The sequence below is a fragment of the Pteronotus mesoamericanus genome, unplaced genomic scaffold, assembly GCF_021234165.1.
Source record: "Pteronotus mesoamericanus isolate MK-2021 breed Mesoamerican mustached bat unplaced genomic scaffold, CSHL_Meso_final contig_2, whole genome shotgun sequence".
Taxonomy (NCBI): Eukaryota; Metazoa; Chordata; class Mammalia; order Chiroptera; family Mormoopidae; genus Pteronotus; species Pteronotus mesoamericanus.
The window spans coordinates 15,799,795-16,041,218 of record NW_026555084.1 but is presented as its reverse complement, the minus strand read 5'-3'; the positions used below and the strand labels follow the sequence as shown (position 1 = coordinate 16,041,218).

The window sequence follows — 241,424 nt, the reverse complement described above, 5'->3', positions numbered from 1 at the left end:
TCTCCCTTACTTGCCTGCACACCTTTCTTATACAGGCACAGTAACGGAGATCAGAGATTATAAATGATACAAACCAAACAATGGAAGGTCTTCTGTCATAGATGACACCCTGAACCAATTGACTGAGACACACATTTTGTCAAATCTGAAATGAATAGTCCATTCTGGATAAAGTCATTGCTTCTCTTGAGATACAAGAAACTAGTGCCATTCTGCTCTGGGTAGCTCAGATGAATTAACCAGAACAAAGAGCTTTTCGGATAGACAGGCAGCATGTCCAAAGGCCCTGAGGCAGACACAGGCACTTGGTCAGGGGGCGAAGGTATGAAGGTCATCTAGAAGGCCACACAGCAAGGCCTGGGGCTGGAACACGCATGGCGTATTAAGGAAAAGCACACGTGATTGCAATCTAGGCAGGCAGGACATAGTATAGAGATGAAGTCAGAGAAAGCAGCAGGAGGTCAGGTTGTGTAGGACTTTAGCGTTTACTCTGAGTGAGGTGGGAGCCAGTGAAGGACACTAAATGGGGGAGTCACATGATTGTCTTGGGGTTTTAAAGGGTCACCCTGGCTGCTCCTTGGATAATAGGCTGCACCTGGGGTTCCAGGTGTGCAGCACGTGTAACATCCAGGAGAGAGAGGATGACCGCTTGGGCAAGAGCGACGTTAGTGGGAGTGGTGAGAGCGGCTTAGGTATTTGACATATTTTTCAATGAAGAGCATATTAATCAAGATTCCCCAGAGAAGCGGAACCAATAGAATATATTCTGTTTCCGTGGTGCAGGGGGGCCACTGCCAAGCCTGAAGAGAAGCCCCTGCTAGGCTTCAGGCAATGAGGAACATGCTAGAATATTCTGTTTCCTGGTCTGTGACTAGACAGTTTGATCTGTCATGGAAACCAGACATTTTTTAACTAATTCCGTATATCTTTCCAAGCACTATGCTGAGCCAATACTTCAGGGCAGACAAAGATGCCTCGGCCAGATTCAGCTGAAGAGCAGCCTGTTTGCCCCTTCAGGTATAAAACTGGATTGTTTTCCTTGGAAAAATTTACAATCTTCTTGGGATAATAAGGTATGTTCTTGGGTATTATAATTCAAGAGAAAAACTGAGAGACCGTGTTATGGGTGGAATTGTGCCCCCCGAAAATAACATATTGAAAACTTAATACCCAGTGCCTCTGAATGTGACTTTATTTGAAAACAGAATTGTTGTATATAATTATTTAAGTTAAAAATGAGTTCATACTGGAGTAGGGTAGGCCTCTAAACCAGTATGACTTGTGTCCTTATTTCTAAAAAAAAAACAACAAACCTCCACCCTGTGAAGAGATAAAGGCACACAAGAGAAGCCCATCCGACAATGAAGGGAGAGAGGTTAGAGCGGCTGGCTGCAAGCCGGAGACTGCCTGCGAACCCCCAGAGGCGAGGAAGAGGCAAGGCAGGCTGCTGCCTTCGCATCATAGGGGGCATGGCCGCACAGACGCACCTGCATTTTGCACCTGGAGCCTCCAGGATTATGACACAGTAAGTTTCTGTTGTGCTAAGCTGCCCGGTTTGTGGTGCTTTGTAAGGGCACCCCTAGAAAACAAATGTAGACCCTGTGAGAGATGAGAAAACAAGTCGCTATTCATCCTCCATCGGAGACATAAACTTGGGGAGCATCAGCATACAGAGACAATATTGGCAACATGAGGAGAAAGTTAGTGCACCCCCAAGGGCAAAGCAAAGAAATCTTCATGGAGGAGGTGGCATGTGACTGGGAGGGGGTCTTGAAGCACGGAATTTTGACAGGCAGGTGAGAAGGGCATCCCAGATCGAGGAAAAGCCGTTGGCAAAGATGCTATGATGGCACTGGAGACAAGTTTAGGGAAAAGTCATTCCATCTGCATGAGCTGTAGAACGATGTGGGATGGAGCCAGTGGCAGAAGCGGAACTCTTAGCTTCTGGTCCATCCATTATGTGTCCATTTTTCATCAAGCATTAATAATAAAATAATAATAATAATAATGCTTACTGAGTCTTCATTATATGATCATGTGAAAAGTCCACATTTAATCTGCACCCACTTACTTAAAGACAAGGAAACCCAGCCTGGTGACTGGCCCCAGCTCACTCAGCTGACATGGCGTAGTCAGGGCAGTGCGACTCCAGGGCCCTGGTCCCCACCACTGGTCAGTGCTGGCGCCCTGTCAGGAAGACCCATCCCGTGTCTGGGGCGGAGGGGCACAGCAGCCACCAGAAGGTGACCAGGCTACGGGCGGGCAAGGTGTTCCCCAGACTGCCTCCTGCAAGGGAGGGGACACGCGCCCTCGCCAAGGGTCAGCAGAGAAACTGGCCCAGCAGCTCCGGGGAGGGGGTGGGGCTGCTGACCTGCTGAACCAGGAAGAAATCACCAAGTGAGGCTCTGACCTCACCTGAAGAGCTGACTGCTCTTTCCGAAACACCCATTTCCCGTTCTTGGCTCCCACAGCAAACCCGGGGTCAAGAGCAGGCAACTACAGCCTCAGCCTGGAAGGTCAGCAGGGAATGTGTCCTTAACTGGTGATGTGTTTGTTCCCCTACGCCTTGCTCCTGTCCCAACCCATTTTAAAGATAAAGAAATGGAGGCTCCTGAACATGAAAACATTTGCTCGACACTTTCAGGCAATTTTGTGCCAAAGCCTGTATTAGAACTCAAACCTCAGGCCGCAGGTCGGCGTGCTTCCACAACACGTGCTAACACGAATCAGCTCGGGTTCTTCAAGCCGGCTCCCTGAGGAGAAGCGGGGGTGGGGTGTGTGCGTGCGCACGTGTGCGTGTGTGCGGGCACACCAAGTGCAGGGTGCACGCCCGGACTGACTCTCCCCACCACTCGCAGGGAGAGGAATTTCCCTCAGCCCAGCTGATCTTTCTGGGAAATTCAGGTTGTCAGGCATCCGACCCAGTGGACGGGACAGGCTGGAGGGGCCCTTCTACCCACCCGAGGGGTCCGCCTCAGCGGTTGGTCCTTCCTCGCAGCCGGGCAGGCAGCTTGGCAGAGAATAGTGGGAAAGGGGGGAACTTAAATGCCCGTCAATACGAGAAGGGTCGAGGCATGACGGTGTATTTAATCAGCCGTGACAAAGAATGAAGCAGGTCTAGACAGAGAGTCAAGGAAGGGTCTCTAAGACATATTATGAAGCAAAATCTAAAGAAGCTTGCATACAGTACAGACAGTATGGTCACATTTTTGTACAAAATTAAACCACACGTATGGCTTTGAATGTGTAGGGAAAAGATCACATCAGCTTGATGACGGCGACCCATTTCTTCACTCCACACGTCGAGTGCCTCTCTGGGCCTCCAGCGCTGGGCGGGGCAAGGGGATCAGCAGAGGGCAGAGCAGACAACACCCTGAGCTCCTGCAGGTGAGGGAGGGGCTTGGCGTGGGGAGGGGAAAGGGACGTGATGTCCTTTTATGTTCTGTACTTCTGTGTTAGAGCAAGTTCTCCAGCTAGAATGTTTCATGAATTACACAGAAGGACACACCCTTTCCCACCCTGGCACCGCCCAGTCCTTGGGTTCATCTTCCTTTTTCTCCAGGCAAAAGAATCAGCAAAACTAGCTGTTGGCCAGTCAGGTAACAGAAATCTTACCAGCACTCTGGTGTGCTTCTACCTCTCGGTCAGTTTGGCCATTGATTTGTGATTAGAAAGACAGAGTTCAAATCCTAGTTCTTCCATTTTCAAGTTGCATGCTGTTACACATATTTCCTCCTTTGTAAGTAACAATAATAACAATTGCATGAAGACAACAAAGAGTTCTACTTCACAAAATGGTTGTGAAGATTTTTAAATATTTAAAATATTATAAATGCTTTAAAAGGCTTTCAAAATGTTTATAATTGAATTTATTGGGGTGACATTGGTTAATAAAATTATATAGGTTTCAATTTAAAAGTTTTTATAGGTGTTTGTTTTCCTCTTATGCAAATCTTATCAGTGTGCATGCATGTGTGCACGTGTGCAGGTGTGCATTCGCTGCTCCACGACACTTCTAGAGGCATCTGGAGCTTGCAGGGCTCCAAGGGGGAAGGGGGATCCCAGGGCAAGCAGACTGTGTCTGCAACTGTGACAGAGACCAAACCTCAGCTCCAAGCAGAAAGCCTACAGGGAAGCGCATCCCAGTAAAACCAGACCCACGCGTCCTCAGCGATCATTAGAGAGGTTCCTTTAGGAGACCTCGGGCAAAGGCATCCAGCCTACACCACCCACACCGCGTGTCTGCCCTTACTCCTCAGCTGGTTGACCGTTTGGGAGACAGGAATTTCGCAAGCTGTTTACTTAAGGAAGAAGGATGAAATCTCATGCTTAACTGTTTTACTGGTATAGTATTTGGCTTTGTGATCAAATAAATCAGTTTAGAGCAAAAGGAAGTGTGTCTCTCTCTCTTCTTTTCTAGGTGTTTCCACTGATAACTTTCACAGGGCAACCTGGGGCAAGCCAGCCACTTCCCCTGCAGGGCCTTCGGCTCCTCCTTAGTAGTGCAGCTTTGAGTCCCACGCCATCTGGGTCTCGCGCCTGTGAAGAGTTTGTCCAAGTCCCTCTGGAGGTGGGTGCCCAGGTCTCCATCCAATGTCCAGTGCAGCTCAGTACTTCGTTCACAGCTCTGAAGCACTGTCCCCTCCTCTGTCCCACTTACTGTACTTCTCGTAATAGATCCCCAGCTTACATCAGCCTGCTGAGTCAGGAGACGGCTCACATTCCGGTCACTTGGAGAGATTTATTCAGACGCCTAGATGTCGCTTGGCCCCAGTGAACCAGAACCTCCGGAGGCAGACTCCTTGGAGGTTTGCTTTCAGACTCATTCCAGGCGACTCTAACATGCCTACAGATTGCTGCAAATAATGGCCCAGCGGCTTCCTGCACAGGGATGGCGGACAGGCCCAGGTGTAGATTTCAGGGGTCTGAATGCTCCGCACCCCTTTCTTAATCTTCAGATCCATACCGAAGGTAATTAAGAGCCTTAACCACGAGGGGGCAGCACATGCGGGGACAGTCCATCTCAGGGAAAAGAATTTGAGAGGTTCCCTTTCATTCTTCAAGGTTCAGCGTCCACAAATAATGAAATAACTACTTAGAATTATACAGGAGCTCCTGATGGATGAAATCCTTCATCTCACTATGTCCTCATACCATACCTGTGCCATAGGGGGCGGCCCTGCCATTTAGTAAGTGATGAAAAGGTGGTCTGAGAGCAGTCAGGTGACTTCCCTAAGGTCCTATTTGCTAGTAATTGGCAAGGGTGGATTTTCTTGAACATTCAAGCCTGCGTCAGCACATACAATAGCTTTCACCGCTGAAAACATCCAGGAGGACCGGAACCAGATGCATACACAGCACCCCAGCCCTCACTCAGCTCCTTCTTCAGGCAACAGTTGTCTAAGAATAGAAATCAGGATTATTTTAAACTACACATAACCACATACGTGCAGGGGTCAAGCAAACAAGCAAAACAAGATTACCAGACAGGCGTTTAAGAGGGTTCAACAATACATGGTCATCTGGGGAAAGCAGGAAAGAAAAGCCATTTAAATACCAGGGGCCAGGGCTTTTCAAACTGTAGTACAGATGTGGGTGACCTGGTGGGGGTGGGGGGCGCAAAACATGGCCCCCAAGTATATGCTTATCCCCAGAGCCTGTGAACATGTTACCTAAGGTGGCTAAGGGGACTTTGCTCATTCAATTAAGAAATTTAAGAAGGGAAGATTGGAGGATTAGCCAGATGTAACACAAGGGTCCTATAAACAGGAAGTAGGAGGGTCCAAGTCAGAAGATGTGATGGCTAAGCTAGCGGCAGAGGTCAGCATCAGAGGAGAGGTTTGAAGATGCCACTACAATGTTGGCTTTCGATGGAAGAGGGAGCCATGAGCCAAGGCATGTGGGAAGCCTCTAAAAGTCAGAGAAAGCGAGGAACAGATTCTGCCCTAGGATTGCCCAAAGGCACGCAGCCAAGCCAGTGCCTTGCCCTCGGCCCAGTAAGAACCACTTCAGACTTCTGACACCCAGAACTTTAAAATAATACATTGGTGTTGCTTTAAGCCAATAAGCTTGTCATTTGTTACAGCAGCCACAGGAAACAAGTACTTTTGGGAACCAGTTAGACGCAGATCCCATCCTGGGTCTAGGATTAGGAACGAGAGGCTCTCATGGGAGCTTGCCGGGGGTGCCTGGGGCTGGACCTGGAACCACACTTCGAGCATTGCAGCCATCAGCAACGCCCCCGTCAGCCATTCCTTCAACCTCTGGAGGCCTCCAGTGACCGTGTGTGGGCACAGGACCTCTGAATTCCCAACCTCTGACGGCACCCAAACATTTGTCCCATGAAAAATGGTGCAGATCTCTCATCAGTCTTACTTTCCACGTGCCCCCTTCTGAGAGGTCCGCCCTTTATTCCCTAATCCTGCCCCCTGTTTATTTACTTCACAGATTGCCATCGTAAGTGTTTGTTCACCGCCCTTCTCCTTATGTGCCTGCTGCCCCGCCCCTGCTGCCCAAGCAGCACAGTGCCTGCCACGGTCATGGGTGCTCCTAGGGGAGCTAATGAATGAACTGGAAAATTAAGGAATCCCTTGGTTCTTTTTCAAACAAATGTTTGCCAAAATCTCTCCCATCTTGTATTTATGCAATTGAATTTTTTTTTTTAAGCTACATAATCCAAAGGTTTACATTGATCCAAGGAGCTTTATCCTCTCAGACTGGGCTCTATATTCCAAGCAGATGGACTCAATCTGAATATTGATTGATCTTTCTCATCCACGTTCAAGAATTCTCCCCAAATTTGAAAAGCGTGCTGAAGCAGGTCAGTTCCCGAGAAGCAGACCCTGAGATCAGGATTTGCAAGCAGGAGGCTGACGGGACATGCTCACAGGATCCCTTCAGCGGGGGAGTGAGGGAAGCAGGAGCGGGCGGGGGAGGAGCGGGCTGCCGTGCGGACCCAGGGCAGTCCTCGGCTGGTTCCTGCAGGGAGTTCAGGAGTAGGCATGGCCCTCCGGAGCTGTCCTGGCCTAGGGGCCTCAGGGAACAGCCAGTCATGGAACTGCTTACCTCTCTGTAATGACCAGTCATTGAGGGCCGACTGGCCCGGAAGGGAGCGTGACTTGGGGATAGCGCTCTTCAGTCCCAGGCGAGTCCCAGAGGAGGATTTGGCTGAGAGCTGTCAACCTTGAAAGCTTCCAGCCACTGGGGCAAGGGGTGGGCCAGTCATGCTAGGCGGGAGTCCAGGCAGACTCCAAGCGTGCCATCGATTTCCTGTCATTGGGGGAAAAGAAACTATTAAATCGGGCTAAGGCCAGGATAGAGCTCTGGGTCACACCAATATGAACTAGGGCGGAATAGACTAAAGATGCAAGAGAGGAGAATGCTGATAGAGAGGAGTCCAGAGTGAGGAAAACGGAGATGGAATTGGGGGTGTACACAGAGTGCATGTCTCAGAAACAAGGTTCTTCTGAGATGGGCTTTCGAGCTTGATGCGTGAAAGCGTTGAGGGTATGGAGGAAGAGGATAGGCATTTGGGGCAGTTCACGGGCAACGGCTACAATATAAACAGGGAGAAGTGGGGAAAGGGGAACACAAGGGCAGCATAATGAGAAGCCAGTCAGAGAAGAATAAGAACACCCCAGGAGACAGTGAAAGCCCGGCGGGGCTGGCTGGTAGGAGTTTGCAAGGGCCCAGCCACGGGAGTTTGTGTCTTTCTTCAGGAGCCTGGATGGAGCAGGACAGCTGACAGTTCAGAGCTCACAAAGCAAGTGGGGCAGGGAGACCCCAGAATGAGAGAACCCAGGGGGCTGCTGAGAGAGGCACCAAAACGGAAGACCTCAGAGTCAAGCTAGATGCGGAGGCCAGCAGGTGGGGTGGGGCGGGGAAGGCTGCGAGGAGAGGGGCGGGTCCTGACTCGAGGTCAGAAGAAGAATGTGCAGCAGATCCGGGAGGATTCAGGGAGTGGACGAGCTGCAAGGTGGAGGGTGCGGGGGCAGTTTCAGGGCCGGGGTCCATAATGGTGGAGGGCGAAGGGGAGGGTAGAGAGGGAAGCACTGCCCCTCAGGAAAGCCAGGTATTCTGCTTAAAACTGTGCCATTATAGTAGGAATATATGCATAAAGTTCTAGCCATATACTGAATAAAAATGCAAGCTGTCAAAGCGCTTCACCCCTAACCAAAGTTCACCCCCTGTGAAGGCAACCACAGGCAATTTGACTGCATTCCAGACACACATATATGTGACCTCATTTCTGTAAGAAAAATGTTACATATATACATGTGTATGTATGTGCATATGTATTATATTACATGAATTATGTATACATATATGCAGAGGTGGGCAAAAGTAGGTTTCCAGTTGTGAGTATGTGAAACACAGTATATTCTTGTATTATTATTTATTAAGGATTGTATTATTTTCCATAAGAACAACAGTAACTACTTTTATTAAAAGGGTCATATTACATACATGAATTTGTATCTATGTAATTATACTGCTTCAAGCTCGGTGCCAGCATTGCCCCCAGTGTGAGAATGACAGCTCTGACTTGGCTGTTGAACTTGACCTGTGACTCCATCTTTAAGCAACACAAGGGGGGGCTCCCAGAGAGAGGAGAGCCCTGGTGAGGGTGGCTCAGGTCGCAGCCCAGCAGGGCGACGAGCAGGGTGAGGCGGTGCCGCAGGTGCAGCTGGCCTGCAGACGTCTCCTTCTTCCCCGTGACAAAGGCAGAACGAGTTTTGCCACGTGGTTTTCCAACGTCAAGAAACGTTTTCCTGTTTCTGGGTGAGAGTCGTTCATCTTCCTTCCTGGAATCTAAACAGAGTTCAAAACAAACTTCTAAACAAAGGAATCCTCCGCGCCTCAGCTCTCGATGCCATTCCCCGCAGAGGAATGAGCCAAGGCCCTAGCATTCTGACGACTTTTCCAGCTGATCCCACACCAGGCTTCCTCTTGCACATCCCCAGCGCCACCGATTGTTGTGGACATCCTCCTGGGTGTAGCATTTTATTTCTATTGGCCCCTTTCTTCATGTCCTCATAATTGTGCAGGGAAAAGAAGATTGTTTTCCCAATGGAAGTTATGTGGGGCTTTTAAACGTCCCAGGGTTCCGTGTCTCTCCTAAGAGCCTAATTCCTCTGCATTGAGCTGAACAAGGTGACAAGGATCCTAGACACAGAAAGGTGAGGGGCCCCACATTCAAGCCCGCGGCTGCCTCTCCCTCAGTGTCCAGCCAAGAGGCTGAGCAGCTGGTCCAAGGGCAGGGCTCATCAGCTCTCAAGAGGGAGTGCAACCCCTGCCTTGTCGGCTTTCCAGCTGGTTGTGAGGGGAAAATGGGAAATATCCCCTGGAAGGATTTTGTTAATTGCGAGGTGCCTGGAGGCACTGGGTGTATCCATTAAACTGAGTCCACACAAAAGGGGAAAACCTTTGGTCATACAAAGGAAAATTGATCTCAACCTGAAATCAACAGAAAGCACTTTTATCCGAGTCCTTACACGCCTTCAGAAGACGGCGGGAGCGTACAGAGTCAGTGCACAACCGCACACCTGCCGCTTCAGCCCGGATGTGGTAGGAGACCCTCGACCCTCGTTGCCCACGGCCGCATCCTGGCTGTCATCTCATTGGTTCATCATGCAGCCACACTCCCAAGGAAGAAGAGCTGCCACCGGCTCATCGGTGTGGAACCAGGCTGAGCAAATTCGGACTGGACATCCCCTCCCCGTAGCATCTTCTCTCATGAAACCAAACAAAGCCCTTCCCTTAACCGCATCCTCTCCTGCATGGAGACTGCATGGTCCCTGTCATCATGGGAAATGCAGAAGAGGTCACCACAGATGTAACAGTGAGAGGGGGACCACGGAATAAAGTTCCTGTATCGTTAGGAGGTTTCAGCAAAGCATGGAGGGACAGAGGGGCAGGTGACACAACATGGAGAAATCACGAAGCAAGGCTGGCTCCGGTCAGAAGGCAGCTTGCACAACTGTGACAACAAGTCCTTTGTGAGTCGTTAAGAAGAGAGTGGAATTGCTAAGGGATGGGAAGGGGGGTTGAAGGAATGTCAGGGGCTGGAAGAAAAGCATCATAAACAATAGAGATCTTTATGCCCACCCTGCTCGGGATAAGCCAAGCTTGGCTAAAACTAACTTTCCTACTGTACAATTGACATAGAATTTCTCTAACTATAAGTTCTTTTAGAAAGTACACAGTATCTAGAGAGTTCTGAAAGCCCCCATTCTGAACCATTTTTAAAAATAAATGTAGCATGGAGTTCAATAATTCACAAGGGTCACTTATTGAGTGTCTATTTTGAACCAGGCACTGACCTGGGTGCTTTGTGCACATTCTCTCATTTAACCCTCAATCAGCCCTGGGAGGCAGCACTGTCATTGGTCCCGTTTACAGATGGCGACACAGGCGCAGAAGGAGGAAGTCCTGGCCGCACAGAAGGGTGCGATGGGGCAGAGGGCAGGTTTACCGCGGGGGCGGGGCCAGGAGCCCCGTCACCTCGCCTTCTCTCCCGCATCTCAGGTGACCCCGTTTGAAAACCTCCGATAAGAAAACTAGAAGATAAACTGAACCACTCCAGGCCAAGGTAGGATAAAATGTGACAAACATAAATATTTTAATACATATTTAGATTTAAAGAAAGAACAGGTAACCCCTGGGGTCCAGAAACAAGTGCGGAAATCAAAGTTCTGCCGGTGAGTGGGAGCAGGTGCCACGGGACACTGCAGGTTCCAGCAGGAACACGGGTCCTCGGAGCTGGGGCTGGCCCTCTAGCGCCCGCTCCACGGCTAGGGATGACCGTGGGCCTCTGTGAGGCAGGGGCGCGGGAAATTTGCTTCCTGCATAAAACCTAAGGCCTGCAAGTGCTGCTTGTTCTATCAAAAAAGAATTAGGAAGCTTCCTTCCGCCTTCCAAGGACACTCGGAAGAGGCTGTGCATATGAGGCCTTGCGTGCAGCATTTGAACACCCAGGCCTGCTGCTGGAGAAGGTTCAGCACCTGAATTTCCTGCACGCGCCGCAGGAATCCCCCTCAGGGGAGGCAGTGACGTTGATTCTCTAGGAAGGCAACAGACACAATCACACTCCTCTATAAGGGCATTTGCACAGTGTGGGGCTCATGAGAAGACCCTTTAAAAAAAATGCTAAGAAGTAGTCAGAATAGTATATAGTTAAAGAGATACAAATCACACAACAGAATTAATTACTGAGAGAGAAAACTGGCAGATGCCACCAGCCGGTGAATTTGCCTGGAGAAAATGGGAAATGAAAGAACTGAAAATGAAGTAAAACTAGAACAAGCAAGATAAAGTGACTTAAGAGAATTTTAATTAAGAACCATAACGAAGGACGAGAGCATTATGGACAAATTTGATAAATAACCAGATAAAACTCCTAAAGATAAACAAAAAAGAAAACAAAGGCATTGTAGTTAAGGGCTTGCTGGACTGGTTAAACAAAAGACTCAACACAGCAGAGGGGAAAGAAAAACCAACTGAACCTGTACACAGAGCTGAAGAAATCACACAAAGTGTGGTGTAGGGAACGAGGCAGAAGCTATGAAGGAATTAGCCAAGATGGAAGACAGATGCCTCTACACAAACCAACGGAGCTTCCAGAAGGAGAAACCGGGAGTCAGTGTTCACACGGAGGTGACTGATTGAAGGCATTGATATTCAGATTTAAAAAGCAGGCCAAGTTAAGAAGAAGTGAAAGTAAAAATCATAGATTTTTTTAAAAGATGATTTGTATCTCTTTAAAGGCTTTGTCCAGGTTTTTCTCCTAATCCTTTCTGAGTTTAATTTCTATTTCATCTAAATGTTCGAGTTTATAGAATGAAAGAAATAGATAAAAATTAAGAACATAAATTTAAAAAATAAAAAACAGAACCTATAGAAAGAATGAAATAGTGCTGAATGGTAAACTTAATGAAATATCTCTGTGTATTAAGAGCTTGTCCTCAAGCTTCTGCTGTGGAATTAGTTACTGATGCTGGCCCCTGCTTCTTCCATGACAAAGGGCGCCTTTCCCGGGTGCAGATCAGGTCTGCTTCTGGGATGACTTCACTCTTGGTCAGTAAAGCCTTCCAAGGGACATATCCCAGACAGTGAGGGAACCGGCGGGAAGGAGATGGGGACTTCAGCCAAGGTTGGACCACCTGCGGAAACCTGTGGGCAAACATGGGCTTATGGTGACACCCAGTGGCCAACTGCCAGCACAGCACACGGGAATGCTCCCCGGGGCTTTCCACACGCTGGCTGCGGCTTGTGCCCAGATGCTTGTGGGGTTTTCCTGACTGCTGTGTCTCAGGGTGTCTGTAACCTAGAAAGTGCTTTGTGGGGAGGCATGGAGCCACTTCCCCCCTCCTCTCCTCCCCCACCCCCCGCCCCGTCTCCTGCTCACTTTCCCCTTCCCTACCCAGTGTGCGACCTCTCAGGCCCCACAGCTGACGGGGTGTAGGACAAGAGACGGTACTGTGGAAGTAAGGAAAAGGTCTCATGCCGCCAGGGCGATACAGGGGCTGCTGTTCCTCAGGGTGAGAGTGTGCCCGCTATGACCGAGCAGCTGAAATGGAATAAATTAACTTAGTTGATTTAGGTAATTGATAAGCTGCTCTCCCTGGAGAAGGCAGCGAGCCATTTCCCTCCACAGCAGCACAAGGCTGCACACAGCACGGGCCCCAGCGCCTCCGCAGACAAACCCTGCAGCCTGAGCCACTGTGCAGACAATTCCCCATCTCCTTCCCAAAGCTGCGGCGCCCGGGGTCTGGAGCGCTCACACTTCGGACTGCTTCTTTGCTCTTACCCAGGACTAGCTCTTTATTTTTTTTAAATCCATCAATTGTACATTTGTCTGAGTACCTTGCATTTAGTAGGTGATCAATAACTGTTCACCAGTCTTGTTTGGTTTTCTAATAAAGAAGGGTCTCCCTGGAGACAAAGAAGTCAAATTTCTCACACGGCATTTCAGAGGAATGGTTAACATTTGTTTTAGGTTTATTTATGGGTAATTTGAAATATTTCAAAAGCCATCCTCTTCAAGGATTTACTTCTTGCAATTTTAGAGCCAGATTAATTCCTTAATGTCAAGCGCTACAGGCTGGCTGAGCCGGGGGGTGGCTGTCTCTTTGCCTGTCTGCTCTGTGCTTCCCCAAACTTCTGCTTCTGTCTGTAACTAGCTACGGCCCAAATGGCCCTTCTCCTCAAGGCCAGATCATTTCATCAAGAATCAGCTAATGAAACCAGCATGTGATAAGTGACAGGGAAATGCAGTTCAGTGGAGGTCGAGAGAGAGGGGGGGGGGGGAGCGAGCGAGAGAGCGAGAGAAGGAGAGGCCTTTAGCCTCAGTGGTCAGAAGAGGTACCATGAAGGGAAACATAACTGAGCTGAATTGTGGAGGATGTAGAAGATCCTGGGCGAGGATTTGATGAGGGGAATAAAAAGTAGTGGGAAGGAAATGGATGAAGACTTGGCAGTCAAACATGCCATGCATGTCTGGCAGATAATACAAAGTCCGTATCTAACTGTGCCCCCTCCCAAATTATATGGAATGGAGCTTTGTGCGTCATGGTGATGGGGGAGGGGGGTCAAGCGAAAATGGCAGCCAGATTATGAAGCATTTTTATGTCAGCCTGAAGAGATTTAAATTAACCTGTAGGCAACAGGGAGTGATGGAAGGTTTGTAAGCAAGTTAATATCATAGTCAAAGTTAATGTCCTTACAAAGATGTGTTTGGTTGTGGTGTCTAGGCCACCTGCAGATGAGGTATGAGTTTGAGCATGAGTCATATTCTTCCATAAATTTGGACTATCTTGGTAAATGTGCCACATGCATAGAAAAAAAACTCTATAATGATAGGATATAGTGTTCTATAAATAGCAGCTATGCCAAGATGGTTGAGTGTTTTCAGGTCATCTTTATTTTTACTGACTTTTTGTGTTCTTTCAATTGCCTGTGATCCTTTTTTGTTCTTTTAATTGTTGAGAGAGGGTGTTAAAATCCCCAGCTGTGATTGCAGGATTTCTGTTTCTCCCTTTAATTCTCTCAAGTGCTTCTTTGTCTATTTTAAAGATCTATTATTCGGCACACATGTTAATGATTGTATGTCTTTTTATGTGCTACCACTGCCACCTCCACCCTTCTTGTGCCTAGTTTTCATATCTTTTTCAATCCATGTGCTTTTAACCTATCTTTAAAATATATATCTAATGAATAAGCATATAATTGGATCTCATTATTTTTAAAAATCAATTCTGACAACCTCTTCCTTTTAACTGAAGTGTCGTTTTACAGTCTTCTGGCCCCTAAGGTTTGTGATGAGAACTCAAAGATATTTAAAATTGATGTTTTTTAAAGAACTACTCATAACCCTTGGTGAAGAGGATGAGGAGACTTTTTTCAAGTAGAGACTACTGCTGTGGGGTGTTCAATAGGGGAGAGAGATCAGACTCAACTCCAAACACAGGACAAGTGGAGACCATGGCCAAGGTCGGGGGAGAGGGGCTGCTCAGGAAGATTACACAGAGGAGACTTCAGGGGTCGTAGGGTTCTTGCTAGACCTGCTTGAGGGGGTTCTGGCTGAAGGCAAGTAGGGGTGATCAGATGTTGAGGGTAGGGGATGAGGAGTATGAGATGATCAGATACGGACTGCAGAATTTTTGCTAAGCTGACTCATCAGTATTATTGCTACAACTGGACTGAGTGCTCTAAGGACAGAGCCCCCGGCCAGGGCCTAGTCGGAAGGAGGACACAGAGGAGCTTGATTCAAGGTTGGTCTTGAGGGTGACTGGACGGAGGGCCAGGTATGTTAAGGCTACACATATACACACAACACGGGCCACAAAGACCAACCTCTTTTCCATTTTGGATAATGAGCAGAGCAGGGGAACTCAGTAGGCACCGTGAGCTGACCTTTGCAAAGCCTTCCATGAGGTTTCCCAAAGGAGATGGAGAAAACATGGGCTGAATGCAAATAGGGTTGGACAGACTAATGACTGAACTTGACTGCGAATACGTTCGTCGATGCTTCCTTGGATGCTATTTTCTGAGCAGGTTCTTTTTTGGGAACAGTCTCAGTACTTATTCCAGTTCAGGCCAAAATGTATTAAAGTCTTGAATAAAGTTGCAAGTTCACTCCTTTACAGAATACTGAATGAGCACCTACTCTGTAGTGAGCATGAGGAGCACCACAAATGAAAAAAGAGCCTCTCTCCTCAATCCTTTGGGGAGTTAGGTGTCAGTCAAAGTGTCACACAAATGATTGTGCAGTAAGCATAGCTACCGGAGGCGCTAAGTACTGTAAGAGCACATAAAGGAGGAGTCTCATCCATGCAGGGAAATCAGGAAAGGCTTCCTACAGAAGTGGCTCCTAAGCTAATCTCTGAAAGATCAGTAAGAGTTACATCAACAGAGACAGGAGGGAAGAGAATTCCAGAGGAAGAGGCCAGGATGTCCCTCAGAGTCCCTGTGCTGGGGGGGCTATGCCTAGGGAGAGGGAATGAAGGCCAGTGAGCAGAGGGTGCGGAAAGTCATGCGGAGCTGCATTCACCTGCTAGAATGTAAGCTCCGTGAGGGCAGAGAATTTTTATTACTTTGCTTACAGCTGTGTCCCTAGTGCCTAGATCTATGCCTAGCACATAGGAGGTATTCAGAAATATTGAATGAACGAACGAATGAATGAATGAGCACTGATGTGTGAAGCTAAGAGAGTACATAGGGGGATATGAACAATAGAAATTTTGAAGGGTTTTAGGCAATGGAATGTTGCGAAGAGAGTTCTCTGTTTTGTAGAGATTAGCTTGGCTTCAGCGCAGTGAAAATGCCGGAGGGGGCAGGAATAGATATGGGGGAGCAGCTGAGATAAGCACCCCTTTTTTGGATGACGGCAACTCAAAATAAGCTCTGGTACTACAGAGAGAGCAAAGTGGAGAGTGTCGAGAGATGTTTAGGGGATGTGACAAGGGACTTCTGGACATAAATTGAGCAAAGTCATTGGTGAGGGAGCACACAGGGTACATAGGAAAATAGAATCTGAACTCACATAATCTCAAAAAGCTTGAAGGAAATGCCACAGTTAGTTAACAAGTGAAATAAATGTAAAAATCTTAACTCAAAATACACTCAAAAATATAATGGCACAAGGGAAAGTAGGGGAAATGGCTAAAATAGCACATGTAAGAAACACGTCAGAGTCTTAGGAACCTTCAAGCTCTAAGCATGAATGATCCATAAACGAGGCTGCCACATGCTGAAGCACCATCGGCCCCACAAGGAGAATTACTGTGTGAAACAAGAGGACAAACCCTGCTGTCCTCCGGCCCAGCTGATGGGACCATGCGTTCAGCTCTAGGTGACAGATATTAAAATAGACATTTATTGACTGGAACTCACTGAGAAAAGGGCAACCGATAACACAGTAAAGAAAGTCAGTACATGGAAGAATACCTGAGTTAACAGGGGATATTTAGCAAACACGTGGAAATAGAGGGAATAGTCACGTTTAACTGTTTCAAGTCTCTCAGGAGGGTGAGAGGCTGTACTTCTATGGTCTGTGGTAGCCTAATCGACGGTGGGTGTTACAGGAACAAAAATTTCCACTCAGTGACAGAAAGTGTTTTCTAAATTAATCTCTCCCAGAATAGAAGTCTCAGCTGGCCTGGAGCCTCCCTTGGGAAGAGTAAGCAGATGAAGGCCAAGTCAGGGCCAGGGCAGGAAGCGCAGGGCCTGTTTCCGGCTGCGCGGAGACGGGGCTGATCCTCAGAGCTCTGAGGAGGCCTGTGAGCGCTCGGAGGCGGACAGCAGCCTGGCCCGGTGCGTATCCGGGGAGGGCCTCTCCGGGGCTGAGGGCGGCCTGGGCGCGGGCCTCACCAGAGTGGTCCGGAGTGCCCACAGCACTCACCACCTCATATCCAGGTGCTGATACTTTGATTGGAATTGCATTGAATCTGCAGGTAACTTGGAGAGAGTTGGTATCTTGACAACATTGAGTCTTCCAATCTAGGAACACACTATGTCTTCCCATATATTTAGGTCTAGTTTGATTTCTCTTGTCAATGTTTTGTAAATGTGAACATACGATTCTTGCATTTATTTTGTTAGACTTATTTTTATGTTTTTTGTGCTGTTGTAATGTATTGTTTGTAGATTCTTTAGGATTTTCTACATATATATCCTGTCACCTGCAAATAAAGACAATTTTTATTTTTTTCCTGTTCCTTTCTTCAGTATAATTTTGAACAATAACAAGAATGGATATCCTTGTCTTGTTTCCGATCTTAGACATAAAGCAGTTTTTCGACATTAAGTATTTCATATTTGAACTTTTCTAGGTTGAAGAAGCTTCCTACTGTTTCTGGTTTCTTGAGTTATTAATAGATATTGAATTATGCTAAAACGTTTTTTCTACATATGTTGAGATAATCATGAGGGTTTTTTTCTTTTCTGTTGGTATGATAAATTACATCAATTGATTTTTAAATATTGCACTAACCTTGCATTCCCAAGATAAACCCACTTGTTCATTATGTGCTACGCTTTTTATTGTATTGCTGGATTTGATTTGCTAATACTTTGCTAAGGACTTTTGCATCCATGTCCATGAGAGATACTTGGGCTATAGAGATCTTTTCATATAATACCTTTGTCTGGTTTTGGAATCAGGTTAATACTGGCCTTAATAAGTGAATTAGAAAGTGTTCACCTGCTTCCATTATTTGGAAAATTTTCTATAGAATTGGTATTCTTTCTAATGGAAGTGTTTGGTAAAATTCACCACTGAACTTATATGAGCTAGGAGTTCTCTTCGTTGGAAAGTTGTTAGCTACACATTTAATTCATCAATGGATATAGCATTGCTTGGACTACCTGTGTCTTCTTAAGTGAGCTTTTGGAGTCTGGGTCTTTCAAGCAATTTATTTCATGTATGTTCTCAAATTTATTGGCATAAATTTCTCATAATATTCCCTTATTAACCTTTTAATTTCTGTAGAATCTGTAGTAAAGTTTTTTCTTTCATTTCTAATATAGGTAATTGACTTCTCCCTTTTCTTGATCAGTGTAGCTAGAAGTTTATAAATCAGTTTCATTAATTTTTCTCTATTGCTTTGTTTTTTACTTTATTGATTTCTGCTCTTATTTTATTTCCTTCTTTCTGCTAGTTTCGTGTTTAATCTGCTTTCCTTTTAATAATTTCTTAAAGAGGTAGCTAAGGTCATTGTAATGAGATTTTTCTTCTGAGTAATTAATGTTACACATTCTCCTCTAAGCATCTCTTTAGTTTCCTAAGAAATGTTTTTATATGTTGTGTTTTCATTCAAAAAACTTTAGAATTTCCTGTATGATTCCTTCATTGACGCACTGTTTTTTTAATTATCTAGTTATTTAGAATTTTTGCTATATTTTTGTCTTACGCATTTCCAATTTAAAGCTACTGTGGTCAGAGAACATGCTTTGTATCATGTTAGTCCTTATGATTTTGTAGATATTTGTTTTGTGGCCCAGAATATGATTTATTTTGGTGCATATTCCATGTGTATATCTTTTGAAAAAAGAATGTCTACTTTGCTATCGTTTAGTGGAGGGCTCTCTGCGTGTTAATTAAGTCAACATGGTGGATAGTGCCCTCCAGGTCTCCTGCCTCAGGCTGGTTGGTAGTGTCCTTCAGAGGCCTTCAGGGCTTCTACAAAAGTCATACCATCATAAATATGTATGCACCTAATAATAGAATTTGAGAATACACAAAGCAAAACCAATATAACTTTAAAAAGAAAAACACAAACCATAATTATATTTAGAGATATCAAGACTAATTGATAGAACAAGTAGATAAAGAAGAAAAGTTAGGAGAGAAAGGAATAGAAGAAGTACAATAAGAATTCCATCCATATTTCTTCATCAGTATCATATCATCATCATCAAATATTTATTGCTTTCCTGATACACTCTTGACCATCAGAGGCTGCAACTTCCTGAGTCTGCAAGGGCCCTGCAGGTGAGTAAACAAGCAGAGTTGGCTGGTGACACCCAGCTTTAGAGGGAGTCGGGGGACCAGCAGGAAGAGGGGCGCTCTGGTGCATGGGAGGGGACAAGCCCAGTCTAAGGAAGAAGGTCCTGCTCAGCTGTCAGAGAATGAGAAGCATGACGTCAAATATGACCAGACCTTCTGATTTGGCATCTTCAAGTGAAATGTCACCATTTTCTTTTTATGTTGGAAAAGTAATTTGAAATAATCAAGTAGTGTAGGCCACTGTGTTAGTGCAAACAAACCACCTGCAGGCCAAGGGCATGCCGAGGGCCTCTGCTTTGCCACTTCAGGCATAAATGCTCCTTTTTCCTCTTGGAAATCTCACAATTTAATTGAAGTAATAAGACATGCACTTGGGTTATACATTTCAAGGGAAAACGTGGTGGGATCTATTGAGAAATAAGAACAAAATGAGATTACTCCAACTTTTACTCATTGAACAAACGTGCATTGATCAGCTACCACATGCCAGGCATTATTCTAGGTAGTAGAGATTCATCAAGGAGAATAAACAGATGAAATCCTTGCCCTCAAGAATCTTATAGTCTAGTGAGGAGATAAGGATAATGAAAATCACAAATAAATAAATAATATAGTGAATTATAAGATGATAAGTAGTATTTAAAAAAAAAAAAAAAGACTGAGATTGCCAGGAAGGGTGGAAGAGCCACCATTTTTATTAAGGCAGAGAGCGATGTGGTCATGAAGTACATGAGAACTGAGAAAATGTGTAAGGGAGGGATCCACGGACATTGGGAAATGAGCATGCCAGGAAGAGGGGAGAGCCAGAGCAAAGGCCCTGAGGCAGCAGGGTGCCCAGCGTGTCAGAGGGAAGCTAGGGTGTCAAGTGTGCTTGAACTGAGTGGGCCAGGGCAAGGAAGCCATCAAGGTTGGGCAGGAAGAGAGTACCTGACAGAGTAACTGAGGAGTGTAAAAGAGACTATTAACAAAGCTGTGGACAGAGTTAGGTAAACCAGCAAGGTCAGGCTCTGCAGAGGCTGGAAGAGCTAGCTGTCTTTAGCACCCGTGAGCCAGCAGGGGCCAGCAGAGAGCAGGGCTGGCGAAACCTGGGGACAGCTGGCCGAAGGAGAGGGAGGGCTGCGGGCAGGAGACGGGGTCCTGGTAAAGGGGCACATTCTTGGCCACGACCAGGCTGAACAGAGAAGAAAACAGAGGACTGAACGCCCTGACCTCTCTCAGCTCCCAGCTCCACATCCCACACCGGTACCTGCCGTTGGCTAAACCAACTGCCAGCCAAAAGGCAGAGGAGGAACACACCTGAAGATTCTATAGCCAGTTTCCGGGAGAAAAGAGCTGGATGGAAAAGACTGGAGCGTGCCTCTGGAGGGACAAAACGGGAAATGTCGGACAGAGAGAGCAGAGGGAGATGAGGGCAGAGAGGCAGGCGGTTTTTAAAGCCTACTTGATCATTCTGAGAACACTGACTTTCACTCTAAGTGAAATATGGAGCCACTGTAAGATTTTTAGCGGAAGATTGATTTGATCTCTGTATTTTACAAAGAATCACTCTGGCTCACCTGCAGAAATGGACTGTGGGTGAGACAAGGGCAGAGACTATGATGGCAGCAATGGAAGTGGCAAGAGATGTTCTGATTCTGGATATATCCAACGAGATGCTACAGGGTTTCTCCATGGATGAACTGCAGGATGCTACAGAAAGAGGAGCACCAAGGATGGCTAATGTTTTGGTGTTAGTATATGGGAAAATGAAGTTGCCTTTAGCTGAGCTGAGAGAGCCTACAAGTAGAGCTAACTTTAAGTGGGTGGGTGATGGATACATTAAATCTGAGTCTATTAATGTGCAAATGGAGATATTGAGGAGATAGCTGGATATACTAGTTTGGATTTCATAAGATTAGGACTAATCATCAACAGAGAAGTACACTTGAAATGTGAAAAGGAAGAAATGCTTCCATATGGGGAAACATAGAAAGCTTCATGGAGGAGGTGGCATGTAATTTGCATGTTGAAAGATAGAATTTGACAGCAGAAATGTAAGAAGAGCATTCCAGATGGAGGAAAAGCCACTAGTACTGATGCTGGGGTAGGAAAGTGGAGGGGAGTTTGGGGAAGGTCAGTTGAGTTGGGAGGGGCTGAGGCCTTGCTATTAAGGAAAGTCAGAGGTAGAAATGAAATTAGAACATGGTTCCTCACTTTCAGTTCATGCATTTGTCATTTACTCACCAAATATTTAGTAACCTCCTACTTGGTCTAGGGGTTATGTTCTGTCCTGAATATGAATACTAAAAACACTTATTAATGAATATTAATAATAAAAACACGTATTGAGCTCTGGCTGGTGTGGCTCAATGGGCTGCAAACCAAAGGTCACAGGTTCAATTCCCAGTGAGGGCACATGTCTGGGTGGCGGGCCAGGCTCCGGCTGGGGGGCGTGTGAGAGGCAACAATTAATGTTTCTATTTCTCTTCCCCTCTCTCTAAAAAATAAATAAAGTATTAAAAAATAAAAATTGAAAAAAGATTAAAAAACACGTATTGAGCACTAATTATGCACTCGATGAAACAACTTCACCATCGACAAATGAAAAAGCAACTTACTGAATGGGAGAAAATATTTGCAAACCGTGTATCTGACAAGGGGTTAATATCCAAAAGATAAGGAATGCACATACTCAATAGCAAAAAAATAAACAAACAAACAAAAACACAATAACCCAATTAAAAAATGTGCAGAGGAACTAAATAGACATTTTTCCAAACAAGGCATACAAAGGGCCAACGTGTAGATGAAAGGGTGCTCAACATCAATAATCATTAGGAGAATAGGGGAATGCAAATCAAAACCACGATGAAATATCAGCATACAACACCTACTAGAATGGCTGTCAGCAAAAAGAGGAGATAAGTGTTGGCAAGGATGTGGAGGAAAGGGAACACTTGTGCACTTTTGATGGGAATGTACATTGGTCAGCCACTACAGGAAACTGTGTGGAGGTCCCTCAAAAAGTTAAAAATAGAACTGCCATACGATTCATCAAGTTCACTTCTGGGTATATATCTAAGTACATGAAATCAGTATTTCCCATGTTCATTGCAGCATTACTTACAATAGCCAAGACACGGGAAAAGCTTAAGTGTCCACTGACAGATGAATGGATAAAGAAGTTGTGGAATATATCGAAAAGAGAATATTATTCAGCCACCAAAAGGAGAACGAAAGCCTGCCATTTGTGACAACATGGATGGCCTTTGAGAGCATCATGCTAAGTGAAATAAGCCGGACAGAGAAAGACAAATACCATCTGACCTCCCTTAGCTGTGGGATCTAAAAAAACCAAATTCACAGAAACAGGACAGATTGGTGACAGCCAGATATCAGGGAAGGCAGTGGATGAAATGGGTGAGGGTGGTCAAAAAGTAGGAGCTTACAAGTAAGATAAAGTAGTCATGGGAATGTGGTGTACAGCGTGGTGACTACAGTTCACAACACTGCATTGTATATATGAAAATTGCTAAAAGAATAGATCTTAAAAGTTTTCATCACAAGAAAAAATAGATCAACTATGTAAGGTGATGGATGTTAACTAGACTTACTGTGGTAATCATTTGGCAATATATACATATACCAGATAATTATGCTATACACCTTAAGCTAATACAATGTCAATTATATCTCAATAAAACTGGGGGGAAAAAGTAATAGAAAAGATAGAAAGATATAAGAACAGTGAAACCATCCCCCCAAAACACCAAATATTTATAAACACCTCCTTTGCGCTTGACACTGCTCCAGACACGAGGGACAGAACAAAGAATGAAACAGACTGAGACTCCTACTCTCGTGGAACTTTCAGAATGAGGTTTGTTCTGCTTGGCAGGGACTCACCTGGCAGGTCCGTTTCCTTTCTCCAGACCCACCTGCCATCCTAGTCCAAGAGGCTCTAACTCTCGCCCTATTTTCTGCTCCACCCTCTACCTCAAGACTCCCAGATGCCAATTCTTTGGTTTTTTAATAACTAATGCTTTATTCCAAATTTTATATTTTCATAATGAATCTTCTTTTTACATCTCTGGAATAAATATTCTGTTAACAAAGTGAAAAATAAGAAAAAGAAAAAGAACTTCATTTAAGCTTTACAACACCCCATATAATCATATGAAAATTATCCCCAGTTTAAAGATAAGGAAACCCAGCCTGTTCACCCAGCTCACTCAGCTGACACGGCGGAGTCAGGGTTCGAGGCCGGGCAGTGCGACTCCAGGGCCCTGGTCCCCACCACTGGTCAGTGCTGGCGCCCTGTCAGGAAGACCCATCCCGTGTCTGGGGCGGAGGGGCACAGCAGCCACCAGAAGGTGACCAGGCTACGGGCGGGCAAGGTGTTCCCCAGACTGCCTCCTGCAAGGGAGGGGACACGCGCCCTCGCCAAGGGTCAGCAGAGAAACTGGCCCAGCAGCTCCGGGGAGGGGGTGGGGCTGCTGACCTGCTGAACCAGGAAGAGGTCACCAAGCTGAGGCTCTGACCTCACCTGAAGAGCTGACTGCTCTTTCCGAAACACCCATTTCCCGTTCTTGGCTCCCACAGCAAACCCGGGGTCAAGAGCAGGCAACTACAGCCTCAGCCTGGAAGGTCAGCAGGGAATGTGTCCTTAACTGGTGATGTGTTTGTTCCCCTACGCCTTGCTCCTGTCCCAACCCATTTCAAAGATAAAGAAACCGAGGCTGCTGAAGAGGAGAACATTTGCTCCACACTTTCAGGCAATTTTGTGCCAAAGCCTGTATTAGAACTCAAACCTCAGGCCGCAGGTCGGCGTGCTTCCACAACACGTGCTAACACGAATCAACTCGGGTTCTTCAAGCCGGCTCCCTGAGAGGCGGCTTGGGGTGTGTGCGTGCGCACGTGTGCGTGTGTGCGGGCACACCAAGTGCAGGGTGCACGCCCGGACTGACTCTCCCCACCACTCGCAGGGAGAGGAATTTCCCTCAGCCCAGCTGATCTTTCTGGGAAATTCGGGTTGTCAGGCATCCGACCCAGTGGACGGGACAGGCAGGAGGGGCCCTTCTACCCACCCGAGGGGTCCGCCTCAGCGGTTGGTCCTTCCTCGCAGCCGGGCAGGCAGCTCGGCGGAGAATAGTGAGAAAGGGGGGAACTTAAATGCCCGTCAATACGAGAAGGGCCGAGGCAGGACGGTGTATTTAATCAGCCGTGACAAAGAATGAAGCAGGTCTAGACAGAGAGTCAAGGAAGGGTCTCTAAGACATATTATGAAGCAAAATCTAAAGAAGCTTGCATACAGTACAGACAGTATGGTCACATTTTTGTACAAAACTAAACCACGTGTATGGCTTTGAATGTGTAGGGAAACCATCACTTCAGCTTGATGATGATGACCTAATTCTTCACTGCACACGTCGGGTGCCTTTTCTGGGTGGCTGGCCCTGGGCGGGGGGCGCGGGGAGGGCATCAGCAGAGGGCAGAGCAGACAGCACCCTGAACTCCTCCGCTAACTGGGTAAGGGGTGGGGGGAAGTAAGGGGACAGGAGCGCTCCCTCTTGTTTTAAAGGTCTCTGTATTGTCTGACATTTTAACAACAAAATCTGTTATAAATGTGTAATTACAAGTATGTAAATACATAAATAAAAAAAGGAGGAGTGAGAGAGGAAAAACTCATGGCAGATTTCAGTGTGTCCACGGACGCGTGGTAAGGTCTGGGATGCCTCCTCTGACTGTTACCTCACAATAAGCAACACCAGTTCTCAACCACAAGGTCCATGATGTCACGGAAGGGAGAGGAAGCAAATAAAGTAATACATGTTCTGCAACAGGCAGGGTCGGTAACTGAAGATTCCACGCCTCGTTCGGGTTCCCGAGGCCCCACAGAGCACTGCCTGTAGCCAGTGGCAGCCTCAGGAGGGGCTCTGCGGGCCCCTCTCAGGAAACCTGCACCGCCTCCTGTGAACGTGATCACCTAGGACGTGGTCTCCACGCTGTCCTCTCCCCGATCCTGCTTCTCCTTCTGGCCCGTGTCCTCTGCGGAGAGCCAGCCATTTAGAGAGCCCCTTCCGCGCTCCCCCCGCCCCGGAGGTACACTCTGCTGCCCACGCAGGCCAGTCAAGAGCAGGTTGCAGAGAGTCGCAGAGTCACAGAGGGGCAAACCCTTCCAACCTGACTCCCACTCTGTCCCCACTCTTGTTTTTTCTGGTCTGCACAGAAAAATGCAACTAGATGCATATTGACCAGAGGGTAGCAAAAATCTTGCTCCCAATTTGATGCCCTCTTACTCCTCGGTGCTGAATTGGATCATGAGATTGGGAGTCCGAGCCATCAGTTCAAATCCTGGTTTTGTCAGCTTTAAGCTATAGTCTCTTAGGCATATTTACTCCTCTGTAAAAACAAAACAAAAATATATATATATATTCATTATTATTCAATGAGGGGATAGAAAGTCCTACCTCACAGAATAGCTGTGCAGATTAAAAGGGTGTTTTAGGTGTTTGCAGTTTTTACTGGTGCAAAGCTGGCACACTCACGTGTGTGCATGAATGTCTTAGTCCTGGTTCTGCCCATGGCACGTGCTTTCCATGCGCCTGGAACGTGCAGGGCTGGAGGAAGTGGTGCCCAAGTGAACGCACTGTGCTTGGCGGACATGACAGATAAAATCTCAGTTCCAACCAAAAGGTCTTCAAGGAAATGCCTCCAGGTAAAACCAGACCTGCCTCGGAGAGAGGATCAGGAAGATTCCATTCAGTTGCCTCAGACCAAGAGCACCCTGACTGCATTCCTTGTCTATTGCTCGTCACCTGGCTGGCATCCTCTATAGGCTTGCATTTTGAAAGCTATTTACTTTGAAATAAAAAACGAAGTTATACCCTCAGTTATTTTCATCATTATGATCTTTGGCTTCACAGACTAATGGATCTCTTTTAATGATGAGGAAAATATAGGTGGCTCTGTCTTGTTCTTTTCCTGAATGTTGTTATTGATAAATTTCAGAGGGTGACCTTGAGTGAATGAAAATTGTCTCTTTCAGTCCCTTCCCCTGGTCCTTACGTGACACGGCTGAGTCCCCATAGTACGCTGATCGTGCTCCTTGGCACTTTGGCCAAGTCCACCTGGAAGAGGCGCTCCCAGATCTGCATCTCGGAGTCCCCGTATGTCCTGTCCAACACACGGCCTGGAGACACTGCCCCTTCCTCCTGTCACTCGCTATCCCACTATTGTAGCCCACATTTACACCAGCCAGTGACTCAGGAGGTGGTTCTGGAACCACACTTCGAGCAGCATGCCACAGATCAGCGGCTCGGAAACCCAGCTGCACCGCCACCTTGGACAGGTTTATCGAAATGCAGATCCCCACACCTTTCCCTACCCAGTAAATCATCAAAGCCTCTGGAAAGAGGGACCCTGTTTTACACACTTCCTAGGTGATTCTGATTAGGTGAAATTTTGGCAAATACTGCGCCAGAGATTCCTTTCACGGGGCTGAGGGACAGGGTACAGACTTCGAGGGTCCTCAATGCTGGGGTCTCCTTTCTTATTTTGATCCACACAGAAAAATTAATTTAAGTCTTAACCAGAAGGGGGCAGCACGGGCAGTGCATTTGAGCTACAGAGGAAATAATCTGTGGTAACCTTTTTGATTCTTCACTGGTACAATGATCACAAATAACAACGGATAATTGTACAGGAAGTCTCTGTTTATGAAGCTCCTCCAGAGTCATCAGCTCCTTAAGTCCTTGTTCCATGCCTGTGAAGCAGGAGGCCTTTGCGTGAGAGAAGTCAGGTGGCTTCTATAAGGCCTTATTTCTAACAGTTGGTAGAGTGGGTTTTCTCACATATTCATTGGGGGAAAAGGGGGGTGAGAGGGAAAGAATCATAGGCAATAGGTTCATCATTTAAAACTTATAAGAGAATATGTACCCAAAACACACACCCCCCACACAGCACAACCTTCACTCCCAAACCTCAGCTCCACCTTCATCAACTCTGCCTAATAATCAAGTCCAGATGCTTCTAACCCACACAAACCACATTCCTATAGCAATTAAGTAAGCGAGTGGAACAAACTTATCTACATTAGATATGCACAGTCAAACGAAGTAAGAGTGAGAGAGAGACATTTAAATGCATAGGCTAGTTCTAAATTCTTAAAGTATACCTTAATACCATAGACTACTACTTCTCGATCACTACAGTGAAAACAAGCCACCTGGTAATCTTATCAGCTTGCATGTTGTGATTCTGTAGGACTGAGGCAGGGCCTGAGTTTTGCAGTTTCTAGCGAGCTCCCAGGTGATGCAATGGCTGCTGGTGCATGGGCGACAGGTTAAGTAGCAGCAGCGACGACACCCTCTGGCACTCCTTTCTGTGGATGGAGGCCTCAATTAGCACGAGATGGGAGCAATGGAATTGCCACCCCCTTAGGTCCTTGCCTTTCACTGCGTCAGCATCTCTCCCCACTGAGAGTAACGCTAGTGTTTAAAGGCATGCATTGTTCATGCATGGCCCCTTAACTAGGCCCATCCATTAACCTCGAACTCAGCTGAGGACACTATGGGCATACTGTAGCTCCACTGTAGCTCCTGCTTCTAAGTCATTCCAATGATGCTTTTAACTGAGATTTTGAGGTGCTAACCTCTGATATTATGTGAGTCCCATGCATGCAACACTATAATGGCAAAGGAAATTTTTTATGAGTGTTTTGTTTTAGTTTACTCATCATTCAATTCCAGTGGTTTTCAATCAAGGGCAACTTTGCCTCCATGGGGACATTTGACCATATCTGGAGACATTTTTGGTTGTCACAACAACTACTACCTTCTAGTGGGTGGAGGCCTGAGATGCTGCTGAACATCCTACAATGCATAGGACAGCACCCACAACGTAGAATTATCCAGCCCAAAATTTCAGTGGTGCTACTGTCAAGAAATCCTGCTTTATTCCACTCACATGGATCCAAATCTTTGGCAACTTATTGAATAAGTATTTGAATAGATCAGAGGAAAGAAAAATATTGACAGCCACTCAAATCAGACATCTTTCCATTGGGCAGGGAAGGTTACCAGTGGGGTCTGAATGCCAGTTCTGCTACTGCCAAGCTGGATGGAACTGGACAGGTCATACAAAATCTCTCAACTTTCATTTCCTTGGGCATCAAATGACCATAAGCCCCATGAGGGCAGGGACTGTATTTATTTGGGGCAGCAAAGTATATACATCCTCCTGGCACATAGTAAATGCCTGTATGTTTATTGAAGGACCTTACTTCCTGCTAACAATCTTTTTTTTTATTCCAACATTGGTTGCTACTTTTAAAATCTTGATGAGAGACTTGAACATTAGGGACTACTATTAGCTGTACCTTGTCCTGGCAGAGCCAGGCTGCCAAGGTGTGTGCAGTGTCTTTTACTATGCATGTACAGTATTGTAGTGTGAGAACCGTAGACTCTAATGTTAGATCACTGGGCTCAAATGTTAGCTCCACCGCTACATGACCTTAGATATTTGATTTACTCTCTCTAAACCTCAGTTTCTTCATTTGAAAAACAAAGGTAATAACAATTTCTACCTCATTAGGGATCTTGGAAGAATTCAACTTGAATGAGATGATGGATGCAAAGTCCTTAGCAGAGTGCCTGGCACACAGCAGGCTCCCGGTAAAAAGAGGCTTTATTATGCTTTTGGCCTCCAGCCTCCAAATCAAGGGCACCTGCTCTGTTACCGCTGCAAAAAGGAGTTGAGACACCATTCTGAAATCAGAACCTGGCCCCAGAGACCAAGCTGACTAGGCTCCCTCCTGCCGGGTGGGAGGGAGCTCCCCGTTCTCGCTCCCCACTCCCTGATCCTGAACAAGGAGGGCTGGAACAAGTCTCCCATACTCTCCTACGCGCCCACTTAGCCGTATCCAGAATACAGGCCCGGTGACGAGATGTATGGCATTTTCATGCTGCTAAAGGGCCAAAAGACACCCATAAAGATGTCAGCGCTGAGAATTGTTTGGAGAGCAAAGAAACAAATGAGGAGAGAAAAGTGCAGCCTTTGATTCAGTAATGAATTTTGCATAAAGGTTCTGTATCACAGTGTGCCAGGGAACAAAGTGCCACACCCCCTGTATTCCATTTTTTATGAAAGAGAAGAAAATGGGGAGGGGGGAGACACTGATATTAGGAGCATACTAAAGAAAGTGTATTCAAGCATATACCTTGATTTGTGCACGTGGACCCAAGCCATTTATATTTTACGACATAGTGAAAGCTTGGAGCTGAAAAGCAGCATCTAATCCGATCCTCTCCTCTTTGAAATGAACAAACTGGAGCATCTGGGCACTAAGTAACAGGCCCCACACCTTCAACCTCGTGGTGCCCGACTTGGGAAGAGGAGCCATGGGGCTTGTTTCTTCGGCCAGTCCTGCCTGGCTCAGGGATTTGACCCCGGACTCTAAGGGAATGGCAGGAAACTTGGAGTCCTTTTCCAAGTGCACCCTTTTTACTGGCTAGTGACGTCCTCACATTCCTTCAAGTGATCTTCACTGAGCACTGACTACGGGCCAGACGCCAGTCTTGGTACTTGGGCAGACCAGATGTCCGCTAGTAATGTACTTACCTTCCAGTGGCCACACAGTCCATAAAAGTGTACAAACAAATTGCGCAACACAACGTCTGGAGGTGTTCCATGCTCTGGGGGAGATAAAACAGTACACTGAGACAGAGGGACGATGGGGGAAGGGCAACTTTGAAGGCCTCCCTCGCTCAGAGGCAACACTCGCTAGAGATAAGATCTGAACTTGTGAAGGAGCCAGTCACATGGAAGTCAGGAGAAAGAGGATTCAAGTCAGAAGGAACAGCAGCCACGAACACCCAAGGCAAGGGCAGGAGGCAGAGCGGACAGAAAGGAGGCCTGTGTGGCTGGAACGGAGTGAGCAAGGGGGAGGTGCCAGAAGAGGAGGTCGTCGCTGGGGGCAGGGCAGCACACCAGGACTACAGGCACCTGCCCAGGGCCCCCCGGGAAGGTGGCAGCAGGGCTAAGACTCAGACTGGGGCCCCAGGCTCACAGCTATGATGGGTCCGTGTCAGCTGTGCCGTGCAGGCCCTCCCAGCACGTAGAACCGCCAGGGCGGTGACAGGAGGGCCCGGCCCACACCAGACCTTGGCCGCACTGTGCTCCCCCTCCGGGCCTGGCATGGGACAGCCCTCCAAAGACCAAAGGAGCCCCTAGGAGCAGAGTGGCCGGATGGCATCCAAATGGAAAGCGGACTCCTCCCTTCCTTTGAGTCACCGTGATACATACGAGGGTCATGAATCAGCCTGGCCAGCACAGAGGAAGGGCTCAGCAGAGGCTAAGGCTAATTTCTAAAAATCATTATTATTACTCTTTAACCACACAAGAACTGATTAATATATTTTCCTTATTAGAAAGAGAAAGAAAGAAAGAAAAGAAAAGAAAGGAAGGAAGGAAGGAAGGAAGGAAGGAAGGAAGGAAGGAAGGAAGGAAAGAAAGAAAGAAAGAAAGAAAGAAAGAAAGAAAGAAAGAAAGAAAGAAAGAAAGAAAGAAAGAAAGAAAGAAAGAAAGAAAGAAAGAAAGAAAGAAAGAAAGAAAGAAAGAAAGAAAGAAGTAAAGGAAGGAAGGAAGGAAGGAAGGAAGGAAGGAAGGAAGGAAGGAAGGAAGGAAGGAAGGAAGGAAGGAAGGAAGAAAGAAAGAAAGAAAGAAAGAAGGAAGGAAGGAAGGAAGGAAGGAAGGAAGGAAGGAAGGAAGAAAGAAAGAAAGAAAGAAAGAAAGAAAGAAAGAAAGAAAGAAAGAAAGAAAGAAAGAAAGAAAGAAAGAAAGAAAGAAGGAAGGAAGGAAGGAAGGAAGGAAGGAAGGAAGGAAGGAGTGAAATAAAGCATGGTCCCAACGGTTATTGTTCCTGAGACTCCTCTCCGCCAACCTGCATCTCATCTCTTCAGTGCCCCACCTCTACCCAACCCAGAGCAATGCTGTTGTTATCAGTTAAGTGAACAGTGGTCCACATGGTTTCTGATGTGTGTATTGTGTACTCCTAAGAGAAGACAGTGTGATGTTTATGGGTTTGTTTTCCTAACGGAAGCAGGCTGCATGTAATGGCAACTTCTCCTTACCCCGATCAGACAATGGGTCTTGAGTAGCTTTCCAGGTTATTTGAGAAAGACCCACCTTCTTTTCCGATTGCTGCATCGTGTTCCTTGGTATGATAGGCTTCAGTTTACCTTGTTATAAATTGTGATTTCGAGTGTTTCCAATTTTCTTTGGATCACAAAATACCAGCACAATGACATCTCCTCTCTGTCCACTTTGTGAGTGCTCCCCCTCTACGACAGATGGAGTGCTTTACCCTTCAATGCAATTCCCAAAAGAAGGCAAAATCCGTCGTGGAAATTTCTAAGCCCTGGTTTGTCTAGACCCTGGAGACCTTTCCTGATCCTCCCTGCCTTCACCACCAACTCCGTGCAGGACGTAAGTCCACTCCCAAGGCCTCCGCGACTCCACAGGAGGAGGAGCTCGTTTGCAACAGACGCTCACAGTGATGACCACCCAGGCCTCTGTCATTCCAGGTCATGAACCTGTGGGGCTCTCTCACAAGTAGAGGTTCGATTCCCTTTCAGGGGTTATAAGGCACTTGCAGGAGGCTTGTGGATTGCAGCGTGTCACTCCAAGCCCTGGGACACACGGTCCCATGTTCCTGGGGGAAATGACTAGCACACACATACTGCTGACTTCTGTTTGTCCTTTTTCCATGGCCTTCCTGGATATCAGAGGACATGATGTCCCCTTCTGTAAATTCTGTGTAAATGCCTGAGTTTGGATCTCTAATTGATAATGAGATGAGGGAAAAATAATCACCACCTACTTGCAAAGACTTTAGTTGTACAGAGCACACAGTTTCTCGTTTCATTCCTGGAACAACCCCAGGATACAGATAGGAAAGGGGTAATTGTAATACAAATTATAATGATATTTGATAGATACTGTTATTCATTACAGCTGAATAGATTGAGACACAGAATTAATTGGCTGTCCAAGGTCCTATAGTGAGGAAGTGAGGTCAAACCTGGAACCCAGGTCTTCTGATTCCCAGTTCCTTTCTTCTTGCACAAAGCAATGCTGGGCTTCCCAGCTGTGTGGCTTAATAACTGAGAGAGACAGGAATGCTCAGCAGATTCTAAAGGATTTGGTGGAAGACCATATGCAGAGACAAAATTTAGATCTTAAAGAGCCAAGTGAATAAAGAGGGAAGAGGGCCAAGTTTGGGGGAAGAGGGCATGGCAGTTCATTTAACTGACCCCTAAGAAGAGATGAAGAAATCCATGATGTCTGACAGGCCTGTATGCCACCCATTAATTATCCTCTGGGATACTTTAGTTAGCTGGCCATCGGCGGCCTCTCCAGAGACGTGGCGATTAAGCTAAGACCTAGAGGATGAGGAGATTCCAGTCTTGCAAAGAGAACCTGGGCGTAGGGAGCAGCACGTGCGGGATTGCCAGGATGGGTAAACCCACAGGGAGGCAGGGAATCCCTGTGCGCAGGGAGCCGACGGGAGAAGAGCACGAGAGAAGCTGGCCCCTCATGACTGACCTGGGCAGGACAGGACTTGAGGCGACCTTGAGGAAGGGACTGTAAATGACTGGCTTTTCTCCGGGGAAGCACAGCCAATGAGGGCACTACCCGCAGAGCTGCAGGCAGGAGGGAATTACTGGTGCTTAATGAGGAAGGCCTCGCTATCCTCATCTGCAAAATGGAAGGACAGGATAGCTGGCTCACTGTGGCCCATTTTAGATACCAATCCGGAAACCCAGCCAAGAGCAGCTTGGCCAAGGGAAGGCTCTCAGACCTCCCAGATTCCCATCTGGAGCTGGCTCCGCCCCAGCTCCTTGCTTCTGCAGGGAGGCTGCCGGAAGGAGGCTGGGACCGTGGTTGGGTGTGAGTGCAAGGCCCCAGCAGAACCCTGCGGTGGCACCGTCTGCCCAGAGCTCCCATGCAGCCCCCAACACTCTGATCTTAAAGCCAGTTCCTTTGTTCCCCCAGAAGCTTCCCAAAGACCTCAGGAACCTCTTTGATTTTTTAAAAAACATTTCTCCACAGAACAATGTGAGGAATAAGAGGAAAAGCATGGCCCCAGCACAAAGCCATTAGGGTGAGAAAAACAGGCCTGTGTCCTGCTAACTGCGTCTAGGGTTTGGGGCTCTCCAGGGAGGACGCAGGCGCAGGCATGGACTTCGGGGCGCCCTGTGAAGCCCCATCTCCTGGTGGAAAGTGCGCCCTTTGCCGAGGACCTGGGTCTCAGCACAAACCAGGGGTGCCCCTGAGGGATCAAAGGACCCTGACTACCCTGTGGTCAGTCCTTCTGCCAAATTCCAACTGCAGGACACTCAGAACCAAGAACATTAAAGTAAAAGGAAACTGGAGAGTCATGCAGTCCAATCCTCCATTATAAATGTGGACACTCAGGCCCAGAGAGGCTCACCTTACAGGCCAGTCAGGTTGCTCCAAAGCACATAATAGCTGAAATGTATGAGCGCTTACTAGGTGCCTGATACTGTGTGAAGCTGCTATCGCTCATTGACTTTCACACTCATAGTAAGGTAGGTGCTGCTCTGATTCCTGCTTTACATGAGGAACCTATGGCCCAGAAAGGTTAAGTCACTTGCCTAAGGTCACACAGCTATGAAGATAGAGCCAGGTCTCCGATCCAGGTCATTTTCTCCCACAGCCCCTGGGCTATTTCACATCCTGCTGCACCAGGACTGTAAGCAGGACCTCTGGCCTCCCGGCCCAGGAGAACCACTTCCATCGCGGGCCGTCATCTGAACCGTGCCGAGCTCTTCCACAAAGAAACCATGAGACCCATCACCGGCACGGGTCTTGCCTGCCCTCCCTTCTGGGATTGTGATTCTCCCTTTTGCCACATAGAGAGAGTCCCACGCTCCCTCTATCCCTCCTCCCCGATCCTACACCAACTCAGACTGGCTCTTCCGTCTTCTTCAGCCTTGGCTCAAATGTCACCTGCTGAGTGAGACATCCCTCTTTTAGTGTCTGTTACTGCCCTCTTTTCGCTAACTTTACAGACTGCAATCACACATCTATGTGTTTATTTCTGCACTGTCCCCTCCCCCATGTTTCCGCCAGGCACCATACTTGGCACGGAATGAACATTCAATTAAAAGTCTTCCAATAAATGGATCAATGAAAGAATGAACCAAAAAACCTTAATTCTTCTTCAATTGGTGTCTGCCAAAATCTCTCACATCTTGTACTTGTCCAAGTGATTTTGTTAAACCTACATAACCCAAAAGTTTACCTTGATTCAAGGTAACCAGAAGTGTGTGCTTCCAGGTCTTTTTCTATGCATCACAGTTATCTGTATATATAGTACTCACGTACTTATACATGGGGATCCCCTTTATTAAAAAAAATGGTTTAAGTATTTCATATATTATGTCATATGTATTCTATAAGTTCTACATATTATATATTATAGGGATTATGTTATATAAATACATATGCCCACAAATATACATGATCCTGAACAACATACTATACATATTTTTCTAGAATTTTCTTTTCTTATTTAATCACATACCGTGAAAATCTCCCCCCCACCCCACCGCCACTACCACATGTAGATCTGTCTCATGTTAACAACTACATATCATTTTTCAAAAATAAAAGTACCCACTCTTGATAGGATATTCAGTTAGTCTAGGGATGGCCAGTAGCAACCCGGGGACACAAGCACCTCTTCCTACCATGCCCATGCTTCATAGGCCAGAGGGGCCCTGTGCGGAAGGTGAGGAGGAGAGTGCACTCACTATGGGCAGGAGCAGCACAGGAGCGGGGCGAACGCGGAGCAGGTGGTGCAGGAGACAGAGTATAAAATGCAGCTGGATGGGAACAAGAGAAAGGCAGGTAGAAAGAGAAGTTGGGGACCTAGGCCTGTGTTAGTAAATCAGAGCAATGGGGGAGCAGAATGTGGAGAGGAGAGCTAGAGACGACCCACTTAGGGACAGGAAGTTAGGAGAGATGGGGGAGGAGAGAAGCATCATGGATGGAGTCAGCCCGGCGGCAGTCTGGGCGAAGCTGACCCCCAACGGTTTCCTCTTTCCCCTTGAAGAAGGTGGAAGATCAGCCTCCCAATGGTTTTGCCATCTGGTTTTAACGTCCACAAGCCTTTGCCTGTTCCCAAGTTAGACTTGTTTATCTGCCTTCTGGAGTCTTGAAGTTCAAAACAAACTTCCAAACAAAGGGCCCCTCTGCCCTGTGCTTCTGAGCGCCATTCTCCTGCAAGGACAGAGCCAAGATTCTGCTTTCCTGATGACTTTCACAGCCGAGTCCACCAAGAATCCCACCCTCAGCTTCCTTCTGCGTCTTTCCCACTTGCCTCTGATTGTTGTGGACACCCTCATGGGTATAGCTTGTTGTGGACACCCTCATGGGTATAGCTTTTTAAGCTTCTTTTAACCCTTTTCTTTCTATCCTTATAATTATGCAAATGGTTTTCCCAACAGAAGCTATTAGGGGCTTTTAGAGTGGTCCAAGGCTCAATGGCCTCTCCAAAGAGCTGAATTCATCAGCAGCCAGCTGGATTTTATTATTTAAAAAGGACCTTAGACAAAAGGAACTAGTTAGTTAAGCTCCTTATAGTTGGAAATTCTGAGGCATATTTCCATGGCCGCCCCTCTGTGGAAAGACCCACAGGCCTACGCAATGCGGGAAGGGTGACGGGTCGGTGTCAGTGAGGGGCGATGTGGATAAAGACCATCAATCACTGTTCTTCACTGCTACACCCAATGATTCATGAGGAAGGCATCATTTACACCCATTTCACAGATGAAGAATCTGAGGCTCATAAAGTCTAAGTGTCTCATCCAAGGGCACACAGCTAGTAAGTGATATAGCTGGGACTGAAAAATCAGTGTCTGGCCTCGAAACCAAGCCATTACGGGGTTTACCTAGTATTCATGCTTTGCTTAGTTAATTACTGTCTACCTCCCCCCTCCCCCCCAAAATAAAACTTATGCTCCAGGAGGGCATGGTCCTTGTCTATCCCATTCACCACTATATCCCCAGCAGCTACCAAGGGCTTAGCACACAGTAGATCTTCAATAAATGACTGCTGAGTGAATGAATAAATAAACGAATACTAAGCTTTTATTTGAGTATGTCTTGTAATCGGAAAATTTCTGAACGTTGAAGCTTTGAGTGATAACTAAACATGTTCACTGAACAGTCTTGTTAATTTTACATATTTATGTATAACTTACCTAAACTTTCTCCCAGAAAAAAAAAATCTTTTGCCAACCATTAGAACTTAGCAAGTTACATTCAATGGGAGATTCAAACAAGGAATCCCAATCTGAAAATATAGGGGGTCTCTAAAGAAATCTTTGGGAGTGATTTAATATTTATTAATTACTTGCTATATTTTCAAAGCTATTATAGGCCTCTGCCCTCTTCAGCAGCAAATGGTGGCCTATGAATAGCCTGGGAATCTTGTTTAAAATGCAGAGCAAGTAATCAGAAGCCTAGGAATTGTCATCTTTGCAGGTATCTTGGGCGGCTGTTGCACAAACAAAACTTTGAGAACCACTGTGAGAAAGTTCCTTGTTATTCCTTCTCCATTGGAAACAAATCCTATAAAGCTATCAAAATGTATTTCAAGTCCACTGATGCTTCGATATCCCTGAAGATTCTTTAATCATGATCACATCTTGGGATTATGGCTGTATCAGTTTTTTTTCCACTTTGTGGAACTCAGAAAACTTATATTTACCTAAAAGGTATCCTTTTGAGGTTTAGATTAGCTACCTATCCCTACCTTCTCATCCCATACTCTGGTGCACATGGAGTCACTCTCTCATGGGACCTATCTAGAAATGAGAAGACCTGGTCCAGTTTTACCATGAGCTGCTGTGTCCCAGGGCAGGTATCTCAGCCTCTCTGACCTACTGTTTCCTTGTCTGTGAGTTGGAGGAGTGAATATTCACAGCTTTTTGATTCAATACATGCTCTAACCAGAGTCATTGTATAGACAGGGATCATGTGTCTTCTCAGTCTTGTTTTTCTGCACCCAAAAGTCATGCTTCTGTGATCATGCATTAGGGTAAGATGACAAGGTAAGTAGTCAGGGGAATGTAAAGAACCCCACCCCAATGAATTAATCACAACCCAAAAATCAGATCATAGGTTTCTATAATACACACCCAGGAGAACTAATTTCAAAAACAAAACACTTTTGGACAAGAGCTGGTTGGCCATACAAAAACTGGGTAGACCTGTGCGATTGAGTCATGAGGCCACACACCTGCTGTTTTCCTCAGATAGGGAAGTATTTCAAGGCGGGGTTTCCTAAACTTTCCACTCCCGCTCCAAGGGCTGCACAATAGTAGATCTAGAAAAGACCTGGAACATTCTGTCACCAAATATTCATTCATACCTACTGTGCACCAGGCACTGTTCTAGGTTTTGGGGTTTCCATAGTGAACCTGCTGACAAGACCCATACTTCCCCATTTTGAGTGGGGAAGATAAATAATATACAATTATAACAAATGAATCATTAGTAAGAGGCAGAAAGGGCAAGATAAGAACATAAGTTAGGAGGCTGGGAGAATCCCCGACGTCTCATCGCCTGTCCAGCTGCCCCCTCCTATACGTGAGGAAGACGGGCCAGAGACAGCAGTGACCTGATCAAGACCAAGCTGGTTAGAAGCAGAGTTGGAAATGAGAACGGTCTTCCTGCAAAGCCAATCCTTTCTTCACTGCCTCCCCCACTATTACTTTATTTTCCTGTCATCACCCAGTCCTTAAAACTTAAAACCACGGGAGGGAAACTAGAGCTCAAGCACCCCCTTCTTGGCCCCAAGACCAAGGGCCCCCTCCCTCTCCGGCATCAGACCTTGGGACCCAGGGAGAAGCCCGGGTTGGGAGGGGCCTGAACACGCGCCGGCGCGTCCAGCAGGTGGCAGCAGGGAGCAGCCGCGCCCCCCCGCACCCCCTCCCCCCCGACCCCGCGCGCGCTACCACCCAGCGAGCCCGCATCATGGATGTTGAGCTCTCTTATTTCGCTTTGCTCGCCTTGGTATTCGAGACCCCAGACGAGGACCAGGATTCATGAACGGGTCGCAGAGGCCCGGGCAGGGGCCTCTGGCTCCCGACGCTGGCCGAGAGGTGGGTCCCGGGGCGGGTCACGGCTCTCCGAAGCCGGGCGGGGACGCGCTGCCCAGAGGAGCCGGCGCCCTGCGCGCTGCCCCCGCCCTATCTCCCTGTGGTCCACACCCCCTTTGGGCTCCCGAGCCGCTGGGCTGGAGTAGTTGGGGGTGCGCGCGAGCAGGCGCTGCCAGCCCTGCTTCTGCCTCTGATTCACGTCCGAGGGCTGCAAGACCGGGGCGCCCGCGTTCTCCCCGCCTCCTCCTCCTTCTTGCTCTCACCTGCGCCTATTAGTCCATTCGCCTTCAAGGCCAGTGGCTACAGCCCAGACCGAGAGGGAGCCGCAGAGAGAGAGGGAGAGAGAGAGAGAGAGAGCACCTGAGGATACAGAGCTGGCACTGGACCGCCTTTTCACCCCCCAGGTGATGAGTGAGGTCGGAAGATCGGAAGATTTTAAAAGCAACCAGAGCCTCCGTATTGAATGAAAGACCCAGTGCAAAGGCATCACCATGAACACGAGCAGTAAGTGGGTCCTCCTCGCCTTTGCCATGGGAACAGGGTGGGGGCGGGAGGTGTAGGAGCCTGCGCCGGGGCTGCCTGGAAGGAAGAAGGAAGGAAACCTGGCTTCTGGGTGGACACATGGCCCCCAGACTCCTTCTTGGTCTTTCTGTGTTCACCGGCAGAGGACTAGGCATCTGGCTTTTCATGATAATTTTGCTAATGTTTTATCGGCAGCGCCACTTGCCTCTGTAGGGAAAGGCTGCCTGTCTCCTTCTAGCAATGCCTGGGAAGGCCTCAGAAGCAGTAGTGGGGCCATTGTCTGACTGTGGGGTCTCTGAGGAGACCTCTCTGCACACAGCTGGAAAGCCAAGGAGAGCTCAGCTGGTCCTGGATCTGGGAGGAACAGGGAGGCTGGCCCTCAGTGGGTGGGTCTGGAGACCGTAAAATATCCCTCTCCTGAGTGCCTGCAGCCCCGTGGGCCCGAGCTAATTTCTCCACATAGCTATAGGCTGTTTAGCCATCCCCAGAAGGAGAGAAAAAGAGACAAGCCCCTTGGCCAAGATCTCTAACATGCCAGAAGCAACAACTGCTTTGCAGAGCCAGGACCAGACATTTTGCTACTGGGCTGGGCCCCAGCTGTTGAGAAATGCAGTCAGAAATACACGGAGGCCCAGTCCATTGCTTGTCGGTGTAGTCCCTTTGACCGTGGGCACCTGCTGTGGCACCACCCTGAACAGGAAGTCCGGGTCCAGTCCCCGCGCCTGCTCCCTCATCAGCTGAGCTTGTCTGGGTCATTCAGCAGCAGGTGGGGTTATTGAAGCAGGGACCCTAGGAACATTCACTTCCTTGGGTCTGACCTTCCCATCAGTCTCCTTTCTGGATCCCAGATTGCTCCTCTGTAAAATGAGAGGGGTTGATTAGAGACCCTTCTAATCTACGAATCTACAAGTTTCTTCTTCTTAAAAAAAAAAAAAAAAAAAAAAGGCAAGCTAGAGCTGAGCGGCAAGACCAGAAAAATCAGAATCTTCTGAGGCTGCATCCAGAGCAAACCCTCTTTCCCCACCTTCCCTCCATTTCAAGGCTGTTGGCATGGAGGGAAGGACACAGAGCGAAAGCCACCGAAATGGAAATGGACTATATGTATTTACTATGTATTTGTATGACTCCTCTCTGCCGCCTTGTTCTGTGTAGTACATAGCTCTGCTAAGCAAGCTGGACTCCCTTTGCCTCTCTTAGCCAAAGAATTTGCCTCTCGATTTTGCCAGTCTGGCACAGCGCTTTGGCTTCACACCAGGCTCAGGCAAAGAGCGAAAATCTGTCGACTCGATCACTTAGTGGGCCACATGTTTGCATCTGGTGCTTTCAGACAAATAAAGATGGGAACAGCCTGTCACTTCTCACTATTTCTAGCAAAAACTGTATTTATCGGAGTCCTTTCTCACGAAATGACAGAGGAGAAAAATGGTTGATCTTTTTTTCAAGGACCTAAGAAATAAGGTAGCAAACCATGGCCCCTGGCCTTTTCTCTCTCCGGACTTGTAAGGAATGCTCATCCTGTTGGCAACACTTGAAAGAGTATTCTTGAAAGAACAAGGCAGAAATTTTTACCTTTTTTTTTTTTTTAAAAGAAATAACAACCAGTAGAGTTGAATACTGCAGAAGATAAGCACTGACAAAAATGTCATTCCAGCCTCATAGACTTTTCCTAAGTAGGGAGAATGTGTTTATTTTCCAGGAATGGTGGAAAATAAGTAGAATAGAATGGGGGTCCCTGCGGTTCCTATAAAAGGAAGTGCTGCTACCTGGGGCGATATTGAAGACACACGTGCTTGGGGTTCAGGGGCGGGTCTCTGTCATCACTGAGGCTCCTCGCAACCCTGAGTCCCTCCAGACGCACAGAGAGGAAATCAGACCTCACTGCTGTGAAGGAGTGACAGGTCATAAGGGCATGGGAACAGGGTGTTAACAGAACATCTCTGGGGTGACCTGATCTAAGCAAAACCGCTCTCCCCTGTGGGATGTGAACTTCTAAACTTAATCCTCATGCCTGAAACTGAACCTAAGAGAAACTCTTGCTTAGTCTTTTACTTTCCTTGACTAAGTCCTCACTCTCCACTGGCCACTGTGCTAAGCATTTCACCTGCACAGTCACGCCAAACTCTCACAACCAACCTGTGAGATCGGCATTAAAACTCCAATTGTAGAGGTGAAATAATCTAAAGGTTTACAATAACTTCTTCGAGTCATGGAATCCATCATTGGATTATGAAAGGTTCTTAGGTGCATTCCATTTTGACAGTGCAAACCATTCCTAATCCGTGGTTCGAATGTCACAACTGAAGTGGGGGCAAAGCATGAGCTTAATTATTGAGTTCCTAATCGCTTCCCCTGGAGAAGAAGAGTGAGGGGTGCAGTCTTGGGACAGCGAGTAAGAGTAGATAGAGCTCGGTCCCTGGACTCAGGTGGCCCTGGGTTCTAGCTCTCCTTTTGCCATTTATTAGCGCCGTAGTCTTCAGCACGGTCATCCCATCTGCAAAGTGGGAATGAGGGAAGCTCCTTCAGTATAGAATGAAGACACGTGTTAATGTGTTGTGTAAAATTCAGGATGTGGTACCTTGGGTCTAGTTGGCACCATGTCACTGATGGTGGTCAGACAGTCATCGTCACTGCAGCTATTGTTTTGGCTGTTGATTTTATGACACTAGCAAGCATTATGATATTATCACATTACTCAACCGCTTGAACATTATACCTTCATCATAAATTGAGAGGAATTCCAGAAGTGTGATTTTCAGGATTAAACTGGATTATGAGAAAATGCTTTGCAAACATGTGTATATTGTTTTTATTAATAAGAAATACATGTCTCAAGGTCAAAAGCAACAGAGCACTCAGTCAGCGCACACCTCAGTATGCATTTTTGTTTCACCAGAATCCTTTCCACTGAAATCTAGCTGAGCTTCCGGACACCACAAAGCAGGACTCTGAGAGAAAGGGGTAATTTTGGAGATGATGGAATGGGCTGGCGGTTCAGACTTGGCGGAACGCAACAGGTGGCATTTGGCCCTCGGAGCCAGTAAGGGAGGGGAAGGAGGGCCCCTTGTGGGGAGAACAAGACACCAAAGGCACGAGCAGGAGAGCAGAACACCCAGGGCTGAGGAACCGGGGCTAACGCTGAGATGACGCCCTCCCCTGGGCGAAGGGCTTCCGGGCAAAGGAAGGGGAAAGAGCAACCGTTCCTGCCTTGGCCTCTGTTGGGAGGGTCTACCATCCAGCCTTTCCTCCCCTGGCCTGCACCCGACAAACTAATTCCAAGGACCCAGCATTCGTCTCCTGACCTACTGAGGCAGCCCGCTAGCTGGTTCCCCTCACCCGCTCCAGGCCCTGCACTCTCCTCATCCACCCTCTGCATCACACTCTACTTAAAATGCGGATCCCGCTGCTTGCTCTTACGATGTGAGAGGAAACCCCTCAGTGAGACCTCCAGGGTCCTGAGTGGCCTAGGCTGGCCCGGCCCCACTCAGCCCCAGGTCATCCGAGCCACACCATTTTCCATGTGCCCGTGCCATTTGCCTCCTTCCAGTCCCTCTATGTACCTGCTCCTGTCAACTTGGCATGTGCTCTTCCTTCCCCCCGGAAAGCCTTCCCCCTGTAGCACTGACCCCTCTGCCCCCTCCCAACCCCTTCCCCCAGGCTGGCCGCCTCACCCTCCAGAGTGGCAAAAGCCCTCTCAGCCCAGCAGTCAGGCCCCTGATGTACGTTCTCCATGCACCTTGACCCCTTTCCCTCAGAGCCTCGCCTCTGTCATCACACACTCATCCATGTGACCACAGGCCACTTTCCTGAACCCACATAGCAAGAAAGGAGCTGCCCCCAGATCCCTTGCTCTCACACAAACCTTGGAATCATGAGGACACTGCCACCGGAAGTGCACCTTCTCAGGCAACAATACATTTTTGGTTACTTCCTGTGTCTCCCATTCTCATGTTAGTCCCAGGATTTCCCAGGCCTCTAGGTCCAAAGCCAGGGGAGACTGCTGACCCACAGTGCCAGAAGCCCTGAGTACCAGAGCCAATTCTGTGTCGCATAAAACGCTGTGTTCCTTACTTGAGCCAGAACTTCCAGAGCTCCCGAAAGCTATGGCTTTTCTTGGTACAAGACCCAGCGCTGGCTTATCCTTGAGATTGAAGCATCATGTGTGCCATGTACAATGATGCCTAGAGCCATCTTCCCTCATTTCATCAGCTTCCTTCTGCCCTCGGGCCCCTTCCTGGGTCTTTACCATGGACTGGCATGCTAACAAGTTTCATTAAAGAGAGTCTTGGGGGGTCATACAACTCCCACAATGATGTCATGGGATAAGCAACACCATACTGGAGCAGTAAATATCTGAGCTTTGGGGTATGGATTCCTGAGTTCAAATGCAAGACCTGTGGTGTACTCTGTCTGTGATCTTGGACAGATAGATCCCATCTCTGAGCCTGAATTTTATCATATGTAAAATGTGAGCTGTAATGCCAATGTACAGGGTCGTTGTGAGGATAAAGTGAAATAACCTGAGAAACTCACTAGCATCGGGTCTCAGGGAATGGAATTGAGCCCGAAGTTGAGCTGACCACTGAGTAGAGCTAAGTTCTGAAATGACGTTATCATAAGAGCCAAACCCTCTGGTTGGAAATTAGCCCGTTTTGCTGGGATTGTAGCCAGCACGAGGTTCTGTACATAGGAAAGCCATAGCTTTCAGGAAGACTATTAACCTGGCGTTGTATATGTCACGGGTTGAAAAGGGCAATACAGGAAGGCAGGATCCTAGGATAGCCACTACCTTCGTTCAGAAAAAGTCTGAGGGCCAGGATTTTGATGGTTGTAAGAACAGAAGTAAGGGAAAAGATCCTTTGGAAAATAAAGCCTGAGTGACCTAGCACCTGACTGAGTTACAGGGTAAAGGAGAAGGGAGTCTATTAGTAAGGGTCCTGGCAGGGAGCAGATGGGCAATCTGAAGGGAACTCAATAGAAGGAACCTTTGCAAGTGTGCGAGAGGGGTGGAGAAACCAACAGGGAGAAGCGAGGATGGCCCAGTACTAGGAGGCTAGTAACAGCAACCCGTCACCCTTCACACCACAGCTGTCCCCAGGCCTGACGGGGCAACAAAACAAAACAAAAGAAAACACCGGAGACCCAGCAAGCTTTAGTGCAAGGACTGCCTGATAGGAGCTGTGGCCCCTGGCCCCAGAAAGGCAACCAGCCATGGCAACCCCAAAGGAGGAGGCAGGGGAGTCGATACCCTGAGCTCTTGCTTGGATCCCTACAGTGCTCCCCACTGGCTCAGTCCAATCGAGAGGCAGAGAGCAAGGAAGGCAGTCGGTCAGTGGGCCCATCATGGCCTGCCTCCTAAGGGACCCTGCAGGGTAGGGAAGGGAGCAGAGTGGGTCTGGAGAGGCAGGGAGTTCAGGACTGAAGACATGCAGCACAAGGGGCATGACGACCTTCCTCTGCTAATGTCATGGCCGGGTGGGGACTCTAAGAATTCCTTGAGGAAAGGTGCTGCTACACACACAAACACAGGAGGATGCCCTCTAAAGAAATTCTAGATTTGCAAAACAGATAAAATAGAGATTGTTGTATACTTTATAAGGACAGATTTAAAAAACAAAACAAAACAGTGCTTCCCAAATGAAGCAGTTGTTGACAAATGATTATTCGAGACTAAGGGGGCGTTAGAAGAATAGTGTAAGGAACAATTGAAAGACCATATAACAGTATGATGAATATAACACATCTCTGCGAATCACAATGTGATTTCAAGAGTACTTGTATCACATAAAGGAAGTGATATCAATTCTGAACTCCAACTTTCCTATCTGGCAAAAGCTTTATCTTACTGAGATAATATCTGCTGTGGTGAATGGTCAACAGCTGGCTGATACCCAACATTAGCCAGATACCATTGTAAAAGAACAGAAAACAACCAGAAGTATGTGAGCACCTTTGCCAATTAAATTGTTCTCCTGTAGTTCTTAAGGGCACAGAGTGGAACTAAATAGCTGGAATCAAATTCCAGCTCTGCCCTTCACTTGCTGTGTGTCCTTGGGCAGGTCACTTACCTTCTCTGAGTGCACCTCAGCTCCTCATCTCCAATGATAATCACAGGGGGTATAATAATAGTGCCTCTGTCATAGAATTGTTATAAAGAATAAATAAGTTAATAGTTATGAATTGCTAAACAGTGCCTGGCATATAGCAAGTGTCTATATAAAGCAAATAAAAATAGTATATTTGTATTTGTACAAATATTATATAGTATACTTATAAAAATAGTATACAGAAATGAATATTTGCTAGAGCTGCCATAACAAAGTACCGCAAACTGGGTGGCTTAAGAAACAAAAATGTATTGTCTTACAGTTCTGAGAGCAAAACTCCAAAATCAAGGTTTCGGTAGGATTGGATCCTTCTCAGGGCCTTGAGGAGACATCTGGTCCAGGCCTCTCTCTCCCTGGTACACAGGAGACTCAGCGAACCCCAGGGTGTCAGATGCTCTGAACACCAGAGTCAGTTCTGTATCCTGCAAGTGCTGGGCTCCTCGCTTGAGCGGGGCCTCCCAGAGCCCCTGAGAGCTGTGGCTTTCCTAGGCACAGAACCCAGCGCTGACTCATCCTCCAGGCTGGGGACAGCACGCGTACCACACGCAGTAGTGCCAAGGACCATCTTCCCTCACTTCATCAGCTTCCCCCTGCCCTCAGGCCCCTTCCTTGGGCTTGTCCCTTTGTCCCTTCACACGGCCTTCCCTCTATGTGTGTGTCTATGTCCATATTTCCCCTTTGGATTAGGATACCAGTGGCACTGGATTAGGGCCCACCCTAATAACCTCGTTTTAACTTGCTCACCCCCGTGAAGGCCCTGTTTCCAAATGAGGCCACATTCTGGAGTGCCTGGGGTTAGGACTCCAACATACAAATTTGGGGGATCAGAAGTCAATCCATACCATAGTGTTCGTTAAGTAAATGACCCCCGCCCCCCGTGACAGGAGAAGACTTTGCTACGGATTGGTTTCCCCTGAATTGCAGCCATTCCCCAGGGCTAGTGTAGGGTAGTTGATTATTAAACCCGCATGTCACAGAGGTTATCTGCCTAGTTTTGATGTTTAAACCCTAATTTCACCACCTCTGAGAACCTGAAGGGAAAAGTTCACACGTAGGAGGCCCCCAGAAGGGAGGACCGCAGCGGCTCAGTAGCCCACACTCCCTACCAGACCCTCCGTTCAGGTCATTAGACACAACCGTCCCTTTTCAATGGTGTAATGGGATGTGCAGTCAAGATACTGGTTTTCAGTCTGCCTAGTCCCTGGGAATGCCCAACATGGGGAGTAAGAATTGAACTGCTCATTTGTTCGCTCAACATACATTGGCTGCTGCTGCCCCCAAACTCCACCCCAGACCTGACGCTGGACGCACAGCAGTCAGTATAACAGACACAGCTCTTGCCTTCCCGGATCAAACAGGGCCAGCTGGTGAGCAGCATGACGGGACAGATTTTTCTCTGCCCTACACCAGGTTTTCAATGAATTGGAGTCATTTGCCACCATTGGGATATTGGGAAATCAAAATTAGGATTTACAGCTTCTCTTAAAGAAACAACTGGAAGATCTTGAGTCCCTGGCCCTATTTTGATATGTGACAACAATCAGTAGGATTGCCAGTTGTCAGTGCGACACGTACTCATCTCTAGTGGGCCATGGTTGCCACCACTTCCTGTTAAGTTGCACGAGAACAGCTTAATATTTTGTTACCTTGCTAATGTAACTAATTGAATTTTTAAATCCTTGCCTAGTAGATGATCCATGTGATGTCAAACATGGAGAAGTGTATCTCCACAGAGATGTGGAATCTGCAGCATATCTGTTAATTTCTATGAAAGAAAGTCCTGCCTGGAGTTAGCAATTGGTTAACACTGCCATGTTATTAAAGTCCTCTTGAAGTGAGCACAGCCTCACTGCGTGTCCATATTTCCCCAGCTGAGCTATTCCCAGAAGGGAGATAGCATATCCTGTTGGATACAGTTGGGCAAACAATGTCCCACCCCATCACCTAGAGGCCAGTTTTGTTTCCAGGGGAACCTAGGGGGGGTGGATGTTAGGCAGAGACCAAAGGAAGGAAATTCTGGAAAACTGGTTCTAGCTCAGGGTGCCTTTTCCAGCCCACAGGAAGGTACTGTGGGAGGCTGACCTGTTCCAGAGATTATTCTGGTATATAAGATATGCCTGGTTTAGCTGAGAACATCTAGTCAACAGCATGAGCTCCAAAACAGTAAGGTCAGTTTTTATACCCACCTGGCTAAGGAGTGGTTACTGAAAGACCACATATTGACCTCTTAGGGCTACGCAAGACCTCTCCTCTGTCAACATGGCATTCTCCTGTTGAGAAAGAAAGGTGAGAAAGTAGATAATGCCAATGTCATTACTTCGGTGGAGGGCAGATTTCCTTCCTTCCTTCCTCTGAAAGAAATCAGGGTAGCAAATAATTCATAAAAGCCAAGCACAGTGCCTGGCACATAGTAGGTGCTCAAAAGATATTTATGAATTAATTTATTCATGAGAAGCTCACTCTCTTTTCCTTTACAATAAAGACCTCTCTACTAAGCTCTAGGTTCATTTTTGACCATTTGCTAAGTTGCCTACCTGGATATTCCAAGGCATTTCAACCTAAATTTGAATGAACTTAAATAAACCCACAATTTAATAAACTCATCCTCTTTAAAGAGAATAGAGGAGGAAAAAACTGCTTCAGTTTTCTGGTTCCATTTGATTTCTAGAACCTCCATCTACCCGGTCCCCGAAGTTAGTAATTAGAAAGTAATCCTGGACTACATTTCCTTTCCCTCACTCTCCCGTGTTCAGTCTGTGTCCACATCTGGTCATTCATACCTCCCAAACATCACCTGAACTCTTCCCCTCCTCAACTGCCATGACTTCCCAGTGTCTGTGAAAACAGGAGTGGCAGCCATTGGAGTAAAAGGTTGGGTGGGGGAGGGGGGTTGATCTCAAGTTCAGTAGGAAGGAACAGGGCCCTGTGGGCTGCTGTACAATGTGATTCCAGGCTGCATGGACAGGAAGAGGCTGTAGCACTGCTCCGCAGAGCCGTGATTAGGCTGCGTCTGAAGCATTGTGTTCAGAGTGGACAGTAATCAAGTGGAGCATGCCCAGGAAAGAGCAGCCGGAATGGTGGAAGGACTTGGACATGGCAGGGATAGGGCATTGAAGGAGCAGTAGGAGGAAGGTGCCAGCCCGAGTCAGCCCCTCACGTTTGTTTTGTGTTTGCCTGGGAGTATGGGAGATCCCATGACAATTTCACACGATGCTATTGGGCTGAGCCCTGCAACCCAGAAGTCTCCAGCCTCCTTTCTAAATGTATTGCCAGGCAGACAAGGGGTCCAGGCTGACTCCACTTTGCCGCCCTGTTGCTCCCAGGGCTGTGGTTACTGCTGTGTGCTCCTGCAACAGCCCCGCCCTCTCTCCTGGCAGGATTCCACACTCTACTGCCTGTATCATTTGCAAAGCTTCTTCCTCGCATCTGCTTCATTTTGTGCAAAGCACAGGTCGTTCTTCATGGGCTTTTATCTCTTGCCCTCACCAGCACCAGCAGGGCCAATGAAACGACTGCATCGCAATAGTCAAATGACACAGCTGATCTATTTTAAGCACCTGAAGCACCTCTACCGAGTGCCAGTCTTCCCCAGCAGGCTGCTCGCAGCACGCAGGAGCAGGGGCAGCCAGGGGCCTGTTCCCATGTTTTGAAATCTGGGGAAACAACCCAGGGATCCAGACCCTGCCAGTCCAAGGACAATCTAAGGCGACCATAAAAATAGATATTTTCACAGTCAGCATGTGTTGTTCTGGAAGGAGAATTGCCTGTGATGCCAGGATTATATGGTACAAGAACCTCAAGTGGCCATAAATCCCTCTTTCAAAGGCAGAGACAGAGACTGGGCCCATTACATGTAGGGAGAAGGGACGTGGGAGGGAGCATTTTAGGAACAAAGAGAAGCCCAACCCACATCCGGGATGCCTTAGCCTCAAATCCATTTTTTTTCCCTCCTCATCAGGAGACATTCTTTTCCAGCTATAGCCTGTCTGAGTGTAAATGTTTTAATTTAAGAATTAAAAAAAATACGTAAAACAATTCTTAATTGTTTAATTCAACAATCCTACCTAGGCATAGTCTGCATTCTGTATCTAAGGAAGGTCCCTATGTTATGTTGTTTTGCAACATCCTTCAGAGAACCTTCCACAGTCGGTAACTGTTTCATCCAATAGCTTGTTTTATTCATTTCTGTTTTCCCCTTTTGAGAATAAGACACATTATGGCTCTGTGACAGGCCTGTCTTTTTTGTTCATTGCTGAGTCCTCCAAACGCATTACAGCGCTTGGCACAGTGATAACTGCTAATAACAGTTTATGTTTGTTGAGTGTGTACTGTGTACCAGGCACACTGCTAAGCTCTTCACAGACATAAACTCACTTAACCCTCACAAAAGTCCTAGGAGGTAGACACTAATATTATCCTCATTTTATGAAGGAGGAAACTGAGGCTCAGAGAAGAGATCATTGGCCCCAAATCTCACATTTAATAGGTAATGAAGCCTTGAATGAATAGATGAATAGATGAATTTAATGAGGGATATTTATATCCCCACTTTGCATAAAAGGGAAATGATACTCAAAGGTGAAGTCACCTGGCCCCCGTCACACGAGCCTGGAAGTGGGGGCCGGGGACGGCAGCCACCGTGATCTGACTCTGAGGCCTCCTTTCACCCCTTCCTGCTTCCTCCCCTGCCTTTCCCCATTCTGCTGTGATGCAGGTCACAGGCGAGAGTGTGATTTGAGGTGGCTGTTGGGTGTCCCAGCACTGCTCTCCCATTTACTGGGCCATGACACAAATCCCTGCCCCGTGTATGCCGACGTGCCAGGCACTGTGAGGCGGGAGATGCACAGGACGGGGGCGTGACCTCAGACTGCTTCCTCCCAGCATCACCGAGGGACAGAGGGCACCCTCGTGGGTGCTGCAGGGGACGAGTGAAGAGGAAGGCAGGCCACATCCCATTGGGAAAGCTGGGGGTGCTGCACGGAGAAGACCTTGAGAAGTGAATAAACTCCTGGGAGGTGGAGTAGAAGGGAAGGAAGGGGCATTCCAGATGGGCTTATTCACTCACTCTCGCAGCGAGTGTTCCACAACCCCTTGTTGCACAACTTCTATATCTTGGGCTCTTGGCTCGGGTGAAGGGCGAAATAAACAGATACAGAATGTTTGGGGAAATGTCAGGAAGTCCAGCTTGCCTCCACTCTGTGGAGGATGAGTAGGTGGAGAGTGAGGAAATACGGCTGGGGAGTTGGTGAGGATCAGATCTTTGAGAGTTTTAAATGCCAGGCTAGAGAGTATTTGTTACAGTCTATGGCCAATGAGGAGCCGTGAGAGCTGAGCAGTGACCCGACCAGAGCTGTGCATTATTTAGGACCATCTCCCCGGCAACACACACCTGACGGATCCAAGAGCCCAGGGACAGGGAGAGGCAGGCTAAGTGCGGTGGTGCCGGGGTGAGTGGAAGAGGGGAAGGCGCGGCTTGCGGAGACGGTGAGAGTGATTCCCTCGCCCACTGGGCGTTAGTGTCCGCATTACCGGCTTATGCCCCCAGGTGGGCCTGTTATCTGATTCTGATTTCTGGGATGGTGCGAACTGATACTTTGAAAACTAGGTTACTGACCAAATCGAGCTGCCTATGTAGTGTGTTTGATAATCACTAGAGCTGTGGAGTCAGACGGCCTGGGTTCAAATTCCAGCTCTGCCACTTCCTAGCCATGCAGCCTCCAGAGACTCGCTTTACCCCCAGAGCTTCAGTTTCTTCTCAAGGCGGGACTATTAGGGGGCTACTGAGTGAGGGGTTGGACATAAAATGCTTAGCACAGTGCTTGGCACCTAGGAAACGATGCTTAATAGTGGTAAAGTAATGAAATACATTTGAGTTGGAAAAACCCCCTTTAAATATACAAATTAATCAACACATTGTACTGTTAAGATACAGTCACCTCTTGATCATTCCATTGGGAGAGGGGAGCAGAGGTATGGGGGAGCAGAAGACATTTTTAATTGAGTAGGAAGCATGTCATACTAGACCAGGGTTGACACGCTTTTTCAGTAAAGGGCCAGGCAGGAAATATTTTGAGCTTTGTAGGCCATACAATCTCCATAGCATGAAAGCAGCCCTAGACAACGTGGTCTCAAATGGAAGGATCTATTTACAAACATAAAGATGGAGAGTGATTTGGTCCATGAGCCCAACTTTGCTGAGCGCTATACTAATAATCTCTTAAGATCTCTTGCAACTTTGACTTTCCAGTCCAAAAGGATGACACAGGAATGCCTAATTCTTACTTAGCTCATCTTTGTAACTGCAAGGGGAGTTTGCCTCAAATATGGTAGAGAAGATGCATTGGAAATAGTGACAACGAAGGACTGTACGAGGTTGTCTCTGTTTCTGTGTTTGTTGCCTTCGTGCTCAGCACGTCCCATAACTCACACTCTGATGTTATATGACTCTTCTCAAGTGGTCACTAAGTGCCAGGCTACACAGGCTGCCCTGGGATCTGCTCAGTAGACGGCGCTCAGGCTGCAGAGGATGCTACTCAGGCCAGAGATGCTCCCTGCTGGGGAAGTACAGATACTCCGGACTAGAGCCTCAATGTCCACAGCGAAGCCTCCCCCTGCTCTGCTCCCCATTCACGTTTCCTACTCGAAGCCCGCCTTCCCTTGTCATGACACACAGGAGCCATATTGTCTGTCTAGCATGTTTTATCATCCCTCCTTCTGATTCTTTGCAAGAACATCCGCCCCCCAGTTCCATGTAGTACTAATGGGCCGTCAATTGTGGGGTTCTGCACCTCCCCAGGGGATGACATATGACCTAGACTAGCCAACCCAAGCTTCCTATCTACCTTAGCCACAAGGATTTGTTCATTAGTGGACATTAGACCCAAGAGAGGCCCACCAAGTGTTTCCCAGAACTGGATAGGGAGATACTGGGAAGGAGATAGATATTGGGAAGTATTCATTCGACTAAGGTTGCTGAGCTGAGAAGATGAGGGTTGGGGGATACTAGTGGCCATACTTATCCAATATGTGAGAAGAAGCTGTCTGAATAGAGAAAGTCATATCTCTGATGATACAGTAAAGCCCCTGCACCCAGCCAGACCTGCGGCCAGAGGCTACCTACCACACCCCACCTGCAGACCTCCCAGTTGCAAGAACCAAAAAAATTCCCTTTTTGCTTACACTGGTGTCAGTTGGATTCTAAGTAAGGCTATTCTTCCCATTGGCAATTACCTCCTCCCGTTACCCCCATTCATCACGATCCTAGCCATCTTTAAGTTAAAAGACTCTTCTACTTCAGCGTTCTCATATCCACTCCTGTAGTGATTTTATTCCCTCTTCTGAAGTCCCTGCCCTCATTTAAAACATTCTTATGGTTACAGGTCATTTGCTATACGTCAACATGGTTTATTCATGTGCATTTCCTAGCATAGGGTATAGTGTATTTGCTCTCCAACTGCAAGCCACAGACCACCGGAGAGCCAGAGAATTATTTCTGGAGCTTACAAGTCCACGTGTGCACCAAGATTCAGATGCATAATATTCTGTCAAATGCATGGGTTTGAGAAAGTTCAATATGGCAAAAGCTACCATAACTATTACTTCAATGTAACCCCAATATAGAGAGGTTAACGAATATCTATGACATTAAAAAGGAGTTCTCAAATGACATGGATGTATGCATATGTAAAATATTTTGAATTTTACCCTTAAGATTTGTGTACTTGACTCTATGCAAGTTATACCACAATAAAAAGTAAAAACTAAAATAAAAATAAAGGAGTCTTCATACTTGACAAGCCTGTCCATCACTAGTCAATGCACAAAAATTAAGATAGATCATCGACCTAAGTAAACTACAGCAAAAACTATACAGCTTCTAGAAAAAAATACGGAATATCTTATGACCTTGAGGGAGACAATGACTTCTTAGCACATGTAAAGCACCAAAAATGGGCAAAAAATTCTAATGGATACCTCACAAAAGAACACAAGCAAATGGTCAATAAGCACACAAAAAGTGCTCAATGTCGTTAGTCATCAAGGAAATGCAAATTAAAACCACATTTCTACACATACCAAAATGGCTAAAATTCTTCATACATTGTGGTGGGAGTGGAAAATGGTACTACAACTTTGGAAAACCACGAGTTCCTTCACAACTCAACATACACCTACCTACAATCCAGCAACTCTTCTCCTAGGTTATTTACCCATGAGAAATGAAAACATAGATCCTGCAAAAAGATTTGTGCAAGAATGTCCCTGGCAGCTTAACTCATAAAATCCCACAGCTGGAAATAACCCAGATGTTTATCTATAGACAAATGGATAAACAAATTGTGGTACATTTACACAGTGGAGCACTACGAACCAATGGTTGGTACATGCCACAGCATGAATGAGTCACAAAAGCGTGCTGAGTGAAAGCCAGACATAAAAAAGCACATACTGTATGGTTCCAGTGTATGAAGTTCAAGAACAGACAAAACTGACCTGTGGATAGACAGAGTTTACCTCTGGTTGCAGGGTGGAGGGATTGATTGCAAAGATGGCAGCAAATTATCTGGAGTGATGGAAATGTACCTTATCTTGATATGTTATTTACATGGGTTTATATATTTGTCAAAACTCATTGTAATTATAATCTATATATTTCATTATTCATAAATTAAACACACACATACGGGGCTGGGAGGGCCTTTGAGAGATTCCTAGGCTTAGAAACAGAAGAACTGACTCCCTTTAAATCTCAGCTCTCCTACTAGCTCTGTGACATTTGGTGGTATCCTCATCAATCAAGGGGCCCATTCTATCAGCTTTGCTTACCTCAAACGGCTATTTCAACTATAACAACACCTGGGAAAGTGCTTGGTAAATGTTTAAGCATTGTACATTTCAAGAGACTCCTCTCCCACCAGTTTTGTCCTGGTGTCTCCCCGGCCCTGAAACTCCAGCCGCACCGGCCTCCTTGAGGCTTTCTAGCCTCAGGGCACTTGCACATGCTCTTTGTCCACCTGCACTGTTCTTGCCCCTGGTCTTCCATAGCTGGCTTCCTTGCGTTCTTGCACTTTCAACTGAAATGTTTTACTTTCAGATTACCTGTCCCCAGCCCTTACTATGTTCCTTCATTCTACTTGTTACAGTTTGTAATTATCTATTTATTTGTTTATGTACTTACCACGTATCTTTCCCACAGAATTGTAAACTCCCAAAGGAGAGGAAACATGTTTGTTTTATTTGAAATAGGGAAACATGTACCTCTTCCCCCAGCTACTTCCTCCATAGCCAAACTTCTGCTTCCTCGCTGCCTTGCTGCCTTCCTTGAAATCCATATGCGTTTCAACAAATAATATGCATCCCCAGTCTTTAGCACCTAGAAATTAGCCAGAAAATATTGCCGAATAAATAACTGCACCAACAAACATGAGCTTTCGTGCATGGACTTTATCTGTTTGTGCTGACTTGGTACTTTCTGCTTGGAGCCAGGTCTTGCCTGGGGCTTCGCGGATGCCAGAAAAGTGACACCAGGATAATGTTAGTTTCACTGTAGTGTGTTCACTCAGGAAGAGCCTTTTATGTCAAGGGGCTGAGGGAAGCTTTAGGATATCTTGTCCTTAGGAAGGCGGGGACACCTTGTGTAGCTGCGCTTTATAGCCCCTCTGAGGGTTCTGCATCTTCCACTAGGTCAAGAAGACTCTGAAGCACAAACGGGTAGACTATCTAACATACAGGAGTTGTCCTCCATCCCTAGGGCCCTCTGCATCCATGCCCAGCACAGGCCCAAGAACAAGCAGAATGTTTGTCTGTGTCCACATCTGTCTTCTTATTCGGCATTTTGCAGACAGACCTCTGACCCACCTTGGGGAGCATTTTGGCCTAATCCCCTCACACTCTCTCCCTCTAATAATCACACCACCTTTTGGGGAGGAGGTTCTGGATCTGAATGCCGTTGCCCTCCCTGGGGCTGCTTCCCTGTGGGGAGTCAGCCCCAGGCCAAGCTCCGGAGCCCCGGGCTCCCGGGCATCACCCGCAGCTAATCTGCCTGCAGGACTCTCTGATACCTTCTGTTTTAAAGCTGGAATGTGTTGGCTGACCTGGATCATTTGGCCTTCCATGACGTCAGTGCTTTGGGGAAATGCTCTTGGCAGTAGCAAAGTCCACTAGAGGGGGTGAACTTAGGGAATGCTCTGGTGAGGATATAGGGGGCTTTGAAATAGGGGAGACGTGTACCCCTTCCCCCACCAACTTCCTCCATAGCCAAACTTCTGCTTTCTCTCTGCCTTGCTGTCTCCCTTGAAATCTGTATTCTTTTCAACAGATAATGTCAATAAGCCCTTTATGCGAGTGGGATTTGGGGCTCCTCTGTTTCCTGTCTGAAGATCTGTCCTGTGCCAATGACTTTGGGCCTCTGGCCCACGTTAATTATTGTACCAGGGTTCCTGGAGTCGAATGGGGACAGAATGCCTCTTTGGCTATGAGAGAGGTGTTCTGATAGGGTGTTTTTTTTTGTTTTGTTTTTTGTTTTTAGCATTAGTCTAGCTTAGAGAGGCTGAGAGAATGAAAACGCTTGTATGCTCCATTGATGTTTGCTCCTCCTTGTCTGAGCTCTTAACTAAGGCTTGAAAATCAAAAGTTAATGAGTCTCTTGGGATTTTGTAAACTTATGTTGGCAACAATCATTTTTTGCTGACATTAGTTCCAGGAAATAGAAACAATATTTTAGGATGTTGAAGGGTGGGAAGTCTAGTGGTGTATGTGTGTGTTGTGTGTTGTAAGTGTAGAAAAGAAAGTTCCCTGTCTTAGGTGTCAGAAGGGCTGTGCTGGAATCTCTTCTGTTCCCAAAGCCTCAGCTTCCTCATCTGTAAAACAGGAAGAATGTCACCTTGTCTGACTTACATGTGTTGTGATGATCAAATGAGGCAATGAATGAAAAAACCTTTGAGTTAGACTCTGTTTTGCTAGTTATTAAGTAGATGCTTTCTTCACTTGGTTAGTAAGAGAGAAGCCAGAATATATTTGAACTGGTTTTTTTAAATTACTTTTGGTGGCTATGTTTCTTCATTAAAATTTCATGACAAAAATTGAGCACAAGGCAAATCCAGCTTTATTTGGGTTATAGGTCAATGGGGCAAGGTAGAAAGAGTCAGTTCATCGTGAATCTAGTGTCCTTATGTACAGTTGTCCTCAAGTCAAGTATTTCATCCCATTGTTAGGTCATGTGTCCGACCATGTATTTCAGTATCTCATTCAGAAAGCGTTGTCTCCATAATTAAATGATGATAAAGAGACGTGCAGAACAGTGAGCATAGGACAGAGGCTGTTCTCCTCCCTTTGAGTCTGGAAGGACAGTGAGCAACCCAGACAAAAAGAAAGAACCCTTTCATCGTGCCCATCAGAGCAGGTGACTCATTTTGGCCGACAGGCGCAGAATGTCACCCTTCAGCTCCTTTTACAATTCCCGGGTGAACGGTGCCCGTCACCAGCATCGCCAGGTCTGGTTTGGGAAGAACATCCTGCATACAGTTTGGTGGGCCTCGCTTTTTACTGCTCCCCCCATTCTCTGCTCTGACAATTTTCAGCTGCCCCTTAGGCAGTTTCTACATGACTAACGTGACAAAGGCCATGGGGCACGGGCAGGCCAGGACTTCTTCCTGCCAACGCCATCTGCCTCAACATGCATTTTCCAGGAGGTGTAACACATGTGAACGTGGAGGGCCTGCTAGCATGTGCCTTTTGAAGCGGGAAGCTCCCAGTGCTGAGAAGGAGCAGGATGTGTTTGAGGGGAAATGAAGGAAGCCAATGTGGCTGCCATCCACTGCTGGAGGGGAGGCTGGCGAGGAGAGCCCATGCAGGGCCTCACAGACCATGGCAAGGAGGCTGGCTTTGTCCCAAGAGCGAAGGGAGACCACTGAATAGTGCTAAATGTCTCTGGAAGAGGTGGGAACAGGATTAAGCATCATCACATTTGCATCATCAGATCTGCATTTTGAAAGCATCACTCTGGTTCCCGTGTGGAGAATGAGTGGGGAAAGGAGGTCCAGTTAGGGCCGGTTGGGGTCCTCCAGGCATATGACAGCAGGGCCGAGGCTAGGGGTAGATGGCACAGGACGTCTTCTGCTCCACAGCTGTACCATCGTCTCGATTCCCTGGAAGCTCTTATACCGTGTGTCCCTTTTAAAATAATGATCTGGCATCTATATTGGTTTGCTAGGGCTACCATAACAAAATACCACTCATGGGGGGCTTAAACAGCGATTTATTTTATGATAGTTCTTGAGGCTGGAAGTCTGAGATCACGATGTCAGCAGGGCTGGTTTTTTCTGAGGCCTCTCTCCTTGGCTTGTGTAATAGATGGCCATCTCCTTCCTGTGTCTTCACGGGGCCTTCCCTCTGTGCATGTCGCATCTCCTCTTCTTATAAAGACAGCAGTCATATTGGATTGGAGCTCACCCTAACGTCCTTATTTTAATTTAGTCATCTCTTTAAAGGCCTTGTCTCCAAATACAGTGACATTCTGATTCCCAACATATGTTTTGTCTTGGAATCCCTAGAAAGGGCATTTGGATAACCTTCAGCGTGTCTACTATTTGTTATTGCCCCCCCTCCACACACACACACACACACACACACACACATACACCTAGTAACCGCATCACAGATAGGAAAAGCTGCACAACCACTTGATGGATTTCATTTGGGTTTTGGTCTTCACCGGAGTGTTGAACTTGACTGTGTTGTGATTTCAATTACAGCGTGGTTTAGCCACAGACATTTCCCATACTGGCTACTGGTTACTTCTTGGGAACAAGTCTGTTGCATTTGCCTTCCTTGTGGGCTTGAGAAATACCTGTTGTAGGAAGCAACTGTCAAGTTCATCCTGACCAAAACTTAATTCCTCATTTCATCTCATGCTGTGTCTAAATGTCTGTTTAATGCCCACGAGAATACTGCAGAGTGTATAGACATGAGTAACATCCCTCCTGAAGTAATTGACAACCTGCTAGGGCAATAAAGCAAGCACAAAAGTGACGATATTAAAGGGTACACTATGTTCTAAGTCAGCGGCGGCATTAGCATCACCTGAGAGTTCAGCCCTGACTCAAACCAACCGAATCAGAGACTCTGGGGGCGAGACCCAGCGATCTGTTTTGACGAGATATCCCAGGATTCTGATGCATGCTCAAGTTTGAGAACCCCTGCTTAGTCATTAGAAGTACATGTCCAGAGGTATTAAAGAAAGAGAGCTCATATTTGGAGGGAAATGAGGAGAAGGGGATCTGGAAGTATATCTAGGAGTATGTTTCATAGAAGATAAGCCTTGAGAACTGGGTTGGATTTTCATATTTATATGTAGATGATTATATTTACTATAATTGCCATCTGTGTGTTTATGTATTTTCTTTTGCAAAAGTAATTAACAGCCTGGACTCTAACTTGAAAGATCTGTCTGCTAGCTGTCCTTCTTGCATTTTAACTGGCTCAGTGTGAGTTGAGGCTTCCACCAACATATGCTCAGTTATAGAACTGGTAATTATGGTTGGAGGCATTTTGTTGGAGGATACTTTCCATTCAAAACATTACTTGAATTGGAGGTGGAGATTCTACCTCTGCATCCTGGGACAAATCAGGCCAAAGTATCTTGGAATCTCTCATGGTAGGTAGGTATCATCTAGTCTGATAACCCAGCCACACAGCCTCTGAGCTGGCCTTGAAAGCTGGGTGGCATCAGGACACTCAGCATAGACACAGACTTCTTTGCTAGCCCTGTGAGTGATTCTATAGCACAGAGGGGCAGACTGTCTCAAAGTCAATTCTGGCCACTGCCTATCTTTGTCAATAAAGTATTATTGGAACACAGTCATGCACATTCATTTCAATATTGTCTGTGGCTACATTTGTACTAACGAAAGTACAAAATTTTAATACCTACCTTAAGATTTTATATTTATAAGAACTCTTAAGTTGTGAGTGACCAAAACTCAGTTCAAACTACTCACGTCAAACAGGAACCTCTCGGCTCCTGGACCTTTGAAGCTGAGGGCAGGTCTGAACGGAGCAGCTGCTCTAGCGACCCAGCGGTCCAGCCTGCCCCCTGAGCACGCCGCTCTAGTCCTGCTCACTCAGTCTGATCGCCTCTTCTGCCTTCACTGCCCATTTCCATTTCATTCCACCCAGTCCAATCTGCTACGTTCAGACCCTTTTCTGGTACGGTGGGTCCTGCAGCCATAACATGAACACTAGGCTTGGCATCAGAAGTCCTGGCTTCTGGTCCTTACTAAGCTTTTAAATATAAAAACATGAGATAAGGAGTCAAGACACTGATAGGTATAGGGGATTGCTTTTATTTTAGACTCAAAGCATGTTTAAGAATCACAGCATGAAAGTTCATCTTATCCAGGTGGTCTGGGTGACAAAATGATCCATAAATGTGTTTTATTTGACTCACATAGTGTTCTTTTTTTTTTATTTGTTTAATATTTGAGCCATGCTATAAAATCTGGGAGATTTTACTTTAAAATCCAGATGCTTGGTTTCACTGAGCTCATGTCCCCCCATGACAGAAACCAGCTGAAACCAAGTCGGCCGTCCATGCCTGTTTGGTCACATCTCCCACTCCCTTCATCTTACCCCCGCCCACCCACTCATTTGCATGACCTACCTACCCCCTTCAGCACTGAGTTCGTGCTCCCTAATTTAACGCAGGTTTCCACCCAGTTCCCAAGGACCTGATTCCTACCTGCTGAGCGTGGCGATCATGCAGCCCCAGCCAGCTTCCCACACGTAGGAAGCGCACTGCCCAGAAAGGCAGCCCCTTTCATCTCGGGGTAGCCCTGATTGTCGGGGAAGTGTTCCCTGTATAATCCACCCTCCTTAGCATCCCGGACTGGGTAAGTGACCTGCCCTAAGTCTCGCACTGTGTTGGAGGATTAGGGATCAAAGTGTCAGTCAGTATGGCTCACCAAACTAAATGATTTTTTTTTACCCCACTAGATGGAAGGGTGGGGTGGTGCACTTAAAAAAAAAAAAAAGTCATCAAAATCAAGTTTATTTTTTACCAAAATATTTACATTTATAAATATTCTAAAGAATAGGAGTTGACAAACTTCTGCTAGGGACCTGGCCCACAACCCAGGCAGGTGCCCTGCCTGGGAATCAAACCAGTGACCCTTTGGTTCACAGACTGGTGCTCAATCCACTGAGCCACACCAGCCTAAGTTGACAAACTTCTGGAAAGGGCTACATACATAATGAATACCTTAGGCTTTGCAGAGCAACTACTCAACTCTGTAATTTTAGCAGAAAAGTAGCCATACGGTAATACATAAATGAAGGGGTATGGCTGTTTTCCAATAAAGCTTTATTTAAAAAGACAGTTAGTGGACCAGAATTGATTCTCGAGCCATAGTCTGCCCACACTTGCAGTAGAAGCATGCAGAGGGCCAGCAGGAGTGTGTGTCTATGCTGGATGCCCTGCTGCCACTCATCTTGCAAGGGCCAGCTCATATGTGGCATTTCCAAGTGGCTTGCCTGGATTCCTCTGTAGGAAGTTGTCTCTATGGTATTAGGATTCCTTTAGCACAAAGTTTTCAGAGTTGTTCCAGGGACCCCTGAGAATCCCTGAGACCCTTTGAGTGGTCCACAGGATCAACACTATTTTTGTAACAATCCTAAGAATTTTTTTGCTTCTTTCACTTTCATTCTCTCATGAGGGTAGAATCGGGTCTTCCAGAGGTGATACATGATGAAGTCATCACTCTGACAGCTAATGGAATGTCTGCACCTTGGGTTTTTTTTTTTAATTCTCAGATATGATTTCTAGTATGATAGATGCCACTCACTTAAACAATAGATGCAACTCACTTAAACAAAAGCTCTTTGAGGTTCACAATAAATTTTAAGTGCATAGAGGAGTCCTGAGACCAGACAGTTTCCGAACTACTGCTACTGTGCTTTTCTTATACTACAGAATGCTTATGTCGTAGTATGGATTTTTCAGATAGTCCCTGCAAGAGTGTAATTTCCTTATAGACAGGAGCTATGCTAACTAATGTGTTTTATGATTGCACAGGAACTTGTACAACATACTTTCATTTATTTTAAAAAGGTTTATCGTAAACCTGCTATGGGCCAGACATTATGCTGGGCATTAGGACAAAGGGAAGTGGGCTCAATAGATGCTATCCCTGCCTTCATCAAGCTTAGAGTCTAATGAAGGAAAGAGACATTCAGCAAATAGTCACAACTGATTATATCAGAACAAGCTGAAAAGTACAATCGAGGAACAGTACCCAGGACTGTGAGAACCAAAAACAATAGGGGAGTCAGTGAAGGGCCTTTGACCTGAGATCTGCGGGATGTAAAGGACCCGTTTAAAGCAGAAATTCTCAGCCTTGGTGCTACTGGCATCGTGGACCAGATCATTCTTTTCTGGGAGTGGGGAGGAGCTATTTTTGTGCATTTTAAGATGTTTAGTTGCATCCCTACTCTCTACCCACTAGCGCCAGTAACACACACACACACACACACACACACACACACACGTCAGTTGTGACAACCAAAATGTCTCCAGGCATTTGCCAAATGACCCCTGGTGGGTGGGGCCAGGGAGCATTGGGAAGTTGTCCCACTGATCTACAAAAGCTGTGTGGTAGGAAGGCCACTGTGGTAGTCCAGGTGAGAGGTGCTAGTGGCTGGGACAGGGCTGGTGGAAACAGAGAGACTAAATTTTAGAAAACAAAAACCATCTGCCAGGATTGAGTCAATGAAATGTGGGTTTAATTACCTTATTAGTACATTATTTCATTGCCAGTTGACTTTTTTAAACATTTGTGAAGATTGGCAAACACATCAGCAAAAATATACTTTAATACTCAGGATATTGGCATGTTTTCCAACAGCACTTTAACATGCATTAGTATAAGATATCAAGATTTCTAAAATTCTCATCTCAGTGCCAAAGATTATGTGAGTTGTGTGGATCACTAACCCAACGGTTCCCAGCCCTTAGTGAACAAAAGACCCTCCACAGGAGCTTGTTTACAATTACAAGTCCTATTCAGTAGGCCTGGGGTAGGGCCCAGGAATCTGCACGTTGACAATCCACACTTCCTCCCATGGAATTCTCCCCATGGGATTCTGAAATAGGCAGTTAGCTGATGACTTTGAGAAACACTCATGCAGCAAAAAGCACCCCCACGGAGGAATTTATTCCCATTTCACTTCCACCACCAGCTTCTGCTAACTGACTACTCCATCTCACCCACCTCTGCTTATATGACTTTGTCCATCTCCAAAGTGGTTCCAGGAAGCTTTCCCTAACTGCCTGGATGCACCCACAGTGTAGTACCCTTGCTCCCATAGAGTGCCTGCAGCAACAATTGACTAAGAGCGGCTTAAACAATCTAGACATGTCTAGTTTAGAGATCAGAAAATCCAAAGAGGGGCAGATCCAAGGCTGGTTAATTCAGAGGCTCAGCGTCGTCCTCAAGCACCCGATTCTTTCCAGGTCAGGGCGCTCCCCTGAGAGACCTGCAGTCAGGCTGCAGCTGCAGCGCCCCAGGTGAACGGCAGCCTCCAGGAGCCAAGAAGAGCAAAGAAAACCTTCCGTTCCCATCCTTGTGCCTCATCGGCCAAGAGTATATCACATGCCTTTGCCTAAGTCAACAGCTGTCAAAGAATTAGACTATTAGAGTCCGTTTCACCGATCAAGATGCTCTCCCCAAGTCCGGGAGAGGTCGCAACCTTTCCCGAAAGGTCTGGTTGCTCAGGGCAGGATGAACAAGAATGAGTTCTCCCCCAGGAAAGAGACATTAGCAGATGAAGAGATGAATGTCTGTTGGGATATTTAAGGATATTTAAGGGTGTCCCCTGCCTTTCTCCTCTTCCTCTCTTCTAGCACTTTTCCCACCATTTCCACTGCTGAAGTGTGAGTCACATGAAGGCAGGGACCTGTGCACCTCATCCATCACTGTGTCCTCACCTAGATGCTATGGGTCATGTTAGACACATAAGGTCCAGCATAAAATGGTCCAGGAATATTTGTTTAATTTAAATTGATAGAGTGTGATTTAGATAGAAAACTGTGATTAAGTAGGATATAAGTAGTTGGTTCCAAGTCAAACTAACTCATTTTTTTAGAAAGGGACTACACTATATTGGTTAGTATAATTGAGAAGTTCATAAGTGAAAGGGCTTCAGGCCCATCAGGATCCACAGACTAAAGTGTTGCACCTGGGGACCTGTTCATTCTTCCCGTCTCCAGCAGGCTCTCTCATCGTGGGGGCCGGTGCGGCACCAGGCACCCCAGACTACCTTCTTCTGGCGCAGCAACCCAGAAGGCTTCTCCAAGAGCTCCTGCAGAAAAAGCCCAGAGAGGACTAGGCCACGTGCATGCCAGTCACATTGGGGCTGGCATTCTCTGGCTGGCTAGGCATGGGCTACTTTCCAGTCCTGTGTTGAAACAAAGTCAGCCCACCCAAACCCCATGGAATGGGTTCCCCACGGGAGAGAGAGGTTCTTTTGCCAGAAGAAGCAGAAAGCAGATGCTGAAAAAGCAAAACAACAGATGTCTACTGCATTTATGGATGAAAAAAAGCTGTCTGCAGGGCCTTACACATGGGCCAAGCAAGAAAGTAAACATTGTCCCCTGCTTCCCCAGACTATACAAATTCAAGCTGAAACTGAACGAGGCTTTGTTTCCTAAAGATAAAAAGAGAAAAAAACGTTTGTCCTTTGATTTTTGGTGGGGAGGGCCTTTGTTTTTATAAAATCTTTTATTTCAAAAGAAGTACTCTTCATCTTTCTTCCTATTGTCTTTTAGTCTTTTTATTCTTTTTCTTGGTGACATCACGTCTTGACTTCTTGGTCTCACATACCGCATATCAACAACCTACTAAAAAATAATAAAATACCATCTCTCCATAGTGCATTCCTCAACTTTTTTCTTTCTTTTCCCCTTCCTAATCAGAAATAATTCATAAAAATCTTAGCACTCCATGTTTGGACTGCTTTGATCCCTTTACCAAAATCTACCTTAGACTGTTGCATTTAGGGACATAAATTCATCATTCATTCCATTGGAAAGTATGAAATTATTGCCTGTTAGTACCATGTACGAGGCTCCACATTAACTGTACAATAAAAAACAATCTCCCTACTCCATCCTGGAATATGTTTATCTTTACATCTCTCCAATATTTAGATTCATTTTGTTGTTGTTGTTGTTGTTGTTGTCATTACCATAGCCAGCTTTGGCATAGCACTTACAATATACCAGACAACGTGCTGAGCGTTTTATGTATGTAACTTCTGATCCTTCCAAAAATTCTGAAAGGTAAATACTGTTATTCCCATTTCACATTTGGGGAACCTAAAGCTCAGTGACATAGCACCTTGCCCAATCCCATCAAGCCTGTGAGAGGAACAGACTGGATTTGAATCCAGATCTAACAGGTTTCATATCCTGTTCTCTCACCAGCTCACAGAAACCACTCCATATATACCCTCATAGAGCAATTAAAATTTGCTTCTGTTTTTCCATGGAGGTTGATCCATCACCTTGCATACGGAATGCTGGATGCACACTTTGAGTTGTGAATCCTGGAGTGAGGCTAAATCTGCAGGAGCCCATTCTCTATCCTTATTCCCCTAGGGAACACTGGCAGACATCCCTGAGGCTACAGCCCTATGTTCCCAACTCATACATTCACAATTTCAAATACATCTCTTTGAGGCACTTGGTTTCTTCATTGGCAAAACTGTAGACCAGGGCTGTCTAATAGAGCTTTCTACATTGATGAAAATGTTCTATTCCTGTGCTACTCAATACAGCTGCCCCTAGCCACATGTGGCCATTGAGTACTTGAAATGTGGCTAGTATGACTGAGGAACTGAATTTTACATTTTATTTAATATTAATTGATTTTAATTTGAACAGTCACATATAACTAATGGCTACCACATTGGACAGTGCAAACGTAGAATAACTTTTATCATTCTTTTCACCTCTGGGTTACAAACAACATTTTTTAATAATATGGCATAAAGTATTGCAGCGGGATGGAATAGAAAAAATATCAGGACATATCATGTATACTTAGAAAAAGTTTTGTTTGTGAAACTTTTGTTTCACATATTTGTGTGCTGGGCCACCTGGCAAAATTAATTTCTTCCAGTGGATCATGGTCTAAAACCAAGTTTGAAAAACTCTGCCTGTCCCTGAATAATGTCACCAAGGCCTTGAGAGTGACATGCTTACATGGTACTCTCTTATGCAGCCTGGGGCTCTGCGAGACCCCATTTCAGGAGTATTTGGTTCTTCCAGGTCCTACAGGCATGTGGTGAGCATGTGACTTCTCTCAGATGGTAATTGGAAGTGACTTTACCGTCACCTATCTGTCTGGATGCAGAGATCCTGCACTGGTGGCCCTCAGGCAGAATCCAGCCCCCACAGATAGGCATCTTTGGGACCTTGACTTGTTTTTGCAGGACAATAGTCTGCCTTGGCCCAGCAGCTTCTTCTTTAAGTAGGCCAGTCTTGCCGGTTTGGTCCCTCTGGCTCAATTTTCCACTGACGTTACCTGCCTGACCCCTGAAAGTATTTTATGTTGCAACCATGTTTAAAATGCATAGACCACTGGATTTGAAAGGAAATTGAAAGATCACAGAATGCAACCCTTTTACTTTATAGATAGGAAAACAGTGACCCAAAAATGGGGAGTGTCCTGCCCGAGGCCTCACAAGAAGCTGATGGCAAAGTAAAGACAAGAAGGAACTGGTTCCCTCTAGGGGAATAAGGAAGAACCAGATATTAATAGAAATCTTAGTAGGACAGAAGGGGAAGGAAGGAGGGAAGGAAGGAAGGAAGGAAGGAAGGAAGGAAGGAAGGAAGGAAGGAAGGAAGGAAGGAAGGAAGGTAAGGGGAAGGGAGAAAGGGAGGGAGGGAGGGGAGGAGGAGAGGAAGAGGACAGCATGTAGCGGGATGATGGCAAGCTATCCTCGCAGCCCCGGGCCTGACTGTCAGGTCAGATTGCTGGGAGAGGAGCCCCTATTGTGCTATAGTCACACTGTAGGAGCTTCAAGGGAGTGAGTGACGACAGAGGCCATCAAGAAGAGCCCTGTAGAACTTTGAGCAGTGGGATAAGCACTTTATACACCAAAGAGGGGGCTTCCAGGAAACCTCTGCCCCCTGAGAACTGAGGATGCTTGGGATGGCTTTGAGGATTCTCTGACCTGCGTCAACTACACCTCACTTTGGGTTCCCTCAGGCAAACTGTCCCTGATATGAAAAGAAGGTATTTTCCTGCTGGTCCTGGTGTGGCCAGCATGATAGGGACCCTGAGCAAGTTCTTCCCCTCACCGAGCCTCAGGGCTATATCTGTACAAGTGGGAAGGTGGATGACGTGGAACAGAAGGTGCCTTGATCACTACTGTGGGGGAAGAAGGGGTTACGAGTAGGTGACATGCCAGGCCCTACCCACTGCAGTCACAGCTGCTCTTTGGGCTCTGAGCGGGATCACAACTCCAGTGCCTGCAAGCACCTGGCAGTGCAAGAGAGAAGCTGGCCAGGGGTGAGGCCAAAAGAAGAGGCAGGAGCCATGGTGATCTGGAAGGATTTAAAAACAAACACCAGGCCGCCCAAATACAGCATGACTGGGAGCTGCATCCAATGGAAACAGCCCGGTCTAGGGGATTTCCCTGAATGTCATCATGTGTTTGCATTCCATGCATGATTTGCAGTGGAATCAGTATAACCTAGAGGCCATTTCATCGTTTCAAGAAAGGGTTCTTGGCTTTTAAAAAAAAATGGTGGAAACCTCTAGACTAGATGTTTTCATCTGTGCCTTCTGCTCTGATACTGGAAACCTGTAAGACAAAGGGAGCCCGGGTGACAGCTGATGATCTTGGATTTCCCCACGATCCATCAGAGCTTGATGGCCTGCCAGAGGCTCAGGAAACAAACATTGTATAAGTATTAAAACCTCTGGCGCAGAGGCCAAGGGACTGAGTCACTTGTAGCACGAAGACAATTGCTGGCTTCCTGGAGGTCCTCTATTCCCAACATGGTTTCCAGGACCCCAGACGAAACTCAAATAGTGTTTTTCAGATAAGCTACAGAGATGTTGGAAAGGGTGCCACAGGCCCGTGCAAGGCAGCCCCGTTCTCACTGCCGGGGGGTGCTTGGGCCGCTCCCCTTCGTTCCCTCACAATTCACTGGGCAAGAGGAGGCCCTGCTGGGAAGCCCCTGAGGAGAGGAAGCAGAGGAGAGAAAACCATCCCCTCCCAGATGCACGGGTGCCTGTCTGAACCCTAGGTCTAACTTGGACATGGGGAGCAACTTCAGGCCAACGCATTAACCTCTGTGACTCAGATTCCCCGTCTTTAAAGTAGGGATCTTTAAACTCCTAGAGTTGTCAGAATGAACTGAGATGATAGATACGAAGCATTTAGCACAGGGCATGGCGCGCAGTCATTGCCCAATGCATGTTAGCTGATTTTAGCTACTTTTACAGCTCCTCAGTATCCCTGTCTGGGGGCTTTGTAAAGGTAGTGGGGGATGGAACATGGAACAGTGATTCGAGAACATCCTGGGGATTTTCTTCTTTTCCACCCAATCTTGCCTATTCCTCAGTCATTCTGACACAGTTCTGTATATCATGCTCTTAAAAGTCCATGACCAAGCGCAGCAAGATGATATTTTTGAAATATTCGCTGGCATTTCCTTTATCCACCCCTCTTGCTGCCTTCCCTCTATTCAGTGAGTGATGCCTCAGGGCCAGGATGGGCAGCAGAGCACAGAGACAAGAGGGGTCGCTTCCTGGATTTTTGGTTTCAAAAGTCTGAGCCCTCAGAACAGGATGGATTTATTACAAAGCTAAATATTCTAGAGAGGCATAAATTAGAGAAGGCAGAAAGGGCTCCTTGACCCCCAGTTAACAAAAATGATTCCCTGGCCCTGAGGTGGGGGAGGAGAGCCTGGGGGAAGAAACGAGAACACGAGTCTGTTTTGAGTCCTTAGAAAGAGGCCCTGTGCTGTGTGGGACACAAGCCCAGGGAGATGCGGGCGGGCGGGGCGGTGGGCGGGCTGGCTGAAACTCAGTTTCTGCATGTCTTGAAATAGGAACTAGTTGACTTATATGAAAGAAATGAGGTTTTTAAAAAAAATTCTAAAGTCTTTTATTGAATGCAATCAGACAGAGACCTTTTCTTTTTTTTTTTACAATCCTAAAATTAATACAGAAATAAATGAAAAATTAATTCCATGGCATTATATCTGGACAGTTTTCTGAATTTGCAAAATGCTCTTCTCCTTTTATCAAGGGAAAAGGAGAACATCCCCGTCAGAGAAAGCTTCTCAGCTCCCTTGCCTGCGACACCCGCCGTGGTAAAGGGCCATTTGGGTCTGCCCCAGATCCTTCCTGCTAGAGCTGCAGCGTGGCAGCTGGTTGTCAGGCAACAGCAGTCTGTCTGGCCAAGAGCGTGCCGCTCTGACACATGTCCTGACAACACACTTCTGGAGAAGGGAGCCTGAGCCATGTTGCCAGCTACATGCCATGACCGTGGAACAGGCTGATGAGCCTGGCAGAGAGAGGCTGTGGAGGAGTTTCTGTTGCGGCAAAGGTGTCACAATATTGTCTGTGACAGACTGTGTTACTGACCTGCTGACACAGGAAACTGTGGCCAGGCTGGGGCCATCTGTGCAAGGACCGGGGGATTCCCAGGGTGTTCCTACCGCTGCTTTGCTGCAGCTGCCAGCACCTGCAGAGCCCACCTCTCCCAGGGACCTGGCACAGACACCTGTCAGGCTGTACCTTCCGGGGCCAGGAAAGCTGCTCAAGGCGGGGCCTGGGGGCAGCAGTCACAGCTTCTTCACCATCTGCCGTAGAGGCCGAATTGCCACTCCCAGTTTCCTGGTCTGCGCTCTAGCACCCCCATCATTATTCTGTAGCTTTGTGAAATATACATACACACATATTTTTAATCAGCTGGATAATGGGTGGATGATTACCGTTGGCAGAAAAATTAGATGCCCCTGTTAGCCTCCCCCAAGCCTACTGCCTCCCCAGAGGCACTGTCGTGGGGTGGACAGTAGAGCTTAGTGGTGAGAACACAGATTCTAGAGCCAGACTGCCTGGGCTCAGATCCTACCTCTGCCATTTACTAACTGGGACCTTGCACAAATGACCTCAGCTCTCTGGACCTCAGTTTTCTCCGTAAAATAAGGATAGCAATAATATCCCCTCAGGAGTTATGAAAACTGAGTAAGATGACATATGTAAATGGCTTGGCACAGTTCCTGACAGTAACCAGTCTCTAAATACTATGTCTTATCCTTCCATACCTTTCCTTAAGCATTTACCCCTCCTATTTCTTCATGCATGGCTTCATTAAACTCTGCTTCTGCACCTTGGAACACTGACTCCCCAGCCCACCTACTCTAACACTAAACCTCGGCCTGACTCCAGATCTATGGTAATGTAGCCTTTTGTGTATTCTCTCCCCATCTTTCCGTGACACCAGACTCTGTACCAGCCCAGCCCCCGCTCCAGGTTTGCCCTGCCTTTCATTCTCTTATTCTAGAGCAGATACCCTCATGCACTGGTGCAAACAAGCATTTCTGTGTGAGCTCAGCTGAATCCCTTTCTCCCTTCTGGACCTCAACTTTCTCCTTTGTTAAGTGAAACCATTGGACTCATTTTATTCATCTTTTTATTTATTCATCAAATACTTATTGAGCACTTATTATATGCCTGCTACTGAGGGTGCAGCAGCAAAGAAGACAGACCTGGTTCCTGCCCTGCCATTAGTCTGGTCCCAGGTGTTCCCAGGATGAACACAGATGTGATGATGTACAATGGCACATGCATGACCCTTAGAGGCTACCAAAAGCAGCTCGCATGTCTCCCTATCAGAGGTTTCAGAAAACAGATTACTCACTTAGTGTAAGTAAGCACACACAACAAACACTCGGATGTGTCCCCCTGGAAACAGCAGATGTGCCCAAAATACACCGCCCCAGGATAACATAAATCATAGCCTCTCATTCCCACAACAGGAAACACCCCACTCCCACATTCCTCTGCAGGCTATGTCAGAAGCATGTCAGCCACCCACCTCTGCAGCCGACAGAAACCCATGAACAGAGAGCGCTCCAAGAGGGGCAGAAGGAAGAGGTGGCTTAAGGTGGCAGGTGGGCAGCCAAGGGGTTTTTCTTGACAGTCAACAAGGAGGGAAAAACCAGAAAACCTTTGCCGAGGTTGGACTGATCCAAAAATGGATTTGATAGTGTTCAAGCCAAGCTCAGTGGCAAGTGGTAGGGGTGATTTAGAAAGAATTCCTACACTGAATTGGAGGTAGGAATGCATAGCCTCAGAGATCCTTTAACTTAATTATTGCTAATATGTAAGGCCAAGTTACATGCCAAGCAGCATATTAAGCACTTTTATATGATTTAATTAATTTAATACTCACAAATAGCCTCTAGGCATGAGCAAACTGAGATGGGTACTACATACTTAATTTGCTCAGGGCCACATAACCAGCAAGGGGCAGGCGTGGAACACAAACCCAGCCCTCCTGAGTCCAGCGTCCGCACCGTTGCCTCGGTGCCTGCGCTTTCACCCCTTCCAGTGCGGGGTCCCACGTCTCTGTGCTCTTAACCACAGCAAACAGGATCAGTGTCGTGGGCCATCATTCAACTCCAAAGTCAAACGCAAGGTCCCCGTAGTTAAACTACTCATGTATACAGACCCCACCTTAACCTCTCTGGGAGGCAGCTTTCTGCCTGTGAGACGTCTGGATTCACACCGAGGCCCCTCCTCCGTGTTTATCAAATCCCTGTGAACACACCCAGGGTACTCTGGGCTCTAATGAAGTGGTGGGAAGCTTACGTGTGGCAGCTGCTGCACGTGCTTGTTTTCCTGGGCCCCAGGCTGCTGTGTGCTCATTGCTGGATTGGTTCGTTCTCTGCTTGATGTTTCACGGTTCAACCAGGAGCCCCACTGTTTTTATTACACTTCGAGCCAATTAGTCACAGTTTTTATACTGTCTCCAAGTCAGTTCCGTCACTCTTTTAATTATACCGCAGCATACCATAGGTGCTTCTACCTTTTAAAGACTAGTTTAAAGACAACTCTATTAGAATGTGGGAACATTTTTATCTCAAGGTCAAGTGACCCTCGGGGGAGGAAAAAATATTGTGCGGCCACCACATCAGTAAAGAGAACGTAACTTAAGTCATGTAGTTTCTGAGAGAGAAAGCATGCCATTATCCGCTTTTAAAAGTGACTAATACATCTGATAACATCCAACACAGTTAGTGTAAAAGTGAGACCAGTTAATGGAGGGAAGAGAGAGTGGAGGGAGAGAAAGAAGCACAGAAAAAGACTCACAGAGCCAGAGTCAATTTTTAATTGGAGGGCATTTTATAAACCATTGTGTCCAAGCTCCACAGTGACTACAGAGGAAAGTGAGGCCAGGACAAGTTAGATGATTTGCTGAAGATTATAAAATGAGGTGACAGCAGAGAGGGAGTTGGAACCCAGGTTACCCCCAGCTCTACCTACGAGACAGAGCCGCAGGAGATGAAGGGCAGAGCGAGGGAGGGAGAGCCAGGTGGAGGAACTGGATGCTGCGCTCGCCTCCTGCTCTGTTCAGCCCACCAGGAGACCCGTCAACCCACCCCTGCCAATACCTCGTTGTGCTCCAAAAATTGTAAATCATCTTGGTAGCCTTTGGGAAGAGCTTTGCTTGCAAATCAGTTATGCAGTTAAACTGTATTTGCTTTTAGATTGCTAAAGACTTGGTACATGTATAAAAGAGGGTCCAGTGTTTCAGACCTTTAATTTTTAATCTCATAGGCATTGGCCAGCTGATACCCTGTCTTAAAAAATTATACTGACAACCTTTGCCGACTGACATTCTTGCTTTTATTCTTGGAAAGATGAAGATTGTTCAGTCCTGCAGTGCCTAAAATTTTGTGATTTAAAAAAAAAAAATCAGTATTTATTTCACTCACTGCTCAGAATCTTTTGTTTCCAGATCAAATTCAGGGTGGGTGAATGTATGTGTAATTGGTTCCCACTGCAAATTATTTTTTTAAACTCTTCAGGGGGAAAAAAAATTATTTAAGTCTGAGGTGATATTCCTGAATTAATGTGTACATGTTACTTTTATATAAATAGAATTCAACCAGGTTTAATTTCTTCCCCCCGCCCCGCCCATGCCTGGTGTTCCACCTGTGAAACTGGAAGGCTTCAGTGTTCACTATGGCAGCCACTAGCCACATGGGGCTTCTTAAGTGTAAATTTACATTAATTAAAATTAAATAAAATTTAAAATTATGTACCTTAGCCACACTAGCCATAGTTCAAGTGCCCGATGGCTGCACGTGGCTAGTGATTATTACACTGGACAGCGAAGATGTAGAACATTTCCGTAACTCAGAAAGTCCTATTGGACAGCTCTGCTTAAGGACTGGTGCCTGGGGATGCCTCTCCTAGCTGCCCTTTATTGGCCAAATAACATCACACAGAAGCCAGGGATTCCCTGCACACATTTTAGAAATATACCACAGGATTCATGTGTCTAAACTGTTTAACTTCATGGATTACTTCACAAGTAAGAAGAGCTAATGTCCTTTGAGGCTATGGCTGATCTCAAATGTCACTCTCAAGGACAGGCAGTTTCTAACACGTGAGGCAGTTCAAATATTCGTGTGTAAGTCAATTTAGAATTTGAAAGACGTTTGCCTATAACATAGTGTTATAAATCACCTGACTTCCTGAAATGAATCACTTAATACCTTCTGAGATTAAAAAAAAAAAAATTAGTAGAAATAATAACCAGCAGAAAATCAACAATAAAATTTTAGTGTTTCAGGGTAGGGGGAGATTATTGATTGGTGGGGAAAAAGACATCCTCCATAAATATCTACACACACAGAATGAAGTTGCTGATTTAATTAGCCAAGAATACAAAATCTTACTGGAAATGAGGTAGCTTCCAGGCAGGAGCAGATGTGACATATCTCAGCATAGGTTCCCTTGATCCCCAGCATTCCTATTTGTACTGTCTGGTTAAGAAAAGGTCTTCACACATCTGAAAGCTCAAATCTTGCTACACTGCTGCCCTTTTATAATCACAGCTTACATTAGCAATCTGGAAGAACTCACGCCAACGATGCGTGCATTTCTGTTCATGAGACTTTACACAAACATCAGACTTTTGTGGATTTCCGGCCACAGTCAGCATCCCCAAAGCAGTACCCTCATGCTGAGGGGAGCAACAAAGTCAAGGTCAGGAACCCCATCAGTAAAGGGCCCCAGAAAGCCCCTTTTCCCAATCCATCCCCTCACTCTAATCTTTGCCTTTTTATCAGAGTCATTCAAAGGCTGAGTTTTGACTGAAGACCATTATCACAAATTCATTTCCCCAGAAAATCAAATCAGGAGAAAAATCTAATTGATCTTGGAAGTTGGCAATAAGACAGGTTGAGTTAGAAGAGGTAGATAAAAATTTGTGGAGTGATTCTGGAAGGATTTTTGGATACTTTCAGGAGCCTGATCATTGATGATGATTGTACTATTTGTTCTTATTTTATTTTCAGACTCACAGCTTCGTTTCCCTCAGCAATAGTAGATCCCTGCACCGCTCATATAAACAGGATCATATTTTTCTCACAAATTAGGCAGAGCGGGGAGAAGGAAATATTTTCCAAGGATGTTGCACAGGAATCAGAGAAAGAAGAAAAGGAGATAGGAGAATGTTTGTGGACATTCTGGAGAGCAGGGAAGAATCACTCTGAGCTGTGGGGAGGATAGGATGGTCACGATACCAGTGGTATCTGTGGAGCACTTTTTGAAATGGCTTATGTGTACTAATCCATTTAATAAGTTAATTCATGATTTAGTTAACTAGCTGACTCGTTTAACTTTTGTCTTAAATTTAAAACAGGAAAAACAGAGTTGACTAAGGGGCATGAATTCCATTAGAGAAAGATTGTGAGGATACTATTCTCCTACTTCAGATAGCAAAGTCGTCAGAAGCAACAGTCAGGGCTAAGGAAGTGGCTCTTGGCCCTACAGCACACCTATGATTCAGGATCCCTTTAAGTAGAAGATAATTATCTTCCCTTAGCTCTGCTTTCCTGTTCCTTGTCTTTAAAAAATGAGGATAGATTATGTCAGTTTCAGAGATCTTCTTTGAAAACCTGAAGAAAGCCATAGGAAAATGTACACAACATCAAATTTTTTATTTAATTAAAGAGAAGTATTAAATCCTAGATCTATCAGTCAGGATATGCTGCAGTAAAATATAAAATCTTAGAAATTTTTCCTTGCTCATGATAGATGTTCATCGTGAGTTAGACTCCATGAATCCACAATCAGGGATCTAAGCTGATGCATTCTGCACACCAACTGGATGTGCCGTGGGGAAGGCAATATGGCAGATCACATACTGGTGCATAGGGCTTTTAATTGGAAGAGAAACACAATTGCCGTTTACATTTCATTGCCAAGGAAGTCACAATGTGCAGTCCTTCATGTACCTAGAATAACAGATTCAAATTCCAGTGACCAGACATAACAACTGCCACACCAGGTTAAGAACCCCTGAGCCAGGCGATCTCTAAGTTCCTTTGCATTTCAAGGTTCCTGTGAGTCCAAAGTAACTTGTAATACAAGAGTTTTGCCAGTAAATCTGTGTCTAAATGACAGGAACCATGAAGGGATTAAGAAGTACAAATTGGTAGTTACAAAATAGCCATGGGGATGTAAAGTACAGCATAGAGAATATAGTCAATAATATTGTAAACTGTATTGCCAGGTGGGTACTAGAATTATCAGTTGGATCACTTCGTAAATTATATGAATGTCTAATCATTATGCTGCATACCTGGAACTAATATAAAATAATACTGAATGTAAAAAAAAAAAATCAGTGAAGCATCCAGATCTCATTCCTAATTTTTGTCCCTGTTTCCAACTTAGGACCAACTAGAGAGAGCCAAATGTGCCCCCCTAACCAGTCATACAGGACATTCCACTTCTATTTGGCCACCTAGAACTTCCCCAGGCCTACAGCCGCCAGTCAGGAAAACCTGGATCCTTCCCTTTTCCCACCAGAAAGCTTGCCCACTCCTCTGCCTGCCTTTCAGACCCTACCCAAATGCCAGCGATGGGGGCCAGCCCCCTTGCTATAGAGACCTCTAAGTAAACAGACTTGGCTTCTCTATAAATAAATAAAAAAACACCACTTCCCTTTCGATCAAGTGGTCATCTTTATAGCCAGGACAATAGTACGCCTTCTCCTAATGGAGTATGAGCAGAAGTTTTTGGACTGTTACTTCCACTTTGAGTGAGAATGGAGTCACTGAGCGGTGCCTCTGGGGCCTGCTTACGAGAGAGAAACTCAGTTCCTCACGGGCGCAGCTATACCAACAGCTCACACATGGCAAGGCTGGACCACACAGCTGCTAATGTCCCTCCCAACCCTGAGGTTTTGGAGTTCTAGACAGGGGCCTACTACGATTAAATACCAGATGACCAGATTTTAGAATGGCCGAGCAAAGTATTACCTCGGGGGAGGGAGATTTAGAAAAGTAGCCACGAGAAGGTCAAAGCAGGAGAACAACAGGCTCGATGGGCCAGTAGAGCTCTTACACGTAGTGGGATGCTGCCCACCGAGCCCCAGCCCCTAATGGCTTCAGCCTCTTCATAGCTCCACCGTCTCTTTTTTCTCAGGAATACACTTTTGACATTTTCTCAATGCTCTGGAAAGTGCTATTCAAAGGCAACTTTAAGATGCGTCCCCTAGTCAACCATCTTCCAACCAGAGTCCCTCCCTTTGTGCCTCTTTTATAGAAAGTCTGTGCTGCCATTGAACACATTTGTTGCATAGATGTGAACACTGAGGTGCAGAGAGGGGATGTAACTTGCTTAACAATAAGGCCCGTTGGATGTAGCATTAGCCACCCATTCCTTTGAGACCCATGAGTCAATTGCAAGACCTAAATTCCCTTTGAGAAGCTTGGGGCCTGGCTCTGATCCAGAGATCACCCAAGAAGTGGTACTTCTGGATTATTTACCTTAAAGTATTCTACTTCCTCTTTTTTTCTTCACATGTGAATTTGGCCTCTATCATTGCAAGGGAAGTTTATGCTCACTCATAAGTCTCTGCCCACCTAAGGAGATTTATGGACTCACATCTTAATGCCACCCTCCTTCTAATAATGCCTTAGACTGGCATATTCAGCCTGGTGATAGATTGAAGATACATTGCTAATTTTTTTGCACCCTTTCTGCTTTTTCTTCCAGTTAAGATTATAATAATGTCTTCTGGAAGACTTTTTAAAGAATGAGGGCCTTCTGGACGGTGATCTCTTTGTTTCTTTCCACAGTTCCTTTTCAGCAGAATCCTTACAATCCGCGGGGCGGCTCCAGCGTCATCCAGTGCTACCGATGTGGAGACACCTGCAAAGGGGAAGTGGTTCGTGTCCACAATAACCACTTCCACATCAGATGCTTCACCTGTCAAGGTAGGAGGGCCAATTTCCCAGCTCCCTTCTCAGATTCCTGGCCATGCTCCCACCCCAGGGACAGGCCTCAGAGGTGGGCATAACAAACAGAGGCAATTGAGATGTACATAAAGGCCTAAAGTGACTTTCCTTGAGCCTGTTACAATCATTCTCCCTTAAGCAGTGTGGTGGGAAGGGGGCGGGAAGTGTTGGGATGTGGAAGAAAGAGGGAGCCTGGTGATCCCAGGGTGGTAGTACTGACCCAGAAAGATAAACACAGTCCTGCAAGCTTACCTAACACCTCTTAAAAGAGTCCTGCCCAGTGCCTAAAAATCAATTTGAGAGCGAATGAAAGATCAAGCTGTCCTGCCTAAAATTCAACATGGCTTTGAGGTGAACACTTATTCTATGGCAGTATGACAATCCTCAAAGGTTAAGTTTAACAGGGGAGAAGGTACATCTTGACTTCAGTAAGGTTTGTAACTTGGGAGCAGATGGAGATCAGGTTACCTCTAATTGTTGCAGCTTACCCGTGGCTAATTTCTAGAATCCTAGACATGACTGAGCTAAGAATTCCTAAAGAAGAAGGCTAGTTAGCAGCAGGAAGTAAGAGGGACGCAGCTGAAAGAGCCCAGAGACCTCTGGCCCTTCCCCAGTGTCCCTGACAAATGACCCTCCACCTCCGTCTTTAACTCATTTCCAAGCTTCTTGTTCCACAGAGCAGCCATTCTGATGTTGGATTGTCCCATGGGTTTGGAAAATGTTTGACCCAAAATCTATAACTTCCACCTGCTGGTTCTAGTTTTGTCCTCAAGGAGTTTGATGAGCACTCTGTGTGTGTTTTTCCTTGTCACTGCGCTTCACATACTTGTAGCCAGGTGTTCCTCACCCATTATGTTGCAGGTCCTTAAATCGGGGTTCATCTGAAATGATTTCTTTTTGTATTGTCATCCTGGAATCTTCTTTGATCCATTCTGCTCAAAACAGACAATAGCGGTCAAGGCCTGCCAATACAGCAAGCACTCCACTAATGTGACTGATACTTCCTAAGGAGCCACTCCATACCATTAATGTATACTGAACTTAAGGTCAACTAAAATCCCCAGATCTTTTCATTTTAGTGACTGCTTCCAGCCTCAGCTTCATGTATCTGAGACTGACTTCCTCTACCATTGAGAAAAATCCTGGGTTTCTTTCCTCGGGATCTAACTAGGCTCAGCACTGAGCTTCCCTAATTTGTGGAAGCATATATGGGACATATTTTAACCAATGTGGTTTAAATTTTATATTGAGAATTTGCAAACCCCTTTAATGCATGTTGGCCTCCAAGAGTATGTTGGTGAGTGACCATTTTGACATCATCAGAAATTGAGGTAGGACAAAGGATAAAGATAATAGAATTGTTACAAGGAGGTTTGAGATAAGACTCTGCAATTTTAGCCTTAAGAGAGTATTTTTATTACCTTTTATTTATGCCAAATGCAATAATTTAAAACAGTCTTTTAGCTCATGACTCTGCTGGTGAACCAGGCTGCTCTCCCCTTTGGCGCTGGCTCCACTTGCCTGCGCCTGCCTCACCGTGGTGACACGATGGCTGTCATCGGCAGGCTGAGTGGCTCCAGGTGGCTTCTCACCCTCCAGCAGGCTGGCTTGGACTCCTTGGCACAGTGGTCTCAGAATTCAAGTGCGATAAGCAAGACCTTCTCAAGACCCAGCTTACGTCACACTTGTTCATGCCTCATTGGCCAAAATAAGTCACGTGGCCAACCCAGATTCATGATCACAGAGAAAGAAACCTTGCCTTTTCTGGGAGGGTCTGCAGCAGCAGACTGCAAGTGTGCAAATGCAGAGAAGGGAAGAATTTGGCCATTTTTATAGTCTATCACAGGGAGGTGGTAGAATATCATTTAATGAGGATTTTAAGGAGGGAAAAAGAAAGGCTTATTTTCAATGTCAACTTGCTTAGTTAGAGATGAAACAAATGAGAGGCTTTTGTTTCCAGGGATTAGTTACCCTAAATAACCTGCTCATTTAAAAAATCCAAAATCTCTATGAATGTCTCTTACAACTCTTTTAATATGCTCTACTGTGCTGAAATGAAAGGAAGGAATCTGAAGGGTGAAAATCAAAAGTAAAAGCAGAAATCCTGCGGTGACTGCCAATGCCAGATTTAATCCTGATGGTTTATGCTGAACCTTGAAGACCTTGAGCTTTTACCTTGATGGCTATATGGACGGAGAGCCTGGTCAAAGTGGGGCTCTCACAGGAGGCCTGAGGTTCCCCTTACAAAAGTCTCACTCTCAAAGTATACATGGATGGGAAGTAAACTGGCTCTGGGGAAGGACATGGCACTGAAACACACCTGTACCAACTCTGGTGCTGGGTAGAAGGGAGTAACCCTTGTATCAAAATGATCATCCATAATCCACTCTATATTGTTCATGGATACATTGCAAGTGGTAAAACTATAAAGAAAAGCATGGGAATGACAAACACACAGTTGGGGACAATGTGGGAAGGGGCTGCTTTAGGGAGAGGCAAACAGGCTTCCAAGGTGCTGGGAATGTTCTATTTTGTAAACTTGACAGTGGATACTTGGGAGTGTACTTTATTATTCTTCTTTAAACTGTACATACATATTTTATACATTTTCTGCATGCATAACATATTTCACAATTTAAATATTTAAAATAATGAGCTAGATCACCTTCAGGGGCCCTTCTAATGCTTTGATCTTGAAATTTCATAAAACTCAGTCTTGTTTGAAAAGTTGAAAATCAACAGAATGAGGTAACATCCCTGGCCTCTCAGATCTGGTTGTGTCCTCAGTCACCCTCTACCTCCCTCACTTTACAAATGAGGCAGCTGAGCTCCAGGGAGGTGAGGCAGCGTTTTCCAAGTCACACAGCACCTGAGTGGTAGGACAGGCACGGGGGCAGAGGTCCAGCGGCCCACAGGGCAGTGCATTTCCCACGGACGTATGCTGGGGCTGTGTGCAAGTCCCCCTTGTAGGCCTTGTGTTTACAGTGGGCATTCATTCTGGATTTTCTCAAAGCACTTTTAACTTTTCATATTCTGTCCCATTGTCAAACCATATCATCTGCTTTTCTTTTAAATTAGTGGACTTTATATTTTTGATTCACAGACTAACAACGACTTTCCTGGGTGTGTTGGTTCCACATCAGTTCCACATGGCAGACCCTCTCTGAGGTCTTTCCTATTATTTGACTGTAGGTCTCTGCTCAGCCTCAAAGACATCCATCATGGGGCCAGCTTGCCATGGTCCCCACTGTACAAGTGTTTCCAGGAGCCCCTGAGATTCTTATCAATCTTTTCATCCTTTCTACGAAAAACTTCCTCCTTCGGCTCCGTGGGGGAAAAGGAGGAACTGACTGTTCCAAGTTTCCTTGTGACCTCCAGGTTTCCACTGGGAGAGGTGGCTCTGGGGGTGGAGTTGGCAGGGGAAACAAAGGAGAGAAAAGAAGGGAAAAAACAGGCGCTGTTTCTAATGAGGTCGTAGGCCATGACCTAACTAATTCCACAGCCATGAAGTCAATTGATCTGCCACCTGCACACGGCAGAACAGCCTGTACCCTGGCCTTGCCTGCCTCCAGTGCCGGCATTGTTTGATGGGATGAATTTGCATGAAGCCCAATAGGAGAAGAGCCCTTCCCCACCTCCCACCTCCACCACCACTTCCACCCATTTGCCCTGCTTCTCTGTGGGGTGGGCGCCAGGGCCTCCAGCTCTACCTCACATTGAGTTTAAAATATTGAGGCACGTGGTGAGCCCTGAAGGAAGCTCTCCTTCTCCCTAGACTCACAGGATGGTAGTATCAAAAGAGTTCAGGTCGTTTGCCATGTAAATAAACAGAAACCCCAGATAAGAGAAGGACAAATTCATTGTCACTTAGAGAGTTAGTGGCAGTGACAAGACCAAAGCCCCGGGAGCCTGACTCGCAGGCCGCCATGTCTCCTGCTGTGCTGCATGGTCCCCCAGTGCTGTGACATCAGGGGCTGCCCTCCCCTTCAGTCACCCTGGCCCTTTAAGCCTGCCCCTGGCCTGCAAGGTGAACAAACACTTGTGAAATATTTCTGGCAACCACCTGGAAGTCCCTCCTGTTTTAACCTGGCTGCTTTTGCAGAACAACTTCCCTTATTCAAGATGGGGTGGTATTTACTGGCGTGATGTCACCCTTTCCAGGCCAGATCCTCATGCTTACGGGCTTGGAAACTCTGTCTCATTGGTTTCCCCAGCACACATCACACTTGGGAAAGCTGACTCGTGCTAACGAAGTCATCAGAAAACCAATGTAGAAAACCAGGGTGCCTGTTTATTAATGGAAACAGAGCTGTAACTCTCCATTGTACTAGTTCACATTGCTCTAACCAGCTGCTTCTCTCCCAAAGGCAATCTATGTAGAAAGCCAAAGCCGCTTGGCGAATGCACTCAGAAAAGGGAGCTGGTCACAGGTTTGAACTGGCTCTCCAGCAGCCTTCCTTCGATTGTTGACCAACCTGTTCCTGGCTGGCCCATCCTCGCTTTAGCTGGATCAATACACTCAGCAGTCCTGGTGGCTCTGAGGGCCATTAGATCTCTTGGAAGAAACTTTGCCTCTCTCTGTTCTGCTCCTGAGGTGTTGATTTCATAACTCCACTCTCAGAAGGAAATCTCATTTCCCATACTTCTGAGTCCTTTGGGGGAAGAGAGTCCCACATGAGTCGGTTGTTCATACATCTCTGATTATATGCACCTGTTCTTCTATTATCTGTCTCATACACTTTTATGTTGTCCACCAAGGATATCCCAAAAGACCTAATGAAGTACCTCATAAAATCATGTTGCCTCTCTATTCAAAAGCTATCAAGGTAATTGATCATTTTTGCAACTGAGTGATGAAGAATCATTATAATCTTCTCTCTACTATTGTATGTGTCAAAATTTTTTTAACGATTTTTTTTAAGTTTTTAAAACCTAGGGAGAAAACCATTCATGGCTTCTCACTGTCCCACAAAGCCTAAACTTCTTCAGCGAGGCCAGGGCCCTCCTTCAAGTGGCCTGTCAATGTTTTTGTATATTACTGCCCACCAGTCCCTAAAATCACCACTGCTCCTCCAGCCCTATCTCCACACAAGTATCACTTGTAACTTCCTGCCTCTCTGCTTTAGCTTATTCTGTTCCCTCAAAGTACAGCTCAAGCGCTGCCTCCTCCAAGAACCCTCCCACGGTCCCGCTCCCACGGACAGTGCTCCTCCCCACTCGCAGAGCTCACTGCCGGCACCAGCCCATGGCCTGTCACCCATGATTTATGTTCAACACAGTCTTCTCTCTACATACATTATCAGCGCTTCACAGTTTTGGGATTGTGTTTTATCATTCGTGTTTGGGGCCAGATGTGCCCTTTATTGCTATGATGATGCTATGATGAGTACTGATTGTAATCTTCAAATCATCCATCCCATTGCCATTTTAAATTGAGTCCAGTTTGGGATTCGGAATATGTGGTCCGCATACCGCTCTTCGCCTAGCACAGAGTCATGCATGTAAGAATGCCCAGGAAATGTTTCACGGAATGATTCTTTATCAAATTCATGATACCACCAGCCATGTAGCATTGTGTGAGCCACATGGCCTTAAATTTTCATCCACGTATTGAGAGGATTGTACAACATCAGTGGTCTCAGTAGCTGTGCCTCAGGATCAGCTGGGGAGTGTGTTAAAATGCAGATGCACAGGCCCCAGCCCCAGGGAGTCTGATTCAGGCCCAGGCACCTGCATTTTAAGAAGCCAACCAGGTGATCCCGATGCAAGTGGTCTTCAGGCCATACTTTAAGGAACAATGGCCCCAAAGACTCAGGAGTCTGATGTACCACCATTCTCTGGCCACTCATGATCATGTCAGACACTGGCCTTGTCTCCAACAAGAACCTCATGCTTGCAGACTGTCCCTGGACTGAGTCTGCTCTTGTTTCCCTCTTTGTTCCCTCCAGTGTGTGGCTGTGGCCTGGCCCAGTCGGGCTTCTTCTTTAAGAACCAGGAGTACATCTGCACCCAGGACTACCAGCAACTCTATGGCACCCGCTGCGACAGCTGCCGGGACTTCATCACGGGCGAGGTCATCTCCGCCCTGGGCCGCACCTACCACCCCAAGTGCTTCGTGTGCAGCTTGTGCAGGTGAGCGGCTAGCCAGCCCGAGGCCTGGATCTTCTGTCTGAGCCCCCAGGGAAGAGAAGAAATGGTCTTTCCCAGGCAGTTCTGGGGTGTCCAGGGCTTTATGCTGGAAATTTGGATTTCTAGAATCTCAGGGGCAGAAGGATCCAGCAGTCCAGCAGTTTTCAAACCTTTTAACAGCTGAACCCTTTCTGCCAAATGTTTCTGTCAAATGATCTAATGTAAAACACTAGTTTGTCCTGCAATGAAGGCTAGTGAGGACCTGAGCCCCCACACTCAGCCTCGCATTTCCCAGCAAAAGGCCTGAAGGAACTATTGAGCACCCTGGCCTCTCAGTACTCAGTTTGGAAACCATGCCTCTGGCCCGGGCTCCCACATCTCAGCCACATGTGCTTGGGAATATCTGTTCATAGCCTTCCTCCATGACCCGACCCTGGCAAGTGACCCCACCTCCCTAAGCCTCAGCTTTTTCATCAGTAAAATGGGCATCAAAACCATCCCAGCCTCATCGGGTTTTTGTGAAGATCAACGAGATGATGCATGCAAAGACCTTAGCTCAGTGACTGGTACATAATTGTGTCTGCTTTTATTATTCTTTTCATTGTCATAACGATCATCATGTAGCCTCTCAGGGTACCTAATAGGGGAAAGAAAACTCAACCCTTCCCGCCTTCCCACCCCCAGCATTCCAATCACTTGTTAACTCAGCCAATGTACATTAAGGGTCCACTGTATGCCAAGTACCACATTAAGGAGATAAAAAATAAACAAAACCTCAGCCCTGCCCACAAATATGTTAAAATGTAATGTACTGCTCTGGTTAAGTGATAAGTCATAAGCAAAACATGATTGGAATACATATATATATATATATATATATATATATATATGCATGCATTTTAAATGGGAAAGGAATTTATAGATTAATTATTCTCTCCATAAAATAACCACCTATTAGTTACCAGTTAGAGTTCCTGATTGAGTCCAACAGCACAGTGTATAAGAAGTGAAATTCATTCAACCACCTCTTAAAACCTGGGCCCCGGGTCCTGGATCCCCAGACCCACTGGAGGTTAGCACAGTAGGGTCCATACAGTATAAAATGTTGTCAAGCCCCATAGAGATGTAGTTCCTCCCCAAGGTCATGCCATGTCCTTTGATCCAAGTCAGTGCCTCGACTATGATGCAAACACTGCCCCTGGGTCTTGCCCCCCAGCACACCCTCCACTGTCCCACGCTGCTAACACAGGGGTAGTGGAGCTCCTGGCAGCTTATATCAGGGGCTGTGCTCAGAGTCTGTATCACAGGGGTTCCAAACTTCATGTGCAAGAGTAGCTGAATGATTGGCAGCATGGGGATTCTGAGTGCGGTTCATATTTAGTTAGGGAGGCAGGGCAGGCCATAGACGAGCTTGAGACCTCTGAGCTGTGGCACTCAAACAGCCCAGAGGTAGAAGAGGGGAGGAAGAGGTTACCTGTGGACTTCTAAACTTCGTGGGTGGTGAAAGGAAGAAATTTTGGTAAGTTTGGGAGTTGAAGGAGTTCTCTTAGACATACATGGATAGATCAGGTTGGGGTGGAAAAAGTCCTTCTAGGAAGAAGGAACGACTCTAGAAGGAATTACTAACCACTTCGTTCTACTGATGAGAAATGTAAGCTCAATTAAGTGCTATGATTCTGCCAGTGTTAAAACCATGTAAAAAGCCCAAGTGGTTGTCTAGTCCTGGTCCTGGCCCTAACTGCATGGTTAGTCCACTTGGCCCTATGAACAGCCTTGATTTGTCTGGTGCTGTGAGCACATTGTCATCAGGTCACTATTAGACACAGAATCCCTCCTGAGAAGAGGTATTGAATTTCTCCCCCATCCCCCTCACAGGAAGCCTTTCCCCATCGGAGACAAAGTGACCTTCAGCGGGAAGGAATGTGTGTGTCAGACATGCTCCCAGTCCATGACCAGCAGTAAGCCCATCAAGATCCGTGGACCAAGCCGTGAGTCCTCCCCACTGGGCACCTCCCAGTCTGCGGGCACTGCCTCCCAGGGCTCCCCTGTCCCAGCTCCATATATGGCTGCTGCAGGCCTGGAGGGAAGTAGGGGAGGTTCCCACCCTGGAGGACTTCTGAATCCTGACCCAGTTGGCACCTGGCCCAGACTGACAAGCTTCCCTAAGCACAAATGCAGGGAGAGCAGCCACCTGACTGCAAACAGTGATGGCCTGTTGGGTGGGGCTTTTCTGAGATGAGCAGGGCTCCTGATCTTATCTCGCCTCTGGATCCACGTGCCCCAGGGCACCCCAAAAGAGATGGCCAGGTATTTTGCTGCCAGTGGTTCTCCATTTTTATAAACTCCACTAAAAAAAAGAATACTCAGACATGTCTTACAAAAGAGAAAATACGGGAGCAAACCACAAGGGCTGTGCTAGTGTCTCTTAGAGTGTGTTCTGTGGACCACTGCATCAGCTTCACTGCAGAACTGGTAAAAACACAGATTTCCAGACCCACTTTGAACTTAAGGAATGGAACCTAGAAATCTTCCTTCTTAACATGCTTCCTGGGAGATTCATTCACTGTTCCTGGGATTCAGGATCACCGTCTCGGGAGGAGGGGGACATCTGCCATGCCTGGTAAACATTGTTTTGTCACTAAACCTCAGATATGGGGGGAAACCGAGGACCAAGAGTATACCTTGGAACAGTTATAATTTGTGGAATGTCCATTCCACTCAAGTGTGTCTGGCGGTAAAATGTCTAAATCACTGTTCCCAGACACTCCTGTCAGGCTGCTGACGGCATGCGCCCGTGCCTTTACACACAGCCCCCGCCCCCTGGGTCTCAGCAAACCATGCTAGGCTCCAGTGTTCTTTCACGTTACAGGACACCTGCTGGCCTTGTCGGCAGAATCAATGAAAACCCATTAGCCTCCTGTACTGCATCACTATGCTGGTGCAGGACGCTGTCAGCCACAGCACCAGCAGAGTCAACATGCTGGGGCTGCATCCTACTGCGGCAGGTGAGCACAGAGCAGGGCTTGGCTCCCAGGGGCTTCATCGGAGTCATCCTCGTGTGGTGAGCTGGGGAGAAGGACCATGGGCAAGCCCCGCCCTCACCCTTCCTTCCTTTCAGTCAAATCGGATCTGTATAGTCAGCTCTTCCTTTGATGTCCTTGGTGATGCTCGAGAACAGTTTACTGCTCTGAGCAGGTTTTCATCTCAACGTGGCTGAGTGCACACGCTGTTATGTTACTTAACCCCTTGAAAGCATGATGCAGAATGAGAGCAAAGCCGGGATGCTGGGAGGCAGGACCGTGGCCCTGTGACTGATACTGCTGAGGTGCCAGGAGACCAGTGGAACCACTTTTGAGGCAGTGGAGAGAGGGAAGCTGGAAGTCAGGCACCTGCCAACCTTCTGCGTAATGCAAAGCAATTATGTAGCCCCCCTGAGGCTCAGTTTACCCAGCTTTATGGAAAGCAAATGTACTGGTGTACAGGAATCAGATTAACACACATCATAGTGTGTAAAATGCTCTCTAAATATAAAGTGAGGTATGCTGTTGACTGGGAGGTTTAATCCAGAAACACATCAACATAGACCTGAGAAGAAGATTCCTGAATCCGTCGTTATTCCTCTCAGCTTGTATTGTATGTCGCTGTGTGCATCGGATCCTAGACAGGTGGGAGATTCCTCAGCTGAGTGTGGGGGTCTTGCATGTGAGTGTGTCCTCAAAGAGAGGCTGGCTACTCAATGTATCCACTGTAATTCTGCAAATCAGGAAGTAGAGGAAGGTGAGGAAGAATGAATAATGGGAAGCAAGGGAGCGTATGGGCAGTACTCTGGGTGGAGCACCCAGGACTATGGCTCATCTTGTTACTCAAGAAGTCAAAACATCAATTTGTGGATCTACTGAGCACATATTTCATAGAAATGTTTCCTGCCTGAAAGTTGTCACTGTCCACGCTGCCAATGACTAGAGGGAATGTTGGAAGGTCTGCTGAGTTCCCAAAGGATAGAAGGAACCAAGACCAGATTCTAGAGAGTGCTGAGGAACATATCAGAGGAAAGGAAAAAGAAGGAGAAAAAACATCGTCTATTTTTGACGTACAGGAGTGTGAAGTTTTGCCTCTGGAAAGTGAATAAAGACTTCCTGGGAAAGCAGGAGTAGTATCTATTCCAAAGGCGTTAAGAAGAATACTCAGGAACTGTTAAGAGAAAAAAAAATCATGTGACTCTCCACAGACTTCACCGACAAGAATCAGCAGCAATAGCAGCAACGCAACCATCGCCACCGTCAGAACCAACACCGTCACCACCACAACCGTCACCACCGTCACCACTGGAACTATCAGCACCAGCGCCAGCGCCAGCACCAGCACCAGCACCAGCGCCAGCACCAGCGCCAGCACCAGCGCCCTCACGAACCTCCTCGCCACTGCTCCCATCAATGGGCTGTTACTCAGGTCTCACTGAGGAGCATCCGCAGCAGCAGCAGCAGCATCACCGTCATCACCATCATCGCCACCATCACCATCACAACCACCAGCGCCACCACCCACATCACCACCGTCACCATCTTCACTGTCACTACCCCCTTCGCCACCAAGAGCACCATCACCCCATTAACACTGATTGACTGTTACTTTTGTCAGGCAAGACGTGAAGTTTTCTATATATAATGTCTCATTTAATCATTACATCTCTGTGAGGGAAATAAGAGTAATTGTTGTAGAGGTGACAAAAATGAGACTCAAAGAGCATAAATAACTTGTCCAATGTCACACAGACAGTAAGTAATGACACTGGGATGGGGGCCCAGGCAGTCTGGCCCTGGAGCCTATTCCCTTAACACACTCTACAAAAGGCATGATTTGTAACTGGGAAGGGGTCTGTCCCTGGATTCGTTGCCTCAAACAAGGTGGGGAGCTTGCTATGATTCACATAACCCGGTCTTTTTTGCTCATCTAAGTGAAATGAATGAAGCAGTAAAAAACAAAACAAAACAAAACAAACAAACAAACCCTAAAAGTGGTTGTCTGGGATCTTTAGAGACCTCAGTAAAGCGAGGGATTGCAGGGCATCACACCTTCTGCCAGCTGGAGGCTGTCTTTGTGGACGAGCAAGTTAACACACGAGGAGTGGACAGCTGGCTCTGCGGAAACCAGCTGGGAGGCAGGGTGGTGGGGACACAAGACTCGTGGGCTCCAGACGGGGTGCCTGAAGCTCTCCCAGTGGCCACGCGGGAATGGAGAAAGGAAAGAGGAAAAAGGTTCTGATAAATGGGAAGCCAGACAACGGAGAACAAACTGTTTAACATGAAAAGAAAAACTGCGTGGAAAAGCTGTCCCAGAGCTCTCAGGAGGGGTCAGCAGGCCTTCCCTACAACAGGGATATGGCTCCTGACCTCGGGTCAGAGATTGGAGAACGCAGAGAATATGGGTTAAAAACATGAGGACGTGACATAATAATGACAGCAACCACATAGTGGGCACAAAGGTGCCAAGCACTGTGCTCAGTCCTTACAGGCCCGACTTCAGTTCATCTTCACACCAGTGTTATAAGGAAAAGATTCAGATGAGGAAGCTGGGGACTAGCAGTCATACAGCTGTTAGTAAGTGGGGTTCTCCCCTCTGCCAGTGAACCCTCAGTCTAAACTCTCAACCAACCTCTAACCACTACATTATGCAACCTCCTAAATTTTAACTCAAGGTACTCAGTTCATTCCAGATAGATCACTACAACTTAGAGAAGTGGGACTCATTGCCAGAATGTGGCCATGAAAGAATGCAGCTCTTCAAATAAGTTGTTTTGTTGTGTTTTTCTGCGGGGGGAGGGTAGTTTGAAAGGAAGAGAATTGCGTTGTTGGCCAATAACAGGTCTACATCCATGGAATCCACAAGTGAATTTGATCAGTCGAAGGCCATTTCAAGCAATGAAAAAAAAGTGTAAGAAATGAAGAATAAGAGAGAAATCGTAGTTGTCTTTAAATATTTGAAGGAAGTGTCATGTAGGAAAAGAGGTAGATTACTGTTGGTTGCATAAAATAGAGGGTGTGACAAGGCGTTGGGTCTCACCTCCACATGAAAAAGGCAGTCCTGACAATCTCACTTGTCCAGAGGCAAAGCAGACTTTCTCAAAAGGGGTAAGCTGCCCACCCCTGGAGGTGACTAGGCAGAGAACAGTGCCCGCCTGTCAAGAATGCTGTGCATTCCTGTGTTGGGTGAAACTGTGAACTCTGAGCCCCTATGGAATTATTTACCCTACTGGGGAGGCCCATGGAGACACGAGAACAATACTTGTGGCCTAGAAAGCTAGACCAGATGTCTGAACCCTCAGGTTCTTCTACGCCAAGTGCGGGCAAGCCACTTCAGACTCCTGTCAGTCTTTAAAAGGGGAAGGGGTGCCTGACCTCTCTAAACTATTACAGTCTGAAGGCTGTGATTACTGGAATGGGAGTTGAGGGGGAGATTTATCCCAGGAGAAAAGGAAGGAAAACAAGTAAACCCTAAAATATTTCCCAGACCCCATCTGAAAGCCTGGGACTTGAAGCATTTTACAATTGAAGATGGTCCTGCTAAGAAATGTTAGAAAGGGGCTAAGTAGCCAAGAGGCGGGCACTGTGGGAGCCTCACACCCGACTTCAGCAGGGCCCAGACCTCCCCGCAGCCTACAGCAGCACCACCCCCCTCCTAGACATGCAGACTCATCATCTTCCCTCCCAGGACTGGCTCCCAGCTGGATGTGAGGGCTCCCAGCCAGGCTCTCCCAGTGTGGTGTGCAGCTTCTTTCTCCCCACTGCTCCGAAGTGTGCATTTGTCTTATGGCGCCAAAAGGGAGTCTTGTCCTCTGGTAAACTTTGCCCCATGACCCTTTCCTCCTCTAGAGTAGGCCATTGGATTGGCTAGGCCCCAATTCCCAGAATCTCCCAAGTACCTTGGATGCTGACTCCATTTCCTGCCCCTCCCCAGGCACTGGTTGATCAACAGGCAGCCAGCGGGCCCCCCACGTTCTTTGGCCCCAGTACACGTTCCAGGGCGACGGGGATGAGGAGTGAGGGCACCTTTCTGTTTTGGGACAGTCTCATCAGACTTTTTAATAGTTGCTGCTTGGGGAGGCAAATGTATGGTATAGAAGCACACTGGAGAGGGGCGGCCATGGTAAATTCTCCCTGTTGCCTGGGCACTATAAGCCCTGCTCACTTATACCCATGCTGAGCACGGTGTTAGGAATAGATTTAACCAAAAAAACATAGACAGAGTCCTTGCCATTGAGCATACAGACTAAGGATGAGAAAAACTAGATACTAAGCTTATCTCCTGGGGCGATGCTTCTCACACTTTATTGTGAATTGAGATCTTGATAAGATGCAGGAGGTCTGGGTGGGGCCTTCAATGCTGCCTGCGTGGGAGCTCCCAGGGGCGCAGATGCTGCAGGGCCCCAGGTTGTGGCCAGGAGCAGGAGCTTAGTTAGCTACTTGAGAGCAGGCCAGAAGCAGTGCGGGGTCCTCTTTGGATGAACGGCGGTCAGGATGACCAGCAGGGAACGTTCTGGAGGAATGCTTACACTACTGTCGAGATGCCAGGGCTCTGGGGCCTTTTCTCTCACCCAGTGGAGCTGTGGACAGGTGCCAGTGCCAGTGCCAGGGTGGGAGCTGTTGTGGGAAAAGGTGTTCACAGAGAGGTGCCCTTGACTTGGCCTTAGATGATGGCAGCAGCCAAGGAACCCCGGGATGCTTTGCTCAGGAGCGTCCTCTTGTGTTTGCAGACTGTGCTGGATGCAAGGAGGAGATCAAGCATGGCCAGTCACTCCTGGCACTGGACAAGCAGTGGCACGTCAGCTGTTTCAAATGCCAGACCTGCAGCGTGATCCTCACCGGGGAGTACATCAGCAAGTGGGTTTCCCTCCCCTGCCCCACCTGGCTGCCTGCCCCACCTGGCCCTCGCCTGAATCTCTAGCAGCGACTCCATTTCCATCCAGCTACCACATTTCAGCCACAAACAGCATCTCACCCACCCTTGGGTGGGTTTCCTGTGCCTGAGATGCTCTTCTCCCTTCTTCACATCTTCCTTCCTTCCCTCTGGTCTCAGGACCCACCGTCTCCTCAGACATGGCCTCATATCACCTCTTACCTCCTCTGGTCCCCCAATAGTGGTCCTCATAGTGCCTTATTTCCTTCATCCAGGCTAACACCATTTGCATCTATATATCTACCCATGTTAACTTTTCAATGAGGATGATAATACTAGCTACATTTATTGAGTTTTTATTACATACCAGGAACATACTAACTGCTATATATGGAGTATCACATTAAGCCCCATATCTACCCTTATGAAGTATTTATCCCCATTTTAAAAGCTGTGGAAACTGAGGCTCAGCGGAGTAAGTAACTTGCTCTCGTGATAATACTTAATGTCTGTCCTCACCAGGGCAGGGACTTTGTTTTGTTCACTGCTGCCTTTAGCACAGTGCCCAACCATAGTCAATGGCATAGCTGTTGAAGGGATTTAATCAAGGTGGGAGGAGGTGATGGGCACACCAGGTTTTCAGGAGAGAGGGCCCAGCTCCTGGCAGCCTGCAGCCCTAGACAAGCCCCCTTCCTGCGAGGTCTCGTGACCACATCTATATACTCAAGTACCTAAAAGAAATTATGGCCATAGACGCTCACAGCTTTGAGACTTTACGCCCCAGACACCTCCTAGATATCACTCTCTGGCCCGATGCTAGGACAGAGCAAGCATGTCAAGTACCGCATGCATGGTCAGTGCTGTCAAGAGAGTTATAGCCTAATAAGGGAGATAAGATATATACATAAAAAATGATGACCCCAGGGGATATGTAGTAGGGAGCACTCAAGAGAAGTTGTATTCCTGATGACCTTTTTGATCATAAGTGACAGGAAACCTAACTCAAATTCACTTAAGAGCAAAAATTGAAGTTTACTGACTCATAGCGATGGGAAGGCCAGAGGCATACCAGCTTCCAACATGGCTGGATCCAGGGGCTTAAAGATGCCATCGGCAATTTAGCAGTGTCTCTCTCTGTCTCTCTGTCTCTCTGTCTCTCTGTCTCTCTGTCTCTCTCTCTCTCAGCTCTGCTTTCTTCTGTGTTGAATTTATTCTCAAGTAGGCCCTCTCCAAATAGTAAGATGACCACCAGCAACTCTAAGCTTTCTTTCTATCAGCTTTGCAAGCCCAGCAGAGAGAAAGCCCGCTTTCACAGGAACTCCAGCAAAAGTCCCACAGCTTCCTCGTACTTGGCCACCCCTGGGTCACATGCTCACTCCTGACCAATCACTGTCCAGGAGGACATGGCCCCTAGAGCCAGAGAACAGCCCTGAGTGGCCCCAGTAACTGCAAGTGGAGGGGGTGGCGAGGCACTGCTCCTGGCAGAAGGAGAGATGGATGCTGGCCAGACAGCTCTGGTCTGTGTCCGCAGACCAAGGGAAGGGCTGGGAATATTCAGGGAAAGGAAGGTTTGCTTCTAACTAGCCAGAGTGGAATCAGAAATCTGCAAGAGCTTCATGAAAGATGGCTGTATCTGAGCTGAACCTTGGAAAGGGGGATACAACTTGAAAATACAAAGAAGGGAAGCTTCTAGGCAGAGCCCTGCCTGGGCATAGGTAGGGAGGTGGGGGGCACATCCATCCTGTTTGCTGGAGCTCAAGTGAGTGCTCAGGTGCAGCAGAGTCCAAGGCTGCAGAGGTGATCTCAGGTCGCACTGCTGAGACCATATGGAATGCCACGCTGGTAGGATTTTAGCATTCCCTTCTGGGCTTGCCAAGTAAGGAGTGCCCTTAGTGGGTCGCCAGCCAGTAGTCCTTGAGTCTGGGAGCCTAAGTCAGAGTTCTCTGCGGGGAGGAGGGCTTTGCCCAGAGCTCCTCTCAAGGAGGCCCAGCCTGGACCACCCGCTGCGCCTCGGGCCTCTGCAGCCCAGCTCCGGGCCCCGCGCCCGCCTGCCAGCAGAGCGGCAGGCAGTCAGAGGCACTGACTCTGGCGTCGATGCCCAGGTGGAAGAAGCCCGGCCTGCATGACCTCACTTAATTTGAGTCTCAGTTTCCTCATTTATAAGACATGGAGATAAAAAGATGACCCACCTCACAGGTTGTGTTGTATAAAGGCTGAGATCTGTGGTTCATACCTAATAAGTACCCAGTAAATCTCAATTTTATTTTCTGCTTCTTTTGAGAATTATGTGTATTTCAAATTCCCCAAGACCTTACCAACCCACATGAGGTGGTGCTGGCATTTATACCCACATTTTGCTGACTCATTGTCCCTACCTCCTGACAAATGACTTTATCCCCCTGCAGAGCCACCCACACACACACACAGTAGAAGGGTGGAAGGGACAGGGGGAGGCTTGTCTCATGGACCCCAAACAGCAGCCTCACCTCCAGACTTTGCTGAGCATCGGCCCTCACTGCTGCCTCTCCTTCGGGAAAACACCGACTGCCCTGCTGCCTAGGGTGTGCTCCCAGTCACCCTGACATGGCAACAACTTGGAGATGGGACAATGACATGCTTGTCCTGCAGGTCTTTCTGTGTATGAGCCATATTGTTACACCCAAAAGTGGGGGAAATGTTCCCCTCCTCTCACAGATGTCATCAGCACTTCAGAGAGATGTCATCAGACCTCGTCCTTGGAGTTAGGGAGGGCACAGGGCTGAACCAAACACTCTGATGTTCCCAGCTGTCTCCACATTGGCCATTGATGGCTGGGCCCTTCACGTCTTCCTTAAAGACCCCTTTCTCTCACCAACCATGGGGGCTCCTTTGCCAGCCACTTGCCAAGTGCTCAGTGCAGGCCAGCATTGTGCTGAGCCCTAGGACACACTGGAGTTGTGTCCTTTGATCCTCACGAAAATTTGGGTGAGAAAACAGACCACCTGGGGATGAATCCAGCTCTAGGACCCACGAGTTGGCTTTTCTCCTCCACACGACAGGGGGACCGACAGTTCCGACTTCACAGGGCTGCCTTAAGGATTAAATGAAATAATCTATGTAACATACCGTCAGAGAGCCCGCTCTACACCAAGCAATAAACGTCCGTGGCTATTAGTGGTGGGGGCAGTATCAGAGTAACTAACAACAACCTTACTGCTGCCTGACCAGTTATGAGCACTGGGCAAAACGGAGCACAGAGGAGGTGGTCGGAAGGGGTTCCTGTTCTCTGCTGATCCAGGAGCACAGCCAGATGAGTCTCTTACCACAGGTGAAATTTTTAATTAGAAGAGGAGCCCTTAAGGATATGCAAAAAATTGATCACATTGATTACCTCCTGGTTTTCCTGGAAGAGAAGCTGGGAGGGGCTGGGAGGAGGATTACGACTTTTTCCTCTATGCCTTTGTAATGTGCCAAAGGCAAATACGAGTATTACCGATGGTAAATAAAATAACTCTTAATAAATTTTTAAATAATTTTTTTTAAAGAGCCCTTTGAGATAAAGAAAAAAATGGGCCTGGAGAACCTATGGGGAGGGGAAGAAAGAGAGTAAAAGAGGAACAGCTGGCCAGCAGCTGGCCAGTGGTTCCCAGGCAACCTTCCTCAGGGAGGCTGTCAAAATGCAGATTCTTGGGCCCCTGTGGGTTGATTCCATAGATCTTAGAGGTGTCTGGGGAGTTCTCACTCTTAACATGCTTCTAAGCCTGGCCCAGTCCCCATCAGCTGCAGGTCCTGGAACTCTACATCACCCCCCAGACCCCTCAACGCCCTCTTCTTGTGTGGATTTCCTCTTGCAGGGATGGCGTTCCATACTGCGAGTCTGACTACCACTCCCAGTTTGGCATTAAATGCGAGACATGTGACCGATACATCAGCGGCAGGGTCTTGGAGGTGAGTGGGTACAAGTAACTGTGAAGGTGTTTGAGCAGAATGGCCTGTGACTCTAAAAAAGTCATCACTGAGGATGAAAAAAGTCACTCCACCCCCCTCTTCCCCCTCCCCCATTTCCTCTTCCTCAGCTGAGCATGCTACTTGACCTTGAGCAGATAACTTGTCTCTCTGGTACGTCCAAAATGAGAAGCTGAACAAAATTATTCCTGGTTCAAAAATACTGTGATGGGAATATGAGTAATCTATGAGACCCAGGTAGTTTACTAGGGAGTGATGATTACGATTTTCTTCTCAACCTACTAGAGGATGGGAGAGCTCTTTTTTTTTTTTTTTAAGCATTTGGTAAATGTGCTGATTTAAGAACCAGCTTGTCTAGCAGCCTGCTCCCTAAGCCCTTCTCTGGCTGGTCCATCGCCATGGCAACAGCTCTCCTCCACCTCCAGTGCGCAGCTTGCTCTGCCAGTGAGAGACAACTTGCAGCTCCCTGGCTGAGCCCCTGTCTGAGCTCCCTGTCCACTGGCCTTCCTGGCCTTCCTTCCCACACCTGCGGGTCCAGGAAGCCATCTATGCTTTGGGACCACCTACCTTAATGAATTAGAAACAGGAAAGAGTTTGGTGTAAAGGAAAAACAATAGCCTAAAAGCAGGAACACTTGGGTTCTAATATTCACTCAAGTGCTAATTCATGCTCGGATTGGAGGTAAATATCTTTGCTTTTTTAGGCCTCAGTTTTCCCATCTGACAGTGGCTGGGGGGCAGCACACTGGCTCAGCTCTTGCAAACATTCTGACAGATGTGGCCAGTGGGTTGCTGGAGTCAGCACTGTGTGAGGGAGGATGCTGCGGCCACATCTGGGCTCAGCAGGAGAGAAGACCAGGAAAGGACTCTGAGGAGATGCACTGAAGCTGAGCCCAAAGGATGAGGAGGCTGCCAGGTGAAAAACTAGAGGAAGAATGAGCTTGACCCATTCAGGAAACAGAGAAAAAGGCCAGTGTGCAATGGGAAGCCAATGGGAAAGTTTTAAACCAAGGAGCAACACGATAAGATTATGTTTTTAAAAGACTGTAGGGAGTCAGAGAGAATAGGATAAACAAATGCACAGAGCTGATAAACTATTAAGCGTTTCCAAGGAGCCTGGGAGCGCAACATGGAAGATAAGCCATGAAACAGAGCACAGGTAGAGTCCTGGGCCCAGGTGTCTGAAAGCTCGATACCAGGGTGGGGAGTGTGAATGTAATTCACTTGGTGACAGGGGGCTGCAGGAAGACCTAGCAGAAGTGACCTGCTTGGAGCTGCACCTTCGAGAGGATAATAGGATGGACATGGGCAAAATTTGAAGGAAAGAAACTGGATATAGGAGACCAGCGAGGAGGCCATGACCCCGCAGGAGGGACTTAGGAGGCACAGTGGCAGCGGAAAGGCCAAACACCCTGTCCCTGAGATCACAGAGATTGAATTCCAGTAACTCCACAACTGTGAGGCGACTGGTAGACATGAGAGGGAAGAGGCCAAGGGTTGCGCCAAAGCGTCAAGCCTGGGTGAGAGGGGTGCAGCGTTGCCCTCTGCAGACCTGGCGGGGGGTGGGGGGAGGTGCAGGGAAAGAAGCTGGCCTGCGCAGAGACGCCGGGAGCTCGTCTGGGGCAGGTTGTGACTGAAATTCCAGGGGGTTTCAGGAGGACAGTTAGAAATGCGGATCCGAGCTCAGAGACAAAGTCCAGGCCTAGAGGGACCAATCTAAAAAATGCTTGGGTTTGAGTAATTGTGCCGTGGGAGTCACAGGATTTTGGAGAGAGGGAGGGGGGCTGAAGGCAGCCTCAGGGGTTAGGCCTCACAGGTCGTGGGAGGAGACAGGGAGTTACCAGAGAAAGAGGAAGCGTAGTCAGGGCTTTGGGGGTGAACGGGGTGGGGGCAGTGAGAGGCCAGGCGAGGTCGTACCAAGTGGCGGTCAGATTCTGCATGCAGTTAGGAGCCTCGTGGGCTGTGAAAGGCTCTCGGTGTGGCGAGAGCCACCTGCAGGAGAATCATTTGTTGGGTGTACAAGATGGTGTGGGAGAGGCATCCACGTGGTAGTGGGGCGAAGGGTCAGTGGGATGGGAGACCATAAAAGTGGACTCTTCTTTCAAGAAGGAAGAAAACTGGTTACACGCAGGGCTGCACATGGGAATTTGTCCCAGCATTTCCAAGCTGCTCTGAAATTGTGTCAGTGGTGGCTGACTTCCCCTGCCTGTTACTGTCTGTCAGCATCATGGGAGCCTCCTTTTCTCAGGAAGCTGTTGTGACTCTGTTTCAATTGATTCCACTTGTACGAGGCTCCATTAGCATCTTAGACCTATTGATTTTTTTTTCTTAGAGCTGGAAGAGACTTTTAGCAATCAGCTAGTTCACCCTCTTCATTTTACAGATGAGAAAAGTGAGCCCCGAGACCTGGGATGCGTTTCCAAGGTCACATGCCATATTTCTGGCGGAGAGCGAGCACCATCTAGCACTCCAGGCTCCTGTATCCCACACCGCCGCCCACCGCAGGGGCCTCTGCAGTGACGTTATGTCATGAAAACACATTGCTGGGGTGAAACAGACTTGAGTCCCTATTTTACCACGTCTAGCCATGAAACCTTAAGCAAGTCACGCTTTCTGAGTCTCAGCGTCTTTATCTATCAATGGAGATTACTACTGTTACTTAACTCCTACTGGCAATATATCTATATACACTTTTATTTCACACTAACATAATGGATATGTTAGTGTGAAAGAACAGAAAATAAACACGCGCACGCACACACACACACACACACACAAACACACACGCATGCCTCTGCTTCTGGTTCCTGGCACAGAGCTCCTAAAACCCTTGTAATTTCCTAAATGATAAGAGCACTAGGAGCAATTTTTGTCCTAATATTTGGTCTTTGATCCCTGACTCCAAGCTCCTAAGTCCCTTGGAATTTCCTGGGTTATAAGAGGGTCTTTTGTTCTAAATAGGTGGCTCTTGGTGGGCTCCTCGACAGGGGCCAGTCACCAGACAGACTAAGCCGTGATTAGATACTTGGAACTTTCAGCCCCACCCCACCTCCTCCCGGAAGGGGCGTGGGTCTGGAGGTGGACTTAATCATCGTCAGCTCAGTGACCATGCCTATGCGATGAAGCCTCCAGTGTCCCAAAACCACAGGGTCCAGAGAGCGTCCAGGGCGGCAAGCGTGTGGAGGTGCTGGGAGGGAGAGCGGTGCCCGAGGGTGAGGAGGCTCCTCACCTAACAGACCTTGCGCTAAGCATTGCTTCTACCTGGGGGTTCATCTGCGTCCTTTATCATGTCCTTGTATAATAGATTGGTAAACATAAGCATTCCCCTGAGTACTGCGAGCTATTCCAGCAAATTATAAAGCCCAAGTTGGGGGTTGTGAGAACCCCTATTTAGAGTCAAAAGTACAGGTGACAACCTGGGACTTTAGAGTGGTGTTAGAAGTGTGTGTGTTGGGGACAAGGAGCCAGGCCTGTGGGACTGAGCCCTTAACCTGTGGGGTCTGAGTCTCTCTCCAGGTAGACAGTGTCAGAATTGAGTTAAATTGTAGGACACCCAGCCGATATCGCAGAGAATTGCTCGGCGGAGGGAAAAGAAACCCTCACACATCTACGAGTGTGGTAGTAGTGTGAGAGTAAGGGAGACACACACAAGTGTGTTTTTCCTTTATAGATAGTTGGGACTTTTTTTGGTTGCAAGTGCAGAAACTATATTTAAATGGCTCAGGCCAAAAAGGAAATTTATTGGCTCCCATACTAAAGAGCCCAGGAGTAGTCTAGCTTCAGGCACAGCTGGATCCAGGGCTCAAACAAATGCACTCAAAATATCTCCCCATCTTGGCTCCACTTTCTTCCGTGTTGGCTTTATTCTCAGGAAGGCCCTCCTTCACGATGGGGAAGCTGGGACACCAGTCACTCCAGGCTGACATCCTTCCTATCAGCCAGCATCCCCAGTGGGAGGAGAGCTTCTCTTTCCCCAGAGCTCAACAAACATCCTGGGACTAACTCGTACTAGATAATGGCGGGCTCATCTCTGAACCAGTATCTGGGACCAGAGCTGGAATAGGCTTATCGGTGGGGTCAGCCCTCCTTCACCACAGGGGCTGACATGGGGAATGAGAAGTCCCATCCAGGAAAGGCCAGATGCTATTTCTGGAAGAAGGAGGAAGGATGTTGGCCAGGAAAAACAACAGTTGCCCACTACAGGGCCCAGCACATTGCCAGGTACACAATAGGCACTTAATTAAATTCCGTTTCCCCTTCCCATTCCCTCCCCAGGCCACCCACAATCCCTTCCTCGGTGACAGAGCTGTGTGTCCTGAGTGCCTGTCACACTCCTTCCTTCCTAGTCTGTGCCCTCACCAAGGAGAACCATGGACCTGCGCCCTTGTGCTGCTTTCCTTACCTTGTGTATGGTTCTCAGTCCCCTCTGACATGGCCCCATTTTTCAGGTACTAGATCTTTGCCCTATTTCTTTACCGTTCTCATGCCTTCAGTTTGTTAACAGACATAATATCTCATCTTGACTCATAGATGTGGTTTCCCTACGCTGGTGCCCGCTGCTCTGGCAGCCTCCCTTCCCCCCTTGCTCGTTCCCCTTCGCCTCAGGTTGTTTTCAATGCCATCCACGGCCAGGGTGCCGAGATGGGTGCAAAGCCTCTTTCAGCGGTGGCTGGATGGTGGGGCATGACATTTAGGAAGATGCCAAGCTTCAGTTTTGCCAATGGGCTCTGCCACCCTGGAAAAACAGGTCTATAATTCAAACGAAAAGGAGACACAGAGTAGGAAGAGGCTACTAATTAAGCCGATTATCCCTGTCGTGGTACGGGAGAAGCAGTGCCAGGATGTCTCCGCTTAGGAAAACAGCAGGCTCCTTCCAAAGTTTGAACACAGTTTGCTTTGATGACGATAAAGACATTTTATCATTGGCGGGAGCCACACAAACCACCAAGACTAAAACAAGGAACATTGGAGGGTTCTTTTTTTCCTTTTTAAAAAATCTGTCCTTTTCACATTCTTGCTAAGCATTTAGACTAAATCAAGTATTTCCAGAATATGCAAGCCTATGCCCAAACACTCCCCCCTCTACTAGCAAAAAAGGTTTGGAAATAGGCCTTCACCATTATGCAATTATAATTTTTGAATTGGAAGGACCTCATTAGCATCAGACCAAGTGATGGCTTGGGCATTAGGGAGGTGCTTTAACAGCCCCTCCCAACAGCCATCAATTTCCCCCAGGCTTATCCCCCCCAAGAAAACCTTGCCCTGACTGCAAAATATACCTTCAGAACAAGCCCCACCTTCCAACCCAACCACAGCACCAAGCTCCTCCCCTGTAGAAATTCCGGAGCTGCCACTGAAGCCTCCAGCCCCCTTGGCTGGGACTGTAGGGTCAGAACCGTAGGCGTGGGGGTGAGGGCTGGGCTGGTGCCTGGCCCACGAGAGTCCAGCGCCAACATTGCTACTGGCTTCAGCGAGACCTCGAGTCACAACCTTCTCTGAAGCTATTTCTTCCCCTACAGGAGAATTTGTAGCTGCGAGTCATTTTCATTTTTACTTCAAATAAGAGTAGAGCAGTGAAGTGGGCATAGGGGAGGGGCCCACCCAAGGCCAGAGTGGGGAGAGCTGAGGATGGGGTGGAGGTGCCCAGGCACAACAGTCAGGGGAGTGGCCTGTGGGTCAGAGGCTCCCAACGGGTCCTGACTTTGTAGGTGCCTTTATTCGCCCACTGTGTGCTAAAAGTCTGGCCTTCTCATGCCACTCTCACAGTTGATGTTGTGCCTATGAACCTCATGTACTCTTTCTTAACTAATACTTTAACGTGTCTTTAAGTTGGCTCACTTACATATAAGGAAACTTACATAGCATAACAGGAGAACCAGGGTCACTTACCATATTGCTCATAACCAAAAATAAATAGAGTTCTAGCTAGATTCTATTGCTTGTGAGGCTCCAAGTCTCACACCTGTTCTCATTTTTTAAAAGGTGGATTAGTAAGTTGGGATAGATGTTAAAGTCATACTGCACCAAACTGGTACTTTCTCCTTGAAAAGAAAAAAGAGATCTCTTTTCTTTTTCATTGGTCCAATGTTATTAAATCCTGGGTCCATGCACCATTTAAAATCATCTGCTGTCCCACTAGTGGTAAAGGCCCCAAGAAGGAGCCCCTGGTGGGATGTCCTCAAAGCAAGATCGTTTCCTTGTCGGGAAAGGAGGTGGGACCGGTAGCCTCCAAAGGGCCTTTCTATTGCAAGAATAGACGTGCAGGCGTCCAGAGAAGCCCACTGGACTGCCACAAGGGACCCATGGTGTAGAATTACCAAGTTTCCTCATGGACTTTAGATAGTTCTGGACTCCCCTGGGTAGCCTCCCATCCAACCTAAGGGCCATGAAGACGCCAACAACACCAATGTGCCCAGGAAATGTTCAAACCCAACCAGCCCCACCGGACAACAGCCCCAGGTCTGACCTCCTATTTCTCCTTTTTACCGCCATAGGCAGGAGGGAAGCACTACCACCCAACCTGTGCCAGGTGTGTACGCTGCCACCAAATGTTCACTGAAGGGGAGGAGATGTACCTCACAGGTAAGCAAACCTGACACTTGGTAAGGCGTTCCGATCCACACATGACTGGAAAGGAGATACAACCTCCTTTTATTTCAGTGTTATCTTTGCTTTTGGCTCATCCTCAAATTTGCGATTAACTCGCCCCTCTCTGGGTGGTTCGGGAAAGTTGCCGGTGTGGCTAATATGAAGTGACATGTAATCTGCCTCCCATCCCTGTGCGCCTCCACCGGCTGCTTGGCTGGCCTGCTTCCCTGGCAGTGCTCTGAGCAGACTCCCCTGGCTCTGCCCGGGGGCGGGAGGCTGAGCTGAACAAGGCCGAGGGGTCAGAAAACCTCAGAGGGCAGCCTGAGTTGCAGTGTCTGCGGCACCTCCCCTCCCTTCTCCTCGTGCCTCAGAATATCACACCAGGCTGCTGCCTGTCTTCCTGTGGACTCTCAGGAGGTACAAAAAGGAAAGGGAGGGATATAGCAGCCTCTTAGAAGCAAATCGGGGCTGCTTTCCCTCCACCGTGCCCAGGGTCCAGCCCTCTGGCTCCAGGATTCTTGCAACGGTCTCCGAAGCAGTCTCCAGACTCTGTTCCATCCTCCGCATTCTGCGCAGTCCGTCATCTGAGAGCATCACAGTGTTCTCCTCACAGCCCTGTTCAGAGGTCTGCAGGGCCCCTCCTTACCCACCAGTTTAGCCTAGCATTTAGGACCCTCTCATGAGGTCTCAAACTGCCTGCCTTGACTTGAACCCACCCAACACTTAAGCTGCCAAATTTCAATTGTTTCTTCATCCATTCAACAACTATTTCCTGAGCCCCTACCACGTACAGGCTCTGCACTGGGGGCACAGTGAGTTCCAACCACAGCCCTACCCTCGTTGCCCTCCAGTGCGGGAGGCGGCTCGTAGTCCACAATCACACAAATAATAGTCATCCCGGGTAAGGGCTGTGAGGGGCAGCAGAATGGGACAATGAGAGCACATAACAGGCTGGGGCAGGGCATCAGGAAAGTTTCCCAGAGAAGGAGCTGGGGCAGGGGTCTGAAGGAAGAGTGGGTGTTAACTGGGCAAAGAGGGGAGGGAGGGGTGCACCAACGTGTGGGGATAGAATCTGCCAGGCTCTGAAGCGGGTACAGAAATGGCAGGTGTTGGAGACCTGGAGGAACCAGTGTGCTGGGGTTCAGAGGCAGGTGGGCGGGAGCAGACCAGGCCTGCCCTGTGGCTAGGATGGTGTTCCGCCCCTCAGATGAACTCATGGCCCTCATGCCTCCGGGTTTTGTTTGCATGCCTTGTCTTCAATAAGAAAACTTCTCTTCCCATGCCTCCTTTGGAAATCCTAGGCCCAGTTTAGTCACTACCCACTTCATAAACCCCGCAGACGTCCCCAACCCCCACCCCAACGACTTAACACACTCCCTCCTCCTTGAGTCCCCACACCCCTGTTTACACCTGGTCCCCTCCAGCTTGCATTAGAGTTTTGGCCTGCTCCCTGAGAGTCCTTGCTTCTGACATTGGCCCAACAAGCGCTCATTCTACAGGTGTTCCTTGTTGGCTGAACTGCTATGACTAGCCATTTCCAGATGTGTGAACAGCTGTCTTAGGAAGGAGTGAGGGGCCTTCCTCCTGGCTTCCCTGCAGTGCAGCTCTAAGGCCAGGCAGCTAGTTGCACAGAGTGTCTTCCTACCAAGCTTGTTATAGCCACAAATGCCCAGGTCCAGGAGTTCCTGCAAGATAAAATGAGTCCCTTTGCCTAGAACAGGATTTCTCAACCACAGCACAGTTGACATTCTGGGCCAGATAATTCTTTGGTATGGAGACTGTCCTGTGCATTGCTGGGTATTTTGTAGCATCCCTGGCCTCTACAGATGAGATGCCAATAATGTACCCCCTTCCCATTGTGACAACTAGAAATATCTCAGACATTGCTAAGTGTCTCCTGGAGGCAAAATCATCCTTGGTTAAGAACCACAGACCTAGAGCTATTTGACAGAATCTTTTACCATCTGCTCAATGGTTGGAGCAGAAATTCCTATGTTGAATTGGCTAGGTGACCATCCCTAAAATGCTGTGACTCTACAACAACTTACTTGTGTGTATAGTCACACAAGGGCTAGAGGTAGGAGGATCCCAGAAGTCACTTGAGACTGTAAAGCAACAACCCCCATTATATAGATAGGAAAAGTGAGGCCCAGAGGGAGGAATAGGGTTGCATGAGAACCAGAGCATGCAGAGACAGAGCAGGAAGGGCCTTATAACTCCGACTCCAGGGGTCTCTGCATCCCACCTCCTGGGACCCAGGTCCTGCCTGCTCACTCAGGCCCCTGCAAGGACCAGCCCTCCCACTTCCCATAAGCGTCGACCCCTCGGGGCCTGGGCCCCTGAACAGTCTCTGCTGCAGGACCCTGTGCTATGTGCTAGGAAGCCCATCTGAGTCTCCGCAAACGGCACACTGTCTTTATGGGCCCTGACCACCTCGGGAATCTGGACTTGGCACTTGGTTTGAAAATCGATTGTATGGCATTCCTCTCTCCCTTCCTGGGTGAACACACTTCCTAGTGTTGAGACTGCCCCCACATTCACATCTGTAGAGTAATCAACATTTTCACCTTCCTGCCTGAATTTCCAATCCTAATCTTCCCCTATTGGGTGCTTTCAGTCCCGCTCCACCACTTCCTAAGTTTTGACCTTGAGCGAGTCTCTTAGCTCTCTGAACCTAGATTCCTAGCCTGTCAAATCAGCTCTTAACAGTCCTTGTATGTAGAGGTCTGCTAAGTTCCTGACACACGGTAGCCTCTTAGTTCATTCATGTTACAAATATCTATTGAGCATTGCCTGTGGGCTCAGTACTGCAGCAGTGAGCAAGCCAGACAAGTCCCTGCACCCATGGAGCTCCCGGCCTCCTGTGTCGGTGTCCTCCAAGCCCAGCTTGTGACCAGAACTTACAGAATGCTGAAAGAGCTAAGTGATGAAGTGGACAGCTTTGTGATGGTGAGAGAGGATGTGCAATCAAGCCTGGGGCACGAATGCCTCCAGGAGGCAGGAGGTATTCTTGGTGGCAAGAGGCCTGTCACCCTTCCCCTTAATTATCCCCATCTCTACCCTTCTGGCTCCTGGGAGAGTGGGAGTAATTGCAGGGCCTTCAAGGACCTGACTTGAGAGAAGCTGAGTGGTCCTGGAATGAGGGGGACCAGCTGTCCGAAGCTAGAGTCATGCTGACTTGGGCTGTGGGCGTTTGGGGGAGGGGTGTTAGCCACAGGCAGCGGGGACGGGGGTGGGGTGCAGATTCTGCTCCTACTGAGAGCTGGCCCTGTGGCTGACTTGGGCACCCTCCCAAGATGGGGGCAGCAGAAATTGAAATGATATTCCCCAGAAATGGCAAGAAAACTGTCCTCCTAGGCAGCGCAGGAGTGGTGAGAACTGGCTTAGAGCCCGGATTCCGGGGTTCAGGGGTCAGCACTTTCGCTAATGGGCTGTGACCTTAAGAGGTAACTTCTTTCTCTGGTCTCTTCCTTCACCTATTAAAATGAGGATAATTACAATGTCTTTCGTTCATCCGGAGGCCATGCTCTGTGGCAAGCTCTCTGTGATGCGCTGGGTGCTTGGAGGTGCACAAGGCAGGAGTACTTCCTTCCAGGGTGAGGTGTGCTGTCAGGAAGGGGAGACAGACTCGACTCAAACAGAAGCACAAATACTCAATGACAGGCTGTGCTAAGTGCGGTGAAGGGGGAATTTGGGAATAATGGAGCGTGTTTTAAGGCTCCTGATCCAGTCAAGATCTTGCCAGTGAGTAGGAGGTGGGAGGGTGAAGAAGGGAAGGAAGACTGTGGAGGCAGAGCGAAGAGCAGGTGCAGACGCCCACGGTGGGAGGAAGCACTGCCTAGTGGAGAAATCGAGGCAGGCCCACACACCCAGAGCTCTGAGGACAAGCGTACTCCACAACGTCCTCCTGAATATTCCGGGAGATCGGTGTGAGGGTGCTGAGTGCCCACAGAGCGACACACGGGAGAGACCGTGTTAGGAAGCCCACAAAGTGCATACACCCAGGCTGCCAGCTCCACAGCCAGACACCGAATGCACGGCGCTGGCAACCGGGCCTCGGGAGGGTCTCTTGGTCAGGTTATTTGTGTTCTGCCTGATGTGCAATGGCTTTCTGAAGGGCTCTAATTGGGAAAAGTCTGACATCTGTCTGGATGAGAAGCTCCGAGGCCCCAGGAGACAAGAGCAAGTTTCCTTTTATTTAAATTCTGTTGTGCATTCAGTCTTTTAACTGTTTTTGTAAAGATGCCAAATTTCTAATCTGTTTGTTGTCTAACCCTTCATTTGGGCTTCACCAGGGAATTAGGTCACTGATTTTGTGCAGCAAGATAACAGCCAAAATGCTGCAGGTTCAGGGCAACGCTTATGCTAAAGTCACAAAGGTTACAGTTGCTGGACCAGCAGCAGTTTTTCAAAACCCAGAATGTGGTTCATGAGAGATTTCACTCTTGTTCTAAATGTGCCTATACACAAGAAAAAGGAAAAGTAAGCTTTTCTTCTCTCCTTCTGTCTACACTAAATGCCCGCTGTTTTGAGGGCCTGAGAAGAAAATAGCACTGGAAACAGGAGGTCAGCTGTACATTTTAAGCAGGTCCCTGTTATCATTTGTGTATTTAATTAATCTCACCAGGCAGAAAGTCATTTATGAAATCCTAGGACAAACTGTGCTCTGCTAAGGAAAATATTATAACAAATTATAGGTCCTGCTAATAATAGTAATAATAATAATTATAACAACAGCAAATAAAATGTCATCAGCTGGTATTTGTCAAGCAACTTACTATGTGCCACACTGAGTTTTAAATGCAATATCCCATTTTGTCATCTCAGCCCTATGAACCAAAGTCCTTAGTACCTGCACTTCAGACAATAAGAAAGTTTAGAGAGGTTTATGTCCCTGGGCCAAGGTTTGTTTAAGTCTGTTTTCTTTTATTTATTATTAAAATTCTCTACCTGTGTTTCACAGTTGGCCTTCTGAACTTGATGAATCCCCTGAAATTACTTGCTGAAGTCTGTGTGTGGGTGTGTTTCTTTAAGGAGAGGGTCCTAGCTTTCATCCAATTTTCAGGTGTCCAGGGCCCAAAATAAAGTGAAAAGCCTTAGTTCTGTGTTAATGCAAATCCAAAATGGTGTTCTGAAAGCTTCTTTTGATAATTACACAAAACCCTTCACTTGTATAACTGAGTCTATTTCAGATTATGTATTTTTTAATAGTTCAGATAATACAACATCCTGGGACCAGGTACCTTCCTGGCACAGTTGGGTTGGTATTTCGCTGAGGCCTCACTGTCCTCTGACAAGGACCACATAAGCGGTTCACTACGCTGACAGAAGTCCAGGAGAGCCGTCACCCATTGTCATGGATTGTGACATGCCACCTCTCATCACACTGCACTTTAAAAGGCAGTAGCGTAATATTGGTTGCTATTATTTACTAATTTAGCATTGTTATTTTAAATTGGATCTCTCCACTGACAGCTTAGGTTGTAGGAGTTATGCTTAAAAACTTTAAATCTTATGTTTTCCCAATCCTGCTATAATTTTAGATTCTTCAAATATATCCTGCTACTGTGCTAAATTGATATTTCCTAAAGTCTGACTCTACAAGCGTATTTAATTTTAAACAGAGTATATTTTAATTTTTAATGAGCTGCATTTTTTTTTATTTTTAGGGTTACCAAACATCTTGAATCCTATAATACTATAGTATCGTAGTTTTAAGTTTGTATTTCAGGATCTGTTTCCAACTTGCTCCTCCCAAGTTACCACTGACTCAAGATGATGTGACCATTTTCTCACCAGTTACATGTCACATCCACTTCACCAGCCAATTTGTCCATGTTGATCGAAATTAGGTCCAGAGTAGCAATTTCCCTGGTTGCTTCCTCTATTTTCAGGGAAACAAAATTGCCTGCCGGGCAAGTCAAGAACTTGTCAGATACTGGCGTTTTGGCTCAATGAGATGTTTTATTAGTCTGGACTTTTTAGGTGGCAGAAACCCAACTCAAACAACATTAGGCAAAAGAGGACTGAACAGCTCACATAACTGGGAAGCCCCAAGCAACGGCACAGCTGGGTTGAGAGGCCCACGGTGTCAGCAGGTGGGGGTTCTCCCTGCTGCTTTTCGTGTGTGGCCTCAGGCTTCTCCTGCCCCAGACCGGCTGCCTCCATGGGGGGGAAGAAGGGCAGGGCCAGCCCCAGCCACCACAGCTGCAGATGGGCAGCGCGCCCTGCCAGCTTCATCAGCAATGTATCGGAGAGACTCCAAGAAGCCTGGCTTTGGTCATATGCTCACACCCAGGCCAGGGCAGGGAGGCAACAACGAATGGGTCAGCCAGACATCTAAGCTCCCTAAACCCCAATCTGCCCATCTGAGAAGAGGAATAATCACAGGCCCCACATCACCAAACTGTTGGGAGGATTAAAGGAGTGAACGGGTGGTGAAGGCTTAGCACAGAGCCTGGCCCCGCCGGCTGTGCCAGCCTGCGCTCGTGATCAACACCCAGGAATGCAGACATGGCAGTTCCCCATGGTGCCCTGCATGAGTGAATGCTGGCTTTTGTCAATATTGTCATTGCTATTAATAACAGTAGCATGTGTGCTCATAAATGGCATTATTATTTATCATGATCATTTTTATGGTCATTATTATCAAATTACTTAACATTTTTTAGTTAAGTACGGTTGTTATAAAGTGTATAGCACAAGAGCTGGCATAGACTCTCTCTAAATATTAGTTATAATAGTAACAATAAGAATAATAAAAATACTTAGTGCCTGACGCATACGAAGCACTCAACATATTTTGTTGACTGTCCTATCGGGTGTCTTCAGCAGTTCCTCTTTCCTGTGACTTACTCTGTGCTACCATTCCCCTTTCCTCGTCCCACTTCATATCCTCCATGGTAACCAGCTTCACCATAACTAAACAGGCTTGCTCCTCTGCCTCTTTATTAAGCTTCAAGCCCTCTTGACCATGTCAGCTGAGGCAAGCTGGTCTCTTCCACTTCTCTCGAGGTGCCCTCATCCCTGGGCACAAGCCCAACCTCCCAGACGGACACGCTGGCAGCCAAGTCAGGCTTCTGCTTAGTGACTCCACCTGCACAGACAGTCCTCTGCTTGCTGCAAGTCCCTTGCTCACCTGGGGCCCCAGCAGGATTAGGAAAGTAAACCCCACCCACCACCCTGCAAGTCTTTCCCTACTGCTTTCCCCTTAACTGGATCCGGATCCTGGCAAACAGGGGGTTTTTTTGGTAAGGGAGAAAAAGTAATGATGACAGAAACAGCTAACACTTATGTCACACCTAGTCAAAGGCAGCCACTGTCCTAAGAAAGTGCTCTGCATGTACAGTGGTCCACTAGTATCTGCCGGGCATACATTCCAAAACGCCCCGTGGATGCCTGAAACTGCGAATAATACTGAAACCTATATACACTATGTTTTCCCTATATATGCATACCTATGAAAAATTCGTATAACGTAAAATGAACCACTTGAAAGTGTACACTTCAGTGACATTTAGTACATTCACAATGCTGTGAACACTAGCTAGTGCCAAAAACATTTTCCTCACCCCAAAAGGAAACCTGTACCCATTAAGCAATTGCTGCTCGTATCCTTTCGCCCTAATGCCTGGCAACCACCAATCTGCTTCCTGTTCCTATAGATTTACCTAGATATTTTGGATATTTCATGTAGATGGAATCATATGATATGTGGCTTTTCATGCCTGGCTGCTTTTTCTAAGTTCATCTGTGTTGTAGCATATATCAATGCTTTGTTCCTTTTTCTGGCAGAATAATATTTCATTCTATGGATACACCACACTTGTTTATCTGGGAGGAGATTTTAAAGAAGCCGTCCCAAGGTCCTAGCAGGTCTATGTCACTAAGGTAGTGCTGCCCACATAAAGGCAGAACTCAGAAATTTCACCCTATGACGGCTAAGAGAAATCCAGATAAGAAATCTGCTGTAACAGAACAGGCCGACGAGGATGGGGGTTGAAAACTCAACCACCTGCTTAACCTGCTTAAATGAGGGAGCAGGGCCAGGAGACAGCCAGCAGGGAGGGTCACTGGCCACCTACAGGGTCTCAGAGCATTTTCATTCAAAAATATTTACGAAAACACTGAGCTGCCCAAACAGAGCCCTCAGTGGGCCAGCTTCAGCCGCTGCTCTGTTTGGAACCTCAGAGGGGCCTTCCAGGAGACTATGGCACCAGCTCCAGTTTTGGCATGAAATATCCACTAATGCAAAAAAATAAAAGAGTTGCCAAATTGAATTTCAGCGTCCAACAGAGAGGTGAGTGGGTTCCCAAACATGAAATAAGTCCCAAATGTTACAGGTGCTCTAGCCAGTCAGATAAGACTGAACGCTGATTCTGCGAGGGATCATAAACAGCCTGAATTCCTGGCTCAGGGACAGTTTTACAGAATTAGATCTCTATCTCTGATTCAGCTGATTACAGAGATGGCTAATCCTTCACTTCCATAACCTTTACAGAAGGCTTTAACTGCGGAACCTGGAAGTGTAGGAGACAGTCTCAAAGGATGAGAGGGTGACTCGTGGAACCAGGAGCCTAGCAAACGAAACAATGTTGAATGTTTACAAGAAGTTAAAGAGTCCTGTCTTGTAAAATTGATTTCTCTATCCCATGACATCCCAAGGGAACAAATTTGGAGTGTTAACCACTATTTAGCCCTGCGGCTCTCCAATCTACAGTCATAAATCATCTGGGGAGCTTATTAAATTCCCAGATTTCCAGGGCCTACCTCCAGGAAATTGGCTTGGGGGGGGGGGCCTCTGGGGCCTAGGAATCTGCATTTTACCAGGCTGCTGGGCAGGTGGGCCACAAGTCACACTTTGACACACCCCAAGCTAGTGGATGTTCTCGAGGACACTCACTCTGAAATCATAGCTGTCAAATCAGAGTCCAGATTCTACCACTTGTCCAAATCTCTAAGCCTGGCTTAAAGAATTCAACCGTCCTAAAATAGCATATCATGCTTCTTTTGTTGATGCATTCACTCAGTGACTATTAATTAAGGATCTGCAGTCTCTGCAGGTATATCTGTAGATAAGAGAGATACGAATCCTGCTGCATATAGAACTTACATTCTAGTCAAGATCATTGGATAGGAGTAAATAATTATCCTTCCATACAGAGAAGCCTGTTAAGATGGAAACATAAAATCTCCACAGTTAGAAGTTAGAGGTTAGAAGGGATAGTAAACGTTCACAAGCGTAACTACCACAGGATGCATCTTCTCAACAATATTCCTGCTGAGCATTTACACACCCAATATGTGCTTCAATACTTACAGGGACTGGAAGCCCACTCGCAGCATGAGCCCATTCAAACTTCAGATATTAAATTTTCCTTCCCTGAAACTTTTGCCTTTGATCCTTGTTCTCCTTTACAAAACATAACGAATGAATTCATCCCTCTTCCACAGAGAAGCATTAAAATATTTTTTAAAAATCCTTTTCACCCTTCTGTTATGGTTGCCATCATCTTCTGGGTGCATATCACTGTGTCTTTTTGGATAGGAGTAAACACAAAGGTGGGGTCCAACCAGTCATTCATCCGTTCCTTTATGAAACCCACGTGAGCCAAGTGCAGTTTTAGGCTGTGGGGATAGAGCTCATCGAAGAGAACAACCTCCCTCTTCACCCTGGGTGTTCCCTTTGTGGCTGTGTCACATTGGAGAGCTATTAAGTAAAGGCAGAAGCTCAGCTGACTACAATTTCATAGGGGTCTTCGAGGACAAATCGTTTTTCCTTACCTTCATTTATCTAAGTTTATTCCCAACTACCAAAACATTTCTCCCATCTTTAAATGATATTCTGCCAACTCCCAAACTCTTTTTTTTTTTTTTTTTTTCATATTCAGGTCTATTTTCTTTCTCCCTTTTGATTCTAACCCTTCACATCTTATAAACCTGCTCTCCCGTGTGCGGAGTGCTGAAGCCCTTTGCGGCTCAGCTTTATTTCAGAACAGATATGTCAGTGACATAGGGAGACCATCTCATCCCACCCCTTCCCTTTACACATGGTTTCCCCCCATGAGAACTTGTGCCTGACCTTTTACCTTTCCTATGCCTCTTTCACCTAATCTTTTGACCTTAGACATCTGTGTCCACCTCATCCATTTCCTACAGTGACGTGAAACACGTGCTTCCTCCCAGAGCCACAGTGGTAAACAACTCCTTCTGGTTTAGCAGCAACTCAGAGAGGGCCTGGAAATGCTCTCTCTAATAACTCCTCAAAGCAAGGATCCCCACCCACCGCTTCGTAGTAGACACACCCTGAGGTTGCTGGATCAAGCCGCAGACCCAGAGTCCCTCTACTGGGCTCTGAGAGCCATTGCACTTCATGTAGAGGGAATTAAAGTCGTGTTGAATCATTAGGGAACACCCAAGAACGTCAGCAAACAAGAATCTAAGATCCCTATCCCACAAATGACAAAATGGCCCTAAAATTAGAATTTTGGAGATAAAAATTATCTTCAGGACCATCCAAATCCTACCTCGTTGTTATTCAGATGAGAAAACTGGGACCCATAAAGAGGAGGTGTTAGGGGCTGAGTAGAAACAAGGAAGAGCCCAGGGCTTCTTATATCTGTCCATCTTGTCTTCACTTTGCTTTCGGGTCTAACTGTTCAACCTTAAACCAACCCCCTGTCACTGAGCCAGTATTCCAGGCCTCGGGTTCCAGGCAACGAACCGTAATGGTGAGTATATCCTAAAAAAGTAAGACAAACAAATGCCATCTGGGTGCTCAGGAATCTAGCCATTTGCTGGCCCCTTTCCTTCTAGGGCTGGTTACAAAAGGAATGGCACCAATGGGATAATATGTTCCTATTTTTTTCTTCTAATCCAGGACACCTGTCCCTTCTTTGGGGAATGTGTAATATTTGGGGCTCCTTTCCAACATGTGACTGGCCACCTGTTGTTCATGCCTTTCCAAATTGGCCTCTCAGTTTGGGGCTGGCCAACTGGTTTCCCCCCCACAATCAAATGCAATATACTAAATTTGAAGAGTCTGAAGTCCCTCAGGAATTAGCAGGTCAAGACAATGCTCTTAAGCAGAATAGACATCATGACACTTCTTCCCCTTACATGTGATAGCTCTTGTAGGCTGTCATAAGTCTTTGAAGAGAAAGGAAGGCTGGAATTCACCACAGTCTGTCTGTCACTTTATTTCACCTCCACTGGCGTTCATTTATTCAACATACGTTTATTGACCACCTGCTATATGTCACTCACTGCCAATCGTCCACTCATCTCCTCACCCACAAACATTTACAGAGACTCCGCTGACAGCGAAGTCCCATGCTGGATGTTGTGGGAGATCCAGCAATGAATAAGGCCCAGCTCCTGCCTAGAAGGAGCTCTTAATTTAGTTGGGGTGATAAATCCTCAGGCTACTATGATTTAAGGCCAGATGCGTTGATAGAGATACAAAGAACTATGGATCACAGAGGAGAGAGTAATCACGCTCAGCTGGCAGGTAAGAAAGTTTGCAAGAAGATGTCATGTGAAACGTCGAACTTAAGGAATGGGTAGGCTTTGGACAGGCAGAAAGAATGCATGGGTGGTTGAGTCCATGGAGCAGCAGAGAGCCAGGAAAACCAGGGGTCCTCCTGGTGCTGTGTAGGGCACACAGGTTGTTGATGGAGTAAATGGAGGTGGGGAGGTGGGGAAGAGACTTCAATGCTGACAGGTGTGGAAGGTCTGAGCCTCTGTTACTTTCCTGGCCCCCTAGGTTCTGAGGTTTGGCACCCAATCTGCAAACAGGCAGCCCGGGCAGAGAAGAAGCTAAAGGTAGGCCAGCCCAGCTACTTTTTGCTATGGGTTGCAGGGGCTGTGCTTTAGCGGAAACTCATTCCTTAGTGGGCATGTTCCCAAATGTGTGCTTGTATCCTTGGATTTCCTTAGTGGTAACACCCACCTCAGGGGGCTTTTGAGGGGATTGATACAGATGTGAGAGCATTTTGAAAACTGTACAGCAATGTCTTAATGTGAGTTTTTAAGTGTTTCTGGGGGGAGGCTATGCCCTAACCATTGCTTACCAAGATGGCAGCCTCTCTGATGTACACCAGCCTAAGGTCACTTACTAAAATAATAGTTAATATTGTCACAGGGATTGAGAGTCTGCCAAAGATCTTCACAGTCACTGTCTGATTTGATTTCTTTCACGCTATGGGGCACGTGGGGCAAGGAATTTTATCTTTGCTTTGCTTGTGAGAAAACCAAGGTCTAAAGAAGGCAGCCATTTGCCCACAGAAATGCAACCAGGCGGAACACAGCCAGAGTCCCCAGGCACATGCTGGACCAGCTGAGGTCCTCGCCCTCTGAATGGCTGGGCTCTGACAAGCACCAGAGGGTCCTGTGACTCTGGATTCTTGATCCAAGAACCGCAAGGAGGGGCTCACTCCGTTCCCAGGGCCTTGGTGCTGGGGAGGAGACATCTGGAGTGTGTGCTGGAGGACACTCAGTGACCTCCAAGGTGCCCTCTGGCCCTCAGATACCAACTTGGTCCCTTGGGACTGTATTAAAAGTCACCTGCTAGAGTCTCAGCTAAAAACACGTGTGTACAATTTCTGATCAGCTGGTGAAATGTTGTCTCTTTTGCCGCCTCATCCATCTAACGTAAGTTTTGGGAAAGAGCCACTTCATTGATACATAATTTTTTGAGCCATGAGGTTTTTTTTCCTTATTTCTTCCAAGGCCTCTCCTTTTGAAGGTGTAGGAAGACCTAATAGTCCTTTTCTTTCTCAATTTCCTCCTCTGTGGTGGCATTTCTCAAATTTTAGTCATCCGTCCATAAAACCCTGATAACCCTGATGCTTTCTGCCATATCTATGTGCCACTTGTATCAGTATATACTTAATATTTTTCTTTTTTTCAAATCAACTCACTACTTTTTACTTAACTAAATTTTAAAATAAAGCTTTGTATCATCAAATGGAAAACCAGTATTACTTGCTATAAATAGAAGGTAACTGTAAAGTAAATTCGATGAAAATGAAATAATTCTTAAGAATACATCTTGGAAAGTCCAGCTAAGTCATGCTGCCTGTGCTCTCTTCGTTAAAAAGGTGGGGCGGGGGGGATGGGGAATTAGCAATTGTCAAGACAGCTGTTGAATTGTATTAGCAGCAAACTAAGACTTCCTCCTTGATCTGAGAGATTGAAATAGAATTTTACATTTTATTCTGTCACTCTAGGACTCCGTATTATCAAATGTTCCACCTAAATTTATCTCCCCAGAGCCACACTCATTCATAACCCACGGTTTGGGAAACACTGCTGTGTAGCCCCACTTAGAATGCTTTAAATTGTAGGACAAGAGATCTGAAAGCGAATTTAGCAATCCCTAAGACCCGCTTCTTCATTGCACAGATGAGGAATTCGAGATCCCTAAAATCACACCATTTATTAGTGGTCCCTGGTGTCCAATCTGTTTACTTTTTAACTACAACACACTGTCACTCCCTGAGATGCACTACAATTGACATAGTGTTGTTCTGCTAAGGAAGCCATTAGTCCATCATTTCCATTGTTTAGAGAAAGATTTTTTATCACTGAGGTTGAGGTCAATTTGCAATGGATATACCATAAACAATCAGTATATTATGCAATTACATGAAGTTTAACCTACTTTTATATTTTGTACAATATAAACAAACTACTAAGGGATGAGTGCTAACCAATTTTATTCATTTACAGTAAATACATTATTGACTGGGATTACCCCAAATAAAAAGTTTTATGAATAACTCCTTATCTCAAAGGCCAATGACATATATGTAAAAAAACAAATTCGCATTCAGTCCAACAGCCTGAAATCTGTGCACTTCTGATTTCATTCAGACATTGCTTTAAAAGACAGAAAATAAAGAAAAAGTACAGAAATAGCCAGAGAGTGCTTCTAATATCATTGCTAATGTTCCCTGAAAAGCTGTGTTCTCATACCCCGTCTCCCCTTCCCACCAAGTCGGAGCGCGGCTTCTCACCCCTCCTGTCCTGTCTCCCCCACAGCACCGGCGGACGTCTGAAACTTCCATCTCACCCCCTGGATCCAGCATTGGGTCACCCAACCGAGTCATCTGCGTATGTATTACTTTTTGGCCACCGCAAGGACTTTCTTATCCCCCATCCTGGGATCTAAAGAGGTTTGAAGGACAGCTGTCAGGTTTCCAACCAAATGATAGCTACTATTATCTGGTGTGGCCTGTCATGTGCTGGGCTCTGTGCTAGGTCCTGAGGATACAGTGGGGGACAGGGAGAGACAGCTCCCGCCCTTGGGGAGCACACAGCTTAGTAAACACAGGCTTGCAGGGATAATACCGAGATCAGTAGGAACACGAGCAAGTGCAGCAACATCAGGAGCCCTTGATGAGCCCTGAAAGCAGCGCATCCTTCCCCATCACTTGCCTGAGACAAGGGCAAGAGAAACTTTGGGATCAGAGCACTATTCACAGTGGGTATTGGGTAGGATATCAATGTGGAGACAGTGGTATGTGATAAAGAGGCAGAAAGGAGGAAGAAGCCATGTGAATGTGGACACATAGCCAGAAAGGATTTGCAAACATAAAGAAGAGCTTTCTAATCATGTGAGAAGTCCAAGGATGGAGTGAACCCTGGGCATGTGTCTGAGCTCTTGTCCCTAAAGGCGTTCAAACACAGAGATTCTCATCATTGCCAGGGATGTGGCAAAAGGGACAAGAGTTGAGTTAGAGGACCTCAGATGTCCCTTAGATATGTAATGTATTCATTCATTTATTCTTCCATTCATTCAGCAAATGCATGCTGAGTGTCTGCTCCACTACATGCTGTGCTCTGCACTGGGGAGACGGTGGTCACCTGCACCGGCATGAAGTGTAACACGGAGTTCATAATTCTGTGTATAATCAGGTGCAGTTCTGATAAAGTGCTAGGAAGAAAAAGCACAGGGTGCTCTGATGGTGCTGCAGATGAGCCGAGGGACCTGGCAGTCCAGGACCGATTGGGAGAAGAATCCGAGGAAGAAACGTTTAAGCTCAAACTTAAGAGATAAACAGAAGAAAGATAAAGGAGGTGGGGGAGGCAGCGCCAGGGAGGACCACGAAGAGCAGAGGTGGGTCCTGACAGTAAGCGAACCTCAGACTGGCTGACTCCAGACTTCCAGCCCTTCTCAAGTCCAAGGAGCCAAGACGAGCAGAGTTGGGGGGAGTAAGTGTCTAGAGCAGGGGACCCTAATAAGAAGCTCTAGAGATGGTCCTCAATCCAGCCAGCCCTGGGTGGGCCCTGCCCATCATTGCTAGATCATTATTTTACTCCAAAGACACATCCAGTTTCCTCCTTGATCGCTGCATAATACCATCGATGGGACTGTTTCCTTTCCTTTCTTCCTCTGTTCAAATGAAAAAAAAAAAGATGTAATAGTAATCATTGACTGCAACTCCAATATGGGTCAATACTGCCATGTGGCTCCCACAAAAGACAAGTGACTTTGAACATGGGCAGTACTCATTGAAGATTCCTGTCCAGAATAAGAGAGATGATCGTCCCCCCGGTGCTATGAATGGGGCCAGACCACAGCAGGATTAATGAGCTGAGTTTCAGGGCCTGCACTGTGAGAAGGTTATTGACCGAAGTGGGCCTGTCTCCAGCAGAGAGTTACCAAGGTGTGCGAGCTCAGCATAGGCCGAGGCTGCACTGTAATTCCTTGCGTCCCTGGCTGGTCTCCACTGAGCTGCTGAGGAGCCTTGCTCACCTTTGTGATGTCAGTTCGGCCCTGAGGCTGTTCACCCTGGAGAGAGCTCGCAGAGCTACCCCTGTGAGAAGCAGCTCCGCTGCAGATGAACAGCAGCAACGGAGGACTCCTGCCACTGTGCGCTCCAGCCGGGGGCTTAGACGTTGAGATCAGTCACCCCCACACCCTGGCAGAGGCATGTGTCTCCCTCCTGAGCTCTCCCACTCCCCCCTTCGTGGCGCTCACCTCCAGCTACTCTGGGGGACGAATGCACATGTCACGTGAGCCCTGCTTTCAGTCAGGCCATTCCAAACTTGGCTTCCAAATTTAGGGAGGCATCCATCCAACCACTTTTGGGACAAGTAGTAACAGGCAGAAAGATAGAGTATTGGTTTAACTTTCACAAGTACTGAGGTTTGGTATTAAAATAGAATCATTAATGTACGTGGAGGGACAGGTTCTTTCAAACTTTGCTCCATCCCCCGCTAACTACTAGAATCACCTCCAGGTGACTTGCCTTGGGCCAGCCTTGCCTTGGGTCCCTTCCTTCCTTTCTGGCTGACTGTGCTAGGGCGCCTCTGTCCAGTCACTGTATGCTCATTTATAACCTGTCAACAGGCAGATATCGGAAGAAATATAAAGTGTTTCAGAGGTTTGGAGTAAAGTGCTGAGATGAATATTGATGGGTTGAAACAAGTTTGCAAGATGCCAAGAGCTCTCAAGGTCAAAATCTAATATCCCAGAGTGAAAGGCAGCAGGTCCTTCAGCCAGCACTCTCCTAATAAGGTTTCCCCTACGCCCACACTCCGAAACTGGCACAGACACCGTTACCGAGGACGCCCACAGAGGGCGGCATCCTGGGCCCACAAGAGTGGGAAGCTGTCACCACCCTCAGCTCGAAGGGGCAGGTTGGTGGGAGCTGGAGCTGTGGCAGAGCAGTCCCAGGCAGGGGCCGTGCCAGGCACAGGCAGGCGGGGCAGGCGCACAGCCTCCTCACTCACCCCCGGCTCTCTGCAGCGGCCCCACTTTGGCCAAACCCAACTGAATGGCAGGAGCCTGCGATACAGTCCACAGGGCCTCGGAGCCTAGATTGGGGCAAGGAGGAGGTCCGAGGGCAAAGGGGAGTGGACAGCACAGTGCGCCGACCACAGTGGGATGGGACAGGGACGCAGTAGTGAGGGGCCTTGGGAAGTGTTTAAAGTACCAGCACTTCTAAGGTCTTCATAGAAATTGCTCTCTGCAGCAGTCTTGGCCCCAAGGCTTACCTGGCCCTCAAGGCACTGGGGGAACGTTATGAGGATAACACAGTCTCCTTGGATTCCCTGTGTCATGGCCTCCCCTCATGTGCCTCACCTCAGGACCTTGTGAGCCACAAGTGGTTATGGGGGGGACAGATCCTGGTTAACCATAGCGGAAACCAGGCCATAGAAGGAAGTGCCGGAGGATGCAGACATGGAAAGAGCACGGCTTCAGGAACCACAAGGCACGGGATGACCCGCGCACGGGCTCTCTCCTCATCCATGCGCTTCTAGAGAACTGAACTGGGGAGAAGTCAGGAAGCAATTAGAGGCTCGGTTCAGTTCGATGTGAGGAGCAGCTTTCTGAGTGCAGCCCCTGGACGACTGTAAGCTGGTGAACTCCCCACCCTGGGGAACTAGGAGAGGCCACTAGAGAGGGCAGGTTCTCAGGTAAGACTGGCTGGGTTTGAATTCTGGTTTTGCTACTTAGCTTTGTGACCTTGGGCAAGTTCATTGATTTCTCTGTGCCTGTTTCCTTATTCAAAAGTGCGGATAATATTAGTACCTACAGTTAGAGTTGCGAGTCTTATGGATTAACTGAGTTAGTCCACTTAAGGGCTTAGAACAGTGTCTGGCTCATAGTAAGTGCTCACCAAATGTTCGCTAGTGCTTCCTATCACAATTGTCCCTGTCTTTACCATCTTCACCATCTTCGAGAATGCTGTGAAGGGCGTGTCTTCACTCTGGGGGGTCAGAAGGCAGTCAGCACCCAGGCTGTATAGTTCAGACTAGATTCACATCTACTGGCTAAGTGGTAAGAGCTGCAGAACTTTTTGAGCCTCAGTTTCCTCATCTGGGAACTAGGAATAATACTGACACTTCACAGAGTCACACATCACATGCGCACAAGCGGTGTTAGCCTTGTTGGAATGGACAGCCTCTCAGACCTGGCTTATTCTAACATCTTGCGAGTCTCCCAGTCTAAAGCACTGTTTTTAGTGGAAACTGGAGAAGCTCCTTCTCCCTGGGCCTCGGTTTTGTTTCCTCTCTCCTTTCCCTCTTATCTTTCTGCTTCTTTCCTGTCCATTTCCTTCTTCCCCAGGCTAAAGTGGATAATGAGATCCTTAATTACAAAGACCTGGCAGCTCTCCCCAAGGTTAAGTCCATCTACGAGGTACAACGCCCCGACCTCATTTCCTACGAGCCTCATTCCAGATACACGTCTGATGAGATGCTGGAGAGATGTGGCTATGGAGAGGTATGGCATCTTGCCCCCTCTCTCTGGGGCTGTTGGAGGAGAGGGGGGCCCATAGGGTCCCCTGTCCCCTCTACCACAGACACCTTGCCTTCCACAATGTTGCTCCTGAGACTCTTTTAAGCAGGAATTTACAATCAACATTTAAAAATTGGGTGATTTTATCCAAAAACCTGGCTTTTCTTGAAAAATTAGAGGTGATGACACCACACCAATATTTCCACCATCCAGCTGTGAGGAGCAGCGCCCCTCCGTAGACTGGAGATGGGTTCCCAGTGCTCCTGAGTGCCCACTACTCCCTGAGAACCCCAGCGTTGAAGCAGAGAACCTGTGACTGACTCCTCATCACTGGAACTATTGTTGTTCTTAGAGTGGAGAAGTTTTACACACAGCCCATGGCTCTCATCCCCAGCCACGCTTAATGACCATTTGGGTTTATGATCCCTGGTCAGTGGGTTCTCTGGTTCTTGCACCTGGCCTTAAGTCCCTGTGCTCAGAGCAAGAGAGGAACTCTCCTAAAAACTCAGCACCGGCTGGCTCTTAAAATAAACAAGCAGTTGCTGGACAAGAGGAAGTGTTCTCTAGAGAAGGCAGAGCGGCCTCCTCCATCCCAGACCCCGAACTGAGGCCATCTGCAGCAGCAGGATCCCTGGCCTGGGGGCACAGACCCGGGCTCTGGTCCCTGTTCCACCACTGTCCCCTTCCTCTCTAAATGGATTGGCTTCCATCTGGTTTGAGAGCCAGGTGCCGAGACTTTCCAGGTTCTGGCCCCTGAAATGCACCAGGAAAAGGGGACCAAGCATTTGGTAGAAGCTGATTCTCCTGAGGGCAGAGATGACACATTTGGGCCCTGAACACATTCAAGTCACACCTAGCCCTGAAATGTGTTTTGTTTCACTCACAAAATACGGTTTAGAAATGTTAATTAGTTTTCAACATTTAAGCACTGGGGAATTTCCCATAAGAATTTGCCTTTCCAATTTGTCTTGGAAACTTAAGAAGCTGTGTTAACGTACGGCAGGCATCCCAGCCTGGCCCTGAGGTGCTGGGGCTCAGCCACGCTCTGTAGATGGGACGTTCCGTCTCCAGCTCGCCACACCATCCATGGGCCCCCTCCCGTGTTGATGGCCACTCCCATCCTGGCCCTTGTCTGGCCCTACCTTTGCATCCCCTCCTCTGGGCACTGTCCTCATGAACCACAGAGGGGTCCTGAGCTGGTAAAGGGGCAACGAAGTGTCATGAAATGACTCTGAGCGTGCAGTGGGGAAGCCTGGGTCCAGGGGAAGACCCTGCCACTTCCTCCCTGAGGGGCCCCGAGCCATCCCGTTCCCTCTCTGGGCCTTGAGCTTCCCATTTGCAAAAAGAGGCCATAATCTCAAGGCTTCCTACTACCTGTCAGCCCAGGGGATACCCTGGAACTCTAAGTGAGCATGTCATCTGGAGAGGGAGGCTGAGGACCTCTCTTTGCTGAACCATTTAACTGCTCTCTGTCCCTCTCTCTCGCCCTCTTCTTTCTCCTTTCACGACTGCCTTCAAACTCTTCGCTTCTAAGTCGCTGGGAACATTATCTCCCTACTCCCAGGTAACTAAGCCAGTTTGGGGAGACCTTTTATATAATTGTGTCCCTTTATGCTGACCAAACAGGCCCCTGATTTCACCCCTCCCCAGCTTACCCCTCAAGGGACCTGAGCCCTTCACTCACCAGGGCAGTGACAGGGAGACAGGAGCGTGGCCTGGAGGACGCGGCGGTGGCATAAAGGGTAGAAGGGATTGGGAGCCAACCTGATGTACCCTTCCTAGCCAGAGATGACCCCCGATGCTTCTATGATCCCTGGCCAGGATTCCAGGAACCTGACCCACAGGTTCCATTCAAGGGCCTGTGAGTGATGGGTGAAGGCCCTGAAAATTCTCTGCACCCTTCCTTGGGCTGCGCGGGTAACCGGGACAGGGGCCTCTATTCAGAAGGGCAGCGCAACGCTTCAGCCCCTAGGGCCTCAGATTCCCTGTCACTCCCCACCTGCCTAATAGACCCTTGGGCCATAGGCCCTCCTCGTGGGTGGCCTTGCTCAGAGCCCCACTTCCTCCCACAGGACATCTACGAGAACCTGGACCTCCGGCAGAGGCGGGCCTCCAGCCCGGGATACATCGATTCCCCCACGTACAGCCGGCAGGGCATGTCCCCGACCTTCTCCCGCTCGCCTCACCACTATTACCGCTCTGGTAAGGAAGGGGAAGCCCCCAAAGGGACGGGAAGAGCCAGGGGGACAACACAGAGGCTTGATGTCCCCAGCTGCTGAGACAGAACAGGCCTTCCCCGAGATCTCCATCATAGCATGGCCTCCACAGGCCTGTGGCCACCCAGGTGACGAGCTGGGCCTCACTGAGTCCCTGCAAATGCCCTTGGCAGGAGAGAGGAAGGCAAGTGTGGGCAGATGGGTGGCAAGCTGCTAGGAGAGGGAAGTGGCAGGCGCCCAATGGCCCCAGCTGGAAGAAGACACTTCAGTCCCCATCCTCAAGCCTGTCCCATCCAGAGGATAGAGCCAGAGGACCAGAAATGAGGCTGTGGCCCGGCCTTCACTCAACAGCCCAGCCCCACCCAGGCCAGTCAAGTTGCCCACAGCCAGCCCTGAGGTTGGGGGTGAAGCAAGCAGAGCAATTAAGGGAGGGGGAGTTGGTGGGGGGCAGTGAAAATGCCTTTCTGAAGCTTGGTGGAGTTGATTCTTACAACCCACAAATTCTGACTTTGGGGTGAAGCGAGAAAACAGTGCTGAGCCTGTTTCTGAAGACAGTGCATGAGCCTACAGCTGCCCCCCGCTGTCCCTGCTGTTGTCACTTCACTGCTGCCTTAACTGCCACTGCGCTAATGCCTGTTTTCTCTGCCTCTCTTCTCTCTGGGGACCGCTGCCTGCGTGCTCCAGGGCCCGAGAGTGGCCGGAGCTCTCCATACCATAGCCAGTTAGATGTGAGGTCCTCTACTCCAACCTCTTACCAGGCTCCCAAGCACTTTCACATCCCAGGTAGGCTGCCAGCCCGGAATTCCTGGCATGCATGCGTGCTTCGTGGGGTCGCTGGGCACCCTGCACTGGCACCAAGGAGAACCTGGTTCCTAGGGACCCTCCCTAACCAGTCACTCTAATTAATCCACCCTCCAGCCCCGACACACGCACAGCCTTTAGTCCACCTGATAGAATCAGCCCTGGCAGGAAGCTGCCAGGAAGCGTCCCAGGGAAGTGTCTCAAATGTGTAGGGGCCATGACAGGACACAGCAGTGAAGCCAGGGGTTTCTGCATGAAAACTCTTGGGGCTGAATCTCCATCCTGCTCCTTATATATAAGCTGGTGACCTCAGGCCAGTTACGTAGCCTCTGTGAGCCTGTTATTCCTTCTGTACAGCCAGGCGCTCTTCTGGAACCTGAGGTTGCAATTGCACTCAAACCAGCCCACATCCTGCCTTCATGGTGTTTATGTTCCAGTGTTGGCGAGAGAGATCATAAATGAGTAAATAAATAAGTAAAAGGACAATTTTAGGTAATGGTGGGTGTGTAAACATAAGAAAACAGAATCTATGATAGAGAGGCTGGGGTGGGGGAGGCTGGGCTAGGTGAGGTGGTCAGGAAGGGCTTCTTGGAGACAGTGGCATTGAAGCCAAAAGATAAGAAGGAACCATTTTTGTGAAGAGCCCAGGGAAAAATATCTGGCGGAGTGAACAGCAAGTATGAAGGCCCTGAAACACTGAACTGGCAGCAGGCCAGTGTGGCTAGAGGTAGTGAGCATGAGGGACAGTGATAGGTGACCCTGCAGGTGTGATTGGACAAGATCTCACCCTAAGTTACGGCAGAGCTGGGCCTAGACTAATCTCCCAACCCTGAGCCCAGGTTTTCACTCCCCTCCCACTCCTCCCCAGGAGCTCGCCCTGCTGCCTCATCTACTCCCTTCTCAACTGCCCCAGAGAGGTCCCACCCTGTCTGTTTTTGAGGAAGGGGGAGGGAGACCATGCTGACCCATGGCTGCAGCATTCTGGGCACTTGCACACGGAATGAGGCGTGGCCGCTGGGTGGAAGCAGTGGACACCTTCCTGCATGGGGTCCTGCTGAGCACGTGCCCACCTTTTGCCTGCATGCCCACCATTCAAGCCCCAAGTCCCTTCCTCAGGACCATTTGAATCCAACTATTCCTTTCCCCTCACCCTCCTTGGAACCTGATGGTACGAGGTTGGAAGTTCAGCTTTGGAAGAAGAAGTCTACCAGGGAAAAGATGGTGGACACTTGGGAAAACTGGCTGACCATCTCTCTCTTCTGAGATCAACTGACCAACTGCTGTCTCCTTTTCTCCTGTCTCTCCCTCTCTCCTCCCTACTGTCCCTTCTGGGTCTGTCTGGCAGCTGGAGAAAGTAACATCTACCGGAAACCCCCGATCTACAAACGGCATGGTATGGTCAGAGGCAGAGAGGGCATGGCCAGGCAAGGGATGTGGGGCGGTTAACATCCATGCACATGACTCTGCACGGGTCACCAGGAGGGACTCATGCAAGGCTACACCTTGGCCCTTCTTGTTGACTGCCCTCCCATCATTCCAGGTGACAATGGAGAAGAGTTTGGTGACATTTTAAAAGAGCGAGGAAGGTCTCATATCCCCTAGATCCTTTTCTACCATTTCCCTAACCCCCCTGCCTTTCCCTAGTGTCTGGCATCCTAAATTCCAGGGTCAGAATAACCCTTGTCAACGTGCCACTGCGAGAGGCGCTCCCGGGGCATTGATACTCAGCTGTTCCGCACTGAGGACTCACCATTCTTGTAGAAGCACTTAGTGAGCCTCATTTAATATGCACATTTCTTAGCTGAGGATACAGAGGCACAGCTGCCACCCTGTCACCCTTGTTGCCTACGAGTCTACTAGATAACAGAGTTGGTGGAGCATGAGCCATCAGAAGCAGCCCTGTGTTGAGATCTGAACTCACCAAACAGGTGGAAGGATCAATACAAGTATAAATAGTGGCTCTGGGTACTGATAATACAGACAAACGACCTCGACTGTGGAGGGGTTTGGCTGGGATTGAGGGGAGTCTGTGAACACGTGCATGACTATTTGTGACTGCAGAGGTTGTACCATGTGCCCCAGGGGACCACAGAAAGTCACCAACCCTGACAAAGTTAGTTTGACTTTATATCCAGAAAAGACCCCCAGATCTAAACCCCTCAATACTGTGTGGAACTTCCCAGAGGGCCCTGAGAGGCAGCACCAAAGCAGAGAGTCTGGGGTAGAGGTGGATTGGGTGGATAAGAGGGCAAGTGAAGGAGCAGAGTGAGATTAGCTGGCGTCGGACCCACATCAAAGAGAACGGGAAAGCGCTGGGGGAAGTGCTGCTGGGGCCGGGGAGGCACATAGCCTGGAGCTGGCTGAGGTGACACCAGGACCCTCTGTAGCCCTGGATGCCTGGAGTGTAGAGTTTGTCCCTGTAACTTCTCTCCTGAGGAATTATCTTGAAGCCAACCTCATTTCCCCAGCCCCTCTGCCCAGGTCAGCCTCTTGCCAATCTTTGGGGCATGCTAAAGTTACTGGCCCAGAAGGTTTTGTGGCTGTCATAGGTTTGATGGTCATCCCTTGCTATGGAATTGATGTGGAAGCTCAAAGCTGGATGGCACCTGAGCCAGCAGACCAATTCTGATACTCACAGAGGAGGAAACTGAGGCAGAGAGGGGCAGGATTTTCCCAGTGTTACAAGTGAGTTAAGTGGCAGAGCTGGGAGCAGAACCTGGTGTTGCTGGCTCCCTGTCCAGTGCTCCTTCCTTTGGGTCATATACTCTCCCCAGGAAGGATTTGGCATTTCAGGGTGAGAAGGCTGACCTGACTCAACATGCAGCGTGGCCCTGCCTGCCGACTCCCACCCTAGATGGGGCTCAATCCACAAGAGGCAGGCTTCGAGAGAGTAAGAAAGCTAACAGCAAGGGCTCAGCAAGGGTTCAGGGGACATGTCTAGTATTACTTGGAGAAGCCACAGCCTTAGTATTTGTTCACTTAGGAGCCCACTGGGGAGTCCATGGAATGTGATAGAAGGGGTCCTGAACTAGGGCTCTGACCCAGTTCTGGTCTCAGTTGCCATGTGGTCTGGAACAAGCACCTGCCCCTCTTTGCTGGTCAGGTTCCCAGCTATCAAATGCAGGCCGTGGCCTCGGTGCTCCTTCAGCTCCAGTGCACCATGCCCCAGACCCTGAACTCAATGTGGCCTCACACCCCTGGGCTGCAGCCTGGCTGAGACTGGGGAAAGAATGGACAGGACAAGAGTCTAGAATATTCTGCCTCCCTGAAGCCCTCTTTGGTCCTTTGCAGGCGATTTGTCAACAGCAACCAAGAGCAAAACAAGTGAAGACATCAGCCAGGCCTCCAAGTACAGTCCAGCCTACTCGCCAGACCCCTACTATGCTACAGAGTCTGAGTATTGGACCTACCATGGTTCCCCCAAAGGTAGTGTGCCCCACAGGGGGGCCACAGCCAGAGCCCTGTCATCCACTCCAGGGACACAAGTGGCCAGGACAGTCACCCACTCCTTCAGTTAATCAGTCATTTATTCATTCAGCAAACATGTATTGAGGGCCAGCCATGGGTGCCAGCGAGACACTGGGGAGCAAACTAGACCGTGTTCTTGCCCTTGGGAAGAAGACACAGGTCCTACCTAATGAGAGGGGGAGGTAATAAACAGGAGGTAGGAGAGCTGATGACAAGGGTATGCTGTCCAGCCTAGAGATGACGAAAGCTTCTCAGATGCAGATTCCAGCGCTATAGAAGGAGTAAGGAGGAGGCAAGCCAACAGAGTGTAGAAACATACTTGCAAGACCCAAGATGGGAGGGCAGGTTCCACTGGGGGAAAGAAAAGGCTGTCAGCTCAACCTTGAGTTCAGAGTAGGGTGCGGGGAGGTGATGAGGGGCCAGATCCCACCAGGCCTGGTAGGTTTTGGTCTTTATCCTAAACAGTAGGAAGCCGTTAAAAGCAATGACATGATCAGATTTGTGTTTGTAAGATACCACTTTGGCTGTAGAGTAGAAATGGCTCAGAGGATATTGGCCAGTGGAAGGTGCTTGTGGGCACCCGGGCAAGGAGTCTTCATGGTCCTCAAGGTGCAGCCCCAACCAATCAGCCATCCCAAGCTATTTCTTTCAAGTATGGCAAGGAATTTTAATCAAGTGCCATTTCAATTCAATACATACCTTTACTAATGACTGTCCATCCTAAGCAAAGCTTCTGAAGAGCTGAGATGACCCCCTTCCCTCCCCTCAAAGACATCTCCATTTAGAAAGGAGATAAGACACCAGCACCACTGTAACCCAAGGTAGACAGTGACAAGTGTCCATAAGAGATAAATGTCCATGAGAGACAAGTGCACAGGCAGGAAAGAGCACACCTGGCAGACCTTGGGGGAAAAGGGGAATCTTAGATGAAACTGTTTCAATCACAACAATACAAATAAAAAGAAAGAAAGAAGGAAAAAACAGCCCCAAAAGGCTGAGGCCAAATTAGGTATTTTCTTGATCACGTAACTGAAAGTTTTTGAGACACAACTGGATCTAGAGGTGAGTGAACATCACCAGGACTGTCCTGTCCCCTGCATTGTGTGGGTCCATTCTCAGGCCCTCGTCATAGCAATGTGGGCTCCAACAGGCCCAGGCTAACCTCCTACTGGGCAGAAAGAGGACTCCGCTCTCCTACCAGCTCAGGCAGAGTCCCAGCACTGCAGCTGGTTGGCCCTGTTTGGGCAGCCAGCTTCGTGTGCACCCCACAGCTGGAGGATGGAAAGGGATGCTGGGCCTCTCCACACTGGGGGGCCCATGGCAGAGTGGCAGGCAGGTCACCAAGTGCACTTGTGCAGGGTCACTCAGCTAAAAAGTGGTGGCACCTAAAGGAAACCCCCACCTGCCCAGGCTCTCCTGCCCCTGTGCCCTCTCCCCAGGGCAGGCTGAGTGGGGTGCACATGCAGGAGCTGATCCTGGCCGTCTTTTGGCAGCGCCCCGAGCCAGGAGGTTCTCATCTGGAGGAGAGGAGGATGACTTTGACCGCAGCATGCACAAGGTAAGCAGGCCACACCACCGAATGAGATGTTTACATGGTACGTTCCTGAGGATTGTTTCATTTGTGAGTGACAGGAACCAAATTCAAAGTCATTATTTGATGGAAAAAATAAATGGCATAACTGAAAAGTCAAATGGTAGAATTATCTCCAGGTATAACCAGATCCAGCTGCCCAAGAAATTGTTATAGAGAAGTTGTCTCTCTGGCCTGCACTGGCCTCTGCATTGGTCTCGTGCTCAGGCAGATTCTTTTCACGTCGTGGCGAGTGGTGCCAGCAGCTCTCATGCACGGCTGGTCGGGGTGGAAGTGGTGCCACTGCTGGGGAAAGTTTGGTGGTTCCTCAAATACTTGAATGTAGAATTACCATGTGATCCAGCAATTTCACCTCTACGTATATTCCCAAAATAACTGAAAACTGGTTCTCAAATATATGTACACACATGTTTATAACAGCACTGTTCACAACAGCCAAAAGGTGGAAGCAACCCAAATGCCCTTCAGCTCACAGGTGGATTAAAAAATGTGGTATATCCATACAATGGAATATTATTCAGCCGTAAAAAGGAATGAAGTACTGATACATGTCACCATGTGGATAAACCTCAAAAACATCATGCTTAATGAAAGAAGCCAGACACAAAAGCCCTCATATTGTACAATCTCATTTACATGAAATATCCAGAATAGGTCAATCCATAAAGACAAAACACAGATTGGTGATTACCAGGGACCAGGAGGAGAGTGAAATAAGGAGTGGCTCCTTAATGGGTACAGGGTCTTTTTGGGGGGTGATAAAATGTTTTGAAACTAGACAGAGGTGGTAGTGGTACTAAATGCCACTAAATAATTCACGTTAAAATAGTTAAGTTTATATTATATGAATTTCATCTCTCTAAAAAAATGTTTTTAAAGATGGGTGCAAGCAACTCCAGCCGGAGTCCTGGAGAAGGCTCTCCCTGGCCCAGCTGGAGCCGGCCGCCCACCGCCACGCCACTCACTGTGGCCAGGGCAATGCGGTCCTGTCGTTGGCCAGGCCCGCTTTTTGCGCCCACTGTCAGAGCTCCACCCAGACCAGAGGACCACTTGCGAAAGGGAGATGAACTCCCAAAAGATAATACGGGTGCTGCAAGGAGGGAGGGACCCTGGAAAGGAAAAATGACAGAGGTTCACCAGAGAGAGTCCAATCACTCAGCCATTCCCAAGCCTGTTCCACCTCGGTGCTCTTTGCTTCCTTCTGACTTCATCTTGCTCCTCCCTCACCCCCAGCTGCAGAGCGGAATTGGCCGGCTGATTCTGAAAGAGGAGATGAAGGCCCGGTCCAGCTCCTATGCAGATCCCTGGACCCCGCCCAGGAGCTCCACCAGCAGCCGGGAGGCCCTGCACACAGCGGGCTATGACATGTCCCTCAATGGCTGTAAGCACTGCTGGGTGGGGGCTTTTACCTCCCAACTCCGTCAATGAGTCTGAACTCCTGCAGTCTCACCTGGTTCTAGAATGCAGACTTGTCAAGGGGCTGTGTGGAACAGTAAGACCATGCTCTGCCCTGAGCAGTCGATTCTGCTGCTTGGGCATCTGAAGCAGTCATTTCCAATCACCTTCTAATTGTTTGACTGGCTCAAAGATATAAGGGGCTACCTCTTGAGGTAGTGAACCTCCTATCGCTGGAGGTAAACAAGCAGAGCATTGGTTCAAGCACTTTGCCCTGAGATCTCCCACTGTAACCTCCTCCCTGTTCCTGGACATATGCACACTCTGTCTGCCTCCTCGCTTCCTTTCCCCCGTGGGAGTCAGTCCCGCCAGGAAATCCTATCTCAAGTCAATACTTAGTGGACAATGACCTTGTCAAGAATAAAATCACCTTGACATACTTGTCAGTACTTGATGGATACAGGCCAATACTTGATGGACAGTAATTTAATCAAGGATAATCACTCTGACTCCAGGTGAGATTGAAGATGATGGTGCTGTAATGATGATAAAGCCAATTTTATTCAGTGGTTCGTATGTGTCAGGCACTGTGCTAGTACCTTTCTGTATTATGTCATATATTCTTAACAATCCCCCTATAAAGGAGACATTTTCTCTCCCCATTCTACAGACAAGGAAACAGAAGCATGATTAAGTAACTTGTAGAAGCTAGGTATCTGCCAAAGGCAGGGCAGGGTGAGCTGATGAGCCTGGTTCCCTGTTTGACCCCTGAGGCACTGCTTTTAACCCCTGCCTCTGGGACCTGTGCAGTCTCCACTGATGCTGCTCAAACCTCAGCTCCATTCAGTGGCATCTGTGCAGTAAATATCACAGAGCACCTGCTATGCACCAGGTGCTGTGCTAGGAGCTGGGGTGGGGCGGGAGGATGGGGTACGAGTACAACAACTGGAAGCTGACCAGCGGGAAAGGAGGTTATGAAAGAGGCCCCTCCTCCCCTCCAGCCAGGGTGGCCCGGGTATAGGAGCCATGTATGTTTGTCCCATGAACTGTCCACATGTCCGTCCCCATGAACACTAATCTCTGGCTTTTCTCTTCTGCAGCCCCTCGGTCCCACTACCTGGCTGACAGTGGTACGTTCTGCCTGCCCTACCTTCAGCCCATGGTGTCCTGTGAGGGCCAAAACTGAGTTAGCTGCAGGTCTCCCATAGTATGATGAGCATATAGTGTGGATGTCCCGGCACAGTTCTCATCTCAAATAGTCCACCCCATTGTGTGTGTCAGCTGGTAGGCCTCAGGTTTGGGCTCTAGAACCAGAGTTGACTTGCCCAGTAGCTCCCAGCAGGGAAGAAAGAGGATGTGCCTCTTCCACCCATGTGAGAGCTTGCCTGTCTGGATTTCAAGCTCAACTCCCATTCCAGAGCCTTCATCCCTAGTCACCCTGTGGCCAGGAGAGGAGTCCTTCATAAGAGGTTAGATATGTGCAAGACAAGGCCAGAAGACTGTGAATGGGTGCTTTGGGTGGGCCCAGAATTCTGCCAAGGGAAGGCACCCCTAAGATCATCAGCTGTAAGTCTGGAGAGCAGTGGAAGGATCTGGTGGCCTCTGGGTACGGCCCCTTCATCCCAGATTTGGGGAATAATATTGGCCATTTGCAGCCAGATGAGCTTAGGGAGAGGGGACCTCGGCTTGGGGCCCCTAGTAACGGTTTTGCTCCTCCTTTTCAGATCCCCTCATCTCCAAGTCTGCCTCCCTGCCTGCCTACAGAAGAAACGGGCTGCACAGGGTAAGAGAGGCTAGGCGCGGACACTGCCCCTACAATGCTGGCAATTCGAGCAGTAGCTCGCGGCTGTGGTCATACGGTGATTACTGAGGGGTGCATCCCGGACACAGGCCTTGGGGCCAGCGGTGGGTTAACTAAAGGACCCCAAGGCAATGATGACTCTCCACCCTGTGAGCCCTCTGCGTGAAGGAGCCCCCATGGGAGGGGCTGGCGAGTGCTTGGCCCTGGGCTGAGCACTTTGCCAGCGCTAACTCCTTCACCCGGCGAGGTACTTACTACGGAGGCAGGGAGAGGTGGGGTGGCTTGCTCAGTCTCGCACCAGTAAGTGAGGAGCCAGGACTCAAGCCCACAGCCCGCACCCGACTGCCTGACATGGCTTGGGGCCCTCTGAGCTCTTTGATGGTCTGCAACTTAAAACCTTCACGGAAACAGTGAGTTGATTTAGGGACCAAAAGGGAATAAAAAAAATATGTCTTATTAGCAAGAGGAGAGGCTGCGTGACTAGACAGGTAATGGGGAAAAGCAGGAACGCTGAGGTAGGAACACTGAAGCAGATACTGTTCTAGGTGCTGGGGGTCCTGCAGTGAATAAAGTTGCTGCGCCCAGACAACAGGCTGGGCAAACAGGCAGCCAGCAAATAAAGGTGTGATTTGCAGTCAGGTGGTTGCAAGTGCTGAGACGGAAGTCAAAGCATGGGGACAGGGAGAGAAGGCGGCCCAAGGGGCGTGGATTTAAGCCAGGCCAGAGGGCTCAGAGGGACCTCACTCCTTGATGACCAGCAGGAGACATGCAGGTAGAGGGAAGCACAGTGTGGGAGGCCCTGGGCTGGGGCGGGGGCGGGGAACGCATGGCTGGCATGGAGTGAGCGTGGAGATGAAGCCCAACAGGGGTGTCAGTGGGGCCCCACATGCGGGTAAGGACTTTGGAGGGTTTCCAGTAACTGTGCTGTGTGACCTGACTCGGATGTTTAACGGGATGTCTCCACCGCTGTGTGGAGGAGAGACTACAGAGGACAGACATGGAAGCCGTAGACCCGTTAGGCTATTGTAGGGTCAAGAGTACAAGAGAGGCGTGAACAGCACTGCAGAACGGCGGCTGGTGTTAATCAGCCTGCCCTGCTGAGAGACACGCAGGCCCCGTCCTCGGAGCGAATGTGGACATTCGTGCACACAGCAGTTATTTATTAGAAGTATTTTATATTTGCCAGGCAGCACTCCAGGTGCCTGGAACACATCAGTGACTGAGCAAGACAAAAACCCTGCCCCTTAGAGTGTCTGTTTTTGCAGGGAAAAATGGAAAACGAGTAGTAAATAGTAAGCAAGTCAAATTATATAGGATGTAGAAAGTAGTAAGTGCTATGGGGAAAAGGAGGAAAATATTGAGCTGGATAAGGGAGACTGGGAATTTGAGGAGAGGGCAACTTGCACTTTTAAATAGGGTTACCAGGGCAGAGCTCATGAAAGAAAGCCCGAGATGGAATTTACCAATAATTGATTATTTACTGAGCACTTATTATGTACCGGGCCGGGCACTAGAGAGATGGTGATGCGTTAAATCGCCGAGGCTTCTGCGAGGGCCCCGCATCCTGCGTGCCCTGGTCCATTTTCTGGAGATCGGTGAGTACTTCCTGGAGGCAGAGGTGGGCCTGCCTCAGGATAGCCCTGGCTCTGTCTCCCCTGCAGACGCCCAGCGCAGACCTCTTCCACTACGACAGCATGAATGCCGTCAACTGGGGCATGCGAGGTGAGTGCAGGGCCCCCGGGACTCACAGGGACGTCTGGTGCCCTGCTTGTGGCTGCAGCATGACCTTCCACAAATGACTGCTACACACTCGGGCCCCACGCTGGGCTCCGTCCAGACCCAAAGCTCCCACTCCCTTTCATTTCCCAGTCCCTCCCTTTTCCACTCCTCACCCCTCATCCTCTCAAATCCCTGGCCTTGGGTGATCTCCAGGCCATCTGTCCCATCTGGGTTCCCAGAGCCATCCAGAGCACTGATGTCCCAGCACTGCTGAGCTAGAGTTGCCGGTCAGCTCTGGGTGCAGGGAAACACTCCGAGCCAAATGCACATTGTTCCCAGCAAACAGTCCCTGAGCTCTGGGCTGTCTGCCAGCGATGCTCTCCCGCCAGCCTCCCCCAGCTCCGACAAGCAGGCTCGGGCGGCAGGGCAGCTCACCTAAAGACTCGGAGGATCCCCCCAGGAGATGGAGGCTCCTGCCCATGTAGTTCCAACTCACTTCTTTCTCTTCTAAATATCTCAAAAGTCATTTCTCCCCTAAAACCATATCTCTGGATCAGCCCAACCCCGCTCTGCAGCCACCTATGGTACTCCCGCCAGCCTTGACTTTGGATGGATTCAGCAAGGACAGGGTCTCTAAGACAGAGGCCAGTATAGAGATACAAAGCAAAGACCAATGCGTTTGCATTCTGTGTGTGTCTCTTTTCTCTCTACAGAATATAAGGTAAAGGAGAGCCATAGACCGGGAGGCCTCTGAAACACTAGGAGCTGCTACATTGGGGACCAGCAGGAGAATAACAGCACTGTCTATGCAGGAACGGGGACATCGATAAATAGCCCCCAGGGGTCCTCTTAAGGCCAACATTTCCAGCTCCTTGGCCCACTTTCCCTGCGTCCTTCCCCACGAGTCTTGCCTCCTGAAAGCAGACAGATCCCCATGGGCCTCAGAGACTTCCTGGAAGCTTCCAAATCACGAGATATGATATATTTGCATTCAGGAGGCCTTGTGCCCACCTTCATATCAAATGTCGCCAAGCTTGTCCCTAGCAGATCAGGGGACTCTGGGGCCTGGCCTTTTGGGAAAAGGCAGCTTGAGGCTGCCAGGAACCCCAAGGCAGGCAAGCCCAGCCCTCCCTCCAGACTTTAGCCACCAGCCCTTTTTGGGTAGAGGAGGGAGCCCAGACACAAAATGTGGCGGAAGGGACAAGCCCACCGCCCTCACCCAACCTGCAAACCCCTACCCCCACCCTTTCTCCATAGATCTACCCTTATGAGCTGCTGCTGGTGACCACAAGAGGGCGAAACCGACTGCCCAAGGATGTGGACCGGACACGTTTGGAGGTAAGTCCAGAAAACTGAGCAGGAGCATATGGGTTCAAAGGGACTCCAGCAGTTGCCTGGTCTAACCCAGCTCAGGAGGGGCCAGTGACATGAATGCTTTAAGGTCACACAGCTTGCTGAAAAATCAGAGGCTCCAACCCAGTTTCCTTAGCCCAGGACTGTCCCATGATGCTCTGTGTTGCCTCCTCAATTCAGTTAGTGTCCATGCTACACAGGTACAGCACGTCCAACCTGAGGCTGACGCTTGTGCAGACCTCAGGTGGGATTTGTCCCTGCTCTCAGAGGCCTGGACTCTGGTTGATAAGAAGGAATTCAGCACTGGTTTTAGGCAGGGTAGTATGGAAAAGCAGTGCTTGTGACAGGGAGGACAGGGGGCAGCACTGTGCAGACAGCACAAGCAGGTCTCCAGTCAGACTCCCTAGGTTCCCTCCCTGCCCCTGCCATCCTTAGGTGGGCAGCTTGGCCAAGTGACAGCCTCCCTAAACCCTAGTTCTCTCCTCTATAAAGTGGGGTGACTGTCGCGCTTCCCTCAAGTTGCCAAGTGACATAATGAAACAATACACAAAAAGCCCTTGGCATTGAATCAACCCTGCCAGCGTGAGGGTGCTCTGACCCAGAGAAGACCACTAAGGCTGGGCCGGATGCCCGGCTTCCACCAAGAGGAAGGCTCTGGCTGGACTTTGAAGGTGGGCAGGTTTGGATGGATGGAGAGAGGGAGGAGAGCATCATGCTGTGGGAACAGCACAGATAAAGGCACAAAGGTGGCATTGGGCTTTTGAGCCGCCCAACACACTTGGCGTGGAGCTCCGGTCCCTGGTCACTTCTGACGTGGGAGCACACACTGACTTTCCACCCTGGGACCTCTCCCCGGAACGCCCTCCCCACCTCACCAGCCTCCTCACTCCTCAGGGCTGCATTCTAGCTGGTGATGCCTGTGTCCCAAACCTCCCCAAGCCTTCCCCAGAATGCGTCACTCACCTCTGCCTCCAGCCTCCCCCAGCCCCCCTCTGTCTAGCGTGCAGATCCATTTCCTCTGCTGCCAAAGATCGTATGTCATCTACCACATGGCCTGGACTGGGAGAGCTGTCAGGAAATGTTTGCAAAGTCCAATGCAGGCTTAGCTCTGACAGCAGGCTCAGCACTCCTTGGGCAGGACAAGCACCCCCTTGACCTGACAGCTGAGAGACTCACCCACCTAGAGAGAGGGTTGGGGCTGTAGTGGGGTTGTGAGCTGCTCAGGAAGCTCTGTGAGTCCTCCCAGCTCCAGCGTCTGGGGTAACGGCAAGGAAGCTGGTGACTGGGCCCATGTCCCGAATGAACTAGGGCCTCCTTTCACAGCCTGGCCTGGCAGTGAGAGTCTTCCAGTGCTGAAGGGGACAGCTCCCGTGGCAGCTCAGGGGGCACCCGCTTTAAGGGATAGAAATGTTCACCCTGGATGATCAACTGTTCTCCTACACCCTCCAAGACACACGGAAGTAGCTCAGACCAGGGAAGCACACAACTTCCCTAAGCATCAGAATCTCCCAGGGAGATTTTTTAAAATACCAACACAGGGCCCCACCCTAGACCAATTAAACTGCAGCCTGGGGAAGGAGCTCGGGCGTCAGCGTTTTTCAGAGGCTGACAGCCATGTCTAACATGTTGCCTGAGCTGAGACCTCTGTGGGAGAGAGAGTTCCCTACCGCCCTGCACCAGTGTCAGCGGACGGCGCTGAGTCAATTAGCTAATATAATTGCTACCCACAGGTCACCACAGTGATCCCAGCAAGGTTTCAGGCAGAATATATGCCATCTATTTCTCTCTGAAAACATAACTTTAAATTTTACTTTGAAAAATTTCAGAACTCCGGAAAACTTGCAAGAATAGTCAAATGAACATCCATCTTCGTTTTACTATTCATTTAGGTGAACATACGCTTCACCTAAATGCATCAATTGTTAACATTTTGCCACATTCTAAATGCCATATATTTCTAAATCTCAAAGCTTTTGATAATATATCAACTTTCTAGACTGCTCAGAAGGGAGAGAGAACAGGCAGAAGATGGGGGCAGGGGAATCTGCAGTGGAATTTAGAACAATGTTTCATTTTGTGGCCTATTCTCATGTAAGAAAGAGATGAAAGGGCATTTCAGTGGGTGAATAAATATGAACAGCAGTGCTTTTTCATTGACTAGCCTCAGAAACAGCCATCTAGATCATTTGTAAAAATATTAATAAGAGGAAATACACCCTAAAATCTTGGCTACACCTCCTTTTTCTTCCAAAGGACAAAGGAGTTGTGTTAATTCACACACACTCCTGAACACAGAACGAATACATGGAGCAGGGATGCAGAAAGGGGAGGCCAGCCAGGACACATCCAGGCACTTGGGTGACACCTAAGTCCCACCTGAATCTTGAGCAGGGGGCAGCTTCTGCAGCCAGAGCAGCTCCAGAGGTCCCTCTGATGAAACCTCAGTCACACATTTATCCATTCAACAAATATTCGTCACACACCTTCCGTAGGTCAGACACCACGCCAGGCACAGTGCATCCGCAGGAAACATACCATGACCCCTCCTGCCTCCCGGCCTGCACCTCACATCCTCAGGCTGTTTCCTCTCTGTCCCCTCCCACTTCCTTTCAGCGCCACCTGTCCCAGGAAGAGTTCTATCAAGTCTTCGGCATGACCATCTCTGAGTTTGACCGGCTGGCCCTTTGGAAGAGGAATGAACTGAAGAAGCAGGCCCGGCTGTTCTAGACAGAGGCTCTATAAATATATATGCATTTATATAAAGATATATGTAAAATCTCTATACTGAAGCTCGGTATAATCCTCTTGTGTAACGGGACATGCTGCCTGTCATGAGACTTGCTTTTCTGGACTGTCAGGCAAGCCCACGTCATCAAGATATTTTTATGCTCCTTACTTTCTCTTTTCTAAATGCAATGGGGTTTGGGAAGGGATTTGAGGGGACACCTATCCTTTTACTGGAGATCCTTTTTATACTGAAACATCTGTCCTAACTTGAGTCCCCCAAGGTCCAACCCTCTTTCCTAAAGGAGGTGCCTGAAGAAGTCTCTTCTCTCTGTTCTTTGGCTCTATTCCCCAGTCTCCAGGGTGGATGCTGACCTTGTGGTTTTCACATCTTACTGACCCCAGAGGGGCCCTCCCATGGGAGGATCCATGGCCACCTCCCCGAGTCCCGGAGCACCTTTCAGAGCCCTTGTAGAATTTTCTCACCACCCACAGTTAGGAGGTCGGTGCTCTCTGGGGGAGATGCAGTCAGCAGTGTGGGCCTCAGATCGACTCCTTACAGCGGTAGACAGCAGTGGGCAGGGCCTCAGCTCTCCAGTCCTCCTCCTCCTGTCCCTGATCCTAGCCTCTCCCTGGTCCAAATCCGAGACTCTGTAGGAAGAGAAAAGGCACTTCCTCTTTTTCCACCCCTTACACCTGGCCCCTCTGCCCGACCCCAGCATGGAGAGCCGGAGGGAAGGAGTGGGAGCCGGGAGCAGGAGGCGGAGCAGGGCACCTGTTAGAACTGGAGCAGCAGGACCTCTTCGGACCCTCCTCCCTCCCTCACTACTCCCAGCACTGCCTGACCCTTCCCCCTCTGGAGGAGAGGCCCACGCTGCAGCTGTATTCTTCAGCCTTACTACGATCTATGTGCCTGACAACTCAACACACCACAGGGCTAACGTTCCCACCGTAGCTCTCACTGAACAACGAGACAGACAACCTCTAACACCCCTCTCAAGGTAATGTAGGCTACGTTCCAAAGAGAGGGTCCTGGTCTGTGCCTGCTGGTCCCGAGGCTGGCAGGGCAACCCAAGCAGTCCCCGACACCCACTGCAAAGTTGGCCAAGTTCCAGTGCAGAAGCTTTCCGAGGAATGGCTGCTTATGAGATTCCAAAATGAAGCATTGGCCAACACCAGTCACGATCATCCTGGATTTCCCAGTGGCTGCTTTTCCTGCTTCCTTGCCTTCTGGAACAAGGATGAATGTCTGGCCTTCTCCCCTCCCCTTTCCAGACCTTCTACCCTGAGTTGGTGATGTTCGGTGGGGCCTCCTCCTTCCTGGAGATGCCTTGAGTCAGACAATTTTGCGGTCTTGGAGGAAGGATGACTAAGTCGAAATGACAATTATGACTCTCAAGAGGCTGGTGATGTGACATGGCAAATGTAGAACTGACTTCAACAAACCCTCACTGTGCACCTGCTGATGCTGAGCACTTGCTGTATACTGAGCATTGAGTTGGGGAGGGAGGTGGGAACCCTGGGATGACCTACATGGGCCTGGGTCTGGGGGATATGCCTACTGACAATGGGCATCGTAAGGCATGCCCTCAAACACAGTGGATGTAAGGTGGAAAGTGATAGGAGAGGGCATGAGAAAATGGTTGTGGCATTACTGAAAAGGCATATGCAGTTGGTGCAGATGAAAGAGAGCTTTCTAGAAGAGATTGCATTTGAGCAAATGTCAGGAAGTATCCTTGTAAACTGGGAGGAGACTGTAACTTGGAAGGGTGAAAGGATGAGGGGCCGGAAGTGGGGTCCTATATGCTCTCATTTAAAATATCAACCCTCTCTGTTATTTCTCTTCATGGCCAACATCTTTCAACCCTCCTGACCCTTTAGAAATGTCCTCGGCCAGACGCAATCATCGAAACTGCCTCATTATCGCTGGTTGAGAACTTGGCACGAATAGAAGGGCTTTTGTTATTGTTGTTGGATATTTTTGTTTCCCATAAAGGCACATGATTTCAACCCAGACCTGTGTCCTTCTGTTGTTTGTAGTGGGAGTGGAAATGAGTGACATGGAAAGAGACTGAACCATGCAAATTTTTTTCAAAATAAATGAGTCTAGAGAGCAGCTCTCCTATGGACTTAGTTCCTCCTTCTATAAAATAAGAAAATTCAACGAGGTTAGCATCACCCAGATTGGTTGCTTCAGAACACGGGGTCCTGCAAGATGGTAGAGGATGTTCCAATGACAAATAAGATTCTATAATCAAAAAATAATAACAATAATAGTAATAGTTCCTCATTATTAAGTACTAACAATGAGCCAAGTTCTATGGCGAGGGATTTACATCTGCCATCTCTTTTAAGCCTCTGTAACAGCCCAAGAGGTAGCCATTGTTCTTATCTCCAGCTCACAGATGAGGAAACAGTTTTGAAGAGGTCATAAAGCAGGAACCAATTCCAGGCTGCCCAACTGGAGGGACCAGCTTATCCACTCTTATCAGTCAGGATGTTTTCCAAGTAAAGAACGTCTTCTTAAAAGTGGCTGAAACAATGAGAACACAGATTGTCCTGCACAACCAGAAGTCCAAGGTGCAGGGCTAGTTGATGAAGCAGCTCAGTGATTCCACCAGGAGTCCAGGTTTTCTCTTGCACCTCTTCACTGTGTCCTCCAGTGTGATCCTCATGTTTACAAAAGGCTGCTATAACTGCAGCCATCATGTTCTCACACAACAACATCAAAAAAAAAAAAAAAAAGCAAAAAGCAAAGACCTTTTACTTTCCCAGAACTCCTCAGTAGACTTCTCCGCAGCTCCCACTGGCCAGAACTGGGGCACAGACCTGTGACCTTGCTGCAGGGAAGGCTGGGAAACTGAGCAGTTGGCATTTTCAGCCTCTCCAGTAGGAGGCAGGCATCCTGCTGACAAGGAAGAGAGACAGGGCAGACAAGGAACAGCCGCTGGGTACGTGCATTGCAGTGTCTCAGCCACAGGCACTGTCCCTCCCCTTACAGACTCACAACGCATAGGCCAAAAGCCCTGCAATACCTTGTTTTAATCCAGTGATTCATAAACTACTCTGACAAAACTCTGTTTAAGAAATGTTAGACTAGCTGTATTTCATCTATCTAAGATAGACACTTTTTTCATATTTTGACATCTCTGAAGATGAAATGTGGCTCAGGGTGGCTCCTTTCCTGACCTCTTGTTCTATGGTTCTTATAAGTATCACCCCCACCTCTCAGTATCACAGCACCTCCAGACAGGTGGCTCCAGTGGGTGAAAAGATACTTGAGGACGTTCCTTCACTCCCTGCCTACACATGCACCCGACACATATTCACTTAGGGAGCATGGCTGCCAGGCAGGAGCCCTGAGGATCCCGCAATGTGTAAGGCAGGTGTGAGCTCTCGTGTAGCTCTGGTCTAGGGGAGAAAACAGACTGTAAATAAGTAAACAAAACAAGAGACAGTACACGAAGGTAACTGTTCAGACAGCGAACAGGGTGCTGGAGAGAGGAGCAGAAAGGACCTCACTTCATATATTTCCTGAAGGATGAAAAGGGAAAAGTGGGGGTGAGAGCACTCCAGGCGCTGAGAACAGCATATGCAGAGGCACCAGAGTGGGAAGAGCTTGATGTATCTGAGAAACTAACGGTGCCAGTGAGGACGGAGAGAGCAAGGGAAGCAAGTGAGGGGGGAGTGAGAGTAGAAGAGGCGGGAAGGCAAGCAGGGGCCAGAACGTGCAGGGGGTCCGGGAGGGCACCTCTTGCTCGTTCAGACTTTGAGTGGATTGCCGAGCTTGCACTGCGGCTGTTACCACCCTGGCCACAGGGAGGACCGCTCCGGGCCTTGCGACTGAGGTGCGCTCCCCAACACGCAGCGCGGGAGTCAGCGGGCAGCGTGGGAGAAATGCTGCATCTTGTGTCCCGTTCCCAACCCACTCAGTCCGCCTCTGTATTTTAATAAGATAATATTCGTTAGTATTTTAATGACTCACACACATAGTGAAGTTTGAGAAGTGCTGCTCTGAACCATCATCATTTTATGGACAAACACAACACCATTTTGTGTCAGACTTTCTCAAGTTCTAGAAAGATGCCCTTTCCCCATGCACATAGCCTTTTCAGACACTGGGGGGCAATCTTACATTAATAAAGCAAAACACAATGAGGGGGGCACAAAAATCACAGGAAGTTTGGGCATAATGTCAATACAATGGCCACCTTCTGCAGCCAAGGAAACAGGCCCACGGAGCATGTGAGCAGATCAGGACGGCAGCCCCCTCCACTGTGCCTGGAAACGCCTGTCCTCACCAGGCACCTGGCGCAGAAGCTCGAGGACCGGCTGTGGAAGGCGTCAGCAGCTGCAGCTAGCCACTGAACAGAGCCAAGCATGGAGCAGAAGGGCTTAAAATTTAAGAAGAACAATGCACTGCTAAAATCCATAGCAATTAACAGCGCAGAACTATGCCAGCTCTGCTAATGCTCCATGTGGAAGCAAGTTTTAAATGCTTCATTCCACATCAGGCTCTAAAAACCTTGACTGCAAAGTGATAAACACCTGCTTTTATACACACAGCTATGAGCTGCTGTCAAGCCATTTGGAGCCCTGGAGCGAGACTTTTTTTAAATAAATAAAATCCAGAAACCTTGAGGATAAGGGCCAGCCTCTCGTGACCCCCCAAGAGCCTACTTGCCTCATTGCTGGGCCCGGTCCAGTCAGTGTAGGAAGGGACACAGGCAGGAGAAACCAAAGACCTGCAGTCCCCTCATGGCTAGTCCTCGAGGCAAATTAGGGCCAAGTGTGCAGATAAATCAGGTCACAAAAGCCAAGTGACATCTATGCCCATGACCAAAAGCGTTTCCTTCTCAGGGGGAACTACCCCAGTGTTTCCCAAATTTCAGTCATTCAAATAGCACCCTCACAATTTTCATAAGATTATTTATTTAGTGCCACTTACAGAGTATTTTACTTCCAATCAACTCATACCTGATGTTTCTGTTTTAAGCAATATCATTGAAATTATGAGTTTATAAGGACTGGTTTTATGTTTTAAATACAAATTCAGACAAATTTGTCAAATCTTTAAATACCTTGGCCTGTGTAACATCTCAGTTTATCTCATGTCACCAATAGTCTGAATTCCACACTTCAGGAAACACTGTTCTCTTTGATGAGAGTGGGGAAGGAGAAGACATGTATTCCCTCAATTTCTTTATGATGACTGGTCTTTGGGGAGCCAAAGGGAACACTACCAGATGATAAAACACAAGCTACTCTGATGATTCAGCAGGGCCTGGTTAATCCCTGCCCACCTCAGGGAACCAAGACAGCCATGCACCAGTCATGCAACTGGTTCCAGGGCATCATGCAACAGGAGGCAATTGGTTCCAGGGCATCATGTATCCAGGGACTTCCTGTTAAGGTTTTCACTGGATAGAGTGCCTTGCCCTGCTGCTCAGAGTTGTAAACCCTTTGCTTTCATGGGCGCCCCCGTGAGCTTTTCCAGGGACATTACAGCACCGTGGCCAGGCCCAGCCTCACCATTTACCAGGCCTGGGTTACAGGCTGAATTGTGTCCCCTCCCCCAAAAATCCATATGTTCAGGACCTAACCTCGACTACTTCAGAATGCAGATATACCCAGACGTTGGGTCTTTAAAGACGTGATTAAGTTAAAATGAGGGTGCTCGGGTGGGCCATAACCCAAGCTGACTGGTGTCCTTATGAAAACAGGTTAAGCCACAGGGAGAGACACCAAGGACACATGCAGAGAAGAAAGACCAATGAACAGGCAGCAAGAAAGCAGCCATCAGAAAGCCAAGAAGACAGGCCTCGGAGGAAACCAACCCTGCTGACCCCTTGCTCGTGGACTTCCAGCATCCAGAAACTGTCATAAAATAAATTCCCATTGTTTAAGCCACCCAGACTGTGGTATTTTGTTATACAACCCTAGCAAATTAATACACCACATGAAATTAGACTTGCAGAATAGAAACAAGAGCACTTATTTCATAGGGTGGGAAGGAAGGAATGATGTGCTACAGGGACGGTACCTGGCTGCAGGGGCGTTTGACCCCTCAGCATCTCCCTCAGTCTTAGATCAGGTGGTTACCCAGACTGTCAGTGCCCCCTATGGGCCAGTGCAGGAACTATAAGGAGAGAGGCATGACTGTCACCTGGAATCTCTGCTACAAAGACGTGCAGGCCTGGAGCAGCAAGGCCTTCTTTGCCAGATAGGAAGAGTTAATGTGAAGATGAAGACTCAACAGAGAAAGGTAGGAGGCTGAGAGAAAGTAGCAAGTGCTCTGTTCGCATTCCTGGGGATCTGAGCTTGCCTTAAAGCCAACTTCACCCCTCCACTTCCCCTGTTAACCTTTGGAGCAAATAAATTCCCCTTTTGTTTAAACTGCTTTGAGTTGTGATTCTGTCACTTGCCACCACAGGAGTCATGAAGAACACACTGGCTTCCAGAGTGAGTTAACACTGACGGCGGGGTCTCGCGCACATACCTTCGCTGCCTGTGTGAGGCAGAGTGATGACAGTTTGAATAGTGCAGGCATCTGCCCCCGATGGATCATGGGATGGGAGGTCAGACTCACCAGGGCAGCCGAGCAAATGCATACAAGGGAGTCAAAATCTGCCCAGGTCAGTCACTGAGAAGTGCTTGTAGGACCTGGACTCAAGGGCCTCTTTATTCCCAAAGCCCTCTTGTGGATAAAGAATTCACTGTCATACAAAAGCAGTGTGACTGCCTCTCTAACACACAGTCTTGACCACCTGGATCAGGAGAAATTGTCCCAAGCAAAGTGTCCTTCTGACAAAATAATAGCATACACACACACACACACACACACACACACAAGCAAAATGCCGTCCCTTAACAGACTCTGGGTAACAGGAGCTGGAAACTGGGTAGTCTTCATATCTAAGGGCATCAGGTATCCCTGCAGTGAAGGCGGGACCTGGCAGAATCCAATGGTTTGATTTACAAAAAGTGCACCACAGCAGGCAGCCTAGGTGTGTGGCCGGGACTCCCCGCCAAAAAAAGAATTACCTTCTAGAGGGAGGGCCCCTTGTAGTACAGGGTTCCCTCACTAGGTACGTGTTCTAGGAACCCATCTGTATCAATGTACCAGCTGGCATTGTTGTGAGAGGCTGTATTCGACTTCAGTGAATTCCTTTTGAAGACTCAACACATTTGCCCATTTCATGATGGGTGATTTACAAGCATACCTGCCCACATTGCATTGAGTGTTCAGCAATTTTTGACCAAAAACAGCATGACCCCCATACCCCACCCTCCCTATTCACCGAATCTCACCTCGGGTGACTTTTTTGTTTGATGTGGAAGAGGTGAAACCAAAAAGGGCAGAAGCAATAAAAGGCATCAAAATCGAGGAGTTCAAAAACTGTTTTGAGCAGTGGAAAAAAGTCTCAATAGGTATATTGCCTCAAATGGAGAGTGCTTCAAGGGTGGCTGAAGTTTAAACATGTAAGAATAAATACACAATTTTCTATAAAGTAATTTATTTATTTATTTATTTTTGGTGTAGTACCCTACTCGTATTTCCATAAGCACCTGATGTCTTCAGAGAAAATCCACACTGATTACAACAATAACTCACACTTCTGATGGTGGGTCAGGCCCTGTGTTTGGTGCTTTTTATGTCTCATTCAATCCTCTGGGCACTACTTTCATCTTCTTTTTACAGTGAGGAAGCTGGGCCTTTGGTAGGCAGTTCACTGAAAGTTTCATGCTGCGGGCTGTGCAGCCTGACCTGGAACTCGGGGATGTCTCACCCCAAAGCCCAGGTGCTTTGACCACTGCACAACAGGTCCTCCCTAAAGAGAGGAATTCAGAGAGCACATCCCCTGTGCCAGGCGAGCCGCCAAGCACTCCATGTGCTCACATGGTCGAACTTAAGCCTCACAGCCACTGTGCGATGGAGGTGCCATTAGCCCCAATTTTTAGATGAGGCATCTGGGGCTCAAAGAGGTTAAAGGTCATGCTCTTAACTGGGTATCAAATTCAGATCTACCTCATAGCAAAGTCATGCTCTTTGTGTCCCACAAACTGAAGAGAGTGACACTTGTGGCAGCAGTTTGAGCAGGATGAGTATGGCTCTGGTGTCGCCAAGTCTGGAGCCCTGGGCACCACTTCTGGCTCTGCCCTTAAGGTCTTGTGTGACTTCAGGCAAGACTCCCTCCTCTCGTGGCCTCAGTTTGCTCATCTGACAAATGATGGTACCGTACTGGCCAATCTTCTCAGGCTCCTCCTCTCAGCTCTACAGCTTTTCTAGTGTCAGATTTAAGCAATTGAGTTTGGACCCCTGTAGCCTGGCACCAGCCCAACGCCCAGGGATGAGGGTGGGGCGTGCAGCCCACCTCTCAGAATAGCACTCGTCCGCGCTGCACTGTTTGCTGGGTTGCACCTCGGCCCTCAGGGTGGAGGCCCCAGCTGGACACACTCCCCAGAAGTCCTCATGGGTCTGCAATCTCCCTCAGGGTTCCACATGGGGAAACTGTGGGCCAGATTAAGCCCATGGGGGTGTTTGAGTTGGCTCTTGGAATGTTTTAAAATAGTGGATATTGGTTACCAACATATTTACATCAAAAGAGATGTTACCTAAAATCTGGATTATGGATTCTCCTGAAAAACCTGAGTATCTGGCCACCTCTGCCCCATGTTCCCACTGGCCACACTGGCCCAGGTTGCGGCTTCTGGCCTTTCCGCTGGGACAAGATGCCCTGCTTTGCCACTGCTCTCATGGCCAGCCCACACATACCACCCCTGCCTGGCTGTGTAGGCACTTCGGCCTGTGGGCCTCATTCAAGGAGCCAAGGGTGCTCCTTTCTGGAGGGAGAACCCAAAAGGAGGGCTGGGCTTCATGCAGCATTTGGACATAAAAGCAGAAGTTCCTTTTCTTGCAATACCACCAGTGCACTGGGCTCTGCTGACCACGGGCGCCAAGCCCCGCAGCCTGGCTGAAGGCAGGAGCCCCTGCCCTGGAACAGAAACTGAAGGTGCGACAAAGGGAGGGGTTCTCATCCATCCGTGAAACTCTCTTTCTCCCAGTAGCTGCCACCCAGATCTCTATCTGCCTTCCGGGGCCCAGGGTAGACCAGCAGGCATGTGTCATTTCCCTGGATAGGGGCTATAATGGCAACATTGTGCTGAGCGAAACAAGGGAGGTTTTCATCCAGCGACTAGCAGACTAGCACTGAGCAGACATTCGCGCAAGGGGCTCTGGGGCTCACCCTGCACAAAGGAGCTCGGGAGGGGGCCCTGCACAGAGGAGAAGCCCCGTGGGCTGGCTGCACACCTACAGCAGCAGGCAGTGGGGTGGATGCTCATACAACACCTCATTGCAGTGTCATTTCCCTCTGCAAGTAAATAAGCAAATAAACAATCCCAGAAGCTGAATGGGACCCCCTCCAGGACACACGCATTCATAGAAGCCTCAGTGGTTGGGCATTTATTCACTGACTCACTCCCCAAGACATTAGCACTTACTAGGTGCCAGGCATGCGCTAAGGATCTGGCCGTGGAAGATAGAGTGCCCGCCGCAGTGCTTGCAGTCCAGCGGAACACGGAGAGGCAAGGAGGGAAGGAAGTAGGAGATTCTACACTGACACCCCGATGAAAGAACCGAGGGTCACAGAGTGACAGAATCGGCTCAAAAGTCCAGATTTGAGCCCTCAATCTGTGGTTTTTCTTCCTCTTCCCAAGGTCTCCGGAGATAAATGCTCATCTACTCTGAGGAATGGTGGCTTGGGTCTCAGTAAAGCAGGCATCCTAAATACCATGATAATGAGGGCAAGGGGGGCCATTACATAATTTAGGAGGCATTTGATCGGGATTGTGGAACGGTCACTCTGGTGGCCAGGATGGAAGCACACCTGGGCAAGGCGACAAGTTAGAAGGCTAGAGTGTGTTTCTGTCACTGGGACAAAGAACCTTTGGCCTCTAAATTTTTCTTTCCCAGGGCTTCCCAGTTCCACCTGATAAGCTAAGAATGAGACTGGAGGGTATCATTTGTTTTCACAAGACTGGGAGCCTGAGGGAGTTGAAAGCTTTCTTCCTGGTATTGTTCACTGGGGCTGAATTTGATATCTTTTTTGCAGGGCTGAAGCTCTTCACACAGAATTCTTTAGACAAGCACCAGGCTAACCTGGAAGACTTGGGACTGAGCAAGAAGGAGAGGGAAGATCTGAGGCAGACCCTAAAAAATCCTTTCCAGAGAGCTGCACTCTGACAGAGAAACACAAAGGGGAGGAGAGAGCCAGGCCTCCACAGCCTCCCTCACCGTCCCTCCCCGGTGCTTCCCGCCGACCTCACAGTCCAGCCAAACCAAACAGCGCGGCGGGCACACTGCAGTTTGCTATCTCTGTGTCCTCGCTCTTGCTGCTGTCTCTGCCTGCAATGTTATCTCCTCAATGCAGGCTCGCCAGACGTCTGCCATCCGCTACTGTCCCCATGGTCAGTGAGACATCTTTGCTTTGTCTTGATGAACTCCAAAAAGCACTTTATCTCTACTCTGGTGTTTTTCACATAATAATTTGTAACTTCATTATTTTGTGCATATTTATTTCCTCTACTACATTGTAAATTCATTGAAGAGATTATTCCTTCTTAGTTTTCCCAATAGAAACTTACACAGAGTACAATAAATATTCTTAAGTGAACTAATGAAAAAGGTATAGCTTTGGGGGCAACCATCGACCGCATTCAAGGAAAAGTACAAAAAATGTATATGATTCCTTATCCAAAACCCACAGGTAGCCTCCTCATTCATCTCATTCACGATTCCTGACAACCAAGCTGTAGTCAACTCAGTCCACAGTGCCACCCCGTGGACATTATGGGTAATTACCTAAACCAGAACCACAGTACGGAGAGGTGTCCAACCCGATGCTGCCCAACACAAAACGTAAATTTACTTAAAACATTATGAGATTATTTTTTATTCTGTTAGTTTTTGTATATTTAATGTGTGGCCCAAGACAACTCTTCCTCCTCCGGTGTGGCCCAGAGTTGCTAAAAGGGTGGACACCCAAGGTTGTTAATCCTCAAAACTGTACGAAGACTGGGTTCTCCCGTTTTTACATCTTTTCCAGACCACAACTTGGTTAATCCACTCCACACATTCTCTTGCAGATACATTCTCTCATACGAAATGCTTCTTAGCCCTTTTGACTTTTCCCATTCTCTGATAAAACTCCAGAGTTCCTGAAAGTTAATCTACCCAAACCTCCACTTTTGCAACAGTTATGTTCTCTATTTTAAAATTTTTTTCAAATGAAATATTATGTTTTTAAAAGTATTAACAGGCTAGCCTGGGCAATTAACTGCAATTTATAGTCTTAATTCCAAGTGTTTGAGAGTTTAAACAGTGAACTTTTGGAACTTCATCCACTTGTAAATTTTGGGTTGTCTGCTTTAGAATTTAAACTGACCTTTTCAAATTGGAAAAGTGGCAGGAACAAAAAGGAACTTGGAAAATAATAATGGCTCATATTTGTATAGCTATTTATGGCTTATAAAGTGGGTCTGTATCATGATTTCACTTGCCCTGCGCACAGTCTTGTGGGGTCAGTGTGAGGTTATTACCCCGACACAGGAGCAAGCACGCCTCATAGGCTGAATGTTACACATTTACAAAGGAGTAGAGCAGGGGCTCACACACGTTTCAGATTTAAATCCCATTGTTGTTTCCATCCCCCTCCCCCCGCCACACACACACACACACACACACACACCCCACATTTCCTCTAAGTGCTCACACACAGGCACACTAAACAAACTACGCATGCAATTTTGCAAAGCCAGCATCAATTTCAACCTGCCCATAAAAACGGTGGAGAAAAAATTCCCAGTCCAGGAAAGTGCAGGATGCCCTTTCCTAGGCCCTTCCTTGTCTCTCTGCCTTTGCACAAGGTACTGGATTTTTTAAATTATTACTTCACCCATCTTTCATACCATTGTTCACACCACCATAGCAACCAGTCCACTCACTGGGTGTTCAAGAAAGACCTGATGGCTGGAGACTATAAACCCAAAGCCAGAAAATAGGTGGCAGCTGCAGGGAGAGGCTTTGATTCCACTGTGCCGGGGCGGGGGGGCGTGGGGGGGGGCGGGGGCGGGCACGTTCTATCGGTCCCTGCAGTCTAAATTTGGGTGAGCTGGGAGATACGATGGTCAGCTCCCCATCACTAGCGGAGAGCAAGCAGAGCGAAACACCACCTTGGTTCGGGCTGCAGTGGGACGCACGGCGTGGGACCTAAAGCGCAGCAACTGGGAACTGAGTCCTGTGGACCTGAGCGGGAGGGGCGGGAGGGAGTGCGGAAGGCAGGGCGTGGCACGGGCGTGTGCGGGAGAAGGGACACCGGCCCGCGGCCCAGGGGGCGAGGCGTGCTCTGGGTCTATTCCGGGAGAGGCGTAGAGGGGCGGGCGGGGGTGCTGGGCTAGCATCCTGTCTGGGGGAGGGGACGCGAGGAGGGCGCTCCCGCGGGGCGGACTGGAGAGCTCGGCGCACCCGCCGCCGCCTGCCCCGCCGGAGCCACAGCAACCTGCGCCGCGCGCCTTGGGGATCGGCCGGCACCATGGACCGAGGCCGGGGTAAGAGGAGCGGCAGCGGCCGCACTTGTTGCTGCGCGAGGCGGGGAAGAGGGAACCGGGAGATCGAGAGGCCGGAGAGGAGGGAGAGAGGGGACGGTGGGGCGGAGTAGGGGGAGTGGAAGGCCCGGCGCTGTGTATGCAGGTGCCCCCTGCAGCCCCTGGAAGCCCGGTGTCTGTTAGTTCTGGGGCGAGTGGCCCTCTGTGTGTAAAACCGAAGTTTGATACACTCCCATTCCTAAACTCCTAAAAGAATCCCCCCACATGATTCCTGAGTCCGGCGAGCTTTCCCACCCCTCAGGAAGCGTACAGTAAGGTTGACAGGTTACAGTTCAGAAACACCCCACATGTGAAGACCCCACTGCGCGCCTGGGGAGAAGCCCCAGGAGACCGAAGCCCGCAGCTGCCCAGGGCCCTGGGAGGAGGAAGAGCAGGCGCGCGGCGTCCTGGCTCCGTTCCTGGCCAGCGCGGTAACCTCAGCCCAGCCCCTTCTGCCCCCGGGGCTAGTGATAACGTCGGACTAGATCATCTCCGAGGCCTCTTCCTCCTAGAGTTCTCAGGAGATGAGTATATTCGGTAGAAATTTCACAGAAGCGGTGGGGGCTTGCAGAAACTGGAACTGACATGAGAAAAGCGAGCAGTGTTCCTAGGGGTCTGTGCTTAAGAAAAGACCAGCCATCTCGGAGAGCACGGGCCAAGAAGTGGCCTGATGGGGCACGGGCGCTGTGGCCAAGGCTGGGACACCAGAGTCCTAGCCCCCACCTCTGGGACCCAAAGATATTGCGGGTGTGAATATACCGAGTAAGCCAGTGAGTGTGGTGCCAACAAAAGAAGCATTATTCTTGTTGTTGTTGTTGTTATTATTAATGGAAAATCCTTCCCCATCCCTGCGATAATTTACACACGTCCTCCATCCGCCTGTTTGCTGTGCTGAGGCCACCAGGGGGGAAAGGAGTGACCAAGGCTGTGGAAGCAATTAGAAGGGCACTGGGGGCAGGGATGTGGCATGAGCAGTAGATGTCCCCTGCACTTCCGTTACAGATAAAGCCAGAGTTCGGAGGGCTGGAGGGGACCCCTGGCTCTCCATTCAAGATTTACAAAGCAGTTCTCACTGTTCACTGACTCCTAGACAAGTCTACAAAGAGTATACACACTCACCAGGAGAGAAAAAGAGAAAGAGCAAAGGGGCACTAATGACCCTCAGTCCGCTGTCCCCACCTCCCACGTCATATATCTAAAGCAGAGCACCAGCCCCCACCCCATTCCCTACCACAAGTTGCCAAATTCCAGCCTGTCTGGTCCCCAGCACACAAATCCACAGCTAGCCTATCCAGAATTATGGAAAGCAGACTGTGTCCTCCTCAGGCACACCAAGGGTGACCACAATTCACTCAGTTTTAAATATTTAAAACCCATGCTTCACTTCAGTAGGCTGCCTCCGGAGCACTCTTCTTAGGGAGCCGGACTCAGAATGTTCTAGAGCTCTGGCCTTTTCCCCTACTGCAGGCTTTCCAAAGCCACTCTCCTCCTCCTTCACAGTTCTCACCAGACTGCCATAACTAAGGGTCACTTATCCAACTACCTGGTAGTGTCTGCCTTCCCTGCCCCATGGGCAGCGTCCGGAAGGCTGGGAGCGGATCTCCGGGGTCAGTCTGCCGACCCGATGCCTGGCACACAGAGGAGCTCACTAACAGTGGTTCACTTGGTTATATAGTAATATAAAACATACTTGAGAGCGCACCTCATGTTGACTGTAATGCAGGTTTTGAAAAAAGACAAAGAATGTTACTACATCCTCACATCAGAACAGTTCTTTGTGACTTACAAAGACTTTTTCAAAATGTGAGCAAAGTAGACAGGCACACAGGACCAGATTATCTGTCTAGATCCTTAGTTGTAGCTGTCTGCCATGATAAATTACTGCAAACACTTTATGAATTAAAGCAAACATGACTAAGTATTAGAATACAAAAATCTATGTGTTTTAAGATAAAACATGAGACTTGAAAAATCATTGCAGCAGACTTCTCCTGTTGTGCCCCGGTGCCCAGGTCGGTTTGTGTGCATACTCTTCTGTCGGCGAGGGAGGTTTCAGAAGCGTAGGTCTGGTTTCAACCCCATAGCTACCACGTGGGGAGAGGGACTGTCAAGCCTGGGGAACTGTGGAGGAAACTACACTTCAGTATTAGTAACAATAACAACTGAAGTCATCAAACTCTTACCACGTGCCAGGCTCCACACTCAGCTTTTTACACGGCTTCTCTCAGAACAAGTGATGGGATGGGGGTGATCAGGTGCTATCATTAATCCCACGTCACAGGAAAGCAGGCATGGCAGGTATATTAGAAAGCTAGAGCTGCCTAACAAAATACCATAGGCTGGATGGCTTAAACAGCAAAAACTTATCTTCTTGCAGTTCAGGAGGCTAGAAGTTCAAGATCAAGGTGAGACCTTTCTTCTGAGCTTGTAGACAGCCTCCTTCTCACTGTGTCCTCATATGGCCTCTTCGCAAAAAAAAAAAAAAAAAAAAAACAAAAAACCCACAGAGAAAGAGCTCCAGTGTCTCTTCCTCTTCTTAAAAGCACACCAGTATTAGAAGATTAGGGCCCTACCCTTATGACATCACTTAACCTTAAATACCTCCCTACAGGTGCTCTTTCCAAACACATTGGGGGCTAAGGCTTCAACATATGAGCTGGAGGGAGAGGGGGAGACAACTCAGTCCATGACAGCAGGCCACTGACATGAACTTGTACCGTCATGCACCATGATAGAAAGAGAGCTGGGCTAGGACTGAAGTCCTGTTGTTAAGCTTGCATCTGGCTGCCTCCACGGTGGCAGCTAAGCTGCCCGAGCCCTAGAACAGGGCTTGGACACCAAATGCTCCTGCTAGAAGCACCACCCCCTCCACACTCTGCCTCCATCGCCCTGCAGGTGCGCTGTTCAGATCTTCAGTAGCAATTACAGCATCAGAGTCAACCAACTGAAGAACGGAAACAAACCTGGGGAGTAGGCTTTCTCTTCTAACAGTGTGTGTGTGTTTCCATAAGTAAAGCAGGATTCATATGATATAGTAATGGCCTCCGAAACCACTTACCTATATACCAGGGCCCAGCAGAAGGAAGGCCTGCTTGAGTGTAGTTGGTAGGTTCATCATATGGGTGTAATAATTTATAGTTTTAATTTGAACACTTCACTTAAAATGTCATATGGTGTGCTTGAGTGTTATATTGTTATATTACAGAATAACATGCTTATGATTTTGTAACAAGAGATTTTGTAATAAAAAAGGGGCTTTATTTGTGCCAGACTCTGTATTATAATGAAATTCGTTCCAGGGGAATTTCTTGATTCATGAATATCTTACAAAGAGAGTCAGCCATTGGTGAAGGTAACACCTTCACTGTACACCACCTTCTACAGGACAAATAATTAACTTATCCTCATATGAGGATAATATATGGATACTGATAATACCTATTTCTTGAGGTCATTGTAAATATTAAGTGCTGGAAAATACAGTGCCTAGCATGTGGAACCCACTCAATAATTGCTGACTATTGTACTAATTACAATCTTTCAAAATCAGATTTAACATAATAAAATTGCTGTGTAGAACCCTGCTTGGTCCCTCTACACACTGGTCTGAATCTGATGACACTTTTTGAGTCCCAACTTTAAATAATGGGTTAGTCAGCTGTTGTACCACTCAGAGACAGGGCCCATGTCTTAGTCTTCTCTGTATCCTGAAGCTCCTTTATGGTGTTTGTCTTGTGGAAATGCAAGTTCAATAACTGGACCACTATCCAACAGACATTTCTGAGTGTCCATTTTCTCTTATTTGTTCTATGTATTCATGCCTACTGACTGTGGTTGTGTCTTCAGAACTTTGCCTTTGTGAACTGTTTCCAGTCTTCTCAAGCCATCTTCTCTTTAAAGTCTTCGGTCTAAATTTTCTTTGATTTTTTTAATATGCCTTCTTAATGTCCAAGGTTATGTCTGATCTGCCTGGCTCATATGCAGTCATTGATTGCCCCAAGATTACTTTCCCTTCCACTTCACAACCAATTCTTTCTCAACTAATCAAATTCAACCCAAGATGGGAGTTTCTTTTGCTGCATTCTATATTCCTTGGGAGATCATACTGTCTACTGGGCAACTCAAGAAATAATTTAAAGCTCTACTTTTCATTAAATGAAATTTTTATTGTTCAAGAGATGATAGAAGAACCCATTCCATGTCTTGTCCTCTGTTAGACCAGCTTTGAGATTATTATTATTATTGCCACGTCTTCCCTGTCCATAGCTTGCACTGACCCAGCAGCCTGTAGCTACTGCAATGATGAGGCTGTCCCCATGGCTGTGAGTTCCCATACCTCTCCCCTGACATCCAAGTTAATTGTCTCCACCATTTCTATCAGTTGCTGTCTTCCTGAAAGGAACACCCATCCATTCCATACTCACCTTGTCCATCCAAACATGTTCCGTGAGGTGACCTTCAACAGCCTGGCAACTCAGTAGAATTGAGTGGGTCAGAGGATGAACAAACTAGGGTTTGAGTTCAACTGCAACTTTCTAACTGTGTGATCTTGTATGAATTGGGTAAATTACTTAATTTCTCTGAACTCCAGTTTCATTTCATCTGGAGTGTCATGGGAAAAGCTAGCACTTAGGCAGTGTTCAGTAAATGATAGATGTTATATTTATCGAGTATAATTACTTGGATCTGAGCCACACTCTGCAGTGGGTGGATGCAGCCACATGGGGCCATGGTGTTTAACCTCACTTTCATGCCTGCAGAGGCTTCTGCGGGTCGCTGGGCTCCATGTCCATTTTCTTGTCCCACTCAGCCTCCTGTGTTTGGCTTCTCTATTATAGTCAGGGGTTTTTCCGCCTCTCCCTCACACCTCAGTTTCAGGCCCCTCTTCTCACGTGGGTGAGCACCCTGCCAATTAAGTTTCCTCCCTCCCCACCCTCTGCCATTCTGATCTTTGGTTTGGAAAAACAATCCTGTTTTTGGATATCATTAGCTTCTCATACCATTCTTCCCCTTTAAAAAAAAAAAAGAAAAAAAAACTTGCAACTGAACAAAAAAATTAATCCCACACACACACATATACCCCCGCCATCCTAAGCATTTTCCTCCTTCCTTTCCTGGCCAAATTTCTCAAATAAATGGTCAGCACTCACAGCTTCCTGTTCCTTCCCACACGCTCTTTCCCTGCCTGCAGTCTCACTTCCAATCACACCTTCTGCTGAAAGCCCACTCTTACGGGTTACAAATGGTTTCCGTTTTGTCTAATCTTGGCCTATTCTAAGTCCCATCTCCTGGACTTCTCTGTAGTTCTGTTGACCCTCTACTTAGTTTTCTAAATGTATTCTCCAACTTTGCAGAGTGGGGAAAAGCATGAATTTGGGAATCAAATAAGCCTAGGTTAGATAACCACCGCTCTATCCCTCCAGGAAGCCTTTTCCGCCTCTCCCATGCCCCAATCCCACTCTTATACTTGCTCATACCCTCTGCTTCTCCTGCCCTAAGGCAAGTGACCTAAGTCTTGTTCCCTCAGTCTGTAAAGCAGCAAGAATGACACAGAGCCGTGAGAGGCTGCGATGTGGTAATATCTGCCCGGCACCCAGTGCCTGGCCCAGAGTGAGTGCTTACTAATTATGTCCCATATTTCCCTCTGACTTGCTCTTTCTTCCTTGATGGCTCTTGCCCTCTGCCTCTCCCCTTATGTCCCCACCAGCTCAGCCCACTCTCTACGCTCCCTCCTGTAGAGAACCAAGCCCCTCTGGAGGGGGACTCTCGGTGTCTATCTCCAGCCATGAGTTACTCCTGCATTACCTCCTGCCTGTGGTACATTTCCATTTGGAGGTCAACTTAACCTCCCAGTGACCCAATTTTGAACTCCTTTTATTCACCACCAAATCAGATGACCCTTTCTATTTCTCTTTTTCTGTGAACAACACAACCACGTGAGGAGCTATGGAAGGAAATGGGGCTGTTGGTGAACCAGACTAAATTTGAAGGGGGGACATGGGATCAGTCCTGTAGAAGAAGTGACAGAGTCTCCAGAAAGCTATACAAGAGGTTAAACAGAGAATTATTTGGGCTCAATCTAGGAGAAGCATGCAAATGAAAAGAGGTATTCAATAATAGAATTGGAGTTGTCCAGGGACATCTTGAGTGGCCACATATCAGAGAAGACACAGAATGGCTCCTGTGGGGACCACAATAATATACAGGTTAAGGACAACTGTCACTTAATAGTCACAATGTTTCCATAGACATGGCTCTTTTGCATATGATAGAGAACAAGACTTCTGAGAATGCATACTTCAACCAAAAGCATTGATCTTTTCTTTAAATATACATTGTATCACAGACTTTAATGGACTTGTGAATTATCTCTGCTTGTGGATGGAATTTGGGAAGAAGGCATGATGCAATTCAAGACAGTTATTTAAAACCACAGAGCTGATTACACTTAAACCATTCAAAAGTTTCCCACTGTTCTTAAGAAATAGACTACAATCCTTGTGGTGGCCCTCAAGGTCCTGCCCTGTCTGTCACAAACTTACATTGGGCCCTTGTCTATCTCTTACTGTGGGCTCTCCTCACACTGGCCTTTGTACCTTCACCTGGTTAACTCCTACTCATCCTTGACAATCTGCTCAAGCATCTCTTCCTCAAGGCGATCTTCCCCAGTCTCTCAAGCTGCATCGCCCTTTTAAGGGACTCATAGCACCTGAATTTCTCATTGGTTGCCATTTTCACAATTATAATTAATGCTGGGGATTGAATTAGCTGTGAATGTGAGCTCTGTGAGGGCAGGACCCTTCTCACCTGTCCACAGCTCTTTCCCCAGCACCCAGTTTAATGCCTGGCACATAGAAGGGGCTCAAAAAGTGTGAATAAATGAAAGAAAAAAAAAATCACAGAACAGAAATTGGATATGGCCACTCAGCTCCAGGATTCTCCATTTCAATGATTCTCATTTTAGGGATAGAAACATAGACTTCATGATTATTTGTCATTTCCTTTGCCTTCATACTTTATACAGTAAGACTCCAAATCCTATGGACTTTTATTGGAAAATGTATCTTTCATTGGACTTTTATTGGACTATATCCTGTAACCCCCTTTAGGAGCTTCCTCTTTGCACTCTCACCCTCTCCCGCCTGCCTGGACCGAGGACCACCCCTGCAGCAGTCTGCAGCAGGCGTCCTCAAATCCAGCGGGGCTCAGAGTCATCTCCTATGGAGCCTCCTGGAAATACGTCCCACAACGGGTCTGATCCCTGGGTCTGGAGTGCGATTTGTGAATGTGCATTTTTTGCAAAGCTCTCAAGTGAGTCTGATGTGCTCACTGTTCTCATGCACCATTTTGGCTGGGTTGTTTTGGGGGGTTTTTTTTCATGACCCTTGACCCTGCTCAAACACCTTCTGGGATCCCCTGTTGCTTACTCTAGCACTTTCTCAGAAGGAACCTGGGTAATAGAAGAATATTCAGACTGAGAGGTGACCACTAAAATCCTTTCTCTGGGGACCCTTCCACCCTACACTTCTCTTGTGTGGCTTCTCTCATCCCTGGCAAAAGCCATGTGAAGTGGACAGCTGAGACGTTCTTCCACTGGACAGGATGTAAAAAGTGAAATTAAAAAAAATGTCCCTGTATTCCCCCTCACTGAAAGAGACCAGCATCTCCCTGGGAACACTCCTCTGCCACATCCCCTCTTCGACCTCCTGTCTGACTTCCGGTTACCTCCACCCTGTTTTAGAACATTTCACTGCACTAACTTAAATGCTTGGTCTGTGTGCATGTGAGTCCTGTGGTCTGAAGCTGTCTTTTCATCTCATCGCCAGTGTCTAACACGTAGTATATGTTTAGTAACAACAGCCAGAGAGTGCTCGCCATGGCTCAGGCGGTTTACATGTGTACATGGAGCCATTTAATCCTCTCAACAAGCAAGAAGCTGAAGCAGTTTAGCCTTTGTGTTCACAAAATATGGCATTAGTTTTACTGGGGGAGAAATCCCATCCACAAGTGTTGCTTATAGCTATGAGTTCAGAGCATCTGTACAGTGTGTAGCTTCTATTTTCTAAAATCACAGATGGCGTATATATGAATTATAAACATAGAAACACAATTTTGTATTAAAATCTTTGTCGTTTTTGGCAAAATCTGGCTCTGTGGTAGGCTACTGCATACAGTCCCTATGGAGGGATGTTTGCGGCTCCTGTCAGTGTGTGAATGCATAGATCGTTTTAGTTTTTGATATTAATATATTTGTGGTATTTATCTTCCTTCAGCACTGCAATCTCATCCCGCCAAAGGAATTCAAGTGGGAATGTTTATCGTGACTTTGTCCCCTGTTGCATTTTAAAGTTATTTCCTGTTACTTATTTTCACTGCATAATCACAAATTTGTTATTTATAGTTTTAAGTTTAATTATACATATTTAGAGTCCACATTTTACAGATGAAGAACCTGAGGGTTAGAAAGGTGTATTTACCCACCCTGCCCAGCCCCAACCCGAAAACCTTCACCACCGCTTTCCACCGCTCCGCAAATGCTGGGGAGTCATTCCCAGGTCGCTCTATGAAGGGCTGTTAGATAAGCCACAAGGACTTACCCAGTAAAGATTTCAAGGTGGGGGCAGGGAGTCTGCCAAGAAACGGGGGAGGGAAAGGGGATGTGAACAATAGGGCCAGGCAGCTGCCAGTGAGAAGTCTTATCCTTCACACTCCAGCTGCGGCCCCAGGAGTTCTGGTGCTTAGACTTCAAGAAGCCCTGATCCTCCTGGAATTAACAGAGGCTGCCCCAAAAGTGCCCAGACAGGGTTTGTCCTCTATGTAAAATTCCACTCGGGAATCCCAACCACACCCCAGGTCGGAGAGGAGGTACAGAGCCAGCCAGGCAAGATTCTCCTCCCTGACACAGTTGTCAGGCTGCAGTGGGGGCAGAATGTGGCAACGCATTGTGGTCATTCCAGCCCCGGGGACTGACGGACAGCAGGGCGCAAGCTCAGCTTTTTATAGCCCTCGAAGAACCCGGGAGAAAACCGATCTCCTGAGGGGGAGAAGTGGGGCACACGTCTTTTCCAGGCACCATTCCCTCAACTGTCAGAGTCCTGGCTAAGGGGGCAATGCAGGGGGGCGAAACCGCTCTCGCTGTGCGGGAGACGGGATCACAGTCACACCTAGTTCCTTGAATCCCCTCCTTGGGCTTCAGTTTCTTCACCTGTCAGGTCAAAGTATTATATGCATGGGTCTGCACACCTCAGCCCGTGGACCAAATCCAGCCCGCCAAAAACCACCTCTCTTTGTAATAAAATTTTACTGGAACACAGCCACGCCTACTCATTATGCATTGTCTATGGCTGCTTTGTGACTACAAGGGCAGAGGTGAATAGTTGCAACAGAGGTCGTGTATGGCCTGCAAAGCCTAAAGCATGCACTATCTAGTCCTTTAAAGACAAAGTTGGCCAACCCCCGGACTAGAAGGTAGGGGCTGGGAGTGCCTGCCTGGAGCACCATGCAGGGAGGATTCTGAGGGTATGTCCGGGACGAGGAACAAAGCCTGTCCTCGGACAATACAAGAGTATGTATTCAAGAGTAGTGTTGGGAGAATGTCATTTACAGTGCTTCTGAACTACATTTAGCCCCAGAACCTTTTTGCAAACAAACTCTTAAGCAATAGAGCTGCTTTGGGTGAAATAGAAATGAGAACACTTAGTACAGCCCCCTCCATCCCTTCTACTCCCAAGGCAGTCCTTAAGGAAGCTACACCGATCCCACAGCTTCATCAGAATGGCATTTGAAAACCACCTATCTAATCCTAGACCCCTCATTTTACAAGTGAGGAAACTGAGGCTCAACGGGCAGCAGCTTGCCTAAGGTCACATGACCAGCTCCCACTTGGTTTTCCACAGAACCATGGATATGGTCATAAGGTATCAGCAGAGCACAGACATCTCTCCGCTGGGAAGAAAATCCTGTCCAGTGGCTTTGGGGGCCTCCGGGCTGCCATCAGTGCTGGTGGCCATGACATGCCCCCACTGACCCAGCAGCCCACAGGGATTCAGGGCTGGGACTTGGCCAGGACGCGTCGCTGATACCTGTCCACGCTTCATAATGACGTGGTCAAGGATTAGGATGTGAGACCAACAGAGCCAAAAGAAGAATATAAAAATTGACTTAGATCATATTTTTTAAATTTCACTGATAGCAAGACATACTTTCTAAAAATCAGAACACATCTAGAGCTCTCCCTCCCAGAAGCACACCCGCGCTTCTCCCCTCCCCGCCTCTGCCCCACCCCCAGGTGCGTTGCCTTTGCCTCCCTCTCTCCTGAGCTCCAAGGGCCCTTCTTTCACTTCTGTACCTTGTTTCCTGAGCCCACACAGCCCAGCCAATTTACTTCTATTACCTCTATAACTTTCTAAATAAACACTCTCTTATACTTTGAAAAAAGAATCAGAACATATCTTATAACTGATGTATTAATCTGTTTTTTTCTGCTCTTTTTTCAAAAAGCTGTTTTTTAGTACATAAAAACATCTTAAAATCAGTGGCATCTTAGAATAGAGAAATTATGATAATTTATACTAAAGCTTTCTTTTGAAGATGGAATCAAATTTATTCATTTGTAAAATAAATATTTATTCTTCCTGCCCATTCTTGTTGGAGGGTTAGCTAAGAACAGATCCAGCTGATATGAAACCAAGGGGGAATTTTTTTTTAGATCCACTTGAACCCAGAAGAAAACTGATCTAGGAGCATGTTGGGAAGCCAGAGAGCCGGGTCGCATTTCCTTACCTCTAGCCAGCAACTAGGTGCAGCTCTGAGCAGTTACAGAGGAGAAACTCAGGGTCCTTATGCCCCAAATCTCCTAGTGAGGCAGGGGAAGTAACACTTGGTCACTGGTGTCTGTGAAATGAGGTCATACCTGGTAATTGTCCTTCAAAGAGAATATATAAAAGACCAGAGGACTCGAGGGACATTTTCTAGCCAGGAACCTCGGAAGCACTGGGGAGATGGCACGCCAGGTGGAGAAAATGGCAGGGGAAGAAAGGCACAGAAACAAACATGCTGAGGGTGCAAATCGGGTCGGTGTCCCTACAGCGTGGAGGAGCAGGTAGAAGCTAAATGGAACCTCCTGAGTCCTTCCCAAGAGAGGGGATGTATCCTCCAGGTCCTTTTAACTGGGTGTGCCCCAGACCCTGAGAGGCTATGGTGCTCGATTTGTAACTAATAATAGAGACAGCATAATGGGGGAGCTGAGTGCTTTGCCTGTGGTGTCCAGTTGCCTGGGTTTGAATCACAGCTCTGCTCCTTCCACTTAATCCCCTGAGCTTGAGTTTCTTCAACTAAAAATGGAGATAACAATCTCCTGCCTACCTATGGGGGATCATTGGACTCATGCAAGGAAAGCACTCAGCATTAGGAAGCATTCAAGTAAAAAAAAAAGGCTCATGCTTAAAATACAGGTTTGTAAATGATCACCTTTCTTAATGAATTAGAACAGAATCCAAGTTTTCTCTGTAACACTTTCCCTCGGCTTCTCTCCTCGCCTGCCCATCCAAAGGATGGGATTACAAAGGAATTGGGGACCCGCCACAGGGAGTGCCTGCAGCATGGGGAGCGCTTTCATCGTCTCTGTTACAAAGGAAACTGGTGTCTTCCCCTGAGGAGTGCCCGATGAGGTGGGAGCCCGAGGGGGTTGTATTAAGTGTTGCCATTTGGGGAATTTATTACAGCCAGCAGTGAGCTGACATCAGAGTAGAAAGGAAGTATTGGAAAAAGGTGACCATTTAGGAGCTACAGCAAATACGGCGGGTGAGCAGCAAACTGTATAAGAGTAACAAGTTTCAGTTAAGAACAAGGGGAGATACAACTTCAAACTCTATTTTCAATAGCATTGATTGTGTAGAATTGTTGGTGTAACGGAAGAGCAGAGGAGACATTTGTCTGGGGCTCATCAACACGCAAGACATTCATTTCCAGTATCTTCAACCATCATTTTCTTGATTCCCACCCTTAGCCCTGGAGACAGGAGCCAGACCAGGGTCCTCCAAAGGCTGCCCCAGGATGGCTGGGCTCCCTGGGAACTGGATTCCTGGGCACCTGGTCCAGAACCCAGTCCAAGGTTAGCACTGAGAGGCTTTTGCAAGTGAGGGGAAAGAAGGGAGGGATGGACTTCCTACCTGGGCAGCCACTCGGAGCCTGACCTTTAGCCTCCCACCTGAAACATTTCGGCTAACCCCCAGGTGACACTTGGTTTCCCTGTGACCGCCAGCAACCTCAGCAGTAATAACCCAGCTCAGCAGAGGGACTCCTATGTGCTTGGCACAACGCTTAACCCTGCGCACGCCGTCTCCCTCTCTGCTCACCACAGCTTTCTGAAGCAAGTGCTCTCAAGGTCACAGTTCTCATCTTCACAAATGAGAACACTGAGGTGACATCACCGGCCTGGGGTCACTGGGCCAGGGAGGGCAAATCCCAGGTTTGACTCTGAGTGCTTTTTGTCCCAGTCACCCAGTCTCAACTACCCACTGTACTGATTAAACTCTTGGAAAGGCCATCTGCTTCTCAGTTCAGATTTCTGTCCTCCAGTGCCCCCAGCGGCCCAGGATCCACCCTCCCTCTCTCTTCACTCACTTGAGCCCTTTTGCTCTGGGAGACAGTTGTCATCGGCAGGATTTATAGCCCTCTCCCTAGTCTGTGGTCCTTCCTCTGAATTCGGGGTTGTCAGTTAACCCCTCCCCAGCCACCTGCTGTGTGCCCACTACTGTGCCAGGCCCTGGGCAACGGTGGCAGGTATGAGATCAGGCAGCAGCTCTGCTCTTGTCGGTTCACAGTTCAGTGGATAAGAACATTGAACAAGTCATCTGCTCTGAAGAGTATAACAGGATGACCTCACCTGTCCAGGACAGCAGGGTGGGCCTCCTGGAGGAAGTGGTATCTAAATAATCAACTCTCAAAAGATGAGTAGGGGAGAGGAGAAATGTTAAGTAAGCTTAAAATAATAGTGAACGTGGTATGTATCAGAAACTGCTCTAAGCATACCCTATAATACCTTACTGGGTCCACAGGACAACCCTATTAAGTGTATGTATTATTATTTCCCCATGTTGCAGATGAGGAGACACAGAGAAGTTAAGTGACTTGCCCAAGGTCACACGTCTAGAAGTGGGTAGCAGTGGAAAGCCATGCAGAGGAAATACCACGAACAAAGAGCACTGGGGTGGGTGGGGTCTCAGATAGTGAAAGTAGATGAGAAATAATACAAAAGAATAATTTTTTAAAAGACCCATCAAACCTAACAATGATGAATTCATACTATGCTCCTATCAGTGCAACCTGAAGCATCTATTGAGGATTTCCTGGTTCTTTTATCACGCTGAGGTTTCTATGGGCTGACTGTCAACCTAACCTTTGCCTTTCATCATTCTCATCTCCTGAGTCCTACACAGGTTCTGTCGTTTGGGGAAAGAGGGAGCAGATGGCACACATGCTATGAACCACAAGTTACCGATTTACGAAACTTCGGGGTCTCGTGCTCTCGCTTTTCTCGGGCCTGCGTGAGCGGGTACGGCAGTTACCATCACGCCACCTCAGTGCTGAGGAAATTGAGACACAGAGACACGAAGCAATTTGCCCAAGGCCACACTGCCAGTGAGCATGGAGCTGGGGCTTGAGCCACGGACTTTCGACTCCAGCTCCTGTGTTTCTTCCTCTACACCAAAGCCGTGCTCAGTAGGAGGGCAGAGAGAGTCACACTTGGCACCTGTGGCTTCCAGAAAGTTCCTTAGCCTCTCTAGGCCTCGGCGTCTTGTCAGTAAAACAGGGATAAGATGACCTCCTGTCATATAGGGTTGCCGTGAGGATTAAATGAAGTAGTAGGCACAGAGTATTAGGCAGAGAGAACGTTCCCAAAATGGAGTATCACACCACACAGCAAAAAAACACCATGACAAGAAACAATTGGGTGAGTCTTAGTATAATAGTAAAGAAAAAAGTCACAAAAGATTACCTCTAGCATTATACCCTTTTAATAAAGTTGAAAGCAACTAAAAAAAATGTGTAAATGTTTACGGGTGCGTCCACTTGCAATGACACTATATACAAGGGAAGGCAAGAGTATGGAGAATACAGCATTTAGATGGCAGTTAGGTTAGGTGTGCGTGGCAAAAACATGGGATCACAGTGGGCTGTAAGGTGTCGTCCATATCCTGGCTTTGCTTTGAATGGTAGATTCGTGGGTGCTGACCACATTAGCAAAAATAACGATTATGTAAATAAGTAACTATATGAGAGTAGCATATGCATAGACCAATGGTGACAATATCTCATGAAGCACACATAATTCACACACATAAACCCAATTTTTGTCTACCTGAGGTTCTATTTATAAAAAGAAATGAGTGTTAGTCACAGCTTGTAGGAAGTGTTCAATACATGCTCTCTGTCATTCCTCTATATTTTTATTATTATCTGCATTATCCACATACCCCTAGCCAGCTGTCCTCTATGCCTGCCCCAGACAATTGGTGGGATAGGTCCACAAACTCAAGCTTCCCAGAAGCAGAAAGCCCAGCCCCAGCTAGGCCTCAGGGCAGGTCCCCATCCTGTGAATGGCCTCTGCAGGGGAATGGTCAAAGGAGCTCATAGCTGGTTCCAGCCGGTTTTAGGGGCTGGGAATCCCTGTTAGAAGAAGAAAGCCAGAAGGTATCATAACGCAGCAATAGGAAGCTTAGGCTCTAGAGTTGGGTTCATGTTTGAATCTTGGTTCTGTGACTGAGCCTCACTTGGTTCAGGGTAAAAGCAGTATCTACCTCACAAGGTCATTATGAGGATTAAATGAGGTAATCAACACAAAATGCTTAGCACAACATCTGGAACATCACTTAAGAGCTCAAAAATACTACCTGCTTCATCACTGGGTATCACGGCCGCCCCTGCCACAGGGCTGCTTCTGTTTCCCCAGGCTCTGGGTGAAGGAGATGGTGCAGGCTGCTGCAAATGGAAACAGCTTCCATCTTAGGGGGGCGGGGGGATGTGTGTGTCACAGTTTTTCACTTCCTCCAGGAACCTTTTCCTTTGTGAGCTAAACAGGGAGGAATCCGCAGACAAAGGAACAATTCTGGGAGAGCCCGGTCCCACAGCCTGAAGCTATTTCCTTAGGAGTCGGTGGCTTGCCCCACCCCTCCTGTCTGGAACTGGCTTGGAGAGAGGGAGCCATGGGTCCCAGAGCAAGGTGCCCCAGAACAAGGCTGGTGGGTGACAGGACCTAGGCAGAGCTAGAAAGGCCATTAAGATGCAGGGCTGTCCTGACCCTGTCACCCTGGCCTGACTCCTGGGAAGGAAGTCACCCAGAAACAACCTCACTGATGGGTGACCTCCCTGACCTCTGGCCTCCCTATCTTCCTGAAATAACAACAGATCAGGGAATTGTACTCCTCTGCTATCCCCCATAATAATCCCCGCAGTTCACCAACCCTTTCCCAGCCATTCCCCACTGCCCCCTGGCACCAACCAACACATGGCGATTACGGAGGAGAAAAATGACATTCAGCGGCGTTAGCTGACTCGCCCCATTCTACACAGGTAAATGGAAGGAGTCAGAACCCAAACCAGATCCTCTTATGCCAAATCCCAAATCTTCTGCTTTTCTTTACCACCTCCCTTCATCGGGATTTCACGTTTCTGTCCCATGGGGTCAAACTTGTACTGTTCTCTTTGGCATAAAGGATATTCAGCTTCCTGCCAGAGCTTTAATTAACACACACAAAAGTCTTCCAAGGTGACCTCGCTCCCCTTGCCCTCCCTCACACCAGCGCTATATTTAACTGCTGGAACGCAGTCGGCACTCAGGCACCGGCTTTGTAGCTGGGATTCCTTTGCTCCTCTTTTTTCATTCTCCTCCAGCCCGCAGGAACCATCGTCTTCCCTGCACACTCTGGGACAACAGGAAGTGTTTGTTTTAGTGATCAGCAATGCCAGCCCAAATGGTGTGGTCCCCTCCGATGTCATGCCACTGTTTGGCCTTCGCTTGGACTTAAAGAAGTGCTAGTAAATTCAGAGGAAGGAAGTGGGCCGTCCCCGTGGCCCCAGGTGCATAGAACTGCAGCGGCTTGGAAGAGACCCAGGGGAAAGGGATTTCTGCACCCCTGAGGTGCAGGGGCAGTTCTACTGGCCTCAGCGGTGTTGCTAGGAGCTCCTCCGTTGGTTAACCCGGAGCTGGGCAAAGACCAAAGAAGCGTCCTGGAGGAGCGCGGGGGCGGGGGGGGGGGGGGGCACCACTGAGCAGCTCCTTGGTGCCCTCCATTCTGCAATCCGCAGTTCCCGCGCCTGCGGAAGGGGGCTAGCCCACCTCGTCAATAGAATGAAATTACGAAACTAACACCTGTAAACCTCTTAAAGCAGGGAATTACTTACATAATAATAATGGAAGAGTAATGTAAACAGCTAACATTTATTGAGTACTTACTAAGTGCCAGACACTGTTTAAGCACATCCTCATGTACGGGAGCCTATTCCCGCTGGTGAGGTGAGTGTCCTCACAGGTCACCGACAATGTACAGGTGGAAGTGTCCCCAAGGTACGCAGTTAGGGAAGAGGAAAACAGGACTAGAACTCAAGTGGTTTGGGTTGCTCAACATATGTTAGTCTTCATTCCTAATTTATATGTTAAGGTTAAAATCCACCAACTACAAAATGGGCATCACTAAGTAAACAGGCAGCCACTTTCACACAAAGGGGGTACAAGTTCAACTGAATTGGGTTTGGAGAGCTCAGCCAATTGGGCTGCTGGTTCCTTTTGTTCCCCAGGGCCTTTCGTTTCCTCTTTTTTCTTTCCTTAAGCATCTTTTTTACTATGCTGAGCCACTATGAGGACAGACATAGTTTTAAAATCACATTAACTAGCCATTATACAGGGTCTGGCAGATGTAATGCCGATGTGAATGTAGTTGGTAGGGCAATAATATGGGTGTAATGATTTATAGTTTTAATTTGAACATTTCACCTAAAATGTCATATGGTGTGCTTGAGTGTGATATTGTTACATTACAGAATTACATGCTTATGATCTTGTAATAAAAAGGGGTATTATTTGTGCCAGACTCTGTGCTTTATCAACTCTGAAGAAAAGTTTGCTTCAAGAATCCATTCATTCCACAAAAACGTAAGCACTTATCTGTGTCAGGCACTAGCAAAAGCAGGCACTGTTCCTGCCCTCAGGGAGTTCTGGCTTATGTGGGGAAACAGACATTAATCAAAGAAATGCATGAGTAAATATGACACCCCACCAGGAAAAGCACTCAGGGAGAATGGCTATGGCCCAGAGCACAGGGAGTCTCCCTTAGGGAGCCATGGGTGAAGTGAGGGCTGAAGTGGGGCAGGCCTGGTTTCAGGAGAAGAGAGTTCTCTGACAGGCAGAAGGAATAGCATATGCAAAAGCCCGGAGTTAAGAGGCCGAGGAACACAGTATGATGGCCGCCTGGAGGCAGGTCTCTCTGGAAGGGCCTGCAGGGTGGGGGGGCCATAAAAAATGTTCCTCTTCCTTTCCTCCCCCCACCGAACACGGAGGTCGCACCTGTGAAGTATACTGCTTTCCTTTGCAGGGTGACTTGCCTGCCCACTGCTGTCACGGGTCATTCATACCTCATTAATGGGTCATGAATGTGCTAGCTTGTTAAAACACAACACACAGAGTCACCTCTAAAGTCATGATCAAAAACTCCGTACGTAATGCACTGTCCTTTCTCCAGGCCAGGAGCCCTTATGAGATGAAAAGTGTGTTATTTTGCTGTTTGGAAATGAGAAAGGAAATTTGAGTAACCAAAAGAAAAATTGTAGGCCCTCTATAAAACCACATTCTGAAAACTCTTCCTATTTTACATCTTTAAATCATGGTGGTTGCACTTCTTCTGACTTTGAAAACAAAGAACGGGTTATCTTTGCCCTAAAGACGCTTGTCAAATAGTGAGGTGGGGAAAGGAGAAACTGAGTTTCCTTCTACTGCTTTGCAGTTACTAAAATTCTAATTTGTACTATTTCCAAGCATTTTTGTAAATTCCAGAGTCTAAAAGGTGACCAGGATTGAGGTTAGAAGTCAAAGGACCCACTGAGCCTAGCTGGTAGGAGCCAAAAAAAAGGGTCTTATTCCTGTAGCTTGCTGAAGTTTCATTTATTCACTTCTCCCTTGTTACGGAAATTAGACTCATTATCTTTGATACTTCTAAGTAAGTCCGACCTCCCCTGCACTGGAACTGCATGGGAAGAGCTAAACACCTTGTGCTTGAAGGTTTCTCTCAGGCTGCATCAGGGATGTAGAGGGGACCAGGGATGCAGTCCTGGGAGCAAGAACAGAGCTTGATTTCTGCTCTCTACCTTTTGATTTCAGTTACATGGGGAGGGTGGAAAAGCAGAGAGAAAATTGATCTTAGTTGGGTATTCACCAGGAACAATAAGCACGCTGTGGTCTAATCTTAGATATATTTTTAAATAGGTTTCTAATTTTATTTGGCAAACTTTTCTGCATCCCAGAGAACAGTTATAGCCCATCTTGGGTTTCTGTGCCTGCCTGCCCCACATAGTGAAAGATTGAAGACTTATAAACAATGATTAAACCATTTCTTCCTGTGTTTTTTCCTCATTGGAATTCACTGTACCTCCCTAAGGCTTAACTAAACCAAACAAGATCAATGAAATTTATTCATGGTTCTAAATAAACTTTAGACATAAAAGACAGCCCTGTCCTTGATGCCCCAGTCTGTCCTCAGAAGGCAGAAATGATCTAAACCAGGAGCGAAGATGGGGAGGGGGGCGGGGTAGCAGTCGGTGAAGGGAATCTTTCCTGACTGGGGATGGCAGGAACTGGATTTCCAGATCGCATTCCTGCCCCTCCCACTGGAAGATGCTGTCCCCTCGCCTGACATGGAGGAGGTCCTTAGAATCTAAGCTCCCTGAGAGAAGTAGACCCACTGCCTCCCACGGCCGTAAGCACCCCAAGCTCAATGTCAGGCCCAGAGCCACAGTCCCCATGGTAGGGCTGCAGTCCCATGATGTCCTCTTGCTCCCAAATACCAATGCCCCTTGCGCCAACCGCTTCACCTGAAACTGCTAGGAATCACATGAATGAACAGAGCGCCTGCTGAGTGCACTGAGCGGCACATGCATCGCTTCATTCTGTCCTCACAGCGACCATGGGAAGCAGCCACTGTTACTACCCGCACTGTTTGCAGATCAAGAAGGAAGCTCAGCAAAGTTGAGGCATTTCCCCAGAGGCCCATGGCGGGAAAATGGCAGGGCTGGGAGGGGGCCCAGACTGCGCACAGCCTGTGCTCCTCTGGGACTCATCTAAGCATCGAACTTTGTGTGAATTCCATACACGGTACTTTTATTTTCAATTGGTTGGGTGACCACAGCTAAGTCAAATGACCTCCTTGACCCACACTTTCCACATCTTTAAATTGAGAGAGTTAAAACCGTGTTCATTAAATGCTCGTTAAGCATCTACGAAGATTGAGACACAGTCCCTATCCTCATGGAGCTTATTACAACTGTAGCACATCTGTCACTAAGTACTATCTGGTCAATACTCTGGAGTCTGCGTAGTTCTGGGGAGCATTAGGAACAGCAGCAGCAGCGATACCACGGCCCGCTCGGAGTGAGTGCTGGCCGCAGGCACACCGCCATGGTAAGCGCTTCACAAGCATGACCTGGCCTAGTCTTCCCAGCCTCGGTGGTCGGGATCCTATGATTCTCATTTTACAGTTGAGAAAACAAGGACTCAAGAGTTCTCTAACATGCCTGTTTTGTACATCTTGGAGATGGCAGCGCAGGAATCCCAGTTCGCACGGGTCTGACTCCACAGCCTAGTCACCGTGTTCTTCTAAGCAAGACTTTACGCTCCAGCTAGTTATAATTTACTGTAGGGACTCTTACTCCCACCTCGATGCTCAGTCATTTCAGAAGGTGACGTCTAATGATAACTTTTTAAGGAATGAGGTCTTCCCACGTTCCTTATGGTCATAGACATGCCCTGTAGTATGTCTTTGCTGGTGGAGTATTTTCACAGATTAAACCTTGGACTTCCTGCATCAGAATCACCTGGATGCCCGGTTGGTGTGGCTTGTTGGTTGACTACCATCTGGGACACTGAAGGGTTGGGGGGTCAATTCCCAGTCAAAGCATTTGCCTATCTGCATTATATGATTTTTCTACAAATTAAATTTTCTGATGGTTTAAATCCCTGTGAATTATCCGGTCTTAAAGACAAAGTTGCCATCAAAGGCACCCCTGTGTTCACTGCACCTGAGAGCTAGCTTTTTGGGGAGTTCTGTATTGTCCTTGAAAAGCCGAGCACTGGCTGGAAGCTTTCCTGTATGAAGTTTAAGGTTCTTTCTGGGGTGAGACCCCACTGTTAAGTCAGATGCACGCTTTGAGTCGTGTACTTGTTCTTCTTCTATGAGATATTCATAGTTAGGATTCTGATGTTCAAAGGGGCCAGTGGAGAGAGGCTGCTGAGCAGGAATTTCAGACCCACAATAAGGGTCTCTCACCGCCCCCCCCCCTAGCGAGGGGACCTCTAGGTCAGGGGCCCCAGTGAAGTCATAGCCCAGAGCCCTCAGCGGGAGGCTTTTGAGGGGCTGCCCGCCTGCTCCCTACCCCAGCCGGGCCTCTGCTTACTCAGAGCCAGTCCTTTGACAGAGGGTTCGGGAGCAGGGGGGCAGGCTTTGAAGTCAGACAGACCTGGGCTCAGGCCGGGCCTTACTGTTTACTGGCTGGGTGACCTCATTTCTCCAAGCCTCTGTTTCCTGCCTTGTAGGGCACAGGCAGCAATAAAACATGCCTCTCGCGAGGTTTATGGGGGTTAAATGAGATGACGCATGCTAACTGCCCAACACATGATAGCAGTTCAGTTCTAGGGAAGGGTGTTTGCCCATTCCTTGCCTACAAGCTGAGCCCCAGGGCTCACACTCCCTCTGCCACCGGCTGCCACCAGCTCCTGCCAAGTTTCAGAAGCCACCGCGGACAATGGGCAGCTCTTCACGGCCCTCTGCTTCTCCCAGGTCACTCAGTTACCTCATTCTCCTTTGCACTGTTTGGACTTCTATGATCACATCTCAGTTAAACAAAAAATACTTAAAGTCAAGGTCCCATGTTAGGAACCCTATCAAGGACCAGAAAAAAAAAAGAAACAAAAAAAAAAGTGTAACGAAGCTTGAATACTATATAGCTCATGTTTGTATTTTTTTTTTTTAATTTTTATTTATCGATTTGAGAGAGAGAGGGAGAGAGATTTGTTGCTCTACATACTTATACATTCATTGGTTGATTCTTGTATGTGCCTGACGAGGGATCAAACCCACAACCGGGGCACATCGGGACAACGCTCTAAACCAGCTGAGCTACCTGGTCAGGGCCTAGCTCGTATTTTTTAATGCAGAGAACTCTCTCACAACCTAATTGTTATTACCTTAGAAACAATTAAAACAAAGCTTAAATTAGAAGCAGGAGAGTTTTAGAAGCAGGAATGCTGCCACACATAGGCCCTTGCTGACAGCAGCAAGAACTCTTTGGAACCTCAGTCACAGCGAAGAGAAAGAGAAGGAAAGGCACGGACAGGGAGAGGAAGGGAGGGACACAGGAGACAACTGGTAGGAATATTATTTACCAATTAGAAGGAATAAAGTAGTGATTCACACTACAATATGGATGAACCTTGAAAACTTTATGCCACCTGAAAGAAAGTCACAGAAGGCCACATAGTATTTTTTTTTCCTTTAACTTATATGAAATGGTCAGAATAGACAGATCCATACAAACAATAAATAGATCAGTGGCTGTTAGGGCTGGGGATGAAACGGGCAGTTGGGAATAATGAATTTGTTCTAAAATTGATCGTGGTGATGGTCTCACAACTCTGAAAATATAATAAGAGCCAGTATATATAAACTATATTTTTTAAAGTCCAAAAAGTTGGAGGGCATTCATTGAAGGGCAGTAATTCTCAGGAAGGTGTGGATGAGGAGGGAGGATGCCTAGGAGGCCCCCAAGGTGCCTTCAGAGGGTCCATGAGGTTGGAAGCCCTGTCATGTGACACTCAGGGCTTCTGTGGCTTCTTCACTCTCACGGCCCCACGAGTATCCAGTGGCGTTTTCCAGAGGTTACGTGACATCTGATGACATGGTAGCTCTGAGGCTAATGGGATATGTGCCTGTGTATTGTTGTGTTTTAAAATTTTCTGTCTTAACTCTTAACATAGCCAATGTTGATAGATATAATCCACAGAAAGCAAAAGCTCTCTGGATCCTCAATAACTTTTTAAAATGTGAAGGAGTCCTGAGGCTAAGAATCTTCAGAACCACTGGTAGAGGGACAGAGAGCCGCTGCGCCTCACAGCCCTGATATCCCTGCATGACAGCAGAGCGGTGTCCTGGATTTCCAAACACGAACCCTGCCTGCGGGCCACACGAAAGCCCCGAGGTGCCCTGCGGTGCCTCCTTCTGAGCCACTGCGTGGTGGTGGCAGGTGGCGGGGGAGGGTGGCGGGGGGATCAGGGATTGCTCACTGGAACAAAATTTTACCCATTTTCGAATCCCCCAAGGGGCACATAATCAGTGCTCAGGAAGTATTTTGGAATTGAGTTAACTGACTTTTGGTGTGTCTGTTGAGGATGCCAGAGAGGTTTCTGATTCCATTTGGAAACATTTCCTTCACAACAACTAAAATGATTTTAAATGACTTCCTACTTCAAAGAGAGACTCTCCCCCCCGCCCCGCCCCCGCCCCAGAAACCTCCACCCCACCTCACGTGGCATGGCAAGCGCTCGGGCCCTGGAGGCCGCGGGGCCTCGGGCCCCTTCCACCTGGGCTCTGAGGTGCAGGCGCCCCTCGCAGTTGCGTGACTCAGCAGCCGTAGTAATCCCACGAACCTGAATCCACCCGGCTCCCTCTCTTTCAAGCTGTGCAACCATGCCATGGCTACTCTGCCTCCTGGAACATAGGTCCCCTAATAGGACCTTCTCACAGATGTGCGAATAAATGCAGCAGTGCACGGGCGGTCCCTACCTCGGTGCCCCAAGGTGGAGAGAGCTCATGAGGCGGCAGCTGTCACTATCAGCCTTCAGCTCATTTCCAACAAATTTGAGGTGATGACAGAGTGCCACAGGGAGACTGCAACGTCACATTTTTCCAACAAGCAGCACTCTCTGTAGCTCACATTTCTACTTTTTAAACAAGTCCTTGCGTGGTCGCCTGTTGGTTCCTTCTCTCCTCAAACCCACAGACAGCACTCCTGTAAGCAGGCCCCGGACTTGATGTGAAGGAAGCTGAGATTCACAGTAATGTTTATACTTCTAGAGCCTCATAGGCTGCAGAGGGAGACAGACAATCCGCACAGCACAGACCAGTGCAGTAGACACTATAATGACCGTAAGAACAGCTGACCTGGGATGAGCATTTACTATGTTACGGGGCAAGGCATTTCTCATGCGTGGCATAATTTATCTTCACGGTGACCCTGAAAGGCAGGTGCTGTTATTACCTGCCTTTGCAGAGGAGGAAACTGAGTCATAGGCTAAGTAACGTGCCAAAGTTCCCACAGCTAATGAATGATGGAGCCTGAACTTGAACCCAGGTAGTCTGGCTCCAGGGCCAGTTCTCTTGTGCTGGATGTTATAGCCTGTCCTACCCATCCAGACCCTGGAGCTACAAGTCAGAGTCTCACCCTTCCCTCAGGAGGGCCCCGGGTGGGGAGAAGCCCATGGAGTTGAGAGTCAAGAGACTAGAGTTAAAGTCCTGGCTCTTCTGCTTGGATCTGTGTAATTCAAGCAAGTTACTTAATCTTCCCTGAGCCTTAGTTTCTTCCCCTAAAAAGTTAGGGTGATCATGGGACCGATCTCAAAAGTTGTTGGGAGGATTGTGTAAAATACTGCCAGGCAACGTGGTGCTATGGGTAAAGGAACAGAGTGAGGGGACCGGGCCTGGTCAAGGCTGTGCTGGCTGAGTGACCCTGGAGAAGTTATTTAACTGCTCTGAGCCTCAGTTTCATCCTCCTTATAATGGAGATAATAAAATGCTTGATATAAGACTTAAATAAGACTGTAAGTATGAAAGGGCTTAGCACAGCTCAGCACAGGTTAGCTTTTTTAATTTTGCACAAGGGACTGGCGAGTTGCAAATCAGGACAATACCACTACTGTAATGAGGCTGCTCTAAGGCAAACCAAGTTCCTGTCCCTGTTTGGGACAGAGAGACATCAATGACATCATGGTCTTGGCACACTCCAGCCTTTAAAGGATTCTGTGCTCTAGGATTCTGCAACTCCATGTGGCCTCAACCAGCAGCAGCAGCAGCAGCAGCAGCTGGGAGCCTGTCAGAAATGCACTAGCAGGTTCCACCCTAGACCTCCTGAGTCAGAACCTGCACTTTGACAGGGTCCTCCAGCTAACTCCTGTATATACTCAAGTTTGAAAAACACGGGTGAAGCATGGAAAGAAAGAATGGTAATGACAGTTTTTGGCCTGAGATGGGAAGGGTTAATGTGTAGTTTGGCTCCTACCAAGGCACCGGAAACAGAAGTTTTCAGAGATTGAAGTGTCTGAGCTGATGGGACAGGAAGACTCCCTTCCTGCCTGTGTCCTGGACAGCCAGGGGCTCCAGCCTGCGACCTGCACTGAGCCTCTAGCTGCGATGAGGAAGGACCCCTGGGCCTGGAAAGCAGAGGGCATGCTGGGACAAAGGGAGGCCTGAGTGCCTCTTCTCCGGCCACTTTAGTCCTCAGGCTAAGGCCATATGAGGTCTGAGGCAGAGCGGAGTTGCCCAGAGGAATGTCACAGTTAACTGAGCAGAGTTCACCCAAGGGAGGCTGGGAAGCCAGCACTGGGACAGCTGAGTGAAGCCTCCCAGGTCTCCCTGTTGCTCCCAGCCCTATCCGCTGTCCCCTGCTTCCCTGACCTCTCATGGGCCAGGGTCCCAGACGCAGACCTGTGACCATGCTTCCTCCTCAGTGCTGGAGCAGCTGCTCCCCGAGCTCACGGGCCTGCTCAGCCTCCTGGACCATGAGTACCTCAGCGACAAGACCCTGGAGAAGAAGATGGCCGTGGCCTCCATCCTGCAGAGCCTGCAGCCTCTCCCAGGTCAGACATCAGCCCCCGGCCCAGAGCTCCTGCAGAGCCTGCGGTAACTCCCCAGGGCCTGCCAGCAGGAGGAAGCCCAAGCCTCGTGGCACGGCGCTCAACCCTTCGGGTGGCCTGGCCAATGTCCTTATCCCCTCGGCCCTTCTCCATGCAACCTGCCTGTGCTCCTTGTGTTTCTTGTCCTCAACCCACTATAAGTTCCCACACAGAGTGTGCATGGCACACATCTGTACACACCACACACACCACATCCTCACACATGCCTCACACGCATTGCACATAACAAACATGCACTACACCATACACACTGCACACATGACATGCTCTCAAGTGCAAAGCACACATAACATGATACATCTCTCACACCCCACATGCTCTTACACACAACACACACATACACAGCACACATATACATCACACACCCCTATACACAGACACACACTCATCTTTTTGGGTTGTGCACCAGCCCCACATCACATGCATCCCCCTCCCTCTGCCTCCCACAGCTTCTCCACCTCACTGCATTCCCAGCAGCAAGGCCTCCTCATCTGCTCCGGCCTTTCTCTACACCCCAAGTCAGCCCACGAGCTGATATGTGTAAATCAAGGGCCCAGTGAACACTGCTGAGCTGCACCCATGTCCCACACGGTTGAAGGGGTCTGAGTGAAATGGTGGGAAGTCTCTACTGAGTGACTTTCCGAGCCTCACTTCCCAGTGACAAAACAGGTCGATGTCCTTGGCTGCCCTCACAGGACTGAGGGGAGGAAAGGGGCAGTAGTTGCTGAGCTTGCCAGAGCCCCTGAGCCCTGGCCAACTCCAGGGCAGCCCTTGCATTCTGTGCTCTGTACTGGGCTCTGGGCACCCTTTCACTTGGGAGAAGGAGATCCTCAGGAACAATGTAAAAATAAAAGTTTGAAAACCAAGGAAGTCATTTCTGTTGTACACATGCTGTGCAAACTGCTGTGTCCTGTGTGGGACAGAAGTCTGAATAGGGCAGGGGAGACCTGGCCCCTCCTTGGGGTTGGCAGCCCCCAGTTCCCTCCCTACCATTGGCATGTTCTCCTTCCTCACAGCAAAAGAAGTCTCCTACCTGTATGTGAACACAGCCGACCTCCACTCCGGGCCCAGCTTCGTGGAGTCCCTCTTTGAAGAATTCGGTAAGTGACCCTCTCCCGGCCTTGGTCTGGGGGAGGGTCCCACACTGGGCAGGGGAACACCCGCACCTGGGCCTGGCTCCAGCCTTACCAAACTGATCAGTTAGTCAAGTCCCTGGGCCACTGGGCCCTTCCAGGTCTGAAAGGCTAGTCAAATCTGTACAGTTATGGGAAAACATCCCTAAAATTTGAGGAAAGGAAGGGATGCACATGCAGGCCAAAGAGGGGATGGCACGTAGGGTGCTGTCTTGCATGCTACTTCACATTCGTCAGTGGTGGCTGCCTGGGACCCTGGGTTGAGCAGTCTGGTGGCACCGTGGGTGTGGGAGCAGCTGAGCTGGGTTGCATGCAGGGTGTGTGCGAAGTCCTGTTCCGTTACCGGGGGAGACAACGCCATTCAACCCAAGGTGAGAGTGGTGGGTCAGGGGAGAGAGTGTTAGGGGCTGAGAGGCTTAGGGAAGACGCAATGCTTTCATGACATAACCCTTACACAGTTCCAGAGCACTGTACCAAAAGTTATTTCATTGGATCCTCTCCATAACTCTGCGAGATACACAAGGCCAGGTTACAGAGGAAAAAACCGAATCTCAGAGGGATGAAGGCATTTGCTCATTAGGGTTACTACTGGAGTTGGTGGTAGAGGCCTTCTGACCCCAATCCTGCCCTCGTCCTGCTCTGCCATGCTCACCCTCGGCTTTCTCTGCCCAATGGCCTGACGCTTCACAGACTGTGACCTGAGTGACCTTCGGGACATGCCAGAGGACGATGGTGAACCCAGCAAAGGAAATAGCCCTGAGCCAGCCAAGAGCCTGTCTCTGAAACACGTGAGTCAGGGACGGGCCTCCCACACCCTCAGGCCCTTTGCTCCTCTGGAGGGGGCAAGAGAAGCTCTCCCCCTGGTGCTGGGGGTGCTCCTGGATACACAGGACCCTGTTCTCTCTTCTGGGTGGCAGCTAAGGGCAGAAACTGCATCATGGAACATTTCAATGACTCACATTCGCTGTGCCCCTGCTGAGCAGGCATAATGTGGTGAGCTGACCTGTCCCCACCCAAAGGACATCCCCACCCAAAATTGTGCTTGCGGTAACACAGATGGAGTCACAGGGAAAGCTCTGGACCAGAAGTTTGGTAGCCTCTGCCCTCTTCCCTCCTGCTGTGTGGCCTTAGGCAAATCACTTGCTCTCTCTGAGCCTGAGTTTTTTCACCTAAAAAATGAAGCCTTGGATCATACCTAGGGTTCATAGCCTTGGGGACATAGAATTAGGGCAAGGGACCCATGATCACCTCAAGCATTGTCTGTCAATTGCACAATTCACTATCATCAGCGTCAACAGTATCAATTTTTGACCACTTATTATGTCCTTTACATGTTCGCAGCGACTGAGTGAGGTTGGTGGTATCATTATCCTCATTTCACAGGTAAGGAAACTGAGGTTCAGAGAGAGTGAGTGACATGGCAGTGTCCCACAACTGGAAAGTAATGGAGTGTAGCTGTAAGCCAGGGTTCCCTGGCCCCAGCGCCTCAGCTCTTGGCCACGAGGTGATACCGCCTCATTAAATAACATGTCTCACACTTGCTTGTCCTGCTATTTCTCATACATATGTAGAGATTGTTGTAGGGTTTTGTTGAACTCACAGTAGCTTTTGAAAATCCTGCATGTGCTCATTCAAGTGTTTAACTACTTCTCTGTGGCAGTCTACAAAACTTTTAGACATTAAAGAGGAGCCGTGATGCTTAAATAGCTTGGATAAGAAACACAGGACCAACCAAATAAACTCCAGGTTTCCCAGCTCTGCCCTTCTGGAAGCCTATTAGACATTACGGCTACCCAGTCAGATCCTGCCTTCTAGGAGCTCCTGCCTCCCTGTCCTCAGCCTCCTCCCTGTCCCTCAGCTGCTCCCCTCTGCTCTCCTGGCCTTCTTAGTCTCACACACGCCCCTCTTGGCCCTCCAGGCAGCGGACCTGCCTCCACCGCTCCCGAACAGGCCTCCACCGGAGGACTACTATGAAGAGGCCCTTCCCCTGGGGCCGGGCAAGGCCCCTGAGTACATCAGCTCTCACAGTAAGTTCTGGTCCCCCTGGGAGACGAGGGCAAGGGGTAGGAGAGCAGCTCCTCTCCTGAAGCTTCAAGCCTGGCACCCACCCCTCCATGCCCGCCTCCTGAGGAACTGCCTGAGCACTTGGCCTCTTTTGTGACATCCTGGATGGGTCAATGGGTGTGACCCTGGGGGTCAGGAGTTTGGGCTCCAGTACCAGTTCTGTGTTGCCTTGGACAAGCCCTTTCCCCTGTCTGGGCCTCTGTTCCCCTTCCCTAAAGTAAGAGAGAGGGACTAGATACACACATGTACATGCACTAGGATGAACGTACATAGACGGCCGCTACCACACGGTTCCTAGCACTGAAGCTGGTGCTAACCTAAGTGCTCCTCTTCAGTGGACTGGGGAAACAATGAATGTCCCAGCAGAGTCGCATCTTACAGTGGATTAGGTCACCAAGTCAAGGCATAGGATAAAAAAGCACATGGTCAAGACCAGAAGTCTTCAGAGTAGAATGTGGGCACCCCAGGGGGGTATGAGATGATGTAGGCAGAAGCATCAGATGCTCTATTTATATTTAGATTAATACACCTTTTTAAAATTTCTATGTGAATGTTCTTACAGTATTTATAATCTAATAATAGCATGATGCTTGTAATTAGTTTATATATCATATCATTTTGTATATATAATATAGAAATACATAATTATATATACACATGTAATTTATACATGTAAGGAACACAAGTATATTTCATGATTATATTTTTACTGATAGGTGAGCACCGTAAAATAATTTAGTGGGCAATGGTACAAACTACCTTTGAAAAATCTCTTAAATTGGCCACAAAGGACAGTGTTTGGTTTTGACTTGTCTCTCAGTGGGTTCCTCCAGTGTTGTAACAGGCGGCTGTTCCTCTGAGGATCAGATAAGTCACTGGCCTGGTATAAGGACTTAATGTTCCATACAAGAAAGTACAGGATGGTTTTTGGATGAGCCAGCATGGTAACTGAACTTGTATACGATAACATTTGCATGTTGCTGTCCTATCGTTCTTCGGCACTGTGGAATATTTTCCAACCACAAAAAAGGTAAATAAAATAGGTCTTCTGTACCAATCAGAAATGAATTCCAAGATACATTCATTGAAAAAAATCAAACACAGAATAATACCACATTTGACATGACTCCACTTATTTTTTAACAAGATACACACAACCAGTATATTCACTGTAACCATTTTTCTGGGATATGCAAGAAACTCTTAACGGCGCTGTGACGTGGGAAACGAAGAGAACTTTGGGTGAGGGGGACATAGGTTCCCATTCAGATTCTCTTGTGCTGACTGCGCTTTACACCATTGGTAGTAAAATACACGTAACATACAGTTGACCATTTCAACCACTTTCAAGTGCCCACTCACCGGCCGTCAGTACACTCAGTGTTGGGCAGCCATCAGCACTACCTGGTTCCCCAGCATTTTCATCACCCCAGAAGAAAACCGCAAACCTGCTAGGCAGTCACTCCCTATTCCCCCCTCCCCTGAGGCCCTGCCCATCACCAATTTACTTTGTCTCTGTCGATTTGCCTTTTCTGGACATTTCACATAACAGAATTGTATAATACATGGTCTCTTGAGTCTGGCTTATTTCACTTAGCATGATGTTTTCAAGGTTCATCCACATCATTGCATATATCAGTACTTCTTTCCTTTTTATGGCCAAGTAATATTCCACATTGTGTTTACCCACTCATCCGCTGATGGACATTTGGGTTATTTTCACCTTTAGGCTACTGTGGTATATTATTTTTATAGTTACTAAACTCGCTAAAACAAAGAGAAATTGGTGAGGACAGACCAGAAGGCCAGTGGCTCTCTTCAACCTCATAGCCTTGGGTCTGCCGTCACTGGAAGCAGCTGTTTGTACACAGAGCGGGTGACTTTATTTATCCCCTGGAGAGCAGAGGAGGAGGAAGGGAACGAAGCACTGCTGGGCCCTGACCCCCAGGTCAGCCCCTCAGCTGGGTGAGGCTCCCTACCCCCCAGAGAGCTCATGCCCTCCCGGCTGGGACAGGGGAGCCGCCCCTGGAAGCAGCAGGGGTGCTGGGGCAGTAGGGAAGGGAGGGCCTCAGGAAGGGCCAGGGACCTTGTCCAGGGCGAGAGCGCCAAGCCCATTAGGGAGTATCCTTCCTCTCACCCGCAGTGTCCAGCCCTGCCAGGTGTCTGAGTACTTTGGTCGGGTGTCCCCCCCTCCTCTCCATCACACCTCCTCCGCCCCCACGCCCATACCTCTGAGCCTCCCCTGGGAGATGCAACTGGATGTCCCAGTCGCTGAGAGTCTGACGCTGCCATCCTCCAGAAACAGACAGGCAGCAGGGCCTGGGCGCCCAGAGCAGTGCTCTGAGGAGCAGTGTGGCCTGAGGGCGAGTGGCTGTGTGAAGGAAGGCTTCCTGGAGGAGGGGATGCACCTCTATCCCCCAGGCTGGCAGCCTCCGTTCTCATCCAGGCCCTGTCACTAGCAAACTGTGTGCAGCTCAATTTCCTCATCTGTGGAAAGGGGCTGACACATACATCCCTGCCGTGGGGGAATTGGAGGAGACAGCGGTAGCAATGATAGCTGGCATTTTCCTAGCGCACCGTGTCATGCTGACAGTTTACCGCATTGTATCACTAAGCCAAGATGGGAACTGTCCTTGTCACTTTAAAGTGAGGAATCTGAGGCGCAGAGAAACTGTTTATTTCCAAATTTTACTGAAATTTCCATTTCAGTAAATGGTGGAGATAGACTTAAATTCAAATCTGATCCATCCCAAAGCACGTGCCCTCAGCCCACAGAACTTCAGAGTGTGTTCCAGAGATTGTCTACATCAGAATAACCTTTCAAAAACAATCCAGGTCCTTGGAGTTCAATATATTTTTATTTTTACATATGTTTTTAAATGTCCTATTAAATAGTTAGGACTTTTTTAAGATGCAGATTCCTCAACCCAATCCACACCAGTGAATCAGAATTTCTAGGGATACAACCCAAGGATCTGCATTTTAAAAAGACGCCTGGCTGTTCTGAAACAATAGAATATGAGGTGACCCCACCCCCTGTGCTGTGCTGCACCCCCTGAATGGGGCTGTGCTGGAAATCTGGCACCGGCAGCGGCTGTGCCTCGCCATTACCTCTAGCCCACTTCCTCCCCTACAGTCGCAGGGGCTCAGAGAGAGAATTGCTTTGACAAAAAGCAGGGGACATATTAGGAAGTGAGCAGAAGGGCTGAGGTGGTAGAGAAAGAGGCAGAGGCAGAACAGGGAGGGGGCCTGGGATACTCTGCGCACAGGGCAAAGCTGCAGCCAAGACACACATCCACATGTACCAGTGCTCTGGGGTCCTTGAGGAGGGGCTGACCACTCTCTGCCTGCGAAGGTCAGAGAAAAGATCTCTGAGCTGGGGCTTGAAGGGTGAGTAGGAGTTCTCTGGGGGAAAATAAGAGGGCACAGGAAGTATCGAGGACAAAGCTGGAGATGTGGCAGGGCTCACCAGGCAGTTCCTGGTGACAGGAGCACAGAGGGCATGTGGGGAGCCGCAGCTGACGAGGTACACCCAGGAGGCCCGCCCCACGCCCCCGCCCTGGAGAGCTGCAGCGAGCGCCACTCTCTCTGCCCTGGGGGGGAATGGGACCCAGGGGCTGCCGCAGCCCCGGCCCCCGCGGCCTGCCTGCACTCCTCCACAGCAAGGCTCTTTCTGCCCCACCCCCCCAGATGGCTGCAGCCCGGCCCCCTCCATTGTGGATGCCTACTATGAGGACGCGGACAGCAGCTACCCCTCGACCAGGATGAATGGAGAGCTGAAGAGCTCCTGTAAGTACCAGGCGGGCCTTCAGCGGAGTTCTGTCCCCTTGACCTGACCCTTGACATGCCCGTGCCCACCACTCCCAGGCCCCTCGAGGTTCACCAGGGAGGCCCCAAAGCCCTTGCCGTCAGTGACCTCAAGATTCAGTGAAAAACCACTAGCACCGGAGTCGGGAACCCCCGATGGAGCCCTTGCCATGACTTGGTTACTGACCCTAGATGAGTCGTCTATTCTCTTGGAGCCTCTGGTTTCCTTCTAAGACAGGCATTTGCTGGAGTGCCGTGAGCGTGACCTGAGACAGTGGATACGAAGACATTGGGGTAGTGACAATCACTGATGTCTACTGAGCACTCGCTGAGTGCTAGACCCTTAGCTAAACACTCCACATTCACTGAATCTCACAACAGCTCAATCTGGTGGATACTATGATGCCATTGTTCATTAGGACCATTTTACTGATGAGGAAACTGCAGCTCTGGGGAGTAAAGTCACCACGGTCACGAAGCTCATGATGAACATAAAACCATGTCCATGTGGGGGTTTAGTTATTACTGGGATCACACCTCACAGCCCCCCTTCATGGTCCCGGGGCCGCAGGGCAGGGATGCCTGCGGAGGGGCCAGGAGGGGCCTCCCAGCTGATGGCACAGTGGCAGGTCCTTTCCCATGGCGCCTGCAGACAATGACTCTGACGCAATGAGCAGCTCCTACGAGTCCTATGACGAGGAGGAGGAGGAAGGAAAGGGGCTGCAGCCCACGCACCAGTGGCCCTCCGAGGAGGCCTCCATGCACCTGGTGAGGGACTGCAGGATATGTGCCTTCCTGCTGCGGAAAAAGCGCTTCGGGCAGTGGGCCAAGCAGCTGACTGTCATCAAGGAGGACCAGCTCCTGGTGAGTGGGCGCGGACGTGCTCCCCTCGGCCTCACGTAGGCTTGGGCCCGTGTGTGTCTCTGTGTGTAGGAAGGTGTGGCGGCCTTGGTTGCTCTGGGCTTGTGCCCAGAAGCTCAGAGCCTGGTGCTTTGAAGATCGGTGCTCTGCCACGGGAGCAGAATTTAAAAAAAAAAAAAAACCTCAAAAGACCTGACATAGATTTTCCCAAGAGTTTGTTTTGCCAGAGACAAATTTTTTTATGACTTTAAAACAATGGGTGTTTTTCATGATGCAAGTAAAGTGTTTATTTATAAAACTAGGGCAAAACAAAATGAAGAAATGATTTTTTAAAACACCACCTATAATCCCATTGACCAAGAGCTAACCACTGTTAATGGGGTTGTTTTTGTTTTTGTTTTTTTGTTTTTTGAAAGGGCATCTATTAAAGCTGGGGACAGTGAGACAAGAAAGGGCCTCGGATGGAAGCTGCAGGAGAGCCTAGGCAGGGCTCCATGCCGGCTCTCCAGGGCCGCTGCTTTACCGCCAAAGCTGCCATTTGCTCTGGGTTGTGTGTAGATGCTGCTTCTTATTACCTGAAGAAAGTTCCCTTCCATTCTTAGTTTGGTAGTTTATGTTATAAATAGGTAGTTTATGTTATAAATAGTTTATGTTGATCAAATACTTTTCCTCCTTCTATTGAGATTAGCAGTTTGTCTCCTTTTTTCTGTTAGGATGATGAATGCTATGGTTGGTTTTTTTAATGGTAACCACTCTTGCATTTCTAGAATAAACCCTACTTGGTCTCGATGAAATATGCTTTTTATATGTGTCAGGATTTCATTTGCTAATATTTTGCTTGCAGCTTTTGCAGCTGTTATGAGAGAGATTAGCCTATAAATGTCCTTTTTGCAGTCATTGTCAGGTTCAAGTGTCAAGGGTAATGTTGTCTTCATAACAAGAATTGGGAAGTGAGAATCATTATTGATGAACTATTGACTTCCCAAACCAAACCCCCTATCTCTGCTAGAATTCTCTCTCCCACATTCCTACCGTGTAGCCCATCAGTAGCAGGGAGTGGACTGCCTCCCCAGCCACCCTGTTTCTTCTCTTAGAGTTCTTTAGACCAGAAATGGTCTTCCTAGACTAGAGTATCTCTTTCTAATAGGTAGCTGTGCCCCTGGGGCTCCTCAGTAGCCCTTTAAATCTGAAGATTGCCCAAAGAGAACCCCTCTCTTCTCAGGGGTGAATAGCCACAGCCCCTGTCTGCATGCAGTACCCACAGTTGGGCTGGGGCAAGATCTCTGTCGGGTAGAGGGCCTTCAAGCCTTTGTACAAGGGTATCTTCCTCCTCCACCCTCCGCTCCAGGAAGCCCTGACCTGTTCTCTTCCTGTCCAGTGTTATAAAAGCTCTAAGGACCGGCAGCCACATCTGAGGCTGACACTGGATGCCTGCAATGTTATCTACGTGCCCAAGGACAGCCGGCACAAGAGGCACGAGCTGCGCTTCTCCCAGGGGGCTACTGAGGTCTTGGTGCTGGCACTGCAGAGCCGGGAGCAGGCCGAGGAGTGGCTGAAGGTACGGGGACCTGTGCCCTCCCCCCACCTGCCCTCCTTCCTTCCTCTCTTTCCCAGGACCAGCCCTCAGTGGGGTGGGCCCCAGTCCCTGGAAGAACAGGCTTTGCTCAGCAGAGGGGGTCAATGCCTGGGCATGGCCAGGGCTTATGTGTGGAAATGGGCCTCGGACAGCTCCAGGAGGCAGACCTCAGGTTGGAGGCCTGTGTTTCTTCTCATTATTTGAATCCCCTTCCTAACATCCCTACTGAGGGCTTGTCCAGCCTGCACTTATTTACACACCTCCTGGAATGGGAAGCTTAATATCTACGAAGAAAGCTCATTTCATCATTAGATAAACTAATCCTCTTTTTTCCTTTAAAAAAGGAAAAATCCTTTGTCTTATGTGAAATGTGCATCCTTAAAACATCCACTGTGGTCCAGCTTCTGCATCTTGCAGCTGCACACTCAGAACACAGAACAATTAGAAGTATCATGTGTTGGGCACGTACTTTGAGTCATGCGTTGTGCCAAGAGCTTTACATACATGACCTCATTTACTCTTCACAACGGGAGTATCATTGTTTCCATTGTACAGGTGAGGAAACTGAGGCACAGAGAACTTACATGACTTGCCAAAGGCCACTCAACCAAGTGGTTGGGGCCAGGATCGGAAGCTAACAAGGAACTCTGCACCAAAGGCTGCAGGCCGGGCGGCAGAGTGAGGATAAGGGGGGTCCTGGGTGACACACAAACTTAAGTTCAAGTCCCAGGCCTAAGTGGCTGTGTGATTAATCCTCTACAAATGACTTCACCTCTGTTTCTTCACTGTCCTTGTAAGAATTCTAGAGAGCATCTGACACAGTGACTGCCGGGCAGTACGTGCTTAGCAATTGTCAGTGATTACTGTGCAGTGATGGTGAAGGCCACACTCCCAGTCCCTTTCAGTGGGCCCTCCAACCCTGCACCCTGCCCCCCTTTCACTCTGACTCCTTTCTCTCTCCAACCCTCATCTTCCTTCTGGAACAAAGAAACTGAATCCCTCCCTCCCCATCCTCCCTTCCTTCCTGTGATAACCAGCTCTCCCTCCGGAATGTTTAGCATCTCCCGGGATGGCCTTTGTCTCGGGAAGGGAAGGAAGGGAGACAACCTGACTGCTTGTGAAGCCCCTGCCCTCTCGGGGCAGGGTGGCCCAGAGGAAGAAGCCCTAGAAACAGAGTTAGAGGCTGTCTTCACATCCGGCTCCCTGCGGCCGTGAGCCCCAAGGTTAAGGGAGGCAACTGTGGCTCCTTCTCTTGGAGCCTCATCATCCTAATCAGTAACTTAGGGACCACAGTTGTCCCTGCCCCACAGGGTTGCTGTAGGGATGCAAAGATGACTTGTTATTTCATGATTTGGATGCTTATGCTGTGTGATCTTTGATGAGTAAGTACCATATGTTGCCATGTATAATGCATATGTTCTTGCCCAAATTTTTGAGGGAAAAATAAAGATGTGCAGTATACATAGGTATAATGATTACATAGCATGGGTAGAATAATGGGTCTAATAATGCTGCATACAATGTGCACAGAATGTGGGTGCATATTATACCCAGCAAAATATGGTAAATGCCATGGAGTCTCAGTTCCCATATCTTTGAAATGGAAGCAATAACGCTGTTTGCCCTACAAGCTGTTAATAAATGCCCAACACAGTCAACAGAAGCAAGTCCCTCACCCTTGTACAGGACATCCTGGTCCCTATGGCCCTTCATCTCACTGGTCCCCAGACAACCCAATAAAGTTATAACCCGTTACAGATGGGGAAATTGAGGCCCAGAGTGGACAAGTGGCTTTCCTCAAGGGCACACAGCTCATTAACAATGGCACAAGGTCTAGAAGCCAAGCCTCTTGGTTCCCAGCCCCAGAGCTTTTCAATTCAAGGGACAGATACAGGAGAAGGTCTCTTTACACCCCGATGTGTCCCTCACATGTGACAGCAGCCCACATCAACCTATCCCTTCCATCCAGTGGTCCCGACCCCTCTGCTCGGCAGCCCTGACCGCACAGACCGCCCTCCTCCCTTCCCTTCCACAGCACCCCTGCCCACCGCTGACAGCTGTGCATCCTCTTCGCAGGTCATCCGAGAGGTGAGCAAGCCCATCGCAGGGGCCGAGGCGGCCGACGTGCCCAGATCCCCAGTCCTCCTGTGCAGACTGGACCTGGACAAGGTACATCTGTCTCCACGAGGTCTCCTCTGGGCCAGGCGGTGGGGACTCTGCATAGGCTCTTCCACAGGGGGCTCTGGTACTGGTGGTAAAGCAGGTACCCACGGCAGTGTCGTACAAGCCACGAGTGCCCAGCACAGAGCTGGCCCAACAGTAAGCGCTCGGTAAATTTCTAGTGAATGAAGGAATGTTTATACCCAAGGTGCAGTGCAACCAGAGGGGGGAGTGACTAGCCCTGCCACCACAGGAGTGGTTACATTTGAACAGAGCCGCGACGAAACTGTATTTGTCAGAGAGAAGTGTGCCCCCCTGCGACAAGAATGAAGCAGTCATTTAGTAGTTGTTTACGCCATTGGCAAGTGCATGCTAGCGTCTATGCTTTGCCAGGAACTGTGGGTGATAGAGGCATTCAGCCTCAAATCCTAGGGGAAGATTTAAGACCCACATACATGGGTCTGACATGATAAAATATAGACCAGCAGTCACAGAGTGTGACTGTGTGGTCAGCATTGTTCTAAAAGCTTTGCATGTATTACCTAATTTAATTTTTACGACTCTTTGATGACATTTTCAGATGGGGAAGTTGAGGCACAGATTTACCTAAAATCACATAGTTAATAAGACACAGAGCTCGGATGCACACAGGCAGCCTGGCTCTTGGCCACCTCGCCTCTCCAAGGGGGCATCCCGTGCTCCACTCGGCAAGTAGTTAGTGTGCCAGGTGCTGTGCTAGGCACTGCGCTGCAATCCTAACAGAAACAGGCTCGACCGCCACCCCCCAGGGCCCAGTCAGGCACGAATCACACGATCACACCGTTTTTAGAAGTGCCAAGCGGCCTAAGCGCCTGGAGGGTCCCCTGGAGTGTATGCTCCTGGCTCAGGGAAGGTTTCTCTAAGGGAACGCATTTCTGATGGGCATGCAAAATTGGTGAGGAAGGGGAAGTGAAAGGCGTTCCAAGCAGAGGGCAAAGGCCCCGGAGCAGGAGGGAGCGTGGACTAGAAGGGTCAGTGTGGCTGGGCCTGGAGACAAGGAGGAGCTTGGAGAGAAGGAGGGAGAGGTCCTGGAAAACTGAGGGGAGGGAGACGGGAGCTCGCGCCTGCTGGTGTGGGGAGCGGGGAGGGAAGATGGCACCCATGTTGAGCTTTAAAGAATGGTCAAGATTTCACTGGAGCAGAGGCGGGCCAAGGACAGGGGCTTCAAGGAAGGGAGCAGCAGAAGCAAAGATAACAGGTCACTAGGATGAGAAGGGTGGGGGGAGTGCACCATATGCTGGAGAAGCTCAACCCTACCCTCACTTAGCCTTTGCTGTTCACCTTAGCTGTTGACGGTGTGAGGCAAAATGTGTGTGTGTGCGTGTGTGTGTGTGTGTGTGTGTGTGTGTGTGTGTGCGTGCACACCTGCAGGTACATACTGCGGTGCGGTGCAAAGGGAATGTGGAGAGGAAAAAGAGGCAAGCTTGTAGAGATGAGCTCTCCTGTAGGTGAGTATACCAGGGAGGGTAGCTAAAATGTTTAGGGTAGTATTTCTGGAGGACAGTGGGAGAGGGGATGTGGTATTGGTGGGTCTGTCTCTCCATGGGATTGTGTGACTGAAGTGCCACCATCATCATGAAGTCAATTCCAAAGTGCTTGTAATTCCACCTGGTGGGTGGACGTCACTTTGTCCTGTCCTGAGTCTGGTCGGCACAGTTTAGTTTCCTAACTGAGACGGTAGCACCTATGCAGGTGTTAGAAATGAGAGTCCACTGACTTCACAATTTCATGTGGGCTCCCTGGTGCCTCACAGCAGCCCAGTGAAAAGAGTGCAGTTCAGGCATGGAAACCAAGACTTGGGGAGATGAAAGATTTCCCCAATGCCCCCAGCTAGCAGGTGGTACTAGAGACATCACTTCTCCCAAGGTCCCTCTGACTACTCTGCGCCACCTCCCACTGTACCTAGTAGGAACCTAATGGAGCTGTCATGGCTTTTTAAAATGCCGCTTCACCTCTGTTTCTCCATCCTCACTGTCATCTTGGCCCATCCTGTTGCGCAGTCTCATCTTGCCCAGGATGACCCTCTGTTAAGTAGCTCTTTAGCTTCTAGTCTTGCTCACCTTTGTCCATCCCCCATGATGCCACTGGAGCCAACTTACTAATCTGGTTGCATTATATTAGTATCCCACCTGAATATCTTCCCAGCTCCCTGTCACCTGGTCCAAACTCCTAGGACATTTATCTCAATGTGTTATAATGACTTGCCTTGCTCTCCAAATAGACTGTATGTCAAAGATACAACCATCCTAAGTCATCATTGTCCCTCCACCCCATACCTGATAAAGTATCAAGTACGTAATAGTTGCTGACAAATAGGGGGAGACTCAACTCCCCCTATGTCAAGGGGGCCCTCTGATGTGGGGCTGTCTCTGTCCCTTTCCAGAGGTTATCCCAAGAGAAGCCGACCTCAGACTCCGACAGCCTGGGCATGGGTGACAACTGCTCCACCCTTGGCCGCCGAGAGGCTTGCGAACATGGTAGGAGCCTGCGGGGGATCAGGCAGAGATGCCGGAGCTGGGAGGGGTCTTGTCACAGGCACACAGTGCAGAGCAGGTCCTAGCCACTCTGGAGACCTGGGTGAGGTGACCTGACCTGTCCACATCTGGAGCTGTGGGCCAGGCCCTGTTATAGGCTGAAAAGGCCTCTGGGAAGGCTAGGGGTGGGTGGGCCTGGGTCTTGGGGCTCCCTCCCCTCCCCTGACCCTTCTCTGCAGCAACAGGCAAAGGGAAGAAGAGCAGCCTGGCAGAGCTGAAGGGGTCAATGAGCAGGGCCGCGGGCCGCAAGATCACCCGCATCATCAGCTTCTCCAAGAGGAAGGCGCTGGCTGATGACCTGCAGGCGTCCTCCACGGAAGAGGAGGTCCCCTGCTGCGGTGGGTACCAGGCATGCAAAGGAGAACTCAGGCCCTGTGGACATGGGCCCAAGCCAGGACACTGTCCAGGACTCATCTGGCTTGCCCCCAGGGCAGAGGAGAGAATCCTTCCACGGGATAGCTAACCCCCGCCCCATCGACACTCCATGTCCTTCCATCACTTCTCTCCCTGTGAGGCCCTGGTGCGCAGCAGAAGGAAAAGGCAGCTGACTCCCATGTTTCTGTGCTCCCTGTGGCCTTAACTCTCATCATTACCTGTTTCTGGGCCTCAGTTTCCTCCACTACGATGAGAGGAGCATCTTATCTCCCAGCATGTAACAGGCCAGGTGTATAAGTTGCCACCCAGACTTGTAAGGAAATTTCTTGGGTAAAAATATCTAAGTACTTTTTATTATAAATGCATTCAATGTGAGTTAAAGTGGTTTCAGAGGGAAATATATCATTCTGTTCATTTAAGTGCAGCATTCCATATGCTGGAATTCAATAGAAAATAATGTATTTTAGATATATAGTAATATTCTAACCCTGAAAGAATATTATAAAGGCACATGGCCATACAGAAATATTTTTGTAAGCAGTGCATCAGGTCATAATATTGTAAAAAAAGATTAAACCTAAAATGTTAATAGGGAATTCTAAACCCATTGATCATCATACTGTACCTGCCTCATTTATTTAATAATTCTTGATCTTGGTTAAATGTTTTTATTCCCACATGCTACCACCAGGGGTCAGCATCACCCACCATTTTCCGTCATCACTAATAGTTTTGAGAGCGTAGAAGACAGGCAAGGAGGAGAGTTGTGTCTTTTGTTTATAGTATGTAGCAGTCCCTGCGCTTTTCGTCAAGCTCAGCACAACCCAAAACCTGTGTGGAGATGTACACATGGGATTATCAGTCCCCACTTCAGAGACGGAAACTGAAACTCAGAAAAGGAAGAGGACGCCCAAGATCACAGGCCGGGAGAGAGCTGACCCGGGAGGCCTCCTTCTAGCTGGAGGATGAGGGCTGTCCCGGCCCTTAGTCCCTGGGTTTAGACCCATGCATGCCCCACCTTGAGTTTCCTCAAGGCTGGGCTGTGGGGAGGTCACACCTCTGGCCTCCCGTCTCAGGGTATCTGAACGTGCTGGTGAACCAAGGCTGGAAGGAGCGCTGGTGCCGCCTGAAGTGCAACACCCTGTATTTCCACAAGGACCGCACAGACCTTCAGACCCACGTGAATGCCATTGCCCTCCGCGGCTGTGAGGTGGCCCCGGGCTTTGGCCCCAGACACCCATTTGCTTTCAGGATCCTGCGCAACCGGCAGGAGGTCGCCATCTTGGAGGTGAGAGGCGAGAATCCAGGCCACCCTGGGTACTGGGAGCCGAAGGGAGCGCTGACCTGGGCGGGCGTTGGCTTTTGTCTTGGGGGCCTTGCTACTGACCATATGGGGACTGAGGAAGAAAGGGAAGGAAGCCAACTGCTGCCAAGTGATCCAGTAGGGTTGCCAGTTAAAGTACAAAACACCCACTTCAATTTGATTTTCAGATAAACAACAGATGTTTTTAATACAATATCCCATGCAGCACTTGGGACGTAACTAGGCTAAAACATTATTGACTGTTTCTCTGAAGTTTGAATTTAACAGAGCACTCTACTTTTTATTTGTGACATCTAGCCACCCTAGAACCAAGGTTTCTTTTTGCTCCCTTATCTTAAAATCCCAAGTCTGAAAGTCATCTAGTCTGCTGAACCCACACCGGATCCTGAAATCTCCTCTAAAGCCTCCCATCAGTGTCCCTCCACCTCCAATAAACCCAGCCCTTCCAGAGAGCATGCCCTGCCCACTGAACAAAGCAAATTTTTAGAAAGGCTCTCTATTTTGAGATGAAATCTTCAAGCTTGATAAGGCCGTAACCATGCCTGTTCTGCATACTTTGGTTTTTCCAGAACCCAGCATTATTCCCAGCACAGACTAAGGGCTCAATTAACATTTGCTTAACAAGTGGCTCAATGAAAAACTGATTTCTTTTCACCCATTCATTGTCAGCCCTACCCAGTGGCACTAGCCTTCCTCCTGAAGTCAGGCAGAACAACTAAATCTCTCTTCTATATCTCAGTCCTGTGGCTATTTAGATTCTAAAATGTTAACACTGGAGGAAAATGTAAGTACCCCCTCACATTACGGATAAGGAAACCGAGCCCAGGGCAGCCAAGTTCTTTGGCCAAGGCTCCACAGAGGGTCAGTGGCCTCTTGGTCTTATCCTAGAACTAAAACCCAGCCTCTTGGCCTTGTTTTCTTTGTCCAGTACCCACTGCCTCTCTCAGTTCTTAAATTTCAAGAAATACTACCTCAGTAGCTCACTATTATTTTTGATAGTTTGAGATGGGTCTCTTATTTCTCTTAAATTGCACACAGAGCTCTCTGGCAGAAAGTGTTCTTTCTTTATTCACATTTAGCATTTGTGGGCTAAGTTGAGTTTATAACAGTGCTCTTTAAATGAGAACTAACATAAGTATGCATTTAGTTGGCCAGCAATTTCTTGTAGATCTTCCTGTAAATGATTGGCAATTATAATACAAGAAAAATCGTGATTGGGCTGTATGAGAAATACTCTCCTCTAATAAAAATTAAATATTTTTAAAGCATATTCAGGGAGCACCCAAATGTTGTTTTCATATCTAAATTGTCAGGAAGGCTCTGAGGATAGTGAGCAGAGACCTGAACTGAATAGAGGGAGGGTGGGGGCCATTTGGACTTCCACATATGTGTGCTAATCTTGTTCTTCTTGGACCCCTAAGTATTGGGGACATAACAGGTACTATATAAGTGGGTTTGGCTTAAGTGGGAAGTAGCCAGAGGCCCTGACAGTGCCAGCGTGAACTCAGCTTGTGCCTCCTCTCCCTCAGGCAAGCTGTTCAGAGGACATGGGCCGCTGGCTGGGGCTGCTGCTGGTGGAGATGGGCTCCAAAGTCACTCCCGAGGCGCTGCATTATGACTACGTGGACGTGGAGACCTTAACCAGCATTGTCAGTGCGGGGCGCAACTCCTTCCTGTAAGAGTCCGCCTCCCAAGGCCCACAGCTGCCACGGACATTCCCTGTCTCAGCTCCCTCTCCGAGGCCCTGAGTCCAGCCCTGGGCACTGGGAGGGAAGGCTGAGGAGGGCTCTGCTCCCTTGGGAAGTCGGCAGGAGTGGGCTGATTAAAGGAGGTAGCCCAGGATCAGGGAAAGCTATGGATGGAATGAGCAGAAGTGGAGAAGCCCTTTTTTATAGTGACATGGGCTCTGCTCCGATGCCACCAAACCTTAGGTTCTCACACCCTTGAGCATCAGGGTGGGAGGCATGGGGCTGGCATGTGGAATTCGGAACTAAAAGAGCTATGTTCAAGTCATAGCTCTATCACAATCATCTGCCTGGCTGGTTGCGTGCCAGCTTGGGTCCTCTGTTTTCTCACTTATATAACAGAGGGGATGCATGACCTGTTTCCTGGGTGGTTGTGAGAATCATACAGGTCCTTGCTTGTAGGGCCCTTAACACAGCAATGGCCCAGTGCTACTTGCAATGGTTGCTATTACTCACCTTCCAATATCCACTGTGAGCTGCTGCCAAAATCAAATGAGAAAGTAGAAAGGCAAGCGCTGTAAGCTGCAAGGTGTCATCGTCATCACACCTTGTATTTTCTAGATATGCAAGATCCTGCCAGGACCAATGGCCTGAGCCCCGTGTCTATGATGATGTCCCTTATGAAAAGATGCAGGTACGATCCCTTGGGGCTGCCCATGGCAAAGCTCTACCTGTCTTAGCTCTACCTGTCTCTTTCCCTCACTACAGTCATGCACTGCTTAATGTCAGGGACACATTCTGAGAAGTGCATCTTTAGGCGATTTCGATCTTGTGCAGGCATCATGCAGTGCACTTACACAAACCTAGATGGTATAGCTACAACACACCTAGGCTACCTGGTATAGCCTATTGTTCCTAGGCTACAAGCCTGTATAGCATGTTACTATACAAAACAACAGGCAATTAAATGAAGCACAAGAGAAAATGATGTAATCAAGAGACAAGGCAAACACAAGATGTATGAGGCTGCTGCAGGTGTAACACGGCATACTATTTTACAGCACCTTTTTTTTATAAGTAGAAAGAAAACACCCTAAAATAACAATTAAAAGTATAGTAAATACATAGCCAGTAACGCAGTCATTTGTAACTATCGAGTACTATGTACTAGACAGAATTGTATGCGCTATACTATTATAAGACTGGTGGCGACACAGGTTTGTTCACACCAGCATCACCACAAACATGTGAGCAGTGCACTGCACTACAATGTTAAGACAGCTACGATGTCACCAAGCAATAGGGATTTTTCAGCTCCATTATAATCTTATGGGACCACTGCTGTATGTGCCGTGACAGAAACATCATTATGCAGCACATGACCACACTCCTTTTTTCCTTTGCCTCAGAGGAACTGTTTTTGATTTAACCAGTGGCTGATCAGATGCTGGCAGGTGAATCAGACCTCCCAGGTAGGTAGGGGAGGTCGGGGAATCAGGCTGCCAAGGAAGGCAGCTGTGTCAGGACCCCCGCCTTGGGCCGCGCTAGATGACACTCTGAGCTCACACCTCTAGGACTCCCTTTACATGGTCTTTCTTCAGACACAAATGGACCAGTAACAGCAGGTTGAGATCTTTCTCAGTTGCAGAGTTTAGTAGCAAGACAGCTTAGTTCGTAAGGGCGCAGACTCTGCACTCAAGGCTCAATCCGAGTTCCTTTTGGCTTCACTCCTCTGGTCCTCCTTCCAGGTGTCACATGGATGTGATAAAACCTACCTGACGGAACTACTGCAAGAACTAAATTAAATATTTTAAAGAAAGAACTTAGCACACCACCTGGACAGGAAGGTCTTATACACAAAAATAAATCATACTACTGTTACTAATACCATTATTATATTACATAAACATCATTATTATGCTCATGGTTCCTGAGCTTTGACAGAATGTTGAGTGTTCTTAATACTCTTCAGGCACAAATGTACTGTTGGCCTAAGTTATATGACTTCTACCATTGGCTGATTTCATTCGCATTTTTTTTAACAATTCAGAAAATTATAAGGGTGCTTTTAAATGAGGTGAGGACAAACTATCTACGATAAATTAAACACAGTCACACACAATCTTTTCAGACTTTCTTAATTTTGCTCTCAGCAGATAATACAATTTAGGGTTATATTCTGCTACCCCCCCACCCCTGCTGCCTCCACAGGGTGGTACGAGGATCCCATGGTACACTGCTAGTGAAAGTGGTTTATATGTAAGGCCAGGACCTCAGAGGTCCCACAGCTCTCACCCGCCGAGCCCGGACCGGGGCACACCAATGTGGATGACTCTGAGCCTACCTGCACTTCATCTTCTTCCTCCATCTCCCGCCCAGGACGACGAGCTGGAACGACCCACTGGGGCCCAGGTGAAGCGCCACGCCTCCTCCTGCAGCGAGAAGTCCCATCGCGTGGATCCGCAGGTCAAAGTCAAACGCCATGCCTCCAGTGAGTCCTGTGGGGGAGGAAGGGAGGGAGGGAAGCAGTCTATGAGTGGAGGGAGTCTCAACATCATACTCCTCCAGGGATCAGGAAGGTAAATAAATGAGAGCAGTGAGCTGCAAGAAAAGACTCTACGGTAAGAAAAATAACATCACAAGCAGGGAGAGTAAGGGCAGTGAGCATGTGGCCTCCGAAGAGAAACAACAAAGAACAGGGTGGGGGAGACTAGGAGACTGGTCACACTCAGCCCCAGCCGATGGCCCCCACGCAACGCTGTCAGTTCTTCAAGAGAAACCAGAAGTCTAGACTCTGTGTGAAATCTACTTCTTTTTTTACTATTAGTAACTAATTTTTTTAAATTTTAACATCAAATAAAGCCATATATATACATATATACCTATTTATATATTTATAAAGTTCATCCTTGTCCTCAACTGTGTCTGTTACAGAAGCTAACGATTCATAATTTCTGATCTGGGGTAATTAAGTGGAGAACTGAGCTCCTCCAAATACCCTTGAGGCAGCTGCCACCAAAGGGATGGCTCACCCCTGTGTCCCAGCCTGAGCTCTGCCTAGCACCCCATTGGGGCTCAGTTAATTGCCTGACTGCCAAACTTCACAATCTTGACTAAGTATGCCAGACAACTATACAGTAAATTCTGTTTGCTTTCCAGGGCTAAGCTCTGCTGTTACGTGATTTATCTTTATGGGCAAGCCAACTTCCTGTAGGACAGCATGTTCCAAGAGTCTTTTATTTATTGCTTTACATTTCTTCCCCCTGCACCTAAACAAAGCCAAATTCTATTCTTTCCATTTTGCAGATTTATTTTTTAAATGCCTTTCTTTATCGTAGCTCCATTTCATTAGCATAGATAATCCCTTCTGGGGTGAGGAGACCTATATTCCACTCATCTCTTGATCACTAAATTCCCATGTATCTCTGGAGAAGTCCCTTCCCCTCTCTGGGTCTGAACCTTCCCTCTGAACAATTAGAGGGTTATTGTGTAACATTCCTTACACGCTATTCTCAAGAGCACTGGAAATATAGGGCCTTACGGAATGCCCATTTTGAAATGGAAAACTAACTGAAATGAGCATGTGCAATTAAAGAAATCACAAAATATATATTTTTTTAAAAACCTAACAAAAACAGACTCGTTCTTCAAATCAAATCTAATTTTGAAGCCCAGTTACAATAGATGTAAAGCAGAGCTACTCGGCGGGCGGGGAGGGGGGTCGGGGGCACCCCTGGCCTGCCTGTGCCCATGCAGTGGCCAGCTGGCCATCCTGTGAAATCACAGGGCAGCTGCACATCACAGGTCTAGTCCAGCCATGTTTTTCTGATGAAGAAACTGAAGAGCATAAAAGAGACAGTTCTTGCCCAAGATCATATATTAATTACTATTACTACATAACAAATTACCCAAACTTTGATAGCTCAAAAAAAATAGGCATGTATTATGTCACAGTGTCTGCAGGTCAGGAATCCTGGAGCAGCTCAGTCAGTAGTTCTGGCTTGGGGTCTCTACTGAGGTTGCAGTCAAGAGGTCAGCCAGTCACCTGAAGTCATCTGAAGGCTTGATATGCTGGAGGGTCTGCTCCCAAGGTAGCTCCCTTGCACGCCTGCGAAGTGTGTGTGGGTATTGGAAGGAGGCCTCAGTCCCTTGCCACGGGGTCTGCTTATTCACATGACAAGACGGCTGGCTTCCCCCAGAGCAAGTGACCCAGAAGGGAGTAACAGAGAAGAAGCTGCGATGCTTCTATAATCTGGCTTTGGGAGTCACACTCTGTCATTTCCGCCATATCCTAATGGTCACACGGGTCAGCCCTACCCAGTGTGGGAGGAGCCTACGAAAGAACACGAATACCAGAAACAACAATTCTGGGGGCCAAGTGGACCGCTGAGAAGATGGCGGTGTGAGAAGTTCCACAGAACCACTCTCCAGCAAAACCAGCGTAACTGGTGAAAATTACTCATACAAACATGTAAAGGCTCTGGAAAATTTCCAGGGCATAGAAGCAAATGAAGAAAGGTAAGAACAGTGAGAGCAGCTCCATGAGAGCAGTAAACGAGACCACAGGTGAGCTAGTCCGTCACAGAGACCCAGGGAGAGAGAGAGCAAAGAAGAGCCCTCCTGGTGTCAAAACAAGACTGACCTCAAAAGACCGGCCTCAAACACTACACTGCAAAGGGCCAAAGTGAATCAGATCAGACTATGGGGCAGCTGCTACCCCAGGGAATTGTCTAAAACAACAAAGCAAAACACTGACAATTAGAGGGGCCCAGCAGCTCGGGTTGATAGCAGCAGAGGCAGACAGCTCAGCAGAGAGACCGGGAGGACACTCAGAGCCCTGTCAAGACCACGGTCCTCGCAGGGTGGCTGTACACGTGCCCAAAAATGTACCCTCCGAGGAGCACCGTCAGAGGCTCCACACTACAGCGGGGAATGGACTTCTCTGAACAAGCCAGCTGAGTCACTAACCAAACATCCCGGGGGTGGCGGCCAGCATCCAGAGATGCCACAATACATGATCTAAAATGTCTAATTTGCAAACAAAAAATATGAAACATGTAAAGAAACAAGAAAGAGTGAGCCATAAAGAGGGAGAAAAAGAATGAAGAAAAATGACCAGAATACCATGTGCACTAACATATGCATAACGGAAGTATCAGAAAGGGAGGGGAGAAAGAAGCGTCAAAAAAAGTATTAAAAGAAATAAAGGCTGAAAACTCGCCAAATTTATTGAAAAGCATTATTTATATATCTAGTATACCAGTGAAATTCAAGTAAAATAAAAGCAAAGAGATCTACAAAAGTCACATCATGGTCAAAATGCTAGAGCCAAAGACAAGGAGGAAATCTTGAAAGCAGAAGAGAACATCGATTTGTCACTTACAAAGGATCCCCAATAAGGTTAACAATTGACTTATCAGAAACAACCGAGGCTTTCCTCTTAAGACCACCTGGAATACTTTTCAGCAATGAAAAGGAATGTGCCAATACATAATACATTAGCACAACAGTTATATTAGTAACTTGGATCCTAAACATTCCTTTTTCTCCCCTCCACTATGGAAGCCCAAATTTTTCTGGAAGGCACTTGGGCTGTTCTCACGAATACTATGAGGCCCAGTGAATTATAGCGCCTTCCCACAGCCTGGTTCCCTTCTTCGCCACCATCTGAGTGACTCAAGTGTCACAGGCTGGGGTGTGAGATAAGCCGCTCTCTGTGGTGCTAATGTATTAAGGCAAACTGGGGCAGTGGCTCCCAAAGGTGAGCCCACTCGCTGGTTCAGACCCTAAGAAAGTTCTCACTCACCTGCAATCAAATGGCAAAAGTAAGCAAAGTACATGAAGGTTTTCCTTAAGCTAAATCTGTTCCATGTAAATGACTACTTTATTCTGCATTGGTGTCCTTTCCAACTGTGGGGATGTTAAAATATTATTTGTTTCATAAATTATTAGGAATAATTATATAGCAGCTGGGGTTTTTAAGGGCCTTATCTGATATGTCAACAGCCTTTTGTTGGTCTGCTCATTTTTCAAAATTATACCAGTCTATAAAATTCAAAAGTCTGGGAGCCAACTCCCCTGTTATGCCATGTGTATCTGGGAAGCTGGGGGACATATGAGCCCCCTTCTTTCCCCCTCCATGCTTTATTTATTATCTGGCTTGAACTGTAGGGTAGTTGTGGCAGGAACTGAGTTTTGCATGGGGCACTGCATAACCACTGCAATCTCTACAAGAACTGGAGAGACGAGACCCACACAATTATCAGCAAATCATAGGAATCACTCCACGCCCCACTTACTTACAAAGGACTGTGTGTGGCTGTCTGTAGCAACAAAATAAACAAAACTTCCCCTGAGAGGTTGGACTGTGGCCCTGCCCCAGCTAGCGCAGCACTGCATGGCACAGACCCTGGGGTTAGGTAGGTGGACACAGGTTCAAAATGAGGCTCTGCCATCATTAGCAGTAAGATCTAACCTGTCTGTGCCTGTTCCCTCAACAAGAAAACAGAGCTAGCAGTACTACGATTTTAAGAAAATTAAGTGGAAATGCATATAAACGGCCCAGCATATAGTAAATACTCAATAAATTTTTGCTTTAAGTATTTGTTGTTTTTGTCCATCATCATAGTGTAGAGCCCAGAGTAGACTACTAAATCCCCCTCTGCCCCCACATATTTCCCAGTAATAAAATGGGTAATGCTTGGCCCTGGTCAGGTATCTCCGTTGGTTAGAGCATCGTCCCAATATGCCAAGGTCGGAGGTTTGATCCCCGAACAGGGTACATATAAGAATCAACCAATGAGTGCATAAATAAGTGGAACAACAAATCAATCTCTCTCTCTCTCTCTCTCTCTCTCTCTCCCCCCTCCCCGCTTTCCCTCTCTCCCTCAAAAATCAAATCTTTAAAAAAATGGGCAATGCCCAAGGTCTTGATTCTCTACAGATCTGAGTTATATCTACCTGTCTCCTTGTCTTATGTATACATGAGAGTTGACTATAAAACATACCCTTTTAAAGCCAAGGGGTGTTATACATCACAACATTTGTTTTACATTATTATTATGATCATCATCATCTAACCTTTACTAAGCACTTACTATTTTCCAGGTACTACACTAAGAACTTTTCATGAATTATATCATTTAAAACCTACCCCAATCCTAAGAGGTAAATTTGATCAATATCCACATTTACAAATGAAGAAACTAGGGGCAAGGAGAAAGGCACAAAAACACCACCATTCACTTTTTCCTGATGTCTCATAGCTATTAAAGGGCAAAAGAGAATGCAAACCTTTGTCCGTCTAGTTCCAAAGCCCTCGTTCCTCATCCCTGTCCTCTACTACCTCCCTTTTGGTCCTGCTTCCTTAGAGGAGCTGCACTAAATATATCTAGGGGTACAGATCTAAATACCCCCATTGCATAGATGGAGAGGTGGAGGCTGAGAGAGAAGCGAACACCACCCAGGTATCCTTACCAGAGGTCAGAAGTGAGGGCCTTGCCCTGCCTCACATCTCCGCAGGTGCCAATCAGTACAAGTACGGTAAGAACCGAGCGGAGGAGGATGCCCGGAGGTACCTGGTAGAAAAAGAGAAGCTGGAGAAAGAGAAAGAGACGATCCGGACAGAGCTGATGGCCCTGCGGCAGGAAAAGAGGGGGCTGAAGGATGCCATTCGGAACAGCCCAGGTACCTGCGTGGGGGTGGTCCCGAGGGCTCTTGGGGGGCTCAGCCTCGACACGTCCCCTAACACAGGTCATCTGGTGTCTCACCCAGGACAGGTGAGCTTCTCCTTCCCTTCCTCCTCCTCCTCATTGTCACCACCCCTACCATCAACATCATCACCATCATCCCTCCTGACTAACGGAAGTGCCATCCATTTAATAGCTGCTTTGGGCTAAAGGGATGGAAAAGCATCACAAAAATATGTGCATTTAATGTGGTAAGATGTAATCTAATTTTAGAAATGTGAAAACAGAGTGTGCCTTAGAATCAAAGAAATAATAGATCGTGTTGAACCTCACATTAACTCCTTCGTTCACAGACAGGTGCTGAGCACCCGACTGTGTGAAACATCGGTCCAGGTGCTGGGAATTATAGACAGTGACACTTTGCCAGGAACCTCTTCTGAAACCCAGGGCCATGCCCTCCATAGGCCTTGCCAGCTCTGGGCTCCTCTCAATCTCAGTTTCTGCTGTTTCCTTTTAATTCTCTCTATAGCTACAATTCAGCTCACTTTCAGTACTGTGTGAGACATTGGTCCAGGTGCTCGGCATGAGGGACAGTGCCTGGTACATAGCAAGCACTCAGTAAGTATTTACTGAATGGACAATTGAATGAATGAAAAGAACCCATCATTACCAGAAACACCCCCAGTGCTGCCTCAGGGCAAACAATAGTTTTTAAACCTGGTAAGGTGCAACATAGCTCTTGGCATGAAGAATGTTCTAATATAGCGTTGTTCAGTTAAACTGAATAGGCGGCAAAATCCTAGGAGGAATCCTGGGTCAATGTAAAACCTTATGTTATGATTCTTTGTTACAAGTAACAGAAACCAAAGTTAAACTGGCTTAGAAATGAAAAGAAGAAAAACGCAACTGAAACATTGAACAGTCAGGTATAATGAGGCCCAAGGACTTAAATGATATCCCCAGAAAGCATCTCTCTCTAACTCTTCCTTCTGCCTTCCTCTCCATTGGTTTCATTCTCTGCCCCTCCTGGTGAAAATGGCTGTGCAGCTCCGGCCCTTACCTAATCCTCTCAGCCACCCCAGCAGAGAGAACTTCTCTTCCCAATGGCCCCCACAAACACATCAGGGTTCACTCTGACCAACACTGATCCCTAAACCCGTCACTGTGACCAGAAAATGAGACATGATTATGGGCCAGGACTAAGTTATGTGCCAGCCCCTTGGAGCTGGGAGTGAGGTCAGCCCCATCCAAATTATAAAGAATGAGAGAGGAAAGGTGGTTTCCCAGTGGAAAAGCAGGGTTCTGTATCCAGAAGATGGGAAAATGGGCATTGGGAAGGTAAAACCCCAGGCCCAAAATCCACATCCTCATCGGGACTGAGGATAGGAAGGACCCTCTGGTAGGGTCAGACTAGGGCCTGAGGCCCTGCCAAACTGCTGGATGCTTCAGGCCGGGCTCAGCTATTTTCATCAATGTTTTTGGACACAGGAGCAAAGTTAAAGGTTCTGGAGGAGGCCGTGGCCGCCCTGGAAGCTCAGTGTCGGGCAAAGGAGGAGCACCGGATCGACCTGGAGCTGAGGCTGGTGGCTGTGAAGGAGCGCTTACAGCAGTCTCTGGCCGGGGGCCCGGCCCTGGGACTCTCCGTGAGCTGCAAGAACAAGGGTGGGGTGAGTCCACCCTCTGCTGCTCCCGGGGCAGCTGCTCCCTAATGCCCTCGCATGCTAAACCTCTTGATCATTCTTTGCAGCTAGGGGTTATGCTCATTTACAGGTGACAAAACAGGCCCTAAAGGACATGCCATTGGTGGCAGAGCTAGGAAGGGGACCCTTGCAGCAAGTTCTCTGGCCTGTGTTCTCTCCATTGGCACATCACCAGTTGACTTTGTATCCTGAATGCGATCTTAGAAGTGGCCTTACTGAAAATAGTAACTACCATGTGTTGAATAAGAATAACAGGCTTGAAGTGATCAATTACCACAGGCCAGTACAGCATCTTAACTGGTATTACCTCACATAGTCTTCATAGCAGTCCTGTGAAGTAGAACTATGTGTATTCACCCCACTTGACATACCAGGAAACGGAGGTTCAGAGGTGTTGAATGTCTTGTTCAAGAGCACTCAGCTAAGGGGGAGACAGGACCCCAAACCCCAGAAATTCTGACTCCGAAGCCCTGCACGGGCCACCTTGCACATGCCCTCCTCGAGGGACCCCAGGGTGCCAGGCCCTGTCCTCAGGGCTCTGCATCCATTACCTAACTTTCCCAGCAACCCTGCAAGGTAAGAGACTCTCGCCTTGAATGAGACTTCCTCAGGGAGAACGAGAACTTTGCTGACCTCTGTTTATATCACAGTGTCTCACCTGCAGCACTACTGACCTTTAGGAATGATGATTCTATTTATAGGGGACTACAGTGTACACTGTGGGATGTTTAGCAGCATCCTCAGCCACTACCCCCTGGATGCCCGGAGCTCCACACTCCCAGTTATGACAACCAAAAATGTGTCCAAAAATTGCCACATGTCCTTGGGAAGGCATAAATGGCCCCTCCCCATTTGGGAGCCACTGGTCTAAATTAGCAACAGTCCCATCCTAATTGCTATTCTTCCTCATAGCATTTAACCACAGTTTGTGTGTGTCTGTCTGTGTGTATATTTTTATCCGTACTTGTCCAATGTCTATCTCTTCAACCAGATGGTTGAATTGGACTATATATTTTTTTTTATCATTACAGCCCTAGCCTTTTAAATAATCTGAAAAATATAGTAAGAGTGCAATAAATGTTTGTCAAATGAATAAATGCTATACTTGCTTTCAGACAAGGAAATTAAGACTCGGAAATGAAGTACTTTGTCTGATAAGTGTGTGTTGTCATTGACAACTTTAATCTCATTGTTGTCCAAGGTCACAGCTGCCTGGTCAGACCATACCTTATAACTTGGAAGCTAGGGCTGTTTCTTACATCCTACACATCCTCTTCGTGGGGCATTTCCAACCTCACTTAAAAATGAAGAGATTGCCCTCGCTGGTGTGGCTCAGTGGATTGAGCACAAGCCTGCAAACAAAAGGGTCACTGCTTTGATTCCCAGTCAGGGCACATGCCTGAGTTGCAGACCAAGTCCCCCAGTTGGGGGTGTGTGAGAGGTAACCACACATTTAATGTTTCTCTCCCTCTCTTTCTCCCTCCCTTCCCCTCTCTCTAAAAAAATAAATAAAAAGATCTAAAAAAATAATAAATTAATATGTTAATAAATAACATTTTTTTAAAAAAGAAGAGATTAACGGCCAATGACCAAACAACTTTACAGAGTCACAGAGGGCTGGTGGACAAGCTAGAAGTGGTTCTTTCATCCTAGCTGCTTCCTCCCACCTGTATTCCCTGATGTTCACATTCTAGAAGACCTTTCCTCCACTTTTGATACTTTCCGTAGCCTTTGGAGATAGAGGAGTCTTCTCTAAATTCCCCTGCAGGCTAAACTGTTAATATGTCCCATTTAAGGAACTACGTCCAGTAAGGTACTAAGCACAATCATCTGGAAATTTTAAGGGGTAAGGGCAGAATAGAAAATAGGAAGGCGGAGAGGGTAAGGACAGTGGGGTAGGAGTCCCAGCTCCCCCACTCATCAGCCACAGGACCTTGAAAAGTGACTTGATCTTCCCATTTTTCTTATCTGTAAAATATGATAACTAATAGTACCTACTTCATAGGCTTCAAAAGGCTAAATAAGCTAATCCTCCCAACGCCTAGTACGGGGTGAGGGTTCAGTCATCTTAGCTGTCATTCCAAGGCCCGCCAGCCTCTTCCTCCCCTCACGCTGTTCAGTGCTGGCTTGTTTGCATAGTGCCTTCTTCTATTTGCATTCTTTTGAGGGTAGGCTGGGTATAGGTAGCCAGCACTAGACTTCACCTGTGTATTATTTCTTATGTCAACAGGAAACTACAAATAAATCCCAGAATAACACCCCAGAGCAACCTGTCCCTGTCAACTGTGTTTCTGAGCTGAGGAAGAGGAGCCCATCCATCGTAACCTCAAACCAAGGAAGGGTGCTGCAAAAAGCCAAGGTATAGCAATAGTTCAGCTAATCAAAATTCAGAGAACTGACAGCCTCCTTTCTATGGAAGCAACAAAAACAGTCAGCTAGTGAGAAAGGCAAAGAATTGCCAATATACCAATGAAATAAAATTCGTGAACTCTGCTCAGAGGAGAAGACCCTCCAATCTCATTCAGAACCTATTAACTCTTTCTTAACACATAGCTCCCACAAGCTCTGGTTTCTGAGCTGACACTGTTTTGAGACAGGAAAGGCCCCTTCCATAGGTAAAAAAAAACACTGAAGATCAAGGAGTAAAGGAACTTGCCCAGGGTTATGCAAGGGCACCATTGTGAGAGCTGCCTTGCAGACCCACCTCTTCCAGTTCCAATCCAGGGCTCACTCCATGATACTAGTCCACCGTCCCATCTCTGACACCCTTGGGGCCAGCTGTGTTTCAGAACTTTAGCATCTTAGAAAGGTAATACGGTGCATCTACTATATGTGATGAAAAACCCCAACAAGTTCTCAGGAGGCACCCTATAAGCAAACATATTAATAATTCTATAACAAGATACATGAATATTCACACCACGTGGACTAAAGAGATTATAAACAGGTTTTGCCACCAGATGAGTTTGTGCCAAAACACTTGGGAAAAATTTGAGCTTACTGGATTTCAGAATCGCAGATAAGAAAGCATGGACCTGAAAAACAAATACCTGGGCATTAAAGTAACCAGCCAGAAACCAGATCACCTACACCAGACATCAGCAAATTTTTTATGTAAAGACCAGACAGTAAATATTGGAGGCTTTGAGGAACCCATGGTCTCTTTCACACAACCACTTAACTGCTATTGTAGCAGGAAAGCAGCTATAGATGATATGGAAACGGACGATGAACATGGCTGTCCCAATAAAACCTTATGTACAGACACTAAGATTTGACTTCCATATAATTTTAATATCATAAAAAATAGTATTTTTTAACATTTAAAAATGTGAAAACCATTCTTAGTTTAAAGGTCATACAAACCTGCCCCACTAAATGTTTTTGTGTAAACATGATCCTTGATTCTTGTGGCCACTTGAAGAACTTTGGATTCTGTTCTAGCCTAATGGAAAGTCATTGGTAAGTTTTGAGCAAAGAATTTTTAGATGTGAATTAATTTTTAAAAGACCATTCTGGTTACTATGTTCAGAATGGGTGAGGGGTTAAGAGCAGCCACTTAGAAACAGATGAGAAAGGTTTGGTGGAGTCAATATGAAGTGGCTGGCTTTGGAGGTCGAGCTAAAGGATTTGCTGATGAGGATGTGGAGGGTAGGGGAAAGGAATCAAGAATGACTCCTGGGTCACTGACCTGAGCAACTGTGGTTTGCGTGTCAAAGATGGGAGAGGAGCAGGTTGGGACTGGAGAATCCTCCCACTGAGGATTTTCTAACTACCACGTTCTGCCTTGGTTCACACCGTCACCTCTAGGGCTGGCTAGAAACCCCACGCATCGTTCACAGGTAAACAGCCATCCACCATTGGCCATGATTCCGATATCCCTCAGACGAACTCCTGGACAGGCCCCGGAGGAGGAAAGGAACCCTGTGAGATGCCTGCCCTCACTCTTCCTTAACAAACTGCTTTGGCTCCTCCTCCGTCAGCCTCCTGCCCCACCCCAGGGTCCTGAGGAACACACTGGAGCCAGATCCCCATGCCCCTCTTCATTCTGGGCCTGTTTTCTTGTCTCAGAAAGACGCTTTGTGATATTTGATCCCCCCTAAGAAATGAGACCCAGTGTGGAGAAATGACTTACCCACAGCCAAAGAAAGAGAATAGGACTAGGACCTACAGCTCTCTAATGTGGCCAGTTGAGACCTTTACACAACTAGGTGCAATGAGATGTTTTTATCTTACAAGTCTCACTAGACTATTCAGCAAACTGCTTTGTCTTGTCCTTCTGTACTTCAGGAATGGGAAATGAAGAAGACCTAGAAAGAAGATGAGAATTTTATCCAAAGGAAATATCAGCTTGTCCATTTAAGGCGGAAATGCTTTTTTCATCACAAGGAGATATCCGAAGACTGAAAGTAGCCCCTACTCTCCGGGGCACCCAAAAGACCAGCCTTTATTGTCTGCATGATTATAGGGGGTATAGGGAGGGAAGAAGTAAAGCGAAGAGGGAAATGAAGGGCATCCCTACATAACTTTACAGAGGGTGGAAAATGGGGGTGGAGGGAGACAGAATCTGCGTAGTTGTAAAGGTTTTGTTAAATGTCTTTGCCTTCCCTTCTGAAGAAATGAAAGCACATGTGAATAAGCCATTCCATCCCATTCTCAGCATGCCATTCCCCAATCCTTAGGGCAAAAGAAGGCAGTGCTGAATCAACAGTGGTGCAATACAGAGAGAAGACTTGATCATCCAATCACACTCGTGCCAGTTGGATTTGTGTCTGCATTACTGATAGCCTCTGGGCAAGATAAATAGACTGAAAAATTAACAGAACTATCCCTGTCCGCATAAAGGCAACAAAAACTATAGAGGACATGCAAATCCTACAGTCCTTCTGCATCTGCTTTAGGCAGATGCAGCTATTGGAACTTGATTTGAGTTGCTTTCATATCAGAGATCTGAGTAAGCAGCAGGTAAGGCTAGGTTCAGTAGCTGACATTTTAAGCTCAGAGTGATACTCAGTGACAGGGGCATGGATTGCTAATGTCCACAGGTGTTGCAAGCCTTTCAGGTTAAAGTCATTTGCTGTCAATTTAGTCCTCTACCTATTTTATATGACACTCCAGCTCCAGGAGTTATGATTAGAAATGTGACACTCTTTACATATTTATCCTTATCTTACACTCAGAGGCCCACCTGTGTGCTCTTCCATACCTGCTCTCAGGAAAACAATCAAGGAGAACCAAGAGGACAGTGGCTCATTTCTGCCACGAGTGCCTTTTACAAACACTTGATACTTTTTATAGAGGAGCAAGGACCTCAAGTTCTGGGCAGTCTCTTTACTGTGACACTCAACACTGTCGGCACTTTATAAGTCTGTAACACATTTCCCTACACCAAAGATAAAATTATTTAGCCATTTGCACTCAGAGGTTAGCTCAAGGGGCGAGAAGGGAAATACCATAATAACCTCTGGACACTTTACTAGAGGTTTTACATATTTTACCTTGCCTATGGCTTTACATACTTGAGCCTCATCCAAACTTTTCCACCCTCTGAGGCAGCTGGAGACCAGAGCAAGAAAAATAAGCCTGACCCAAAGTACCCAGCTAGTCAGTGGCAGAGCATGAGGCTTAGGGCTGATAGAGCCCAGATTCACACAGGGCTGGCCTTGAGCCCTGCCTCTGCCACTTAACAGCTGTGACTTTGGGAATGTTACTTGACCTCTCTCATTCTTGTTTTCCTATCAAAACCAGGTTAACAATAGCACTCTCCTCCCAAGACTGTTGGGGGAATTCAATGAGATAATAATACATGGGAAGAATCTTGCGCAGTGTCTGAGAAATATTCAATGCCCAGTCAATAGTGGTTTTCATTATTAACTGGATAAGAAATGTCTAACTCAAAATCCTGTGTCCTTCCCACTGAGGAAGAAATGACTTTTGCCTGGTAATTACAACCAGCAAAAGCTGTAAGGCAACCAATCTGTAACTGAGTTTTCATCCAGATTCCATCTGATTATCTTCAATGACAAAGGCACTCACATAATCTGGATTGTCAATATACTTTTTGAAAATGCGTATCTGGAATGTCACCTGACAACCCAATTGTGCCCTCTTTCCCATGCAGTGATTCTGAGGCTAAGTATCTTTTTCCACCAATAGATCTTAGACTCTTTGAGAAGTGGGACTCTAGGAAATAATTGACATTTACTGAACACTCGCCATACACCAGGCACTATGTTAGCCAGAGCCTGCTTCACAGGCATGCAACCCGTGTGGTCATGCTTAGCAGGGCTCTGTGCTTGGTTGATTGCTCTGCTGCTGTACCCTTAGTATGTTTAGAACAGGGGGCTCCACATATTCCTTTTGCCCTTTAACTTACGTAGGCAGTCCTGGTGCTGACTTTCCTAGGCATTATCCCTTTAGTCTTCACTAAAATACTGTGCGATAGGTACTATTATCCCAGTTTTCACAGTACAAGAAATGGAAACCCAGAGAGGTTAGGTAACTGGGAGCCAGCATGTGAACGCAAGGTCTGACCCTAGAGGCCTTCTTTTCAGTTCCAAGGCTCCATTTCATCCATTTCTCCCCCTCCCCTTGCACCGCAGCATTCAGAAGCATACTGGCACTTAATAAACGGATGAATGAATGGATGCATGTATGCAACACATTGTAAGTTGGGCAGCTAAAAGTAGTGTAAAGAAAATGGCTAAAGCATAGATGCCAGTACCTGCTTGTTAAATGCTTTGGTTGTTTGTATAGGCTCATGAATGTGAGGTGGACTTGAAGCAATCCTTCCCAACACTGCCAGATGTTTAAACTATCAGATTTCAAGTGCTACTAATCCTCAGTGGGAGACCTTGAGCAGGTTTACCAATCTCTTGGAGCCTTAATTTTCTTATATGTAAAAGGCAATCATAATCCCCTCTTAAGTCATGTTGCTCTTTTCCTAAAGCCAAAAGGAAACATAAAGTGTTGCTTCAACATATCTGAGCTGGGCCTTGAATAGAGTATAAACATGCAAAAGATTCCAGCTCTGTCCTTATGGAACTCACAGACGAGAGAGAAAATGTGTCCCAAATAGCTAAAATACAAGTAAGCTATGTCATGGCAAATGCACACAGAATGATGAAAGCACACTTCCCATCACTTACCTTTTTCTTTCTTTTTTTTAAACGTCAGGGACTATCCAGTAACTAGTCTGGCAACTCCAAATGCCCTCAACCCCAATCATCAGTTCATCCTCACATCTGGTCAGCTTTCCATACTAAATCTCTAAAATACAACCACTTCTTTCTGTCTCCACTCATCTTCATTAATTCATTCAACAAATATTTATTGAGCAACGATTGCACTAGATGTGAATGAGACAAACATCCTCATGAAGTTCACACTCTATTGGGAGAAAAAGCAAAATAATAAAGCAAATAAAATGCTAATATGGAAACAAAATGCTGGACACACCTAAAATAGCAGCTACTTTAGATAAGGTGGTTACAAAGGTCTCTGTTGGGCAAGTCACCAGCATGTTTGCATGTAGTACTCCTCATAACTTGTTTCCCTACCTATTTCCTCACAGCCTGCAATCTCCTCCCTACATTAAATGGTCCTTTAAACATGTAAAGGCTTTGTAGTTCGCTCCACTGCAATCAGAATGAGACTCAAGTTCATTACCAAAAACTGTTGAACTACATCAGGGCACTGACCATTGAAAATGAACAGACAAAAAATCTCTACCCTAATGGAACTCACATTTTAGTGAGGAGAAATGAGGAAACTGGAAAGGAAAAAGCAGAGAAGAGTGACGGAAGAAGGAAGGGTGTCAGGCTCTTTTTTTTTTTTTTTTTTTTTTTTTTTTTTTTTTAATCCTTTGGGTGAGCTGGCCCTGCCTAACTGTACGTCTTACGTTGTCCCTCCCCTTCCTCCTGTATCTCAATCCCTTACTCGCAATACTCTCCCTCTTTGCTGGGTCTTTGCAGAAGCTGCTTACTTCTACCTGAACTACTTTCCTGCCCTTTCATCTACTCATTCTTCAGCTTTCAGTTCAAATATTATTTCCATCAGGAAAACTCCCCACATTCGGCCATATTGTATTCTAGGCGCCCGCAGCACCATGCCCCTCACCTTTAAACCTCGGTCCTATTTTGACTTTATATCGCGTTTGCCCTTGTTTGTTGTTTATAATTTCACATACACTTCAAAAGGGTTCATCTGGGATCCCCCTTGTTGGCCGCGGATTCCACGGCTAGCACCGAACCCACATCGTTGTGACAACAACACAATTACAAGCGGAACACTCTTGAAGACCGGAAGTGTTGCGCCAGGGATGGAAGAGCACCGCGCACCGGAAATGAATGTTAGAATCCGGCATCTCTGAAAGGGAATCGCCCGCGGGGGCTGCCGGGAAGCGTGGTTTTTGAGCGGGCGTATCTCGTCACTTGGAGCTCGTGAGCGTGCGCTGCTTCCATCAGTCTAGGTCCGACATGGCAGCGCGGTCCTTGTGGGCGGTCCGGCGGCGGGTGCAGCACCTTTTGGCCTCGCGTGCCACGTCCGATGGCAGGTAAGCAAGAGAGGCAGACCGTGGGTCGGGGACTTGAGGACAGTGCGGGGCGAGCGAGCCAGAGGGCCAGATGTGGGCGAGAGGACCCATCAAGCCTCTTGGCCGCTCTGATTAACCCCCTCAGGTACTCAGCGCTCCATTTCACAGAGGTGCAAACTGAGCTCCACAACCGCGCTTCTTTGTCAGGAGGAGAACTTGGGAAGATCTAAGGTCACATCCTGGGAGGTGGGAAATCGTTTCATCCCCGAGCATTGATTGAATTGGGCAGGTACCTCTCCTGGCCCCTCCTTCCCAGCTGTGGTGTCTGCAGGTAAATTGGGAGTCTCTCCCCTGACGCCTGTGTGACTTTAGGCCCGCCCTTTCTCCCATTACCCGGGCTTCACTTTACCTATCGGGAAAGGAGGGCTTTGGATTTGATCTCTCCCCATAAGGCCCTTTCACCTGCCTTCGGGAGTCTGTGAAGTCACAGTTACAGTTTTTTATCAATGGGCTGCGGCAGTTCTTATTGATCATTTATAAGCATTGCACACTATGGGTAAATATTTTCATTAGGCCCTGTTTAACGGAAGAAACTAAGGTTTGGAAAAGTTGAGTAACTTTCCTCGATAACCTTCGGGAAATGGTGGAACCCAGACTGGAAACCAGTGAGGGCTCCAGAATCGGCGCTTTCAATTAGTAAGCAATTAATTATTTTACGGAGCTGTTCCCTGTTGACGACTTCTTCCTCGGAAAGAATAAAATAGAGCTGAGTAGGCGGGTGGAAAAAATTGGACGTCTGAAATGTAAATTAATCCGCGGGGGATTCCGAGAATTACTGTATGCATAACTATGTCACCTTTTTGTCTTAACACACCTGACCTAGCACCCTGCCCTAACAGCTGGGTGAGAGGTTGACCTCAGGGTTTCGGGCTTTTTTTTTAAATCACTATTAATTTTGTAAAGTCTTTGTGGCTGTTTGTGATGCAGGGAAGTGATCAGAAGAAAAATGGCTCCTCCTGATAAAATTAACCCCCTCTCCAGAAGCAGTAGGAACTGAAAGGATCCGCCACAGCCACCCTCTCTTTCACGACTAGTGTTCTGGCCATTTTCCCTTGAAACTGGCCCTGAGAATATTTTTACCTACTTTCTATTGAATAAATGTGGCTTGTTAGGAGTTTATGAGGAAGAAGTCATTTCATATGTATAATCTGACACCAGATCATAACCGATGAACTCAGGAATGGCCTGGAAAGTCTGCGAATAAAAGTTGTGTTGCGCATGCCCTAGGCTGGCTGTTCCCTCTTCCCGTTCTTGAAGCAAACTCTTTTACCCTCTTTAAACCTTAGCTCAGGTGCTACCTCCATGAGCACTCCTTGATATATGCCAGTTTATGTAAATAAACTTTTTTAAAGAGCTTTTGTACTCACAGGCTGATTTTCTTGATAATTTGCTTAACATCAAATTATCCAGGAGGTGTATTGGAAACTTCACTGAAGGAGGGGCAGACCTCCTACAGTTACAATCCAGGATCTACAGACAAGTCCCTACTCCAGATTTCCTCCTGCGTAAACTGAAGGAAATGAAATGTCAAGCATTTTAGCTGTTATAAAATTGTATTATAAGCATAATGGAATGCAAAGATGTCTTTTATTCATCTGTTTAATTCACAGTCCTTAATAGTGTTTTATGCATATTTAATTGACTTGATTTTACATATATGTGAGTTACCATCTCAGAATTTTTCTTGTTCAGCATAGGTTCTCTTCCCTAAAAGTCTTCCTTGCAGCAAGCAATCAAGGTTTAGAACTCTAGGCCTAACTTCAGTTTGATCAAGTCCCTTTACCGAGCTTTATTTTCCCCAGCTATAAAATGAAGGATTGAGCCAGAGCTGTATGGCTTTATGGTTTGAATTCCCCCTATGATAAATGCCCCGCTGGTTCCGAGTATCAGAACTTGTTTTTTTCCTGCTAATTATTGTGTCCCCATTTCTGGCTATTTCTACTGCCTGGACACTTCCTAGCTTCATAGAATACTAGCAGTGTGATCCTGAACAAGTCTTAAGCTTCTCTGAGCCTCAGTTTTCTCATCTGTAAAATAGGGATGCTAATAGTACTTATCTCACACATTGTTATGAAATGAAAGATGATTTAAGTAAAACTCTGAAAACAGTCTCTGGTACTTAGTGAGCACTTTATAATTGTTCATATTGTTACTGTGACTGAAAACACTCACTTTATCTAGAGTTCAGTCTGGAAACTTTCTGATCTCTGAACTTTGTTGTAACTTTGGCTGTTAATCATGGCATTCCTTCATCATGCACTACCTCCCTCCCACTTTAGGGGATGTCTGCATCCTTTCAGCACTGCCACGCAGAGCACCGCTGGTGAGGACTGCAGTTCTGAGGATCCTCCTGATGACCTTGGGCCCTCTCTTGCAGAAAGAGCCTTAAAGCTAAAAGCTGTTAGACTGGAGAAGGAAGTCCAGGATTTAACAGTGAGTAGATTTTATCTGTTCAAAATTGATTCCTTTCATTGACTCTTTACTCCTCACCCCACTTCCATTCTCTTGCTAGGTATACTAGTCAAATAATCTGTAGTAGTTGAAAAGTTATCACTAAGGATAGTCATCTCTTTCAGTTCCCTGTTGTGTTATAGTCCTTAGGTATCTGATATTTTGGTAGCTTCAGAGGAAGGACAATGCCTGGCATGTAGTTAACAATAATATTTGTTGAATGGGTGAGGTCATTTATCATTCTACTCTGCTGATCAGACTACCTTTGGCATACGGTGCCCAGTACTGGGTTGACAAACAAACTATAAGGAAGATAGATATTAAACTAATTACAAGCAAGACCAACCGGAATGGTGAGGTTGGACAGCATGTTTTATGAGAGCAGTTAAAGGAACCAGGGAAAGAGAAAAAGACTAAAGAGACTAAAATAACTGCCTTCAAACAGATGACACATTTTCTTAAATGTAATCTTAGTTGTCTTAGAGTTCAATTCCATGAACAGAAGTTAGACAGTGGCAGTGTTGGCTCAGTGTGAAAAAGAAAGCTTTTTCTGAAGTTGAGCTTGGAAACTAGCAGGCTAAGGGGCAGCCTTTCGGGGCTTCTATAAAGAGTAGATTCCTGCTTTGACTGGGCATTTGGAGAAACTGATCTAAGATTCCTACAACTCTTTTTTTTCTTTTTTTTTAATCAAAACCCTGTCATGAGAGTAAAATTTGTAATACAAGCAAAACCATTCTTTTCTACCAAAAAGCATTTGTTTTCTCATTTTGACTTTGCTTTTGATGGTCAGGTGAGATACCAGAGAGCTATAGCTGATGGTGAAAACATAAGAAGGCGAACCCAGAGATGTGTAGAAGACGCCAAGATATTTGGTGAGAGATTTATTCACAATAAAAAATACCATTTACTTAAGACCACTTACTAAGAGTTCTGCAAACTGAACATAGTGAAAATGTATCTGAGTCCTCAACTCATCCCTACCCTACCCTGCCCCTCCCTCATTCCCATAGGCTTTCTGTGCTGCTAATAGGGAATGTTGTCAAGTGAACCATTCACTAAGATAATGCTTGTCTTTAGTTTGACCAAACCTTTGTAATTTTCTTTTTCAAGCATGTACATTTAGCATTCTAATGCTTATACAAACAATTGTATTTAACTCATTAACAAACAAGTGAATCATCAAGATGTTCAGTGGAGAATTAAAAAACAGACACATTGGCAATCAGGGTTGCTGAAATTTGCTCCATAGAAGCAAAATTGATCTGTATCTATCAATAATCAATTGTTTCTCCACCAGACAATTTTTATGATTGTGGACAAGAATTATTTGTATTAGTCTCAGTATTTTTCAACTTCCTAAGTTATAAAATAACTCAGAGACAAAAGCTTGGACCACATGGAAGCAGAAAACCTTGGAGGCTGTGCTAGATCACATTAATTTTCATTGATGACATTGAATAATCTCTTTGGTCCATTTCAAAATGTTTCAGAAATTTTTCTGTATATGCACCACATCGTGTTCCAAATGTATTCATGAAAGTGTTAGTTGAGTAACAGGGCTTCAAGGGTAAAGGGCAAATCTGTGATTACTTGCCAAACTCACAATTTAATATGTAACATTTTACTTTCACTACACGTAAAAGGAAAGTGCTTGAGGGCCCTTGGATTCTGTTTAGTCCAATCTTCTTTTACAAGGAAGGTGACAAAAGTGAATTTGTGATAGATGTAGACATGAGCTCATTGTCTCCTGACCCCTCAGCTATTATTCTTGCCCAGTGTCACATAACTTCCTTCTCTCTGGATTATGTCAGTTTGTACCCAGGTTCACTTCATTCCTGTCCTGTCCAGCCCGAGGACTTTGGCATAGCCTTCTGCTTTTCTTCCTGTGCTGTAGACGTCCTGTTTCAAGCCTTCAATTACTGGCTAAGTACTGACCCCCAAATTGTATTCTTGATATTTCATCCAAATTATAGTCTCTGATTTCCAACTATCAGGCCTGACAGATTACAGCCTGCAATCCAAGCCTGCCACATCCTGGTCCATAAATAAAGTTCTGAATTTCATCATTAAAAATTCATAGAAATTTTATTTTCTTTTTTGTTACATAATCACCTACATAAAATCCTTGATTTTGCCTCTTGCCCCAAAAAATGTAAAATATTTACTATATGACCCTGGCCAGTGTGGCTCAGTTGATTAGGCATCGTCCCACAAATGGAAAGGTCATGGGTTCGATTCCCAGTCAGGGCACATGGCCTGGGTTGCAGGTTCAGTCCCTGTTCAGGACACGTACAAGAGGCAACTGATAGTTTCTCTCTCACATCCATGTTTCTGTCCTTTTCTTTCTCCCTTGCCCTCTCTCTAAAAGCAACACACATGTCCTCAGGTGAGTGTTAAAAATGTATGTGTATTTGCTGTATGGCCCTTTACAGAAAAAGTTGGCTGACCTCTGAGGCACAGGGAATTTTTGTAGTAAATAAACCAATCGTGACGACTGGGGAAGACTTACTACCTGCGTGAGGGGAGTGGGGTGAGTTGCTTACCAGAAAGCAAGCTTTGAGTTAGGAACTGGCTCATATCAGTTTCCTCAAGAATTAACAAGGTTCCCAGAAACAAGTACACATTAACGAAACTCAAAAGAATTTAATAGGTAATTTAATTTATTAACAGAGCAAGATATGTCTCGCAAAATAGGCTATATAAGTCATTTCCTTAGGTCATTTCTTCCTTGTGACCAGGAATACTTAGAAAATTGAAGATTGCTCAGTGAGCATGAAGTATGAAACAATTAGAATGCTTTTAAAGGACATGGCATGATGTCTGTTCTTCCAGGGATGGTTTTGTCTCAGTAACCCACTTTCTCTTGAACAGTTCACAAAGGATCCTTTTTTTTTTTCCCCCTAAGAAATGATGCAGAACCAACTGCTTTTGAAATAACACAATAATTAGAATAGAATGAAGGAATGAAAAAGAACCTAGGCTTCTAATTACCCAAATTTACACAGTTTTACTCACTGGAAGCCAGGGCTCCTTGCACCAGGGCAGTATGCAAGTCAATCCCAGAAGCTTACAGCGTTCAAAATTCTATTAGAATCTCTCTCTCTCTCTCTCTCTTTTTTTTTTTTTTTTTTGAATAACCAGGGATACCTTTCATGTTCCTTTATAAGACATTCTTTTCTCTTGGGTGAAGTGCTGATCTTACAGGCATCGTTTCAAGCCCTTGGCTGAGGTCTTCTACTTTCACGGCTGATCTCATTAAGAGCCATTAATATTTTCTGGCTAACATCCCTAATGGGGGTCAGGGAAGGATCTTCCACAACTCGGATCATGCCAAGACCGGTTCCTTGGAAATACCTCGTAAGGCCACTCTTTCCTCTCCATTGCCTCCTCTGCCTCAGACCATGCTGTAACAAGATTACTTCAATTGGCTCCGCCAGCTTTTCTGAGCTGCAATAGGTCTCTTATTCTCCCAAAGTTAAAGCTGGAATTCCTGCCTCTCTGTCAGTTGTTCCTTCATCTGTAGTCTTTTTTATTGCTTACTTTTGGTGGTATTCTTATTTCCTCTGAATACAGTTGAGGTAGCTCCCTGTTTCAGCACAGGGCCTTGAAACTCTCCCTGGATAAAAGCCAGATCAACAAAGTCCTTTGCCCTCACCAACCCCTAGCAGGGCATTGGTGTTATCACAGACATCTGTGATGGTGACATTCCTTATCCTTTTTGTTGGAAAAATCAAGATGCAGCATTGGGAGTAACGAGATTTCTCAACAACTGAGTTTGCTTTTATCTTGTAACAGTTGATGTGACTCTAAAAAGGTAAAGCAAGTTTGGCTCTTCTCTAGAAACTATGTATAACTTTATAGCAAGCAATTGGAGACTCATCTATGGATGTGTCCTACTTTCCTGTTCCCATGAAGCCAGTCCTCAAAATAAACCACTCTTGACTCCCCTTAGTCTGGTGTCGTCAGCTACTCTTTTATTAAGTCCTCCTATAACACCTTATCCCTGTTGAGAATGCATGCCTCAGCATAAGAGACGGACAGGAATTTTCAAAACATACTTAACTCAATGCTAAAAATGAATAGCAACAAAAATACAAGAAACATCAAGGTGGTTTTAAAGAGCCGGTTCCTGAGCCTGTTGTAAATAGTTCTCGGGTTCCGTCCTCTTCCCTGTTTCCTAGTAGCCTCCTAGAGAAACTGGCTTGTCAGTTGGGTTGATGATGATCCCTGAGTCCTGTGTGGCAGCCTTTCCACTTCGTAGTCACCTCTCTGGGCTTTCCCCAAACTACTCCCCTGAAGGCAGAGTGATTTCCTCACAAACAATAAAAGTGTCTGGTTTCTCCGTAGGAATTCAGAGTTTCTGTAAGGACTTGGTAGAGGTGGCAGACATTTTGGAGAAGACTACAGAGTGCATTTCCGAAGGAACAGAGCTTGGAGACCAGAAGCTTACTCTAGAGAAGATCTTCCGAGGGTTGTCACTTTTAGAAGCAAAGCTGAAAAGTGTGTTTGCCAAGCATGGCCTGGAGAAGATGACCCCCGTGGGTGATAAATACGACCCTCATGAGCATGAACTGATCTGTCATGTGCCGGCTGGTGTGGGGGTGCAGCCTGGCACGGTGGCGTTAGTAAGGCAAGATGGCTACAAGCTTCACGGCCGCACCATTAGACTTGCCCAGGTGGAAGTGGCAGTGGAGTCCCAGAGAAGACTGTGAACGGGCCATGAGGAACTGAATGTTCTTCAGAGTGCAGTCGCCTGTGTTTCCTTTATTTATTAAACTAGGTTTGTATTGTACATGAGCTACTTCATGTGATCTGTTTTGGATTTAGTCATATTGGCTTTATTTCTAAGATACTGTATTGATTTAATGTGACCTCTTTGGTCTCATCAGAAGTCTTGCCATTGGGCATTTGAACAATGTGACAAGTGTTCCTATGGCCTTTATCAAAATATGTTTAAGAAAATTATTTTTAAATTAGTACTCTGGTGACTTTCAATCCAAAATCTTTTCAAAAGGTGGAAATGAGTGTGTGTGTGTGTGTGTGTGTGTGTGTGTGTATATATATATATATATGTTTATGTGTTTTCAACTGATTGTTCCTTTCTAATAGTCCCTGTAATAGAAATTGTATAGAATCTTGTATTTTGTGGGGAAAAGGATTAGCTCAGCATTTAGGTACTTAGATGATGAAGCTTTATAGTTGTGTGAATTTAGATCATTTGGGTTGGTTTTTATTCATATAGATTTTCAGGACTTTACGTCTTTTTATTTTATTTTCCTTTTAGCCATTTTTTTGTCCTTATAGCACCTACGAGGTAGACTTCATATTCACACTCATTGTCTTCTGATTCCCATTTACAAGAGCTAAAGGCCCAGGCAAGACATGAGAGGCAGGGAACATTGAGAAATTAACCCAGTTCCCTTTATGTCACATGTGTGTAAGCACATCACTCCCCTTTCATGTATTGACCTAGAGTAATGAGCCTATATGTCTATTTTTTGTCATTTCGGTCTTGCTTCTTATAACTGGTATTTAGTAAAAAGTTTGTTCAATATGTGAGTTAGTGAATGGATGATACATCAGACTTCAGAAAGGAGATCACTTATGGCTATTTTCATGCTAGAAGAGGCCTTAATGATGATCTAATTTCACCCTTTCCACTTCTGAAGTATGAAAACTGTTTTTAGAATTGGACTCAAAAAATAAATCTGTAAAACTAGTAGGCTAAATTTCACTGAGAACTTGAATAAGGAACAACTAGATACCTACTTTAATCAATTAAGATTCAGTAGCTCTTTGATGAACATGCAAAGGTATACCCCGCAGACAGTTAAGTGTTAGCTGTCCGGATTGCATGGGTTTGGGGTTTGGTTTATTTTGTTTGGGTTTTTTTTTTTTTTTCCCCTTGATTGTTTTAGTTGCATAGGTTTAGGTTTAAGTTAGTTACCCATAAAATAAATCCATTTCCACTGGAACCCTGTGACCACTTTCAGTGGAGTAGTAAAAGTTATCCTCTTAGACACCATATATAATTCTAGGACACTACACAGACTAGTATAAATAAAGCCATCCCCCAATGGGCCCTACAATCTCCACCAGATGTAGACACTTAAAAAAAAATGCACACTTTTAAAATGCAAACAAAACACTGGTGGTAAGATTTTTAAACCAGAACCTGTTGGCATCCCACTAAGTGCAGAGTGTAAATTTAATAAGTAGTCAGATTTCACAATAGAAATTTATCTTTTCTTTTGCCTGCATTCCTTTGAGACTGACAGATGGTGACAACAGGAAAATGAGCCAATTATAATTATTTGTGTGTTCTTGGATTACTAGCTGTCATTACCAGTGAATTAAAATAACCATAATTTTAGTTATGGAATGTTCTGATTACTTGAAGAGTTTTCTAATATTCCTTGTAACTTCCTGTTTTAGCTAGTAGATTGAGAACAATTTTAGATGCTTACTCAGTAGTTTTGCAGACAAAGGTGTAAATTTAGAAAATGGAGCTATAACAGTAAGAATCTCAAAAAGTTGAAGGGCCTTTGGGAGCTGGAGCAGGGTGGTCGAGCACAGGGCTTAGACTTGGACACAAATCCCAGCTCAGTCATCTCAGTGTAACCTCAGGCCCCGTTCATGTCACCGTTCTGAGCCTGCTTTCTTAGTTGTAAAATGGTTATCATTTTCTTACAATACTGTGAGGATTAAATGAAATGTGTAAATTGCCTATTATAGTAGGACCTCAAATATTTATTTTTAATTGCTTTTTATTGTACACATTGTTTTTCCTACATTTTTCATAGCTACCTAAAGTTTAGGAAAAAGGGGAATACTGGTTAAAAAATGTTAATGATTAAAATTTATAGGCTAATCAGAGTGACTTATTTGTCTTCCAGCTTCTGGTTGTTTTCATTGTTTGTTTTTTTTTTTCTGTTTGTTTTGTTATGTTTTGTTTGCGTTTTACCACAACACAATAAATCCATGTTTTTAGACTGAAGGAGCAAGAAAACTGTTTTGGTGCTTTGAATTATTTTCATCTTGATAGTAATGTGAAAAGACGTTGGCTTACAGAGGATATATAAGGAAGCTTTGGCTCACTTGAAGAGGGGATCTTGGTGTTTTAGTACCTGGATTCTGCAAATCTTACAGATTTTCCTCACTGCCATAAAAGAATCATTTCGTTTGATACTAATGGAACTTCTTTGGTGCTTCCATGGCAAAGGATTTGATAAGTGAAGCGAGACTCTTAAACACTAAAGAAAATCAAGTAGGGAAAACTAAGGATGATATAAAATATTCAGAAATAACTTAAATAAAACCCGACTTGAAATAACTGCAGTTCGCGTTTAGTGTCTTTGTTTGCCTGATTCATGTTGTGTATTGACATGCTGTCATCCCTTCAGTGAATGCTGACCCACCTTGTTTGGGGGGCAGTGGAAGCAGAGATTCCGCAGCAATCCAGCCAAACGGATGCAACGTGGACATTCTGCACCCACCTCTGGTGTTGAAGTCTTGACTATTCTTGCACCTCCTGACTTGTTTCTTTCTGATTCCTATGTATTATTTAGATCTGGAGTCTTGTTTCCGCCTTCCTCTCTGGGATTGCGTTATTTTCATGTGCTTGCTTCTTGGTGATAATTGTCTTACCGACTTGAACCGCTTCACTTGAACTGCCGGACTTTTGACCATCGTTTAAACCAGATTACTAACATGAGACCTTGTTCTGCCATGTCCTTAATCTTGGCCTGGGCTTGTCTTTACCTCTGCTCAGCTGGCTTCTACACACCCAGCCCTCTGAGTGGCCCTCTTTAGAGCCAGCCGCTCTTGCAGTTAGGCCTTGCATTTTTATTCTTCCAGTCTTATCTGCACACTCTGGTTCCATAACCCATCGTTTCCTATATTCTCAGTCTCAGTCAGCAAGTAATTTCTTGTTCCTGTGCACTCAGACTTTGTCCACACTCTTAATTTCACTATGGAGATTTTAAAACAGCTCCAAATCTTGAATTTGAACTTTGTGATTGACCAGTAGAATATAGTGGAAGAGACACTGCCAGTTTCAGGCATAAACCATCCTATCTCTGGATGCTAACACTTGGAACCCAGCCATGAAACCAAGAGCAAGCTGAAGCGGCCAGTGGGATGGAACTGGGGGCCCTGGCTAGGCTTTCAGCTGACAGCCTGAACCACTTTGCCAGCCATCTCTGAGCCATCTCGAAAGCGGATCCTTCAGCCCCACCTGACACCACGTGGAACAGACAACCTGCCCACAGCCCTGCCCAAACTACAGATTTTGAGGCAAATAAATAATTGTGACTTTGAGCCACTAAGGTTTGGGGTAGTTTGTGAGGTTGGGTAGATAACATACCCACCCTCACTCCCAGTCTCCCTAGTTGTTCTACACCTCAGTCACTAGAATTATACCTCTTGGCTTTTCTCTTACAGTGCTTTTGAACTTGTCCTACAACTTTGATGTACTCACATTGCCAATGTGTTGGTAGGATTGGAAGAACTTCCTAACAGAAGAAAACACAGCTCTAGAGTCTAGAGTTACCAAAGACCCTGAAATTAAAAGCAAAGTAAAGAGAAGTTATTCTAATATGACTTACCCTACCAAAACAAACAAATAAACAAAACCTACACAATTAGATTAGGTCAGCACATAAAAGAACTTCACACAAAGTTAACAATGAATGCTTTGTTCAAAAACAAAAAAGGAATGCTTCGAGTCTTTAGAAGTGAACTTAAAAGGTTTTGCATTCTGACACAAATATTGCCAAGAAGTTTTATTTGTTTTTTTTATTATGAGGAATGCACTTTTATCTACCATTTTACTAGTAATGCAGTTTGGCCCTGTTAAATCAAGACTCAAAGATGACTCAGGACCCCAGCTATATGCACTTCTACTGTTCTCTGAATCCCTTCCGTTTCTTCTCTTAGCCATAATCTAACGGAACAAATATGGATTTTACTTACTCTGAAACTCATTCCCAACTTTATTTTCTGCTAGAAGAAATCTGTCTTTCAGTGTGGTAAACTAGCCACACCGACTGGTCTTTTTTTGTTAGAGGGTGAAAGTGGGAATTTATTCCTTCTTCCCCTGTGAGTAGAGAGTGGATGAAGACCTTTTGTTTTTTGGGGGTTTTGGGGGGGGCGGGGGTTTTTGTTTTTGTTTTTTTGTGGAAAGCAAAGCTAGAAACTGCAAATAAATTCTAACAACAGTCTCAGAAGCATCTGGCCTTATTTCAGCCTATGCATGGTATAACCCCGGCTGCACGCCTGGTCAGCAATTTCCAGCGCTAGCAGACACTGCCAACCATTTTCTCATTCCTTACCTTCCGTGATTGTCACAGCCACCGAGAAAGGAAGAACAGCCGAACTGAATGAGACATAGAGAAGGCACGTTACCGTTAGTAACTGTCAAAGGTTGGACTTGAACCGAGGCCATCAAAGCTTCAGTTCTTTCTCCTCCACCAATCTCCCCGCAGCAGGACCTTGGTCCTGATGCTGAGCATCCGAAGAATGCACACCTGCCCCGAGCACGTCGAGCCAGCCAATGAGGAGCACACATTCAGGAGGCGGGACGGAGAAGCTGCCAATGACAGAGCCTTCCCGGAGAGAGATGCCGCTAATAAGGGCCTTGTGCTGGAGAGGGACGGCTACTCGTCCAATGAGAGGCTGGAAACTTCTAGTCTAGAAGGCGGGACGGCCAGTGGCGCTCCGGGGCGGGGCGGTGAACACAGCGCCTGCATGCTAGCACCCCAGCCCCGGCATGCTGCCCCCGTCGCCGCCCGCCATGGCCCGCGCTGCCCGCCTCTTCGCCGCGCTGGCCGCGCTGCTCGCCGCCGCCGCTGCAGGCGGAGACGCCCGGCCCAGTAAAATCGGTGCGGGAAGGACGCGATGGGGTGCTGAACTGGGGAGGGCTGCGCGGGAAAAGGGTTCTCAGCCGGCAGCAGCTGGGTGGGGGATGGGGAAGGAAGCGGGGTGACTGAGGGGTCCTCGGAAGAGGAACTGGGTGGAGAAGAGGTAAGGGACTGCGGCGGGGCGAGGAAGAGGACCGCAGTAGGCAAGGTGCTAATGCGGAGGGTGGCACGGACATTTGACCAGGGCTGTCTGGGGCAGAAAAGAGGCTTGGGGCAGAACTGGCCACTGATCTCACCGAAAGATTCAGAAACAGTGAGCATCTGCCTTGAACCCGGCGTTTGCCTGGTGCCCCGATGACAGAGAGGACAGAGTCTGGGAGTTTGTCATTCACAAAGGTTTACTGAAGGCCTGGGTAGGAGGGACGGTGCTCATAGTTCCTTCAGGAGAAGACTGTACAATACATGGAAGTTCGTGCTGAGGCTGTTAAGTACCTTGATACAGAGGAAGAGCGCTTCACCCCAGCCTTTGATGCCTCTGGGAGGGCCCCCAGGGCCTTCTGGAGGTAACATCTAAGCCAGAACCTTGCGACAGTAGGAGACGTCCTTAGTGGAGACAGAACCCATGGTAGGTCTGATGGAGATAGATTTGCTAAGTGACAGAGTGGGGAACTTTTTGGCAGCAGTCATTTCATTTGTGGGTTTTTGGGTTTTGGTTGTTGTTTTTTTTACTTTTTTTCCCTCAATATTTTATTTCTAAAAATTTCAAACATACACTGAATTTCAAAAATTATTCAGTAGTCATCTGTATACCCACCACCTGGTTTCTGCCATTAACAAACTGCTACTGTACTTGCCTTATCACATACCTATTACACGTTGATTAATCCATCTTAGTTTTAATGGATTTCAAAATAAATTGTAAGCATCAGGACACTTTGCTAAGTACTTCATCATGCATGTCATTGACTAGCATTCCATATTTGTTGACAGTTTTTTTCCTCTTAACAATTGACATTTTAACTCAATGTGACCCAAAGATTGTCACGTCCCTCACATATAAAATGTCCATAGGTGTTAAGCTTCTGGTGTGGGGGAATAGGTCTCCGTACTCCACTCATCTGCCCTCTGCGCACCTCCCTTGGCAGGGAGGGATGCACCACTAACTTATTCTCAGTGCACTGCTAAGGCTTCTTGGGTTACAAAACCACAGTTCGGGCCTCAAAGGTTAAGGCAAACTGAAGCATGCCAGAAGTCAGTTTGGGACTGAGAGTTTAGGTGATTCAGAGGAAGGAGAATCTCGATGCCAGAGTAGTCAAAGAACACCTGGAGAAAGTGGATTTTGAGCCAGGCTTTGAAGGATGGAGAAGAGTTAGGCAGGCAGTGTCTGAAGGTGCCAGGCACTCCTTCATCTCTTGGGGATGGAGAGCAGAGCGGGAGACCCCCACTGACCACGGGGGAAGGCTCAGGGCCTCCTCCCAGCACTCCTGTTTCTGGCAATGCCAAGCTTGCCATCTGCCTCATTCCAGCAGGCCCTGCCTCCCTCGCCCCAGGGGTCATCTAGAGCAGGGCACTTTGGCAATGCCAAGCTGCCCCAGAGTTTCCCGATTGCCCCCAGCCCTCTGACAGGAGCCTCTGTCCACACTTGGTGTTTTGGACTCTGTCCCCATTGAGAATGGGGAACTTCCTGTTAGCAAGGCTTACCTCTCATACTGCTGCACTGAGTGTGCAGCACAAAAACTTTCAGGTTCAAGTCCGCACACCTCCGTGTGGCATTGGACCCTTTAGATCCCCCATAGTTCCACACACTGCCCTGCTCACACTCTTCTCTCTGTGGAGAACATATTTCTGCTCATGGGTATCCTCCACCATCCTGACCAAATGCATCCCCTTTGTCTCCCCCACCCTCGGGCAGAACTCATTGCTTCCGCCTAAGGATTCCCTGGAATCCTTACTTAATCATACACTGTCGTAGCTTATTGTGCATGAGTCTGCCTGCCCGCTCCTGCCTGGGCTTAGGAGGGCAGAGGCCCTGTTTAAGTCTTCTTGTGCCCCAGGACATCTTACTGTAGACCAGAGAGCAGGTGTCAGTTCCTGGGTGTTGAGTGAGGTCTTCTGCTTCCCTGTGACCCTTGGGCAGCTTCCAGGCCTTGTGATATCAGGTTCTCTGGAAAAATGTGCCATTTGGGGCTTTTCTGCAAACAGAGGGTAGGGGAACGCACTGGTTTAAAAAGGTTAATGGCATTCTTGAAAGTGGCTTTGTAAACACTGAGAAAGGGGAAGTGGTTTGTTTTTTCAAGGTACAACAAATAATGAACTCTACTGCCTGCCAGGATCCTGGAGCATAGTTACCTGCTCCTAATCCTTAAAGAGACCAGTTGAGCAGAACAATCTGTGAGGACCAGGCCAAGAGTAAGGAGAGTGTTATGCGGAAATATGCCGGAGGGACACCTGACTTGTCTTAGGTGGGCGAGCCAAGGCAGGCAATGACAAGAGGGCCATAGGAGTCAGTGAGGCAGACGGTGACAGTGCATTCCTGGAAAAGCGAGCAACACAGTCCAAGGAACAGGCATGAGAGGGCAAAGTCGCAGCTCCACAGCGAAAGAAGTTGAGACAGTTAAGAAGGTGGGGTATTGCAAGGGCGGGGCAGGGAATGGATTAAGTAAGTGGAAGCCAGAAGATCAAGAACCTTGTTTTGTTTTTTCGGGGGTTTCTTTGGTGGTGGTTTTTTTTTGTTGTTGTTTTTTTGCCTTCGTGGCAGGAGCTGGTGGTCATAGGGTCCAACATAGGTCTAGCAAGGACAAATCACACCAGATTTATCTCATTTTCCTTTTGGATAGGGTTCCTAGACTGTCAAATGGGAGGATCATATCACATGGTGGGCAAAGACAGTGGAGGGGTGTCAAGCCAGCTCAGTCGTTTCAAAGCAGCATCACTGTCCTCTCACAGCCTCTTTAGTATCAGTCTCCATCTGGCCAGTGGTTCCCAGTAGCACCTCACAGCCCTGTGCAGGGAAACGCTTTTTATCCATGACTTCGCTAAGCACACTGATGGCATATGAATGAAGTTTGCAAATAACAGGAAGGCAAGAGGTCTAGGAAAGACAGTGGATGATAAGACCCACAAAGACCTGAAAGAGCGGAAACTTTGTAACAAGACCCCAAACTGGAATAAAGTGCCCTACAGGGCAATGAACAGCCAGCCCTTCACAGGGCATGTTCCAGTCTTGACAAACAGATACAGAAATGATGTGTCAGGTAATAGCTTGGGCTAGTCCAAGGGTTGTCTGGCTTCTTGAGTAAAGGGTCAGAGAGTAAATATTTTCGACTTTACAGGCCACACAGCCTCTGTTGCAGCTACTCACTTCTGCCTCACGTGTACGCAGCCAGAGACAATAAGCTAAAGAAAGGGTCTGGCTGCATCCTAATAAAACTTTGTAAAAACAAGAATCTGCATAGATTTGGCCTGTGAGCTGTGGTTTGCCAACCCTTGGATTAAGAAGTGGTTTCCAAACACTGATCTACCTAACAGTACCCGTCAGTGACTAGGTTTTCATAGTGAAATAAAAATAGAGACAATGTAATGAGCATTGTCTCAAACGAAATGTGTTCTCTTTACATGACCGTCCTGAATTTTGAGGTTCCTGCTTTTTTGCTGCTAATTTGTCTTTATTTTTCTTTACACAGTAAATGTAATAATAGAGGGTAGTTTTCAGATTGTCCTTTGCTCTTTATTAATAGCTATACTACAAACTAGTCTGCAGATTGCCTTTTTGAGATATTGTAAACCTGCCTATGCAAGTGCCTGGGAATCAGTGGCCCAGGAGGCCCAGACAGTGTGACCTGCCGTCTCACGCGCACCCCCTCTCTTTCTTTCCTTGCCTGCCTCCCGGGCCCGCTGACAGCCGTGGTTGGGGCTGGAATCGGGGGCTCTGCGGTGACCCATTTCCTCCAGCAGCATTTTGGCGCCCGAGTGCAGATCGACGTGTTCGAGAAGGGGACGGTGGGTGGCCGCTTGGCCACCATCTCAGTCAACAAGCAGCACTATGAGAGCGGGGCCGCCTCCTTCCACTCCCTGAGCCTGCACATGCAGGACTTCGTCAAGCACCTGGGTGAGTGCGCCGTCCTGGGGCTCCACCGCCCGGCCACCAGGGCTGGCGGCAGCCATCAGGCCCTTCCCAGGTTGCCCCAGTGGTCAAGGCCAGAAGGCCACGTAGCCCAATCTCCTCATTTTACAGATGGAGCCGCTGAAACCAGAGAGGGGAAGGAACTTGCCTGAGGTTACACAGTGAGTTAGTTGCAGAGCCCGGATTACAGCTCAGGTTTGACTCAAAGGCCAGTTTATTTCCCTTTTAATTTGCTGCCTCTTAATAATCATAACGGCTTGCACGTGCTGTGTGCTTGCCAGGTACCTGGCATCCTTGTAGGTAGTATGTAGGCATTACCTCGAATCCTCCCCACCAGCCTACAAGATAGGAGTTATATCTCCTCCTGAGGAAATTGAGGCTCAGAAAATGTATACACCTCGGCTACGACCATGCAGCTGAGAAGCAGAGAGCTGGCATTCAGTCCCAGCAGCATCATTCAAAACCGCAAATACACATACTGCCTGACACAAACTCCACTTGTCAGAAGTGACATTTGCACATGTGCGAAGAGCTTGTGCACGCAAGCTTATTCATCACAGCAATGTTTAGAATAGCAAAAGGTTGAAAAATACCCAACCTGCCCACCCACTGGGACCTGAGATTAAATAAATTATTCTTTCAGTACACAGACTGGTCAACCAGATGAGGACGTCCCTTTTGTGCAGGTGTAGGACAATCTCTAAGACACAGCATGTCCGTAAGGTGCAGAACAGTGTACAGTGCGTGGTGGGGAGTGGGGATAACCCACAGGGACATACCGTATATGAGGATTTGCACAAAATCTCCCTGGAAGGACGCTGAAGGAAGGTGCTTACTGATGACTCAGAGACAGGAATGAAGAGGGAAAGAGACAAAAACCTGAGCCTTGGGGCAGGTCCTATAACCTCTAAGCCTCAGTTTCCACGTCTTTGACACCTGTCCTGCCTGCCTCCTTGCGGGCCACGAGAGGAAGGAGTGAGATACTCCTGTGCTCTGTAAGCTGTAGCGTGTGGATGGTTACCAGGAGCTACGGTTTGTGCCATGTGGTCGTGGTGCCCAGGACTGCCATCCAAGGTGACATCTGACATCCCAGGATGACATCTGAGTTTCCCTTGTAGCTGAGTGGATCCCTTGGCTGGGGAAAAAAAAATGTAAAACGGTACATTAGTTTAATTTTCAACTCTTTATTAACTAGCCAGGCTCAATCCCTCTTAGTACATTTGTTTACTGTTGTAAACAAGCAGCACAGGTGAACAAGCCGTGGTATTCGTGTCCCCTTTAATGGAGCCAGTCCATCTGCATCCTTCAGGGAAGCCCCGAATTCCAGCTTCAGGCACCACTCGCTCTCCTGTGGGGGGGCCCTCTGAAGGGGACCTGAAGGGCTCCCCCTTGTCTCCACAGGACTGAAGCACCGGCGAGAGGTGGTGGGCAGGAGTGCCATCTTCGGCGGGGAGAATTTCGTGCTGGAGGAGACTGACTGGTACCTGCTGAACCTCTTCCGCCTCTGGTGGCACTACGGCATCAGCTTCCTGCGACTGCAGATGTGGGTGGAGGAGGTCATGGAGAAGTTCATGAGGTAGGGCTGGGCGCACTATGGGCTTCCAGGGAAGAGAGAGGCGGGGAAGGAACCCAGCACCGTTCAGCCCAGGCCCCAAGCAAGTCCCCAGCATGAGAAATGTACTGAGGTGGTACAGGCACAGTCTCTGGTATTGTCATGATAGCATTCTCTTTCCCTCTGCTAAACTAAGCATGAGTTGTAAACTCAGGCACCTGGGAGGGCCAGCCTGGGATATGCAGCAGCCGCGTGGGAGAGAGGGTAGGGAGTGGCACATGGAGAGGAAGGCGGCTCCCTGCTGGGCCTCCCTGGTGCAGTGACCCAATAGCTGGTGGTCAGCCCGAAGGCCTTTCTGCACAAGGGCTCCCCTCCGCGTGTCTCCCAGGATCTATAAGTACCAGGCCCACGGTTATGCCTTCTCGGGCGTAGAGGAGCTGCTCTATTCGCTGGGGGAGTCTAGCTTCATCAACATGACCCAGCGCTCTGTGGCTGAGTCCCTGCTCCAGGTGGGCGTCACGCAGCGTTTTATTGACGACATCGTCTCCGCCGTCCTGCGGGCCAGCTATGGCCAGTCAGCAGCGATGCCCGCCTTTGCTGGTGAGCCTGCAGCCCTCGGCCTGCCCGCCTGCCCTTCCCTCACCCACGGTGCCCAGCATGGGCTGGGATCCCCATAACAACCTCACATCTACCTGGCCCAGTGCAGTTGCCTGAGCGCTCTGTTACCCCACCCCCATCTGACTCCTGCATCGGCCCTCCGAGCTGGCAGGAGATCATGTTTACCCAACTTCACAGGTGGTGAAAGCAAGGCTCAGATCTCAGGTCTGATGCTTTTCTACTACTCTGACTGGGTTAGCTTCAGGAACTACCCCGTGGGGGTTTCTGGGCCCCAAGTATTCATCTCTTAGCCCACCTTATCTTCCCAGCTCACAACTGGGGCCAGCGGGCATGTGCACAGCCCACTGGCCTCCAGCAGAGGCCCCAAGAAGAGTCACAATAAAATCTGCCTGGGAGAGCCATTAGGGCACACCTTCCCCAAGGCACGGCGACTCTTCTGTGCCTGGGAAAGTCTAGGGTTTTACTGGGGCATCTAAGGCCAAGAAAATTGCACGGGCACTCGCTGGCCTCCGCTCCCAGGCTGCTTGGCCGAACCCTTCTCCTACCAGCCTCATCTCATGCAAGCGCCGAGGCTCAGTCCTTGGTTCTCCTCTTACCCTCCCTTGGTGAGCTCAGCCAGTCTCAAGGCATTACATTCCACCCACCTGCCTCCCAAACAGGACCTCCGGCCCGGACTCCTCCAGGACTGCAGTCTCAGGTGTCAGCCACCACCCCTTGTTCTCCACGGGGAGGTTTCATGGGCATCTCAAACTCAGCATGTCCAAACCTGAGCCCCTGACCTTTCCCTGCATGCCTGCCCCTCCCAATGTGGTTGGTAATTACTCCTTTCAGTTGCTCCAGCCAAAATCTTGACTCATTTCTTTCTGTCATACTCTCCACGTGGTATGTCAAGAAATCCCATCTGCTCTACTTCCACATATACCAGAATCCGACAGGTTCCCACCGCTGCTTCCGCCCCGCCCCCGGGTCTAAACCACTAGGGTCCCTCACCTGCATCACCGCAAGTCTCCCACCAGGTCCACCCGCACACCCCCACCACCCCCTGCGGCTTTTCTCAACGCATCTGCTGAAGGGTCCTTTTAAAACAAAAGACATAATAGCAGGCCTGCATGTCAAACTCCACCAAGGCTCCCTCTTTCCTTCAAGAGAAACCCAAAGTCCCTTCACAGCCTAGGCTCCACCCCTCCAACCCTCTCGCTCACCCAAGTCCAGCCACTCTGGCCTCATCCCCACCTTCGGGCTTTTGTTGTCCCTCCCTCTGCCTGAAACATTCTCCCGAGTTCCAATCATGGTAAACTCTTTCCCCATCGTCCCTTTGTGCAGAGGTACCTTTTCATGGAAGCTCCCCTACCCCCCACCACGCCCCCAGCTGCCCAGGTGTCATCTTCTAGTGGACTATGACATTTACTCATGTTATCTCCCACTAGAGTTTATGCTTCCTGAAGGGAAGATTCTCTGTCTCCCTTGTTTACTAATGCATCCCTAACACTTAGAACAGTTCCATTGTAGGCACTCCGCCCACTTTTGTTGAGTAAACGAATGGAAAGGTTTGTAATTAACAAGCACCTCCCACGTGCTCGGGATACTGTTCCGCCAGCTCCTTACCAGCCTTCGGGTCCCACCAAGTGCCCTCTCCTAGGGCTTCCCTGTTCACTCTTTAGTATTTTGTGGGTTTCCTTCAAGATATAATTTATATAGCACACCACTAACCCATTTAAAGGGTGCACTTGAGTGGTTTTGAGGATATTCACAGTTGTGCATCCATCACCACAATTTAGAACACTTTTATTGCCCCCAAAAGTAACCTCATACCTTTAGCTTTGGCTCTCACCTCTTCAGTACACCCAGCTCTCCGGCCCTAGGCAACCACGAAGCTGCCATGTTTCTATGGATTCTGGGTAGCCTATGTAGATAGAATCATAGAACCTGTGTTCCTCTGTAGCTGGCTCTTGCATTGAGCAGTGTTTTCACTTCATAGCGTTGTGAATGTGTTGTATTTATCTTTGTGTGCATTGTCTTTCCATGCCCGTGGTTGGGAGGAGTCCTGGCCCGGGAGGGAGGCCCAGGTAGTATGGTGGTGGATTCTCCAGCCCACGGCCCAGTGGTTCCGAGAGCCCACCGACTCCCTTTCCCCTTTGCCCAGGAGCCATGGCATTAGCTGGGGCCCAAGGCACTCTGTGGTCTGTGGAAGGAGGCAACAAGCTGGTTTGTTCCGGTCTGCTGAAGCTCTCCAAGGCCAATGTGATCCATGCCACTGTGACCTCTGTGACCCTGCAGCATACAGGTGAGTGGATGGAGCAGGGGGCGTGGCCACTCCTTTCCTAGACAGTGAACACTTACACCTCTTCTGTCCCTAAACCCCAGTCTGTGATGTGCCTGGGAGGATTCCAGAGCTGGGAAGCCCCAGCGCTGCCAAGTGACACCAGAGGGCACTGTTGCCCCAATTCAAATGTCAGAGCCAGAAGACTGAGATCTGTATCAACCTATCTGTATTCATTTGCCCACCGAAGATTTTGAGCCACAGTCAGCAGCAGAGCCAGATCTTGAGTCTCCTGACTCCCAGCCCTGTGCTCACCCTGCAGCCACAGCAGTGCGGAAAGACAAGGACCCGCCACTGGGGCAGCCCAGCTGCACCCAGGGTCTCGTACCCTCCATGCTGGGCCCCAGATGGGAGAGCAGTGGGTAGAAGCCAAGAAATAAGTTGGCTTTTGTGCTCTCTTCCAGAAGGGAAACCCTTGTACCTGGTAGAGTATGAGAATGAGGTGGGCATTGGCTTCGACTTCTACGACATTGTGGTCATCGCCACGCCCCTGCACCTGGACAACAGCAGCACCATCGCCTTTGAAGGCTTCGACCCCCCCCTTGACATCATCCGGGACTCTTTCCAGCCCACCATTGTCTCCTTGGTCCACGGCTACCTCAACTCTTCTTACTTCGGTTTCCCCGACCCTAAGCTTTTCCCCTTCGCCAACATCCTTACCACAGATTTCCCCACCTTCTTCTGGGCCCTGGACAACATCTGTCCCGTCAACATCTCAACCAACTTCCGGCGGAAGCAGCCTCAGGAGGCAGCTGTTTGGCGAGTCCAGTCCCCTGAGCCCCTCCTTCGGTCCCAGCTGAAGACCCTCTTCCGCTCCTATTACTCAGTGCAGACAGCCGAGTGGCAGGCCCACCCCGTGCACGGCTCCCGCACCACCCTCCCTCGGTTTGCGCTCCATGACCAGCTCTTCCACCTCAATGCCCTGGAGTGGGCAGCCAGCTCTGTGGAGGTCATGGCCGTAGCTGCCAAGAACGTGGCCCTGCTGGCTTACAACCGCTGGTACCAGGACCTAGACAAAATTGACCAAAAGGATTTGATGCACAAGGTGAAGACTGAACTGTGAGGCTCCAGAGAGACCCTGGGAACGTCATCCTCCACTGAAGATGGACCACCCCCTCAGCAGCCAAGGCTGTGCAAGCCACACTCACCTGCCAGGCCTCCTTCTGGCCCCTCCTCTGTCGAGTGTCTTCTCTCTCCAGCATGGGGCCAGGCAGCCTATGCTCTGCCTCTCTGTCTTAAGAATTCTCAGAGTGGTTGTTCCAAGGGAGAGAGTAAGAGAAGGGATGGAAACTCAAACCAGTGTATTCATTTTATTTATTTTTTTAAAAGAAGAAATAAAAATCCATCTTCTCCAGCTGCTTCTGACTTGGTTTTCTAACTAGGAGACAGGGATAACAATGGGAGGGCATATAAGACAGAGACCTGGGAATCCAGTTTCTTTATTGTTTTTACTGCCTACTCCCAAAATGTACCTGTGGCAACACCAACAATAACACATGTAACCAGATAATTACAAATAAAGTAGAAGGGAAAATCAGAAAACAAGGCATGATAATAGCTCCCAATTATGGAGGGCTCGTTGGATGTGAGGTACCTAGTTAAGAAATTAGACACCATCCAAGCCTTTCAGCAACACCACATATTGGGGGAGACGACTGTGGCAGGAGCCAAGCAAGAGGTGGTTACCCCAGCGGGGCTCTCAGCGTAGCTCTGAGCTTCCTGGCAGCCGGTGGAAAATGGGAAACACACCAGGCCACAGGAAGAAAAATACTTCCTTGGCACTTGGAGGAATTGACTACTCTGTCCTTTATGCAGGGGATGAAAAGTATAGCGCTGATGTGTCCTACAAGGAGACAAGTCCCCAGATTGTAGAGGGCAGTCATGCCTGCCCCCCAAACATTGACCCCAGTGGCCTAAGGGAAAAGGTATTGGGATGGAGTTCAGCAGTTAACCTGACTGGAGGCCCAAATCCCACTCAGACCTGCCAAGTCCAGCTCTGGGGTTGGGCCCAGGAGGGCAGACACTGCCAAATGACACTGCTAGTGGGGCTTTCCCAGCAGGAGCAATGCCCGAGGTCAACCAGCTAACTTCCCTTTTTTTGAGGAGATGGAGATAAAAGCCCAAAATGACAAAATAACTTTCCCAAGGTCTCTCGGTGAATTCATAGAACAGAGCTTACATCTGAAGCTTCTTAAAGTTACATGAATTCCAGGCCAAGATGATGGTGGTGGTCGTGAAAGAGATGGTGCCTTTCAAGTGGGAGAAGCACACTCTTGGTTATTACAGGAATTATGAAGTTGACATGTAGGTAAGATGCTTTTGGTTGACGGAGTAGAAAACCAGACTCCAGACTGGCTTAAGCAATAAAAGGGTGTTACTGATTATCATAACAGTCCGGGCTCAGGGTCCTGCGCAATGCCAGCGTCATTACTTCTTTCATGGTCAAGGATGGCTGCCAACAGCTCGCAGAGTGAGAGGGTCTTCTCTCACGACCTCTGAACCACAGTCTGGGCCCTGGGCCAGTTGCGCCTGGCCAAACCAATTACTCTGGCCAAGTGAATGCCACATGCTGATTGCCTTAGGACTCAGCTGGGACCAGGGATGAGATGAAGCTGATTGGCTTAGAACAGTCAGGCCCCACCCCTGGAGCAGAAGTGATCTCGTCCAAACTATAAGGTTGGAGGGGTAGAAAACGTGGTAGAGAGAAGCACAACATCAACCACAGGTAAAACGGGGCTGTGCCCTCTCGTTCCTTTTAAGTCTGGTGAATCAATGTGTAATGGCATCTTTTCATGGTTTGTATTTAAAATGAAGATACCCCAGGCTATCATGGTATAACTGATCATCATTGCTATTGGGCCGGAGGGCCAAGACCAATACCAAACTGCCCCCTGATAACCACCCATCTCTTGCATCCCTAAGGATGTGCATGGAGGAAACAAACCAGGGCATTTACATTTGATCCCCAAAACTGGCACCCTGGCTCCCTGTCCCAGCCTGACTGCAATGGAGCTGGCTGCTTCTTCAGAAACTTCCTTTGTCTGGATAGACAGGCCTGAACAGCTCAGAACCAAACCAGGCCAAAATGCCCCTGCTGCCCGCTTCCCCAAGTCCAAACCTGAGAGCTGGATCTCACTGCCTTCCTGCCTACAAGAAAAGGGCAGAGATTCCTGAAGGCAGAGGAAAGGAGCATGAGAACAAGCAGGAAGCCTCTGCCCTCAGGCCCACCCTTGCCTTCAGGCTAGGAGCCCCCAAGGATGCATGGCCCTCTGGGAGAAGACAGAGCATTTGCAAAGCCAGGGAGAGCCGTACATTCTGCCAAACAAAACAAGAAAGAGGCCTCATGTTCTCAGCAGTCCTGGGGGCGGTGTAATGCACAGTTTCGGACTCCTTGAAGGAACTTTGTCCTTAGAGCAGGTGACTCAGGCAAGATTTCAACTCTTTCGGGGGAGGAGGGCTGTGGAGGGTAGAGTTGGGGGTGGGTGAGGAATGGTGGGGAGGAAGTAATGCCTTGCCCCTGACCTACCTTTGAAAGAGCAGCAGGGGGAGTGAGGGACAGGTCTTGGGCTCCCCTTGAGGCGTCTGTGCGTGAATGCATACCTTCATTCATTCACCAAGCCCTGCACCCCTGTTTTGCACATGGCAGTGTGCCAGGTGCTGGGGTTGGCAGATGAGGCCCCTATTCTTATGGAGTGGAGGACTCTCACCAGTGAGTGGAAAGCATGAAACACATTTGAACTCAGACCCAAAGAGATTAGCGGCACGGTGCAGGCCTCTCCTCCAAAGGTCCTGAGCTCCCTGCTGCTGCCTTCCAACCAGGGGACTGGGAAGGGCCAGCTGGCAGCCCAGGCTCAGGAGAGCAAGCTCCTGAGTCACAGCATGATAAAACTGCAAAGGACTCTGGAGAGACCTAAGGACTCATTTCACAGATGAGAAAACTGAAGCCCGGAAAGAGGAGAAGACAATATCCATCTAAAACTACTAAGCTCCCTGGCATTTATGGAAGACCTCTGTGTGTCAGATGCTCTGGTTGGAGTCCCACCAGGTGAGGCATTTCCACACCCAGCCCCCATGCCCCAGGACACCGGGGGCCCTTTCCCAGGACTAGAGCGACCCTCCTGCCACTCAAATCTTCCCTCACCCTCACCCCACAAAAAGGCCTTAGGGGCATGGGTCCCTCCTGTGCAGCTGAAGTCTTAAGGCCTGAAGAGCAGGCCATGGGGACCTCAGAGACAAGCAACCGCCAGGGAGGAGACACGGCTGCTGAAAGCATCAGCTTGGGCTGGCACAAGAAATCTATTTTCCATGTGTCTGGAGCCAGGCCGAAGCTTCCTGGGGTAATTTTAACCAGTATCCACTCTAGAACAATACCAAAAAAGGTAAGTTACTTACCACCCCAGACAGACACATACCTAACCAGTGCCCTTTCATGAATTATAGAGCATTAATACATTCACAGCTAAAGCTGCTTTAAGCATTGAAGTGAAAGCAGCCAAATATTTCTATACTGGCTGATGGCCCTCTTATTGAAATTAACTCTAACGTGCCAGCTATTCTTACCCTCGGAAAATAGCCGGAGCCCCCTCAGCTGTCCTGGGGGTGGGAGGGTATTTTTAGATCTAAGAGCAGCTGATTTAGGATTTGTTGCAGGGGCTAGGAGGGCAAGGGGGGGATCGAATTGCAAGGGGCTGATGGAGGGGTGGGAATTAGTATCTAGGGGGCAAGGAGCCAGGAGAAGCTTTAGGACAAATCAATCCACTGTGCCTTTTTGATCAGCAGAGTGTCTTGATATGAGCCAGTGGTCCTCGAAGCACGGTCTCCAGGCCAGCATCAGGAAGCACTGCATCAGAAATGCGAGTTTCAGCTCCCACCTGGGACCTGCTGAATCGGAATCACTCCGTGAGGGGCCGGCCATCTGTGTTCTAACAAGCCCTCTGGGTGATTCCGGTGCTGTCTAAAGTTTGAGAACCAGCGATGTCAGCAAACCATCTAACCAGATCCCCTTGTGGATAAGGCTGGATGAAAGAATGATCTATGTTGCTGCTTCTCAACTCCGGTGTTTGTTCAAAGCCAGAGATCCCCAGCCCCCAAAAAATGCATTCCCATGTGAAGAGTTCAGGGGCTCGCTGACCCAGGTTAGAAACCCCTGCTCTTTGGCAACCTGGAAGCTCTTCCCTGGCCTAAGGCTGACCTGCAGAGGCTGACCTGAGTTGAAAAAGGCCTTATTCCACCCAGGGCAGGAATCTGCTCCACAATGTCCTGAGAGGCTCAGCCTTAGCTGGACCCTTCCAGAGATGGGGGGTGGGGGTTCCAAAGAAACCTTGCTTCCAAAGAGATTGTTTGCAGTGGTCCTGGCCTTAGCTGGGGAGACTTAATGCTTGGTCACTCCTACATAAGTTTATGCCAACCGAGCTCCAATAGCATGGCTGAAGTAGGTTTATAACTCAAATTAAAGGAAGTATGTGACTGTCCTCAATGGTAGAAATAAATGCAGTAATTTTTCAATAATCTATTTCCGTGTTGGAGAGCTCTGAAGGATGGAAAACCCTCCTTTATATTGATCTGAAATCTACCTCCCCAGAACCTCCTACCCCAACCCGGGCTTTGGCTTCAGAGCCACAAGGAGCAAAGCCAAGGTCTTGCTTTAGAAAGACGGCTTTTACTTTTCATTGGCCTTGGTGGTGTAGGGGTGCAAGGAGGACGGTCTCGAGGTGCCTGCAGGCTCTGGGCCTGGGCGGTTCAGAAGATGCAGGTGCAGCCCACGGCGATGGTCTCCATGACCGCGCGCTGGCGGCAGGGCCCGGTGCGTGGTGGCAGCGGGCAGAGGCGGCGGCGCACAGGCACCTGGCTGAACACGGGCACGCTCACCATGCTGCGGTCCTCCTGCATGGTGAAGGGGTTCACGCAGCCCAGACACAGGCACCGCGCCTCTGGCAGGTCCGCAGGGATGCGGCTGGGGTCGTGGTTGATGCTGCAGGACAGCAGGAGAGAACAGGGCTGAGGGAGCAAACTGGAGCCCATGCACCATGCCCCTGGTCTTCCTAACCCTGGGTTTTCCTTCCCACAGCAAGGTTGCGCTATGCCATAGGAAGGGCAGTAATCAACTCTGTGTTCCAGGTGAGACGAAATCTTGGAAGGCCAGTCAGGCGCCCCAAGGTTATGCAGGTTCAAGGTCACCAGTCAGTCACATAGTTTTCTTCTTTCATTCAGCAAGATTCCTATCCTAATACTACATGATGCGGTGGGGTCACAAAGAAGCTAAGGCCCCTCTGTCTCCTCCATCCCTCCCCCTTGTTCATAGTTTTGAGAAAGTTAATCTGCAGGAAGTAACATAGGACATTTATGCCTAATTCCCACTGGAAGAAGAGTCAGGAGGCCTGAGGTCTATTCTAACTTAGGTTCTATTCATGCAACAAATATTTTTCACACATGCGCCACGTGAGTAATGTCCTTGATATTAGGGGTTCACTGATGGACAATGCAGAGGAGTTTCCTCCTACAGCTGACAGTATAGGGACTTAAGTTGTGACCTTGACTTCACTGTGCCTTAGTTTCCTCATCTGCAAAATGTGGGGAGTGACCTTGACCTGTGGACCTGCAGCATCAGGATCGCCTGGGAACTTGTTAGAAATGCGGAATCTCTTCCTCCCCAACCTCTCGAGTGAGAACCTGCAATTTTATAAGATACCCAAGAAAGTCAAGGACACAGTAAAGTGAGAGGTCTGGCTTTAGAGGATCGTTAGGAACCGTTCCAATTGCCACATTGCAGGTATGGCGGCCACTAGCCACGTGACGCTAGTTGGACTTTACATCATCACAGAAAGTCCTAATGAACATGTTACTCTGGAGTCTCAGGACATCAGTTGTGTAGCCTGGGTTTGTGAGTGAGGACCCTTCAGGGTTAGTCTATTTCTTCATTATTCATTCGACACATGTACATGTGGCCCCTTCTGTGTGCTAGGTGCCGTGCTAGGATGTGGAGCTGCAAACCAAGGTAAGACCCCACCCCTGCCATCTAGGGTCAGCGGGTTGTGATTCCCAAACCTCGCTGTGCATCCTGATCACGGGACGATGTATAAAATCCCACTTTCTGGGCCTCAGCCCTGGAGGTTTCAACTGGATGGAGCATGAGGATCTATAGATGATCCTAATGCAGGCATTGGGAAGGTCTAACGTGAGACCAGTAAGGACACAGTCAACTCAAGACCACCTGGAAGTGCTGTAACTGAGAGGTGCATACAAGACACCCCAAGCTGGAGAAAGTGACATTCCAGGAAGGCCTGCAGGCACTGCAGTGGGGACTTAGAAAACAATAACAATACAATAGTGTTCTGCATGGGTGTCTCTTTCCAGAGAGGCTAAGCAACTTGCCCAAAGCCACACAGCGAGTAAGAAGCAGAGCCCAGATTCCGTCCCAAGAACTCAGCCCTCTGCATCCAAGGTCTTAATTCTTATAATGACAGGGACAGTGAGCAAGGTGTTTCCCCCACCCCCACCCCCGCACCCTCAACATGCAGTGCAGCTTGCCCACGGCTACCCAGCCTGGCCTACCTGTAGCCCCATGGTGACAGGCTTCTCTTGTTGGACAGCCACAGCTGCAGGTTGACCTCACACTTCCTCCTCACTGGCTCGGAGCTGTTCCTCAGCTGGGCCACCATCTCCCCAAGGTTTCTCTCGTATTCCTCCATGCGGGCATATGGCTTCGCCCGCGATACCAGGTCCAGTGGCACTTGATGAGGCCCAGGGGCCAGGGGCCCAGGCCGCCCTTGCCCCTTCCTCTTGCTTTTGGGGTTCCTGGGCTGGCCCAGCCCCAGGAAGATGGAGATGGTGAGAAGAAACAGCTGAGAAGGAAGGTCACAGGTCAAAGGTGAGAGAGCCAGGACTCCCTGTGGGCCAAGATTCGGTGCCCAGAGAGGAGAGGGACTAGAAAAGGCCTGATGGGGTGGCTCGTACCCGCCTTGCCCTGTCCTGGTCCCACCAGCCCACTGCACATCTGCACCAACACTTTTATGCGTCACACTCATTGCCTAGTCCTGTCTGTTGCAACTTCTAATAATCTCCCCACCCATTTGAATTAATGAAAGATTTTGAAGGGCCAAGGATGGATCTTTCCTAAATATTATTATCTGTAAATAAAGCCTTCTTTTTCCTCCCTTGAAATAAAAATCTCCCCACCCATTCACTCCTCTCTCTGCACCACCCTCCTCACTTCCCTGGACAGCTCAACAGTCTCCCCAAATCCCTCCTGTCTCCTTCCAATCAGTTCTCCACCCAGGGCTGTTTGAAATGCAAATCTAACAAAGTCACCTTCCTGGGCTTGGGCTTCCCCTCACATCCACGCTTCAGCCTCTGGCCGGCTCTCAATTCCTTCCTCTCGCCATGCTCCTTCCTGCCACAGGGACTTGGCACGGGCTACCACCTGCAGAGGCCTGCCTCTCCCCACCTTCTACATGCTTCTCACCCCTCCAGGGTCACTTCCTTAGGGTGCCTTGGCGGGCCTTCTTGGGCTCTCAAGACCACACGCTGCTTGCTCACATGACTACCGTCTTATAGTCTGTATACGTGATTCTTTTCTGCATCTGTCCCCTGCTAAGCGCAGACTCTGTGAGGTCAGGCATTATGTCAGTTTCTACACACTGTCTTACCCCCCGTGTCTGAGTGAATGAACGGCTGTCACTGTCCCTGTCTTCGGTAGCTTACAGCCTGGGAGAAAGGACAGAGGCTGAACAAGAAAACAAACACCTAACTCACACTAGAGACAGGAGCGATGGTGGGACCATGCAATGTGTGGTTAGAGAAGAACAGGGCCACCCGCGTAGCCAGGTGGCAGTGTAGGGGTCCCGCAAAGCCTTCCTGAGGTGCGGGCATGTTAGGTGAAGTTTGAAGGATGAGAGGGAGGCAGATGGGAATGGGTGTCAGAGATTTGAGTTGGTTAAGAGCTTTGCTGAAAGGAAACAGGCTGAAGTGGAGTGTGTGGGGGGAGGGGGCGTGAGATGAAGCTGGGGAGACGGGCAGATGGAGGCCAAGGGTCTCAGTTGGACGCCATGACGCCTGTGCTCTCCTCCTGCGCCCCTAACCCTCTGCCTGCCCCACCCCTCAGACTCCCCTCGCCCACTTGTATCCACCCTCACCTGCCACCGTCCACTTTTGCCCTTAGAACCGGGAGTGTCAGGAGAGCCTCTGGCCCACACCGGAGAGGACCCACAGTTCTCAGGAAGCCGGTGAGAGAAAGACCAGGACTTGGATGGTGGCCAAGACTGGCAGGATGGGAGCGACCTTCGGGGAGATTTCATTTCTTCCCCAAACCCAGCCAGGCCCCTACCTGCCCTGTGTCCCTCACCCCGCGGTTTGCATGGCCCATGCCTGACATATGCAGGTTCCCCAGCAAGTCGTGACCCTCGGAAACAAGTTCCAGCACAGTCCCTCTTGACAGAGCCATGTCCTGGAGCAAAATCCATGACAGAAATTCAAGGCACTAGGTTCTTCCTTTTTGGTCCTAGATCCTGGTGCAGAAAACTGTCTTCCTAACAATAGGCTGTCTTATCTCAGTTTCTCACCTGGTGTTCTTAAACTCCAGTCCTTCATTCAGAGAAACCCAGAATAGAATCGAAGTCCCCCTTCCCTCGTGTTGCAGATGGGAAACAGAGGCACCGAAGGACTTGCCCAAGGTCACGCAGCCTGGCTCTCCGGACCCAAGGACTCTTTGGAAAAACCCCGATAACTGAGTTTGCCAGGATCTCCCCAGATGCCTTGGGCCTGAAAGGGCTTCAGTGTGGACAGGCCGAGCCCCATTCAGAGGCCTGAGCTACTGGCCATGGCTGCAGTCTGTGAGACCAGTCTGTTTCTCTCTAGTCCTGGGGGAGAGGACAGAGGGAGAACTCTGCAAGTTCCAAGCCAAACAGAGGCAGACATTAATCAATAGAAAAGAAGTACCGAAACACTCGGGCCCTAAAGCGGGGTGGGGGTGGGGCGGGGAAGCGCCACGTACCAGGTTGTACAGCCAGTCCATCCCGACGAGCCAGGCGGTCAGCCTGCAGCTGCCGCCCGCCTGGAACCCCAGATGCCTCCACCAAGAGAATGGCAGCAACAGGATGGAGCGAAGCAATTATAGCTCATCAGGGGGCTGCCGGGGGTGGGTGGGCTCGTCCTCTGCTGGGAGCCTTGGGCCCCCAGCTGGTTGGGCCTGGCGCAGCGGCAGGCGGTGAGGGCCGTGGGGGCAGGCCAGGAACCGGCCGAGGTGCCCAGGGGCTGTTGACTGAGGGACAATGCCCTGTGTGTCTGGTGGGGCTCTGGCGGGTGGCACCTCCGCCTGTGGCCTGCGGCCGGCCGGCTGGCCAGCACCCACAGGGCCAGCTAAGACAATCAGCTTCGTTTGCTTTGGGGATGGCAAGGGGCTGAGGGCAGAGGAGGGACGGGCCGTCCGCTGGTCAGGAGAGCAAATGTTCCCTGAGCGTGCTGGCCAGGAGCAGGACACAGGCCCCGGCTCCCAGGGAAACGGATTCAGGCATTCTGGCCTCAGCCAGTCTCAGGTGAGCTCCACAGCCCTTGATGGCCAGAGTTCCGCCTCCATAGTTCACAGGTGGGGAAACTGAGGCCGGCTGGAGCAGGAAGGGGCTTGTCCTGGATAACACAGTGAGTTACAGATGCCAGAGCTGGGGTTCCACCCTGGTCGTGTGCAGGGCTCTATCCACCAGCCCAGGCTGTTTTTCTTGGGATGTTTTCTGGGCAACTCCAGCCTGCTGGGAATGTGTTTCTGAATCTGTCTCACACGGGCCAAGTCTCAGACCCATGAGGACATCGTGGCCAGTTGTTCTGGCCTTCCTGCTGTCGCGTTCCCTCTCGCGCAGAGGTCTTCACCCCAGGGATCTGGCCCCACGTGACTGTCTGGGACCCTGATTCTCTCTCAGCCTC

General features: G+C 47.9%; 5 protein-coding genes across 8 annotated transcripts; 4 read left to right on the top strand and 1 right to left on the bottom strand.

The window, feature by feature from the left end:
• The first annotated feature begins 38,025 nt into the window (after positions 1 to 38,025).
• ABLIM3 (actin binding LIM protein family member 3) lies at positions 38,026 to 138,316 on the top strand. 4 transcript variants are annotated; one of them, XM_054568209.1, is made up of 23 exons: positions 38,292 to 38,682; positions 76,204 to 76,341; positions 82,311 to 82,494; positions 84,367 to 84,479; positions 90,242 to 90,368; positions 94,218 to 94,311; positions 100,823 to 100,910; positions 112,681 to 112,739; positions 114,960 to 115,031; positions 118,996 to 119,151; positions 120,701 to 120,730; positions 121,239 to 121,368; positions 122,067 to 122,165; positions 123,529 to 123,576; positions 125,475 to 125,609; positions 127,145 to 127,209; positions 128,476 to 128,623; positions 129,738 to 129,767; positions 130,362 to 130,420; positions 132,100 to 132,160; positions 132,871 to 132,878; positions 133,415 to 133,495; positions 136,124 to 138,316. In XM_054568209.1, exons 1-23 carry the CDS (start codon positions 38,670 to 38,672, stop codon positions 136,235 to 136,237), a joined length of 2,052 nt encoding a protein of 683 aa, XP_054424184.1. In that variant the 5' UTR covers positions 38,292 to 38,669; the 3' UTR covers positions 136,238 to 138,316. The 4 variants fall into 4 exon arrangements, 3 of the variants coding, with proteins under 3 accessions (XP_054424181.1, XP_054424184.1, XP_054424182.1); XR_008528709.1 differs by lacking the exon at positions 132,871 to 132,878; XM_054568206.1 differs by lacking the exons at positions 132,871 to 132,878; positions 133,415 to 133,495; positions 136,124 to 138,316 and adding an exon at positions 38,026 to 38,181 and having other exon boundaries at positions 38,583 to 38,682; positions 132,100 to 132,626.
• A 10,397-nt stretch (positions 138,317 to 148,713) lies between these two features.
• Positions 148,714 to 205,841, top strand: AFAP1L1 (actin filament associated protein 1 like 1). Its single transcript, XM_054568205.1, has 19 exons — positions 148,714 to 148,843; positions 173,865 to 173,993; positions 175,067 to 175,150; positions 175,874 to 175,971; positions 177,102 to 177,210; positions 180,938 to 181,036; positions 181,707 to 181,918; positions 183,294 to 183,473; positions 185,568 to 185,660; positions 188,074 to 188,167; positions 188,404 to 188,562; positions 189,676 to 189,887; positions 191,453 to 191,598; positions 192,230 to 192,302; positions 193,988 to 194,099; positions 199,130 to 199,294; positions 200,785 to 200,963; positions 203,227 to 203,355; positions 205,287 to 205,841. Exons 1-19 carry the CDS (start codon positions 148,828 to 148,830, stop codon positions 205,308 to 205,310), a joined length of 2,313 nt encoding a protein of 770 aa, XP_054424180.1. The 5' UTR covers positions 148,714 to 148,827; the 3' UTR covers positions 205,311 to 205,841.
• Positions 205,842 to 209,409: 3,568 nt separating this feature from the next.
• Positions 209,410 to 217,083, top strand: GRPEL2 (GrpE like 2, mitochondrial). Its single transcript, XM_054568204.1, has 4 exons — positions 209,410 to 209,550; positions 211,869 to 212,022; positions 212,831 to 212,912; positions 216,388 to 217,083. Exons 1-4 carry the CDS (start codon positions 209,474 to 209,476, stop codon positions 216,750 to 216,752), a joined length of 678 nt encoding a protein of 225 aa, XP_054424179.1. The 5' UTR covers positions 209,410 to 209,473; the 3' UTR covers positions 216,753 to 217,083.
• A 4,750-nt stretch (positions 217,084 to 221,833) lies between these two features.
• On the top strand, positions 221,834 to 231,861 carry PCYOX1L (prenylcysteine oxidase 1 like). Its single transcript, XM_054567932.1, has 6 exons — positions 221,834 to 221,921; positions 225,802 to 226,008; positions 227,425 to 227,599; positions 227,964 to 228,175; positions 230,337 to 230,477; positions 230,918 to 231,861. The coding sequence occupies exons 1-6, from the start codon at positions 221,834 to 221,836 to the stop codon at positions 231,574 to 231,576; spliced, it is 1,482 nt and encodes a 493-aa protein (XP_054423907.1). The 3' UTR covers positions 231,577 to 231,861.
• A 4,360-nt stretch (positions 231,862 to 236,221) lies between these two features.
• On the bottom strand, positions 236,222 to 240,546 carry IL17B (interleukin 17B). Its single transcript, XM_054567931.1, has 3 exons — positions 240,502 to 240,546; positions 238,065 to 238,354; positions 236,222 to 236,484 (listed from the first exon to the last, which is right to left on the bottom strand). Exons 1-3 carry the CDS (start codon positions 240,520 to 240,522, stop codon positions 236,253 to 236,255), a joined length of 543 nt encoding a protein of 180 aa, XP_054423906.1. The 5' UTR covers positions 240,523 to 240,546; the 3' UTR covers positions 236,222 to 236,252.
• Positions 240,547 to 241,424: the final 878 nt, after the last annotated feature.

Excerpts from the sequence above, each read along its gene's own strand:
- ABLIM3 (XM_054568209.1), top strand. Across the intron at positions 84,480-90,241 it reads CAAGATCCGTGGACCAAGCC|ACTGTGCTGGATGCAAGGAG; the intron begins GTGAGTCCTCCC and ends TTGTGTTTGCAG. Across the intron at positions 100,911-112,680 it reads GGAGGAGATGTACCTCACAG|GTTCTGAGGTTTGGCACCCA; the intron begins GTAAGCAAACCT and ends CTGGCCCCCTAG.
- AFAP1L1 (XM_054568205.1), top strand. Across the intron at positions 181,037-181,706 it reads TGGAGAGCTGAAGAGCTCCT|ACAATGACTCTGACGCAATG; the intron begins GTAAGTACCAGG and ends TGGCGCCTGCAG. Across the intron at positions 185,661-188,073 it reads GCAGACTGGACCTGGACAAG|AGGTTATCCCAAGAGAAGCC; the intron begins GTACATCTGTCT and ends GTCCCTTTCCAG.
- GRPEL2 (XM_054568204.1), top strand. The coding sequence starts at position 209,474 with ATGGCAGCGCGGTCCTTGTGGGCGGTCCGGCGGCGGGTGCAGCACCTT. Across the intron at positions 212,023-212,830 it reads AGGAAGTCCAGGATTTAACA|GTGAGATACCAGAGAGCTAT; the intron begins GTGAGTAGATTT and ends TTTGATGGTCAG. Across the intron at positions 212,913-216,387 it reads AGAAGACGCCAAGATATTTG|GAATTCAGAGTTTCTGTAAG; the intron begins GTGAGAGATTTA and ends GTTTCTCCGTAG.
- PCYOX1L (XM_054567932.1), top strand. The coding sequence starts at position 221,834 with ATGGCCCGCGCTGCCCGCCTCTTCGCCGCGCTGGCCGCGCTGCTCGCC. Across the intron at positions 221,922-225,801 it reads CGCCCGGCCCAGTAAAATCG|CCGTGGTTGGGGCTGGAATC; the intron begins GTGCGGGAAGGA and ends GCCCGCTGACAG. Across the intron at positions 227,600-227,963 it reads GTCATGGAGAAGTTCATGAG|GATCTATAAGTACCAGGCCC; the intron begins GTAGGGCTGGGC and ends CGTGTCTCCCAG.
- IL17B (XM_054567931.1), bottom strand. The coding sequence starts at position 240,522 with ATGGACTGGCTGTACAACCTG. Across the intron at positions 238,355-240,501 it reads TGGACTGGCTGTACAACCTG|CTGTTTCTTCTCACCATCTC; the intron begins GTACGTGGCGCT and ends CTTCCTTCTCAG. Across the intron at positions 236,485-238,064 it reads CTGTCACCATGGGGCTACAG|CATCAACCACGACCCCAGCC; the intron begins GTAGGCCAGGCT and ends GCTGTCCTGCAG.